We start from the raw sequence: 288,358 nt of genomic DNA on the forward strand, positions 1-288,358 counted from the left end.
GAACCTCCGGAAGTCCTGCAACTTGGAACGAGACAAAGCGTCAGCAGCATGGTTATCAACACCAGGTATATGCGCAGCCTTAAAAGTCAAATTCAATTTCAAGCATGCCAACACCAACAGCTTCAGCAACCTAAGCACATGCGGGCAAGTCGCACCTTGTCGGTTAATAACCTGAACCACCGCCATGTTATCCGGCCAAAAGGTCACTGCCCGGTCCCTGAAGCGCTCTGCCCAGACCGTAACTGCCACCCAAATTGGAAAAAGCTCTAGGAAAGCTAAATTCTTCGTCAATCCTGCTAAGTGCCTGTGAGAAAGATCTGGTCGGAACACCTGATAGGGTTGGACTACGGAGCCCAGACTTCCCTGCACGAACAAGGCGGCATCACGTCTCACCAGAACCGCGGACGAAGACCCATGTCTCTCCTCTCTTTCCACAGTGTGAGGCAACATCTAGAGGAGGTGCTACGGAGAATGGACGAATAAAAACGGACGCCACACAGGAAGCAGGGTGGCAGAACGTCGAGGAGGCGGGACCTGTGACGGAACACGCGGAGGACGCCGAATCTCGGAGCTGGGAGCCGCAGCTGCACACCGAGAGTCAAGACAGCGTTGCTGAGCGTGGAGAAGAGGCGGGGGAAACCGAAGACCGCTGGACGGAGGAGTGGTGGTGTCCCCCGGAGGAGGCTGGAGAGCGTGCCGTGACTCAGGAGAGTTACGGCGGGGCCGGTGAGTGACATTGTGACATTGATCCGAAGCTCATTGGGGAATTGTTTGATATTGTGGGTGGCGGGTGGAATGGACTAAGGGGAAAAGCCTATACGTTCATAAGGGACAAAGACAGTACTAGAAAGGAGCACTTGGTTGTTTATCTTGGGTCAGTTTTTGCTTGGTCTTCGACTATTCCTCCGCTATATTCTTATCCTCGCCTTGTACAATTCACCACCTACCCTTTATCCCTCACGACCATTAACTTTATGCACAACCCTTCACCGTTCCCTTTTTCGTTCACTACCTTCCGGTGTAGGAGCAAGGGTTTCAAACCAACAGTCCAACTGACGGCCCCTTTCTCTTTTTCCCCTCTCGGTACCTCCGGGAAAAACAACACCACGGAGTTTCCATCGTCCCAGGAATTACATCAACTGGAAGAAGAGGGAGGAACATAGAGTACCACGGCTAATCCTTTCCATCCTGGAGAACTTGGTGCTGCGGGAGGAAGCGCGGAACCCGTTGTGAAATCTAAATCCTTGTTTCCTGATAATAAAAGTGCTGTTCGCCAATATATTCAGCCTCCGCGTCTGTATATCCAACCTGCCCTCCCACAAGTGGTGTCAGAAGTGGGATCTGATGGAGACATGGAGGCGGCACTTACAAAAATGGCTGAACATCAAGAACATTTGGGCAAAGTAATAGAAAAGTTTCTACATGTTGTAGAAGAAGATCGGGAGAAAACCCAAAAGGTCCTTACAGGACAGAGTCCAACACATGGAGCTGCTATGGACAAATTAGCTGAAATATTAGGAAATCAAAAAGGACCTACTACACTCCCATCAATGGTCATGCAGAAATATGTTAGTGGAGACGATCCTGATCCTGATCTCTTTTTTACAAACTTTGAGCGTATAGCCACTGCTGCCGCATGGCCCGCCGATAAGTGGGGTCAGTATTTAGGTCCTCTTCTATCAGGGGATTTACAGGCAGCATACCAAGCAGCCACCGTACAAGGAACGGTGCAGTATGCAGATATTAAACGCTGTATAATGGAAAGGTTGGGAGTGGATGACGAGTCATACAGAATAAAATTACGCCAGATAAAAGAGGGTCCACAAGAAACACCCCGAGCTTTGTACTTAAGGGTGAAAGACATGACCGACCGTTGGTTGAAGCCTGCTACATCGGACAAGGACGGTATCATGTCGAAAATTTACTTAGAGCAGTACCTGGCCTCTCTTCACCCACCCATACAGAAGTGGGTTAGACAATAACCACATGTGACTCTAGAAACTGCGGTGGAGAACGCAAGTGCCTATAACAGGGCCCAGGAGCTCCAAAAGGGCAGAGAAGATACACAATGGATAACTCCCGGACCAGGACATCATAGGCCACCCCGCGTTTCTATCCCTAAAAAACCTGAACCCGTGGCTCTCTTACCAGGACCTATGATACCCACCCCAGTATTCAGACCGCCGAATCCTGGACCCCAGTGTTTCCATTGCGGAGGGCTGGGGCATATTGCTAAGTTTTGTCCACAAAAAGAGGAACCTATGGAGATAGGGATAGCCCGGAACTACTATTGTTCTACATCGAGAGAACCCTTACCCCCATATCACTGTGCCGTAAAGGTCAATGGACAGTCCACTTTGGCGTTGGCAGACTCGGGGTGTCGACAAAGTGTAGTTCGACCCCAAGATTTTCAACCAAGGATGGTACCGAGTGAAGAGATGGTGGCCATTAGGTGTGGGCGGAAAATCCGTTCCGCTCGCGGATTTTGCGGATTTTCGGGAAATTCGCAATCCGCGAGATTCGCGAATCTCCCGCAAAATCCGCGAGCAGCGGATTTTGCTCGCACTGTTCGCGTGAGTTCGCGTGAGTTCGCGCCCCGCGAATAAGTGCAAAATTGCAGAAATACGATTTTAGCAAAACTGAAAGTAACTACTTACCAGGTTCAAAAGTTCAGGCTCATCATTAGTAGCCATTTCCTGTAGTGCTTCCTGAGGGGCCCCTCCAGAGTTCAGTTGCCAGTTGAAACTATTATGTGACCCTGCTCTGAACCTCAGAATAGTTACACATATGCCACAAAGGTCCTGAATTACAGCTAAGGGAGACAAGCAGGAGCCAGGCTGGAAGTTAAAATCCATTAATCAGCCCCTAATTCATTATTGTCAGTTGGGGCAGGGCAGGTGTTGTAACTAATTTTGCAACAATGAAAGCACTTAGCAAGTGCAAAAGATCACTAATCAGGGCGCACTAAGGAAGCAGGTGCCAGCTAAAAAAATATTCTGTGACACATTAATCAGCCCCAAATTAATTCAGGTCACTTGAGGCAGGGAAGGTGTGCTTTGCTTTGCCGAAAATAATGTACACTGGACAACCAGAGGGTGTGGTGATGAAACAGAGGGTGGCATGGGTGGGCCAGAGGGTGGCATGAGTAGTCAGAGAGTGGCAGTGGTGACAGAGAGTGGCAGTGATGAAGAAGAGTGTCCTAAACAGGCTGGACACGTAGAAACAACAAGTTCGCAAAACTTGCGACCCGACAGGTAAGTTCGCAAATTGCGAAATTGTAAAAACCCTCGCCAACTGGCAGAAACACGGGCGAACACAAAAAAAAAAAATCCGCAAATTCGCGGGAATTAGCGGATTTTGCGGATTGCGAATCCGCAAATCCGCAAAATTCGCGAACGCGAGATCCGCAAAATTCGCCCATGCTTAGTGGCCATACGATGTGTGCACGGAGATGTTAAACAATACCCAACCTCGCAGGTTACAATTCAACATATCAACGATTCGGGGACCTCCCTAAAAGTAGGTCTTATACCCAATTTACCTGAGAAAGTCATCCTGGGAAATGATTATCCCCATCTGTCACAGATGTTAGCTTATGATAACCAAAAAGGAGAGGACTGGTGGGCCGAAGCTCCTTTTTCTAAAGCAGATGAACATGAGTGGCCCTTATCAAAACCACGGAAGAGTAGGAAACCGAGGAGAATAGAAAAAGGGAAGCCACCTACTGTATTGCCAGTTATACCTGAAGAGAATCCCTGGGAAACCGACAGAAGTTTTCGTGCTACACAGAGAGAGGATCCAGTTCTACTGGAGGCCTGGAAGAATGCTCTAGAACAGGAAGATCCCCTTCATGTAGGTCCCTATTTCTTTAAGAAAAATGGGTTGCTTTATAGGAAAGGAAGTCCTACTCAAACACCACAGCTGATAATACCTACACCCTTTCGTGAAAAGGTTATGTTCTTGGCCCATAGCCATCTGCTAGGAGGTCATTTTGGACCTGAGAAAACAGAAAAACAGATCTTAGAGAGGTTTTATTGGCCTGGCATTTACCAACAAGTTAAAAAGTATTGCAGGGAATGCCCCATCTGTCAGAGACATAGCAGGTACATACCCCCTCGTGCACCCTTACGTCCACTACCTGTGATAGAAGAACCCTTTAATAGGGTAGGAATGGACATTATAGGCCCCTTGTTGCCGTCGAGGAGTGGCTGTAGATATGTGCTTGTATTGGTGGATTACGCTACCCGTTTTCCGGAGGCTGTAGCCCTATGGCGGCCTGATGCCATCAATATCGCCAAAGCAATGATAACAGTGTTTTCCAGAGTAGGGTTTCCAAAAGAAATCCTGACTGATCAGGGAACCCCGTTTATATCCAAAGTCATGAAGCAAGTGTGTACCCAATTAGGCATTCATCAAATCAGAACGTCCGCTTACCACCCTCAGACAGACGGGTTGGTTGAAAGATACAATGCTACACTTAAGACCACCCTTAAAAAACTGTTGGAACTAGAGACAAGGAAATGGGAGGATATGTTACCGTTGGCACTGTTTGCCATAGGATGTAAAATACAAAAGAGCACTGGATATTCTCCTTTTGAGTTGTTATATGGCCATCAACCCCGTACATTTTTAGACATGGCTCAAGAAAAATGGGAAAACGAACCTGACAATACCAAACCTTTAGTTGATTATGTCTCCACTCTGAAAAAGCATCTTGGTCAGTATCCGGACTATTGTCCGTAATAATCTGGAAGAAGCACAGGCTGCTCAGAAAACGCAGTATGATAAGAAAGCAAAGGGAAGAAAGTTTGAGGTGGGAGACCACGTTCTATTGATGATGGCCTCCTCTGATCATAAATTGCTTGGCCAATGGCAAGGTCCTTATAAGGTCACTGAGAAAGTCACCCCTGTGACCTATCGAATAGAGTTAGATGCAACCAGGGGTACTTCACAAATCTATCATATCAATTTGTTAAAGAAATGGGAAGGACCTCTACCTATCCTAAGTGCACAAACAGAGACCGAGGCCCCTTTATTTACCCAGTGCATAGATGCCAGTCTTCCGAGCACTTTGAAAGAGAAGTTAACCCAAAACCTCGCTACCCTCGGAGGAGTGTTTTCATTAACCCCTGGGAGGACCACTTTGGTACAACATGCCATTAGGACACCTGTAGGGAAAAGGGTGCGACTTCGGCCGTATCGGATACCCGAGGCACGTCGTCAAACCATACGAGAGGAAGTCTAAAAGATGCAGGAAATGGACATTATTGAACCCTCTTCTAGCGAGTGGAACTCACCGATTGTCCTGGTTCCAAAACCGGATGGTTCGGTTAGATTTTGTATCAACTTCAGAGAAGTAAATAAATTATCCGAATTCGATACATATCCACTACCAAGAGTGGATGAAATGGTAGAGAAAATAGGGAGAGACAAATATATCAGTACGCTGGACCTGTGTAAAGGGTACTGGCAAATCCCTTTACGTCCACAAGACAAAGAGAAAACAGCTTTTTCTACCCCTGATGGGTTGTACCATTTTAAGGTTATGCCTTTTGGTTTACATGGGGCACCAGCCACCTTTCAGAGAGCAATGAATTGTATCTTACGTCCCCATGAGAGGTATGCCGGAGCATACATCGATGACATTGTCATCTTTAGTGATACATGGGACCAACACGTACATCACTTGAAACAAGTCGTTGAAACATTAGGAGGACATGGCTTAAAAATCAATCCCTCGAAAAGTCACTTAGCTGCTCAAACAGTAAAATATCTGGGATACCTATTAGGCGAGGGAATGATTAGACCGCAAGATTCCAAACTGACAGCCATATCTCAAATACCCCTTCCTAAGACAAAAAAAGATCTCCGGGCCTTTTTGGGCCTCTTGGGGTACTACAGGAGATTCATCCCCAATTTTTCACAAATAGCATCCCCTCTCACCAATCTACTGCCTAAAGCATCCAACACAGAAGAACGTTTAAAGAATCCCAGTCCCGACATTCTAAGAGCCTTTCATACCCTGAAGGGTTCGCTTACGTCCGAAACAGTGCTAGCCAGTCCTGACTATTCTTTACCATTTGTACTACAGACGGATGCATCGGATCAGGGGTTGGGGGCGGTGCTCTCTCAAGTATCCCGACAGGGACAAGAACAGCCAATCCTGTACATCAGTAGGAAATTATTTCCTAGAGAACAAAACTATGCAGTCATCGAAAAAGAGGCCTTGGCTGTGAAGTGGGCCATAGAAACACTGAGATATTATCTGGAAGGAATAGAATTTACCTTATTCACTGACCATGCCCCTTTGGAATGGTTGTCCCGAAACAAGGGAAACAACGATCGGGTGTTAAGGTGGTTCCTGGCATTACAACCCTATAGGTTTCGCACTCAACATCGGAACGGGTCAGAACAAGGGAATGTAGACTTCCTATCCCGATATCCACAGGACAGAAACCATAGTAACAGGACACCAAGGGAAAGGGGATGTGAGAAAGATCTGGTCGGAACACCTGATAGGGTTGGACTACGGAGCCCGGACTTCCCTGCACGAACAAGGCGGCATCACGTCTCACCAGAACCGCGGACGAAGACCCATGTCTCTCCTCTCTTTCCACAGCGTGAGGCAACATCTAGCGGAGGTGCTACGGAGAATGGACGAATAAAAACGGACGCCACAGAGGAAGCAGGGTGGCAGAACGTCGAGGAGGCGGGACCTGTGACGGAACACGCGGAGGATGCCGAATCTCGGAGCCGGGAGCCAGAGCTGCACGCCGAGAGTCAAGACAGCGTTGCTGAGTGTGGAGAAGAGGCGGGGGAAACCGAAGACCGCTGGACGGAGGAGTGGTGGTGTCCCCCGGAGGAGGTTGGAGAGCGTGCCGTGACTCAGGAGAGTTACGGTGGGGCCGGTGAGTGACATTGATCCGAAGCTCATTGGGGAATTGTTTGAAATTGTGGGTGGCGGGTGGTGGAGAGCAAACCTGTGGGTGGCGGGTGGAATGGACTAAGGGGAAAAGCCTATACGTTCATAAGGGACAAAGACAGTACTAGAAAGGAGCACTTGGTTGTTTATCTTGGGTCAGTTTTTGCTTGGTCTTCGACTATTCCTCCGCTATATTCTTATCCTCGCCTTGTACAATTCACCACCTACCCTTTATCCCTCACGACCATTAACTTTATGCACAACCCTTCACTGTTCCCTTTTTCGTGCACTACCTTCCGGTGTAGGAGCAAGGGTTTCAAACCAACAGTCCAACTGACGGCCCCTTTCTCTTTTTCCCTCTCGGTACCTCCGGGTAAAACAACACCACGGAGTTTCCATCGTCCCAGGAATTACATCAACTGGAAGAAGAGGGAGGAACATCGAGTACCACGGCTAATCCTTTCCATCCTGGAGAACTTGGTGCTGCGGGAGGAAGCGCGGAACCCGTTGTGAAATCTAAATCCTTGTTTCCTGATAATAAAAGTGCTGTTCGCCAATATATTCAGCCTCCGCGTCTGTATATCCGACCTGCCCTCCCCCAGTGCCACTCCGCTGGCCAGACCTACCCGCACCAGGAAGGGCCCAAGATCGCCCCAAAACCAACACTCCCGGCTGAGTCGGTGTATAGGCCTAGCTCAACACTGGACACCGGAGGAGCGGGCCAAACTAACCGCCCGTTGAAATCTGTCAGGAAGTCTCGCCATACCTTGAGGTCTTCCTTAACCCCTGCTTTTAATTGCACCCGATGATGCTTCTGGGGGAAACCCCCCATCGCTCTGGCTATAGACCTCGAGAAAGGGCGTCCCATGGGAATGATGCGTAAAGCAAAATTTAGCTGACCCACCAGAACTTGTAACTGATGCAACGTCACCTTTGGACACGCCAAGGCTACCTCAATGGCTAGGGAAAAGGCTCTTACTTTATCCATTGGCAATCTACATTCCCCCGCTACTGTGTCAATTTCGATGCCAAGGAAGGACATGCGCGTGTCCGGGCCCACTGTCTTGCTCGGTGCCAGCGGCACCCCAAATTCCTTCAACATGGCCACCAGCTGACTCAGGGCCAAAGCGCAGGCATCTGAGGACGCGGGGCCCATCACCATGAAGTCGTCTAAGTAATGCACCACATCTGTACATCCTGACTTTTGCGAAAACACCCATTGCAGCATGGAGCTAAAGGTCTCAAAGTACTTGCAAGAAACCGCACAACCCATAGGCATACATTTGTCGTATTAAAATTGCTGTTGGACCTGAAAGCCTAGCAAATGGTAATCCTCGGGATGCACCGGCAACAAGCGGAATGCTGACTCAATATCGGTTTTCGCTAGCAACGCCCCCCGGCCTAGCTCCTTCACTTTCTGAACCGCGGCATCAAAGGACGAGTACGTCACTGAGCACACTGCCGGGTCGATGGCATCATTTACCGATGCACCCTTTGTTGCGGATAGGTTGTGAATCATCCGGAATTGTCCCGGCTCCTTCTTGGGCACTACTCCCAGAGGGGAGCACACAAAGTTCTCCCATGGAGGGTCCGGGAACGGGCCTGCTACTCGGCCTAAGGCCTGCTCTTTTTCCACCTTTGTGGCCACTACTGAGGGATGGGTCCTAGCTGAAACTTGGTTCCTACATTGACTAATAGGGGGAACATGAGACGCTGGGATACGAAATCCCCTGGAAAAACCCTCAAACAACATCCTAGCAGCTGCCCTGTCTGGGTACCTGTTCAACCAAAAAATCATCCTTTCAATATTCACTGGAGTAGGCAGTTTAGGCTTGGGGGGGCTTGATATCCTTAGGGGCTGTACCCCGCCGCTCTTTGGATTTCTTGTTGCACTTTGGTTCGGGATGGGACGGATGACCGCAGTAGGCGCAGGCGTGTTTAAACTTGCACTGCCCGGGGGACCATGTGCAACCTTTGCCATTGAATGCCCAATGTGCCTTTCTTCCCGCCCGGCCCTCCCTGGGAAGTCTGAAAGGGCTGCCTAGCCGTGTGTTCCCTATTGCTTACGCTCTCTAGCCAAGCATTGACCTCAACCTGGTCCCAACAAATGGAGGGGTTTTCCTCCTTCGCCCAGCGAAACTCCCTATCGTATGTCAGCCAGGCTGAACCCCCATGAGTGGCGTGAGCCTTTACAATCTTATTAGTATAAAACACCAGCGTTTCCAACTCTGGCCTTTTTTCCAACAACACTGTAACATAGACGTGAAAGCCGAACAACCAATTGGTTATTGTCTCCTCTATCCTAGGTCTCCGATCTCGGAAGGAGTGTTCTTTCCCGTCCCAGTCCTTGTAATCCTCCTCTCGTCTCTTCGGCCTGATAAGGGAGAATATATCTAAGTAGGCACCTTTCCAAATCTTCTGTCGCATTTCCATACTCACACGCGTAGCTAACATCCCTGACTGAGAGAACACGTTCCCCTGACTAGTTCCCACCTCGCTGCTCCTCAGTGTAGCGTCACCAGGCTTACCTCCTGTAGGTGGCATCGCTGTCGCGGGTGGCTGAGCTCCAATCGCTACCCTGGGCAACGCTTTGCGCGGCTCGACTAAGAGCGCCAACTGCTTCTGAATATCCTGCAACGCGCCCTGTTCTGTGGCCTGCGGGGGCACCCACGGTGCCGCCGCTCCAGCGCTCACTCTCTCTAATACTTTTTCCGGGGCTGATAATTGGCCCACTAGTGTGGAAACGGATGCCAGCAAGCTATCCAACGGATCGCCAGCAGCTGCCACTAATGGTACCGCGCCTCCCGGGGCCAACGCCTTCAGCGCCTCCCTAATCTCAGACAAAACTGAACCCACTGGGTCTACTGGCGTGGACACATTCGGTATGGGATCAGAAGGGAAAACCCGCTCTGCATCTAACGGAGGTGTGGGGACGGGACCTACTGATCCCTCGTCCTGTTCCCCCCGGCAGGGCTAGGCCTACTCTTCGCCCCTTTTCTTTTAGGCTGCGCCTTGGCCTTCTTCTTTAATGGCGGACAAGCGGCCTTCGGTGGCACCCCCCTGCGCGGCCGCTCCACTACCTCGGGCTGCTCCCCCCCGGGAAGAATCGCTCTCATCCCCGCTATCGGGAGCCTCCTTGCTCAACTTCTTTAGCAGCAATTTCATAATCTGCGCTAATTCAGGTTCAGAATCCTTTCGCTTTTGTCCTCCCTTTTTTGGCGCCATGTGAACTATATCGCGCTTCGCACTACCTTGCTATAGCACCTAACGCGCCCGAGTTCCCTGTTCCCGCACTCCTAAGCACCGCTCACGCCGCCCGGCAGGAGCCCGCACCACAAGGATCCCCGCACACAGCCGTAAGCCCCGTAAGGCGGCGACACTCCAATACCTTCCCAGCACCCACCGTGACTCACGGCTGCCCACGAGGCCCCCCCGAGGCACTCGACCCCTTACCTGGCTACACGAACGATGCTCGATCCTTCTGCTTCGAGAGTTTCGGTAAGCCGGCCCGGATTACGAGAATGGCCAGGTGCCGGCGTTGGCAGTCAGGTATCCAGGAGTGATAGCGGGAACAGAGACCCCAGTCACAGGGAGTTGACCCTAAATAGGCCCAGAGTCTCCACCCCCTGACCCTCGGGTCACGCGATATCGCCGGAGCGGAAATGAGTCGGCCGGACGCCGATTGGGCCGTCCGCCCGACCAACCACCAGAGACCAGGAGCGGGCGGGGTCCGGAGAGGCCGGGTCCTAAGTGCGCGCGTCGTGATTCTCCGCGATTGTCATAATCTGCATATCTATATAAATACATATATAAATGCATACAAACATATACATATATGCATACATATGCTTGTTATTTACATGAAAGTTTTAAAAACACTAATAAAAGCAAAGCTAAAAACCCACCTCATTACAAACAGAATGGCTTTAACTTAAACGAGGGCGAGAGCTATTGCATTTTCAATGCTTGTTTACTTTGGTTCCATCAAGAAGGCATTCAGATGTCACACATTTGCCATAAATTCTGAATGTTAGCACTCTAGTTGCTCATTAGATCACTGTAGTAAAGCTACTGCTCACCAGGGAAGTCTGCTGCTGGTATTCAAAGTGCATGTTTCAGTCTGCATGTCAGAATTTTTTAATGAAATTGATGAGGATTTGAGAAGTCACTAATAATGTGCCCTAATTTTTCTTTCTGCAGCACTAATAATACTTTCAATGGCAAAATATACCCCCTCATTTTGTTCCTTTTTAAATTAAATGTTTTAAGAGTTACCACTTTATTCCAATCAAGATGGCTTCAGGTGTGCCATACCTTTGTAATAAGTAGGACTGTTAGCGCTCTAGTTGTTCTTTAGAACACTCTGGGACATTCTGTCATTGGGCTATACTTGGGCTACATCTGGGTGATATTTGGGCTACATTTGGGCTCTTTTGTCTCTGGTGGCCATCTTGGGAGCCTGCATGTCAGAATTAATTTTTAATGAAATAGAAGAGGATTTGAGAAGTCACTCAAAATGTGACCTAATTTTTCTTTCTGCAGCACTAATAATACTTTCTATGGCAAAATATACCCCCTCATTTTGTTCCTTTTTAAATTAAATGTTTTAAGAGTTACCACTTTATTCCAATCAAGATGGCTTCAGGTGTGCCATACCTTTGTAATAAGTAGGACTGTTAGCGCTCTAGTTGTTCTTTAGAACACTCTAGGAGGCTGCAGTAGAACACAAAGGAATCAACTGACAGTCTCTGTCCTTGTTGGATGTACATGTTTTACTGAGAATGTCAGACTTCATTCTCACATGACTGAGAAAGATAATGTGAATTTACAGAAAATATGCTTTCAGTTTTGCTTATAGATCCCCTTCCAAACCACTGTGGGAAAAGCATGAGATAATAGTTTTCTTTCAAACATGATTCATAATATCCCAGCAGAAGGCTTTTTCACATGGTAAAATCACCTTAGACCACACCACAATTCCTAAAATGAGTACGGTACCATCAACAAATGATTTATAATGTAACTAAAGTCCTAAAACCCTCTATTAACTACAATGCTTTTTAATGAGGTGCTATTATGTATATTGGTCCCAAGATGGCTGCCAACACTTCTTGGATGAAGTGCTGACAGCCAATCAGATCTCACGATGAGATGTGTGGTTAGGCTCCGCCCAGATATATGTTTCTTTGAAGTTAATTTTCATAAAAACCACTGGAGCAATTTTCACCAAACATAGCAAAGGCACATCTGCGTACCAGTCCCTACAATTTTGCCAAGGTTGGTGTAATTCCGTTCAGCCGTTCGGGCTAAAAGTGAGTCCAACCGCCCTAAGGAAATTAACATGGGGAAAACACGTTTTGGGACCCCCCTTTTATCTCGGTCCCCGCTTGACGAATCCCCCCCAAACGATCAGGGAAGGAGAGGAGCGCAGCGATGCAAATTTAAGGAAAATTACAGGCAGATTCCTCAACCGGCGCCAAAGTTATTCCCAATAGAATGTTGCGGATTTCCTATGGAAAACAATCCTAACTATATATACCTACTGGCTATGGCCAGTAGGTTGTGTATATATATATATATATATATATATATATATATATATATATATATATATATATTTTCACTTAAAAAAACATAGGTTTCAGGCCTTATATAGTTAGGAATTAGCATTTTAAAAACCTTGCAAATTCACTTAAAAAACCATAGGTTTCAGGCCTTATATAGTGAGGAATTAGCATTTAAAAAACCATTGAGATTGCTCCTATATAGTTAGTTATACTAACTATATTTCACGCACCCGCAATCCACTGCTGATGATGTCGCATATTACTTCATTCATGACATGGCCAGTGACATCACTGATGACATCACTGATGACATCTCATTTGACAATTTTTTTATTTATTTTTTAAATCCCGGGGTACGCGCACCGTGCGCGTACCCCGTGATTTTTTCGATTTTTTTATTTTTTATTTCATTTATTTATTTTTTTTTTTGCCCTTGGGGAGCCTTTTGGGACCCCCTGAGAAGGGCTAGAGGGTTGGGGGGTCTCTACCCTGCCCCCTTTTCATGTTTTCCACTCTTGTTTTGGGCTCTCTTGTGCCTCAGTTCTCCTGAAAAACAAGATGGTGGCCAACACTTCCTGGTTTGGACAGTTTGGAATGTTGACAGTCGACTGCCAGCCAATCAGAAACTCGCTCGCGCACGTAAGGGTACGCGCACGTACGCGTACCGTACGCATACGGTGCGCGCATATAGATATATAATTTGCTCAAATTCAATTTTCTCAACAACTACTCAACAACTACTGTAGGGATTTTCACCAAATATAGAAAAGGCACTACTGCATACCTGTGGGTTGCTTTATAGAACACTGGGAGCACTTTCCCTGCATTATCGGACGCCGTACCTGATTCAGCCCTGCAGCTGGGACATTCCTGCCTGTTTCTTTTTGCCGGTCTCCTCCCGCCGCTGCGTGCCTTCTGTCACCTGGCACTACAACCACCATCGGTCTCAGCGGCAGGAAGCCGCCCCCACCCATTGCGCGCCCGGAGGCGCTTTAAATTCGAAGGTGAACATCAGAGGAGCGGGTTGCTTTATAGAACACTGGGAGCACTTTCCCTGCATTATCGGACGCCGTACCTGATTCAGCCCTGCAGCTGGGACATTCCTGCCTGTTTCTTTTTGCCGGTCTCCTCCCGCCGCTGCGTGCCTTCTGTCACCTGGCACTACAACCACCATCAGTCTCAGCGGCAGGAAGCCGCCCCCACCCATTGCGCGCCCGGAGGCGCTTTAAAATCGAAGGTGAACTTCGCGTCGCGGGACGCGAGCGGGACGCCCGGGGCTAAGCCCGGGCAAAGGGCGGGCCCTCTGTGGCCCTCAGGGGACCTAAGGTGACGGGACGGGCCACCCCTCTTACGTGTTCCAAATAAAATTCATTATTCATTCCTGATATTACCGTCAGGATCCGTGTTTACTTGCTGCCCTCATCGCAGTCGGCTCTGATCCGGGACTGTTTGGGAATTCAAGCAGGAAGGTAACAAGACTTCTTTGGTAACCTTGATTGACTATATTGACTCTAGAGGGGTAAAGATTGTAAGCTATTACCACTAGCATCAAAATGTCGAAGGCAAAAAAACCTAACGTTCCGGGGAATACCATGGATAATTATTTAGTACAAGTGGTGGAAAAAATTAATCTTGAAAGGAGGGCTTTGTTGGGTCTGAGCTCCCCACTATCGTTGCCCCAAAATGAGATCTCTGATACGGATTTAATTGCTCTGGGCACCCCGATTATTTCATCCCCAGCCTCCCATGACCTGGACATGCGGCTACCACAAAATGTATCAGCCATAGAGCACTTAGCTACCACTATTGAAGCACCAGCTGGAGATTTTGAGCTAGACATAGAACCCCCCCTGCATGAACAAGATCTAGATTTGGAGATAGTAGATTCCCCCCCCCCCCCCCCCCCCACCGGATGTTCCTGTTCCGGCTCCAAGAGTAACAAAAGCTATTGCCAAGATCCTGACAAAAAGAGAAGGGCTAAGGTCTAGCAGGAGAAAGCCAGCTACTCCGCCTAACAGGAGAAATGTAGATGGGAATGCGAATAGAGGAGATATGAATCAAGGATGGGATGAAGAGGGTATATTTAAAAAACTCATGGGTATGCTGGATATTAAGTTAAACCAGCTAGTAAAACCCTTAATCTCAAAAATAGATCAGCTAACTGCTAAAATAAATAAATTGGAAGACCATGTAACAGCAACTAACAATAAAATGGGGGAATTGCCAACCATGTTGGTAGAAAAGCTGGCTGAAAAAACTCAATTAGAAGTTCTACCCCAAGGTGAAATAGAGCTACTTCAGAACAAGCAAGCTCGACCCGAGTGTGGCCCACAACAAGCTAACCTTGCTACCATTCCCTCAATCGAGCCTGAAGGCAATTGCTTACTGCAGGGCCCCTACATAGAAAACAGCCCTATGGAGCTAATTGTTGAAGCTTCACCCCTTATCCTGGTTCTTGCCAATGTTCCCCCTTAAATATAGGTCAACAAGAACATCCAGAATCTCTATTAAACAAGGCATACTTACTGGTTAAGTAATAACATGCATATGTGTCCCGGGGGCGACCATAAACTGGCAGAAGATTTATTAACCGCAAGACGGGTAAAATGGATAGGGAGTAGCACTAAGAAATTTTCTGGGGACTGTGTGATCCTGAGTCTTAAAGGCCCCGAAGTCTTACCTGAAATCTTGAATAACCTTTTTCCACCTCAACGCAGAACAGCGGAGTTAATCCCACTAACCCTGGACTTTTTTTATAATAGGAAAGGCCTAGCATCAAACCCGAGCATCCTGAGAACTAAATGGTCAACAGTGACCAGTAGATGTGCAAAGGGGGGCCTAGCCAATGTCTGGGGATTAAACTTAGATAACAGATATACAGCATTGTCTACTCTAAATGAGTGTGACTGACTCGTAATGGATAAAGGACTATTAGTGAAAAATGAGGTACGACATCCTACAAGCCAACTAGACAATCCTATGGTCCAAAATAATAAAAACATGGATCCCAGCCACATGGTCCCCAAAAGTCCAAATAGCAACATATTTATATTAGGGCCAGAGGATCTTATCAACACTAGTCCAGTAGCTGGGGTTAATACAGGACCTGAGCAGGGGGGCCCATCAAGAAGGGATGTCAGTATAAATACGGAGCTGGCATGTACACTAACTTTTATATCCTGGAACATAGCAGGTATAGCTAGCAAAATAGATAACCCTGATTGGCTTGATTATATAGACATGCATGACATAGTTATGTTACAAGAAACCTGGTCAGTCGACCCAGTTTTTCGAGTGGGGTATTTAAATTTTTTTAAACCTGCACTTAAAGGTGGAAAGGGACGTCCCTCTGGAGGATTGTCGATATGGGTTCGTCAAGCATTGTCCTGTACCATATCACAAAGGCAAATCACATCAAATGATATTCTAGCACTAAATATCAAATGGCCTAATGGACAAGAAACAGCCTTGTATAATATCTATGCCAGGGGGGTTAGTGCAGGTATTCCTTCTGATGTCTTTTCCACTCTAGAACAAGACATTGAAACCCTCTGTTCTAATCCACACATTCTAGTGGGTGGTGATTTTAACTCAACCTTTGAGCCCCTAGGTGAAGAGGATGGGAGCCTAACGGAGGAGGAGGATAGTAGATGGGGAATACCACAATTGGAGCTCCCTCCTATAAAAAGATGGAGTGCCACGGCCATTAGAATTAAGAGCCTCTGCCTTTCTAGAGGCTTGAGAGCTGTGAATGGGAGAACACAATCCGACCAAAAAGGGAACTCCACTTTTGACAATGGTCGTGCCACAAGTAGGATTGATTATCTCTTAATTGATGTAAGAGCATGGCCCCAACTACTAGACATGGAAGTCGTCCTACGATTAGAGAGTGATCACCACCCCCTCTATATGACATTCCATCCTTATCAAGAGTCTAGAGTACCCACTAATAAAAAGCTGATGGTAACACGAGATCTTGTCTGCTCAAATAATCAAAGACACCTGAAATGGGGAATGTTGTTAAGAGATGAAAGGATTTTAGAAAATATGAAAAGTCAGGTAAGAGAGGAAGTGAGTAACATCATAGTGCAATCTGGGACTCGTAATTTCCAGAAATACATGATGGAGGCCCATAAAAACCTATTCTATAAATTGCAAAGCTTTTTTATTAAAACAGTAGATCATACCCCAGCCAAAAAATCCATAGCCGTTAAAGGCTGGTACGATAAAAGCTGTAGAATGGCAAGGCAAAACTTAAGTCAAAAACTAAAAATAGGAAAACCAACAGCTGTTAAAAGGGCAAGGGATATCTATAGGCAGACACAAAAACAAGCAAAGAGGAGATGGGATGGAGCGAATTAAAACAGGCATGTACCAACAAAGATTCCAAGCGGTTTTGGGCCCTAATTAAATGGAATAGGGGTGGGACAGCAGATCAACCACAAAATCATGTGCCAATAGATGGCTGGAATGATTTTTTTAAACCTCAGTACGCAAGAGCCTCGACATATGCATCCATCTCTCCCCCCCAAGCTATATTTTTCAGCGATCATATATTCACTGAAAAGGATGTTAACTTGGCACTAGATTGTGTATCGGGTGGAAAGGCGCCAGGCATGGATGGCATCCCAGCTGACGTCTTTCTATCTGACCGTGCCTCTTGGTGCACATATTTCACAATGCTGTCAAATGCTATTGCTATGGGTGGAGAAGACCCAGCCTCATGGAAAGGGGCAGAAATCATCCCTATCTATAAAAAGGGGGACAAAACCCAGGCAAAAAATTATAGACCCATTATTCTGATTGATACAGCGCAGAAAATAATGGGTCGACTAGTCCAGAATAAACTGCAACAATGGATTGAAGACCAAAATATACTGTCACCTTATCAAGCGGGTTTTCGCCCCTTGACTAGTAGTGTTGACCAAGTCTTTTATTTTCTAGCCGTGTATTGGAGAAATGTCACGTTGCGAAAGGGAACATTGTATGCAGTTTTTGTGGACCTAAAAGCGGCGTTTGACCTGGTGCCGAGAGAGAAATTGTGGGAAACCCTGGATGAGGTGGGAATAAGTCCTGAGCTCCTCACTTTGCTGGTGCGCCTTCACGAAAATAATTATGCGAAAATAAGGTGGGGCAAACAGGGGGAAGTGACATCCCCCTTCCCAGTAGAACGAGGGGTGAGGCAAGGGTGCGTTCTGGCCCCAACGCTTTTTTCAATCTACATAAATGGAATTGTGGAGCATTTAAATAAATCTCCAACTGATGCTCCAACCATGGCAGGTGTACACGTCCCCGTACTTATGTTCGCGGACGATACGCTTTTATTATCACGTACGCCTAGTGGATTGCAGAAAGCGGTTGATGCCTTTGGGGTTTTTTGCGATAGTCGAGGCCTGGAATTAAATACCAGCAAAACTAAATTTATGTGCCTGAACTCCCAAACAGGTTTTAAGGGGACGATAAAATACAAGGGTGAACCACTGGAAAAAGTAGATGCCTTTGCTTATTTAGGAATCACCCTCCAAAATGACATGAAATGGAATTCACACATCAACATGGCATCTTTAAAATTTAGCCAGCTAGCAGGTGCAGTTACAGTCAAACATAATACTTCTTTGACAAGACCTATAAATTGTGCACTTGAAGTTTATAGTATGAAAGTAGTAAGTGCATGCCTGTATGGGTCTGAGCTCTGGGGTTTTTCAAATCTAGGTGACCTAGGGCGGGCGGAAAATAGATTCTTACGAGGGCTTGTTAGGGCCCCACAAAGTACACCTATTATCCCACTTAAGATGGATCTAGGTAGGAAAAATATTGAAGACATTGCCCGCCTACGTCCCTTGCTATACTGGAGGCGGTTAATGGTAACCCCAGAGTTAAGTCACTATGCATCTGCTTTTTTTGATGTTGTGAAGTTTGATTGCTTTCATTCCATTGTATGGCTAAATGAACTGCGGAGCACACTGGTGAAATTGGGTCTGGACCATTTGTGGGGTAATAAGGATGTTGCCCTATTTCCTTCAAAAAAACAACTCAAGGATATTTACTGGGAGTCAGTATATGCAACACTGTACTGGAAAGGTTTGCAATCTTCCCTGACCTTACGCTTTTTGGATACAAAACAAATTCCATCATACGAAAAATATTGGGATGTAGTTGAACGTCCATTGGATAGGAAACTATATTTCCAATTTCGGGTGGGAACTCTCCCAGTGAACGCTTTTACACAAAAATGGTCTCCACTAAAGGACGCTTATTGCAATCATTGTAAAAATGAAATAGAGGACATTGCACACTTGTTTTTCATCTGCCCCCTCTATGTGACCCCGCGCCAAAAGTGGTTAAAACCAACCTGTAGGAATTTGGGTACTCGTTGTTGCTTACAGGCCCTAAGAATTTTAATGTCTGACACCTCAATACCACTGGTAATAGGCGTATCAAAATTCCTTGCATGGGCGTGGGTAATAAGATCTCGTGCTTCACGGCCTATTGAATAATATGATTTATTAACTGCTGGTATAACCTTCCTTGTCCATTTTTAACATTTCTATATGGAATTTTATAAAACTGTATGTATACATTTTATAGTATTACTAGCTTTTCGATTTTTGCTGTTTAATATGTTTTTTAATGTAGTATTTTAAGTATTTATTGTATGATGTTTAGGAGGTTGCTTTTATGACTAAAAGTCGAATAAAGCTTTGAAACGAAACGCATACCTGTCTCTACCATTTTGCCAAGTTTGGTGTAATTCCGTTCAGCCGTTCGGGCTGTAGCCGTGTCTGAAGGTCCCATGGAAAATGCCATTTGAAAAATGTTTAATTCCATTTTCTCAAGAACTACATTAGGGATTTTCACCAAACGTAGCAAAGGCACATCTGCATACCAGGCCCTACTATTTTGCCAAGTTTGGTGTAATTCCATTCAGCCGTTCAGGCTGTAGCCGTGTCTAAAGGTCCCTATGGAAATTAACATGGGGAAAACACGTTTTGGGACCCCCCTTTCGGCCCCCGCTTGACGAATCCCCCTGAAACTTTCAGGGAAGGAGCGGAGTGGAGCTGGCCAAAATTCTGGAAAATTACACAGATTCCTCAATCGGGGCCAAAGTTATTCCCAATAGAATGTTGAGCGCATATAGATATATAATTTGCTCAAATTCAATTTCTCAACAACTACTGGAGGGATTTTCACCAAATATAGAAAAGGCACTACTGCATACCTGTCCCTACCATTTTGCCAAGTTTGGTGTAATTACGTTCAGCCGTTCGGGCTGAAGCCGTGCCTAAAGGTCCCATAGAAAATGCCATTTGAAAAATTTCAAATTCAATTTTCTCAAGAACTACTGGAGGGATTTTCACCAAACATACAAAAGGCACTGCTGCATACCAGTCCCTACCATTTTGCCAAATCTGGTGTAATTCCGTTCAGCCGTTCGAGCTGTAGCCTTGTCAGAATGTCCCTATGGAAATTAACATAGGGAAAACACGTTTTGGGACCCCCCTTTTTTCTCGGCACCCGCTTGGGGAATCCCCCCGAAACTTTCAGGGAAGGAACGGAGCGCAGCAAGGCAAATTTATGGAAAATTACAGGCAGATCCCTCAATCGGCGCCAAAGTTATTCTTAATAGAATGTTCGGAATTTCCTATGGTAACTAGGTCCTGACTATATATACCTACTGGCTATTGCCAGTAGGATGTATATATATATATATATATCCAAAATTTACCGTCTTTAGTCGTTCAATGACAGAGAGTCGAGACCCAGTTCAGCTTTGTTCAAGTGCTTTTATTCGGCAACAACAACACCCAACGCGTTTCGCAGCCTTCGCCGCTTTCTCACGAGTGATCGGTTGTGTTAATTCAATAAAGTTATATACAATAACAAAAAAACAGAAACTAAGTCATGTGACTCATTTAGTGAAACATTCGAAAGTGAAAACGTACTCTCTCATTTATAACTCTCTTTTTGGCGTTTTGTACTTGGTCACGAAATACCAATCTTTACTTAACATAATAGTAAAACATTTCCAGGTATTTAACTTACATTTTGGGAAAGGTCGTGTTCATTCCTGCACAACGAACTACTACTCCCATAATTCAGTGTCAGTATGGTCAAAATGCGTGTTCAGCGGTACATTCATATTCTGAATTGCCTCATTCAGTGTGTGTGTGGGATGGTACTAAGGAAGAGGCTGATAACTTTGTGAGAAACTTGAATGTTAATGAATTAAACTTATCATTCACACACCAGGTGCACCCAACCCAGATGGAATTTCTGGATGTGTTGTTAAAAGTACAAGATGGCAAAATTGAGACCACGTTACACCGCAAAGCTACGGCAGGCAACAGTATGTTGCATGCTTGGAGCTGTCACCCCAAAAGCCTCGTAGAAAGCATCCCTTATGGAGAGTTACTGCGTGCTAAACGCAACTGCAGTACGGAGGTGGGATATGAAAATGAATGCAAAATCATGACCAAAAGATTTAAAGAAAGAGGATACAGTGATCAGAATATATCCACAGCCTGCTCTAAAGTAAAACTAAGAACTAGAGACGACTTATTGACAGGCGAGTCAAAAGTAGAAAGTACACCCAGCAATGAGACGGTCAGATTTGTGACTACGTACAGTAACAAGGCCCATGAGGTTAGGAAATGTCTTGAGAAACATTGGAGCATTTTACAGACTGACCTTGATATTGGGAAGTCAGTAAATGATTCCCCGCAAATTACCTTCAGAAAAGGAAAATCAATCAGTGATCTGGTAAGCCCAGCAAACTTGCCAAAAGCAGTGCCCAAAAGAATAAACCCAGTACAAGGATTTTATATCTGTGGCAAATGTAAGGCCTGTAAGAATAGTAAAAACTGCAAAACGGTTAAGTTATCAACTAAGACCAAACCATTCAAAATACAGAAACACCTATCGTGCGAGACCGAATACGCAGTGTATGCCCTCAAATGCCCTTGTGATTTATTTTACATAGGGAGCACGGTACATAAAGCAAAAAAAAGAGTACTGGAACATCTGAGGGCCATAAACAACCATGACCAACAATACCCAATTGCCCGTCATTTTTTTAGTGAACACAACCAAAACACGAATTTATTATCATTTGTGGTGTTGGACAGTGTGCCTAAAAGAGAGAGAGGGGGAGACAGAGTCAAGGAATTACGTAGACTTGAATCTAGGATTATAATTGGATTCCAAACACTGTCTCCATCAGGGCACAATATTGATGAGGGACTGGCATCTCACCTTGGACAATAGAAACGTCTAGTTGAAACTGATGTGTAATCAAAACTTGGTGTCTTCTTAGAACTCTATGAAATATGATTGTTTTATCAAACTGATGAATGATAACAGAGGCGATGATTTTAATTGATATGCTCTCTCATTTTGCAGGTCACGGTTTTTCACTGCGGAATGCGTGAATTTAATGAAAGTCACAAGGAAAGCAAGACCGAGAGTGATATAAGCACAATATGAATCAAGCGGTATAGCTGGAATGCATTGGACTTAATTTACACGTTTAAGCCCACTGGGGCACTATGTGTGAGGAAACTTGTATGAGATACACCCGCATGAAGGGCATGCGAGAACATTACAACTGTGGTTGGAAATGAACTGATTACAGTAGCCCACTAAGGCGTAATGTCAATGAGGTACAAATGCCTGCAAGCGGTCTGGGTGCATACTACACTGAATGAATTAATTCAGTAAATGCGTGAATGACCGCGTTAAATGTAAATGTGAACTATTGAATAGGATAACATACTGAATGATGCAATTCAGAATATAAATGTACCGCGTCAAATGTCTATGCGAACAATTGACTAGGACAACACACTGAATGAGGCAATTCAGAATATGAATGTACCGCTGAACACGCATTTTGACCATACTGACACTGAATTATGGGAGTAGTAGTTCGTTGTGCAGGAATGAACACGACCTTTCCCAAAATTTAAGTTAAATACCTGGAAATGTTTTACTATTATGTTAAGTAAAGATTGGTATTTCGTGACCAAGTACAAAACGCCAAAAAGAGAGTTATAAATGAGAGAGTATGTTTTCACTTTCGAATGTTTCACAAAATGAGTCACATGACTTAGTTTCTGTTTTTTTGTTATTGTATATAACTTTATTGAATTAACACAACCGATCACTCGTGAGAAAGCGGCGAAGGCTGCGAAACGCGTTGGGTGTTGTTGTTGCCGAATAAAAGCACTTAAACAAAGCTGAACTGGGCCTCGACTCTCTGTCATTGAACAACTAAAGACGGTAAATTTTGGATTTAACGGGGCGAGGCGAAACCCCGTCGAGGCCCGCCATACTAAGAGGCGCAGGCACGAACTTCGCCAAGCTTTTGGAATATATATATATATATATATACAGGTCTTGCAGATATTTAGCATCAAAAGACGAGGCGAACCCGAAACTGGTGCGTTATACATTTATTGTGATCTACACCATACCACCATAACGCGTTTCAGCCTGAAGAGGACTTGATCACATGACAACGTTACAATACGGTAAATCAGATAGTCACAGGGTTGGGTGAATAATGTGATCGCGAACAGCAATTAGGAATAAATAATAAACATATAAATAAATGTTTAAAATATAAATATTCATAGACATTGCTGATAAAACCCATAGGCACACATTCATTGAGAAACACATGACTAAGAAAGACTGAGTAAAATCCTGTTAAAATGAATAAATTACAAGGATCTACAAAAATAATCTTTAACTGTGCATGTGAAATTTCATCTCCGGTCATATGTAACCCCCGTGTTCACTTAAATAAGTAAAGGAACACTATGTAGTGCAGCCCAAGTGGACATTGACTGGTCAACATATTTGAGTGCAAAAAATAGATGTGCAAATGTCGCAAATAAGTAATGGCATGAAAATTAGTGCAACCTGATAATCATATCAAAGAATATAAAGTGACAGGTGTAATACATCATAAAACTAAGTTAAAATTGACCCTAATGGACAAAATGATGAAGCAGCTAAGTAATATATGCAATGTGAAAGGCTCATTCATAGTTACCACTCATAGGTATGTAAAACAGTCCTCACTTGCGTTAAGACCGTTCGGAGTCTTGGTATCCAGGAGAATTATGTGCCTGGTCTCTAATTTGCGTAGTAAAGACTCTCGGTCCCCGCCCCTTCTCTGTAGTGGGACTGTGTCAATTACAAAGTACCTGAGCTCAGCAGGGTTCTTGTTATGGTTTTCCTCAAAGTGACGCGCGACGGGGTATGCAGTGTCCCCGATGGTTATGGCCCTGAGGTGTTGGAGTATTCGTTTGTACACCTGTGGTCTGGTACTACCCACGTAACGCAGACCACAGGGACATTCCAGCACATACACTGCACGTCAACTTATGTTTGATGCTGACAGGTCTGCTGCTGAAAGGAGTCATGTATTCTGTTCTACTGATTCCGTTCCTACAGGCCTTGCAAGCTGCACATTTGAGGAAGCCTTTGCTACTGTTTAACCACAAGCCCATGGTTCTGATTTCAGGACTGCTAGAGACCAGACAGTTCTTCATGGCCCTGGCTCTTTTATAAGCAATACTAGGAGTACTTGTGACCTGTTTGCCCAAAACTGGGTCACTGGTGATGAGTGCCCAATTGCGTTTCACAATGCTCTGGATTGTCTGATGCTGGCTATTATAGGTAAAAATGAGCCTGGTCTCACTATGTTCAACACTATCTGGATTCCTCTTATTTTGAGTACTATTGGCCAATAGCTGAAATCTGTCCTGTGAGTTAGCTCTGCTCATGGCTTTATCTCTAATTTCAGTTTTGTAGCCTCTTCTCAGGAACCTAGCCTTGCAAGCCATTTTTGCCTCTCTGCAATCTATGTCTGTGCTGCATATTCTCCTGATACAGAGCATTTCTCCATATGGGATGCTACATATAAGATGGGCAGGGTGATGACTGGCAGCATGCAATACAGTATTTCCAGCTGTTGGTTTGCGAAAAAGTTTAGTCTCTAGTTTACCATTACAAACAAATATTTCAACATCTAGAAAACAAATGGAGGTAGCACTAATATGACTGGTAAATGCAAGATTCAAGTTAACGTTTAAATTCTCAATAAACTGTTCATCAGACTCACATTGCAATCCATCCCAGATTATAAAAAGGTCATCAATGTATCTCATCCATTTTTGACTTTAGAACTCATAATGTTAGAGTAGTTGGGTATGAGGACCTGTTCCTCCCAGTATCCCAAATGCAAACAAGCCTAACTGGGAGAGAAACAGGCCCCCATAGCCACTCCCCTGACCTGCTGGAACAGCTGATTGGCAAACAGGAAATAATTGTTCTCGATACACAGATTAATAATTGATAAAATCATTTTGGTATGTTCATTCAAACAAGAGGGTCTCATGCTTAGGTAGTGCTGCACGGTTTTTAAACCATCCCTATGGTATATGCTCGTATATAGGGAGGTGACACCTAGAGAAATCAACAAATAACTAGGTTGCCATGTAAAATCTACCAATTTCCTTAGTAGATCCCCTGTGTCTAATACAAAGGAAGGTACATTTCTGACATAGTCTTGAAGGAAAAAGTCTACATATTTGCTGACATTCTCTAGGATGCTGTTGCAGGCAGAAATGATGGGGTGACCTGGAGGCTTGATACAGTTTTTATGTATCTTCGGAATGAAGTATATGACCGGCGTAACTGGATGTTCTTTTTTCATGTACTTAAATTTCTCCATGGTAATCAGGCCCATGCTTCTCCATGCCATTAATTTCGAATACATTTCATTTTTAGCCTGCTGTACTTCATTCAGATTAGTCCTCTTATAACAGTCCCGATCATTAATATGGCAAAGTGCTTCATCCATATACATTTTTCTCGGCCAAAGCACCACATATCCCCCTTTATCGGACTGACGAATGATGATCTTCTCATTGTTTTTCAGTTTCTTGATTAATCTATGGTACTCAAAATCACGATAGTGTTGTCTCTTTGAAATCTTTGTTTGTTTCAGGAATAGTGCCCTGAGTTCTACAGACAACTTGTCATGGAACATGTCTATATTGTCTTTAAGCTTGAGAGGGCAAAATTTGGACTTCGGTTTGAAAGTAGTAGGAACCATCATATTGTCTAAACCCTGGCCGGGGCTAGATGGTGTTGGATCACATTCGTTCTGCATATCAAGCAACTCCTGTAGCAAGTTAGTCAGGTACTGGCATTGGGGGAGACTTCGAGGCTGGCATATATATATTACCTACTGGCGATAGCCAGTAGGTACATATAGTTAGGACCTAGTTACCATAGGAAATTCCGAACATTCTATTGGGAATAACTTTGGTGCCGATTGAGGGATCTGCCTGTAATTTTCCTTACATTTGCCTCGCTGCACTCCGCTCCTTCCCTGAAAGTTTCGGGGGGATTCGTCAAGCGGGGGCCGAGAAAAAAGGGGGGTTCCAAAACATGTTTTCCCCATGTTAATTCCATAGGGACATTCTGACAAGGCTACAGCTCGAACAACTGAACGGAATTACACCAGATTTGGCAAAATGGTAGGGACTGGTATGCAGCAGTGCCTTTTGTATGTTTGGTGAAAATCCCTCCAGTAGTTCTTGAGAAAATTGAATTTGAGCAAATTATATATCTATATGCGCTCAACATTTTATTGGGAATAACTTTGGCGCCGATTGAGGAATCTGTGTGTAATTTTCCAGAATTTTGTCCAGCTTTACTCCGCTCCTTCCCTGAAAGTTTCGGGGGGATTCGTCAAGCGGGGGCAGAAAGGGGGGTCCCAAAACGTGTTTTCCCCATGTTAATTTCCATAGGGACCCTTAGACACGGCTACAGCCCGAACGGCTGATTGGAATTACACCAAACTTGGAAAAATGGTAGGGCCTGGTATGCAGATGTGCCTTTGCTACGTTTGGTGAAAATCCCTAATGAAGTTCTTGGAAAAATTGAATTTGAAATTTTTCAAATGGCATTTTCCATGGGACTTTCAGACACGGCTACAGCCCGAACGGCTGAACGGAATCACACCAAACTTGGCAAAATGGTAGGACAGGTATGCAGTAGTGCCTTTTCTATATTTGGTGAACATCCCTACAGTAGTTGTTGAGAAAATTGAATTTGAGCAAATTATATATCTATATGCTCTCACCGTACACGCACCGTACGGTACGCGTACCGTGCGCGTACCCTTACGTGCGCGAGCGAGTTTCTGATTGGCTGGCAGTCGACTGTCAACATTCCAAACTGTCCAAACCAGGAAGTGTTGGCAGTGTTGGTGTTATCCTCCTGGGACCACCTGAGCAGCCATCTTGTTTCTCAGGAGAACTGAGGCACAAGAGAGCCCAAAACAAGAGTGGAAAACACGAAAAGGGGGCAGGGTAGAGACCCCCCAACCCTCTAGCCCTTCTCAGGGGGTCCCAAAAGGACCCCCAAGGGCAAAAAAAAATTGCGGGGTACCTGCACCGTACGCGATTTAAAAAAAAAAAAACATTTTTTGCACTTGGTGGTCCTTCTGGGACCCCCTGAGAAGGGCTAGGGGGTCAGGGGGTCTCAACCCTGCCCCCTTTTCGCGTTTTTCACTCTTGTTTTGTGCTCTCTTGTGCCTCACTTCTCCTGAGAAACAAGATGGCTGCTCAGGTGGTCCCAGAAGGATAATAACATATATAAACGTTATCCGCTAATAGAATTAGCATTTATAAAAACTTTGACATTTATTGAAAAAATATAGGTTTCACGCCTGATATAGTTAGGAATTAGAATTTAAAAAACCTTGCAAATTCACTGAAAAAAACCATAGGTTTCAAGCCTTATATAGTTGGGAATTATCATTTAAAAAACCTTGCTAATTCACTTAAAAAACCATAGGTTTCAGGCCTTATATAGTTAGGAATTAGCATTTTAAAAACCTTGCAAATTCACTTAAAAAACCATAGGTTTCAGGCCTTATATAGTTAGGAATTAGCTATTAAAAAACAATTGAAATTGCTCCTATATAGTTAGTTGTACTAACTATATTTCGCGCACCCGCAATCCACTGCTGATGATGTCACATATTACATCATTCATGACATGGTCAGTGACATCACTGATGACATCTCAAATGACATCACTGATGACATCTCATTTGACATCACTGATCACATCACTGATGATATCATTCATGTGATAATACGATGCACCTCCTCACACTCTAATATAACCCTTGATACACCCACTGTTAAATACAGACTACCATTCTTGAAACCATTGACACACCAATACCAGTTACTACATACGCACTCACTGATTCCTAGGTCAACACACACATTCACTCATTCACCCATAGAATCACTCATACATACAGTCACTCATCAATACAACACTATCATATGCACTCATACACCTATACAGACACTCACACACTGCCACTCATCCATGGAGTTACTCACAGACCTAGTCAGTCATGCAAAGAATCAATCACACTTCCATTTCCTCAACTATACAGTTATACACCCAACACCTTACTTATTCAAACATATACTAACACATACTTACTCAATTATACAATCACTGATACAAGTACACAATGATCCATACAGCCACTCGCACATTCACTGGCTCTCATGTATAGTCATTTATATATGCCAACTCTCACATGCACTGTGTTTTACATATGTACTTACTCGGACATGTAGCACTGAGATATACATTCACTCACCAACACACCCATGCACAACACACCCATGCACACAGTCAACCGCCCATATAGCTGTTTCCACATGCACTCTTAAACTCGTACACCTAGTGAATCAACTGCTCACACATCTATGCACAGAGTCACACACCTCCCAGCCACCAACACACACACACACTCAGTCTCCCATTCAAATACTTGGTCAACCAATCAATAACCCATATAGCCATTCATATAGCTACTGATCAATACATGCAGCAGCTTACACAACAACAGACATACTGATGCACACATTCAGACAGTTTAGTCACTAACCCATGCATTTAGTAAGACACATTTAATCACTCGCTCATACAGTCAGTCACGCACCTACTAAATCCTTCATCCAGACACGTACGACATCCACTCATTCTTCAATATGTAAAACATATTTAAACTTTACAGAAACACAGTCACTGGATGATGTCATCAGTGATGTCAAATGAGATGTCATAAGTGATGTCATTTGAGATGTCATCAGTGATGTCACTGACCATGTCATGAATGATGTAATATGTGACATCATCAGCAGTGGATTGCGGGTGCGCGAAATATAGTTAGTACAACTAACTATATAGGAGCAATTTCAATGGTTTTTTAAATGCAAATTCCTAACTATATAATGCCTGAAACCTATGTTTTTTTAAGTGAATATATATATGAATATATATATATATATATACACAATCACTATTGGTTTACTTTATTTCGTTGAATTGGGTTGAAAATATGCAGCTGCCACTGCATTGCTGTGCATTTATCACAACTTGGCGATACAATGTTAACTGTGATTTTTACCATTACAATATGTCTGCCATTCTCGTGATTTCTGTGATTGTCCTATGTTGATGTTTGTACAACCCACCATGCTTTATTAGTTACCATTTCCTTTCTGTGCGCATTACACGTGATCAAGGCTTCGAATGAAGTTGAAACGCGTTGTGTAATAAACACTTTGGCGTAATTTTACTTGTGCGGAGTTTTGATTGTCCTGAGAGCACACAGATTTGCGTTTTGGAAGTGAGATACATATATATATATATATATATATATATATATATATATATATATATATATATATACGCTCAAATAAACAATCGATATACTCAGTAGATTTTGACTAACTAGTGAAATGAATACATCTTGGTTAGGTTAATATTGTATGCAAGACCATTGACGCAATAATGTATGGTTTTAGGCATTGCAAGATGGCGTTGTCTTTGGCCTGATGCGTTGGTCCCTTTTCGATGTTAATGCACATGTGGTACAGTTCAAAACAAAGTCGCTTCCGTTGTGGCAGTAACACTGAGGAAGGCAGACCGGCGAAACAAGTTTGTTGCTGGATAAATAAAACATTGTTCAATGTGCCCACAAGTGCAAATTTTCCTTTGATTGAAAGAAAAAAGAGCGGCAATAAATTGCACTGTTCACTGCCGCACGTCAGCACCTGCTCAAGAGTGCTTCACACAAGGGTGTAAAGTGAGCAAAAATATTACCCGACAGTCGAATATACCTAAAGCACATCTGCTAGACTCTCCCTACAGGAAAGATATCTTTAAAACTATATTTAATTATAAAATTAAGTGCCCAATTATGACGTTGGATTGTGATGTGTGGCGGTCGGAGCGAGAGGAGGGACTTGACCGATGCATCCGATGGGGTCAAGGAGCACATTGGATTGTCGGTCGGAACACAATACCCTACAATAGGGGCGCTGCATTGGTGTAAGGATTACAATGGCCCATTCCGACTGCCTTTTTTATGGCAGTCCGACCTCCATGAAAAGGCAGCGGGAATGGGACTTTAGGGGCCCCTAGCAGGGCCTCCGCTATGGGCCCAGGGGGAGCACCTCTGGTGTTCCCACAAACCTCCATGCCATGTGTGCCAAGCACCACATGGTGCCTGGTACTTGGGGCATGAAAATACCCTTTTCCATTGTGGAATATGCTGCCGCCCAAAATGGCCTTCACACAAGCCCCAATGGAAAAAGCTGCGATTCCAAAGGCATACACGGCGGTCGCATCATAGTTTGGTGGGTGGGACCTCCGACTACTTGTCGGTCTGTCCCAATTCTGCTGCGATGTTAGTCAGAAACTCCTCTGACCAGCATTGTAATGAGTCCCTAAATGTTCCTACAAGTCTGATGCAGCAGCACCCATCCATCCCTGACTGCGTGGCACCACCAACTAAATAAACAAATGTAAAAGCAAGTAATATTAGAAACAAACTGGAAACCACTGAAAATGTTTTTAATTTATTTGTAAATGTTTGTAATATATTTTTAATACATTGTTTGAGCAGTTATATTTATAAATGTGATTATTGTTTTTTAAATACTGCTAATTAGAACATTTTAGAAAGTCATTAACTTAATTTGTACTATTTGTAAAATAAATTAATAAAAAATACATTTTTAAATACTTGAATCTGTCTTTGTTTATAATTAAGGTTTCACTTTTTAAATGTATAAATGAATAGATAACTTTTAAGGTATGTGGGTATTGAGTGTGTATATATATATATACACATATGTCTCTGCGTGATGAGGTCGGAAGTAGGGGACCTAGAAATGATTATTCCCCAGTATCACCGTCAGATGCTCCTACTGCAGCTTGTGAAAATTCAGCAAAGTGCATGATGGGACCAGTGGTTTGTGGCACGGAACTACTGAGGCGTCAACACGGTAACAAGCTGCAGCTGGGCCCTTCGCTATTTTGGTGGGAGGAGCTCCTATAAACATTTCCAGGACTGCAACGGACTGAGGCATTTGATAAAGGCTGATTGCCGAAACTGGTCATGCCGATTATCTGAGAATAAATCATTCTGGAGAGCCCCGCTGTGTCCCTTTCTTCTTTTCGTAAAGAGAGAAGCTGCTTGTATATATATATATATATATATATATATATATATATATATATATGTGAACAAGGGCTGCAAAGCCCGAAACGCGTCATGTTTTGGTTGGAAATTGGGAAAAAGCTGGTGAAATAAAAACACTTACCCGAATGCTGTGGTCTGTCTCCTGCTTCGCTGGTCTTGCTGGACTGGAGGTGGTCGTTTGGAGTTACTGTCGATATATATATATATATATATATATATATAAAATCTCAAAAGTGAATTTCAAAATACCTTTAATGTTTTATAAATATAAAATAAAGTTAATATTTTTCAGTATTCATTAACAGTACTAATAATTGTGAAACATACAATAATTAAATAATTCATTTTAAAATACTTCAAATACAATGCCCCTATATCCTTAACATGCTAAAAATAAATACCATCGGATTAAGCAACACTTAAGGCAGAGTATTTATCAAAATAATAGTATCAGAATATTAATCCGATATGTTTTCTCTATTTAAAATTGTACTACATTTTGTATTACAAAATACTGAAGCTTTTTAGTAATAATCTAAAATATTATTATTTCTAAATGTTACAATTTTTAAACTATACACTTTAAAAAAAACTCGTTTAGGGCCCCCAACATCTCACTACTAACTATAACCTATATATCAGATTAAACAACATTAATATGTTTTATCTATTTTAAATATTAATGCATGTTTCTACTACACAACGCTCTAGCATTTTTAGTACTAATTCAAATTATTATTCTACAATATTACAAAGTTTTTTTTAATATACTCCCTATCTAGGTCCCCCCAAACCCATAACATCCTACTCCAAATAATGAATTTTATTAGATTTTTAAAAAGAATAGTATTCGAGTTTTTTAACTTTATATTTAGCATTTTTTAAAATACTCCCCCATGGCTTCAAAACCCTAACATTCCACTCCTATAAATAAATTACATCAGATTAACCACATTTAACTGATATTATTTTTTTCTATAAAAAAGTCAGAGTATTGATAGATATTTATTCTATTTGAAATATTAATAAATGTATATATTATACAATACTCGAGCATTTATTAGTATTAACTAAAAATATTTTTAATTGCTATAATCTTTATTAATATTTTTTAAATACACCCTATTTAGCGTTCCTTAACCTCTAACATCACACATCTAATAAATCTTGTTAGATTTAAAAATATAACTCCCTTTACCTTCATTTTTAAAGCTATTACCACAAAAATCCTATTTTATTTTACCTGCAGCAAACTCCTTACGTTATTTTTTATGTTACTACCTTAAAAACTCCTTACGTTATTTTTGATGTTAATACCTTAAAAATCCAAACCTTTTAATTAATGGGGTTAACCCCATCAATACTCTTACATTATTTTTTTTTACACAAATAACCTTTGCCCCTTTTCAATATCTAACAATAATATACTTACCTTACTTACTTTATTGTGTGTTGTAAAGTTTTGAGTGGTAAAGTACCATGTGTTGTAATTGCTGCATGGCAAATGTACCGCATAGTAAGTATGAGGGAAAGCTTGCCTGCTGATGCAGTAGGTAGCAGGTAATGTACTGCACAGGACCCTTAAGAGTCTAGCTGTTTTGAGAGACAGTCATGAGTGAATCTTTTCCACTTGCCTGCATAACAGGCATTAGTGGGCTTACCCATCTCTTACAAGATGAGTATGAATACCACAAGTTTGAATTTGCAGAAGTCTATGAACTCAGGTGCCAGATCGCCAGGTTTAGCGGTCTGGGTTTTAGGTTGCTGTGCTAGCAGTTATGCTGAGTGAGAAGGACCGGCCTGATTGGTAGCTTCTCAGGTGGAATGATTGACATCACTAGAAGCATGAGATAACAGCGCTGTCTTGCCCAGGTTGGTGACACAAGGGTGAGGGCCAAAGACACTTGTCCCATCTTCCTCACCAATGAAGGGATGAGGGGAAGAGACGGGAAAGTGTATGGAAACATCCCTGACTAGTTTATCTATAGTACTTTGTTCATGTAATGTCCGTGTCAATGCCTGAAGGTGAAGGTTTGGCATTTTGTGTATTTAGTAGTGGCACACAGGTCTATATGTGGGATTCCCCACTACTGGAAGTATGTGGGAAGGACTTGGGTGTGGTGTTCCCGCTCATGGATTTGATGATGCATTCAGCTGCACAGGACCGCACAGTTGTTCTAAAGTCCCAGAAAATTCTCGGCCACCATGAGAATGTTGCTGCGATTTCTCTGTGACAAATTTGTTAAGCCAGTGGAGAGATCTGGGGAAGTGGGTTCCACTTGCTTCTGGATGTAGTACATGGTTTTCTTCAGAAACAGGATCTCACCATGGGACTCCACCTAGTGGCCATCAAAACTAGGACCAACACCCACCAACCACACAAGAAATCTGGGGATCAACCTGGACGACAAACACACCATGACTGCACAAGTCAATGCAGTGAGCGCTGCCTGCTTCCACATTCTACGCATGCTAAGAAAGGTCTTCAAGTGGCTGCCACACAAACACCAGAAGGACCGTCAACCAGCGCTCATCACAACAGGCTCGTCTACGGCAATGAACTTTATGCCAGAATCTCTAAGAAACACCTACATAGACTCTAGACCATCCAGAACATCACCCCAAGACTCATACTGGACCCACCGCACCCGCATTACACCACACCTAAAGGTGCTACATTTGCTCCCCATCCACAAGCGCAGTCAATTCAAACTCCTCACCAACATATACAAAGCCCTACACAACTTTGGATTAGCATACCTGAACAGTCTCATCCACTTTCACCAGCCAAACGGGCACCTATGCTCTGCCTCCCTATCGCTCCCCATCCCCGTTCACAAAAACAGAGCTGTAGGTTGTTCGTTCCCCTATATCGCACCCAAAACTTGGATGAAACCCTCAGCAAATCTGGGCCCCCTCCTCACGTCTTGAGCTCTGCAAGAGGCTGAAGACTTGGCTCTTCGAATTAGTCGGCGGGGACCAAACATTCACTCACCTGCTGAAGTGGATACCCTCACAGGTGATTAGTGCACTCTACAAATTCACATAACATGTTCTGTCTTTAGTAGTACTATCTTCCCTGAATATGCTTGAGGAATGCTTTCAGAGCTAGTCTGATGGCTAAAAGCCCCAAGTAGTTTATGTGGCTCCCCTGGTGCTGAAATGTCGAGATGTCTTATCTCATGCAGGTGAACTCTCCAACCCACAAGGCCACCTGTGGAAGTGGTTCTAGAAAGGGCCTGCCAAGCAAGAGTCTGTTGCTGTTCCTCCAAAGTAGAGTGCTGAGTACTGGTTGTTACCAACACTAGACACACCCACTGCCTTAAGAGGCACTCTATTAGTGGGTGCATGTATGCACTTTGGCATGTAGTGCAATTGTGAATGCTATGACTATGGCGTAGCTTTACAAGGTGTGCTTTCCCACCCACAGCTGAACTTGGTTCAATGCACCAACGATGAATGTGTAGCGCCGCAGATCATTAATCAAGGTGCCATTGAAATCGGGTTATTGCTTTTGGATTACTAATACTTCCTCATAAAGGGATCAGGGGCACCATGGTCACAGTAATAGACCTATTTTAATGTTCATATTATCCCATACACACAGCAACAAGAAGAATGAACACCTAAGTAAAAGTATTTATTACTACAGGAACAATCTGTTTCTCAGTACATCATAAAAATCTACAGAGAATATTACAAAAACAGCAAGGAGGCATGTTATAAATAAAACAGAATAAAAGGAACATTTCTAGCATGTTTAAAATGTTGACTTAAAGCCTAGTGCCTACTTCTGTGCTGTACACTGAGGGCCAGATGGACGACCATTGCAAATTGCAACTCGCAATTTGCTCTCAATTGTTAGTCGCAAATTGCAAGTCGCAATTTGGAATGTACAACCGTGTCAGAGACACTGATTGCAATTCCAAATGGGGTAGCAAAATGCAAGACTCATGAATATTAATGAGCCACTCGCAATTTGCGACCCCTTTGGGAATGTCTGGCCCTCCCAGGGATGGTGGCCTGCTGGGCTCAGCAGACCTCCATGTCTGGGACTGCTCGTCAATAAAGCATTTTTTTTAATGCAGCCTGTTTTCTTTAGAGCCAGTCAAAAAGGGGAAGGGGTCCCCTTGGGACCTCTTCCCATTTGCGACTCCATTACCACCCTCTTGAAGAGGGCGGTAAATTGCGAGTGTTTTGCGACCCCAATTGCGGTTGCAAAACATTCATACATGGCTGGAGTTGCTATTAGGAAGGAAACGCCCCTTCCTAATAGCGAGTCACAAAAGACTATTTTGTGAGTGACAATTTTATGCGAGTCGCAAAATAGTGTTTGTACATGGCCATGTAGGTTTTTGCGTGCGCAAACGGGTCGCAAACCCGATTGCACACGCAAAAACTGGTCGTACATCTGGCCGTAAGAGAGAATGGAAAGCAGTGCAACTTGCAGTCTAGAGTTTCTTAGGGAGAAGAGACACACTGCATTCCTTGTCGACAGCAAAGGCTGAGGAGGTGCAAAGACAATAGGGCAGATTTACAGGGCACTGACACATCTGCATAGATGCGTCAGTTTCCTTGCGACAGTGCCAAATGTCCTTGCACCACCATGGAGGCTCTGTATTTACAATACAGTGTTCTATGGCGATTAACAGATGCGTCAGAAATACCGACACATCTGTTGGCACAAAAGTGACACATTGCTGGAGATGCTCATGAAAGTGACGCAACTCCAGCAATGTGCCACAAAAGATGGGTGGGTCCCATACAAAAAGCCCTGCATCATTCCTTACGCCTGGTCTGAGCAGGCGTAGGGATTTTGACGCAGAGAAGGTGTAGAGTGACGCAGTTAAATATTGTACATTTCAATGTGTCAGTTCTATATGGCTTTTTGCGTGGGAACGCCCACTTTGCATACATTTTACTTGACCCAGGTATAATGTGACGCAGGGCTTTACAAAGTGACGCATCTAGGGAGATGCGTCACATTGTAAATTGGCCGCATTGTTTGTGCCGCCCTTGCGTCAAACCAAGTGAAGCAATGGCGGTGCAAGGGGCTTGTAAATCTGCCCCAATGTTTTCGGCAAAGGGCAAACGCATGCAGCAGGCTTCCTCCAGGATTTGGCTTCATCAGCTTCAGGATAGATGTAGCGTCTGCGAAGTGTGCTGGTCGTAGGTGAGACCGTATCTGGCAGAATTTCAGGCAATAATCTGGATGGAGGACCTCTCTTGCCAAGTGGTCAAGTGGCAGTCCTTAACCTCATGCGCGCGGGCCGTTTTCCCGCTGTGCGCTGAGTTTAAAAAAAACCCACGTTACATGACGAGCTCAGCTCGTCATGAGCGTATGACAGGCGTAACTCATGACGAGCTGAGCTCGTCATGAGCATCGAAGGGGTTAAATACTAAATCTCATCAGAAATTGGAACTTCCAGCATACCTTTCTGAGTGTGTGTGTGATGTAGATTGTGAATCAAGCTGTGCTACTCAGACATTTCCTTATGAGGATATAAAGTAAAAGGACGTGGTCTCAGACTATACCATTTCAGCTAAATGTCTGTATGTGATCTTATTTAACCATGACCTTAATGAGAGTAGATATTTGACCCAGACAAATTTTGCATCAAGTGTTATATCTATGTCATTATTCAGTGTCTTGACGCTTTCACAGTTTTGAGAAAGATAAGGTCTGGTTACATCTGAGTCTAAGGGCCGATATGAGGGGGGGGGTGGTGACGCCACAGACAGTGAGGTGCAACTATAGGGTGGAAATGTATAGGCAAGCGGGTGGTGCTATATGAATACATTGGGTATGTTTTGTGCTTGGGTACAACTCTCTCCTCCCCTGCTGTGCTCTGCAACTGTAATTGCATTCATGATATGTACCAAGATTGTCTCTGATGTTATTGCAATGTAACCTTTGTCCAAGGCTCTGCTTTGTCGTATGTTTGCCAACAGGACTGGGCTGGCCGTAGTGGGGGCAGGCGTTTTCCCAGTGGGCCGGAAGGTTGGGGTGGATTGTTTTGGACCGGTGGGGGCTGGTTTTGTTACTTTTCAACCCCCTGCAATAAAAGCAGCAGCAGTATAGCAACAACCCCACCCCGACCCGGTCCGAGTTATTTGCTAGGGCTGGTTTGCATTCAAAGTCTGGCCATGGTTGTCAATCGGTTATAAAAACGACTAATAAAGGTTAAAAATAAAAATTAAGGAGACCCTCAGCCCGGTACCTAGAAGATCTACTATTGATACTATACAAACCCCAAAAGGCTTTCAGCCTATATGCAGAGGCACCATTAGACCTGGTATCATTGGCGTGAGTCCCCTTTCATTTTTTCTGATTGCCTCCTCTGTTTTTGATATGTTTTGCTGGTTAGATGCTTTGGGCAGTGTGCCACTGCTATTCAGTGCCACAGTGCAAGTGCTCCCTATGTTAAATTGATGTATTGATTAGTGACTCCATGATTGGGTTATTTGGTTTACTTGTCAGACCCTAGTACCGTGCACCATGTGTGCCCAGGGCTTGTAGATCAAATGCTGCTGGTGGGCTTGCAGCACTGGTTGTACCACCCACAGAAGCAGCTTGTAAAGTGTGTCTCAGGCCTGCCATCGCAGGGCCTGTGTGCAGTCTGTGACTGCCATATCGACTTGGCAAGTGCACCCACTCATATTAGACACCCCTAAGGTAGGCCCAAGGGCAGGGTGCATTGTAAGGATATGGTAGGACATGCCCTGATGTGTGTGGCATGTCCTAATAGTGAATTACAGCCATTTTCGTGTTTTACTATTGCAAGGCTACCTGTTCCCCATTGGGCAGAATGGGCAGTTTGATTATTACATCTTATAATCCTAACTGACTCAGGGGACATGGTAGAAATTCGAATTTAGTATGCCTGAACTCAGAATGATAAAATACATCTTTTAGTGAAGTTGGTTTTAACACTGTGTTTGAAAATACAACTTTTAGAAAGTAGGTATTTTCTTGTCTAACTATCCACGCCTGCCTCTGCTAGGTTGTGTATTCCTTGTCTGGAGTTTGAGTGACAGGTAGTGAAGTAGTGTGGCTCACTGGTTAGAGGCGGCAGACCCGAGAGCAGAGGACGGCCCGGGACCAGGGTTCGATTCCCGGCGCGGCAGGTTTCTGGACCAGGGTCAGCGGACTCGATAATTCTCTCGCCTCTGTGCCCACTCTGATCAGCGATCACACTCGGCAACTCTGGGCATTAGCTTGCCTCATCTTCACTAACGGCCCCACCAGACCGCCGGGGATGCCTGGTCTCACCCTGGAGATACCCATTAAGGGACCATCTCTCAGGGAAGCCAGGAAGGGTTTCGCAGCGGTCGAAGCGCCTTGGGACCCTACGGGTAAGTAGTGCGCCATATAAATGCCTATACATTTACATTTACATTCACAGGGGATGGGGGTTCCAGGAGACAGGGTGAGTCAGCACAAGGCTGAATATAGAGATCTGCATGCAGATGGGTGGGAGGAGTTGCACCTGGGACCTGAATAGGGCTGTGCCTTCCCTCCAAAATGCTGGCTCCACCTCCTGTGTTGTGTCTTATGTCCCTGGCCTACACTGTGAGAGGAAAGATGGAGTCTTGTCAGAAAAGTTCTCCAGGACTGACCAGAACTGGTTTGGACTAAGGAGAGGCTTCTCTGTCTTCAGAGAACAAAGAGAATGTGAGTATAAATATGGGGACCCAGACCCCAAGTTATTAGATCACTTCTGGGAACAAGACAAACTTTTTGCCAAGGAGAAGAACCAAGCAAGCTGCAGGAGTTTGGACTGCCCCTCTGCTAGTATGCTGTTTGCTGGGTTGGCCTGCAGTGGTCTCTTCATTGCCAAGGAAAGAAGTAACTTTTTAAGAACTTTCATCATCTTGCAGAATATTTCTCCAAGGGCTTGAACTTGTGCTTGCCTCTTGCTGATGTCTCAGGGCTACAAGACTTCACCACCAGTTTCCCCCGGAATTTCCTTGCTGGGAATTCTATCTGCAGAATCCTGCGTTTCGCTGGGAGCTAGAAGCGTGACTCAACGAGAAGAAGCGCGTCGCCACCGCAGCTGTTGTCGTCGCATCGCCGGAGAAGCGTGCTGCCGCTGCATCTCCTTAGAAGCGTGCCTTCGTCGCAACTGTTTGTCATCGCATCACCGGAGAAGCGTATCGCTCCCTAGGATGTGACATTTAACGCATTGAGATTCAACATCAACCTGACCCCGAAATGCTAATGTCAATTTTACCCACGAATCTGTCTCACCCGCATTTGGAGATTCACACCCATCAATCAACCCTTTTCACTTGCAATTATAATGGAATCTTGTTAAACTTCATGGTTGATGGGTAGGGGCAAACTGAGAGGGTTGGGGCTTGCTGTTAACCTATTTGGAACATGTGCAGTATAAAAATCAGGAAGTGACAAGTTAACTTTTTCACAGTGTACCTATTTAAGGCAAGTGCTAATGCACTCACTCAGCATTAGCGCATGGTACAGACTGAACTGCATCTGCTAAAAAAGAAAGTGGCTGCAGAAAGCTGGGCTTGAACGACCTTGATTACCAAGGCACTATCTATTCGAGACAACCTACCACCAGGCTTGCTGGAGCAATAGAATCAGGACGGTAAGCTGGGACAAGAGAGAGGGGGTTTTGAGTCGGAGACGAAGAGGGAAGGCATCCTTGGCCGCGCTCACTCTGTGAATGGAGGTGATGAGCTAAAGCGCCGAGGTGCAGGAAGGAGGGAAGAATGGCACTTAAAGAGAAAAAAAAATATGGAGAATGGGAGCTGAGATGAGTGGGGGAGGGGTGCTCAGAAGGAGGAAAAAGAAACTGGGTGAAAATGGGGAGTTTGTGTGCAGAGAAATAGGGGAGCCAAACCGAAGGAAGCTCAGAACGGAGACTGCTGACTTTTTTGGACAAAATACAGTTATTTTAGCTTCTTCCTGCTTTGAGCCTCCTCTCCCTCTTTGTTGTTCCAAAATTCTAGTCTGTGCGCTTCCCGCTGAGGATATTCTTGGTATTATGCAAATACCACCATCATTTTTGTCTTGAAAAGTTGGCAGCTGTGCAAGTGTGGGAGTTGCTCTCACAAAGATTGAGACTTGCCTACACAAAACAGACGCTAGGCGAGCATGCCAGAGTAGGGGTAATGTACTCGTTCATGTAGAATTGATGACCGAATGTGGTAACTTCATGTTTAAAATGTTTATTGTTATAAAAAATAAAATGGGACCTACACGGATCCGTACTTTGATCACGCACTAACTACACACATGAATGTGAAAGGCCGCCGCACCTCCGGTCTGGCGGCTGATGGGCTGTGTACTCAAGAACATACTACATACGTGAGATAAGGTGGCGGCCGACCCCAGAGGTTGTAGGCCAGAAGCTGTGTACGGTTTATTAATGATAAATAAAGGTCTTTAAAAAAAAAAAAAAGATTGAGACTTGAAGGTCTCAGGGCCCAGACCTGTCACATCACCTTAACTTGCTGTGTGCCAACCACTTTCCATCGATATTCACCTTTCTAAAAAGCAGCACACGTCCTATAGACTTAATTTTGCTTTCTTTGCAAAACAATATTACCCTCAATTTTTGTTGTTTGCCATTCACCGTAGAAGCTAGAAGGCCCCATTCAGGTACAAGACTCCTTATTGTTGAAGCCAAAAATAGCTTATTTAAGTGTCTCCCACCTAGAACTACCTATGTCTCAATATAAGCCTATGGGGAATTCACCTTCTAAAAACCAGCATGATCCTACGGGCTTAAGTTACCCCTCTTTGCAAGACGGCCTTAGCCTCAGTTCCTTATGTTAGCCATTCACTCTACATGCCAAATAAATTACTCTTTTCTGCATTCAACCTAATGTTCATGACAGGACTGTAGATTCCACTGGCCTTCAAGATTTGAGATCCATCCATCACTTTCCCTGCAGTTCTGCTGAGTGCCACGCATCTTGGGTGATAGTAACGCATTTCAGTACTTCGCAGCGCATCACCGGAAGCACCTAAGATGTTCATGCAATTAATCTGAATTGCAATGCCAGTCTCAGTGTGTGAAAGCCTCAGTCCTTTGTTTTCAAACTTTGTGCAAATACTAGTGAGACATGCCTGCTACTTGGGCTGTCAGGGTGTCAGAGAGTGGGAGAAGGGGTGTTAACTCAGTAGGTAGGATTTCAATCTATTTTCTGCTCAGTGGTATGGCCTACGATTCTGCGCACTCGCGATCACAGCGTAGTCGCTTCCAGATCCTGTGTGGCAGTGTCCTTTACCAAAGTGCTGCCTAGGCCATTGTTTGAGGCCGCAAAAAGTGGGGTCATTGTGGAGGAGACAGGTTTAATAGTGGCATGGATGAGGCACAGCAGTTTGTTTATACTCTCCATAAAGGAGCCCAGGAGTCTTTTCTGACTGGAACTGATTAACCACAAATCTGGATTGTGACAACATATCGCAGGCCCCCTCCATGTTGGACATCAGAGTACATTGGACTGGTTTTGGGAAATGGGGCAGGAGCAAAGACTCCTTACAAACAATAAGAACTCGTGACCAAATCACAACCAGAAAAATGCAACATTGTATACACTTTTTCTCGATCATAAAATATTATCCAGAAAGAAGTGTAAAAGTTGACGTTCCGGTCTCTAGGCTTTCGCCGACATAAATTGTGTTGGTCTTCTGGATTTCTTGAAGTACATTTCAGGGGTCAACTGTTTCATACACTATCCTGAAGATGGTCTCATCGACGAAAGCCTAGAGGCCAAAGCGTCGACTTTTACACTTCTTTCAGGATAACATTTTATAATAGAGAAAAAGTGTATACATTTGTGACCGTGAAGGATATAATAACTATCTTCTTCCTCTTGCTACATTGTGTGTTTAATTTTCGAGTACCCTAGATGAACTTTTAAAGATAAAATTCTTCTTCTTTATATGCACCCGTGTTTTGCATATTTCTGGTTGTGATTTGGTCATGGGTTCTTATTGTTTATAAGAAACTACAAACAATTTTTAGAAGTATGTTTATATCTCACAAATAGTTTTGAAAAGAAATCAATTGGCAAGTGAATGAAAAACTCTTGCATCCAATAGTAAACCAAAACAATATAACTGAGTATTGTAAACAAATCCCTTAAAGGCACCTTTACCCGTTCATTCCTCTGTCTGTTGGGACACGCCTGTGAGAAAGCTAAGGTAAGGTGCTGCACAGATGGTGTCCACAGGTGAAGAGAAAGGTTCTCCATGGGTTAGCATGGTGGGCCCTGATATGGAGAGAGGGATCCAAAAAGGTTTAAATTGGCGTAGTACTGGAATATACCCCTGCTGTTGCGGGCCAGGGTCCATATTCTATCGCCCAAAGCGGGTAATCCCATCAAGGTATTGATTTGTCTACCCTGCGTTTTGGCTGGAAGGGTGTTGTGTTGATCTTGGCCCTTTTTGCAGGGTCATCCCTGAACTTTTTGCCTTCCTCCTGTATTTTTTCTGACCTGTTGTAGGCTGTTTTATGACACTGGGCACTTCACCACTGCTGATTAGTGCTAAAGTGCATATGCTCTCCCTATTGTAAATTGATGTATCGATTACTGACTCCATGATTGGCTCATTTGGTTTACTTGTCAGACCCTAGTACAGTGCACTGCGTGTGCCGAGGGCTTGTAAATCAAATGCTACTGGTGGGTTTGCAGCACTGATTGTGCCACCCTCCGGAGCAGCTGTAAAGTGTATCTCAGGCCTGCCATTGCAGAGCCTGTGTGCAGTCTGGTCCTGCCACGTTGACTGGGCAAGAACACACACTTGCCAGTCCCTAAACCTTCCAGTTTCTGCATATTAGTCACCCCTATGGTAGGCCCAAGGGCAGGGTGCATTGTAGGCAAAAGGTAGGACCTGCCCTGATGTGGGTGGGATGTCCTGATAGTGAATTACAGCCATTTTTTCCCACTATTGCAAGGCTACCTGTTCCCCATAGGCCAGAATCAGCAGTTTGACTGTAACATCTCATAATCCTTACTGACTAAGGGAACTAGGTAGGAATTCGAGTTTAGTATGCCTGAATTCAGAATGATAAAACACATCTTTTAGTAAAGTTGGTTTTTACATTCTGTGTTTGAAAATACCACTTTTAGAAAGTTGGTCTTTTCTTGCTAACTATCCAAGCCTGCCTCTGCTAGGTTGTGTATTCCTTGTCTGGAGTTTGAGTGACAGGGGCTGGGGGATTCCCAGAGACAGGGTGAATCAGCACAGGGCTGAATAGAGCTATCTGCATGTATATGGGTAGGAGGAGTTGCACCTGAGACCTGAATAGTGCTGTGCCTGCCTTCCACCTCCTGTGGTGCATCTGATGTCCCTGGCCAACACTGTCAAAGGAAAGAAGGAGTCTTGTCAACAAAGTGCTCCAGGACTGTACAGAAATGGTTTGGACTGGGTACAGGACCCTCTGCCTTCTGAGGACAAAGGATTTGCTAGTATAAATATGGGAACACAGACCCCAGAACTTTAGATCACTTTGGGGAAACATGAAGAAGCTCTACTGAGCAGAGGAACCAGAGAAACTGAGGAGGAGACTATCCCTAAGCTGATTGCTGTTTGGGGGATTGGCCTGCAGTGGTTGCCTGACTGTCAAAGAAAGGAGAAAGGACTGTGTACTACTTTCAAATCAACTTGTAAAGGATCTCCAGGGGCTTGAGATAGAGCTTGCCTCCTGCTGAAGTCTCCGGGACAACAGACTTCACCAACTACCTCCCCTGCCTTCCCTTGCTCGGAATTGAAGTGCCTACTGTTAAGATGGGCCTTCTGAGAGACGGCGTGTCGCTGGGAGCGTAACTCAAGATGAAGAAGCATGCCACCGCCGTTGTTGTCGCATCACCGGAGGAGAGTGTCGCCATCGCATCACCCGAAGAGCCTCGCACCACTGGAGAAGAGTGTCGCCGTCGCAGTAGACGCCATCGCATCACCAGAGAAGAGTGTCGCAGGGCCTGTCGTGGCTCAGAAGAATGGTTGAGACGCTGCACGGCCCTCAGGTGTGCACACATCTTTGTCGCATCAAGAAGAAGATTCCATTTTGTTAATTGCACCGGATCTTCATTGCATCACGGCGTTGGTCGCATTGCCACGGAAGCGCATTAAGAAACCGACGCATGACCTCCCCACGCAGAGAAGAACCAATGCATCCCCTACGCAGCAGTAGGGACCCGACGCATCACCGTTCTTGCACGTAAGGAACCAACGCATCACCTTCCCTGCAAAACGTTCGTTGTATAGCGTTACGCATCCAAAGGTACATTGAACTTAAAGTGTTGCATTTTACATTTAAAGAGAACTAAGCTATTTCTACCATTTTTAAATTACAGTATTGTGGATTTTTGTAATTTGTGGTCTTGTGTTAAGTCTTTATAAAGATACTTATTTTTAATATACAACCTGTGTGATGTCCATCTGTAGTGTTGGCACTGGATTACTGTATGTGTTCACAAATGCTTTACACACTGCCTCCGAGATAAACCTGCCTTCTCGTGCCAAGCTAACAAGGGGGTGAGCAGGGGTTATTTTACGAATGTACCCCCTTACCCTGACTAGACGCCAGGGTCCCTATTTGGTCAAAGGTACCTACCAACTAGAGACCCCCAAATCTAACAAAAGGTAAGAGGAACAATTTAACAAACACTTTAATACCTCAATCTGCAGGTCAAACAAGCATAACCAATCCCTTAAAGAACCCTTCTGGCTCCTCCAAAGCACACCACTCTATAGATGCAATGTTCCTGGGATCTGGCTCCTGACCTAGCAGTGCTGAGTGACCTAATCATTAAAGCTACATGCCAGCATCTAATGTTCTGGACGCTTGACTCCAAATCAGTGATGACAGCTGGTGCAGCAGGCACTATTAGCAAAAGGGACAGTCCGGCCCCAAAGAGCCAGATTCGAGGCCTGCCTGATGTATGTCTAGCTATTAGTGACTGCTGTCTTTACCAAATAACTAGCCATATGAAACATTTTAAAGCCTCAGCAATATAGTAAGCAATTCTACATTCACTACAATGCAAAATGAGTTAGTGGCCTTCCAGTACAGTAAATTTAAAGCACTGTCTTGGTCTTTTGTAAGCCTTCTCACTGCTCAGAAGTGGATAGTTTCTGATATTTATCTCTTTGCATGGACCTTATTGCTCGGTTACATTTATGATAAACTGTTGCTCAAGGTGTTACACAATTTGAACAATAATGCCACTCATAAATGCAAACAATCCTTGGAAATGTCACATATGAACATTCTAAAAACTTGGCAGCTGGGTGTAATTTCTGATATTTATATGTTTCCCTCATCTTTAATGCTTGATTTTGCTTGCAAGAAAGTGTCACTGATAGTCGTTGAATGTCACTCATAATTACACTGCAATTACTATGTCAGCTAGGACCCTAGCGAGCACTAACTCTGGGCCCAGCTTGTCTGAAGGCCTGGACTTACGCAGAGAGCAATTTTTAGGTCTACTCTGGGCAGTGCATGCGTTGCTCTGCGAGGTATACTGTAAACAGGTATGGACTTGAAGGTCCGCCCACTCTCCGCCCATATTTTTCATTGACTTGTGTCATTATCCTTTGTAAATGTTGGCTTTTGCTTTATTGATAGGCTTAGTAGTTCCTCCTTAAAACCTACCTGTCTTCTGTTGTTTCCTCCCATTTGGACTGGCCCTTTTACATGCGTCTTAACTCGGGAGCTTATATTAGAAGTTTGGAGCACTATTTACTTAATTAATATAGAGAGGACTCGCTGATCAACAGCAATGGTGGCAGCTTATGGCTTGCTTTTACTGTGGCTGCATCCCCCCCGCCATCACGGAACGCCAGCAATGGTGGCTGTCTCGATGTATTAGCAAAATGAACAATTGATGGACAGAATGCTGAACAAATCAAACATTCACCCCAGTACAGAGATCTGGGCCTAAATCCATTGTTGTTTTGCTCACCATGCCATTCCTGTTTGGACCCAGCCATATGCAAATCAGTCTTGACCCTGTGCCCAATGGGAACAGTCCAGTCGAACTGCCAGGCCAGGTCCTCCCTGGACTGGAAACAAGCATCCTGGGACCGGTTTCGGGCTTTCAGCCCTCATCAGCCAGGATAGCTTGACTCCAGTGGCATGGAGAGCATGGTGCTCACGTCTGAGCATACCCTTCTCACAGTCCAGCCCGAACTGCCAGGCCAGTTCCTCCCTGGACTGGAATCAAGCATCCTAGGACAGGTTTCGGGCTTTCAGCTCTCATCAGCTAGGCTAGCTTGACTCCAGTGGCAGGGGGTGAGTGTCTCAAAAGTTTCAGCGCTCTGTCCATCATCTCCTTTTGTTTGCTTTGTTTGCCCTAAGTTGGCAGGGTATGCCCAGACGTGGGTCCCTTGTTCACTTTGCCACTTGATTCAAGCTAGCCTGGTTGATGATGGCTGTTAGCCAGAAACCGGTCCCAGGATGCTTGTTTCCGGACCAGTGAAGACATGGCTTGGCAGTTCGGGCTGGACTGTTCCCAGGAGGCACAGGGTCAAGACTGATTTGCATATGGCTGTGTCTGAACTGGGGTGGCAAAGTGAGCTAAAAAACGATGATGGATTCAACCCAGATCTGTGACTGGGGGTGAGTGTCTGAAAAGTTTCAGCGCTCCGTCCATCATCTCCCTGTGTTTTCTATGAGTTAGTAGTGCACCATGCATGCTTTAACTGTGGCTGCCCCCGACTCTCACAGCACTTGTGGGACACCAATGGCGGCCACTTCTATGTATTACCAATGCGCCAAATGTGCTTTAACTGTAAATGCCCTCCCACCCAGCACTCGCGGGACGCAAGCAATGGCGGCCGCTTAGATATAGTAGCAGTGCACTACATGATCGCTGTGCTGAGCCAGTGAAGTCTTTGATTTCAGCGCTTGGTTTCTTGAAGCATGCTCTTTAGTTAGGGTTGGCCTAATGTGTCCAGCTGCTTCGGACTGGTCAACTCGCTAACATCTCTGAAATATCAAAATTAACTGATTGACCCATTCATTGGTATTTTCCATCCATCAGAGTTTTACTAAGGCACTGAATCATCTTGCTAAAACAACACCTTTAGACTCAACTAATCGATTCAAAATTAATTTTAAAAAAAATAATCTCCACACGGCTTCAGTTGAACTTCTATTCTATTCACATCTTTGGCACTTGGGAGGTCTCTGGCCGAATTTTTATGGATTACTCCCTCATCTCTTGCATGATTTCTTTGGGAAGGTCTCTATTGTGCACTGCGGATTGATTCTTTCAGGTACCTGGGATATGTCGGACATAAATATAAATAAATTATACCAGCTGGCGCTGGTTACAACTGCCTAACAGAGGGCGCATTTGCGTAAAAACGATTTCTAGCCTCCAGGAAATGGCTTGTGTCCTAGTTACCATTATCAATATGTGCATTAACTAATGTAAAATTTATGGGGTGACACGGAGGGAATCCACATACGAGTTGGGTCAGTTTGAATGTTTGCACCACTGGCGGCAAAGGGGGGGGGTGTGCGCTTTCACTGTGGCAATTTAATAGGTCTCGCATTTGCCAGAGTTTGAGCTATTGGCATTGTAAATTAAATTGCCTTTTATTAATGTGTTGGTTTTTTAAACATTAATAAAAGGCATTGTCATGTGCACCGCCAGTTGTAGCTTAAACTCTCGCCAATGGGATACGTACCGCCTTGCAAATGCTTGTTCCCTGTGCAAGGGGGTCCGCCATCTTGCTTGCGCCCATCGGCCTTCTTGTCTGTCATCGAGGGAATGATTGAAGGCGCGTGCAAGCGTCGCGCGCCGTGCGTCCGCGGGGGGCGCGTGAGTCGCCGTTGACGCTGCTGGCAGACGCCTCCTCGCGCTTCTTTCGCAGATCCCGGTTGGGCAGCGGGGAGGACGGTCCTTCCGGGCTGTGACGGTTTTATGTTCTCTTTCTCATCAGTGCTCCATAACAAGTACAAAACACGGCATTGTTATTATTGCCTGTTGTAACTCGTTTTTTTCCCGTCTGGTGGGATGCAGGCTTCGCACAGTGCCTGAGGTGAGTGTTGGGCCTTTTTCCCTTTTGGAGGTGCGTTCACCGCACGTTTTCGTCTCTGACCTGTTGTATACTTTGGAGGCTGACGGCGTGGAAATGTTTCTTTTTTTAACAATACTTATTAGCAGAGTTTGGAATGGCTTGAGATAAGGGATGCTTCTTTCCCAGAGGAAAATGCAAGCCATTTGTTCAAGCTTCAAGTTTCTGCAAACGACAGGGCTAAGATACTTAAATATACATGTTTATTTTTATAAAAACCGTCTGTATTGATTTCTATTATGGCAGTGCTGTGGGAAACAACCACGTCTTTATCAAAAACTTTACCCAATGTCTTGATCATTCCAAATATGCCAATAGAACCGATTAAGACGAGACTTTAAAGTCAAAATTGGCTTGTTTTGGCCCTCTCCCGGCTGAAATGTACTTTCCTTCAATAGACGTCAGTGGGGGAAATACATTCTCCCGATTTTTTTTGTACATCTCCCACTTTCCTCTGTTAAAATGTTGGCGTGTATGTCATACATGCTGTTGTTTCGAAACCGTAAAGCAGTAGATAGTGAAAAAAGTGGTGGAATATATTATACCCCTTATTTGCATGTTGCTGGCTCTAAACTAAGGTGGCATGGTGTGCAAAATGGCATTGGTCTGGAATGCGGGCCATAGTAAGCACTACACTTTTTTTATACTTCAACACTGAAATGGAGCCAATTTCAATTGGGAGACACCGCAAATAAATGCTATTTTTGGCTTTAAAAATTTGGAGTCTCAACCCTAGATTGGGTCTGTTGGCATGTATACTTTACCACGCAGGTAAGTATTGTATCCTTATTTCTCAGTACACATGCAGATATTTTTTTTTAAACATACATTTTGTTATTAAAAAAAAGTGGTTTAAGTGCGGGTTAAGCTAAAGGGAAGTTAAGGTGATTTTAGGGTTTGGCGATATGTAGTTGACAAGGGATTTAAGGGTGATTTTTTAAGTAGAGGGGTGGCTAGCGGGTTTACAAACGGGTAGAGATAAAGGGAGGTAAGGGCAATTTTGAAGCACAGTGGTTGGAGAGGTAAAGGGAGTAAAGAGTAATTATAGGATTGGGCAGAGAGAAGGGAGGTAAGGGTTATTTTAGGCGTTGGGGATGGGTAGATGTAAAGGGAGAGCAGGGTGCACTTGGGGTTGGGTAGGTTTAAATGGGGGTAAAGTTGAATTTAGGATTCTGTGATGGTAGGTCATGGAGGGAGGTACGGGTGATTTTAGAGATGGGGTGGGTATAGGGAAGGGTGCTAAGGGTAATATTAGAATAATTTTAGGGTGGATAAAGAGGGCAAGGGTACTTTACGGTTTAGGGGTGGATATAGGTAAAGGGGGGTAAAAAGTAAAACAAAAAAAAAGGGGGGAGGGGATTTCAGAGATTCTCCCCAAAAATATATAGATTGTAACTGAAAGAAATGCAAGGAATGGATTGATTTACAAACAGAAAAACGTGTGTTGGAATGTAGATGAAAGGAAATCAAAAAATTTGATTGTTCCTGATTAGCATTTGTAATACTTTATCAAAAACATATTCATTTGCTTTTTGAAGTTCGTTATCAGTGGGTCCAGGCCTCAAAAAAACATACAAATGTTACTAGATCTGCAGGTCTGGTGATTTGAAAAATCTACTTGCCCATACTGGAATGCGCTTGACCCGTAAACTGGTCTCAAATTCTGGGATCTTAGGCAAATATTTTATTTTGCAGTCACCTTTGTCTTCATTATTACGTATGAGAGTACCTTCAAATATGTAAGTTCAGCATGTCTGCTGCACAAAAAACTCGTTTGATGTAGTAAATTAAACTTGTGCTTTTTTGTATAATAAAAATCCAGCCCACAGACAGGGTATACACGATCTCTTGCCTCTTTGTTCAGTATTAACATTGTCATCAGGGTTGGGGCAGTAATGTCTCAGTTCATGTTTAAAAAAACTCTCACTTTTAATAAATATATTACTAAAGTGTGACGTGGTAGTAGTCATTTGCAGGCAGCATATTTTCCATTGTAATGGCCACAGACCTTCCTACTCGCATGCAGTTTTACGGTTGAAACTAGTATACAAAGGATAATGTGTGGAAATCAGATGTCAGCACATGATTATCATTTTCGCATCTCCAATTAAAGTGCTGTAAATTTGTTTTGATCCTGTTAAAACCTTTATTTCCATCATACTTCAGAATTGCAAAAGTGCTTTTCTAATTACTGAAATATATTTTGAAATATTTTTACAGTTACACGCGATTCAAATGTGTTTTAGAAAAAAATCCAGACATTCTTCAGCCTTAAATTTTAGACTTCCTGTACGCTGGCATTGTTAGACTGTTCACTTCAAAAAATCCTCTAACTTTGCAGTCAGAAAGAAAGGTAAATTCCAATATCCAGAATAAAGAAGCAGCAATTTGAAAAGAATCCATAAGATGACATTTGACCTCTGGCTTTAATTGCACAGCAAATCTGACAAAATAAAACCAATATTTAAAGGCATATGTATTTCTGATTCACTCTCTGAATGGACAGAGCACCAATTCTGTGCCAGCTGTAGCTCTCTCACAAGACCGTACCATTATGCCCTAAAAATAGCTCGCCCTGATAAAATCTGATTTTTCATAGCAAGTGAGATTTCTCGAGGCCATTTGGGAACACAAAAGATGGTTAGAAAAACACAATAAGGGAATCTAATCTCCAGGCTTTGAAAAATCTATTCACCCATTTGCTATGGCGAGTCAGATTTCATCAGGTAGAGCAATTTATAGGATCAACGCGTCCATTCTGCCGAGTGAACTTAAGGATCATGTGAAATGTTAATTAAGAAAATGAATGCGCAATAAAGACGCCTTTTAAATCTTGCTTTTATCTTGACACAATTGCTTTCTGTTCAAGGACAGAGGTCAAATGTCAGTTTGTTTTTTTAGTAATTGCTGCTTATTTCATCCTAGAAAATGTGTGTATTTTCTTTCTTTTATTACAGTTAGATGTTTTTGCAAAATGATCTACCTGACAATCATTGTGAAACAAAAGGCTGTAAAATGTCAGTTTTATTCTCTAACATACAACATTTAAACAGCCTGTAAATGAATAGTAGATACATTTCAAAATATATCCGTGGTGGACCTGGCATTTTATCCCCAAATCTTTTACCTCCCTCCTATTTTTTCAGACCTGTTTTAGTTGGCTTTAGGACTCTGGGCACTTTACCACTGCTGATCAGTGATAAAGTGCATATGTCCTGTGTCTAAATTGTATTGGTGATTGGTTTATCCATGATTTGCATATTTAATTTGACTGTGCACTTTATAGTGCACTGTGTGGGCTCAGGGCCTGTAAAATCAAATGCTACCAAGGGGCCTGCAGCACTGTGCACCACCCACATCAGTATCTCTGCAACCATGTCTCAGATCTGCCACTGCAGTATTTGTGCAGTTTTAAACAGCTCTCTAACCTTCTCATTTGCTACATGTAAGGCACCCCTAAGGTAGGGCCAAGATAGCAGACCACATGGGCAGGGTACAGTGTATTTAAAAGGTAGTTCATGTACTGGTGTGTTTTACATGTCCTGATAGTGAAATAGTGCCAGTTTCGTTTTTCTCTATTGCAAGGACTATCTCTCCCATAGATTATCATTAGAGATGCCTTGTAACATCTTGCAGGTGTAACTATCATTTGAGAAGAGACATAGATTGGGAGTTCTGGGTTCCCTGAATCAAAAATTTAAGAACACATATTCTGTGAAGGTGGTTTTTAATTTGTGTTTGGAAATGCCACTTTTAGTAAGTAATTCATAAAAGGGGGGTGGTGATGGACAGAGCATCTGAATTAAGCAGAATACTCGTACCCAGTCAACAGATCAGGGCTTGATCCATCACCGTCAATGGCTCCCTGAACTGGTTCCAGCTAGAGTATACAAGGAGGGCACCAAATGTGCCCTTCAAAGCAGTCTAGTCGTGCTGGCAAGCGCCCCCACCTCAGCCCAATACTTGTAAGTCCTATCTATGAGGTGGTCACACCTTCCTGTGGCAGAAACCTATTGTCCTACCTTTGCCCTGCTTTAGCTTGGCTCAGCAGCAGGAGGGCAGAATCATGTCTGTGGTCGGCACCAATCCTAGCTTGCTGTCAGACTCTTGAAGACTGGTACTGGAAGCACAGGGGCTTCCTGGAGGAGCCCCACAGTGCATGGAATAATACCTCCAACACCGTTTACTGGAGAATGGACTCGGGGTTTGTACAGGTGCCCAGTTCATGCAGGATTCAGAAAAGGGGGGTGGTGATGGACAGAGCATCTGAATTAAGCAGAATACTCGTACCCAGTCAACAGATCAGGGCTTGATCCATCACCGTTTTTTAGCTCACTGCACCATCCCATCTCAGAACCTAGCTACATGCAAATTAGTCTGTCCCTGGCCCAGTGCATCATGGGAACAGGGCAGACCAAACTACCAAGCCAATTCTTTTACTGGAAAGGAAACCAGCTTCCGGGGACCGGTTTCTGGCATTACAGCCGTCTTTGGCCCGGCTTGCCTGAATCCTGATGGATCAAGCCCTGATCTGTTGACTGGGTATGAGTGTTCTGCTTAATTCAGATACTCTGTCCATCACCACCCCCTTTTCTGAATCGTTTTGTCCACCATAAGCGGTATGCTCAGACATGAGTCCCTTGCTCATTGCACCATCAGGATTCAAGCAAGCTGGGCTGAAGACTGAAAACTAGTTTGGGGGTAAAGAACATTATAATTAGGCCAAGTCAGTTATTTAAGTCACTGCACCTGCAGGTCTAGTAGCATTTTATGATGTTTTAGGCCTGATCTCCCTTTTAACTTGCATTGAACTGTAGAAAGCTTGAAGAAGTGGGACAAAGGCAAAATGTAGGCGTTTTTGGGGTTTGAAATTTTGAAACTTGTGCCTAAGACAGATGTTAGCCTGTATGCAGATAACACATTGAAAGCCAATTATTCATCATTGTCTTAATCAGTGCTATTCGTGTGATGAAAAATGGGAGTGGTCTCTAACGCAGGCATTGCCAAAGAAGGGTACTTTGAAATCCTTTCCCAGCGGTGTGACCTGAGTAATTAAAGGTGTGGCTCAGGGCATATAAACTAAACCGTGTGCATCATACAGCGTGGCACCTGACCAGTACTTGGGTGTCTCTCCGTGGGTTTGTCTGTTGCATTCAAACATGTCACAACAACAAACATAATTACCACAAGCCAAACCTGTTGGCTTTATTAGTGCTTTTTAGCTGTAGGGGTGGTTAGAAGTAAAGGGACATATGGGTTATTTTAGGATTCAGGGATGGGAAGGGTAATATTAAGGTGAAAACAATTATTTATGGAATATTTAGAATTTTAAAACGTTTATTTTCTGGTAATAGGAGACTGAATTCCAAGTCAGAACTGGAGGTGAGGATTATGCTTTACTTTTGTCCAATTTTATTGAACAGCAGCCATTTCAAGAGTTAATCAGAACAACAGTCTCTCTATCCCAGCTAATCAGGCGTTGGCAACCCAGGTCGTAGTCCATCACTAGCTATTCCTCCTCTTTCTTCGCTGCTCCCAGCCAGAGATAAGGGATGTCTTTCTCTCACGCCTGGTATTGCTAAATAGTTTTTTTCCTTATGTAAACTCGCTGTGCGGTATGCCAATATTTAATTGACTCTTGTTGTCCTGTCGGACAAATGTTGCCACCCGCGTTCACGCAGTATTGTTTAACTATGTTTTATAATTTTAGTGACAACCACTGCACAACTGTAATTTATTTTGGCTGCGGGAGCGTTTTTTGCCCCTTCGCGACCACTGATAACTGTTGCAGCTCCGCTGTGTGGTCCTCCCACCAATAGAGGGTTTCTGCTTGGTTTGTTACGCTTATATCTCAGGAAAGGGAGTCGCGCCACGGTTGGAGCCTTGTCCGTCTGGAGTGATGCCCGATCAGGGTCTGTACCGCCGTCTGTGTTAGATGCTCCCCTAGGATGGAGTCTGTATTGCTGAGCAGGCTCTAGCCTGCAGGGATCGTCCCCCAGGCTTTGTGACCCTGAATATTGTGCCCCAAGGGTGCGAGGTCCCCGGGCTCCTGCCCTATTGAGGTGAGGCTTGCCCCACTTTGAAGCAGGACTGACACCCAGCCCTTAATAACTAGCACTCTCTCTCTTCAGTGCCTTTTGCCCCAATATTTTCTAGCGCCTGTATACTTACAATGTAGGGTGCGGTGGCCATTCCCAAGAATGGACTCCTTCAATGACACCCAGGGGGAGGATGACCACCTGAGCGGACTCCCTTGGAATGAGTTTTATGATGCTGTTGATGCATCAATTTACAGGGCAGTTTCAGAGGCCATTGCCTTTCTCGCCAAATGGCGCAAGCCCGTAAAAAGATGATAGGAACCACTCTGGGCCCGCTACTACAAATCAGCCCCCTCAACCCCTAGACTCTAACCCGCTGCCAGCGAAGTGCCCCGCAAGGCGGGTGTAGAACTAAATGCATTCGCTAGGCTCAAGCAGGCGTTCTTGGCCAGTACTACTTCCCCAGTGGCCCTGCTGCCCTGGTTGACGACTGCCATAGTAACACTGATGACGACGCAGGACCCTCGCAACCCTGGCTTCCTTCCTTCCTTCCATGCCCCACACCCTCTGACACCCGCCACCATGCACCTATTGACCATGGGCTATGCTCTGACATGTTGGACCCAGATGAGATTCTCCACGAGGTCTTCCGAATTGGCCCAGTCAGAGTAGGTCACACAGTGTGGTGGGCTGCATTTGGAAGCCTCTGGAGAACAAATACAGAAAATGTCAGAGGGCGAAGTGTCCCCGCCCCTCCCTGGAAGGTAAGGTGGTGCTAACACCTACGAATGGCCACCTTACTGCAGAAGTTCATGAAGGACCCTAAATAGGGATAGACCGGTTCAGGTGGGCCTGCCAGGACAAGTTGCTGGACACTCTGGGACCACTAACGAAGATACTCAACATGGCAGAAGAGGCCAGGTCATTGGGCTCTCTCATTTCACCTGATACCCTTTTGGCCTGGGTTTAATGTGCCGTTGTCTTCTCAGCAATGCAAACTGCGGGTTGACAGAGAGGCGTTGGTCCCTGCTCATTAAGGTGGACCTCACTCCGAAGCAGGCCATTTTGCGCAGGAGGGCCTCTTTGGGGAACCTTTTATCAAGAATTGGGGAGGTTTGTGAATACCTCCACCTCACTGGACAAAGCACAGTCCTTTATTAAAGAAGTTTTCCTCTCGAGTTTTCCGCGGGGCCGGTTCAGGCATGGGCCGCTCGACCTAACGCCCCAATAACCAGTACAACTCCAGAGGACAAGGCTCCCACCAATGCCAATATCAAGACCAGGCCAGATTCGCAAACTTCTTCCCCACCAGAGGGAGGCGAGGCAGAGGATCCAGAAGCACTGGGTCCTCCAACAGTACCTGTGAGTGTTCCCCCATCTTCCCTTGTAAAGGTAGGGGGCTGACTGGCACATTTTTTCCAGGCCTGGACTTCCATCACGGGGGACGTCTGGGTACTCTGGACCATTCATGGTTTCCAGATAGAAATATTTATGGTACTCCAACCATAGCAGAACTTCCGCACCCCATCTGACCTATGGAGCTTTTTCCCCAGCGACTCTACTCCCTAGGGGGTTTATCAGCAATCTCTTCATTGTGGAGAAAGCGGACGGAGGTCAGCGTCCTGTCATCAGAGTTCATCGAATGGCTGGTCTATTGCCACTAATGGAAGGGATCCATTTGCTACGGGACATCCTCATCCCTTGAGCCTGGATGGTGCGTCTGGACCTCAAGGACGCCTACCTCTCGATCCCCATTCCCCCTCCCCCACAGGAGGTTTTCTGGGGAGTTCACCACCCTACCCTTTGGCCTCCCTTGGCACCCTGGTGCCTTACAAAGATTCTCAGACCGGTGGTGGAGCACCTGAGGTCGCAGGGAATGAGACTTATAGTCTATATTGATGATCTGATGATGGCCCCGTGCCTAAAAAAACTGGAGCTGTAACTCCGGACGGCGGTCAATCTCCAACATAGCTTGGGGTTCGTAATCAACGATTCCAAATCTCTCCTAGTCCCTTCTCCGAAGGTGATTTTTCTGGGTTTCTTTATCAACTCCGTAGAGGCTTCTCTCAGTCGCCCTTCTCGGAAGGTGGCAAAAATGTGCCAGTAAATGCGGCATGCATTCACAAAACACTGCATCTCCTTAAGACAGGCGGCGCAACTTGTAGGCCTCCTCTCCTCCATCCAGGTCACCATCACAGGGTCTCTTCATTACTGCACCTTCCAATGCTTATAGGCAGCCCATCTGCGCAAGGGGCTCTCATATGCACAACAGGTGACTCTCTCCTCAGAAGCCAGAGGGGAGCTCATCTGGTGGCTTACCAACACGGAGGCATGGAATGGGCGGGCAATATTTGTCTCTCTGCCAGATAGTTAGAAAAGGGTGCCAGATGAGGCGATTTCACCACAGCAGGGGTGTGGTCTCCGCTCGAACAGCGATTGTATATCAACTGTTTGGAGCTCCTGCCGGGTGCCTTTGCAGTCCGATGTTGGACCAAAGACAATCTTGTGTCCTCCTAAAGATGGACAATGTTTCGGCCGTCCGGTGCATCAACCACTTAGGGGGCACCTGGTCAAAGGCTCTCTCCAACCTCAAGGCCAACTTCTGGCAATATTGCTTGGACCGCCAGATCTCTGTGATGGCGGAATACCTTCCGGGTCAGGGCAATCAGGTAGTGGACTTTCAGTCCGGCCACTTCCGGGAAGCGAGCCTATGGAAACTTCATGCATGTGTAGTCTCGGACCTCCAGAAAAAATTGGGTCCTTTTTCAGTGGATCTCTTCGCCTCCCGCCTGGATCACTAATTACCCAGGTTCTTCATTTGGAGACCGGATCCCTTGGCGTTGGCCACGGATGCATTCCTCCATGACTGGACACGGGAGCAGGGATATGCCCACCCCCCCACCCCCCCATTTACAGCCCTGCTTCAGTCCGGCACAAAAGCACCACCGGCTCATCCTGCAAGGGTCACTAGACCTCATGGCGTGGCGGATTCAGGGGACGATGGTCAGTCCCAGGCCTTTACGGCATGGTTGAGAAGTTCATGTCCAAGGCCTTGGAGGACAGCACAGTCAAAGGCTATAGGTCTACCTGGAGAAGGTGGTCCTGTTGGTGTCTGCGACGGGACCTCGATCCCGTGGCAGCAGATGTGATTCTCATCCTGAATTTTGTGGCCTCGCTGACTGAGGAAGGTCTGGCCTGCATGTCTATTAATACCTTCACTCGGCTATATTTGCAGGACACTCAGTAGTGGATGGCTCCCCGGTAGGGGAATACCCATTTGTTTGTCGGCTCCTGAGGGGTAATCAGGCTGTCCCTTTCTCTGGAGCCCATATTTTAGGGCTCTGGGATATGAACCAGGTACTCCACCTCCTTTCTTTCCTTCTCTCTCTCTCTCTCTCTCTCTCTCCTTTCTCTCTTTCTCTCTTTCTCTTTCTTTCTTTCTCTTTTTCTCTTTCTCTTTCTTTCTTTCTTTCTCTCTTTTTCTTTCTCTCTTTCTCTCTTTTTTCTCTTTCTTTCTCTTTCTTTCTTTCTCTCTTTCTTTTTCTTTTTCTTTCTTTCTTTTTTTCTTTCCAGAAAGAGCTTTAGGTGAAACTAGCTATGCTTCTCTACATGATCTCCTTTAGACGGATGTCAGAGTCCTGGACATCACTGACCATATTTTTTTCTGCTTTATTGACTTTCACGATCCGTAAACTGACAAAATGTGGGACATATCCATTTCGTATCCGGCCTCACCCGGGCCACCGAAATCGTACGTAGTTTTTTGCCTTAAAGCCTATGAAGAAATATCAGAGGAATTTTGCCTTCGGGCGAGTGGTAACTCTTAATTGCCTTGCGTAAGCCTCACAGATCAGTGTCTTCCCCACAATAGCCCGGTGGGTTCGCTGGGTAATGCACAAAGCGGGTATCTACCTGAGGTTGTTTGCAGTCCACTCCACGCGTGGGGCGATGGCCTCGTAAGCCTTCTCATTAAGGGGCTCGATTGGAGGATATACTTAACACCTCAAATTGGTCTTCGGACTCAACATTTAAACGGTTTTACTTCAAACCCATACTACAGATGGCCCACTTGGTGGTAAGCAAGCTTTAAACTAGCATAATCCTCGGCTCCGGTCCTGACATAGAATAAAAAATTTCCTAGCTATTGTAGCAGAAAGTTTCAATTCTATTAAGAACTCAGAGGAGAGGATTATCCCAAAAGTAAGTAACTAAGTTTGAGTTTCTCGTGTTGAACTAATGTTGCATGAATAAATGTTTGATTCACCAGTGAACCTGTGACCTTTGGCTTATTCCCTTCCAGGTTTAAACATTAGCCATGAATGGGTTCTAAATATGTCTTTTTTTTGCAGGCATGGATGCAAATAAACAGGATTCGTGAGTTGACGGCAATTGCTGATCCTGCGCAATGAAAGAGGAATGGCCAGTGATAAACTATGACCTGGGTTGCCAACACCTGGTTGGGTAGGATTGAGAGACTGTTCTGACAAACTCTTTGTTTACATTCCCAAGGCCTCTTGGGAATTGTAGTTGTTGAATTTAAGTTTTGAAACGACTGCTGTGTATAATTGAAACTTTCTGTTGCGATGGCTAGGAAATTTTTCATTAAATATCACGAACATATGTGGGAGGGGTAGTTGCATTCAGAGTGTCTCAATCCTTCAAAACTCTTCTTTACACCACTTTCTTCTGTATCTCTTAATGTGTTAGACACACCCTTTTTCTTCCCCCATCTTTCTGAAATAATCTATATGAATATCTCACACTTTCCCACAGTTACAATTGCCACATTTGCAACAATCATTTGGTTAGATCTGTAGAGAGAACAGGGACCTAATGTTCATGTAGTCTATACACCGATCTGATCCACTCACAGGTACAGTGAGAAACTCTCACTGCCTTCTGCCTCAACTGCAGTGCTGTCAATCATGCCTCCTCACTATCAGTCATCCACAACCTGAACCCACCCAGAAACCTAGCGGCAAATCATTTCAGAGTATGCACTTATCAAGTCATGATACATGAAAACCAAGCATTTGCAATGCTGTCGGTCTCACCTTTGGGACCTTATATGCATTTAACTATGTACCACATTAGCCTGGGTGCTGAAACATTCACTATTCTTTAACATGGAGAGAAAATAAGCACCAAACTGTATGATACACCAGGTATGGGAACACAGAGAGAAATAGTGCCTTTTAGCGGGAAACGGTATAGTCCTAATGCTCTGTTTTTAATATAAAATCAGGGCCTTCATTGGTCATATCGCTGAAAATACAAGATTTGAAAAAAATATTGTCTACGGGTGCTCGTAGAAGACCATTTCTATGGACTGGAATCTAGAAAATGCTAAAGTGATTCTGGTATTTTACTGACCTCTGCTGGTCGTTTTCTATCAAGAAAGTTCAATAAAAGCAGTTGCCAGAAAAATAAAAAAGAAAGTCCATCCACAGAAAGTAATTCTGGTATTTTGCTGACCTCTACTGGTTGTTTACTATCAAGACAGTTAGAGGCATTTGAACAGAAAAAAAAGTCCCTAAGCGGAAGCAGACCTGTCCTAGGGTGGATCTCCAAAACCCACAAAGTACATACACATATAAGTATATACTAAAGTATATACAAGAGATCTCGAATGCTCGATCTAAAAAGTCCTTAGTACACCGGAGGTAAATGACCCCTATTGTTACAACTGATGAGCAATACCTCATGAATGCCTTGGCACTATGTTTATTCAAGCCTCGTACTGTAACATACTTTCAACACATATCCATCGCAAATGCTTCAACACCCAGTCAGGGCTAGTAACACACAATATAAGTACCATTTACAATTGCTAATATTGTGCACCAGAAAAAAAAGACTCTGCCTGGCCGCTTAATGGTAAAACGAAGCACTGAGTCAATTGGCAGCTGATTTCATTGTCGTTTGTACCAAACCTGTTAAAAATGACTCAATATTTTAAATAACCCCTGTTGTTTTTAGCTTATGTTTTAAAAAAGAATTACGTTTTTTAAAACACATTACCTGACTGTGCATTGAACTCACTGCTAGCTGAGCCTGATAGCACTTGTGCTGACTCTCCCGAGCCCCGTTCCGTCGCGGCTTCTGCCGTTTGTTGCGGAGGGCTAGAGGGAGGAAAGTCGCACTTCCGCCGGCTTCACCACCACTTCCGGGAGGGTAGCGCTCTAGTCCTGGAGCACACCACACTACAAAAGTGGCAAGCCAAGCGCACGCGCAACGGACGCGCCGAAGGCAAGCCCGTCTGCGCCCGTCCGCGCCCTGCAGCGACCAGGGGCGAGCCTCCTTGCCCCAAGCCCGACGAAACCCGCAATTCAATTAAGGTATGACGCCGAGGCCCTTAGGAAGCTAGAGCCCAAAATCGAGTTATTGTGCCGCAATTCCATGTGCCCAATCAACCCCATAAGGAAATGCCTACACTGTGGTTTCAATCCCAGACCCCCGCTCAAACTAATGGAGAACCCTAACCCCCCCACCCAAAATGTTTCTCCTAAACTGTCGGTCCTTGACAAAACACTCCTTGGAAATGTCACTCCTCCTCGATAGTCTCGATCCAGATGCCATATTCCTTACGGAAACCTGGCTAAAAGACGAGATTGACCCAGACATCAGCTCCATATTACAACGTGGCTACGGATTACAGAGAGTCGACAGGAAGGAGGGAAGAGGAGGAGGACTAGGGATATTATTTAAAAACTGCTACCAATGTAGAGCCTGCCCAGTCGACATCCCGGACTGTGAAAGCATGAGCTTTGCCTTAGATCTATCTGCCACTTCAACATTCTCGGGACTACTTCTCTACCGCCCTCCGGGACAAATAGGAGATTTTATAGAATCCCTTCCCTCCCATGTTGCCGAGCTAGCTATCTCCTCTCCTCACTTCACAGTGCTGGGAGATGTAAATATACACCTGGATGACCTTTCAAACCCCCTAGCTAAGTCCTTTTTACATAATCTTGCAGCCCTTCAATTCACCCAAAAGGGATTCGAACCCACACATAACAAAGGCCACTTGCTGGATGCAGTTCTAAGCAACGATCACAGGCTTGGGGCAGGGACCCCGGTCCCTCTTCCTTGGTCCGACCACTTCTTGGTGCCATTAACTTGGGAAATTCCAAATTCCCCTTCAGTTCTCCCTCGTGCCACACTAAAGGGTAGGAACTGGGCAAAGATATCAACTGACCAATGGACTAACTCCCTCTCTAACATTCAACCTCAAACAGGAGACAACCCAGAGATACTTTACAAACATTACATTGACTGGGTACAGTCCTCACTAGACGAGATCGCTCCCCTGAAATCCCTCAAGGAAAAAACCAAATGCAAAGAGTCACCTTGGTTTAACCCTAAACTAAAAGAGATAAAACAGAACTGCAGGAGACTAGAGAGGACATGGAGACGCACACTCGGAGAACAGGACAAGACCAGGCATCGGGAAGCCATCAAGGGATACAAAGCCGAAATTAACTCGGCTCAGGCAGCTTTTTATGACAAACAAATTAGGTCAGCATTCAACAGCCCGAGGGAATTTCCGGATCGCCAAATCCCTGATTAGTACCCCTCCTATTATGCACGACCCCAGCGAAGCCCAGATCCGCTGTGAAAGTCAGGCAGAGTACTTTTATCAAAAGATCTACACCATCTTCCTATCCTTTAATTCTACCGAACTGTATTTCTCTCAACCAGATACCACCGTTACTACCCCTGTCTGCCAGCTAGCAGAATTCCCACTGCTTGAGGAAGACTCACTTAAAGCACTAATGCAAAAAGTAATATCCGGATCCCCCACCGATCCTGCCCCTCCACGTCACTTGCTGAAGGTTGCAGACACCATCAGACCAACCATCTTAAACATCATAAATAGGTCTATAACTACAGGGAACGTACCAAAAGCCTGGAAATGTGCACAAGTTAGAGCCCTCCTGAAAAAGCCTAATCTCGATCCTGGAAAAATGGCAAACTATCGTCCGATCTCGCTCCTCCCTTGGATAAGCAAGATGCTTGAGAAGCACATCAATTCTACCTTGATGCAATACTTGGAGATTAACCACCTACTCCATGATTCTCAAGCTGGATTCCGCCCAAAACTGGGAACAGAGGCAGCCCTACTAACAGTAACAGAACTAGCCCGGAAGCACATGGATCAAGGCGGCACAACAGAAATTATGTTGCTGGACCTGAGTGCCACCTTTGATACCGTGAACATCAACATCCTAATCTCCCGCTTAACTAATGTGGGAGTGACAGGAAATGCTATCACGTGGCTAAAATCCTTTCTGAAAGACCGCACATTTCAAGTAGTGGAGGGGGCTACTCACTCTAAAATCTGGCCCCTCAATCAGGGAGTGCCCCAGGGCTCCTCCCTGAGTCCCACATTATTTAATGTGTGCATGGAACCCCTGGCAGGAATTGTACACCCATTTGGGTTTGAAATCATAACCTACGCCGACAACACACAACTAGTAGTGTCCCTGAATCACCCAGACAGCACTCCCCACAACCTGAGTGGCTGCCTAGAAGCCATAACAAAATGGATGGCCTTGTCCCACCTGAAGTTAAACAGGGATAAAACAGAGATAATGTTTCTGGGGAACACAACAGCACCAAAACCTATCATCGACTGGCCGATCTGTATGGGCACCCCACCAGAACCAAAGGACCGGATTAAAAGCCTAGGCGTATGGTTAGATGACACCCTAAGCTTCAATCAACAGGCCACAATATTGTCTGCCACATGCTTTGGCCTACTGAGGATGCTGAGGAAAGTCTTACCCCTACTCCCTTTTCAGGCTCGGAGAATAATGGTACAGGCCATTATCCTGTCCCGTCTTGACTATGGGAACGCTCTCTACTTGGGCACACCCTCCAGTACAATAAAAAGACTCCAAGTAACCCAGAATGCAGCAGCCCGCCTTCTTCTTGGTCTTCCCCGAAGACACTCGGGAGCCACCGCACTGAGGAAACTACACTGGCTGCCCATCCAAGCCAGAGTAAAATTTAAGGCAATGTGCATAATGCACAAGGCTATGTGGAAGAAAGCCCCAGCTATGATTTGTTCCCTGGTCCCCCCCTACCACCCACCAAGAGCACTTCGTTCAAGCACAGCCTTTCTGGCCTCAACCAAGAAAACCAAACGGGCCAGATGGGGTGGACGCTCCTTCTCACAGAATGCGGCCTCAGTCTGGAACTCCCTGCCTCCCACACTGCGCAGCGAGCCCGACTTACAAAAATTTAGGAAAAGCTTGAAAACATTTCTTTTCCATTAAAGCCAGATAGCAATCTCCAAAAAAACCTACTGTCCCACAGCACGAGGCCTCCGGGTAGTAACGCGCTTTATAAAACCCAATTTAATTTCATTTCAGTATCGCATGCGATCTCAAAGGCAAAACGTGTGCTCTATCTCAGTCGAATATTTTAATGCAATGCGTAAAAAACTATCCAAGGTGGTAATTAGTCAGGATTTGTGAATGGGTGAAACAGTCATACCTCCCTATGTTGTGAACATATCTAATACTTCTAAGTGAAGTGCTGTTAAGTCCATGGTGTTTAAGGAACGCGTAGTGCCTGTTAGCTGCTCAAGTGTGCGATCGAAAAACGTAAATACACTCACGCGGTGATACAGAGTTCCGGAAGAACCTGTGAAACAAACATAAGCATACGGAAATGTTAATCCAGGCACCTGTCCTCACTGCGAGCACCTGTCAGGAAGAACTCTCAAAGACAGGGAGAGAATTTGCATCTATGGCCTGGCTCATAGGTCATCCAGAGGAAGGTCTCCGGGGAAGAAGGGTTCCAAGAAGACTAAAACATCTTCAAAAGACAGGTCTTCCATCACTTCAGCGTCAGGCTTGGCGCTGAGGAAACAACCACCAGTGGATCGTTTGGCTTCAAAAATACCGTCGACGGCGGGCTCGCCGTCGAAAAGAAGAACAGGTACGTCGACGACGTCTAAGAATCCAATTCCGTCGTCGAGATCCCCTCCGCCGTCGTCAACCGGACGACAATCGGCGTCGAGAGATGTGACTCCGCTGCCGTCAACCGGGCGACGGTCGGCGTCGAGGGAGGTCACTCCTCCGCCGTCGTCATCCAGGCGACAACTGGCGTCGAAGTGTGACCCGCCGTCATCTAAGAAACCACGTTCGGCGTCGAGGACCAAGACCCCTCAGCCGTCGACAGAAACACGTCGATCGGCGTCGAGGACGCAGTCTCCGTCAGTGTCTGGTCGACGCTCGGTGTTGAGGGTGTCCAATACCCCTCCGCCGTCATCGCACAGGCACTCGACGTCGAGGCAGAAGGCTCCGTCGACGGCTGGTCATCGCCGTTCGACGTCGAGACAGAGATCTCCGTCGACGGCTGGACATCGCCGTTCGACGTTGAGACAGAGCGCTCTGTCGACGGCTGGTCATCGCCGTTCGGCGTCGAGAGAGAAGACTCCGTCGACGGCTGGTCATCGCCGCTCGACATCGAGAGACCATAGATCCTCACATCGATCGCCGTCGAGGCATTCGAAGTCGAGATTGTTGGACCCGCCGACCCCCCCCAAAGGCGTTCGGCGGAGAGAGAAGAACGTTTGACGTCGAGACATTCAGAAAGAGCTTGATCATTGTCTAGAAACTCTATGATCATGATAACGGAGTCAGCTTCTCGTCATTCCACTTCAGTTGTCTGGCTCCTCAACTACATCTTCAAGGTCCAGAAGTCCTGTGCGCAGATCTCCTGTGCGTCAGCCAGATCCTTCGGCTGCGCAAGTCAAACTGTCACCTAGATGGTACAAGTCTTTGGACCATTGGCGAGATTCGGGGGCTGCCAAACGTATGCAAGAATCTGTCAGCCCACAACACAGGTCTCCTCTTCAGAGTCTGGTAGAGGAGATGGACAAGCGTAGTGCTCCCAGGCGCAAATCACCTGTGAGAACACCAACCAGATCACCCAGAAGGAAACTTGCGGTTAGATCCCGATCTCCCAGAAGAGAAAGTCCGGCCAGGCCTCGTTCAGAAGATCGGGTCAGAACTCGCTCTCCTAGGAGGGATGAGCATTCAAAAAGATCGCGTGAGAGGAGTCACAGTGCTCACCGTAGGCGTCGACGAACTCAGTCTACTTCATCTACCTCTTATACCAGGTCTTCCAAGAGGGATTACTCCCCTACGTTGACGGACAGTCCTAAGTCTAGATCCTCCCCAGTGGATAACATTGGCACTTATCTGGATGTCCTGCAAAGAGGAGCTCAGAAGCTGAACATTGAAATGTCTGTCCCTCAGGTTACTACGACAGTAGTTTTTGAGACTTCGCACAAAAAGCTATCTCTCGTCCACTGCTGCCTTTAGTCCCGGGGATTATGGATCCTGTCAGAGGTTATCCTAACTCCAGCGGCTATCAGAGCGGTGCAAGCCCGCATTCCGAAGAAATACAAACCGGCCTCTTCTGACCCGGTCTTTGTAAAATCTGACCCTCCAGCAGACTCTGTGATTGTGGCAGCGGCGAGGAAGACTCATGCAGTTGCTGCTTCCTCCTCAGTCCCACCAGACAAGGACAGCAAATCTCAGGACTCCTGGGATCGCAAAGTTTGCAATTCAGCTGCCTCCACTCTGAAGGTTTCCAGTGAGGCTGCACTTCTGGGTCAATACGACAGAGCCTTATGGGACTCTATGGAAAGGTTCAAATCCAAACTGCCAAAGGAAGACCAGAGGGATTTTGAAGAGACTGTGACAGAAGGATGTCTGGTGGTGAGCCAGTTGATGAGCACAGCTGCGGATGGGGCAGTGCTTGCGGCGCATTCCTACTCACATGGGGTTTGTGCCAGGAGGTCGGCATGGTTGCGCCTTACAGATCTGAAGCCGGATGCTCAGCATCGCATCCTTAATCTTCCCTTTTCGGGTTCCTCTCTCTTCGGGGAACATGCTGACGAAGAGATGGCCCGTATGAAGACGGAACTAGATACAGTGAAAGCGGTGGGTTTGGAAAAGAAAAAAGAAATCACACGCCGCTTTAAGACCAACAGGGGGAGAGGGGCTCAACAGAGTGTTCAAACCCCTCAGTGGTCCCAAAGTAAGAACCAGGGTAAATCCCAGTTTCGAGGCAAAGCCAACCGAGGTAGAGGAGGTCACCAACAGTCCTCTAACACCACAAGAGGAGGAAAGGCCTGAGCAGTGGCTTCCTCTGGCGCCGTTGCCCACTCCAGTGGGAGGAAGTGCTTCACAACACCTGGCAGAGTGGGTCAACATCACAAAGGATCAGTAGGTGCTGAATATACAGCGCAATGGATACAGGCTACGTTTCCGTGCGCTTCCGAAGAGCATTCCCCCAAAGAACTCTTGCCCTCACCAGCTAAGCTTGCTCCGAAGAGAGGTGAAAGTTCTGCTACAAAAAAGAGCTATAGAGGAAGTTCCTCCCTCTCAAAGAGGAAAGGGAGTCTACTCCAGATACTTTCTTGTCCCCAAAAAAGATCAGGAGGACAAGTTCAGACCAATACTCGATCTGCGTCTATTGAACAAAGTCATTGTCAAAGAAAAGTTCTGCATGTTAGCGCTTCACCAAATATGCCCACATCTTCAAGCCGGAGATTGGATGTGTTCGGTGGATCTGCAAGATGCGTACTTTCACATTCCAATTGCTCTACAACATCGCAAATACTTGAGGTTTGTCGTAGGGAGCAAACACTACCAGTACAAGGTGTTACCCTTCGGTCTCAAGTCCGCACCACAAGTCTTCACCAAATGCATGGCAGTGGTGGCGGCTTTTCTTCACAAAAAGGGACTCTTCATCTACCCATACCTGGAAGACTGGCTCCTAAAGGGCCCATCTCTGGTACAGGTAATGCACGATCTGCAACTTTGCCTGCACCAGTTACACAGACTTGGTCTCCATGTGAACCTGAAGAAGTCAGTCCAGCGGCCTACACAGTCCATCCACTACCTAGGCTCCGTTCTGGACACAAAATTGGGAAAAGCGTTTCCTTCGGAGGAGAGACTTTTTTCCATGATTTAGAAATGTGGGGTTCTGTTAGTCCTGGTTTGCCCGACAAGTAGCATCCCTGCTGGGTTCCATGGCGTCCTGCATTTTTCTCATCCCAAACGCCAGGCTGAGAATGCGTCCTCTGCAGCAGGCTCTAGAGGACCAGTGGGACCAAGTGACAGGGCGTTGGGAAGATCGTATCACTCTTTCCCAAGCGACGAAGGATGCCATCACATGGTGGACTCGGAGGAGGAATGTGCTGGTGGGAGTACCGTTTCACCAACCTCTTCCATCCCAGTCTATAGTGACGGATGCCTCTCTGCAAGGCTGGGGAGCGCACATGGGTCCGCTTCAAATTCAAGGCCAGTGGTCTGCGCAGGAGCAGACATACCACATCAACATGCTGGAACTCAGAGCGGTATTCCTGGCTCTCAAAGCTTTCTTTCCAGCGATCGAGTCCAACTTAGTCCTAGTTCAGACGGACAATACGACCACCATGTTCTATCTGAACAAACAAGGAGGCACACGATCGCGCCCACTCTCTCTCGAGAGGCTCAGACAATCTGGCATTGGCTTCTCTCTCTCGAGGCCTCACAGTAGTGGCGGTGCACCTTCCAGGCGAGTTGAACGAAAAAAAAAAAGACGCACTCAGCAGGCACTTCGAAGATCAGCCAGACTGGGTGGTAAACGACGAAGTGGTAGAAGAGCTTTTTCGTTGCTGGGGTCGTCCAACCATAGACTTGTTTGCAGACGACAAACGCCAAATGCCACCCTTCGCGTCCAGGTTCCACCGGCCAGGAACGCAGGGGAATGCTCTCCTGATGGATTGGTCGGGAACATTCGCTTACGCGTTTCCTCCCCTGGCTCGGATTCCGAAGGTAGTGTCCAAGCTCCTCAGGTCGAACATGGAAATGATCCTGATAGCTCCGGATTGGCCACGGCAGATCGCGTCAAATCACCGTCGGGTTTCAAGGCGCTTCTGACAGATACAGCAACAAGAAAGGTAAGTAAACAGGGATACAGATTATCGGCCTAGCTCACAGAGATCCAAAGGCATCTCTGAATAAAAGTGTCTTCAAAGATTTCCTAAAAAGGAGGTTTGTTTCTTTACGAAGGGCCTCAGGTAGCTTATTCTACATTTGAGGGGCTTGGATTGAAAAGGATCTCCCGCTTTTGGTTGCCATTTTAAAGCGCGGACATGACAGCAATTGGGGGTTGGAAGATCTTAAAGCTCGCTTGGGATTATAAACTTCAAGCCTCTCTTTTATATAGGCAGGTGCCTGCCCATAAATTGCGTTATGGGCAATGCACAGGCTTTTAAATTCCACCCTTTGCTTTATGGGGAGCCAATGTAGCCTGTGCAATAATGGGGAAGCATGGGTCTGTCTGGATGATCTGAAGATTAAACGTGCTGCATCATTCAAGGTGACCTGCAGGCGGTTGACTAGATTTTTTGGCAGACCTAGATTAATGCATTCCCGTAGTCGATCCTGGAGACTTGTTGCCGAAACAATGGTTCGGAGCATATTTATAGAAAGTAAGGGGACTAACTAATCAAGTTAGTGCAAGTTCCAACGACGGCGGATACTTGGCTGGTCATTGAGAGCTCCTGGTCGATCTTAATACCAAGGCTCTTTACGCTGGGGCATGGCTTTGGGGTCGGTCCAAGTTCCTGGGGCCAGAACAAATCATTCCAAGGTGAGGTGGCAGTTGAAACTACCAGGACCTCCGTTTTATCTGGATTAATTTTTAGCAGATTCATCGTCATCCAGCTCACCGTGAACCGTAGTATATTCTGGGCCATGGACTGAGCCGATGTTGTATTGTTGATACTCCGCAACAGCTGAGTATCATCGGTGTAGTTAAAGACTTTACAGCCCATGTTCACCAGGGAGTCTATCAGTGGCTGCAGATAAAGATTGAACAAGAGTGGCGAGAGTGCTGACCCTTGCGGGACTCCACACTCCAGAACACCCACCTCAGAGACACGATCTGCTAGTTGGATCCTCTGAGTCCTCCCTAGCAAGAAAGATTTTAACCATTGGAGGGCCTGATCTTTTATCCCAGACACAGCCAGTCTGTCCAGAAGCAAGGCATGGCTTACAGTATCAAACGCCGCTGAAAGATCTAAAAGTATCAGGGCGCTTGGTTTTTTACTGTCAGCCATGCATCTAAGCTCATCCAGCACCGAGAGCATTACTAACTCGGTGCTATGATGGGCAGGAAACCCCGCTTGCCGCTCCTGGAGTAGATGATATTACTCCAGGAAGGGTGACAGTGATTTTAATACATGCTGTTCTGAAATCTTGGACAGGAAAGGCAGCTGGGATATTGGCCTGTAGTTTTTCAAGCAGGTCGGATCAGCCCCTGGTTTTTTTTATCAAGGGTTTGACACGTGCCTCTTTAAAACTAGCTGGTAATAGGCCTGTGTCTAGTGAGTTGTTTAAAAGGCCTAGGATCTGGTCCTCCAAAACGGGGAGCGCCAACCGAAAGATTCCAGGGGGGCAAGGGTCTGCGGGGGAGCCTGATTTGGTTGAAATGGCAAGCTGTCTAAGAGTTGTAGAATCTATACTAGGGAATCTAGAGATAGTAGAGGTCGGGGGAATTTGGGGGGCCAGTGAAATAGTAGGCATATTAGGGATATCCTTCTTAATATCCAACAGAATGGTTGCCACTTTCTCAAGGAAGTAGCCTTGGAAGGTGTTACAAACAAGGAGCATGGCTCCTGAGGTCCTGCAATATTGACATTTGAACTTGCCTCCCGAATGCATGAACATTTTAAAGGAGGCAAAGATGCCTTCCACGAGAGCGTCCTATGCGTTCAAGTGGAAAAGGTTCTACATATGGTGTAGGGATCATCACTTAGATCCGACTAAAGGGCAGGAGGAGGTAATCCTGCCATACCTCCTTTCCCTGGCAACTTCTGGTTTGAAATATACTTCCATTAGGGTGCATTTGTCAGCCATAGTAGCATACAGAAAATCACCTGATCAGATTTCTTTCTTTCAGGTTCCATTGGTTAAGGACTTCCTCCAGAGGTTGAAAAAAGTGTATCCCCCCTGTGCGAAATCCTTCTCCTCCATGGGAATTGAACCTGGTTCTATCCAGGTTAATGTCACCTCCTTTCGAGCCCATCCACAAGGCCTCCTTGCAACATCTCTCTTGGAAGGCGGCCTTTTTGGTAGCGATTACCTCTGCGCGCAGAGTAAGCGAGATACAAGCGCTCTGTGCGAAGGAACCATATACTGTTTTGCACCACAATAGAGTAGTCCTAAGGGCTCATCAATCTTTCTTGCCTAAAGTCATTTCTGATTTTCATATAAATCAGTCCATTTCCCTCCCTTCGTTTTTTCCAAATCCTACGACCCCAGCCGAACGGTCACTTCACTCCTTAGATCTTAAGAGAGTGCTCAAGTTCTATTTGGAAAGGACTAAAGGGATTAGGAAAACGAATCAACTGTTTGTGAACCATGGTTCAATGAGGACAGGTTTCCATCGGCCAAGAGTTCCATTTTCAGATGGATTGTCTCTTGCATTAAAGTGTCACCCAAAGCGCATTCCACTAAAGGGAAAGCCGCTACAGTAGCTTTCTTGCACGACATTCCAATGTCAGAAATATGCAAGGCTGCAACCTGGAAATCGGTTCATACCTTTACGAGGCATTACTGTCTCGAATCTGATTCCAGGGCCGATACTCAAGTAGGGCAAGCCTCCTTGAGGAATCTGTTTGGGTAGCCTTTAGCCTACTCAGACTTATTGATGAGATTACTATCTTATCATTCCTTTGCCCGCAGGGAAGAGGAGAGGCTCGCTATTCTATTCTAATGCTTATGACTATTGATGAGGATCCCCTGGACGAGAAGGATTAGTTATTTACCTGTAATCCTAGTTCTCTTCCAGGGGTATCCTCATCAAAGTCATAAGCAACCCTCCCGCCTTGCCGGGCAAAGGATACTCTTTAATAAGGAGATATTGTTAACCTATTTTGTTACTGGGTTTGTTTTCAGTCTCCGAAAAGAACAACTGACCTAACTGTCACCCCTGAGGCATGATGGGATACCGGGGGTCATGGGTGCCGTAAAGGCACGGTGTCAGTTTTTTTTGTATACAGCTACAGGTTAGCTTTTCAGTCTTTTTAGACTGTGTGTTTGCAATGCAGCCTGGGAGCTTTCTATGCTTTCAGTGAGTTATAAGAATTTCTACTGCTTCCTAAGCATTAAAACAGTTTCTAAACAATCTTTCGTGTTGTTTCTCATGTTTCTAATGCATATTATTCATGTATGGTGGAAATTCTTCACAGCATATTTCAGCTCTGATGTGATTTGGCTGCTATTGCATGTTTGTGTATATATATATATATATATATGTGTGTGTATTTATATATATAGATATATATATATATATATATATATATATATATATATATATATATATATATAAAATATGAGTATATATATATATATGTGGGGCACATATAATATAGTGTTTCCGGGGTCCCGCGCATGGGCGGGAATATTCTAATGCTTATGACTTTGATGAGGATACCCCTGGAAGAGAACTAGGATTACAGGTAAGTAACTAATCCTTACCGCTCTCTGGTCCGTGCATGCTAGAAGGAAATGATATGTGTTTTGTTTGATGTAAGGACCCAGCGTCAGTCAGCATTCTAGTGTTTTGAATGCAATTACACTTAACACCCACCCACCACTGATGTCACCAGGTAGGTGACACAGTTATAATAAAAGTGGCCGAGAGCACGTGCTCTGGGCCAGTTGCACCCAGTATCCAGTGTGTCCTGTGTCTCAGCTATTTCCAGCATGAGGGCCTAAGGCCCAACCCTACAATGGCGACTAGGACGGCGCTGTGCCCAGCGTGCCACAGCACAAAGAAAACTTGATGTGAAAGGAGAAGAGAGCTGCCTACAGCGAAGGCACACCCCCGAGGAAAAGCCAGCCGCTGGGAGGCCCGCGGGGTGTGTGTCGAGCCCCGGGCCTGGAAAAGAATGAGAAGGTGACCGGGAGCCCACCCCGCACCTCTCAGGCCTCCTGTGACCCGCACTGTCGTGGCAGTGCCCCGAGGAAGATAAGCGGACCGACCGGAGCCCACCCGCGTCGGCCGCCACTGACCCAGTCACGAAGAGACCAACGAGGAGCCCACCTGTGTGGTTGAATAGGCCAGTCGGCCGAAGGTGAGCCCGTGACCGGCAACGAAAGCGGAACCCACCCGCAACGGTCAGAACAGTATAATGGTGGCCGCCAGCTAGCGCCGCCGAGACTTAGTGCAAAGCGGAGCCCACCCGCTATAAACTAGATACGTTGCCCCAACACTGCGAGCGCGCCAGAGGTTGTCCCCTTAATGAAGCAGGACCAGCGGAGCCCACCCGCGGCCTGCCTGTAGCGACCCCTGCCCCCGGTGCGCAGCGTGTGACCAAAGCTGCTGCGGCGGTGGAGTGAATGAGCCCGCAGCGTGAGGAGAGTTGCCGGGCTCTGAAAAATTAAGCGGAGCCAACCCGCAAAACAAGTGAATAGTGTCCTGTAGCTACGTCGCACAGTGCCCTGCGACACCTACTGCACACCCTCACCCCGCGCAGCAGTGAACTGAAAGAATTTGCTGCAGTGGGGGTCAGAGCAGAAAGTCAAAGCATGCCGCCCGCGGCTGACGGGAGCGGCGCCAGCACCTCTGCGTGTGCCGTGGAGGAAAATGCCTGCTGAAGGGGGTGAGCAGTACTACTGGCAGGCCGTTCCCAGAGTATGGGTGAAAGAAATCCGTGCCCCAAGAGGTGTATGCCAGCAAGGTACGTTCCCAACCCAAGCGGAAACGAAGACCACAGAAAAGTAGCGAGATCTGGGAGTTTCCGAAAAGCAACTCCTGCCCCTTCTCCCCACGCAGCGTGGGTAACGAGCGATACAGCGACTGGGCGAGGAGGGAGACAGACGATGGGCCGGTATAGCAGCACGAGTGGCACAGGGAGACGAAACAACGCCTGCCATTCCTGACGCCGCAGTGGAAGTCCTCCAGGCAGCAGCCCGATCATCCGCACAGCTCGATGTTTAAGTGGGTCTATAGCGAGGGGCGAACACAGCCAATACCCATATGCAGCCAGTGCCGCCAAGTAGCACACAGCAGAAAACTCCTTCCCCAACGGCACCCAAACACTAAATCAGCTTCTACACTGCAAGTGCTACATTAGTGAGGCAAACACTTACCCTGGTGGAGAGGAGGACTCTCGGGGCAGTGATGTGACCAAGGGAGCCAGAACAGAGTAAATCCAAGCCATGCCATCATGAACACAAAGACCGATGCATGCAGAAAGCTGCTGGTGCGCTGAAACAGAAATGCAGCATCACTGCCATCTAGTGGGCTTTTCCCTATACTTCAGGGAAGGGAAGAAACAAGCCTACGACAAACAAAACAAAACAAACACACAGCCCAGCCAAGAGTGTATAGCCCCCACAAGTGATGCCCAGGGACTGATACAGAACCACCTGCTGGCCGGTGGTTACTCCCAAGGTGAAGGGAACAAAAGAAAGGCAGCACTACCACAGCATGTGACTGAAGGACCCCTACCACCAGGAGAAGAGAAAGAAATAAAACTGTGAGCGCGTGAAGAGTGCCAAGAACACGGCCACACCGGAACGCCACCAAGCCATCACACAGCCTGAGAAGATAAAAGGCGACGGCGCAGGAGCGTGCCAGAAGCGCAAGAACGGGACAGAACCCCAGGAACGCGACAGAGGCCCCAGAAGCGCGTTAGGAGTGCAGCAACTCCACACAGGACATTCTAGAGGATACGCAGCAAACGCACAGAAGAAGTAAGACCAGAAGAAGTTCAACAGAGTGGTGACGCAACCCTCCAAAAGCAACACTCCCGAAGCACCTACGCCACGCCGGAAGAGAGTACAGCGATGCCTGGTGTCCACAGGTCATCAATGCAGGAGAGTGGCGAAGACAGGAGTACCACCACACGAACCGACGATGGTTCTGAAACCCAGCACTAGGAAGTGCGAAGCCGCATGACACAAATGCGCAGCAGTGCAGACGGCACTAGCACAAAGCAGAAAGTCGCAGAAACACCCGAAGAGCGCACCCAGATGCGCACCAAAGCAGTCGAACGGTGACGAAAGGAGAATGGTTGCGCAGACAACCCGCAGCATTGAAGTCTCAACACACGAGCAACCTGACCACTCAGCTTGGTCACAAGGCACGAAGCCGACCAGTCAGATGGTCGCACCAAGAAGTCGACCAGCCAGATGGTCGCACCACGAAGCCTACCTGCCGGACATCGGCAGAAGGGACCAGCACGAGGTCCAAGAAGCTTAGCACCATGAAGCCTACCTGCTGGACCTCAGCAGAAGGTACCAGCACGAGGTCCAAGAAGCTCAGCACCACGAAGCCTACCTGCCGGACATTGACAGAAGGGACCAGCACGAGGTCCAAGAAGTTCAGCCAAGGCGTGGTCCGCGGACATGGACCAATGAACTTCAACCTCACAATTAATGGAAGCGACTAAAAGAGGAAGTGAAGGTTGCGACGCTAACCCTAGGAGTTGAGTGACTAGAAGACAGTGTCCTAGGACTAGGACAAGAGCAGGAAGACGCATGCAGAGTGCGCGCGCTGCATGGGGAAGCCTGGCCAGAGAAGACGAAGAAGAATGGGCCAGGGTACGTCGCGAGAAGAAGGAAGGAGAAATCAGAGTGGCACACTGCCATCTCAAGAAGAAGGAAGAAAGAGCAGAGTGGCCACCGCCACTGAGAAAGAAGGAAGGAGAAAGCAGAGTGGCAAACCGTCACTGCAAGAAGAAGCCGCCCCTGTGGAAAAAAGGAAGGTGACAGGCACTGAAACACCTGAGTTCATTGGAGGACAAGACCTGGCAAGAGCACCGGCAGCGCAGACCAAAGACCACTACCGACGAGCCATCCAGCCAAATGGCGATCGCAGAAGAAAGCAACTAGACTGTTGGCGACATCTACCTCTGGGGTGAGCGGAAGATTGGATGGCGAGACTGCTCAGGCCTCCGGAAGCTGAGGAACTGACCACCTCACACCAGCCCGTGGCAACCCAGAAAGCAGAGGCCTCAAGGGACTCTGGTGGCAGCAAGTCCCGCACGGGAGACAGGTCTACAGATGCGCGTCTGCAGGACCAATAGGGGGTGAAAGCCTCGCAAGCAAGGAAAAGAGTCGACAACTCAACCTTCAGTTGGAACTCGGACACAATGGTGAGGCTCGTGAAGCACCCTGCTCACGGCCCGAAGGCTATGGTGGAGCAACACGACCGAAAACATCAGTCCAGTGGAAACCTGGCAAAGAGGTCCTCCTGGACGTCTTGTGAGAGAAGAACACCGGCGAGAGGGGCATCCTAGTGAGAGGGATGTTTGCACCTACTCTCTTCACCTGTCAAGAGACACACTGAAGCCTACCCGGAAACAGCACGGAACCAGCATGGAAAAAAGAAGCCAGAAGACAAACAACACCCATGTCATCCATCTATCTCTTTAACTATTCATCGTCACAAAGAGAGCAAAGCAAAAGGCAGGGCTGAGAACAACATCCAGACGGCACAGACAAAGAATGAACCCACCGAACAACTGCGAGCTGTGCCACAGAACTGGTGGTCCTAGATACAGGAACTACACTGCCTGCGGCCTGCTAGCAGTCACAGAGACTCGTTGATAATCAGAAGTCCAAATGCTATTTTAGTATCTTTTCCTTCCACACAGGGTTTTTGGACTTTTCCCGTTTGGTTTGATTTTCACCAATTGTGGGAGTGATGTAAGGACCCAGCGTCAGTCAGCATTCTAGTGTTTTGAATGCAATTACACTTAACACCCACCCACCACTGATGTCACCGGTCAGGTGACAAAGCTGTAATAAAAGTGACCGAGCGCACGTGCTCTGGGCCAGTTGCACCCAGTATCCAGTGTGTCCTGTGTTTCAGTTATTTCCAGCATGAGGGCCTAAGGCCCGACCCTACATTTATCTCCCGGTATTCGGGATATTTTAAATCAGCCGCTTGCGTCTGATGTGAAGCCTCGGGTCCCTGAGCTGATGATTAATTCTGCTTTGGAGCTGCAGATCTCAATGCAGATATAAAAGTGGTGAGGCTTGTCGGTGAATCTGTGTCGTGAATCAGTGACTGCTCTCGAGGCGGAAGTGGGGCTGGCCCTAGAAAAGCGCCTGCTGCTCTTCCTTCAGACCTCGGCAGTGGGTGTACACGGCTGGCAGCCTGACTGCCTCGCCTCACGCTCGGAAAGTGGTGTGGGGGGCGCGCTCTGAAGAAGTGTTTGAAAATGACCAACTCCCTCACCGGAGCAGAGCCAGTGTGAGTGCATTTCTGCAGGCGGCGGTGTGCACCTGCCCCGGTCACAAGCCAGACTCCCTGGTAAGAGGGAAGAATGAGTGTGTGTGAGTCTATGCGTGTGCATGTCTGGTGCGAGTTGAATCACTGGTGTCGGTGACTGTCTCTGCAGCAAAGCATGCCAGATGCTAAAAAAAATGCTTAGGTATAGAAAACAAGCAATAAAACAACAAGCATCTAGATTGTCCCTGCAGCTTTCAAAGTGAAAGTGAGCAATGCTTGCTGAATATACACAAAGCACGTTGTCCTGCCTGAAGTTGGACAAACTCAATCAAGAAAATAGCACGTACAACTCTAAAAATAACACGTACTGTGTAAGGACCAAATTAAAGTGGCCCGTAGCCATGGGAAGTTACAAATGACGACATGGCGGTACTAAGGAGGGACTAATAAGCTTTGTAATTAATCAGAAGACCTCATTTACATAGGACAAACGCACACGTCAATGAAAAATAATGGGGGGAGAATAGGCGAAGTTTCTCTCCGTACTGTACTACCACAACTCTTCGTAAGTATAATATGAAATGTAAACAGGAATTGCATTTCTAACATAGAAATACTTTAAGGGTTTATCCAGCCTTAGTTGAAAAATGTAAGTGTTTTTACTGGTAAAGTTAAGCATGTGAATATAGACCCCTCCACTAGAGACCTGTTTCCAAGTCAGTTTATACATACTGCATCTGTTGCCCGGCCGAACTTACCTCACTTAAAGCCACGGTGATATATGATGTCTCCAAAAAACCGGGAGAGGCACCCTCAACCGCAAAAAGGGACAAGGTAGATATATATCTAAAAAGAAGATTCCCTTTTGTGCAACTATCTTGAGTGAGATATAAGTTTACTCGTTAAGAGGAAAAAGACCATGGACACTAAATTGTTGAAAAAAAGAAATATCAATTGCATATATTAAAAACACATTTCACACATTTTCCCCATTGTTAATACATCTTTTTGGATCCTAAGATTCACATACAGAAATTATTTTTCACATATATCTCCGAATAGTTCACATCCAAGTTATCATACAATTTAAAAACCGTATATAAAAACAATTTTTAAGAGAAAATTGATTGAGAAAAATACTGTTGACGCAGTGTTTTGCTGGTACTTGAAATGGTTCATCCCACCTTATTCTTGGCACAGCATTACAAACTGGCACAATTTATAGGAGTCAAAAAAAGCATATTCAGTTTCCTATTCTCTGACCAAATAATAAACATGTTTACCAGTAAGGCTTGGCTATGTTTTAGTGCATATCATTTCCCTTAAAAGCAACTACCTGCACAATACTCTATACTTGTGACTTAGGATATATAACTGGAGAAGTGATGCCTCCCATTGTGTTGCTGTACCTTAAATCTAGCATAATAGCAGCAGGGGTCATTCCAAAATTGATGCTGCACCAGCACTGTCTTCTACCATGCTGTGGTAGCTAAATCAGTCCCATGGTTCAAATTTCTAGGGAATTTTGATCATTGTAGGGTGATAGAATATTAGAACACAAACTCCTGGATCATTTTATTAGTGGAGCTTGAAATTCATTTCCTCAAGATTACTGGTAAAGCCCCAATAATAGATACTCCACCCAAGACAAGCCGTTCTGGCAGCAACTCAGAAATGCTGGTAAGTGGGACACATAAGATGCATCAGAGTTCAAAAAGGTTGCTATTTGGTAGTGAAACAATCATACGCCAAATTTGGATATTTTTGTTTTTCTGATTGATGTAATACATGCTTTGGTGAAGCCAGTCAGACTCCGCTTTAAATAGCCATGCTATTGGATGGATTTGCCAATGCTTGTTAAACTCGCGTGTGGCAAGATACATCCACACTCATACCAAGCTGTATTGGAAAGGGTTTCTTAATAAAGGGTACCCATTCAAAGGTAACCACTATGCATCATGACGCAGCTCCAGATTCTCCCAAAGGAAGCAAGTGTTGGCAAAGCCAATGAGTCTGGCGCTGGCCACCTGCCTTTTAGCTTTGACAATTCTTATTTTCTTCTCTTGTGGCGTTTGCAAAACTTTGTTGAGAAAATTGCTGCGCCCTCACTTATCTAAAAAAAACAATTGGCTGAAGACAAATATATTTATTTTGTCTAAAAAAAAAGCACACTTTGCCATAGTAGTTTGTCCCTGGCACTGAAAAGAGCTACTTTGTACCTGGATGTACTTCTTATGAAACCGCAGCATGTCATAACTCACAGTAAAGTCATACAGTGTCTGAAATGGGCTGGCCCATTGCTGCATGAGTGAGTGAATGGAAGAAAGATATAGATTGCATGAATACAGACTAATGCATAACATCTGACTGAAAACGTAAGCACTAACTCTTATAGACATTTTTTTAGTAAAGCTAAAGGTCTTGGCTAAGAAGTCTGGAGTTGGCTGCCAGGTTCTTGCCTTTGCTAATGCTTTGACCCTGTGCTCAATACAAGTCAATGGGGAAGTCACAGTTGCAGTTTTCAAGAAGGACCCTGAAGAAACTCAGTGGAAAGTTGTAGAGTCACCCAATCTGTGGAAACCCCGGGAACCAGGATACCTACACCAGGGAACCAGGATACCTACACCGGGTGCATAGATGTGAATTGACGTTGGGAACTGCCATAGACTACAATGGATGACTTCAGTGAAGATGCTGCTGGCGACAAAGATGAAAATGTCGGGTGGAATCCAAGGGTGGATTCACAAAGAGGTACCTGCAAGCAGAGGGGACAGTCTATGCCACTCAGGAGTGACCAGGAGGCACAGAATACGAATGGCCACTGATGTTGTAAGATGCAGGAGTGTTGACTGTGACCTTGGCGGCGTAGCTGAGTGGACCAGGCGACACTGTGGAAGACAAGGACGTAGCAGAAGAAAAAGGTGCAGTGTCGAACCAGCAAGGTCCAAGGGAATCACCATGAGCATATACGTCTGAGTAGGCCCAGAGAAAGAAAGGGGAACCCATGGAAGACCAAGAACACCCTCAAGATGACTCACAGCCACGAAGGCAAAGGAGCTGCAAGTGGACCTCGATCAGCTCACCGATGATGCAGGCTGTTGGTGCAGAGGATGCGGTGAGGATAAGATCTTGGTAGCAAAAGATGCTGGAGCTTCTCGGAGCCCGATCTCGGGTGAAGTTAACAAACTTTGGCAACAACAAGTTGACGCGGTGCACAGGGATGCTGTTCCAGCAGTTCCGACGGGGGATACTGGCATTAAACTCGGTGAGAAGACAGTGCAGGCCTCGGGAGTTTCGGAACTACCACCTGTGTTGCTGAACCTTTTTGATTCTGTGGGACGTCAGGAGCAGCAGACCAGCCAGCTTAGTCATGGTGCCTGCAAATGCAGGAGAGTGACTCCTTCGCTCCAAGGGAGATTCTTTAGGGTGTCTTTGATTCCTACAGGCCTGGAGAAGAACCTGGATGGAGCACAGGCACAGTTGACTCAGAAGACTGGCAGGACAACGAGACCAAGAGCAGCAGGGGTTTTCCCAGATGCAGTCTTTCTTTACTTTTTTTTATAAATCTTTATTATGTAAACAAAAGCAGCATAGATAAAGAATAATAAACCCAGATGCAGTCTTGGTTCTCAAAGTTTAGTCCAAAGGGCCCAGGCGGTTGAAGATGAAGTGGTTTCGGATCTGAATCTTGTCCCACAACGAATTTGAAGAGCCACCCAAAGGTAAACCCTTGAGTATCCTAATGAAAGGGTTGGGACGATTTGGGGGTCCCTTCCAGAGGAGGGGCTGGACAGTGGGAGGATACTCTCATAACCTTCGTCCAGTTTCGCGTCAGAGTGGGAGTCAATGGCTCCCTGAACTGGTTCCAGCTAGAGTATACAAGGAGGGCACCAAATGTGCCCTTCAAAGCAGTCTAGTGGTGCTGGCAAGCGCCCCCACCTCAGCCCAATACTTGTAAGTCCTATCTATGAGGTGGTCACACCTTCCTGTGACAGAAACCTATTGTCCTACCTTTGCCCTGCTTTAGCTTGGCTCAGCAGCAGGGGGGCAGAATCATGTCTGTGGTCGGCACCAATCCAGCTTGCTGTCAGACTCTTGAAGACTGGTACTGGAAGCACAGGGGCTTTCCGGAGGAGCCCCACAGTGCATGGAATAATACCTCCAACACCGTTTACTGGAGAATGGACTCGGGGTTTGTACAGGTGCCCAGTTCATGCAGGATTCAGAAAAGGGGGGTGGTGATGGACAGAGCATCTGAATTAAGCAGAATACTCGTACCCAGTCAACAGATCAGGGTTTGATCCATCACCGTTTTTTAGCTCACTGCACCATCCCAGCTCAGAACCTGGCTATGTGCAAATTAGTCTGTCCCTGGCCCAGTGCATCATGGGAACAGGGCAGACCAAACTACCAAGCCAATTCTTTTACTGGAAAGGAAACAAGCTTCCGGGGACCGGTTTCTGGCATTACAGCCGTCTTCGGCCCGGCTTGCCTGAATCCTGATGGATCAAGCCCTGATCTGTTGACTGGGTACGAGTGTTCTGTTTAATTCAAATACTCTGTCCATCACCACCCCCTTTTCTGAATCGTTTTGTCCACCATAAGCGTGGAAGGGTATGCTCAGACATGAGTCCCTTGCTCATTGCACCATCAGGATTCAAGCATGCCGGGCCGAAGACGGCTGTAATGCCAGAAACCGGTCCCCGGAATCTTGTTTCCTTCCCAATAAAAGAATTGGCTTGGTAGTTTGGTCTGCCCTGTTCCCATGATGCACTGGGCCAGGGACAGACTAATTTGCATGTAGCCAGGTTCTGAGCTGGGATGGTGCAGTGAGCTAAAAAACGGTGATGGATCAAGCCCTGATCTGTTGACTGGGTACGAGTGTTCTGCTTAATTCAGATACTCTGTCCATCACCACCCCCTTTTCTGAATCCGTTCATGCAGGAGCACCCTCACGCTTATAACCAAGCACCCTGCCTTCAGGATTGAAAGGCCTGCCTTAGGGATGACGTTTTAAGTGTAGTGACCTCAGATATAAGAAAACGTATATCTGTTGTAAGTGGTGCTTGCACCAGCTCACACAGGCTGCAATGGAAGGCCTGTAGTCACAATTTGGGTGGTCTCCCATGTGTGGTATAATGCATTTCTTCAGTCCATGGGGGACCCTTGGCGCACCTATGCCCTGGGTACCTTACTACCATATACTAGGAACTTACAAAGGCACACCAGTAGCCAATCTGGGGGGGTGGGGGTACCCAAGTACTCACCTTGGTTCAATATAGGGAGGAAGCACAGAGATTGGGGTCTTAATTTGCAGGATCCCAGTCAGACTAGTCAGAAAACAGAATGACACCATCAAATGTGAATTAAAACCTGGCGCTTGAGCACTTAACCCAATTTCTCATTGTTATATGTATGCAATCAACAGTAAAATGAGCTGGTAGAAAGCGTCCTGCTATCACATCAGTTTCTAAATACTAACGCAACACTAAAGTAATGAACAAAAACACTGGCACGGAATCAAATTATCTTGTGCAGACGTGGTCCTTGTGACACCTCAAAATGCAGACACTCACAGTGAAGCTGGCCAGTGACTGAAGTAGACTGACCCATTGTCCCATGCTTTATGCTGTAGAGAGCGGGAGCAAAATGTGAATGGCAGAAGCACAAACCAATTTTTTGAAGAGAGCTGGCTGAAAGCCCCTTTAAGTATATGCATATAATTGTAGGAAAATCAAAATGTCTTGGATAACGCCATACCTAAAAATAGGCAGTGGTACAGGAACAACATTAATGCTGTTAGAGGTTGCAGATGATTTGACGCCACCTTGTAGAGAGAGCAGGGAGGAGGTCTAATTAAAAAAAGTCACAGGGCCAATAGGTCTCTCCTTTAATGAATAGGTATTGACTGATTGACTTTGCCAATGCTTTTCATTTTACTCTTAAAAAAATTAATTACCGCCATGGTGGAATGGAAAATAAATACAAATGGTGACCTTGTGTCAAGCTACCTGCATGGTGATGCATGCAAGCCCTTTAGGGCAGGAAAAGCACCCCATTTTAGGATGTTGGAATGTTTCCTATAATGCAGGCAGTTGTATGAAAAGCATGTATGGATAGTGTTTTTGAATATCACCTGTAGTACAAAGAGACCGGAAAGGAACCCAGGGTTAAGCCCTGAAAATGTGATAGTACATGCTAAGGTAGGAAAAGCATACAAGGATTGGAGCAGAATAAAAATGTCTGCACATGGCAGCAGGAAAAGCCCCCATCAATGGGGCAGAATGAAAACGTCAGTGCAACCACTCAGTGATGCTAACAGTATGAAGCTTTTTTTTGTAGTTTATTACATTTTAGAACATTGCACGACATACATCGATTATACCATCGTAGCTCATTGGAATTATAGCAAGTGCATGTTAACAAGTCAAACAAAATCCCCTGTCCTACCACCCCTCCCCCCAACAAGGCGAGACATCCCCTTATCATTGCTGAGGTAGTTATGGCAAGTTGCATCATTAAAGACCATGAAATAAGTGCTCAATTGTACATGGATGCACAGTCCCACACATAATATAGGAAAAGTCTGGCATAAGCAAAATGTACAGCAGTCCCCCTACGACAGATATTGCAGTGGCCTTAACAACAGTTACAGCAACAAGAAACTGTTCCCCTCAAGCGGCAATCTGCTCATCTCCCTCCTCCGGCTTGCCCAATTACTTCCCAACTAATTATTGCTGATATAGGCCCCAAAAGCCTTTAGGGTGACCCTGCGGTGAAGAAGTTTGTTATATGCATCATAGTGTGTATTGCAGTATAGCATGTCTGAGTTCCAATCATGGATAAGGGGTATGGGACTCATGGCCCACCGCAATGCAACTCTGCACTTGGCCAATGGCAATCCCATAGCAACCAGTTAAATCGGCCGGGATATCCCGGTCTTATCCCAGTAGTGCGACTAGAGTGCTGGGCGTTGGGTATTATCCTACGATCTCGCTCAGCACCGAGAATTTCTTCTCCCAAAAGACCAAGATCTCAGGGCAGGCCCACATCACATGAAGGAATCCAGCGTCTGGCTCTGCATCTGTCACATTTAGCATTCTCCCTCAGCTCATATCGCTCTAGCCTGTGAGGACTGGAATACACTTTAAAGATATTTCCAATGGATCAGTCTGTGCCTACCATTCAGGCACATCTGCTTTGTAGCCTCGCAACGGTACATCCAGCACTTGTTGTAAGTAACTGTGTCCAGGTCACCTTGACATTGCATCCTGGCTCTGTCGGGTTGTAGTTTCTGAGACTCCTGGGCTAGGGAGTATAGAACAGTGATAAGTTTTGCTGGTGTATTAGCATTTTTAAAGTAAGTGAGAGCTGGGAACTCCACCGGTTCCTGCATATCTTCGCCCAGCTGCTGTTGTCATGCATGTTGAACTCTAAAATATTGGAGTCCTTGCAAGCCTAAAGGGCAGTTCTCCCAGCCGCGTAATGTTCTATACTGGTAAAAATCTCCCAACGTGCGAACGCCTTTGTGTGCTATTGCTGTGAGGACAGCCCACTCCCTGCACGTCGGGAGCCAACAGCACCGATCCAAAGACATGAGCTGGGAGTACATGAGCGCTCCAGACTATAAGTCTAGTAGTCTACTCAATGCGTGTGTTGTGGAATTTAGGGAGTCCATAACCACGTGTCTACAGACAGGAGGGGTAAAGAGGAACTGTGGAAGAGTCAGAGGGCCTGCTCTTTCTGCTCCAGAAACAAATGTGGCAGATCGTAAGGGCTGTGCAGCAAGCTGTACGCATGTGAAGTCTGTGCGACCCTATAGTAAAATTCTAAGTCCGGTGCCCCATCAGCATATGGAAGTGTCAATGTATCCCATTTGACTCTTGGCTGATTCCCGGCCCAGGCCAGTCTAATCAATAATTTGCAAAGGTACCCAAAGAGCGAGCACAGGAGTATTATCGGAATATTAAGGAATAGGAAGAGGAATCTAGGCAGGATAACCATCTTCATTAAGGAAATGCGGCCTATTGGAGAGAGAGTTAATTTGATCCGCCTGTTGATGTCATCCTCTTGTTTAGAAATGGCCTTCCTGTAGCTCTCAGCTATGACAACTGCTGGATCAGCATGTATCTTAACCCCCAGGTAACGGATTGTGTCTGTAGTCCATTGCATGGGGAAGTCTAATGTGGCTGGGGTAGTCTCTGAGGTTAGAGGAAACACCAGCGATTTGGACCAATTAATGCAAAGTCCTGACATACTCCCAAGTTGAGCCACATCCACCAGGACTAGGTTGAGGTTGTTCCCTGGGTCACAAACCTACAGCATGGTATCGTCTGCATAAGCAGAAATTATTAACTGATCTCCTGGGAATCCCAGTCCTCTGTGTGAATGATATTCTCGCAGCGCACAGGCAAGGATCACAGCAACCTGGGCGTAAAGGAGAGGGAACAATGGGTAACCCTGCCTAGTCCCTCTAGTTATGTGTAAAGGGGCTGTAACTTCCCTGCCTAGCTGGATCCGAGCAGTGGGTTGTGTAGGAAGGTGGCTACCTGACTATGGTTACCCCAGATTTTTTGCCTTGTGTTTAGCTGGTTTTCGACTTAGCCTGGGGCCCTGATTTGCAGGGAACCAGGCCAACTATCTGCTCTCTCTGTAAAATGGATTCCATGTACCCTAGGTGCATAACTAGATTGGCTTGGGTCACCTTATCAGCCCCTGTACAGAGCACTATAGGTGCCCAGGGCATAGGTGCATCCAAGGCCTACCAGGGGCTGCAGCATATCTTTTGCCACCCCTGGCTGGCTATCTAAAATTGACACAACTGGCTGATCACTCAGCTGGGGCAAGGTGGTGTAATCACCCCTTGCTTAGATATAGTATGCCTATATCTAAACCTATCTGGACACATATAAACCTGTGAGCCACTCCTATGGCAGGCCTTAACAATCCTGAAGGCAGAGTGTGTGGTTTAATGTGAGATGGTGCTCTAGCATGAGCTGAGCCTGTCTGCAGCTGTCGGGACCAATTCCCTTAGCTGTTCCGGGATAATGCCAAACCATATACTATTAAGTGCATTATAATCCTCGCGGTTATATGTCAACTTTGGTTTGGCTTTATCAAAACATGTCGTGTAAGGTGTCATACGAATTGGAATACTACCCCCTCGCCAGTCCTGGCGACGGGGGTAGCATTCCACCCCTCTAGAGGGGACGACATGTTACTTTTGCTAAAACGCGGTTGGTTTTTAAAAGAGCCTCAGATCCACAAAATGGATGCTTCTACCACAGACACATGTCTGACCTCCTGCTGCTGACCGAAACTCAGCAGAGGAGGCCTGGACAAAGGATTTCCTGTCACAGGGAGGTGTCACACCACCCCAGACAGGAGATAGTGGATTGTAGCAGGGAGGTTTGAAAGAAACCAGACAGTGCCTGGGGAGCACAAGGCTTCCCCTTGCATAATCCGGTCAAAACGGTTCTGGGGCAGCCCAGCCCCAGCCCCAGCTCCAGTGAGACCTGGACAAAGGAAAGGGGGTGTAACCACCCCCCTTCCTGGTCCCACCCATAGGGGAGGGACCTAGCAGGAGATCCACCCCTCAGATTGGAATAAGAGTGGGAGCAGTGCCAATGCAACTCAGATCATCCTGAAATCAACTTTAAACTAAGAAGACGACTGGACTTCGACATTCTGATGAACAGAAGACTGAAGAGCATCTCCCTTGTGGCCTAGGAGGGGCCACCCTGTGAACACAGGCATCACTCAGCACCTTGACGTCTGCTTTGCCGCCGCCTCCCGCCGGAGCCCAAGTGCAGAGCCTGACAAGACCCAGCTTCCCAGACTTCTCCCAGCCCGATCCACAGTCCCTGCAAAGAAGGGACCCGTGGAGGCACCGAGAGACGTGGGAGCGGACATCTTGAAAGACCCCCGAGACGCTTACTGCACAGCACCCGAGGCACCCTCGACTCTGTGCTTTGGGGTTTAAGAAGCCCTACAACCGAGCAGCATTTGCACCAAAGATCAGCCCTCCAGCATCTCCACGATCTGCGTGGGGCCCTTTTGTTTTGTGCCACTCGACTCGCCATCCCGGCCGCTTGCCACGTGGTCAGCGGCCATCTTGGCGACGAAACCTACAATTTACACTGTGGGTCTGGTTGCTCCAGACCTGCCGTCGCTCCTGTAGAAAGGAGTACCCGCTCTGACCTTGCTGGTCCGAGTAATAAGCCTTTTTCACTTTCCCCGTGGCTTGCATTAGCCAAGGCTTGTTTGCTTCAATCGAGTTGTCGACACCGCCATCAGCTAGAGCCTTCGAGGGACAGCTCATGATCGACTCCTGGACATCCTTGACCTCTTCGTGTCCTGGTGGCTGCAGAGAGAAGCAACACCTCATCACCTGTTTGCACCCGACTTTGCCTGGTTCCAATCTGGTTCCACGGTGGTCACTGGTCAGTGACTTTGAACATTGTCCCCTCTGCTTTCAGGTCTTCACCACTTCAGATCCACCCTTGGATCCACCGGACACTTCTGCTTCCCATCGCCTGCAGCATCTTCAGCTCCAATCTCCAAGAACCTGCGTGTCAAAACCCGACGCCACTTCGACCCTGTGCACCCACTTCCTGTGGGTGAGGTAACATTGCAACGCCGGTGTTCCTACACTGGTCCACACCTCTAGGGTCTGTGTCTTAAGTTTTGTTCCGCTAGGTTCAGCGGAAGTATCTTTAAATTCACTTTGTGTAACTTTTACGCACCATTGACATTGCATTGGTGCAAGCCGCACTTTCCGTGCTGCACCCGAATTCCGTGGGCTACTCCCGACTTCAGCATTGCTAGTCCTGACTGCTCCCAGCGATTCTCTAGGCCCTAGGCCTAACCACTGTTCGATTGGTATCTCTTATACCATTTTTTTAGTATATGGTTTGAGTGGCCACCGGCCCTCATCCAGAATTGTGCAACTTTGTATGTTATACTGTGCTTTTGATTTAACGCTTGTGCCCCTTTCCTCATAAAGAGTACTGGGGATTAATTTAGAAATAAACACATATATTTTTATAATATATACTTGTATGGTGTCCTTTCATTTGATTACAGGATTGTATGTGGTAAAACAGCTCGCTTAACACGACCTCTTAAGTTAAGCCTTTAAGGCTGCTTAGTCCATGCTACCACTAGGATAGCTTGTCTAACAAGGTTGACTTACAACCAGACATCTTTGGGGTTTGTTTGGACTGATACCAAGTGGTTCCAGAATTGGAAACACTACATATCAGGCCAACTTCTCACAGGTTGTGCATACATTCATTATTAATTGAAGGAAAATATCTCCCTCCCCAATAATTTGTAAAACTCCCTTCATGAAAGCTCACTCTACAGAGCTGAAAGCCTTCTCAGCATCTAAAAATACTGCGGCTGCTTTGAACCCCCATTAGCTCAAAATGTGTTGTATATCTTGGTGTCCAAATGTATTAGGGACAATGGTCTGTACGAGAAGCAGGCATCTGATGGCATCCCCAATTCCAGGAGCATGATGATTAGTGCTTATCTCATGAAGGGAAGATAATACTGGCTTGGGCCATTTGTTCATACAAGGTCATAAGGTGTGTGACCAACAAATCTTGGAAAGTCTTATAGAAGGAATCAGTAAGCCGATCTATACCAGGGGCCCTGCCTATTATTCGCATGGAATTGATGGCTATCTTGACCTCCCCTGGGGAAAGTTGGGACATGAGCTACTCTATGTGTGTTTGATAACCAGGTCATCTGAATGTGTTCCAGATAATCACGTATACCATCAACACCAGGGGGTGCCTGGGAGGTGTACAATTGCGTGTAGTATCTTTGAAATCGATTTGCTATGTCTTGACTGCTGCGCAATGGCTGACCACACTCCTCAAGTATTTCGGAGATAGTGTCCACTTCACGCTTGGGGAGCATCAGTGCTGCTAACATGGTCCCTGGGCAATCTCCCTCTCTGTAAACCCTGGCCGTGGCATACTTGTCCAGGTGTTTAACCTCCCGGTTTGCTGTGTCCTGGTACTCCTCTAGAGCGGGCTTAAGGTCGCCCAATATATTGATGTCCCGTGAAACTTTTGTTCTAATGTTGAAATGTCCTGCTCCAGTTTGGTCAGCCGGTTCCTTGGTGATCTGAGCACTCCAGAATATTTAGCCATAACCATACCCCGGATATACACTTCAAAAGCCTCCCAGATGGTGGCAAAGCTATCAATACTGGATCATGAAGAGAGTAAGGTGGAAACCTCCAAAGGAAAGCCGGTGCCTGCCTAGCTGGTCAATGCAAATCTAGTTGTAGGGAGAATGGTCAGAGAGAGTGTGTGGGTGGAGTGACCATTTTGTGATATGGCCAAGAAGGCCCTTGGGCGGAAGCCAGTAGTCTCTTCTCGTGTGGGTGTCATGCAGTGCAGAGTAGTAAGTGAAACCAGCGATGTCTGGGAAGAGGAGCCTCCAAATGCCTTTCAGTTCTAAGCTCTCCATGAGGTCTTTGGATCGCACCGGCTGCCACCGAACGGCGACGTGGTGGACCCTTTGAGCTGTCCTTTTGGGGAGCCAATATATAATTGAAGTCCCCACGTATTACTATTGAGGAGTCCCTGTAGCGGAGCAGGCTGCTACCCAGGCTATTGTGGTTGTCAAATTTAGGCTCATATATGTTTACAGGTCAAGTCAATAGTTGCTTTATTCGACAATACATGTCATAAAAGCCTTGCAAATAAATAAAAATTTCAAAAACAGTATACAGATAAAACATGAACAAAAATATTTTTGTACAAAGGTAGACAGCTGTCTTCAGATAACTAAATACAGTCAGACATTTAGTTCATTATTAAAAATACATAAAACAGTATATACAGAAGGGTCCTGGGCTATCACATTTGCTGCACAATTAGGCATGTTGGAACCCACAATTCACAGTTGGCCTAATCTGCGTACAAGGTTATAGATATGTACCAATTATCAATTTTCAAATGCCGTTTGCTGCGCACTGATTAGCCACATCCACTTTAAGAACTTTGCTACCGGATGGTATACCTGAGTGATGGATCTGTGCAAAGAATACAAAGGGCTATGCTACACGATCTTGTGCCCATGTTCCTACAGGTTTGCACTAGCCATGTTTTGCCTGGGGCTGCGTATGCAGGAGACACAAAAAATACATGTGATGAAGTTTCTACCTGATCTCTACATGTATCACATTTATTGTTCTTTGATATGGACCATTTGGATGTGAAAAACTTTAAAGGAAGGGACCCCAGTCTAAATTGAGAGTAGAGTTTCCGATCCAGTTGCTTTGTAATAGTGTCCCAGAACGGCTCAAGATTTAGGCGAGATTTAATCTGTAAAAAGAATCCTGTGAGCGAAGTGGAGTCGTGGCACCTACTCTCTTCAGATGCAACCATCTCCCAGTATATTTCTTTGAGCTTGTCTTTCTTTGGAAACAAAGTCATTTTTGGTACTATCCCACAGATGTGCAAGGCCCATTCCATAAAACAGACCCTTGAGATTTCTCAGCCAGCTGATCTTATGGAATTGATCTTTCTATAACGTCCCTTAAACCTTCAGCATATACTTTCATTTCCGGTGTACTTCACAGCCTAGGCCAGTACAAAATTGGCCGGAGTCTAGCGAGGTCTGCTATAGCATTTCTACCTAAATCACTCCGTAAAGCAACAATTGGTGTACTTTACGGTAGACTACTTATCGCTCAGAAGAATGTGTTTTCTGCAACAGTCAGCTGCGGAAGGTTTCCTGATTCCCACAGCTCGGCACCATGTAGTGCCTCGCTCACCACCTTGATGTTATAGATTTAGAGTACTGGCCTGAGCGGTTTTGTCAGGGAATTTCTAAATTCCTTTCTTAAAACACCCGCTAGCTGTCTGTTTTAGTGCCATAGCATCTACATGCGACTTCCAACTCATGTCCTTGTGTAATCTAATGCCCAAGTAGGTGAATGAGTCATCCTGCTCAAGTGGGAACCCTTCCATAAATATACTGCCCTTAAAAGAACGATGCTGGTTAAAAGCCATGAACTTTGTCTTATCTGCATTGATTTTTAGGCCACGTAAGTGACAAAATTTCTCATATATTCGCAGAGCAAGTTGTAGGCCACTTGGTGTTTTGGAAATAATCAAAGTATCACCGGCAAACATTAAAATCTGAATCTTTCTACCGGCTACAGTTGGAGCATCAGTATTAGTGGCAGCCAGAAAATTTGCCACACCATTAATAAAAAGAGACAAGAGTGGGGGCTAGCACACAACCCTGTCGGACGCCCTTACACACAGGGAACGTATCGGTCTTGTCACCCCTGGACACCCCAACGTATCTGTGCAAAGTTGCCCTCTTGAAGACGGATTATAAGGGAGAGTAGGTCCTGAGGTATCCCCATTACTTTCAGAACCTCCCATAGTTTGAGCCCTGGGACCAGGTCAAAAGCTTTTTTCAAATCGACAAATGCAGCATACATGCTGCCTTTGCCGAGAACTACTGTTCGCCAATGAAGAGTGACAAAGCGAAAGACTTTATCAGTTGTGCTTATGTGGGCCCGAAAACCTTCCTGAAGGTGGCGGATGATGGAATTGTCTTCCAGCCATACATGGATCTTGTCCAGCACCAGCCGAGCTACCACCTTATGTATGGAATCTATGATCCTATGGGCCTGTAGTGATCAGGCATTGACTTGTCACCTTCTTTGTAGATTGGGATTATTTCTGCCCCACCAAGTATCCGGGATGGGAGCACCGTGGGTAATAGCATTCGATAATAAAAATATATATTGAGACCATTTAGGCCTGTCCTGGAGAAAGACATCAACAGGAACACAGTCTAAGCCTGGGGTTCGACCACCTGTTAGTCAATTTAAGGCAGCATCTTCATTTGCCTCATCAAATACGTTATAATTAGCACAAAAATGTCAGATCAGGGCTGCAGGCCTCTGTCTGATCTCTTGCGTATTGGCCGGAAAAATAACTAATCCACACTTTCGGGCCGACGTGATTTTCTGGGGGTGGGGCCACTCCCCCATTTGACCCAAGTGCCACAACTGTTGTGAGTTTTTAGTCCCGCAGGCACTTTTTAATTCCACCCACCTATCCTCATCCCAGGCTTTTTTGGCAGAGAGAGTGACCTTCCTATACATAGCCCTAGCAGCTCTCACTCTGGCCGCATCTCCTGTCTTGATAGCCTTGCTGAGGATCCCATGGGCATATCTACATTCGGTTTTATACTAGCGATCTTTTGCTTTAGTTACCCTTGTCCTCGTTTGGATTGTCTTTGAAAGTGCAACCAAATTTTTGCAAATAAGGTAATATGCAGTTGAATAAAATCATTTGATAGATGATTAAAACTAGTTGACACCATCGCATTTACTGTTTTTCCCAACTCATTAGCAATGGAGGATAGAATTTCAGGGCGCTCTTGGGGATCCAAGATACGATTGAATTCCCCGCGTATTACTATTGAGGAGTCCCTGTAGCAGAGCAGGCTGCTACCCAGGCTATTATAGAACTGTGGGTCGTCAAAATTAGGCTCATATATGTTTACAACTGTGACGTCAAGACCCTCTTTCTGGCATCTCATAATACACATCTAGTGTTCGAAAAATTCACTCGACCGCTTGCATTTGCGAGTCAGATTAATTCAGGACCAGCTATTTTAAGTCTTACTTGCCCTTTCTGGCGAGTAGGAATAGAAACTGACACTTGACCTCTGCCTCTGAAAGCAGAGAAAATGTGACAAGATAGCAAGATTTAAAGGCATCTTTATTGTTCACAAATTAAATGAGCAATAAAAATGCTTTTAAATCTTAAGTTGTCACATTTGCTCCGCTTTCAGAGTTGGAGGTCAAGTGCATTTCAGTTAGGTCGAGGAGATTTTTGTAGGTTACTAGACTTGCAGGTCTAGTGAATTTTTAATGATTTTTCAAGCCCTGCACATACCTGCCGTTGGGGTTCAATTTCAAGTGCCTGCACCATAAACCCCGACGCCAGGTTCACCCAAGTCAGGACTCCCTTAGCATGTGACATCTAACCCGCCGCAGAAACCCTTCCCTGGAGCATCTTGTGCTTAACATGCTGCTATATGGGGACAAGTGAGACTCCTGTAGCAGTGTAACATCTATGTGATGCCCCTTCATGTATACAACAATCTTTCTCCAGTATTAGGGTGCCTTTCATAGATTCACATGCTTGAATATTCCCAGTCGTCGAAGTGGGAGTCCCACGGTACATAAAATAGCATTAACATACCAATAACATAAGTATGTAAATACATAACACATGAAATAATACTAGAAAATACATAATAAATACTCAAAAACAATTCCTACATAGGAATACATGGTAGAGAGAGAAAACACTTGTAACATATTCCTGTCATTATGTTAGTCCAAACTACAGCCAATCAAGTGCCAGCACCCTTCCAGAACCTTCTCCTCAGAGCTCAGACCCTCAGATTTTCTCAACTTCTTCAAGTTTTCCAGTCTTCTCAGCATGTCTTCAAGTAAGAAGTCTTTATTTAGACCTTGCTCTTCTTGTGGGAAATTGCGCCTTTACTCGGAGGACCCCCACAAGAAGTTCATTTATTGTCTTTATCCCGACCATGAGGTTGGTAAATGCAAGTTCTGCAGGACTTTCTCTACAAAATCTCTTAAGGACAGAGAAGGCTGTCTCCTCATTTGGCTTCAGCGACTTAAGGCTAAGGATTCCGCACTGTCAGATGCAGAAAGTTTGTAATCTGGACCTTCAAAGGCAGCCTCCAAACGTAGTAGTGTGCAGGATATGCCTTCACCTTTTCTAAAGAGGAAGAAACTTTCCCTGTCTGTGGCTCCTGCAGTGTCTTCACCACCTCCTGCTAACTCTAGGCCCACGAGACCTGGCTCTCAGGCGTCTTCTGCTGCCTCCCATCATGTTTCTGCTCCGAAACATGTTTCATCGTCGATGGGAGCGTCGACGATCGTCCCGACGACGAGATCTGCCGACTCCGGATCGTCAACGGCGTCAGTGACGACTACGTCAGCCTCCGGATCGTCGTCAACGTCTACTTCTTCCATGTCGACTAAGGTATCGTTTAGCTTAAGGACTGTCTCGTCGACGATACCTATTGCCTCGTCGTCGATGAAGAAATCTGCTTTGTCGTCCGCAAAATCATCGTCGACGAAAGCTCACAGGAAATCTTCCACCATTCCCACCAACGCCTTCTCCACAGGTTCAGACGTCAGTGAAGATACACACTACGGTGTACCCGGCTGATGATGATGGTCATTCCAGAACGGGAAGTTGGTGAAGTCCACGATGATGATGATGACAACGCCACCCACATGGCTGCGTGGGACGACTACCAAATCCAGACACCTTCCCCTCCTCGGGTAGAGCCCGGGGATTCTCCTCCGGTGGACATTGCAAGTTTCCATCAGCTGATGGATAGAGCGGCCCAGCGCTTCAAGCTGCCCAGAGTCCAGAGGGAGGAACACTGTTTCCTCTATAGTTTTAAAAATCAACCATTCAAGCAAGTCCACACTATACCCATCATAGACTTTATATGGACTGGAGGGGTGAAACTCATGCAAACTCAAAATTTGCTGCCAGCACAACTGCCTCGCCTTGAGAAAAAATACAAGGCCCCCATAGGTTCTCCAGCGTGCCTTGTCGCTCATCCAAAGCCTGACTCAGTGGTCACTCAAGCTGCACAACGCCGTCCCCGTAATCCGGCATCTCCAATTACGGCTCCTCCGGATCAGGAGGGTCGTCGCCTGGACGCTATTTAACGCAAGTTCTCCACTATGGCATCCACGACAGTGAGGGCGGCTAATTCTTTAGCCATCTTAGGCCACTACGACCACCAGATGTGGTCGGACAGGTCTGCCCTGGTGAACCTCATCCATGACGCTTCCAAGGCGGAAGCTTTAAAGATTCTACAGGACCTTCAAGGCGAAATGGTCTCTGCTTCAACGTTCCTGGCACATCAACAGGCTGGAATTGATGGCAATTTTTCTGGATCTCAAGTTGTTCCTTCCTGTGATTCAAGGGGAATCGGTGCTCATCCAGACGGACAATGCCACCAGTATGCACTATGTCAACAAGCAGGGCGGAACCAGGTCTCCACTCTTGTCTCGGCTGGCTCAGTCGATCTGGGATTGGGCAATCCTTCATCAAGTTACCCTGGCGGCGGTGCATCTGCCGGGCGTCTCCAACATCCTAGCGGATTCCCTCAGCAGGTCCAGTCATCGACCCACGAGTGGGAGTTGCATCAACCAACTCTCAACCTAGTTTTTCAGCGATGGGGTCGTCTGTCTCTGGATCTCTTTGCAACCCTGGAGAACCGGAAACGCCCAGATTACGCAAGTTGGCATCCCCACCAAGGGTCGTGCGGGAATGCCCTTTTGATGAATTGGTGCAATCTATTCGCCTACGCTTTTCCTCCGATTCCGTTGGTGCCTCCTGTGCTGTGGAAGATGCGGAGGCAGCCCTGCCACATTCTCCTGATCGCCCCCAGATGGCCCCGACAGGCGTGGTTCTCGGAGTTGCTCCTTCTGTCCCAGTGCGAGCCCATCCTCCTCCATCCTCGACCGTACCTCATCACGATGGACAAGGGTCAGATTTGCCATCCAAACTCCTCCTCTCTACAATTGTCGTCCTGGAACCTGACACCTTGAATTTGCGCATTTAAATATCTCGCTGGAATGCAGAGTCATTCTCGCTCAGGCCAGAGCTCCGTCTACCATTAAGACTTACAAGCTCAAATGGAAGAGGTTCTGCCATCGGTGCGTAACTACTAATATCAATCCTATCCATTCCACTCCGGAGCAGCTACTTCCGTTCTTTTTGCACCTGGCTCAATCAGGGCTTTCCCATGCTACTTTGAGAGTTTTCTTGGCAGCAATCTCTCGTTTCCGGCAGGATGGCTCCTCCTCTCTCTGCTCTTCCAGAATTATTTGTCAGTTTATCTAAGGACTGTTCCGGAAGTTCCCACCTCTTCGGCATCCTCCTCCCACTTGGCATCTCAATGTCGTCTTAGCCCAACTAATGAAGGCGCCATTCAAGCCTATCCATAGGGTGGACCTAAAGTATCTGACCTGGAAGGTAGCCCTTCCCCTTGCTCTGACATCTCGTCTTGTGAGTGATCTTCACACTTTCACGGTTAAACCCCCTTTTCTCCAATTCAAACCTGACTCTGGGGTGCTTCGGACCAACCCAACTTTCCTGCCGAAGGTGCCTACGGATTTCCATCTAAATGAACCTGTTTTCTTAAAGACTTTTTTTTGCTGATCCTCAATCTCCGGCAGAGCGGCGATTGCACTCGTTGGACATCAAACAATGCCTTAAATTTTACATCAGCAGGACAGCCCCTTTTCGCAGGTCCGATCAACTGTTCATTGCCTATGGACGCATGCGTAAAGGGCACCCTGTTACCAAGCCAACTATTGCACGTTGGATTTCTTCAGCCATTGTCTTCTGCCTTCAGCAAGTCAGCAAGCCTCTACAATCTTCAGTGAGGGTTCATTCCACCAGGGCGATGTCATCCTCTACCGCCCTGCTTGCTGGTGTGCCGCTTCATCAGATCTACCGAGCAGCCACGTGGTCCAACAGGCTCACGTTCACGAAACACTACTGCCTGGATGCCATCAACGAGGTGGATACAGCAGTGGGACAGGCAGTACTTCGTCATCTTTTTAACTAAGGTTAGCCTCTGTTTTCCCTCCTCCACTATGGTTTTATATGATTGCTATCAGTACTTACATGACTGTATTATTATTGTCTCATTGGTTTCTCCATACTGTTACATAGCAATCGGACCTCTTCGGCTGTTACTGCTCTCTATTCTATTCAAGCATGTGAATCTATGAAAGACACCCTAATACTGGAGAAGAACAATTGTTACTTACCTGTAAACAGGTGGTTTTCCTGTATTGGTGTCTTTCATAGATTCACATGCGACCCACCCACTTCCCCTCAGAGGCTCGCTTCTCCTCATCAACTCTTTTGTCACTCTTGTGCTGCGAAAATCTGAGGGTCTGAGCTCTGAGGAAAAGGTTCTGGAAGGGTGCTGGCGCCTGATTGGCTGTAGTTTGGACTAACATAATGACAGGAATATGTTACAAGTGGTTTCTCTCTTTACCATGTATTCCTATGTAGGAATTGTTTTTGAGTATTTATTATGTATTTTCTAGTATTATTTCATGTGTTATGTATTTACATACTTATGTTATTGGTATGTTATTGCTATTTTATTTACTGTGTGGACTCCCACTTCGACGACGGGGAATATTCATGCATGTGAATCTATGAAAGACACCAATACTGGAGAACTACCTGTTTACAGGTAAGTAACAATTGTTCTTCTTATCTTCCTATGGTCGTTGAGAGCATTTATATTTCATGTTAGGAGGTGAACTTTGCTAACCATGATCGGCGGAAGTGGAAGCGTTGCTGTGTGTCATAGCTTTTCCTGCAATGCATTCAACATTATTAGCCGCATCATGCTCATATGCGCCTTGTAGTCCTCTGCAGTTCCAGTGTACGTCTCGCGACCCTATGCGGACCCCAACAGTGCATAAACGAAACCCCCTCCCGGGACCCCCAACTAAATCTGTTGAACCAATTAAAACCCAGACAAATTAAAACCTTGGGGCATATTACCAAGCAATAGCGATAATTATCGCTATTGCTTGGTTAGCGGGAAAAATTTACCGCTGAGCTGCGGCGATTTTTACCGCAAATAAACCTTGCTATTACCAAGGTTTAACGCAAATGCGATAAAAATCGCCGCAAAGCATGAATATCGCTGAAAAGTCAGCGATATTCATGCATTACCGAGCTAATGCTCTTAGCCATGTTATCCACCTCCCATTGGATAACATGGCTAAGAACTGCTCAGGGCAGGTGTTAGCTTTTGGAGATATTCGCGCTTAGCGCGAATATCTCCAAAAGTTGGTAATAGGAGATAGCGATGTTAGCAACTGTTTTCAGTCGCTGACATCTTGGCACGCCCACTTTGCATCTCATTAGTGATAAATATCACTGACATGCAAAGCGGGGCCCAAGATGGTCGCTATCTCCTACTAGCTGTCGCTAACTGGTGTTAGCGACAGCTAGGTAATAGGGAGATAATTTTATCTCCGCTTTCTTGGCTTTTAAAGCCAAAAAAGCGGAGATAAACCCCCTTGATAATATGCCCCCAAATTAGTCTAAAGTAAACACTCCCCTCTGTGGGTCACACAGCGGGGCAGATGTCGCCCAGCTCCAAATCAAAAAGTGTGCCAACCGGCAATGTTCAAAAATTCTTATCATTCAATCTTTGTTGTGTGTCCTCATCAATAAAGTCCAGCAGTTCGCACAAACCCAGCCCGTGCACAGTCGAATCTTTAGGACAGAAGGAGAGAGTAGAGCCCCCCCCCCCCCCCCCCCCCCCCCCCACCCACCACCAGATGGGAAACAAAGGTATGCAGTTTGTCCCTCCAGAAATCAGTAACCCTGGGCACCTCCGTCTCACTGTGTGGATTTTCCACTGGGCTAGTGCCAGTGTCTGTGCTGGTAGAATGTCCACTTACAGTTCCTGGGTTGAAATTGTGGATCTGTTGCTTATGTATCCACCCCTTGCAGGATCCGCTCTCGACCAGAGCAAACACTCCTCCGGCATTTCGGACCCACCAGTAGGAGCTCTGCAACTAAAGAGTCTCCTCTTCACTGCCTGGCCGGGCAACATTTTGGGAACAGGCTGTATTCCTGCATTTGAAGAACTGCAGCACTTGGGAGGGGTCCGTGAAACTGTGTTTTGCCATCTGCCGTAACACCGTAGCTTAGAAGGCGCAAACAATCTGCGCATTTCCTGGACCTGAGGTGTAAAATCTGGGTATAGGGATACCGCCGTCCCCTCATATCGCAACTCTTGCAGTTCTGTGGATTTCCGGAGGGCACTGTCCCGATCTCTATAGTTAAGGAGTCTCTCTATAATGGGGTGTGGCGGCGCCCCCGGGACCAGTCTGGTTACCAGCGACCGGTGCTCTCTTTCCACCACGAACATTGCAGAAAAGCAATCTGCACCCAACAGCGTGGTGAGTAGGTGCTCTACGAATAGCTCCATATTAGGGATGTTCGTGGACTCCGCAATCCCAAGCCCTCCGCCCGGGTCTGACCCACCGTGAGTTGCTTTTCCACTGCTGCCTGAGATCTAGAAGCATTGTTTATAAAAAAAAATCCGCTTCAGATAGCCGCTTGCTTGTCTAATCTTTCTGACATCCTGTTAATTCTGAATGATAGGGCATCGGTCTTACCGTCTATCTTGTTTAGACTGTGTTGCATAGTGGCAAAAGAGTTGCTTAATATATGGGTCGGAGGCAGCGTCGCCGGCTTCAAAGCACGGTTCTAAAGGGTTCTTATCTTGTTCGTGTCACTTTTGAGATTTCCTGGGCTCGAATAGTAGCTTCAATTGGGATTTGTCGGACTTCCCCATTTGATGAGATCGCTGCTGGCGCCTTTAGCCACTGGACGTGGCTCCCAAGCGTATGGCTGGCTCGATGTGGCTGTAACACTAGTAAGATGTAAGGAACTCCCAATATCATCAGATTCAACACAGACGCTCCGTGGCTGTCAGACCGCCGGGTAAGGGCGCCGGTGCTCCGCAACTCAGCAAGCAGGTGAGGTGCGGAGTGTCACCCTTCCAGCTCAGCAAATGTCTTTGTCGCGACAGATGTGGAATACTCACCTGCTACAGTTATGGGGCCTATTGTATATTGGCACACTGCGGTTGCCACTGACCGTCCAGGATCACGATGTCGCTCAGCCTTTCCGCTCCAGCGCACCTCCAGGTGCTGTATCCGGTGCCAGATTGTGGTGTGCAAGGGGGGAGCCGAGGTGGCAGGCGCACCCACCTTAATCAGCGTAGTCGCCTTCAGTGGGGGGGGGGGGGCGATGTCACTGTAGTGTTTGCCGGAACCTCCTTTGCACCTTGTTCGATACCCAGGGTGCATACAAGTAGAGTCTCATGGCTGTGGAAGTGCTGCCCGGGCCTCCCTAGCCGCAAGCTATGAAGCGCTATGGGGTAGCTTGAGCCGCTGCATCAGAGATTTCAGCGCAGCAGTGCGGCAGCCGAAATAGTCCACCCGTCCGGGACCGTAATACGAGCCCAGGCCGCAGCACCCCCACCGGACCGACCACGATGCCCCAGGTGTGCGCCGAATACGCTTGTAGTGCCAGGAGGAGCCAGTCACGCCCCAGGGGCTGCAGCACCGATTTGGGCAGTGCGGCAGCCGCCTCAACACCAGCGCAGCATCTGGCGGCCACACAGAGCCTCTACGCTAGCCCAGGCGGCTCATTCTGTGCTAGGTCCACCGCGCACCAGGAAGGCGGCGAGCAGGAAGGTCCACAGAGTCCCCCTACGGCGACCTGGGGCATGCAGGTTCCTGACACTGCCCCGTGCTTCAGATCTCCAATGAGGAGGTAGGCTTGCCAGGCTGCGCCCAGGCCCCGACACAACCCTGGAGCAGAAGTCAACGCTCCAGGGCATCAGCAAACCGGCTGCTGCTTCAGTCAAATCCGCTTCGATTCCACAGCTGGGGATTACAATTTCTTTTTTTTTTTTATAAATCTTTTTATTAAACCTACTCAACATAGAGGTACAGGTCCACTTGAATCAATAACAGGGAGCACAGCAAAATCAAGATATATACAGATACAGTAGGATAATGTTCGGAGCTCACAGGAGGGGGGGGGGATCATCACAATAGGGGTTACAGGGAGGAGTAAATCTATTTCCACTGTATTTATTTTCGGGGACAGCCCTTAGCTGCGTATACTGTCTTTTCCCTCATCATACACCAATCGAGATTGTTCTGCCAATCCGCGACCGTAGGAGCATGTGGCGCCCCCAGATTTGTGCGATATGTCTCTTGGGGATCATGCAGTCTAGTGTGACACATTGTGTGGCATGTGAGTTAAGGTTTGTGGGTTCCCAGATGTTGAGGAGGCACCTAGGGGCGTCTGGTTTATTCTCGAATTCCAGTGTCTCACTCATAATGTGATTTTTGCGCCAATATTCCTGGATTGGGTCGCAGTGCCATATTATGTGTATGAATGTGCCCATTTGGGTGGACCCCCCCGCCTGCAAGACCCTTCCGCTAAACCACCAATGTGTATCAGTTGGGGGCCGTGATGTATATTCTATGCAGTATTTTTAGTTGCAACACAGAAAGTCAGACCCTATTATGTTGTAATCTCAACCTGCTGATATTGATGGAGATAGCTGGCAAGATAAAATTATCATTCATTGTTTCACAAAATATGGAATATCAGTCATTAATAGTGTCACAAATTACTAATACTAAAGGATCGAATTTCATTAAAAAAAAAGCTTTTTATTCAATTCCTCCCATTGGGTTACAATCTAATACACATCATGAATTAAAAATACGTCATATCAATGACATAAAGTACACTAAAATATAAGTAAAAACAGTTGACGCTGCGTTTCGGTGTTTGTCAGTTTTTCACCTTCATCAGGACAAATGTATAATTAAGATCTACAAATAAAAACAGTATTTTTAGATACTTACGTAAATGTGACACATACTATGCAATTTTTCTTTTTAAAAGACTATATGGTGTGACTTATCTATTGCTTACTGCTCTCCTCAAGAAACAAACAGCATCCCTAATTTGTTCACTTTATCACTTTATCTTAGCATTCTAAGTACATCTGGTATGATGACACAAGTCTTAATCTTTTAACTTCTAATGTCAGAGTATTTAGACAAATCTAGTTGCCATTCATAATCTGGTTCTGTAGATTTACTTTAACTAGATTTGACCGTATTCAATAAGTACTTTATGCAATAGGTACCTTGTTTAAAATCTTATAGAAATTTGCTTCATCAATTGCAATATTCCAACTTTTGATTTTAATTTCCGCGGCCTTATGTGTGTTGGCCTATAAAAACCAAGTAAAAAAATACGAGTTAGAGTTTGTGTTAAATAAAGGAATAAAGGCTACACTCGTATACTCATCTGTACCTTTGGGAATGATTTGCACTTTAAGACCCGCACGTTGGAACCACCGTCTTTTGGTGCAGTACGAGTTATTGATGATATGGGGTATTCTATATCCGAAGGAGTATCTGGTAAAACATGATGAAATATGTTCCTTTTGGTTATGGGATTTACTAATCATTCCTGTCTTTAAGGCAGTGTTCATTTCTTAAACCTGTGTTACTCACCCACGTTGAATTTCACTTGCGGATAGTTTAACTGTAGGGCGAAAGGAGCCAAGGCTTTGATTGCGTTTTCTGCAACAAATTGGTATACAACTTTACTTTTTGTATTTCTTACATATTTTGTTTCTCTTACTAATTTCTACTAATTAGGGGCGTATCGACCTTCTAATTACGTATATACGCTATACGTTGTCGCCTCATTTGTTAAGACTTTATGTATCAATCTAAATTAATCTAACTGTTGGCTTATTGCCCGGTTCAAATTCATATGTCATTTGGCATTATAATACATATTCGCAGTTTTCATCGAATTTAAAAATACCCTCATTGTGTATTTTTAGTTGCACTAGGCGGTGACGTGCTGGGATAGCAACAGTTTTGGGGGAGGAGACTGCAACCTGCCAGTTTTCGTAATCTAATTAGATCCCAATCTTCAACCCATTTCTCTCGTAGGGACAGCAGGGGATCGTCCATGTTAAGTTTTCGGTAAGTCAGGGAGATAGCTTTCTCAGGTAGAAGGCCATCTAATAGTCTGTCCTCTAATGGTGAATAGTCAGGTGGGGAGGAGTCACGGGGCAATGCTGTTTGCAGTGTGTGTTGAATTTGTAGGTACCAATAATGCTCCGACTCTTCCATAGTGTATTGACGTTGTAGGGAGTCAAAGGACTTCACGCCATTTGTGTCCCAAAGGTCTCTTATGTGGGAGATGCCAATTAGATCCCACTTATCAAAGCCCTTGGAGTTGCCCAAGTCTCCTGGCCTCTGGGAGTCCCACAGAGGTGTGGCCACAGTCAAACTATTGCTCCAGCTTAGTGATGCATTCGCCGAGTGCCAGATCTTGACTGTGTGTTTGGTAGGACCGGTAAGCGGGTACCTGTTCGGCTTGGAGTATAGAGTTCGGGTATAGGATCTATTTGAGAGGAGACATCTGTCCATGCTGAACCCCGGGTCGTCGGCCCGGCCATAGGTGCTATGATTTATTGCTGTAAGATGTGCTGCCCCATTGGTATTTCTTAATGTCCCAACTGAGCGTCAGTTTTTGAAGAGCAATAATTGGGCTCCCATCCCAGAGAAGGTCCCGCTGAAGCCCTTCTATTTGTTTGAAATACGAATTTGGTACAGGGTCAGCCAATTTTTGAAGGACATAGAGGAATCGGGACAGGGACATCATTTTAAAAAGGGCCGCCTTGCCCAGCAAAGAGAGCGGAAGTGATTTCCAGTTTGTAATATCATGTTTGAGCCTTTGTAGTGGGGGAACAAGGTTACGGGCAAATCGGAGGGAGCTATCCAGAGAAATGAAGATACCCATGTATTTGAAGCCCTCTGAAACTTAGTATGGGGCAGTTTAGGGGTATCGGAGGGGGGTTTCCACACAGGACATATAGGAGCGATTTCTGCCAGTTAATACGGAACCCGGAGTATCTGCCAAAAATGGCCAAGATGTTAAATACAGCGATGATGGATATTTTTAGGGGATGAAAGATATAGTAGGATATCGTCAGCATAAAAGGATATACGATCCTCCCAGTCAGCCGACCATCTTAGACCAAGGATCATTACGTCTTTTTGAATCCAGGCCGCCAGGGGCTTGAGGGCCAAAGCGAATAGTAAGGGAGAGAGGGGGCATCCCTGACGGGTCCCTCGACTAAGTAGAAAGGTATCTGATTTTCTGTTGTTCATGACTACCTGAAGCCAACAAGAAGCTGTATAGTAAGCGCACCCACTGGCTGAAACCTGGTCCAAATCCCAACTTTGTGAATACAGCGAAGAGATAAGGCCACTCGATTGTATCGAAAGCCATAGTGGCATCAAGAGAGACTATGTCAGCATCTTCGCGGATGACGGCGCCCTGCCCAAAACCCGTGGACTCTGCACAGATTCAAAGCAGTGTTTCTCCTGTGCATGAACCTCGATTGATCCGGGTGTACCAGATCGCTTATTACCTTAATTAGTCTATTGGTGAGCACTTTGGCTAGGATTTTGGGTTCCGCATTCAGCAAAGAAATGGGACGGTAGGAGGAACAGTCAGTCTTGAGTTTCCCTTCCTTGTGAATTGTGACAATGGTTGCAATTTGATCCAGGGGCAACGACCCCTGTTCCAGACTGTTCTCGAACATAGATTTCAAGTATGGGGCTAGTTTATCCGGACGGAGCTTGTAAAGCTCTATCGGGATGTCCGATAGCACCGGGAGGGAGATATCACGTAGGAGTTCAAAAGAGTCCGCCTCAGTGTATGGCGCAACAGAGCTGAAGACTGTGTGGAAGTGTGCTGCAAAGTGGTCGACTATGTCTTGGGGATCTGTTATGGGGGATCCTTCAGTGCTTCTAAGTTCAGGAACTAGTCTATTGGCATGTTCCTTTATGTCCAACCAGGCGATTAATTTCCCCGCCTTGTCCCCCCCGCCTTGTCCCCCAGTCATAAAGTCAGCCTAGTCTGTCCTGTCCCAGTAGTTTGGCACGGTCGGTGACCAGGGCCCGATATTCCTCGTGGTGGAGTAGCAGGCCTTGAAGAGCATCAGGTGAGGGATCAGAATTAACGTTGCGCTCAAGGCAATAAATCTCTTGCTCTACATTGGAGATATCTTTGAGTTTTGTCTTTTTGGATCCCGCTATTAAGTAGAGATCCTCACCCCAGACCACTGTTTTAAAGGCTTCCCACAATGTTTGCGGCGAGTCGACAGTGTGGTCGTTCTCCAGAAAATAGTTACCAATTAATTTGACCCGGTCTTTTCGGGCTTTTTAGATACCAGGGATTGATTGGGGCAACACGTCCAACCTGGGAATGGTCAAGAACAATATGAACCCAAGGGGGGGGGGGGGGGGAGTGGTCGGAGATGCCCCTAGCTAAATGCTGTATCTCGTGGATGTCTGCTACTTGTGGGGCAGGGACAACTATATAGTCCAGACGAGAGAGACTATTGTGGAACCCTGAGTGGAAAGTGTGTTGGGTCTTGTCAGGGTGGTGCGTTCTCCACACGTCCACTAACCCCAACCCCTCCAAGAAACTAGAGAAGGAGTGTGCAGTGTGAGGGACCGTGCAAGGGGGATATCTGTCCAGCGTGCCAGATATAATAGAGTTGAAGTCCTGCCGAGCACAAGGTGCCCTTCCGGCAGTGCTAGCAGCACTGTGCTGAGGTCAGAAAATGTTGTCGCCTGTAACCCTGGAGGTGCATGTATTGACATAATGGTAATGGTTCGTCCCTCCCAGGTGCCCGTAATACCAACATACCTGCCACGGTTATCCACATAGGTGGACGTAGGTGACGGTGGGAATGACTTCTTTTGCATGATACCCACCCCTCTGGAGATAGTCGCAAAACCTGTGTACGCAATCAGAGTAACCCCATCTACGCATAGCTTTACAAGTTTTACCAATGAGGTGAGTTTCCTGAAGTAATACGATGTCCGGTGACAACCTCTTGACATTTTGCAATACTATACTCTGCTTGATTTTGTCCCCCAACCCGTTAACATTCCAACTTAAAATTCTAACTTCCTTGTTACGCTGTACACCCATTGACTTGTATGTGGAATGCAGCAGCGGTCTCTGCAATAGGCTGGGACCGCCCCATTGAAATAATGTCGAGGATAAGAAACAAAAAAACATAAACCAGTTAAACAAAAGACCCCAACCCAACAGCCCCCCCACCCCGCTGCCCTGCCCTCTGGGCTCAAAACTGCCCATCAAAAAACTTGCAGAGTGACTGTCGCCCTAGAAAATTTCAAAGGAAGAAAACCAGAGGGGGAAAGCAGTGGGGCCCGTGTCCTTGCCCTATGCTACATCACTGTCACACCCATATTAAACATTTAACATATGGCCCAAGATAAGTCAGTAGATCCCTTTAGGTAGGATTCCTTTGGCCCCCCTCCCTAGCCCACCCGCATCAGTTGCACCCCGATTCTCAAACAAAAAAAAACCTGCCTATGTCCAAGACTCCATCTTAGGCCGGTCCATTGTCCGCGTGACCCCCGGCTCCCCTCTCTGCTGTTTTTTTAGTCCCTTGATACTTAATCCAGTCCGCAACATCTTCAGGTTGATCAAAAAAACATGTTCTTCCCTCCGCCTCAACCCGGAGGCGGGCCGGGAACAGCATCGAGTATTTCAAGCCCCTCTCTCTCAGGTCTCGTTTAACAATCTGAAAGAAACAGGTTAGTATTAGATTCCTTACCTTAGAATATCCCCAGGCGTCAGACTAGATCCGGAAATGTTTGCGTAGCAGTACCCTTGCGCGTCGGTAGGCGTCGTCTGCGGCTCTGCGTCCGTCGTCGGCTTCGTGGGCGCCGTGATGACGTCGTCGGACTACTTAGACGTCGCCTCCGCGTGCTGATGTCAGTTCTTCTTTTTTCCGCGCCGGCAGCGCAGATCCGGGAAAAAGTGGTACCTTAGTCACTTTTTGACTAAACTTTTTTTAGATCTTTTTGATCAGTCTTCGACTCCGATCGGTGCTGGTAGGGATGCCAGGTTTTAAACCTTGTGGGGACTGCGACCGGCTGATGTCGGTCACCGACCCTCACCGACGGTGCCTCCACTGTCTCTGCATCTATCATGACAACAAGCCCTGCTCCAACTGTCGGGCCTTAACCTCGAAAGCTAGGCGGGAGCGGTTCCGCAAAGGACTCCGGATTGAAGTAGTCAGGTGTGCACAAGAAGTCAAAGAGACGTCATCGCTCTTCCGACCCCCCCCCCCCCCCGACGCTCGCGCGATGCGGTCGGGGGTTCGGGTGACACCGCCCACGCGGCTCCGTCGGAGTCGCGGGCGTGGCGACCTGCCCCATACCCTCCGGTCCCTGGGCAGCAAGCGACGCCGGAGGAGATCGAGCGCTTCCTCGCGGCCATGAGGTCCCTCTCTCCTCCAGAGGGCTCCGCTGCGCCTTCGGGCCCAGCGGACCCGTCTGGGGGCCCTAGCGGGTCGGGTGCTTCGGCCCCTACGCCACCGGCGCCTTCAGGCCCGGCGCCCCAGGGCCCCACTGGATCCGCTTCTGGATCCGGATCGTCGTCGGTCGACCTGACGACCTCACCGGCGCCGGTCCCACAGGTGTCACCTCCGGCGCCGTCCCCAATACCTCCCTCGACCCGGTTCCGGCATCAGAACGGCACCGCTTTCGACGCTGCTTGGGAGTTTTATTTCAATGAACCGGCCCCGTCATTTGACAACCCTGATTATCAGGAGATGGGTGATGAGTATTGGGAGGGGTCTGAGGACCCTCTGACACATGAGTGTCAGTCCCAGGAGTACTGGACAGGTGGACTTGTGGATGCCAGTGGTCTGGACACTTGGCCAGACACTGGTTTTGTCTCACCTCCTACCGTGGCTTCGGAGGAGGGGGCAACCTACAGTGTGGTGTTGACGCGGGCAGCCAAGGCCTTGGGCCTTGAGCTCCCCGTCGCGGCCGTGAGGACTAACCTCCTCACTGAGGTCCTTAAACCGTAGTCCAGCTCGGCTGAGCCTCTGCTGCCGTTTAATGAGGCCTTGATTGAAGTTCTTTTGGGCACTTGGTCCAGGCCAGCCTGTAGATAGGAACGTGGCCAGACGCCACCGCCCGGCCCCGGGCGCCCTTGTTTCCTGTCCACCCACCCCACCCCCGAGAGCCTGGTTGTCCAGGCCTCTAACTCCCAGACCGCATTCCCGCCGGCTCCGCCTGATCGCGAATCCAAGAGGTATCAAATTATGGAAAGAAGATATTCTCCTCCCTTAGTTTGGGACTGCGGTCTTCCAACACCGCATGCCTCTTGGGCCGCTACACACACTCCCTGTGGGACACGGTCGCGGATGTGCTGCCACAGTGCCCGGTGGAGGTCAAGGCTAAACTCGCCCAAGCCCTTGCGGAGGGTCGAGATGCGGCAAGTTTTTTCATCCGGTGTGGGCTGGATGCCTCTGACTCACTGGGCAGAGCGATGGCAACGACGGTGGCGATTCGTCGCCGGGCCTGGTTGAGGTCCGCCAACTTTTCAGCGGATGTCCAGAATACCCTCATGGACATGCCGTTTGATGGCCGTCGCCTCTTTGGCGACAAGGCAGACCATGCGCTTGAGCGCTTTAAGGCCTCCAGGGCTACGGCCAAGTCCTTGGGCCTCTCGGCCCAGCGCCAGCAAATGGGTGCCTTTCGCTTCTTTCGTGACCAAGGAAGGGGCGCCCCCACACGTGCTGCCAGCCACTAAGATCCAATGCGGTGGCGGCCGTGGAAACCGCCGTGGAGGCGGTTGGGGACAACGGCGAGGCCAGTCCACACCTTCCCCCGCAGCATCCGCCTCAAAACATTCCTAGTCCGTGCTTTCGTGCCCATGTGACGCCAGTGAGGGGCAGGGTTCGCCATCACCACTCCCACTGGCACACTGTCACGTCGGACAGGTGGGTGCTGCAAATCGTCCGAAGGGGCTACTCCCTCCCCTTCGAGACAACCCCTCCAGCCATGCCACCGCAATACCACAGCGTATCGGGGGATAATTTGCGGCTTCTGCAGTAGGAAGTTACGGCCCTCTTGGCCAAGTGGGCCATCGAGCGCGTTCCTGGGCCAGAAGTAGGGTGTGGTTGCTACTCCCACTACTTTCTGGTACCCAAGAAGGGCAAAGGGGACCAAGGCCCTATCTTGGATCTACGGAACGTCAACGTATTCCTCCGGAAGGAGAATTACAAAATGCTGACACTGGCTCAGGTCTTAGCTGACCTGGACCCAGGAGACTGGATGGTAGTGTTGGACTTGCAGGACGCTTATTTCCACATCCTGTCCTACCGGCCCACCAGCGCTACCTGCGGTTCACGGTAAGCCACGAGCACATTGCTTACCGTGCTCCCCTTTGGCCTTACCAGCGCCCCATGGGTGTTCACGAAAGTGATGGCGGTGGTCGCAGCTCATCTGCGCAGGTTAGGGGTTTCAGTCTTCCCCTACCTCGACAACTGGTTGTTGAAGGCGGGCTCGCCCCAGACAGTCGTCAGCCACCTCCAGACAACGGCGGATCTCCTGCACCTTCTGGGGTTCTCCATCAACGTGCCAAAGTCACACCTGTGTTCCTCTCACCTGTGTCCAGTCTCCACCTCCATGCCTAGAGATTGAGCGGTGACAGTTGAGGCCATTTGACTTGCCTCCTGAAGTCTGTAATATCATTCTGGCAGCCAGGCTTCCCTCCACAAAGTCGGTATACGCCTGCAGGTGGAACAGATTTGTGGCATGGTGCACAGCAAAGGCTGTGGATCCTCTCTCTTGAGGTTCTTCGGTTTCCTACTTCGTCCCGTATTTGGCCGCCATTTTGTGTCCCGTCGCCTTTTTGTGTTGCCCTCACTGAGGCATCACGGCGAACGGAGTGTTTTTGCCTTTTCCAGCTGCTACGTGTCTCTTCTGTTAAAAAGTAACCCCCTGCCTTTGTTTACGAAACCGATGTCAGGGTCTGGTCGAGTTTACTAATCCATGTCTTGGTTGATTGATCTCTGTCTCGACTGACTATTTTGTTTCCCCTATTCTTTCCTTACTTTATCTTATCCGACTGGCCTTCGCTACTCTCCTTGTATTCTCTTGTTACACAACTATCCTTTGAGGCACACAAATACGTCCTGCCACCTGCAAATTGGATTGTAGGCACTAGCACTGATTAATTTGTGGGGAGGGTTGACACACAGGGTCTGAGAGGGGAGTATTTGGGACACCTGATAGTTTGTTTTCCAACTCTTCCTATTGGCTAGCTTTGTATGTATTGGGAGTATACATTGTAAATATGTGTGCTATAAAAGATTGTGCGCCACGGAATAAAGTGGCAGTCTCCTGAGAACATACACTGTACTTCTGGGACAACTGTGATTAGCTGCAGCTAATAAACCTGATTTTCTACTCCCAACAGAGTGCCTTGTGTCTCTCTCCGACAAGGCAGGTGAACTCAAGGATTTAAGGCGTACCCTGCGCCACCAGGCCCATAAGGCCCGGTTCTCCACTCTGCCCCTCTTTCTGAGGTTCTTCTCTTCCTTCTTTCTCTTGCCCAGCAGGGCTCTGCTCTGGGCACTATCAAGGGCTACCTTTCTGCCCTTTCAGCCTTTCTAAGGCTGCCTGATCAGCCATCTTTGTTCAAGTCCCCTATTGTAACTCGTTTTCTGAAAGGCATCACGCACACGTTTCCACCTGTTCCCTTCGTGATGCCTCAGTGGGACTTGAACCTGGTTCTTACTTGCCTGATGTGCGCTCCCGTTGAGCCACTTCACAACTGTCCTATCCGCCTTCTTACTCTGAAGACTGCTTTCCTGGTTGCCATCACCTCTGCCAGGAGAGTGAGTGAGCAACAGGCTCTTTCCTCTAAACCTCCTTTCCTTTCTGTCCATCAGGACAAGGTTGTGTTGCGGACTAGGCCCTCTTTCCTGCCTAAGGTTGTCACGGCCTTCCACATCGGGCAGTCCATCACCTTGCCCACCTTCTTTCCGCCTCCGCATCCCTCAAAAGAGGAAGAGCGGCTCCACCGTCTGGACCCAAAACGTGCGCTCTCGTTTTATCTCGATCGCACTCGCCAGTTCCGGGTGGATGACCAACTCTTTGTTGGTTACGTGGGCGCTAAGAAGGGACGGGCGGTACACAAGCGAACCATCTCTCGGTGGGTCGTGTTGTGTATCAAGGCATGCTACTCCTTGGCTAAAAAGGAACCTCCTGTTGGGCTGAGGGCCCATTCCACTCGGGCCACGGCGGCTACTACTGCCCTGGGTCGCGGAGTCCCCTTGCAGGACATTTGTCAGGCAGCTTCTTGGGCCTCGCTGCACACGTTCTCAAGACACTACTGCCTGGACAGTTAAGTCCGGAGGGATGGATTCTTTGGTCGTTCCGTTCTCCAGGACTTTCAGGTGTGATTATTGGTTCGCAGACCCACCACCGGGGTTGGTATTGCTGGGGTATCTATTCTAAGGTAAGGAATCTAATACAAACCTGTTTCTTTCAGATGAACAAGTTACTTACCTTCGGTAACGATATATCTGTAAGAAACAGTAGTTAGTATTAGATTCCTTACCGCCCCACCCATCCTCCCAGTTCTGCGAACTGATATCTAGGGTTAAGGTCATCCCCTTTAAGGGCCCTAGTTTCAATGGCACCAGTGTTGGTTTTTGACATGGCTCTGCGTTTTTGGTGCGGAAAAGCTGTGTCTAAGAACTGACGTCAGCACGCGGAGGCAGCGTCTAAGTACTCCGATATCATCATGACGCCGACGACGGACGCAGAGCCGCAGACGACGCCTACCGACGCGCAAGGGTACTGCTACACAAAAATTTCCGGATCCAGTCTGACGCCTGGGTATATTCTAAGGTAAAGAATCTAATACTAACTACTGTTTCTTTCAGATATATCATTACCAAAGGTAAGTAACTTGTTCGACAGGAATGATCTCCTTTGTTTCTGCACCCTTTGCGTGAAGTCTGGGAAGAAGGAGATATCTGCTTTTTTGTAGCAGAGAGGGGTACCGGCCCTGGAATTTTAGATGATTAAATCTCTGTCCCGATAGTTCAGGACTCAAGACTGCATGGGCCGCGAGGGTGCGCCCGGTTTAGGTCGGCCGCCTGGAACCCTGTGGGCCCGCTCTATCACAAAATATTTACTGAGGCCTTTGGGTTCCAGGTGCTTGAGAATAAGGTCTTCAACGAACAGGTCTGGAGTGTTCCCCTCTGATTTCTCCGGGACGCCTATGATGCGGAGATTGTTGCTGCGAAGTTGGCCTTCGTAGTCATCCAGCTTGAGGTCAGTTAGATTACCGGTGTCTCTTAGTTCCTGGACCTCCTTTTGCAACTGTGCGACGTCTCCCACTAGGCTGGTAGTCTTAATCTATACCTGTTTCACCTTTTCATTAAGTTTTCTCTTGTCGGCCCTGATAAGATTGATGTCGATGGCAACTGAGTTCAAGGAGGTCTTGACACCTGTTCTGGCCTCCATGACAGGGAAAGCTCCTGCTCCTCATCATCCTCCTCCCCAGGGCCGCCTCGTGCGGTTTCCTCAGACGGACAGCCCCGCTGCAGATCTTTGGATACCGTGTATCGGTCCGGCTTGTTAGTTTGGACTGGCTTCGGTCCCGGAGGCCACAATCGTCACCTGTAGTGTTGCTCCCGGCTGCCCCCTCCCCTTTCAGGCCCCCTGTTGTGCGTGGAGCGCAGCAGCGTCGTACAAGTTCGGCGCCACCGCCGTGAATTTGTAGAATGTCTGGGGCTCCCTTCCGGGATATCTGGTGCTGTGTATCCCAGCATCAGGCCTCCTCGCGGGCCACGATATACTTATGGCGAGGGGATTCAGTGCTGCAAAGCAGGCAGAGGGAGGGCGTCATCAGGGGTGCACCGCCTCTACCAGCTGCTCTGCGGCCGGCGCGCCCTGTTTCACAGCCACTGTGCCCCCAAACCGCACCAGCACAATTATCATGGAGCTGGGAACCCCTCTATTGCTTTTTGCAGAAAGGGCTCCTTTGGGAACCACCGTTGAGACAGGATCGCGGCGGCTCTCCTGATTGCGGTGTCACCGCAGGGTGAAAGATAGTCCAGCTGCCGTGTACCTCAGAGTCGGGGCCCCCCATGGGCTGCCGTTAAATGAAAGCGATCGAGGCCGGTTGTGGTGGAGTCGGCAGAGCAAGAGGCTTCACTGTTAGAGCTGCGCTGCCGCCATTAGATGACTTCTTACCTCTTTTAGCGCGGTCAAAATTAACAAACAGGCTGTTGGATTTCCTGAATTCAGCTGTCCTTTTTAAGGTAAATCCTCACGTCTCTCACAACACCCAAAGTTTAATGAAAGGATGTAAACCTGAAGAAGAGCTTGAATCTTAAGAAGTAAGAACTCTTTCTTATATCTGATGAAATAGGCTGTTTACCATGGGCACAACATTTGGCTTCCAATGAAAGCACAATATCATCCTCAAAAGTTTCAGATGGGATGGCGACACACCAGAGCACCCAACTCAGGCTTCTTGCTGTAGGTATAGCCACCATAGAAAAGACTTTCAGGTTAAAAAAAATTCAGAGACTCTAAAGGAGATTTTAGTAAAAAGGCTAAAACCAACAGTAAATCCCAAGGAGTGAAAAAGGATTTATCCTCTGGTCTTAACAGTTCCAACCACTTAAAAAGCTTAAAAACAGAGGTTTAGTGGAGGAAAGGTAATTCCGAGGAAATATAAATGCCTTAATGGTAGATCGTTGAAGTTTAAATGTAGACTATGAAAGATTGCAGAATGTCTTCTGGAGAACTCCGAACTAGAAAGAGCTCTTCACATCTATACCAATTGTCAAAAGAAGCCCAATGTTGACAGTAAGATTTGTTGGTAGAGGTTCTACTCAAGGCCTAAGTGAGATTGGAACAGAATTGGAAAGACCGCTATTTGAGAAACACTCATCCTTAACCTCCAGAACGATCTACTTAACCTATTGAGGGAGGACAGGAATGGGGCAAAGAAATGATCCATTTCTGATCTGCCACTAGACACTGAAGAAGAGGGAACCAAGGCCCGCTCGTCCAAAAAAGCCAATATTATGACTATGTGCTTGTTCCTTCTGAAGTCTTGCCAAACCCCTTCTAATTAAGGGGATGGTAAAAAAGGCATAAATGAGGCCTTTCAACCATGGACTGGTCAATGCATCTTCCCACACTGCCGCTTGATTCTGCTGCCATAAGAACTATGGAAACCTGGGAATTCTGATCTCGCTAATAGGTCTACTTGAGGAACGTTCCATTTTTGTCGGTCTGAAAAGTCCAATGATTCAGAGAGGACTCCTGGGAACAACGGAAAACCGAACTTAGCTGATCTGTCTCCAGAATTTGAAACTGCTCTTAAGAGAAAGGAGATTCTACTCACCTGAAACGCATATTTGATACGTCAAGTGGTTGAAGAACAGATAATCTTTTCCAAATAGCAGATTTATGTTTTTATTGGCTATCGTGTGGTCTTGTCGAATCAACTGAACTTTCCCTGATAGAATGGTTGAAAAGGACTAAATTCCTTTCCAGCTTGCTTTCCACTCTTTCCATTTGAAAGATTTGCTCTTCTCCGTCTCGTTCCAAATCCTGTGAGCTGTTTGTTACTCTAAAATTGCTCCTAATCCTGTATTACCAGCAACTGGAATTAATATTACTGGATCTAGATACGAAAACATTGTCCCTTAGTTTAAAGCTGAAGGCATCATCCACCTCAGCAAGTGTCCCTGCATTGTTCATGAGACTGGAGTCAGAGCCTTGTAGTTCTGCTGAGCTGGAACTCAGTGGCTCAAAACATGTAGCACCATCTGCCCCAAATGATGGTGAGCCCAAGGAATGATGTATAGGGTTGCAGCCTAAAAAAAAGATAAGGCATGCTAAGACAACTGATCCTTTACAAACTGGAAGAACACAACAACAGAGAAAACAGGAGAACATTATTAGTTTCCTTCTGTGCTCAAAGCCATTTCTTCACTGTGGCTTCTGTTTGCATCAGTAGTGCTTCTTGAGGACCTTTGTTCTTCAATTATTTGGTCTGAGGAAGAAATACCCTTGCTGAACATGTTGATCAAAGCCCTAATGTACTCCAGTCTCAGAAATGGGGACAGATGAGACCTTGTCCAATTGATTAGAAAACAAAATCTCTGAAGGGTTTCAGTGGCCACACTGGTCTCATTCTTTGTCTGCTTCTCTGTGGGTGAGTGAATAAAAAGATTGTCTAGGTCAGGGTAGAATATACCAACCTAACTGTGAAGACTCACTGTTAGAGCTAATACGTTTGTAAAGATTCTGGGCGTGGTCATCAGCCCAAAGGGCAGAACTTCGAACTGCCAATGTTGATTACTGATTGCAATCTGGTGTATCTTGTGAAGTTAAGTGAAGTCCTCAAGTGGATTAACACGTGTGATGAAAATCTAAAATTCACCCACTGTTCTGACAGTAAAAATCTGATCTTCCTTGATTTTGTCATAACAAAAGAAAATGGAGGTCTACAGACTAGGACCCACCACAAGCCCACAGCCAAGAATAACGCACTGAGATATGAAAGCTTCCACCCGCGGGCACTAAAAGAAAACCTTCCATACAGCCAATATCTTCGCTTAAGAAGAAATTGCAGTAAACTAGAAGACTATCAGAGCCAGGCTAAAGAGCTCAGTGAAAAACTGCTGGACAGAGGCTATCCTAACCATATTCTGAAAAAAGGCCAGAAAAGAGCAAGGAACCAGCCGAGGGACTCTCTCCTCGAAGAGAAAGTAAAGGAGAACAGACAGCCACCTCTCGCATGTGTTACCACATACAACACATTATCTAACAAAATATTAAATAAAATTGGAAAATACTAAACACTGGGAATCTTCATTGGGAGAAACCTTTGTTCTCATTCAAACGAGCAAGGAGTATAAAAGACACACTTGTGCATACCCGCCCCAAAACAGGGAGGTGAGTTGAGGAAATTACAGTACTCACTGCCTGGGGCCTACCTAAAGTCACTGGGCACCACCCATGTGGCAATTGCAGTGTGTGTCACCTGACCACCACCACAAAAACCTTACAACTAGAAACAGGTCAAATCTGGACACAGCGAACCCACACCAACTGCAATAGTCAAAATGTGGTCTACCTAATCACTTGCCCATGTGGTTTACGATACGTGGGCATGACGGGGAGAAAAGTGAAACAGCGCATTTGTGAGCATAGGAGCACTATCAGGTGCAAGAAGGCGACTACAAAACTTACAGAACATTTCATGGCAATGAACCACACCACGAACGACATGAGGTGGACAATAATCGAACTTGTCGAACCTGGCAGGAATATGACACAGCATCTGTTCGAAAAGGAGAAAAGATGGATCAATAGATTTTCTACAAACCTATCTGGTTTAAATGAGAATATACCTTGGAATAAGGTCAGACAGAGATGATCTATCCTACACAATTTTGGGACTAGTATAATGTGTGGTCACTAGCAACACACGCGTCCGAAAAACAACCCTACAGTGAGATTAACCGTGTTTTGAATATCCGTAATAATATCCTTTGGGACTGTCACTGGATATACACACAAGATCCCTATGTATATATGCAACACTCATAAAGGCTATCGTACAAGAACAAGACTGTGTCACCAAAAGAAAGATCAATAAAGTTTAACACGTGTCACACAGACTTTTTCCATTCACTCCCTTACCTAAAAACAAAATCAGTTCATTGTGACCGGTCCCTTTAGAAACGCTACAATCGCGCATTCCTGATCGCGGTCACCTGACTAGAAACAACGTGCCCTGATAGGTCAACGCTAAATAAATCACACGACTCCCTTTAAAATACACAGAAGTGCGAGTCGCACTATCCCCGGGATGTCGTACGGTTTGGATAGGTATCCTCCGGGCCACTGCCTACTGACAAGTAAGTGCTGCGGGGGGACATAAAAAACTGGGTTGATACCTCGTTACTCCGAGACTTCCCTTTGCCGCTGCCTTTTACCAAAAAACAATGCTCGAGCATATTTGTGAAACGCTTGATAATTTGCCTTTTTGTTTACAGAACGCTCTTAGGCGGCCCCCGACTGACATCCATGGGGCACATTCTCTATTAAAAACTAGTAAGTCCGTTGTTGAGTGTGCTCAATCATACCTACAATCACATTAGTGAATGAGACCTTGGCCACCTCGCCCTATTTTTGCATGAATATGTGCACATATGTCTGTCGATGTTATGCGCACATTGACTGAATATAGTCAAGTAGCGTCAGTATAATTCACCACGTGGTATGCTAGACACCCACCAATTAAATGTGATCACATAGTGGGGCATTTACAAGAATTTTCTCCGAACAAAAACCCAGCTGGGTCACACGTGTCACATGAAATGGTGTGACACATCATGCATTTTGAATGTATTCTTGCATGAAAAATTGATAAATCACAGAGACATGAAGCACATAGCATGGAGTAGAATATTGCACCACAACAAAAAAACTTGAGCACTATCATTATGCTTTGTTTTATTGTTTCAGATTACGCTTACAAGTAAGTTCGTAAAAAAGCTAAACCGTAAGTACACTGTATAGCACACTGGTGAGTCAGGGACGGATGCACCTTAGCGCATGTAGACCCCCGGCTCATTTCACTTGGTCCTGACGAAAACCGACAATTCAAACACGGTTGAAACATGTTGACCATTTTTTCACTCAGAATTTGATACTCCTTGGTCGAATTACACCATTAGTAGTATCCCACTTGTTTTTATTAGTGATATACTGACTCCACAATAAAGTTTGTAGAGAGGACACGTATAACACTTTTTAATCTTCACCACTTCACACTTTTCACACAAGAAACTAGCTCCTCTGCAGTTGCAGACGTCGTAGCACACCTGAGTGGCAGTTGGTCACTCAGGTGGACCCCGATGATGAAGCATGTCACCGACCAGGTCGGTGAGTGAGGGGTTTATTAAAAAGAAAAAACGTCTTTTTTTCGCTATCCCTGCTCTTCGTGATAGGACGTCCTGTCCTGGTATCACTCCTTTTGTTTGTTATTATTGAATTGACCTGGGGAATAACGAGTGGTAACCCCAAAAAAAACTCACTCTCTCTTTGTTTTTTTACGTATCTTGTGAAGAAGCAAAATCTCTGATTAGAGGAATTACAAGTTGCAGTGATTTTGATTTGAAATAAACTGTAGGAATGAGTAAATGGAGGAGCTTTAACTATCATCCTGAAGTCCCAATGAGATTTGTTCACCAAAAAGCACTATAAAGTGACAATCTGTCCCTTTTTCCTGAAAAAAAGATAGGAATAAAAGCCTCCAACTTTACCTTCGTGGCTTCTTCCATAAAAGTTATTTTGGCCAGGGAGTTTGGATGAAGTGCGGCTCCTGGAAAAGAGAAAGGTTGGTACAAACATTCATCTTTCTAATAGTAATCATATAAGAGCAAGACCCCTACTAGATCTTGCATATGTCTAATTGAATTTCAAGATGGCCGACAAATATCAAAATGTCATTTTAAATCTTCCAATTTGCTTCAAATTTGGCACAAAAGTTAATGTGGACACTTCAGTGCATGTCTTCTGCATACCACATTGGATCTAGACTGTGGCGTCGTAAATATAAAACCAAAATGGTACAAACATTTATCTTTGTAATAGTAATCATATAAGAGCCAGACACCAACAAGACCACCCTCAGAGGCACCCTCAACTACAGACCCCTGGGATCACGCACACAATTCAGCGAAGCCATCGCCGACTTCATCAGCCTTCACCTCCCCAGACTACATCCTCCTAGAAGACCTCAATTATCACCTAGAAAACAACAATGACAACAGCACCACCACCCTGCTGGACAACCTCACCAACCTCGGACTCAAGCAACTGGTGAACACCCCCACCCACTACGCCGGCTACACACTCGACCCACTCTTCTCCTCCAGCAACCACATCTCCTTCAGCCACTCCACCGGACTACACTGGACAGATCACAGCTGCGTCCACTTCAACTTCAGGAAAACGACGGCCCACCACCACCCGGAACAGGCCCCCCGAAGATGTTGGAACAAGATCACCACTGACCAGCTCACCGACTCACTGAGCCAGAACCCTCCCACCAACACTACAGACTCCAACGAATCAGCCCGCAACCTCACACAGTGGCTCACCAACTGCGCCAATGCCCTTGCAACACTGAAAAATCCTCCCAGCAGACCAGGCAACAAGAAAGCCTCATGGTTCACCATCGACCTCAAAATCTCCAAGCAATCCTGCCGTACCCTCGAGAAAGCCTGGCGCAACGACCAATCGGCAGAAAACATGACAACCCTCAAGAACGCCATCCGCAAACACCACCAACTGATCCGCACCACCAAAAGGACTGCATTCAGAGAACGACAGGACAACGCCCACAACAGCAAGGATCTCTTCAGCATCGTCAAAGAGCTCTCCAACCCCAGCGCCAACAACGACTTCACGGCCTCGCAAGACCTCTGCGACTCACTCACCTCATTCTTCCACCGCAAGATCGTCGACATACACAACAGCTTCGGCGCCCAGACCGCGCACCCAACCACCGAACAAACCCCCCCCACCACCACCCTCCGCACCTGGACCCCCGTCAGCACCGAAGACACCACCCGCGTGATGAACACCATCCACTCAGGCTCCCCGGACGACCCCTGTCACACCACATCTTTAACAAAGCCGACTCCATCATCGCACCCCATCTCTGGAACGCCATCAACAACTCCTTCGCATCGGCCTCCTTTCCGGAGAGCTGGAAACATGCGGAGCTCAGCGCCCTCCTCAAGAAACCCACCGCTGACCCCACGGACCTCAAGAACTTCCGCCCTATCTCGCTCCTCCCTTTCCCTGCCAAAGTCATCGAGAAGACCGTCAACAAACAGCTAACCACCTTCCTCCAGACTAACGGTTCCCTTGACCCATCGCAGTCCGGCTTCTGAGCAAACCACAGCACTGAGACCGCCCTCATCGCTGCTACCGACGACATCAGGACCCTGCTTGACAATGGGGAAACTGCTGCCCTTATCCTCCGCGACCTCTCAGCCGCATTCGACACAGTCTGCCACCGCACCCTAACAACTCGCCTCCACCACGCCGGGATCCAAGGAAAAGCTCTGGAATGGATCACCTCCTTCCTCTCCGACAGAACTCAGAGAGTCCGCCTCCCCCCTTTCCGCTCAGCGGCCACCAAGATCATCTGCGGCGTTCCTCAAGGCTCCTCACTCAGCCCCTCCCTCTTCAACGTCTACATGAGCCCCCTCGCATCCATCGCACGCCAACACAACCTGAACATCATCTCCTATGCTGACGACACCCAGCTGATCCTCTCCCTCACCAACGAACCCGCCACCGCCAGAGCCAGCCTCCATGAAGGAATGAAAGATGTTGCAGATTGGATGAAGCTCAGCCATCTGACACTGAACTTAGACAAGACTGAAGTCCTCATCCTCGGATCATCGCCCTCCGCCTGGGACGACTCCTGGTGACCCCCCGCACTCGGCAACACCCCCAAGCCCACGAACCACGCTCGCAACCTGGGCTTCATCCTGGACTCCTCCCTCACGATGACCAAGCAAGTCAACGCCGTCTCATCATCCTGTTTCAACACCCTGCGCATGCTCCGAAAGATCTTCCGGTGGATCCCCACTGAAACCAGAAAGACGGTCACCCAGGCCCTCGTCACCAGCCGACTGGACTGCGGGAACGCCCGCTAAGCTGGAACCACAGCCAAAATACAGAAAAGATTGCAGCGCATACAGAACGCCTCTGCACGACACATCCTGACATCTCCCGTCACGGTCACACCTCTGCCCACCTGAGAGACCTGCACTGGCTCCCCATCACGGAGAGGATCACGTTCAGGCTCCTTACCCATGCACAAAAGGCTCTCCACGACATGGGCCCCAAATACCTCAACAGCCGCCTCACGTTCTACACACCCACCCGCCAGCTCAGATCCGCCACCCTCGCCACCGTCCCTCGGATTCGCAGAACCACCACCGGAGGAAGATCCTTCTCCTACCTGGCGGCCAAGACATGGAACACCCTCCCCTCCCACCTGCGGCTGACCCGGGACCACCTCTCCTTCAGGAAGCAACTCAAGACCTGGCTCTTCGAGCAGTAGCAGCACTGACCCCCCCCCCCTCCCAGCGCCTTGAGACCCTAGCGGGTGAGTAGCGCGCTTTATAAATGCAATGATTGATTGATTGATTAGATCTTGCCTATGATGCCATATAGTCTAATTGAATTTCAGGATGGCTGACAAATATCAATGTTATTTTAAATCTTCCAATTTGCTTCCAATTTGGCACAAAAGTTAATTTGTACACGTCAGTGCATGTCATGTGCATGTCACATTGGATGAAGACTGGCCTCATAAATATAAAACCAAAATGGACGCCAAAAGCTTTAACATTCAAATCTTGTTATAAATTAGATGTAAATATTCATACTTTTTGATAAGTGACGTCTGAAGACTTGCGTTATTTCCCACCTAGCCTTGACCTGACTAAAGACTTTCATTACCATACATAGACAAGTGGTTAATATTGGTCACTATCGGTCAACCAAAAAACCACTGAAATATGGCGTTTTGCAAGAATACGCCCGCAGCCCGGTTCTGTTCAATGTGTAAATGGCCCCACTTATAGAATTGATATCCCACTTCAACATTGAGACCACTTCATATGCTGATGATACTCAGTTGATCCTAGTGCTAGACCGGAATTCCACCAATGCAGAAGAGCAATTATGTCTTACCGAAGTCATCCACTGGATGCAATGTAATCATCTTAAATGTAAAACTGAAAACAACTGAGATCATGCTACTAGGAAATGCCAATCATTTTATCCCCAGCTTATGGTGGCCAAAAGATATTCCCTCTCCGCTTACACAGTTGAGGTGGTAAACCATCTAGGAGTAATATTTGATACATCACTTTCCTTTCGCCCGTAAGCACTAGCGGTGGCTGGTAAGTGTTTCTAGTGGATTAAAACATTTAAAAACTTCTTTAACTTGATACTGAACACAGCAAGAAAAACAGAGATTGGACTATTGTAATAGCCTGTATGCAGGGACCAATAAGACAATAAAAAAAAATAACTGCAGACAGTACAACATGCTGCAGCACGTCTTGAGCTAAAGCTACCTCGCCGATCTTCTGCATCAGTAGCCCTCAAGGTACTACATTGGCTGTCAATTCATAAGAGTAATATGTAAGATCTTGCTAATCACCTTCAGAGCGACCATAGCATCGGGTCCCAAAGACGTAGCGGCCATGTTCACTCCATGCGTCACTTCCGGTCTGCTCAGATCTTCATCAGCAAACCTAACGCCGCCTCCTTTTAGGTGTACAACTAAAGGTGGAAGATCTGTAGCTGTCCTTGGGCCAACAGCCTGGAACTTCCTTCCTGACCATCTCAGATTCACACATTCAGAATCCACCTTTAGGAAAGTGCTGAAAACTTGGATCTTTGCAACCCGTACTCCCTGTGCCTCTTGCTTATATGATCCCCGCATTTGGTCTGTAGCAGTCTTGAGTTCTTTTCCTCCCCTCCGCACAGCTACTGGGTGCTCCTTTGGTGCTCTTTATAAATATTATATGCATGCATACACACATACACAAGACTCTTTGAGCATAGAAACACCCATATTCTATAAGTGGCATTTCTAAGCGAGTTATGCCAAAACCACCTTTACCACTGAAAGGGGTTTGCCATGGTGAACCATTGATGGGAAACATCGTGAGGCGGCTCCATGGCAATCCACTATTGCAGCCCAAAGAAATGTCAACCACTTCCCCATGTTAACTGGTGGGAAGTGGAAGCCTCATAGGTAGAGAAAATACACATGTATTCCTCACTACTTGGTGCACACATGCGCTTGTACGCACACGGACCTGCAGTCGCAGGTTGGACACACAGTCCCCAACACTAGGAGTGCAAGTGCTCCCGTCCAAGTCTGCAGCAGCAGGTAGGACACCGGTATCACTAATACAGTTTCAGTGCACATGCACAGGCCTGCAATGAGGCTCCACATTCAATCACGAGCACCATAGGTGCGCATACTCAGCGGCCTGCAATGGCAGGCGGCTGCTCATGGCTTTAATCATTATAGATGCCAGTGAGCACACAACGGTCTACGATGGCCCTTTCAGAACATCCAGTCAGTGCCACTTCCCAAATGTATAGCAGGGACACGTGCATCTTTCACACTACATTATGACAGTGGGAATGCGCCTAGAGCCCGGAGGCCATACAAGAGAATCAGCAAAACCCAGGTGGAAAAAGCAAACATTTTAGGGAAACGCTACCTGATGAGTATTGTGTCAAACTGCAAGTATCAACATTTATTAATATGTATTATATATTAATATGTACCTTTCTTTTTTTTAGATTCAACACAACTTCTGTAATGCCTAAAAATGATTAGCATACCTTATTGCAACACACACAACCAGTGCTGAAGCTTTCCAGCTCGATGTTGCAACAAATTGGTCTACTTTGTCAGGAGAGCCCTTCAGAAAGACTTACTAGCCCTGCAAATGCTACACACAAACATTATGGGCTGGGTTTAGTGTTTAAGACTAGACCCTGCAGAAATTTAAAGAACTGAAATGCATATCTATAAATATCTAACTAGACCGCTTAATGGTGGTTCTGGTATTGAGCAGACATTAAGGACTAAAACTGCAGTGTGGCATAAATTGTGCTTTAGCAAGTGCTACAGTGTAAAGCTGCAACAGGCTCGGACAAGAAAACAGTGTGCAGATCCATATGATCGCCCAGTTAAAACATGTTTGGCAATTGCAGTTCCGAATAAAATTCCTGGAAGAAAAGCCTGTTTCTTTTGCATTGAATCCGATACATCTGTAATGCATTAAGTGAAAACAGATGTGGATGCTTATGTTTGTCAGTGTGCCGATCTAGTTCAACATACAGCATTTATGCAAAATTGGCTATGGGTGATCTGCAAGTACAGAATGCCGAATTAGTTGGACTCTATAAGGAGCATGCAGTGTACGAAAGAATAAAAACTAATCACCTACTGAGACCTCCGTAAAAGTAAAAGGAATTGTTCTAGCCGAACTTGTATCATATCTTAAAAATGCACAAGTGAGAGATGCTAAAACAAATTTCAAACTCTGTGACTTAGTAAACCTTTACACAAGCTCAGAGTAAAGTAGCTCGATTCCACTGCAGGTAAAGCTACTTCAACAAGACTACAAAGGGAGAATTCTCAGAAACCCAACAGGTTTGAAGGCATACAATGAAGGTAGAGATTTTTTGTTAGCTTTAGAAGATATGGGCTCTGCATTAATATTTGCTTTGACAAGACAGATTCCGAAGCTGTAAATATTGGTAATGCAGCAATTGTTGTTAGAAAGGACAGGATTCAAAAATCTGAAAACTTCAATGGAACGTTTGGGGATGATTGCAGAAACGATCAGTTCGGGAATCACTTCTTGCCCATGTTAAAGTATTGCTTGATGGATCTGACATAATATGTCAGTATTCCTGTGAAACAGCCACTACCACTATAGTGTTGTCTAATCCTGAATTACTGATGTTTAACATTGTAAAGAATTCAAGAACAGACTATTTTTCAGTTCCTAGACATAGTGGCAACAAAGAAACTTCTCTGCCCAGATACACTGCTCTATCTATCCAGAGTCAAACGATAAATCGGGGAACTTATAGACAAGTTCCAAATTCTAGGTATTTGTATTACTTATGATAGGGTTTTGCAAATATCTGCTGACTTAGGAAATAACATTTAGCAAGAAATAGCATGTAAAAACTGTACGAGAGCAAACTAGTTCTGTGTTCACCAAAACTGAAGTTGCAAGTACTCACCAGTAGAAATATTGATAACATAGATCACAACCCAAGTTCCATGACCGCTAATGACTTCTTCCATGGAACAGCAATAACTTTGACACAACACCTAGAACAAGAACTAGAAGGAATTTATTGTGGCGATTAATCTCTATATGGCAAAGTCAAAACAGATTTCAAATCTTCCAGTACTGTATACAAATATCGAACCAGCTTCAATGAACAATACAGATTATCACGTTCCATTACTCTCTGTAGTAGTTGATCTCTAAAGTTATCTAATTGATGCTGCTAACAACTTTAAATATAAATGGGTTGAAAAAGAGATGTGCTTTGTTGGGAGTGGAAATATTTCTTCTCATGAAAGTATATCTACGGCAGAATATCAGCCATCATTGCTACCACCTATCAATAGTACACTGTCAACTACTGCAGTGTTGCCTCTGTTCACAGAAAGTGCTCATTCTAAATCTATGGTCTTGCATTGTATAAAAGTTGTTAAAGAGCTTGTTCATTATCTCAGTCAAAGACAAACACCTATTATTTCAATGGATCAACCTCTCTTCGCCCTAGCAAAACAAATTCAATGGGATGTACCACATCTATATGGCGAAGATAAATATATTGTGATGATGGGGGGCCAGGGGGAAGGAGGAGCCTCGTATCAAAATGACTTTATTTAAAGTTCTTGGAGACTGGCTTTTGAACAGTAGATGGACTGGTATGTTTTTGCGAGCTGACATCACTACCATAGGGAAAGCTGATGCTATATTGATGGTTTCCCACTTAAGCCATACACGTCATGCTCATCAAATTACTGTTGCTGCGCTGTACATATTACAGAAGAAGGCTTATCAAGTTATCTTAAATCTAGATAGTCCTGTGAAGAAATAAGGGAGTTTTGTAACTGGATTAATTGGAAATCAAACTAGCACCCACATTTCCAATTTGAGCAATTGTTATGGATCTTCAGATACATGCACTTGAATTTGTTTGTTCAATTAGAGAGGGTAACTTTGATTTGTATGTACAAGTACTTAATCAGATGGTTCCATGGATGTTTGCTACAAATCATAGTCCTTATTCTCAATGGCTGTCTGTCCATGTTCGTGACATAGCGACACTAGCATAGCACATTTACTCAGAGTTTGTTGTCAATTAAAGCAACCATGCATTCTCATCAATTGCTGTAGATCAAATCATGAGCAGGAAAATGCTATAATCAAGGGAGATGGATGTGCAGTGCGTCTTACGGAAAAACCAGGAGCGCTGAGAAGGTGGATAATATTTGGGCCAAAGATTTATAGAGTTGTAAATGAATTTGAACAAATGTTTGTGAATGGCAAAAATTTAAAAACCTTTGCTGCTGTGAACACATACCTAGTGTACAAACATCATGTCAAATTCCTGATGTTCACAATTGAGGAAATTGGTAATCCGTTTATGGAGGAGAGCGATGATCTCTTCAATCAGGACAGCAACAAAATTATGCCTGCTACAGTTATCATGTCTGTGAAAACAATACATGAAAAAGGTTGATCGCAATATAACTCCTATTTTCATGAAGTGTTGCAAACGTGTTTGTGGCCCATAACTGATACAATACCAAGGAACAAACATCAATTACTCTGCACCAGCCTGCATAAAATATCAAAATACAAAGAGAAACAGTGGGAAGTTGCCTGGCTTATGCTGTCCACTATTCTAGTGGGCACCTTGCACCAGTCCAAACGACCCTTATTGATCTTAGGTTAAAGACAACCTTTATTGAAAGCTATCCTAGTGGTAGCTGTGGAGAGCATCCTTCAGGCTAAGTCTTGAAGGAATTTAAGGCAACTTGTCTATGATCTCGTGAATGACTAAATGAAAGGTGAACAACACCAGGTATATATATATATATATATATATATATATATATATATATTGCGCTCGTACAACCTTGTATTCCCAAGGAAGAAATGACAGCACTCGGGGGGGTACCTTCACTCACACAGTAGTTTATTAACTACAAGCGCGCCACAGACGCGTTTCGGCTCTTGGCCTTCGTCAGTGTGTGATTTACACATGAACAACCGGTACATGATATAGAATGCAAAGTAAACAGGTTACACCTCTCAGTCGACATCGACAGAGGACCAAAAACTCTCCCAGCCATCACGGGCGCCATCTTGTAACTGCAAAATATACATACATTTATATTCACCATGAATGTACTGCACGTCATCATACCTACAGATAGGTGAGTATGCGTAGATGGGAGATGTTATTCATAATACTAGTGGATTGTTATGCACTGTGTAATATATATATATAAATATAATATGTATTAATTCACATCACACTAGTCTCTTTATGAAGCTAGAGGCAAAAGTACATACATTAAACTCAATTGCACACAATAAATTAGCACAACATATGTTGAGCCCTAGGGACGTACCAAACCATATATCAATAAAGTGGTATAATAACCACAACTTGCATAGAGACCAGGCCTAGTGCCTGTAGAACCGCGAAGGTCACCAGGAACCACCCAAGGTAGTGACATGAGACCCACGGGGGACGTGTGCAGTGTCTAAACACAGCCGCAAATAACCATTAACTTCTATGGGGAAAGGTGCGGTTGAAAATTTAAAGATAAAGGACACTTGGAGCAAACCCCTTTAGACTTAAGGGGTTCTAGAGCCAACACCCACGGGAGCACCGAAGTACTCTAGTTACCTCACCCACGGAAGCCGGGTGCATAGATGTCTTTTGGTGTTGGGTTTCGTCATCATTTTCAATGGCGATCTGCTGCAAAGTGCTGCTGCCGTCCAAGAGGAAAGTGTCCGGAGGGATCCTAGCCTGGATCGGCAATGTGAAGAACCTGAAAGCAGAGGGGACAGAGTCTGGGTCACTTGCCAGTGACCAGGAGCATGGTAGGCGGATGCCCACCGATGTCTGGTGATAATAGGTGAAGAAGGTGAAGCTTGACTTTTCAGCCACGAGGTCCCGGAGACGTTGACGACGACCAGGAGCTGGATTCACAGCTGTCCCACGAAGGATGTCGAGTGCTGCAGTGTCGGTGCCCAGATTGGACCCAACATGCCTTGGCAACAGCAACCCACACAAAAAGGAGAGGTAGACTTTGGTGCAGACCAGCACGGTCTAAGAGACTCACCACTCGGTAGGGAGTCAGGGCACGTCTGGAGCAACCAGGGAAGCCCAAGGAAAATCAGAATGGCCTTTGAGGGGACCCACAAGTCAATGGACCAGGGATCGTGAAGGAGCCTTGAGCGGATATGCAACAAGCGGGCCCACGGAACACTACTAGAGTGTAGGCCCACAATCTTCAGTGCAGATGATGCTCATGGCTTGGGCTACAAGTAACCCAAAGCATAACTTCAGGAAAGCTCGGAAGTCAATGCACTAGCAAATGTGCACAGTGGCCAGCAGTTCAGGTTCTACGTCACACGTGAGGCCTGCGGGTCTCAGCTTTGCTGGGGACTCGTGTCCACCTTCGAGAAGTCTGGAAATCCTCTTCCTGGGCTCCAAATACTTCGGATCGGGCGGGAGCTTCGGAGACGCAGACCGGCAATTGCTTTATAGGTGCCTGTTTGAAGAGGGGAGTCACTCCTTGACCCCCAAGGGAGATTCTTCTGTCCTCTAATCGTTAGTAGAACGTCGAAGTTCCCGGATTCATTTTCAGAGTTTCGTCCAGGTGTAATCTAAAGTCCTGTTGCCAGGTATCCCATACTTCTACTAAGAAAAGGGGTCGGACATTCTCTGGGGACCCACCTATGGGAGGGTCTGGAAAGAGGGGTGGCTATACCCATGTCCTTTGTCCAGTTTCGCGCCAAGCAGGGGCTGGGTGCTCTTGCAATCGGTTTGAACTGGACTATGCACAGGGACACCAAATGTGCCCCCAGTGCAGACATTACACCTCTGTGTGACAGGAAACCTACTGTCCAGGCCTAACCTGCCGGAGTTTTGGTCTGCAGCAGTAGGTCAGACTCGTGTCTGTGGCAGCAGCATCCATTTTGTGCTGTTAGGGCTCGTTTAAACTATTACCGGGCAGACCAGTGTGTACATGTCTCTACCTCTAGAACGATGGAATTCTACCCCCTCCGTCAGGACTGGCGGGGGTGGAGGGTGGGATTCCAAAGTGTTTGACACCAAACACGACATGTTTCCATGCAGCCATTCCAAAGTTAGCATTTACCGCGAGGATATAATGCACTTACAAGTATATGGTCTGGTTGCATCACAGAACAGCCTCAGAGAATAGATTCTGAAAGCTGCTGAGGGGTCCTCCTCCTGCATGAGCACCCTCTCGCACACAAGCACTTTGCCTTCAGGATTGTTTAGGCCTGCCATAGGAGTGACTGATAGGTTTATATGTGTCAGTGATTTAAAGGTAGATATAGGTAACCTATATCTTAGTAAGGGGTGCATGTACCACCTTACCCAGGCTGCAGTAGCAGTCATGTGGTGTCATTTTGGAAGGCTTCCCAGGGGTGGCATAATACATTCTGCAGCCCCTGGTAGGCCTCTGGGGTACCTATGCCAGGGACTCAAAAGGGTACCCCAGTAGCCAAACTGGAGTGTATCTAAAGTACATGCAATCAATTTAGAGAGGAAAGCAGAAAGGCTGGGACCCTGGATAGCAGGATCCCAGCCAAACTAAGTCAAAAACCATCAAAACACCAGGAAAAAAGTGGGGGCAACCATGTCGTCAGATTCCACCTTCCTACAGAAACTATCCTCAATAAAATGTAATTGCAGTCTGTTTGCTAGATTATATATTGTGTGTCAGGCAAGAAATGGTAATTTGGAAGAATTTTTCAAGCACAAAAGTAAGTTATTTTGCCCATCTCTATCTGTGTATGGAAAACTCAAACAAGGACAGAAGTCGCAGCTATTGGACGGCGTAACCGGAAGTACCACCGTACACATCACTGCTCCAGAGGTGGATGTAAATGTATTAGATGGTGCAGCTATAGTAAATATGCTACCTCACAAGTCTTGTAAAACACTGGAGGGTACGGTTTTGCAGTTTTTTATACCCTACATAGAAACTCAAGCAAGGAACATGAAACACTTTGATCTTGTATGGGATATGTGTATTGCTGGAAGCATCAAGCAGTGTTCGAGAAAAAAATGGTGAGGGACTTCGCAAGTGAGCTGAATCTAACACTCCTGGACCCAGTGATTGGCATAGTCCCCCTACACAATACGAAAACAAGATCGTTGTTTGTTTTACTGAGTAATTGTCAGCTGTCAGGATAATGTTACAGGTTCCACACCAGTTATGAATTTTGGAATGTTATCGCCTTGCAATCATAAGGAAGTGGACACACGAGTTATGCTTCATTCTTTCCATGCAGCAACTGCAGATCATGCCAAAATAATGATTTGTACAGTAGGTAGTAGGTCCATGTTTGGGGTCCAACTTTAGCACCTGTTCAAGAATTGTCAAATTTAAAAGATTGGGACTGGAAGCAGATTGATGGAGTAATGGTACCACATTGGACAACCATTCCGGAGGCATATAAGGCATGCAAATAACTTATTTGTTGTGGTTGCAAAAATTCTTGCCGAAATAAATGCAAATTCTCAAATGTAAGCCTCCCGTGCTCAGACCTTTGCTTTTGCAGTGGAAACTGTTATCAAGATTAAGACTGTATACAAACTCGAATCATCATTGTTTCATATGATAGAAATGTAACACAGGTTTAACCCCTTCGCTGCTAGGCCTTTACTCCCTGTGCTAAGCCTTTTTTTTGCCTATTTGAGATAGTTCGCGCTTAGGCCCCTATAACCTTTTGACCACATATTGTATCCACACCAAATTTGCGTCCTTTTCTTCCAACAAGATTGGGGATTCTAAAGGTACCCAGGGTTTGTGGATTTCCCTGGAGGGGGCTCAGAAATTAGCCAAAATAAACCTACATTTGGGTTTTTGGGCAAAAAATGGGGAAAAGTGCTGCAAATGAAAGCGTCTGTTTTTTCCCCTGCAAATGGTATCAGAGAAAGGGTTTGTGGGGCTAACATCACAATTTACCCAGCTTTTAAGGACTGACAGACATTTGTCAGAAAAACAAAAGTTTTTACACAGTTGTGCCATTTTACTGGGATATAGCCTATTTTTCTATTTTTTGTGCTTTCAACCTTCATCCAGTTAATGGTAGAAATTAGTATGAAAGCAATAATGGATCCTGGAAATCTATACATTTTAGAAAAGTAGACACCATTGTGAATTCAGCAAGCGGTCATTTGTGTAGATCCTTCAGGGTTACTATAGAAACTAACATTTAAATATAGGATAAATTGCAAATTAGTTGAAAAAAAGAGCCATGTATGCCAACGTTTTCACCTGTAACTTCTTCTAATTGTGACAACTTTTTGAAAGCAATATATCGTTATATCCCTGGACCTTTCTAGTTGTGGATATATAGGTCTTGTAGGGTGACCAAGAACCCAACATACCCAGAGCCAATAACTGAGCAGCGTCTTGCAATCGTTTTTGATTACGTACCAGGTATATATGTACATGGAAAAATCAGTATGAAAGACACCTATGTATTTCTGAAATTGGACCAAAATATAGAGTTTAGAAACCGATATTTACACATTTCCGAAATTATGAGTACCCATACCAGCATGAGAATTATAGGTCAATTTTCAAAATGACATTTTTTTCACATTCTTTCATTTGGAAGGCAGAAATGCATCGAAAGTCAATAAGTAATAACAGTTGCCCTACAATTCTGTGTTACTCTAAGTATCTTGATAAAAATGGTACCTCACTTGGGTGGGTAGGCCTAGTGCCCACGACAGGAAACGGCTCAAAACACAACGTGGACAAACCACATTTTCACAGTAAAAACTGACCCTTTTTTTGCAAAGTACCTAGCTGTAGATTTTGAAACCTAGCTCTACCGGCACCTAGGGAAACCTAGCAAACCTATACATTTTTGAAAATTAGACACCCAGGGAAAACCAAGATGGGGTGACTTGACTGGCTCTCACCAGGTTGTGGTCCCCTGAATCCCTTGCAAACCTAAGCATTTGTCCAAAAAAACACATTTTCCTCACATTTCTGTGGTGGAAAGTTCTAGAATCTGCGCCGACCCACAAAATTCAACCCACCCCGCATTCCCCAAAGTCTTCAGAGAAAAATGGTACCTCACTTGTGTGGGTAGGCCTAGTGCCCGCGCTAAGAAACGACCCAAAACGCAACGTGGACACACCAAATTTTCACAGTAAAAACTGTCCCTTTTTTTGCAAAGTGCCTAGCTGTAGATTTTGAACCCTAGATCTGCTGGCACCTTGGGAAATCTACCAAACCTATACATTTCTGAAGACTAGACACCCTGGAAAATCCAGGATGGGGTGACTTGACTGGCTCTCACCAGGTTTGGGTACCCTGAATCCCTTCCAAACCTAAAATGTAAAAAAAAGCAAATTTTCCTCACATTTCTGTCGTGGAAAGTTCTGGAATTTGTGTGGATCCGCAAATTTCCTCTCACCCAGCGTTCCCTCGGGCGGACCGACAAAATGGTACCTCACTCGTGTTGGTGGGTCAAGTACTCGCGACAGGCAAGGGCCCAAAACTCATTGAGGCGACATCAAAATCACCTAGCGCAAAACAACCTGGTTTTTCAAGGGGGGGTCCATTGAGTTTTCGGCCCCGGGCTCGGCGGCCATCCAGGTTCACCTACCAAACCCACACATTTCTGAAAACTAGACACCCGGGGTAGTCCAGTGAGGTATGGCTTGCGTGGGTCTGCCAGCATTTTCCTACCCAGAATCCCTTGCAAACTTCAAATTTAGCTGAAAATAATCACTTTTTTCTCCAATTTCTGTGTGGTAAAGTTCTAGAATCTTCATGGATCCACAAATTATCTCAAACCCAGCGTTCCCCCAGGTCTCCCGATCAAAATGGTACTTCACTAGCGTGGGTGGGTCAAGTACCCGCGACGGGCAAGGGCAAAAAACCTATTGAGGCGACATCAAAATTACCTATTGCAAAACAACCTGGTTTTGCAAGGGTGGTTACTTGAGTTTTTGGCCCCAGGTTCGGCAGCCATCTAGGGAAACCTACCAAACCCACACATGTCTGAAAACTAGACACCTGGGGGAGTCCAGCGAGGTATGGCTTGCGATGGTCCGTCACACACCTTTCATACGTGACACGCAAGACCATTCACACCTCCATTAGTGGGCCCAGCATATTGCAACATTCACATGAACAGACCGCACCATTCAAGGGCCCATCACTTTCATACGCCCACATGACTGACACAGCAATCAACAGCGGCTGGTGGTTGACATAGTGTCTGCAGTGGTGTTTGACTAGAAGAGTGTGTTATGACCAGCAACAAGTCAGTACTCACACACCGCCAGCCAAATGCCAGCCCACGAACACCGCCAGCCAAGCACCATCCCACCCACACTGCCAGCCAAGCACCATCCCACCCACACTGCCAGCCAGGCGTCAGCTTACGCACATTGCCAGTCAAGCGCGAGGCAACGCACACCGCCAGCCAGGCGCCAGCCCACGCACACTGCCAACCAGGTGCCAGTCCATGCACACCGCCAGCCAGGCGCCAGTCCAGGCACACCGCCAGCCAAGCGCCAGTCCACGCACACCGCCAGCCAAGCGCCAGTCCACGCACAACGCCAGCCAAGCGCCAGTCCACGCACACCGCCAACCAGGCGCCAGTCCTTGCACACCGCCTGCCAAGCGCCAGTCGACGCACACCGCCAGCCAGGCGCCAGTCCAGGCACACCGCCAGCCAAGCGCCAGTCCAGGCACACCGCCAGCCAAGCGCCAGTCCACGCACACCGCCAGCCAAGCGCCAGTCCACGCACACTGCCAGCCAAGCACCAGCCCACTCACACGTCTTTAATTTTAACAAGAAAGAAAACACAAACCAATTGCAACTAGATACAAAAGTATAACTACAAAAACAGCAGTAACTAAAGATATCATTCTATTGCCAACCATGAAACTGAACAACTGTAGAAAACCATACAGACCAGGCAGTACACTATTATACCCACGGTTGCTCCGAAAAACTTTTCTGAGTGTGATAAAATCTGAAACGTGTGGGTACACACAGCCCAAGATTAGAAGGACAATCGGCACAGTGCATACGACTCTCCTTCTGCATACCTCTTCTCAAGCAGACTCTACATCTCTTACAGGGATTGTTTTTTTTGGGGGCGTGGGAGAAATTAAATCAGGAAAGTGGCTATCCAATCTAGCCACATCCTCCTCCACTCCAACAGTAGGAATACTTGCCGGTTCCACAACAACAAGGCTGCCTATCACAGACTCATGTAACTGAACAAGATTCATCTTTCACGCAGGAGAACACCCCTTGAACACAACAAAAGCATTAAAAGTTGCTAAATTGAAAAGATGGATGGCTAACTTTTTATACCAAATGGAAGCCTTACGAGCAGCAGTGTAAGGTTCCAACCTCTGATCTACTCTATCAACACCACCCATGTGCTTATTGTAGTCTACAATGCACACAGGTGTGCACACTTCAATATTATAGACATATCCTGTCGTACTCTCAGACAACATATACATCTTAATTCCATATTGTGTGTTCTTGCTATGAATGTACTGCCTAAAAGCAAACCGCCCTTGAACAGGATCAAAGACTCAACAGCTGTTTCTTTCCCTGGAGTATAGATCTCAGAAAATCGATCCCCAAAGTGATCAAGAACAGGGCGAATCTTAAAAAGACTCATAGTCAGGGTGATCTCGTGGCAACGCCAAAGCATTATCAACAAAATGCAGCATCCGAAGCAAAGTAAATACTGATCATGACTCATAATTGCAGGAAATATGGCTGTGACCATCAAGGGACTAGTAGACCAATATGAAGCCATGGCCGGCTTCCTTATCAAGCCCATCAAAAAAGTAAAACCCAAAAACGTCTTCATCTGATCCAGATATGTGGGAGTCCACTGGGTAGCACTATTGTCCCGCAAAAACTGTTCAGCATACAAATTAGTCTGCTCAACAATCTCAGCCAAAAATACATCATCCATGAACAAGTGAAAAAACTGTATAGGCAAAATATTTTCACAATCCACTCTACAACCTTCATCACAACTAAAGGCAGACAACACCAGCTGCACCATGTTTGGATCAGCCCAGAGTCCAGCACTTCCAATGGGAAGCTTTAAAGCCCCAGACTGCAACCCAGATGCCTCTTGCACCATCTGCATATCAGTGTCCTCCTCTAAAACAGGCACTTCATCAGCCCAGAGAGTAGCTTCATCCACACTGAGTAGCTTCATCATCAGATGATTCCATGTGGTGAGAAAACTCTCTGCCTGAATCTTCCCCTCCCTCCTCGCCCTCAGACGCACTGTCAGTCTCATAATCCTGCTCGGTAGAAGATTTAAAAAGCACATCAACCACCAGCTAAAATGTTTACTAAGAAAGGTAACTAGTCTATAACAACACACCCTTTGTAAAAAGAGAAATAAACAAAATGTAGCTTCATCACAAAGACCTTTATACTTCAACACCATACCACTCAGTTTCCAGAAGGAGCTAGACTTGCCACCACCTACTCTCCACAGACACAGTAAGGACCAACAGTATCCCACTAAAAAAAAAAAAAAGAAATGTGCGCATAAGATACAAAACACTAATTAAATATGCAGCTATTATTTTTTTTTTAAACAAACTTTATTAGGTTTATAAAGTTTATATTGGCAATTTACAAATCTTAAATCTAGTCTCCCCTCCTCTGGCAGGCGCTACAATCATTTAAATACAGGATCTTCAACGTATACCCATGATACTTTCAATTATAATATCACAGAATAATTGACTGCATAATCAATCAAAGCCTTCCTTGTGGCTGAGAAAAAATACCCTTGGGTCAAGGGGAATAACCTGTAGCACTTAGTAGTACCCTCATGTCACTTCCAATGTTACGCTGTGCTATCAATAAGCATTAGCAGTACTTAGTTGGTGGTCTCCAATAATCAACCAATGCAGGCTTGTACAGATTGCCATTTCAGGCTCACTTATCATATGTGTCTAATGTGGTCTTATCCTACTCTGTTTCCGGCGCTACCGGATCAGTGTCGTCCTTACTATCAGCATCTGAGTCTCTCAATAATCTCACCAAGTGCTCCCACACCCTAGCTGCCTCCAGCGCCCTCTCACTCCCCGTTCTCTTTGCTATCTGTAATTGAACTATAACATCACATTCTGCCCATTTGATGAACTCTCTCTTCCATCTAGCTACGTCTGGGGCCCTACTTGCTTTCCAGTGCATCGTAATTTCCCTCTTGGCCAACAACAGCACCATATCTACAAACTTGCTGGTGATCTTAGTTTTAGCTGTGTGGTGGAACCAATGCAGTATACAAGTCCCTAGTGCCAAATCCAGCTCTCTTTCCGTCACAGCCTTCAACAGTGCAATTATCTCATTCCAATAACTAGCTAGTAGCGGGCATCCCCAAATCATTTGAGGAAAGTCCCACGCCTCTCCCCTGCACGTTGGGCATTCATCTGTGTTGAAGTATGTTTTGATTTTCGCCGGCATGAGGTATGCACAATGTAAGATATAAAGATGAACCAATTGAAGTGGGCATTCCTGGTACTTTTCCACGCTCGCTCCACTACCTCAGCCCAGGCCCTATCCGGTATCTCGCCTCCCACATCTACCTCCCACTTTTGCTGAAGTACGTCCAAAGGAGGCAGCTTCTCTTGGGTCATGCGCTTGTACAGGCATGTGACCGCCTTATACTTCCCCGCTGCAGTTACTATATATTGACATCCTAAAGAAGTCCTAGATTCCGCTTGGCCCTCTTTCCAGTGCGCACAGATAGCCGCAGTAAGCGCTGCATGGAACAAGAAGCCCTCTGTCGCAAATCAAATCGCCCCTGCAGAGCACAAAAGAGCAGCATGATCCCGTCTTCATATAAATCCGCAATAGTAGGCAGCCCCCTCTCACTCCAGTCACTCTGCTCCCACCAGGATCCCCTGTGAGGGAGTGCCTCGCACAAGTGAGCAGTATATCCGTGGCATACAGCACTTTCAGACCTGCCCTATAGAGACTCTGCCTCCAACATTGTCTTGCTGTCTTAAGGTCCTCGGGGAGAGCACCCGTCCAAATAGGGAGGTCCAATACTTTTTGAGAGAGCAGCTGAAGCTCCAGGACTCCCCCTTTTTCCTCTCCGGGCCACAAAGCCTCATTGCCACTCTTTGACCCTTGACCCTGTAACCAGGTAGGTCGCCCCCTCAGCCACCACACGGTCCTCCTGTGTGGCTACCCCCGCTGCTGTGCCCCGCTGTCCTCCGGTTCGTACCGGGTATCCCCCGCATTTTTCAGCATTGTTGCTCATTTATGCTCTTTTGTCTCTAATTTCTGTGCCCTTTGTATTGCCTGTATTTGCCTGCTTTTTGCTCGTTTTGCTCTTTTGTCTGTAATTTCTGTGCCCACTGTATTGCCTGTTTTTGCCCTTCCTTGTGTGCCCCGTTGCCCTCTCCCGTCGCTGTGTCCCCTGCGGCCCGCCCCCCTGGTTCCCCATTCGCCGCCCGCTCCCGCCTCCCAGCTGCTCCTCTCTCCCTCTGACCCTCATAAGGAGGCCGCGCAGTGGGCACGCCAAAGGCAAGCCTGTCTGCGCCTGGACCTCTCCCAGGGCCAGTACTCCTGGACCCCACGCCCCCCTCCACGCTAGACTGCACTACGACTCCAGCACCCTCCACGCACTCAACACCGGGCGAGACCACCCCTGCTGCCGGGCCACCCCGAAGCGCACTTCCCCTGCCGGAACTGCAGATTTACCAGCATCGAGCCCACCAAACCACCAACCAGAGAACCCAACCACCTCTGCTGCATCCTCCTCAACACTCGCTCTGCTCGCAAACACGCCATCGAACTCTGGGACCTGCTAGACTCTACCGCCCGACGTCGCCTTCCTGACGGAGACCTGGCTGAACGCCACCTCAGCACCAGATATCGCCATAGCCATCCCACAAGGCTATAAGATCACCAGCAGAGACCGCACCAACGGAGTGGGAGGGGGAATCGCCAGCATCCACAAGGACACCCTCAGAGTCTCGACTAACACCGACGACACCCTCACCACCGCCGAGCACATGCACTTCCAGATCCACACCGACCCCAACACCACCCTCAGAGGAACACTCGTCTACAGACCACCCGGACCACGACCACAGTTCAGCGACACCATCGCCGACCTCGTCAGCACCAACGCCCTCGCCTCCACGCACTACATCCTCCTCGGGTACTTGAACTTCCACCTTGAGAACAACAACAACGCTAACTCCACCGCCCTGATCGATAACCTCGCCAACCTCCGACTCAAACCGCTTGTGATGACACCCACCCATGCCGCTGGACCCCATGTTCTCCACAAGCCCCCACGTCTCCTTCAACCATACCACTGAACCCCACTGGACCGACCACAGATGCGTCCACTTCACCTTCAGGAATCCCACCGCACTCAACAGCTGCCACGCCGCTGCTGGGTCAAGGTCACCAAGGACCAACTGACTACCACCCTCGCCCTGAAACCACCCACCGACCCAGACACCACTGCGACCAACCTCAAACAGTGGATCAACAACTGCGCCAACACCCTCGTTCTCTCAAGACCTCCACAACCAACCACACCAACAAGAAAGCCGCCTGGTTCACCGAAGATTTCCGGATCTCCAAGCGCACCTGCCGGAAGCTGGAGAAGAAATGGCTCCATGACCGAACACCAGACCGCCACACAGCCCACAAGAACGCCACCCGCAGACACCACCAACTCATCAGGACCGCCTTCAAGGACTGCCTTCAAGGACCGCTTAGACAACAACGCACACAACACCAGCTCTTCAGAATCGTGAAAGAACTCTCCAACCCCAGCTCCAACACCAACGACATCCCACCATCTCAAGACCTGTGCGACTCCCTGGCCACCTTCTTTCACCGCAAGATCACCGACATCCACGACAGCTTCAACTCCGACACCCCCGCATCCACCACCGAGTCCACCACCCCTGTGACCATCACCCGCACCAGTCGCCTGACCGCCTGGTCCAACGTCAGCGACTAAGACACCATCAAAACCATGAACTCCATCCACTCCGGATCCCGATCTGACCCCTGCCCTCACCACTTCTTTAACAAAGCCAGCACAACCATCGCGCCCCACCTCCGGAAAACAATCAACAGTTCCTTCAAGACCGCAACCTTCCCGGAAAGCTGGAAGCACGCCAAGATCAATGGCCTTCTGAAGAAGCCCAAGGCAGACCCCAAGGACCTCAAGAACTTCCAGCCCATCTTCCTGCTCCCGTTCCCGGCAAAAGTGACAGAGAAGATTGTCAACAAACAGCTAACCCGCTACCTCGAAGACAACAACATCCTGGACCCCTCCCAATCCGGCTTCCACAGCAGCCACAGCACCGAGACCGCCCTCATCGCCGCCACTGACGACATCAGGATCCTGATGGACAAAGGAGAAATAGCCGCCCTCATCCTCCTGGACCTATCAGCAGCCTTTGACACAGTCTGCCACCGCACCCTATCAGCTTGCCTCCATGACGCCGGAATCCAAGAGAAGGCCCTGGCCTGGACCTCTTCCTTCCTCTCCGGCAGAACCCAGAGCGTCCGCCTCCCTCCCTTTCGCTCGAAAACCACTGAGATCATCTGCGGCGTCCCGCAGGGATCCTCCCTCAGCCCGACGCTGTTCAATATCCACATGGCACCGCTCACCCACGTCGCACGACAACATAACCTCAACATCATCTCCTACGCCGACGACACCCAGCTGATCATATCCCTCACCGAAGACCCCCACACTGCCAAAGCCAACCTCCACAGAGGAATGAAGGCCGTAGCCGACTGGATGAAAGACAGCAGACTGAAGCTGAATTCAGACAAGACGGAGGTCCTCCTTCTCGGACCCACCCCATCAGCCTGGGACGACTCTTGGTGGCCCACATCGCTAGGCACAGCCCCGGAACCCACAGACTACGCACGCAACCTGTGGGTCATCCTCGACTCCACCCTCTCCATGACCAGGCAAGTCAACGCCATCTCCGCGTCCTGCTTCAACACCCTCCGAATGCTTCGCAGGATCTTCAAATGGATCCTTCCCGACACAAGAAAAACCGTCACCCAGGCCCTCATTACCAGCAGACTGGACTACGGGAACGCCCTCTACTCAGGAACAACAACCAAGCTCCTGAGACTACAACAAATCCAGAACGCTTCGGCACGACTGATCCTCGACATCCCCCGACGCAGCCACATTACACCCCACCTGAGAGGCCTGCACTGGCTCCACGTCAACAAGAGGATCACCTTCAAGCTCTTCATCCACGCACACAAAGCACTACACAACACTGGACCTACATACCTCAACAACTGTCTCAGCTTCCACACACCCCACCTGAAGCCTCTGCTCAGCCAACCTCGCCCTCACCACGGTTCCTCGTATCCGGAAAACCACCGCCGGCGGAGATCCTTCTCCTACCTCGCCGCCAAGACCTGGAACGCTCTCCCTACCAGCCTACGACACTCAGGACCTGCTGGCCTTCAGAAGACTTCTCAAGACCTTGGTCTTCGATCAGTAGCGCCCCCCTCCCCAGCGCCTTGAGACCCTCACAGGTATGTAGCGCGCATTAGAAAGGCAGTGATTGATTGATTGATTGCGTCAACCAATGCAACTGTGCAGCCAAGTAATAGGTTTCAAAATCAGGTACCGGCCACCCACCCTCTGATCGTGGACGCATCAGTACTTTCAGTTCAACCCGCTGTCTCTCAGTGCACCATAAGAACCTCGTGATCATGGACGCAAGTTGTTTAAAAATCTGCGCTGGTATCCAAATCTGCAAGGTTCCAAAATAGTACAGCAGCCAGAGTATGGCCACCATTTTAAGTAAAACACACAAGATGATGGATGGAATGTTGCACAATGGCAAAACATTCACCCCCCAGTCACAGATCTGGGTTTAATCCATCGTTATTTTGCTCACCAAGCCACCCCAGTTCAGACATGGCCATATGCAAATCAGTCTTGACCCTGTGCCTTATGGGAACAGGCCAGACCGAACTGCCAAGCCATGTCTTCCCTTGACCGGAATCAAGCATCCTAGGACCGGTTCCTGGCTATCAGTCGTCTTCAGCCAGGATAGCTTGACTCCAGTGGCGTAGTGAGCACGGGACCCACGTCTGGGCATACCCTTCCCACATAGGGTGAACAGCAAAACACACAAGATGTTGGACGGAATGTTGCACAATGACAAAACATTCACCCCCAGTCACAGATCTTGGTTTAATCCATCATTATTTTGCTCGCCAAGCCACCCCAGTTCAGACATGGCCATATGCAAAGCAGTCTTGACCCTGTGCCTTATGGGAACAGGCCAGACCGAACTGCCAAGCCATGTCTTCCCTTGACCGGAATCAAGCATCCTAGTAACCGGTTTCTGGCTATCAGCCGTCTTCAACCAGGATAGCTTGACTCCAGTGGCGTTTTTTTTTGTTGAAAACCTTTATTGAATTATCAAAGCATTACAAGCGCAGGCCTACAACCACAAGGGCCGGCCGCAAACTCAGGATATAGATTCAGGTGGCATGCAAATGTATACGACCGCGTAATATCAACGTGACAAGCATAGCTTATGATTGCAAGTGCCATTAAGCTAAGGATATCAAAGGTTTCATTTTTTTGGTTATGAAGAAGCAGTAGTGGCTGCACTATCGATGGCGTCACACCATAGAATAGAATTAAGAAGTGATGGGGGGGGGGACGCACCCCGCAATGTAATCAGAACCAGGTGATGAACATTACAGCCTTAAATATACTACGCCTGCTAAGGCAAACAAAGAGCAAAAATCAGTATAACAGCGAGCGATTCAGCTAGAGCATCATCCCGAAAAACCCACCCGCCAGAGAAGTAAGTCATAGGCAAGTATAGACGCCAGATAGAGAAAGAAGTGAGATAGAGAGAGACAGCCAACCTACTGAAGAGGAAGGAAAGCCCCACCTGGGAGAAAGAGAAAGGAAAGAGAAAGAGACCATAGAACAAAACAAACTAAAATAATAAACCCCCCCCCCCAACATCCACCACCCTGCACCCCTGTAATGGCTACGGCCAGCCCCACTAACAGCGTGCCTGTCGCCCCAGAACTGCCCTAAAGAAAGGAAAGAAAGCGGAGGAGGAGAGCAATAGACACACTCCCGGTCCCCATTACACCCCACCAGCAGCAGCCTCCCCAAATTCCATGTCGACTATTAAAGCAAGTACGGAACACGTACATGGGGAGAACTCCAATAAAAACCTCCCGTCTCCCAGTAGCATACACGGTGCATATCCGGCATAAAACAGATAGAAAAGCCATCCCCGAATGTCAAAGTCCACCCTGACCAGTTTGGTTCTTCACGAAAGCCCATGTCGTCCAAGCCACAGCAATCACGAAGAAGGCAAAGCGTCCAAGACAGTTCAAAACAATGGCGACGGATCGAGGAGAGGAGACAAAATGGCGGCATCCGAAAAGTCGACAATTGAGGATGAAGAAGGAAGACAAACCTCTCCGATAGTCACTGAGGAACTGTCCTTGGCGGTAAAAACCTTTAGCAACAGTGTTCTGTCGAACAGGAATGTAGCAGGGACAGCAAACAACGATCACAGGTGCTCCCTCCATAAGGCCAGAGTCAAAATAGGTTAAAACAGGCTTCCGTCCGGGGGTCTCTAAATGGTGCGGAGAATAATCCACGGGGTCCAAGGCAAGCTGACAGCTTGTCGGATTATCCGCTTCTGGTTCCAAGTGCGCATTATCCAGCTTTACAGACATCCGTTGGCACAGGACGGCAAAGTGAGAGCGGAGCGCCCCAATGGCGGGCATTACGGACCTCAGTGTTGGTGTACCGTCAGTATCTCCCATCTCCTCCGGCATGAGACGGGGCAGGATTCGGATCCCTGAAACACCGTCCAGGAACCAGGCACACACGGGGCTTATGACAACAACGAGCGCCCACACAACAGGCAGGGTCGGTATTTCGCCTCACGCGGGGGCCAGTCCGACAACCCGGGCTCCCCAAGGGGTTACCGGACATAGGACTCCCGACCGTGGTCACCGATATCACATGCGTCACTGTGCCTTGTCCTTGAATGAAGCCGATTACTCAGTTGCCAACTGGAATTAGAAGGATTGGACCGAGGTCGGAAGACCAGAAGCAACCCTGGTCCCACAGCCGATGTTGATCACTTCCAACCCGGATGGGTCAGAAATCGAGGTCCCGGCGGAAGCTCTGGAATAGGCCGAGAAGTAAATTCGACGTAACTTTGTCACCCGGTAAGTTGGAGGGTCCGGGTTTGCACCGCCGGAGTCAGGAGCACTTCATACGTGTGGGAGTCCGGCGTGCCTGAAGGATAAAGAGCAGGATATACGAGCTGCCGGCGGAGGTCGGCGGAGCCGGGAGCTTATGCGGTCATCTTGGATCGTAGCATAGCTCCTCCCCCCTCCAGTGGCGTTTTAACGCAGATCTGTGTCCGGCTCCTCTCCAGGGGTCTAGCAAACGCCCGCAAACATGTGGGGCTCTCGCCGCTGCTCAGGGCGCAGCACGCTTGCCGTCGTCAGCAGTCCGCTCGACGGCCTCCTCAGGTAGCAGGAAGGCCTCCGCACCTCGTCAAAGGGGATGAGCCGAGACGCGGCCGCCCGCTGCACTCCGATAGCCCCACCCACTGCCAGATCATCAGTCGCCACACAGTTTCTGTATCGCGGCCTCAATAACAGCCACGGGGCCTCCCATATCCTGAAACCGGAGTTCAGATCTCCATGGTCGTTGCTGCGTTCGGCGCCTTAGCCCCAGCTTCCATTTTGTGAGCCCCCAAAGTCTCGGGCGATCCCTCGGTCTCCGCTAGGTGCTTTTGCCGGTCTTCCCGATCCTCACCGCAAGCGTGCAATCCCCTCCGAGGGCTCCGGTAGCGCGATATTCAGCCCCATACGTCCTTTGGATCAGGATAAACGCGAGGCTGATGCGGAGCTCCCTGCTCACGTGTCCGCCATCACTGTTGGCCAAGCCAGGCTCCCAATATGCTGCTATTATGACACCACTTGCAAAAAAATCATTCATGCATGACATTAATACTCATTTGTAGTAAACACTACAAAAATGTTTTACTTACCAAAGAAATGCAACCACGCAAAACTGCAGATCAACCACTGCCGAAACAGCAAACAAGAATCAAAAACTTTGCACTAGATTAAAAAGGAGAAATATAGCATTAGAATCACATATGCTAATAATTCCCTAGTCCACACACTATCCACCAGCCAAGCAAAGGTGGTAGGTGGGCCTAAAAGCATAAGGCCGATCTGCCCCCACAGGGAGCAGAAACAGCAAAACAATTCACACTCATAAAGGGGGAGCAATCCTTGCCCAAGTGGTCATTCCCCAACACCAACATTTAAAAAGCCCTGGTGTCTAGTGGCTTCTGCCCCCCTAGGGGACAGATGGGCCTGAAAACATATGATGGATCTGCCCCAAATGGGGCAGAACCGACGACAATAAATGCCTCATAAAGGGGGGCGACCCTTGCCCAAGAGGCCGCTCCCCAACAACATATTTAAAAAAATAATAATCCCTAGTGGGCTCACAGCAACTTATTTATAAATAAGAATAAATTCACGGGGGCAGTCCACTACAAAAAAATGTATTCACTAAGGGGAGCGACCCTTGCCCAAGGGGCTGCTTCCAGACACAAAGGCACTTTTAAAAAGAAAAGAAAATCCCTAGTGGCCTGGTAGTCACATAATGCCTTATTATTCATCTTTTTTTTATAGACACTTTCCTTTCCTCCGATGCCTTTTTAAACACTCCCGACGTTTAACTCACCACTGCTCTCCGGATGCACTGGAAGCAAATGGCTTCTAGCATCATGTAATGTCAGCGTGCGAGGCGTGGTGATGTCATTATATGATGTTTGGGTGGGGGGAAGCGTGTTGGCTTACCCTTTGATTGGGGTAGAGGGCAGCTTTAGGGGCGGCCCACGGGGGGGCCAGCTTACCCCCGTGGGTGGGTGCTAGGACGGCCGGGAGCCGTCCGACGCACGCACACGCCCACCGTGACGTCGGACGGCCTGGAGCCGTCCGCATGGAAAAGGTTAAAAAAATATTTTTTTATCTTGTCAAGTTTGCGATGCGTTCAAAGATGGAGGAAAATGTCAGGCTATATCATCTGACAAATTTGGCTAATTCTTTCAGAATGGACATTGGCGTTTCTTTTTTTTCTGACTGCAAATTGAGAGCGTTTTGTAAAGTGAATTGTGTGAAAATCTTGCATTTGCATTTTTTCACGTGTGCGATACTCTGAATGTTTTTTTAATATAGCACAATGTATTTTTTAAATAAAGCACAATATATTTAAATATTTGGTTCATATTGAGTTATGTTTTAAATATGATTTTTGAATTAATTTAGTACCATTGTTTCATAACTTAGCAACCTTGATGTTTTTCTGTTTTTCTCCTTGATTTTATATTTAAGAACACTTTCTTGTGTAGTTTTGTACACATCATATCACAAAAGTCTTCCATTGTGTTTGCTGTGTTATTGTATGCACTAGTGTTGTTTCTTTATCCATGAAAAGGGATTTTTTAGTTTTTTACATATCCGTTCCTTTTCTGAGCATTAGGGTAACTCCCTTACGTTTTTGCAATGTAGTGGCACTAGGCCATGACTTTAATATCCTACCTTTGTCCATTTAAAAAAGGACCAAACTTGACCTATAAACAATCAGGCGGCTGCAGCCTCTAGAACACTCCCCACAGAGGTCAGTTCCCTCAGATTTTCTACTGCAAGTCATGTGAAGGGAGTCTCTCAGAAGTTTAGTTTATTCTTCAAACCAACTGATTTCAGGAAACGTCTTCTCAGATAAGGCAATTATTTCTTTCTAATATTACCCTTGGACATTCTGGCAATGTCAGAACATTCTAAAAAGGGATTAGTCAGGCCATGTAACACTTGTGGCAAAAAGAGACTATAAATTGATGACCTGCCTAAAAAGTGCATTTATTGTCTCTGTCCTGATCAAATAGTCAAAGACTGTAAAATATGTCCCACTTTCTCCCAGAAGACCCTCAAAGACAGGGAGGGAAGACTTCTGTTGTGGCTACAGAGATTTAAAACTAAGGACAACCCAGTCTATGCAGGAGACATTGATTCTTTGAAATCTGGCAAATCTCACAAATGGATAGATCCTCTGACAAGGAGTCTTCTGAACAACCTAATTTATTTATTTATTTTTTATTTATTTATTTGATTTGTAAAGCGCTACAGCTACCCAAAAAGGGTTTCCCGGCGCTGGTAGAAAGATTGAGTGCGGGAGAGGAAGGGAGGGAGATGATAGCCAGGTCGGGTCTACTGGTTGAACAGCCAGGTTTTCAGGGATCTACGGAAAGTGACGAGATTGGTTTCAGTGCGCATTTTTAGGGGGAGGGAATTCCATAACTTCGGACCTCGGTAGGAAAAAGACCTGCCTCCCATTCTGGAAAGCCGGACTTTTGGCACACTAAAAAGGCCCTGGGAAAAGGATCTGAGATGCCGAGTGGGAAGATAGACATGAACCAGGGATTTTAGGTATCTTGGGGCAGAACCAAATTTGATCTTATGCATAAAGCAGAGAGTCTTAAATTTTACTCTGCTCTCAATTTTAAGCCAATGCAAAATTTTAGGTGTTCCGACATGTGTTCTCTTCTGTGGCACTTGCGCAACAGACTGGCCGCAGCATATTGTACACGCTGCAGTCGTTTCATTACAGCTTGGGTTGCCCCTAGGTAAAGGACATTCCCGTAGTCAAGCCTTGAGGTGATTAGGGCATTGACTACAGATTTCTTGGTGTCTTCCGGGAGCATCCATATTATCTTACGGAGCCATCGCAGGATTATAAAACACATGGCAGTGAGTTTCCCGACTTGAGGCTGCATCGTAAGTCCTTTGTCGATAGTTATACCTAGGTTACGGACTTGGTCACATAGGATGGGAAGAGGGCCCATGATGGATGGCCAGTGGGAGGCATTCCATAGATCAGGGCTGGGACCAAAGATTAGAACCTCTGTTCTTTCTCCGTTAAGTTTCAACAGATTGGTCCGCATCCAGGTTGCGATTTTGGCAAGGCCAAATTTCAGGGGCGAAGGTGAGTCCTTGTCTGTACTAGACAGTGAAAAGATTATTTGAGAATCGTCAGCGTAACTAAACATGGTTAGGCCTTCATTTTCCGCGATACGGGCAAGAGGGGCCACGTATAAGTTAAAAAGCAGGGGGCTGAGCACCGAGCCCTGGGGGACACCATAAGGGGACTGATAGACACCGGAGGGGCCTGTGTTGGAATTAATTTGGAAAGAGCGCTGATCTAAGAAAGAGGTTAGCCAGTCAAGAGCAGTTCCCCTTATGCCTACATCAGAAAGGGAGTCGAGCAGGATACTGTGAGAGATGGTATCGAATGCTGCACTGAGATCAAGTAATATCAGTGCAGCAGAAAGTCCCTTGTCAACTAGGCTCCGCAGATGTTCTATGACCCCCAGAAGGGTAGTCTCGGTTGAGTAACCGGGTCGGAAGCCAGACTGAGAGGAGTAGAAGATGTCATTTACCTCGAAGTAGTGAGCCAGATGGTTATGAACGTGTTTTTCCAAAAGTTTGGAAAATGCGGGTAACGGGGAGATCGGGCGAAAGTTACCCAGAACTTTGGGGTCAGCCGTAGGTTTCTTTAACAATGAAATGAAATGAAATGAAATGAAATGAAAAAGAAACTTAATAAAGCGCTCTGTGGCCAAGCGGCTTTCTGGCGCTGGGGAAACACATCAGTATCTACAGAGGGACCCAAGAGGTTTAGCCAGGGAATGCCTGAAGAAAAAGAAAGGTTTTAAGAGCTTTGCGAAAGTGAGAAAAAATAGGAATAGAGCGGATGGAGAGAGGGAGGCTGTTCCAGAACTGGGGGGCCAGCACAGAGAATCGGGTACCCCCGGTACGTGATTTGCGGAAGCGAGGGACATGAAGGAGAGAAAGTGATGAGGTGCGGCTTGGGGCGTGAGAGGTGATAAGAGAGTTGATGAAGTGCGGGGCAGAACGAGCGTGCGCCCGAAAGGCCAAGCAGGCTAGTTTAAAGTAAGATCTAAGGTGGACCGGAAGCCAGTGGAGGGACTTGAGGGCAGGAGTGATGTTAGAGGATTTGGGAAGGCGAAGGATAAGGCGGGCCACCTGGTTTTGGATAGCCTGGAGGCGGCGAGTTTCGTAGGCAGGAATGCCTACGTACAAGCCATTTCCGTAATCCAAGCGGGAGGTAATGAGGGCCGTAATGATGGTCTTGAGAGCGTCAACAGTAAAGAACCGGGAAATCTTACGGATTAAACGAAGGGAGGAAAAACAAGAAGACACAACAGAACTGATTTGGGCATGCATGGTCAGATCGTTGCTGATCTTGATGCCCAGAGTCCGAACAGAAGAAACTGGGGAGGGGGGGGGGACCGAAAGAAAGGGGCCAGTGAACTGGGGACCACGGGTTAGAAGAGCCTCCAGTAAGGACAAGCTCTGTCTTGTCCGGATTGAGCTTCAAATGATTGAAGCTCATCCACTGGGAAATGAAAACAAGGGTGGAACAAAACTTGGGGAGAGAGTCAGCTGGGGATGAAAGATCAAAGACGAGCTGGAGGTCATCTGCGTAGTTGTACACAGAGACCCCCAGCTCGAGAAGAGATAAGGGGGCGGATATAAAGATTAAAGAGAAGTGGGGAAAGGGAAGAGCCTTGAGGGACCCCACAGGTAACAGGGCGAGGGGGAGCAGAAAAACCAGAGAGGTGAACTGCCTGCGATCTGCCTTGCAGGAAGGACGCGATCCAGGAAAAGGCAGTGCCTTGGATGCCCGCTGCGCTGACACGGTCGAGAAGGATGGCATGATCAACCGTGTCAAACGCAGCGGACAGATCCAAAAGGACCAAGGCTTGGGGGAGGTTGCTGTCGGCTTTCCCCTTAAGTTCATCCAGGACCGCGAGGACCACTCCCTCAGTGGAGTGGCCGGGACGAAAGCCCGCCTGGTGGGAGGCCAAGATATGATTCTCCTCAATGTAGGTGGAGAGGCAGGATGTTACGTGGCTTTCGAGAATCTTCCCTAAATAGGGGAGAAGGGAGATCGGCCTGAAATTAGATGGGAGAGAGGGGTCAAGGCCAGCTTTTTTCAAAATAGGGAAAACTATAGCAGATTTAAAAAGGGAAGGAACACAACCCAAAGCCAGAGAAGTGTTGAGGAAAGTGAGGGGGGGGGACAGGGCAGCTAGTGTAGAGAGTTCTGAGAATCCGTGCGGGAGCACAGTCCGCAGGAGAGCCCGACTTGACCTAAACAACCAGGTGGAGGAAGAGCTCAGATGAAATGGGTTGAAAATGATCCAAAACGGAAGGGAACAGAGGAGGATAGCTAGAAAGTTCAGGTTGAGACACGATGGGGATGTGACCTTAGCATGTTTCCATGGTATAGGGGCAGTGGCAGAGACGAGGGACTGGTTTAAGATTTTACAGATCAAAGACAAATGCCTGGTGTCAAGTTTTTTGAGTATTGACACAGGGAGAGGATCTACCGGGGAGCCCAATTTTAATTTTCTAACAATTTCTTGTAGATTTTGGATAGTAATCTCAGGCCAGCAAATTAGAGGGTGATATGTTGGTGCAGATTGTGTTTGCTGATTATTATTGGCAGTATTGTTATTTGTTTCTTTCGGTTGCTGCTTAGAAATATCATCATAGATTCTTTCAATTTTGTTTGTAAAAAACTGAGCCATTTCGTCACATTGAGCATTATTCAAAGAGGGGGGATCAGCAGTAGACTTTGATCCTGCCAATTCTTTAACTAAGTTAAATAATGTCCTCGATTTGTTAGATGCAGCTGAGATAGTCTGGGTGACATAGGCTGCACGAGCTGCAGCACACTCCCTATGGTATTGCTTGAGTTCCTTTTTGTAGGTTTCCCCAGAAATATGAGAATAGTCTTTCCTCCGGAGACGCTCATAGCGTTTACATTTGGATTTAGCTGCCTTGAGTGCGTCGTTAAACCATGGCGCTGGAGTGTTGTGAGGTTTAATTCTCTTATTAGTAAGCGGCAGGCAGATGTCAATGGCTCCCAGGAGCCACCTGTCCGTTGAAGCAGCTATGGCCTCCATGTTAATTTCGTCACTCAGAAGATCCTCAGGGACAGAGTCTAACGCTGAATTCAGTTGGGCCAGATCAAGTTTATTCCAGTTTCTGTGACCATAGAGGGATGATATGTAGGGAGGGGACGAGGCTCCCCCGCCAGGGATAGTAAAGTATGTAAGAAAGTGATCTGACCCTTGAAGGGGCAAGGCAGGAAAGCATTGGATCTGAGGGAGGTTGCCAGATATAGGGTCGAGTAAGTGGCCATCTCTATGAGTGGCCCCCTGATTATGAAGCATAATGTGCATGGCCGCCAAGTCATTGATCAGATTATTGGCAGCCGTATTTTGAGGGTCGTTTAAGTGAATATTTAGGTCCCCTACAATCAAGAAAGTGCTTGTGTCAATCAGAAGAGAGCCTACTAAATCAGAGAACTGAGATGTCCAGGTTGTTGCTGAGCCGGGTGGCCGGTATACCAGTAGGCCGGTTAGTGTAAAGGTAGGAAGCAATGACAGTTTAAAACAAGCTATCTCACAGGAGTTCAAGGATAGGGGTTCAAGATAGCATTTATAAGATTTTTTATAAATGATAGCTATTCCTCTCCTAAGAAGGCTGTTAAGAAATTCCACCATGATGCAGCAGGTCATTTTAAAATGTCTCAGGAGAAATTACAGCACAGACCTTCTTCTAAAGTTCCTTTAGAACCTACTACATCATTTGAAAAATAAGTGTCCAGTAAATCCCTTCCGTTGACGACGGGAGCACTTGCTGTGTAAAAAAATCGAAATTCCTCCAGTTTCCATATTGTCGATGATGCTCTCATCAACCTTGATGTCTACCTTCTTTACAGTGGCGGCGCCATTGATAATGTCGTCTCCGGCAGCGTTAACTATCATAGTAGCTTGCAGGTTGTTATTGACAACGACATTGAAATCGACTCCACTGTCTCCAGTCCTGTTGACGAAGCATTCATCTAAGTGTTCGTTGACAACGAAGTGGCCTATTCATTGACGCAGACATCCATATCAGCGGATCTCTTAAAGAAAACACTGTTGACGGAACTCTCGGCGACAACACCGTTGATTCAGATACCGTCTCTCGATATGTCAACGTAGCAGGGCCAAGTCCTTTTAGCCATGACGGGGGCTCTTTCCCCTTTCAGCCTGGAGAGAGATTTTTAAAGGTTGGCTAGCGCATTCAGCCTACCGAGCGTTTTTGGCCTGCTGGTTTAAGTGAAGTGATCGCTGTTGTTTTCTCTAAATTAACTTGACAAATGGCACAACCAGATAGTTATCTTGTAGACTTTACTTATTATGTTCTACGTCGAGGTCCTGTGGGCAGGCACATGACCATGACGATTGAATAAATACCGCTGCCCACGTAAGGATGGTCCCATTTGGATGCACGGACTAGTATCTGCATGCCTGTTAATTTTGCCCAACCTGACCTCGACCACGGAAGTCCTAGGGTCTTTGATGTATACATGTCTAGTTGACACAATTTTAAACTTATGCTGAATAACCATTGATATTTTCTCTTACCCGGTTCTCCTATTTTGTAGCAAGTCAGATTTGATCCAATTAACTGCGAGTGCTTGACTAACCCACTGCAGAAACTTTCTCTCCTTTCCTTGTTGAATTAGAAGGTAATGGGGATTGATGCACTTACCAGTAAGTTTACAGACTAATGACATTCGGTATTAGATATCTGATTTTTGTTTCCCTCTGACTCTAGGAGCCGTAGGAGCCCACGTCTTTTGACTGTACAGCTTAGTATTCCTGCTGTTCCCCCGAGTAGGTATCAGTTTACCGGTTTCATCTGTAGCATTCACAAGAATTCTTTCACACTATGTCCCTTTTTCACACACTGTTCAAATTGTTCACAGGTGCTCTTCTCTGCTTTTGTCCTGATGAAGACCCCCATCGGAGGACTGAATTTACCCTCCTTCATAGGGGTGGAAACGTTGACAACATACACCTGCATCACAAGCTCTGATGACTGACTTCCAAGTAGTTGATGTCTATTAGAGTTACGTGTATATCCGGGAACAATTGACCTGTTTCGGGCTGGAAAAGTTATATTATGTATAACTGATGTATATATGTCACAACACCTTTTCCATGTCCTTCACCCACACGTTTTCACTTATTTCCCTTCCTATACTTAGAGCACTGTAAATACGTATTGCGCTGTTATATGCTCGAGCAACTGTGTTGCCAATAATAACCAATGCTTTGAATTAAAATATCATTATATGCCAATGATTCAGAAAATAAACTGGATTTATGCATTGCATGAAAAGAGAGCCTGGTGCATGCCATATTATTTATTGTTCATTACAAGTGTTGCTACCGCGACCACTTACTTATTGAACTGTACTCCTCGACTGCATCCAACAACCCTGTCTACACAACAAACACCACCTCCTCAACCGCCAACATTGCAAATCTCAGTTACTCCTCTATCATCTCTACCATTGGCAGATCCACCTGTTCGTGACCCTGGCACTTCGGATGGTGATCAGGAAGAAGAGGGAGAGATCAGAGATCACTTATCCACTATTAATGAGTGGGATGATCATTTGATAACTGCACCACCTCCTCCGGTACCACCTCCAGTGGATTAACCGCCGAAAGATATAGGTGGTTTCTATAAAATGGAGAGGGCAGCGAAGCGTTTTCAGTTGCCTTTCACTACCAAGCAGACAGACTGATTTCTTTATGACTTTAGAACCAACAAAAAAAATCAGTAAGAGGGATCGTCTTTATAGATTCTATATTGCAAGAGGAATACGTATCATGAAAAGCCAGCTACAGTGGTGGCGGTTATTCCCAGATTGGATAAGAAGGCACTGTATGATGCTCCAGCATGCTATATTAGACAACTAAGACCGGATTCGGTCATCAGTCAAGCAGCCCAGAGACACTCCAGGAATTATTCCACCCCTATCACAACACTATCAGATAGGGATGGATGTCCCCTTGACATTATTCGTAAACGTTTTTCCAGCATGGTGCAATAACAGTAAGAGCAGCAAATTCTCTAGCAATACTAGGTAGATTTGACAGACAAATGTGGTCGGATACGGCACAATATCTGGATCAACTTCCAGAGGATGAGGGGCGCTAGGTGGGGCTCGACCGAGATAGCCGCACACCAGTAAGGCTCTGGCCGAGTCTGGCGGACAAATATACATAATCCCTATCCTTTGATGCAGAAAGAGCTATAACGAAGAATATCCAGGCACTGGAATTTTGGCTGACATGCGGTGAGGTTGCATTGGCGCTGGAGCAAAAAACTGAGTGGCAGCGACCAGAGAGAGCTCTATGCTGGGAGCTGGGAGACAGCGGCGGGAAATAGGCAAGGCCGTGGTCGTGTAGGAGAGCGCAGGCCTGCCCCTCATTTTTTTTTTTTTGAAGACGTTTATTATTGTGAAAAAAAAGTGCAGTACATATAGCAAAGCCTACAACCCTGCGGGCCGGCTGCGAGAAGTCCGTGTATTGTTGGGACATAGGGTTACAGGGGAAGACATTATGCATCGTCTCGTTTGTTGTCTGGCGTGCCTTGTCACTAGTAGATTATGCATACTCTTCGCATTTCGCACACGATCATTTCTATAATTGACGTCTCATTTTACATTTTTCTATAATTCAACCATTAACTCTTCAACATAAAACAGGGCTGTTCACATCGGTATGTCCCAGTGTGTCTGTGATGCCAGTGCTGCACCACGTACCATCAGTGCGCACGGCACCAATGTCCCATCAACTTGTTAGGCATGCGCTGGTGGCGCATCAGTGAAATGTGGGATCTATGGTTCACTTGTATGGTTAGCTGTAAAGCTGGTGGGGAACAGGTTCGGTGAGCGGTGGTGTCCCCCCATCTGTCGGTTCAGTGTACGGCGTGTGTGGCAGACATATGTGTCGCCCCTGTTGCACTTTCGGTGGGTGTCACCCGCTCCCGTGTTCCCTGCCGAGTGTCCAGTCAGCGGCACCTGTCCGCCGCTGTGTGATGGTGGGTATTCACGCAGCTAGTAAGAACAGGAGTGCGAAACCTTTAACATGGGATTGCGTAGGGGTCGGAAATGGGGGGGGGGGAGTGTACTCGTGGGGGTTGTGTCAAGGCAATGGTGCTAAGAGCAGTGGTCGGGCCATTGTGTGGTGGAGGGCTCTCGTGTGTGTGGCTGATTGTGGTCGTGGCTTGTGTGTCGGGGGGTCGGTGTTGCTCTCATGGAGGGGGGGGGGTGAGCGCGGCGTGCAGCCCTGTCTATGGTGTCGCCGCTCGCGGGGCGCCTACCCTTCTCAGCTGTCTCTGCGTGAGCCCCCTGGCCTCGCCCTCCCCCCGCAGGGACCCCAGGATGTCATCCCAGACGTGTGCGATCGGGAACTGCCTCAAACCCGCTATCTCCTCTCCTCGCAGTGCCGTGCCCTCTGCTCTGGCCCAGTTGATAAAGGATGTGTACCAGTGTGCGGGGGTTGGCGGTTCTCTTCTTTTCCAGTGCCTGGTGAGCAGGCGCTTGGCCGTGATAAGGCCTAGGTCCCAGAACCGGGCCTGTGTTTTATTTTGCTTAGTCCTCTTGTATAGCCCAAGAACGCATGCCTCCCACGTGTTAGGTAGCCCCGGGCCTGTGCTGTGTGTCAGGAGCGATGTCACCTCCCCCCAGTATGTGGACAGAGTCGGGCAGCTCCAAAGCATGTGCAGGATGTCGGCATCCCGCAGGTCGCATCTGGGACAGGCTGCGGTGTCTGTCGCGAAGTATTTATTTATTCTGTCTGGCGACAGATATGCCTGGTGCAGTATGTACAGCTGAATAGTGCGGAAGCGGGAGTTACGTGGGACGTTCACAGGGCTGGCTAGGACCAGTTTCCATTCTTTGTCTGTCCATTCCCTCCCTCGGTGGGTCGCCCATTTGTCCCTAATCGGTTGTGTGGGCCTCTGGGTGTGTATGAGGAGCGCCTGTGCCAGCCAGTGTGTAATGTGTGAGCCTCTGCCCATAACATGTAGGTATTGGATCAAGTGATGGAGTGGTGGCTCCTCCTGGATATCCCCCCAGGACTCCGTGTACGCCCTCACCACTGACGCGTGGAGCAGGAATTGCCCCGCCGGCAGGCCAGTGCTCTCCGATAGTTCCGCGAAAGGAAGCAGGCCCCCGTCCGTGTAGAGGTCTCCCATTGTCTCCACTCCGGCGGCAACCCAGGGTTCCATGTTGCGTAGCGACACCATCCCATTCCTCCGGGGGGTGCCCAGCAGGGGAAGGGCGGGGGCATACGGCTTGACATTCTTTGTCAGCTTCAAGCAGCGAAGGAAACATTTGCGGGCTACGGCCATGTGCAGGGGCAGAGGGCGAGGTTCCTTGGTCAGTGGGTGAAACAGGGCACACACCTGCGGGTGCGTCCATTGGTAGTCCGCGTTGGCGGTGTCGTCGAGGTGTGAGTCGCTAAGCCAGTACGTGACCCATTGCAGCTGTGCTGCCAGGTAGTACAACTCCATATTGGGGACCGCCAGCCCTCCCTCCGCCGTCGGGGAGTACAACTTCGCCAGGGCTACTCGTGGGCGCCCCGCGTTCCAGATTAAGCCGCGGAGCATCGACTTCAGTTCGCGGAAGATCCTTGTGGGGACATACAGTGGGACATTTGCAAAGTGGTAGAGTAGTCTCGATAGCGCAATCATTTTAGACAGAGCGATCCGGCTAGGCACATTCAATGGCAAGGTCTTCCAGAAGTTCATCTGGGCCCTCAGCGAGGACACGGCGCGCGCCAGGTTGCCCTCCAGTATATTCTGCGGGTCTGTAAATGTGCAGCCCGAGGTACTTGAACGTAGTCGGGTACCAGGTAAGCCGGGCGCCACCAAGGTGTACCTCGCATTCCTCCAGGTCCGGGCTGAAGGCGTATACTCCGGACTTGGTCCAATTGACCCTGAGGACCGACACCCCTTCAAAGGTCCGGAATATGTCCGACAGTGTTGCAGGCACCGCAGTGAGGTCTCGCACATAGAGTAATAGGTCGTCCGCGTATAGCGAGACCGTGTGCACCCCGGCAGCCAGCGGGATCCCCCATTCCACTCCCTTGTCCCGCAGTAGAGCTGCCAGGGGTTCGATGGCCAGGGAGAAGAGAAGGGGCGACAGGGGGCAGCCTTGTCTGGTACCCCTGCGTACCCGCACCGTCTCCGACAGCAGCTTGCCCGTCCGTACGCGGACGCTAGGTCTCTGGTATAGCAGCCCGACCATGTCCATGAAGGCATCCCCGACACCGAGTTTGTCCAGCACCGCTCCTAAGTACGGCCACTCCACCGAGTCGAAGGCCTTCTCCAGGTCTAAGACGAGGCACCCCGACCTCGGCCAGTGTATTGTGGCCGCTTCCTGGACTCGGAAGAGACGTCGCAAGTTGCGGGAAGTGCTCCTCGCCGGCATGAACCCGTTTTGGTCTGTATGTACCAGTGCCGGGACCTCCAGGGTCAGGCGGCGGGCCAGCAGGGAGGTGAATACTTTGTAGTCCGTGTTCAACATGGCTAAAGGCCTGTAGGACCCCATGCACGTGCCATCCCTTCCTGGCTTCAACAGCGAAACCAGGTTCGCCTCGTTTAGTGAGTTTGGGAGCGCCGAGTCCTCGATCGCATGTGCATATAGCTTGAGCATCTCCGGGACCAGTACGTCTGAGCAGGCCTTGAAGAACTCGGCAGGCAGGCCATCGGGGCCGGGAGACTTGCCGTTGGACAATGCGAAGATGGCCTATCGCATTTCCTCTTGGGTGAATGGGCCCCCTAAGTCTTCCTGTTGCGAGTTCGTCAGGGAAGGCAGTTGGATGTCAGCAAGGAAATCCGCAATGGTGGCCGCTGAGACCCTTAGCTGTGACTTGTATAGGGCCTGGTAGTGCCCCACAAATGCCTGGTGTATCTTGCTTTGTGTGTACGCGATCTCCCCTCCAGCTGTCCGAATAGCGGATACTGGTTCCGTGCGGGATTCCTGTTTGACCAGCCAAGCCAGCAATCTCCCCGGCTTGTCGCCGTGTTGGTGCACCCGCGCTGAGTGGGCCGCGAAGTTGACGTGCCTCAGTCTTTCTAGTAGCGCCACATGTTCCTCACGGGCCTCCCTTAGCCGGTCACCCGCGCCGATCACCGCCTCCCGCTCCCAACGGAGCAAGTCCGCCTCCACCCTGCATAGGTCCGCCTCTAACTTCTTCTGTATGCTCCCTTGTGTGCCCAAGCAGTGACCCCGTATCACCACTTTGAAGGCGTCCCATTCCACACTCGGGGAGGACGCCGTGCCCGAGTTGTCGGTGAAGTACTGTGCTACTCGGGCCTCGAGGGCGTCTCTGAAGGCGGCGTCGAGCAGCAGAGCGGGTTGTAGCCGCCACGTGGGTATGGGTGGGTGTGGGCGTTCCCATGCTATTGCCAGCGTGTGTGGGTTGTGGTCTGAATGTGTCCGGCCGAGGTATTGCGACTCAGTAATGTGCGGCAGCATTTCCGTTGTCACCATGAATCTGTCCAGGCGGACATGTAGCGTGTGTGCCCCCGAGTAATATGAATATACCCTGGAGTCTGGGTTGTGCGCGCGCCATGCATCCCTGAGGTCCCACTGTGTCGCCCATCTTGTGAACGCCTTCGCAGCCCCTAAAGATGTAGCATCTGGCCTGGGCGGGGTCGAGCGGTCCAGTACAGGGTCTAGCACTGTGTTGTAGTCACCTCCCAGTACCCAGGGGACTCCGTGCCAGGGCGCCAATTTTTCCGATAAGTGTGTCAGGAAGCTTCCCTGGTCTGTGTTCGGAGAGTAAACGGACGCCAGGACTACTGGCTGCCCGTCCATCCGACCCTTCACTAGTACATACCTCCCCCCCTGGTCCGTGAGCACTTCCGACATTGTGAAGGGGGTGCCCGGCCTAACCCACAGTAGTGTCCCACGGGCAAACGAGGAGTATTCTGTGGCGAACAATTGACCCCTCCACCTGCGCCGTAGTGCAGCCACTTCCGCCCCGCATAGGTGTGTCTCCTGCAGGAGTGCGATCTGTACTTGCTGCCTTTTCAGGTAGGAATATATCTGGTATCTGCGCGCGGGTGTGTGCATTCCCCTGATATTCCAGGTGCATATCTTAATCGAAGTCATATTAGCGGTGCGTACTCCTCCCCATCCCTCGTACAAACAGCAGCTCCACCAGGGGCCCTCCCATCGCCATCCTCAGCATGCCCATCTCCACCCCCCGTAGTACACTTAGCATTGTTCAGGTAGACATTAGGTAGGGAAAAAACAATAATCAACATTAACCAACTGTGGGCGAGACCCACTGAAATACCAAAGGGGCAGTGGCGAAACGAGCCACCGTCCATAATCTCAATTGAGAGGGACAACAGTTCCAGTCTAAGGGGCAGTGCGCATAAGCACGGTTGAGGCTAAGAGGAAGTTAAGTCAGTTAAAGGGATTCCAGTTCCATCCCCGAGCCTCAAATTGCAGGCCGTTTGCTGGCCACCGGCTGTGGACTGGCACACGACGTCGCTCTGGTCCCATGGGACCCCGTTTGTGTGGACCCCGGCCATTGGGGGGAAGGGTCGCGGTTCTGTGCGGGCTCTCGGCCCCAGTCAGGGAGGGCACCCCTCCCCTTCCAGGCCGCATCTGCAGACGGCCAAGGATGAGCACGGGTCAAGGGGCAACCCCACCATCACCAACCCCGTCAACCACCAACGCCACTTAGGCAGTACTCACTGTTTCTGTGGTCCGCTGTCCATTCGGCAGGCAGGGGGGGAGAGGAGCGCACCCCCGGTTGCACCTGGCGCTGGCTACGCCTCAGCGTCCCGTCGACCATTGCCGCATCCCCCCCGCCTGGACGGTCATTTTCCAGACTTCTCCTGTGGGGCTAGTGGATCAGGTCTGAGGTTTGCGGCGTGACCACCGGCAATTCCACAGAGATCTGTGAGTTCGGGATCCCGTAGATGGCTTTGTCGTCGTCGCTGGGGGCTGTCTGCTGTCCGTCCTCGAGGTGTGATTCCTGGGAGGGTGGGTTGCTGAGCTGGGAAACTTTCCGCATCGCATTGCGTTGTTCCTGGAGCATCTGATCCAACGGTGGAGAGTGTCACGACCCTTCCTCTGCCCGCTGGGACTGTTGAGTTCCGTGTCTCCGGCGGTGCCGTGGGCCGCGCCGCCTGGGCCTTGCCTCGCCCCCACGATGGTGCTTGGGTGCCGCGTCTGTGCCTCCGTCCAGCCACTCGCTGACCTCCCCGGGGGTCCCGAAGAAGTACGTGTTGTCCCCCGCCACCACTCTCAGCTTTGCGGGGAAGAGCAGGGATTATTTGAGGCCTGCAGTGTGTAACCTCCTCTTAACTTCCAGGAAGTTTTGTCTCTGGCGTTGCACCTGGATGGTGTAGTCGGGGAAAAACATGATCGTCGCATTGTCTATGCGGATTTCACCCATCCGCCTCGTTTCCCGCAGCACTGTGTCACGGTCCCTGTAGTTCAGTATCCTGAAGAGTAGTGGTCTTGGGTTGGCGCCGGTCGCGTAGGGCCTGGTCGGTACTCGATGCGCGCGTTCCACGACAAAGTGGGGCGAGAGCGTGCCTTCAGGCAACAGGGTCCGTAGCCAGTCTTCCACATGTTGTGCGGGGTGGTTCCCTTCCCATTTTTTCGGGACACCTACGAGCCTGATGTTGTTGCGTCTCGCCCTCCCTTCCGCATCTTCGGCCCTGTCTTCCAGGAACTCTACTCTGTTCAGGAGGTCCTGCACGTGCCTGTCCGTTTGGGTGACTTTGGGCTCGATCTCCTTCATCGCGCCCTCCAGGACCTTGGTTCGGTCGGACAACTTCTTGTGGTCGTCCCGCAGGAGGGTCAGGTCCACAGCCACGCCGTCTATCTTGGACTCTAGGGAGGTCCTGGTCTGCTGGAGCGATTGTTCCATTCGCTCGACGGCCGCCAGCACGCTGTTTAGTCTCCTGGCCAATTGTTCAGCAGCCATTTTGTCGAGCTGCTTGTTTTTTTTCCCTTTCTGCGGGGCCCCACCAGTCCCGGTGCGGGTCCGCACCCCTCCTGACATGTGCGGGGGTGCACGTCCAGCAGAGTCGTTGTCTCCGCCACTCTGGTGGCACCTCTGGGATCACCCCCCCGCCTGGGTTGGGGGTCCGTTGATCCGAGGTTCCCCTCTCGACCGTGGCCGGCGTCTTCGCAGGGGGGGGGTGGGGGGTCTGGTGGGTCTCCTCCCCTCCGTGGCCCAGCTCCGCCACGCAGCCCCTAGTGCAGCGGGTGTCCCAAGGGTCCGGGTGTCTCGTGTGTGGTCGGTCACCCCTTCCTGGCCTTTTTTTCCCCCCTGCACGTGTGCCTGTGCGGAGGGGGGGGGGGGGAGTCCGCAAATGTCTCTCCAGGTGTCCTCACTGCGGGGGGGGGGGGGTGTCCGCTGTGCCACCAGCCGTTGATCGCAGGCCTGACCAGGGGCACTGGCCCGTGGTGGCGAGTTGTAGGTGGCCTCTCCGCCCCAGTCCCTCCGTATCTGCGCTCGTGTCCGTGACTCCCCGGGTGGCGCCCGGTGTTGTGCGGCGCCCCAGGGGCCGCCCGGCTCTCCCCCTCCTCACCGGATCAGTTCACGCTCCTCGGTCGCCTCAGGCGCGCCGGTGGCAGTTTTACTGGATTTGCGGCGTGGGTGCTGGGCCCTCGTCGTCCTCTGGTCAGGGCAGTAGCGACAGGGCTGTGCCCCCGCCGAGCCCTTGGCGGTCGCCCTCTGAGCGGTAGCAGGCTGCTGGCGGCCCTCGGGGAGTGTGGGCCGGGCGCGGTGGCGAGTAGTGGGCGGCCTCTCCGCCCCGGTCCCTCCGTGCCTGCCTGTGTGTCCGTGACTCCCCGGGTAGCGCCTGGTGTTGTGCGGCGCCCCAGGGGCCGCCCGACTCTCCCCCTCCTCACCGGGTCAGGTCGCGCTCCTAGGTTGCTTCAGGCTCTCCGGTAGCAGTCTTACAGGGGCTGCAGCGTGGATGCTGGGCCGTAGTGGTCCGCTGGTCGGGGTAGTAGTGGCGAGGCTGGCCTCCGCCGAACCCCCGGCGGTCGTTCCTAGTGTGGCAGCAGTTCGCTGGCGGCCCCCAAGGAGTGTGGGCCGGGGCCTTTACGCTGGGCCCAAGCCCCGGTCTCTCGTAATTTCACTGCCGGCCGGGAGGCCTCCGGGTCCGCAGGAGGGTGGTAGGACAGGCCGGGGTCCGGCCCGACGGAGCCTCGGGTCAAAAGTCGGCCAGGCTGTCGAGACGACCTCCGCGGGTGTCCGCCTGCAATTTCCGGCGGCCTCGATGTATTTTGGCGGATAATTGGCTAGGGGAAGGGGAGCTTTTCACGGAGCTCTACCCGAGCACGTCCTCCACCATTGCGTGCTTAGCCACGCCCCCATCAGGCCTGCCCCTCATGTGGGTGGTGGTACGGAGTGCACATTTTCCGGAGTAGCAGAGATCAGCGAGAGTGCACATCGTCTTATCCCCTGAGGTGAGCAACTACGGAGACTGGGAGCGGCGTATGAAATATACCGCAACTGGGGCCGGAGAAAGATTGACTGGCTGCTGGTTCGGTTAGAATCTAGCGGCTGTGTAGCGGTGCGACGTGGGGCCCGGCTTCCTGAAGGCGCAAGCGTGCGCACTTAAGGAGAGCTTGCTGTTTTAAACACTGGGGGCTACCAGCAGAATGGTGTAACGGGACCACATAATGCACGGAGGCCCACCATTGATCAAAAGCTGCGCAACGCGGCACCCCGCAGTGGGTGAGAGGGACGACCGCCATTTTAGAAGCCTAGTACGGTCTGAGAGACACACGGGACCTGTTGTTGACATAGAAGGCTGGCATTTGAGCAACATCCTCGGCACTTCGGGTCTGGCGCCTCATACAAGGAGATACAGCTGCTGCAATCGGTGTGGCATCTGGTGCTAACTGCATAGGAAATATTGAATGTTTTGGAGGGATTGGGAGGCTAAAGCTAGTGGCGGCCATTTTATAATGCAGAATGGAGAACAGAAAGAGGACATAAGTCTTGCTTGGAGGATTCTGGCACGCAGTGGATTGACAATATGGGACGCACCGATGCAAACAAACAAAGATACCGTTTGAAACGCGCAAGGCGCCCAAAACAGGCATAGCGGAGCAAGTGGACTCTGATACCGCGGAAAACCAGGAGGAGGATTGGAAGTCATTGCTGCTTAGCATGAAACATAGCTTGACGTCCATTGATGCGAAAATGGATACTATGAATGCGAGAATGTACTCTGTTGTGCATAAGTTAGATTAACTTGAGGAGTCTGAAACCAGAATATCTGAGTTAGAGGATAGGGCCACAGCAAATTAAGAATGTGTCTCACAAATGGATAGATTCCTTAAGATAATAGCGGATAAAAACGAGGACTTGGAAGCCCGCTCAAGACCGAACAATGTCTGAATTCTTGGCCTGGCTGAAACGACCAACACAGGCCGCATGGAAGATTTAATTGAAAAGCTTATAGTTGATCTGTTTGGCAGAGATTCTTTTTCTACACACCTGACAGTGGATAGAGCACACAGATCCCTAACTGCGCGCCAGCCCCCGGGAGCACCGCCTCGCCCGGTGATAGTTCGCTTTCTCAATTACAGATATCGGGATACTGTTCTACGCCTTGCTCGGGAGAAGAACAAAGTCCCCTATGATAACACTACGTTGGCTTCTTTCCGGACTTTACAAAAAACGTGCAGGAGACACGGCGAAAGTTTGCAGCAGTGAACAAAAAACTACAGGCTCAAGATACATCGAGGGAAACCGCGCCTCTTCCAGAATACGCAGCAGGCAGAAGATTATCTTAAGCGCTGCCGCCGGGCATCCTCAAAGGAGACTGGAGATCGCCAACGTTCCAGAGCTCAGTCGCCGATGTTGAATCCTTACTGAAGATAAAGGCTCCAACTAGAATGAATGTGACTGTCTTTTACAAGCTACCCACTACAAATTTGTATATACTGATAAAGTATTAAATTAGGCATCAACCTGCTAACTGTTCTGCCCGGACACTCACCTCCTTACCAAAATAACTGCTCTCCTGCTGAGGGTCAGGTGGCAAGTGAGTGTGATAGTGGAGGGGAGTGTGCAAGGCGTGCGCCCCTAGTGACTTTCCCGAGGGTGATCTCCCTTTTTTCTTTGTACAGAGGTTTTGTAATTGTTAGATTTAAGGTTCTAAAGGTAGGGGAGGGTACAAATGCCCGACGAGTTGGGGATGTCAGAGTGGGTGGGGGGGGGTTGTCCTAGCCCGGCAAAGGTATATGTTGTTCAGCTAACACAGGGTAGTGACCTATGCTTTAACATTATATTCATAGTGTGGGGGGAATGGCAGACAATGTTCATATTAACAGCAAACTACACATTATCACGGAATGTCCGTGGCCTGAATAACACGAGGAAGAAAAGGCAGGTAATAGGGTACTTTGAAGGGCACCACATAAACATACCCCTACTGCAGGAAACACACCTGAACCCAGAGACCAAACCCCAGTTTGCCATAAGATGGGCATTGCATCGATGTTTCTCTTCATATTCTGCATACTCTAGGGGAGTAGCCATTTTCATCAAACGTGAAGTCCGATTCGTGCTGGGAGGGTCGGAGACTGACTCAAATGGGAGATATTGCCTCAATACAGGCATAATATATATTGATGATGTATTTTTTTGTGATTTTGGGTGTGTTTGTTTGTCCCACACCACTTTTCCATCTTCGCCCGGATGAAGGTGTTGCCCTGGCGGGGGCTATACATCGAAACGCGTGTTTGGCGTTTAAGCTATCTCGTGTTTGTGGATTGTAACTCCTCTCACCACCAGGATGATACACGAGAATTTGTCATCTGAACATGTGGCAGTTTCACCATCATGATGTATTTGTGATGTTATGAATTTGTTTGCCGTGCAGTATGAATGTATGTGCTAATCTGAATGCATGTTAGTATGATTGATCTTTCTGGTTGAGCTGTGTGGGAAACTGTGTATATGTATATTTATTTTCTAGTACCATATTTCTTATGTATTTATCCTGAAAAAGTTTGATAATCTTGTTTTGTTAATATGAAAATAAAAATGAAAAATTATTTTGATAAAATCATCTGATGGTTGGACTATTGAATATTTGCAATTGTCAGTGCTGGTTACCTGTGGGCAATACTTGGGACCCTCTTCTTAGGGCCTTTTTTGAAATATTCATATATAGGCAGGTAAACTTTTTGTATATTGGTTCTCCTTATTTCCCCTGCTCTACCTGCCTATTATCAGTTGTCAGGGGTCCCCATGCACCTGCATGACGCAGTTAATAGAACTGAGATCGAACAGGAAGTCCAGGATTTCTTTGAGCGCAATGTGGCATCGGTATCCAGCCTCACAACTGTTTGGGAGGCATTTAAAGTCCAGGCTAGGGGATGGTGCATCTCTAAGGGCAGGTAATACTTAGAGACATAAGAAGAGACCTACGTAGCCTAGAAGGGGGCATCAAGGCTCTTGAGAGGGAGCTTACCACTGGCATAAATGAGAGTAGCTAGGGCCAAATTGCGGGATAAACTGACAGAATATGGAGACACTGCAGATAGAGAGTGCAAATTTCAAGGGAAATATCATATGGCGAGAGTATTTGGGGAAGGGGGCCACCCGGGGAAGGTTTTAGCGAATACTGTGCGCCCGCCCCCAAGTTTTACAATTATGTAGCAGAGGTCCAGGACTCGCATGGCACGATCCATAGAAACCTCCCGGGACAGTTGCAAACATTTGTAGAATACTATAGTTCATTATATAAATCCCAAAGAGGGCCCCCGCTGGAACTTCCTCAGTACTTTAAGGAGGCAGCTTTAGCCTGGCTCGGAGATACGCAGCGTACAATTCTAAGTTTGGAGTTAGAAATATATGAAATTACAAAAGCAATCATGCAAATGAAGGCTGGGCGTGCGTCAGGGTCGGATGGCCTACCCATATAATTTTATAAGACTTATGTGAAGCAATTGGCACCTATTCTGAAAGGGGTATTCTATGAAGTGGGGGAGGAGGGCTGCTTACCGCGAGCGAGGTGAGAGGTCCAGATAGTTTTCCTATTAAAACCTGATAAGTCCCTGTTGCACTGTAAGTCCCACCACTCTCTTTTACTACTGAACTGTGACACTAAGATACTTACTAAGGTCCTGTCCAACCGTCTTAGCCTCCTGATGGAACGATGGTCCTACCGGATCAGGCAGGGTTCATCCCAAACTGAGCCACGTCCCACAATCTTAGAACTCTTAGCAGTCATAGATCCTAATAGCTCAGCGGTGGCAGTATTTCTCGATGCCACTAAGGCATTTGATTCGGTAGAGTTGGACTATTTAATAGGCACCTTGGGATACATGGAGATACTTCCCGTATTTCTGAACTGGGTACAGCTGCTGTTCACCCAACCAAGAACAACAGTATTGCTGAATGGAGCCAGATCCAACAGTTTTGCAGTATCTAGGGGCACAAGGCTAGGTTGCTCCCTGTCTCCAATCCTATTTGCCCTGGCAATTGAGCCCCTAGCCGCGAAGATAAGCAGCACCATAAAGAAAGGGCATTAGTATACCCGTCTCTCCAGTTGCTTATCTCTCTTTACGCGGACGACATGACTTTATATATAAAAAAAACCACGAAAATCTAAATCCAGTCCTGCGGGAAAAACTAAATTTGGGCCCATCTCTGGGATACAAATAATGGGACTAAATCTGCAATCTTTCCATTAACGGACAAGACTATCCCACATCCACTAGACTATCCCCTAGTATGGAAGAATGATGAAATTAAATATTTAGGCATATACATAACTCGGGATAGGGACATACTCATGCGTGCTAATTATGGGACTGTTATAGATCGGATAACGGATAGCATCACTAGGTGGGTGCAATTGCCGCTTTCGATAGCAGGGAGAATATCTCTTATTAAGATGGCCCTCTTACCAAAACTCCTCTACCTATTCACAAATATACCTTATTATCCCGGGAGGTTTTTCTTTAAAACGCTCAAAATGCAACTAGCGCGACTCATATGGGGTGTGAAACATGCATGACTAAACCTTGCCACACTGATGCTACTGTATCATCAGGGCGGTTTTGAAGTCCCTAATTTCGAATATTACTACTATTGCGCCCAGGCACACTTTGCAGCTTATTGGTTTACCAGCCCCCGTTCATGCCACATCTGGCTGTTGAGGATGGGTACATGGCCCGACACCACCCTCTGGCTACTTGTTCACGGCAGTAAGAAATCAGGAAAGGGATCCTTCAATGGTGGACTGTACCATTGCCGCTTGGCGGCGAATAGCTCGCAGATTGGAGGCCCCAATAATGTACTCCCGCAGCCTGCCCTTGCTGCGCCACCCCTTACTGCAGGTCACATGCGAAGGGATATGTCGGAGACTGCTAGAAGGTCTCCAATACACCACTTGGGGAGATCTTTATGTTGGGGGGCAGTTGCGCACCAAGGAGCAATTCTTTGGAGCACACACTCCCACTACTATGGACCTTTTCATGTATATACGACTCCGGCAAAGCGTTAAAGCTGCCACGCCTACATTTCCCACAGAGTGAGTACACTGCCACTGCTGCATGCGATAGTGCAGCCCGAATTCCCCAAACATGTCACGTCCTTATTGTACAGACACACACAGACTGCACCACCTTCCCGGTGTCCGCTCTCTCGGACGTAATGGGACAAAGATATGGTGGTTCCCCTGATGGCTGAACAATGGGAATTTAGTTGTATTGAGGAAATATACATTTTTGGTCAAGTTATGTTCCCTATCGTGTACCCCACCGTCTCCATGTACGAGCTTAAAGTGCATGTAACTTCCCTCCTGTGCCAGCTATGAAGACGCAAATACATTTGCGTCCAACGTTAACATGTCCTCTTTCAGACCCACCCAGAATGGGCTGAATAGTCCGTTCCTAAGTATGCCATGCCAACGTCTTTTTGTGGTGTACTTTACACGTTTTTCAGCTCTGGCGAAGCAGGCCCTGAAATCTGCCATCGAGCTTTTTTCTGCTTTCTGACTCTGAGAGCCTCAGCCCAGGCTGTCTCTGTACCCGTGACCTCTGCCTTACTCACTGCGCGGCTCACCGCGTTTAGCTCAGCCTGCTGCCTGCCAAGACTGAATTCAACCTTCGAGTTATCTGTTCCCTTCTTCGAAAATGCATTCCTGCCTACTAGCTTAAGTAAACATTCCCCCAGCTGCAGAGCGAAGGGCCTGGCCTTACTGTCTCCGTGCAAGTAATTCATAGCCTCTGTTACCATGGCAGGCCCATGCCCCCACGCTCCTCATGCAGACACTTAGACGCTTATACACGCACTCACAGTCAGTATAGAATAGCTTCTGCCCCAGAGACCTTTCCGCCCAGATAGTATGGTTCCCAAACATCAGATATGATAGAGGTACGAGTTGATCTGACATGCCAGACTTCTGTCTCTTTCCGCCATTGTAAATGTCAAGTCCCCTGCACCCTCCAGTTTCACGTCAATCACACGTCATGCAGCTGCGCGCGCATCCAGGCCTCAGATTTCTGCTGACATTGCAAGATTCTGCTTTTTGTTGCCACCCACTTATGACACCTACTTATGACGTTTCTAGCACACACCTCTATGTTCACGCCTTCTAATTACGTATTATTACCACGTGTGTGTTTTATCTTGTTTCTCTCAGCTGTTACGCCTTCTGTATTGGTTTCTATAATGTAACTCAAGTATATAAGCTATGTATTTTCAATAAAATATTGCTCTATCCCTTCCTGCACCCCAGTGGTGGCAGGAACAAGATATCCGGTCATGACCATTCCTTTTTAAGGAATAAAACCCCTAAGAACTCTAACAACACGGACTCTGCCTTTTTCTTTCCGATTGAGTTATTTTTAATTAAGTACTTACCTGCATAGAAATTAGGACGGTAAATCAAATATTTACCACATTATTTTGGCGCCCGAATAGGGACCCCTCCCCCACCTCACGCGCCGGTTGGTGCGTTGCAAGCTCTGTCCCCTGCCATCAGTTAGACGGAAACTACGCGTACTGGCAGGATTTCCTGTATCTCCCTCTGGCCCACGGAGGCGACGAACACTGCAATCAGCACCCAGACGAGGGGGTGAGGAGCGTGGAGGATCCCGACCAGAGCCTAGTCGAAAGAAGCAAGGTCCGAGGTGTCAAGAGGCCCACCAGTTTTCCGAAGTATCAACGTGTCGAGTCGAGTCCGGTCCAGTCCAGTCGAGGTTTCCGAGGCCTTCTGTTTTCCGTGCTTCCCGGTGAGTACCATTGCTGGGACGTATCTAGACGGGTTTGGGTACACAAATTCGGTCTGCACTGTTTTAGACAGTGTATCTGTACTGTTTAGCAGTATATCAGTTATCCTAGTTCTTGCACTGTTCTCAGCAGTGTATCTGTGCTGTTTAGCAGTACATCCAGTATAGGGGGTAGTCATATATGTTTCAAATGTCTTTTTGATGTGTTTAATGTCGTGGTATGAGTGACTGTTTCTAATGTGCATTATTGTGTTCTTGTGTAACTAGTTGTGTCTAGAATTAAGTAGCAGGGATTGAGCATTCAGTACTAAGTAAACAAGATGCCGTTTTTCAATAAGTTAAAACAGATAGGAACTAGAAAAGGGATACTAGAGGAAGAAATTCCTATCCCCCCTAGGGACACTCCTGGAAACTTCATGTATCAGAAACATGGCATAGACGCCATATTGTATCTAGATTTATGGGCCGATTATACTAAGCATCTAGACGAAAGACACAGATGGCCTGTTACCGGAACATGGGATGCCGAGTGCATCATGAAGGTAGAAGAAGCATTATGGAAAAAGAAAGCCAGACAATCTCAGAAAGATGCCATAGAATTTTGGCGTAAAGAATCACATAAACGTGCTGAAAAAGCACTCCGTAGAGAAGACAGGCATAGAGAAGAATCAGATAAAGCCCGAGAAGTAGCAGGGATTGAGCATTCAGTACTAAGTAAACAAGATGCCGTTTTTCAATAAGTTAAAACAGATAGGAACTAGAAAAGGGATACTAGAGGAAGAAATTCCTATCCCCCCTAGGGACACTCCTGGAAACTTCATGTATCAGAAACATGGCATAGACGCCATATTGTATCTAGATTTATGGGCCGATTATACTAAGCATCTAGACGAAAGACACAGATGGCCTGTTACCGGAACATGGGATGCCGAGTGCATCATGAAGGTAGAAGAAGCATTATGGAAAAAGAAAGCCAGACAATCTCAGAAAGATGCCATAGAATTTTGGCGTAAAGAATCACATAAACGTGCTGAAAAAGCACTCCGTAGAGAAGACAGGCATAGAGAAGAATCAGATAAAGCCCGAGAAAACGAATTAGTTACTGAAGGGATTCGAGTAAAATCAGAACAAGTAGACCGCGCACGAAACAATCTTGTAAATGGTATGTACTTAGTAGCCGAAGGTACGCCTGAGGCCACTTCAGAAATGCCGAAAAATCTGCCACCACCATTGGTTCCAATTAAAGTAAAACACAGGACTACTAAAGACGTCTTTCTGAATTCCTATCTAAATGATGTAGCACCCGCTTACACCAATACACGTGCCCTCGTCCCGCCTACTGACGGTGACGGAGATGGCAACACGCCTCCAGACCGCACCCCGCCATTACCGCAACAAGTTCCCCCTGACCGACAGCCAGTCGTTCCTCCACCTCCACCACTTCCCTCACCTAAGGTTAAGATACCAAATCCGCTTGCGCAAGATCATCCTAAAAGACAAATTCAAGTACAGATACAGACTCCACAGAGAGATAATGCTCAAGCCTCCGCCTCAGGAGGTGCGACCAGGGGTTGCCAGACCCCGCCAGCAACACACAGATTAAACCTTAGGGACATGCAGAAGCCTTTTACATTTCAATCACCCCGTCTCGACATACTCAAAGAACCGCTTCAAGTTTGCAGATACGATCCAGTACCCGGTAAAGACGATAGGATGTTGATGGCATCGCTACGTTTACGACAAGCTACAGATTACCTAGTGTTATTCTCAGGAATGAAACAGCACCTAGATAGGATATATCATTTTGTCCGAACTGGGGAAAATCCTGAAAGTATTAAGGAAGCCATGGCACATCAGAAAGTCGACACTCAAGCATATATACTACGTTTTTTCATAAATTGCTTAATAAGAGAACGAGACAGGCCTGAGACAGAACAGGATGAAATGGATGCCCTAACAAAGTGGGGTCAAAATATAGCCGAAGGAAAGCATGATAAACAGAATTGCATAGCCAGTATGTACAGGAAAATAAGAAGTGCAGTAATAAAAGTACACGAGAATGAGAAAGAAGAAGCTTCCTCTGAAGAGGAGGAAGGATCTGAAGAACCAGAAAAGACTACAGACACAATAGCGTATGTAGGTAAAAGAACTTATCTTAGGAAAGGTATTCGTCCAGAAAGCAAGAGAGTCTTCCTCTCTGGCATAACAAAACCGAATTCTCCTGAACATCAGTTTCAAGAGACTGATAAAATGCTTCGAGAACGAATGGGGTACCATGTACTAAATTCTATGGATGAACAAGAACTAGCCCGGTCAGCCGTATTATGGGCTGACAATCCGAACATATACAATGATGACACAGTAGCGCAGACATTCCTGAACCTTTCCCCAGACGAGCAGAAATTAGCAGGTGTATACATGATTCAGCACCTTCTCACGTTATTCAGACATCAACATTCTGACCCAGGTCCCTTACACGATACATTAGAAGCACTACTCATGGATAGATGGAGAGGCCTAAGTACCAAGTTAATTCAAATAATTCTAGAACAACGGCACAGATATAACACATTCTTAAGCTCCGAATACGTTCCCGCTCCGCCCCCAGAAAGAAAAATGTATCATATGGAGCGTCTGCATGGCATTGAAAGTCAGAACCCCTTACGAGAAGTACACCCAGTCATGGGTACTGATAACGCCCTGAAACGTGTGTATGTACACACACCTCTGACCAAGTTAGAACTATTGGAAATGAAGAAACTAGTACCGTGTCACGATAAGGACCCTGCAGGTTTTCACAGAGAACTTAAAGACATGTTACTGATGGGAGATTACACATATGAAGACATTATGAAAATGTTAAAGGTACTGCTGCCCACGGGCATCTACGAGAAACTGAAGGAAAAAGAATGGGAGGTGGGAGATAAAAAGATTGTGTGGACAGAAATAGAGGACGAGGAGAAACTTCGTACCCCTGGGCTAGGCCTTGGGGAGAAAACTAAAGCATTACCAGGTTTAATAGTACAGGTTCTGCCCAGATTACTGACAACTAGAAAGGAAGACTGGGACGCAATTTCGGCCTGTAAACAGAAACACGATGAAGATACTAGTGACTTCTATTCAAGATTCGAGAAATGTTTTATTATCAATAGTGGCCTTAAGCCGAGTAGCGAGTCGTACCCGCATCTTTTTGTATCAAAATTAGTCGAGAATTCCCTGCCATTAGTCAAAAACCGCGTGTACAAGGTCGAAAGTACTTGGCAAGCAAATACGCCATCCCAGATGTTACAGATGTTACAATACCATCAGAACAGAATTAGAGAAGAACAGGATCAGGAACAGAAACGCATGAAAGACACGAAAATGAAAATGTTAGTGGCCCAGTCGGTTCCAGCCGACGGTCAGAGAAGGGGTACGACCCAGACAGGTCACGCCACAGCTCCCGTTAAAGGGACATGCAATTATTGCAAGCAGCCAGGTCACTACGTACATGAATGCCCAGTTCTGAAACATAATATATCCACAGGTAAAACTAAAGAAAGACCGCATCCACCTAGACAAAATCAGACTCAGCAACAGACTTCACAGAATATACAGCCCATGCAGAATACACAGCCTACGCATGTTTCACCACATGCAGCACAGACAGTAGCGGTACCACAGAGACAGTCACAGTCACAGCCCATTGCCGCGACTCAGCAAGTCTCGCAGCAGATGTACCAGTATGCCCAATCTGATTACCCCGATTATCCACGTTACACATGAAACAGCCTAGAGAGGGAGGGTGGCTTGCCTCTTATTGAAATTCCTGTAGATCAAGAGGGTCCTTATGTACACAGTCAAGTATTGGGAAAAGACAGAAAGTTTTTAATTGACACAGGGGCAAGTCGCACCACAATCAGCCATGATGAAGTCCCAGGGGCACCCCTCTCAGGCTCACAGAATGTTTCCCTTGGTTTTTCAGGACAGCCTATTGTAAATGAGGTATCGAAACCAGTCCCCCTGGCTGTGGGTCCATTATCACGTGTTACAGACTTGTTACTTACGAAATCTTGTCCAGAAAATCTGTTAGGAATAAAAACATTGAAGGCTCTAGGAGCTGTGATCTGTTGTTCTCCGGAAGGAGTTAGACTTTTCTTGAGAGACTTTAAGGGTCATTATGTATTACGAGAGTTTGATATCAGATTAAGAAATGTACCGGATCACTTATGGGCAAAAGGCCCAACTGACGTAGGTTGTATGCACATTACACCATACCGTGTTACACTCAAACCAGGTGTTGTTCTACCCAGAATCAGACAATACAAGTTACCACACGATGCTGTAGTGGCTTTACTGGAAATCATTGAAGAGCTCATTGCCCAAGGAGTGGTCGTAGAGACCGACTCCAATATCTGTAATTCCCCTATCATTCCGATTCTTAAACGTACTGATCCCAATGCACCGCCAGTATATCGGCTGGTGATTGATTTAAGAGAACTGAATAAATGTATTGTTCCACAGTACCCTGTGGTTCCCGACATCTCTTCCCTATTGACTGCTATTGATTCAGAAGCAACGTTCTTTACTGTAATTGACCTCAAGAACGCCTTCTTCAGTGTACCTATTGACCCGGAGAGCCAATATCTCTTCGGATTCAGTTTAAATGGACGAAGTTTCAAATTTTCGCGCGCACCTCAAGGATTCACAGAAAGCCCCAGCATCTATAGCCAAGCACTGAAAAGACAACTTGATTGTATCATAATGCCAGTTAACACTGCCTTACTGCAATACGTCGATGATCTGCTGATCACCGCACGAAGTGAGCCCGAATGTGAACAAGCATCACTGACAGTTTTACATTTTCTGGCCGACAAGGGACACAAGGTGTCTCCTTCGAAGCTACAATTCTGTGTTCAGCAAGTTGTGTACTTGGGTCACTTGCTGTCCAAAGTGGGGAGACAGCTCACTCCCGATCGCATTCAGTTAATTGTAAATATGCCACAACCCCAGACACAAAAGGAAGTGGCCTTTATAGGCCTCACCTCGTACTGCAGACAATGGATTCCCCAGTATGCATTTCTAGCTAAACCACTGATTCAGTTAACAACACAGGAGGCAGTGACTTCGACTGCCCTCCCTTGGACTCAGGAACATACACAGGCTTTTGAGGAATTAAAGAAAGCTTTATGTCAAGCACCAGTCCTAGCGACACCATGTTACAGCAAACCGTTCACACTTTTTGTTACAGAACGTGATGGTACAGCATTATCTGTCCTCACTCAAGACCAAGCAGGTTCACATAAGCCTTGCGCTTATTTTTCAAGTACATTGGATTCAGTAGCCCAGGCACTCCCTGCGTGCTTGAAGTCAGTAGCAGCAACAGCACTAGCAATCAGACAGAGCGACTCAATTGTTTTAGGACATCAATTAACAGTACAAGTTCCACATTCTGTAGAGGTTCTTTTAAACAGAACTCAGACTCAGCACTTGACTATAGCACGACTGACAGGTTATGAATTGACACTATTCCAGCCACACATAGAAATCAGACGCTGCAGCATTCTGAATCCCGCAACATTGTTACCTAAAATTATGACAGATCCAGCCCCGCATGATTGTATAGAGATCATTAATGCAGTAACAAAGCCCCGACGAGACTTAACAGATGTCCCACCGACAAATCCAGACCTGACACTTTACGTGGACGGTTCATGCATGAGAACAAGTACAGGAGAATTAGTGGCCGCGTATGCAGTGACCACTGAAACTGAAGTTAAAGAAACACATCGTATTGACACACTGTCTGCTCAAGCGGCGGAGCTCATCGCTCTGACCCGAGCTTGTATACTAGCCAAGAACAGAAATGTTAACATATACACTGATTCCCGTTATGCGTTCGGAGTCGTACACGACTTCGGAATGTTATGGCAAGAACGAGGTTTTTTGACCTCTCATGGTGCCAAGATACAACACGGTCCCCTCATTCAAGCACTGTTAAAAGCAATACATCTGCCCTCAGGCATATCCGTCATGAAATGTAAAGCACATACTAAAGTTACGGATTCTGTTTCCCAGGGTAATGACCTGGCAGACCAGACAGCAAAACATACAGCATTGACTCACACCCAGACTACCGATGTGACAAAGACAATAGTACCAACACAGTGTATGTCAGTCAGGGATCCCACCCTAGATGTAATCGATATCCAGACACATGCTACTTCAGATGAAATAAAGAAATGGACTGAACTAGGAGGGATCCAGACAGATCAAGGATGGGTCACGAAGGGAAAATCTACATGGTTTCTCCCTGACTCAATGGTTCAAATCATGATAAATACAGCACATAGTCCGGCACATCTAGGAGAGAAAGCTATGTTAGACAGTTTACAGAATCTCTGGTACAACAAACACTTACGAGCAGCAGCAAAACAGAAAGTGCGTACTTGCATGATCTGTTGTCAGTTCAACCCCGGTAAAAGCGTTCCTGTAGAGCAAGGTGGATTCCATCCTCCCGATCACCCTTTTGAAGTCCTCCAGATGGATTATATCCAGATGGACCGTTGTCGAGGATTCAAATATGTCCTCGTAGTTGTTTGTGCACTTTCCCGTTGGACCGAAGCATATCCAGTCCCAGATTACACTGCCCCGACCACTGCCAAGCAGCTGGTTCGAGACCGCCCGGACTCGCTCCTGACCGGTTGCTCCCTTGCTCCTCTCCCAGCACTGCTGCTGTCTTACTGGGGATCTTCACACCGCTAATTTTGTCACGGTATCGCCTGCATTGTGTTATTCATTGGGATCGACTGCATGTAACTAATTTGCGCTGTGTTTTAAACATTATCATTGCTCAGAGCGCATGTGATTATAGCGCCGCCCGCCCTGCATTGCTTGTGTTTGTAGCGCCGCCCGCCTGCACTGCATTTAGCTATATTTGGCCACCTGGCAGCATCGTATATTTTAATATTAATTTTAGCTGTCCCAGGCGACCTACTGCCCCTGCCTCGCCTCCCCTCACCTCCATCTTGTTTGCTGTTGTTGTTTTCCCTGCCCCTCCTCCCCGCTACCGCCTCCCAGCTGCTGACCCTCCCACCCACGTTCACAGAGCCTACCTCGTCCTCCCAGCCCCTGTGACCGCCCGGACTCGCTCCTGACCGGTTGCTCCCTTGCTCCTCTCCCAGCACTGCTGCTGTCTTACTGGGGATCTTCACACCGCTAATTTTGTCACGGTATCGCCTGCATTGTGTTATTCATTGGGATCGACTGCATGTAACTAATTTGCGCTGTGTTTTAAACATTATCATTGCTCAGAGCGCATGTGATTATAGCGCCGCCCGCCTGCATTGCTTGTGTTTGTAGCGCCGCCCGCCTGCACTGCATTTAGCTATATTTGGCCACCTGGCAGCATCGTATATTTTAATATTAATTTTAGCTGTCCCAGGCGACCTACTGCCCCTGCCTCGCCTCCCCTCACCTCCATCTTGTTTGCTGTTGTTGTTTTCCCTGCCCCTCCTCCCCGCTACCGCCTCCCAGCTGCTGACCCTCCCACCCACGTTCACAGAGCCTACCTCGTCCTCCCAGCCCCTGTGACCGCCCGGACTCGCTCCTGACCGGTTGCTCCCTTGCTCCTCTCCCAGCACTGCTGCTGTCTTACTGGGGATCTTCACACCGCTAATTTTGTCACGGTATCGCCTGCATTGTGTTATTCATTGGGATCGACTGCATGTAACTAATTTGCGCTGTGTTTTAAACATTATCATTGCTCAGAGCGCATGTGATTATAGCGCCGCCCGCCCTGCATTGCTTGTGTTTGTAGCGCCGCCCGCCTGCACTGCATTTAGCTATATTTGGCCACCTGGCAGCATCGTATATTTTAATATTAATTTTAGCTGTCCCAGGCGACCTACTGCCCCTGCCTCGCCTCCCCTCACCTCCATCTTGTTTGCTGTTGTTGTTTTCCCTGCCCCTCCTCCCCGCTACCGCCTCCCAGCTGCTGATCCTCCCACGCTCCGCCCCCTCCACCATCCATTTATGGCCAATGCCCCCACGCGCAGCGTCCACGCGCTACGGCCACGCCGAAGGTGCGCCAAAGGTAAGCCCGTCTACGCCCGTCCGCGCCTGGACGGCGCCCAGCGCCAGACCCCCTGTCCCTCGTCCCTCCCAGCCCCCCCGCATTTCCTACGATGCCGCCACCCTCCTAGCCCTTAACCCTGGTCGCGCCCCCAACTGCGTCCAAGCCGCTCCCGGACGCACCCATGGCCCGTTCTCCTGCTTCTCCTGCAAATTCTGCGGCACAGACAACATCTCTGCTACGACCACAACACAGATTCCCGACCCCAACCACCTAGAATGCATCCTTCTCAACACCCGCTCGGTCCACAGGCACGCCATTGACCTTTGGAACCTACTAGACACCATCTCTCCTGACGTCGCCTTCCTAACGGAAACATGGATGAACGCTTCCTCCGCCCCTGACATCGCCATCGCTATCCCTGATGACTATAAGATCACACGCAAGGACCGCACCGACCATACAGGAGGTGGAATAGCTATCGTCCATAAGAAATCCATCCGCATCTCAACCAGCTCTGACGTCAACCTCGCCAACTCCGAACACCTTCACTTCCAGATCCACATCGACCCCAAGACAACTCTTAGAGGCACCCTCCTCTACAGACCACCAGGACCCCGCCAAAATTCAGTGAAGACATCACGGACTTCATCACCCCACACGCGCTCCCCTCCAAAGACTACATCCTCCTGGGAGACCTCAACTTCCACCTCGAAAAGATCAACGACCGCAACACCGCCACCCTCTTAGACAACCTCGCCAACCTCGGACTTAAACAACTGGTCACCTCCCCCACCCACATCGCAGGTCACACACTCGACCCTATCTTCAACTCCAGCAACCATGTCTCCTTCAGCCACACTACGGATCTCCTCTGGACTGACCACAGCTGCGTTCACTTCACCTACAATAAGCCGAAACCCATCAACCACCCCCAACCAACTCTGCAAAGAAACTGGAACAAAATCACCTTCGACCAGATCTCCTCATCGCTTCTTCTAAACCCCCCAGCCCTCTCTTCTAACGCCAACGAAGCCGCCTCCAACCTCACCCTTTGGTTATCCAACACCGCCGACACCTTAGCAACACTGAAAAAACGTCATCACAAACTTGGCAACAAGAAGGCCTCATAGTTCAACGATGACCTCAAGAAATCCAAGAAACTGTGCCGCTCCCTTGAAAAGGCCTGGAAAAAAGACCCATCCACCAGCAACAAGGACGCCTTCAAAAGCGCCATTCGTACTCACCACCAACTGATCCGAAAAGCCAAGAAAACAGCATTCAAGGACCGACTTGACAACAACGCCCACAACAGCAAGGAACTTTTCAACATCGTCAAGGAATTTTCCAACCCCTCGGCCAACTCCAACGACATCACCCCCTCTCAAACCCTCTGCGACTCCCTAGCCTCTTTCTTCCACAACAAGATTGCTGACATCCACAACAGCTTCGACAACCAACCCGGAAGCCAACCCACCCTACCATCTGCTGACCATCTTCCCCCCGTTAACACCCTTAACGCCTGGAACCCAATCTCCACTGAGGACTCCATCCGCCTGATGAACTCCATCCACTCTGGATCCCCCACAGACCCATGCCCTCACCACATCTTCAACAAAGCAGACTCCGTCATAGCTCCGCACCTCCGAGACGTCATCAACTGCTCCTTCAACTCCGCCACCTTCCCGGAAGACTGGAAACACGCTGAACTCACCGCCCTTCTGAAAAAACCAACAGCAGACCCCACCGAACTCAAAAACTACCGCCCCATCTCGCTTCTTCCATTCCCGGCCAAAGTCATCGAGAAAGCTGTCAACAACCAGCTCGCCGCCTTCCTCGAAGCCAACAAATCACTCGACCCCTCACAATCTGGCTTCCGAGCCAAACACAGCACAGAGACCGCCCTCATCGCAGCAACAGACGACATTCGAACTCTACTGGACAACGGAGACACAGTCGCCCTCATCCTCCTCGACCTCTCTGCAGCCTTCGACACAGTCTGCCACAACACCCTTTTACAACGCCTCAGAAACATCGGAATCCAAGGAAAAGCACTAGAATGGATCACCTCGTTCCTCACCGGAAGAACCCAGAGAGTCCGCCTCCCACCATTCAAGTCCGAGGCCTCTGAAATCATCTGCGGCGTACCACAAGGATCCTCACTCAGCCCCACCCCTTCAACGTATACATTAGCCCCCTTGCGGCCATCGCTCGCCAACACAATCTCAACATCATCTCCTACGCGGATGACACTCAACTGATCCTTTCTCTCACCAGGGACCCCAGCACCGCCAAAACTAACCTACACGAAGGAATGAAAGAAGTCGCAGAATGGATGAAACAAAGCCGTCTGAAACTGAACTCAGACAAAACAGAAGTCCTCATCTTAGGTACATCCCCCTCTGCTTGGGACGACTCCTGGTGGCCGGAAGCCCTCGGAAAAGCACCCATCCCGACAGACCACGCACGGAACCTAGGCGTCATCCTGGATTCTTCACTCTCAATGAACAGACAAGTCAGCGCCGTATCCTCTTCCTGCTTTAACATCCTTCGCATGCTCAGAAAAACATTCCGCTGGATCCCCTCCGAAACAAGGAAAACAGTCACCCATGCTCTGGTCACGAGCCGACTAGACTACGGAAACACCCTCTACGCAGGCACCACCGCTAAACTCCAGAAGAAACTCCAACGAATCCAAAACGCCTCAGCCAGGCTCATATTAGACATCCCACGCAACGAACACATCTCTGGTCACCTTAGAGACCTCCACTGGCTACCCGTCAATAAGAGGATCACTTTCCGACTGCTTACCCACGCACACAAATCACTCTACGACATCGGACCAGATTGCCTCAACTCTCGACTGTCCTTCTACACCCCCTCCCGCCAACTTCGCTCTTCCAGCCAAGCCTTCGCCACTGTACCTCGCATCAACAAGACCACCATGGGAGGCAGATCCTTTTCATACCTGGCTGCCAAAACATGGAACTCACTCCCCGCTTACCTTCGCCTCACCCAGAATCACCTAGCGTTCAGAAAGCAGCTTAAAACGTGGATATTTGACAAATAATCCTCCTCCCCTTTCCTTAGCGCCTTGAAACCCTCTGGGTATGTAGCGCGCTATACAAATTTTATGACTTGACTTGACTTGACTTCTTCCCACGATACGGCTTGCCTCGTGTCGTGTACTCAGATAACGGACAGCCGTTCTCATCCGAACTTATGAGGCATGTTTCCCTTCTGTTAGGATATCAGTGGAGATTCCATTGTGTCCGACATCCCGAAGCCGCAGGCCTTGTAGAAAGGCATAATCAGACACTAAAGACCTGCCTTGCCAAAGTTTGTAAAGAGAAAGGGGTCGACTGGATAGTCGCCCTGCCAGTTGCATTATTCTACATGAGAATGGTTGCCCATTCGAGATCAGGACTATCCCCGTACGAAGTGGTCTTTGGCAGACCACCGAATATGTGGGGGACGCCCATGCCTAAGAAAATTACTGATGTCGATTGTAATATGCTGACAGATTACCTTGCCTCCTTGATGTCTGCACTCCAATCATGTCGTTCACAGGTTGCTGCAGCCTTCCCTGACAACACTGATGTAAAGCCACACGATGTCCGACCAGGAGACATTGTCCTGATTAGGAACTTCGACAGGAAAAATCCGCTGGAGCCCCGCTGGAAAGAGCCGAAGACCGTCCTTCTTACTACGAAGACCGCGATCAAGGTGGAAGGCAGAAAGGGGTGGATCCATACGAGTCATATTAAAAAGTGCAACGAACTGAAACCAGACCCAGACTCGTCCACCCCCTCCAAAGACTGTATCGAACCTAGTGACTTTAAGGTTCCCGAACGAGAGAAAACTCCCCAAGAGGAGTACAGACTGAAACTTCGATCTAGCAAGTCAGACAGTTTAATTGTTTAAGTCCTCCCCTAGGTGAATCGGTTAAATAGTTTCTGACATGTATCCCCTAGATCGAGATAGAGAGAGAGAGAGACAATTCAAGAAACGTGCATATTGTAAATCACTCCGTAGTCACTGTATAGTGACTTTTTTGATTATGTTCTTTTTAAGTCTCCTGATTATTGTTGCTAGCATATTGCTTCCCATATACTACCCTATCTTCAAACATGAACAATCTGCTTTCAATGTTTCTGCTGAACATTCTTTTAGCGAATTACCTCCCCACGAACTTTCTTACAGACTCGCGCTGCGCAACAACACATTCATTAGTATGTTACACTAACAGTGCTACAAACTGTTGGATATGTGGCCGACTCCCTCCCTACCAGAAATACAAGGGAGTTCTGCCCCTCTTTCCGTACCCGTTCACTCATCATGGTTCCTGTGGTGCATGGTTTAGAATAATCAATTCCTTAGATCCTGATGTTGCTGTTTTTATAGGGAACTGGGTTTGGGGAAACTTGAACTTAGTTCTGCTTAATGCCTGTTACCCTGACAAGAAGGGACTCCCCACTAGAGTAGGAACTGATCTAGAAAATGAAGTATATGGATTAGGTAATGATACAATTAACCTTATGATTCTCACTGTTGAATCCGAAGCCGCACCAGTTCTCCCTGCTATGTCAGTACTACCAGTCACAGGTGACTTATGTGTCAGAAAGAAGGGTTCAGTACACTTAGGTCATAGTGAATGTACTACCGTGGTCGAATTCAGTGATCATGGCAAGTCCTCCTTTAAAGCTACTCGTCATTCCTACTTTGTTTGTGGCCATACCGCATACATACGCTTACCTCCAGATTGGGATGGTACCTGTTACATTGCCTTCCTTCTGCCACCTGTTTTCCTAGCCCCTCCTGATTATCACAGAAATACAAATCTAGTAAAGAGTAGACTCAGAAGAGATCTCCCGATTGTCGACTATACCGAAACGGCATGGGAGCAATACACAGATTTCAATAAGGGATTCTTTTTTTTCACAGGCCCCGTCCAAAACAGTAAATTAATACGTAGATTAACCAAAACACTCGAAGCAGTAGTAAATGAAACTGCCTCCGCTCTAGGTAACTTAACAGAGGAACAGTCTGCTATGCGGATTGTTGTTCTTCAGAATCGTCTTGTTATTGACGTCATCTTGGCAGATAGAGGTGGAGCCTGTAAGGTCATCGGGTCAAGTTGCTGTGTTTTCATTCCAGAAAACGCGCCAACTGTCTACAAAGCTATTACACGTCTTCATAAGATTGCAAGTTCGATACATCAGAATCCAGGCACCTGGACTTGGTCCTGTTGGTTCTGGACAACGTTAACCGCTTGGGGATGGAAGATCCTATCCTTCCTAGGCATTGCCCTTGTCATAGTATTCAGTTGTTGCCTGTGCCTACAGTGTGGGCCAGCGATTTGTGGACTGTGCGCCACATCGTGCATTGAACATTCCAGTTTTCTCTCAAACCGACAAAGGAAGAAAGACGAGCAAATGATGTTACAAGAACAGACTGATCGATTCATGAGGATCGAGATATCATGAAGGGTCCGTAGGGAACAAGGAGGGAATGAGGAAATATACATTTTTGGTCAAGTTATGTTCCCTATCGTGTACCCCACCGTCTCCATGTACGAGCTTAAAGTGCATGTAACTTCCCTCCTGTGCCAGCTATGAAGACGCAAATACATTTGCGTCCAACGTTAACATGTCCTCTTTCAGACCCACCCAGAATGGGCTGAATAGTCCGTTCCTAAGTATGCCATGCCAACGTCTTTTTGTGGTGTACTTTACACGTTTTTCAGCTCTGGCGAAGCAGGCCCTGAAATCTGCCATCGAGCTTTTTTCTGCTTTCTGACTCTGAGAGCCTCAGCCCAGGCTGTCTCTGTACCCGTGACCTCTGCCTTACTCACTGCGCGGCTCACCGCGTTTAGCTCAGCCTGCTGCCTGCCAAGACTGAATTCAACCTTCGAGTTATCTGTTCCCTTCTTCGAAAATGCATTCCTGCCTACTAGCTTAAGTAAACATTCCCCCAGCTGCAGAGCGAAGGGCCTGGCCTTACTGTCTCCGTGCAAGTAATTCATAGCCTCTGTTACCATGGCAGGCCCATGCCCCCACGCTCCTCATGCAGACACTTAGACGCTTATACACGCACTCACAGTCAGTATAGAATAGCTTCTGCCCCAGAGACCTTTCCGCCCAGATAGTATGGTTCCCAAACATCAGATATCAGATATGATAGAGGTACGAGTTGATCTGACATGCCAGACTTCTGTCTCTTTCCGCCATTGTAAATGTCAAGTCCCCTGCACCCTCCAGTTTCACGTCAATCACACGTCATGCAGCTGCGCGCGCATCCAGGCCTCAGATTTCTGCTTACATTGCAAGATTCTGCTTTTTGTTGCCACCCACTTATGACACCTACTTATGACGTTTCTAGCACACACCTCTATGTTCACGCCTTCTAATTACGTATTATTACCACGTGTGTGTTTTATCTTGTTTCTCTCAGCTGTTACGCCTTCTGTATTGGTTTCTATAATGTAACTCAAGTATATAAGCTATGTATTTTCAATAAAATATTGCTCTATCCCTTCCTGCACCCCAGTGGTGGTAGGAACAAGATATCCGGTCATGACCATTCCTTTTTAAGGAATAAAACCCCTAAGAACTCTAACACCATGGACTCCGCCTTTTTCTTTCCGATTGAGTTATTTTTAATTAAGTACTTACCTGCATAGAAATTAGGACGGTAAATCAAATATTTACCACAGTATGCAGACGGAGACAGCTACTGCCAATAGTCGACTGAAACTCGTTCACTATAAATTTTTACACCAACTGTATCATACTCCAGTTAAACTACATAAGTTTTGCCTGCGGGAAGATGACAAATGTGCTAGGTGTGGAGGGGAGGGGCGGATTTTTTCCATTTGGCATGGCAGTGTCCACAAGTGCTGGAATACTATATACTGGTGTTCGAGGGTATGTCACAAATGATAGGGGTGCAAGTACAACTGTCCCGCCTGATAGCTCTCCTGGGCTATATTCGAGAGGTTGTTACAGTTCATAAAAAATATCTTGCGCTAGGCCTTCTCCTTGCGAAAGGCCGTTTTGCCTGTAGGTAGGGCAGAGGCTGTGCTCCCAAGTTCAAAGACTGGATACAAGATTTAACCACTTGGCAAGAACATTTGAACAGTTATGCTGAATTTTTACCCCTAAAATCGAGACCAAAAGAAATTTGGGGACCTTTAACTGCATATCTCTTAGCACAGGAATTGGATGTGGACTAAGAGGGGGAGGTGGGAGGACAAAGAGATACGGACGGAGGGAGTGATTGCTGAACGTTCTTTGTTCCCTCTAGATGTGACTAATCTCTGGAGCTCTGAAGGCGGACAGTACTGAAAGGGTGAAGGAAGCAGAGGGGATGGGTAAAGGTCTGGGCTCTCTATAACTTGTGATTGGGGTGGTGCCCTAATTACTCATGAACTGAGTATACGGACTGGCCAACGGATGGTCTCACGAACCTGATCCACCCAATTTGGGTGATGCCAAAACCTACACTACGGGGTATACCTGATGGTCTCAATTGTTAAATTGTGTCTGCTTGAAGGGCTGGGAGGTGGGATGGAATTTAGTTTACATTCCACAGAAACCGTATATTAAGATGTTGAAAAATATGTAATCAAGATTTTGTACTTGATATTAATTGATTACTGAATGACTTTAATGCTGTAACATTCTTGCAAATAAAGTTTTTTTGAAACTTCAAAAAAAAAACCTAACGGCAAAAAGATTCTCGTGGTAGACAAACAAGCTTATTTGGAGATCATTTACTGTGCCGTTGAGATCTCATCAACTGGTTTCGGCCATTTAGCTGGGGTGGCAGCTCTTCTCAGACAGGGCTGGTTCCTGGCAATAACATTCAGGACAGAATTTCAGACATAAATTTTAGATAAACTCTGACAGAGAAGGATTATTCTGAAAACACATTGACGAAGCTCTGCAAACTATTAAAGCGTATACTGACACCGCCAAGTTCCTAGGAACAATTTTGCAAACAACCTTTTCAAGGGGCTGGAGGAAAAGGTTCCTACTCTTACTAAGGAGGATACCTAAATAAATTATAGACAACAATACCAGTCTTTTCAAGGACAATACAGGACACAATACGCACAACAGCACAGACAACCACCTTCAACGGCTTACAAACAGCCAGCAAGAGAAAAACATCCCACGAGATGTCACTAGGAAGCAATGATCTTTCTCTTGTGCTGGTTACTTACCACAATCCCAGGGAGCAACTAGGGGGTTGTCTTTCTCATTATATACCCCAATGGTCCATGATAACATTGGACTTGTGGGTACTGGATATCATAGCTCTGGGGCATACCCTGGAATTCATCAACAAGCCACCAAATGTACCACCAAAAAGGATCCTTTCCCCCATCTAAAATACCTGCTGAAGGAGGTTGCTATCATGTTACAAAAAGATGCGATAGAGAAGGTCCCGAAGTCTCAGAGGCCTATTGTTTTTTTTTTCTCGTTTCTTCCTTGTTGGGAAAAAGTCAGAAGACTGGCGCACTTCCTGAGATCTTTGACAGATATACAAATACCTGAAAAAACAGTCATTTCGAATGGTCACCCTACAAGACATATTACACCTTCACCACCAGGGGGACCACATTACAGCTCTCGACCTTCTAGACACATACCTTTACGTCCGAATTAATCACAAACATGGAAGATACCTATGTTTCCAGGTAGCCGGCACATACTATGAGTTCAAAGGGCTCTCTCTTGGCCTACGATCTGCCCCACGAATATTCACCAAGTTTATGGACCCGGTGGCAGCCCCTCTAGACTAAACTGAATTCAACTTTTCCCGTATTTAGACGATGGGCTTATAAAAGCTCCAACGTACCAACCAGCCACAGCAGACACAGCACTATGCCTTTCATTATTCAAGAAATTAGGTCTCACACTAGATCTGCAAAAATAGTCTCTCAACCCAACAACAACGTTAACGTTTCTAGGAGCAGTCTGTCACAAAGTTGGACAAAGCTTTCGTCTCCCCAAACTGAGGAAATAATCTCCAGCTATTAACACAAAGACTTTGTGAAAGAGACATTTTTTTTGTCCGACTGTACAAGTAATTTCTTGGAATGTGTTTGTCCTGCATTCCCCTAATTCCCAATTGCAGACTATATATGCGTTCTCTACAGGAACAGCTCGACCAGCATGGGATGCAAATTCAGGGGTTATTCGACAATGTAATCCTCATAAGCCCGGCAATGGTCATGGCCATGCACTGGTGGACAGTGACACACAATATCTCACAAGGGATGACTTTTCTCTCTGACAACAGATTTCGTCTTCAACACATATGCATCCCTGGTGGGAAGTGGCGCCCATCTTCAGGACCTCTCAGTCAGTTGCAAATGGACAACCTCCAAAAAAGAATGCATTTTAATCTACTACAGCTGAAAGCCGTCCCCATGGCTCTGTTGTATTCCTCCCCAGAATTGCAGATCTTACACAGTGTAAGATAGGAATCTCGAACCCTCTAGACGCGTGGACATGCGTTGTTGAAGTTAAGATCAAAGTCAATAATCACCAGTATTCCACTTTAAGAAGGTTTATTTTGAACCAATCTTCAGAATATTACTTCATATGCTGAATGGTTTGCAAAAAAAATGTATATTCCATGAAAATGGTGTCAGAAGTAAATTTCCAACAAGGTAAATGTAGGTATATTATAGACGAACTGAGCTGACAGTCTCGTTAAGATTCACTGCACTTTGGTTCATGTTCACTACCGCCGATACCATTTTGAATGTGTATTTTAGATTTCCATTGCTCCTGCCTCGCGTTATATCTTCTGTTTCTTTTGATTTCCTTCTAGACATTCCCCCTGATGAAGAGCATCGCTCGAAATGCATAGGGGATGCATATATGACTGATTTGTACGAATATACCTTGTTGGAAATTTACTTCTGACACCATTTTCATGGAATATACATATTTTTTTGCAAACCATTCCGCATATGAAGTACTATTCTGAAGATTGGTTCAAAATAAACCTTCTTAAAGTGGAATACTGGTGATTATTGACTTTGATCTTAACTTCAACATGCGTGTCCACGCGTCTGGAGGGTTCGATATTCCTATCTTACACTGTGTAAGATCTTTCGTAATGATTTGAGTTCCAGGGCCTCATGGTCAGGAGGTGAACATCTCGACACCCCCTACCCTGATCACCTGCATCTACTGATCGATTTCTTTTAATTAATCCGGAGTGCTGTGGTCTTTTTTGCCTTTTCACTCTTGCAACATTGCCACATCTACTCGGTGACGATCAAGGTAAGCGAATACTTGCCGTATTTTTTTAAGGTTATTTAAGCCCCTAACGTTCCTGGTTAAGAATCGAATCTGTGATGTATGATGTGATATTACAATTATATCAAACCCTGTAAGCATTGTAATAGCCATTGCTGTGTACTTCAATAGTATAAGCCCGTATAAAAACAATAACTGCCCTGAAAACCCCCAACTCACTCTGGCATCCCAATCATGCCAAAGCCATCCCATGTAACCAACGGTGCCATTGCACTAACCATTACGGGGAGCACCCTTGGGGGGAGGGGCGCTGAGTGCTCGTCTCAACATCTGTAAGAAAACGGATGTGGTCAAGGTATACTCATTTCGTTTGGTGTACTATCTAGCTACATCAACATCATAATAGACTATGGGGTGAGTTTTAGTGTCATGTCCCATATATTAAAACAATGTTATGGGTGGACTTACTGTTTAGTATATACATCTTTGTATTGCATAAAAGAAAACAGAGCACACAAAACTCTTAGCATAGACTGCATTATAATCAGTTATCCACTTCAGAGCAGTCCTGGTTAAGTGTGCAATAGTGGGATGCTATATGTCAATTAGCCTTTCCATACATTTGGTAGGTTGTTTTAACTTAACAAGGCGTGTAACATAGCCACCCTATGCGGTAAACATCCTGAACCGAGGAGAAGGTCAGGATATAGAAGTAATCTATCCTGTGAAAAATCTCACTTACACGCCCAGCGTGCAGGGGCCACTATATAGCGCAGTGAGTGGGAACCACAGCCATGTAGACTCTGGTCATGAAATACCTTAGTGAGAATAATTCAGTGTATAACTAGGGGACCATCCCAGTTATTGAACATAAGTCAGATGAGGATATGTACCTACATTGTGCGAAATACCAATTGCAGAGCACATAAAATACATTACCACCCAATACAGGGAAATCAGTCTGAGTCCGGATTGGACGTGACTGTACGATGGGTTTTGCGATTAGAGAGAGTCTTTTTGATAAAGTCTTCTGCTGCTTTGGTAGTTGTGAGAATCTTCGAGCGTCCATCTTGTGTGAGGCGTAGTCTCGCTGGGTACAGAACCGCTTATTCAATTCCCAGTTCTCTCAGTTTCTTTTTGATTGAAGTAAAATCTTTGCGGGCCGTCTGCACAGCCATCGTGAAGTCTGGGTGGAAGGAAATGTTATTGCCCTTGTAGTTTATCTGTTGTTTCTCTCTCGCCATGCGTAAGATCTTGTCTTCGTCTCTATAGTTTAGTACACATGCAATGATGGGTCTTGGTGGGTTCCCTGGTAGAGGAGGAGGTGCAAGAGATCTGTGAGGCACATTCAATAATGAGTAGATTAGAGAAGTTTTCAGTTCCAAAGATGTCACTCAACATTTCCTCTACATATCTTTCCAGCCTACCCGTGTTGGTACTCTCCGGTATCCCAATTATGCGCACATTATTTCGGCGGGACCGAGCTTTAAAATCTTCATTTTTCTGTTATATGACTGCCAGTATTTTGTACATCTCCGCGCATTTGCGCGTCGTCGCGCTGGATTCATCCTGGACCGCAGATATGCTTACCTCTGCCAGTCTCTCGCCTTGCTTATCGAGTTTAGACGCCATGTTATCCACTCGCTGTGTGAGGGAGTCGAGTTTGCCATTGATAGCTTAGAGGCTATTTTGAATGGCCTGTAGGGCAGCGTCCATCTTGGATGACTGTGTATGGTCCATATATAGTTCGGTGTCCGAGTGTGCCATCGTCTGCTTGTTGGAGCATTTTTCGGCTGTTGTCTGTCTGGTTTTCCTATTATAACTGTGTCTGTTTGTTTTTTTTGTGCTTGTTTTTGATTTTTGTACACCGCAGATTGAGTGGGTGTCGCAGCAGAGTGCGTACGGTTGAAGAATGGGTAGCCGCTTGTCTGGATCGTAGAGGCCATAGTGAGGCTGGGAAGCAGAGGGGCGAGATGCAGCCCTGTCGAATCCAGACACGTCCACGAGATGCGGGGTCTCTGTGCCAGTTCACATTTAGCCGCACTTGTTCGTGAGGTTGGCCCTAGTGTAGTGGCTATGTGGGATATCATATCAGGGCATTCCTGGCATTCCAGATAGCAGGATATTAGCTGAGCAGCCCAGCTACCACATGTAGCCGTCCACGAAGCTTCTTATCGTTAAGGCCTGGCAGTGTGATAAGCCATAACCTAGCCACTGGGATATTCCAGAGTACACCACACGTTATGGATCCTGCACACAGACTGGTTAGGCTATGGTGATATACGAGCACCAAGTATAGATTGCTTTTCCAGGTCTCGCGACCGCCGGTGTGTTTCTTTGGGCCGATGTAGGGGTCGCGCACAGCGCGCAGTTGAGTGTGCAGGTCGTAGTCTTTGACGCCGGATGGCGACCCCATGTGGCAGATAGCAGCTACGATCTTCACAATTTGGCCAGTGTTGTCCTATGCCAAAGGCATGGGCGTTATGTAGGTGTTGGTTTACCAGCACGTCACCCTGGAATGCCTCCCTTCGTCCTTGTCGTCGGCAGTGTAGTGCTTCTTGTAGGATCAAGTAATCTGTTGGAAGAAAACCCCGCCGTGCAGGTCTCGATGGCGTTGTTCTCTATCTCAGACCCACGCCGCCATTTCATACTATGTACGCCACCGCTGTCGCCGCCATGTTCTGGACGTGTTCGCAACCGGGGGGTCTTGACTTTTAAGTCGAAATTCTTCCCAGTGACATTGTCCCCCGCACATCAGAGGGCATTATTATGGAGCCAAAAGTTTCCGATGTGTCCTCCAATGATTCCTTTCCGGCGAAGTACACCAATAATAGCAGTTTTCTGCAGGATTGTGTCCCCGACCGGCGGACCGCACTAACGTGCAGCCATTCCGTAGCGAGCCCTCTAGCCCCCCAACAAGCTTTGGCTCGTCCGTACTTATTTGTACGGACAATACTACAAGCATGCACTACCTAAACTAACAGGGAGAGACAAGATCAGTTGCTCTATCACGTCATGCGCAAACAATTTGGAATTGGGCCTTGCAGAACAATGCAACACTGAGAACAGAACAAGTTCGAGGAGTATTCAGTCTGCTGGCGGACACTTTGAACAGACTAACAACCTGTTTTCACGAGTGGGAACTCTATCTTCAAGCTCTGCAGGACATCTTCCTTCACTGGGGAACACTGCATCTTGATCTATTTGCAACCAAGACAAACATGTAATGCCAATCCTATGCAAGCTGGCATCCCCAGAAAGGATTGTTTGGAAATGCCTTTTTGATCAGTTGGTAGAAAATATTTGCTTACACTTTTCCCCCAATTCCTTTGATACCATGAGTAATCAGAAAAATGAAGAGAGAACCATGCAGAATAATCCTCATGGCTCCAAAATAGCCATGGCAAATCTGATAAACAAAGCTTCTGCTTCTCTTGGAGAAACCTCACATTTCTCTGACATCCACTTCAATGTTACGCTCCATGAACAGGGGCCAGGTACTACATCCCAATCCAACTTCTCTTCATTTGTCTGCCTGGGTCCTGACTACCATGACCTCAAAAGCATAGATATCCTCGGAGATAGCAGAGCAATCTTCACTAAAGCTCAAACAGATTCCACTAACAAATCATATCAGCTAAAGTGGGAACATTTCTGTGTATGGTGTCAAGGAAAAGAATTACATCCATTCCTCTCTAGACCAGTAAAGATCTTACCATATCTTCTTCAATTAGCTAAGTCTGGTCTTGCACATTCATTAATAAAAGTACATTTAAGCAGCGATATCTCTTGCTTTAGGAGACCGGGAAACTCATCCTTGTTCTGGTCCGCAAGAATCATTAAGCAGCTCCTCAAGGGACTTTTTAGAACTTTTCCACCTGTTAAGGAACCTCCTCCTTCTTGGCATCAAAATGTGGTTTTAAGTCAGTTAATGATAGCCTTTTTGAGCCAATCCCCAAGACAGATTTGATATATCTTTCTTGGAATACTGCATTACTATTAGCATTAACATCAGCTAGAAGAGTTAGTGAATTCCAAGCATTCACTATAAGAGAACTATTCATGCAGTTCAAAAAAGGCAAAGTGATGTCAAGGACTAATCCTAAATTCATTCCAAAAATGCCTTCGGATTTCCCCCTTAACTAACCTATTGTTTTGAAGAAATGTTTTCCAAATCCTCAGACTGTTGCTGAAAGGTCTCTACACACCTCAGATGTTAGAAGGTGTATTAAGGTTTATTTGCGCAGAACAAGGCAGTTCTGTAAATCTGATCAGTTATTTATCACCTATGGCAATTTGCTTAAAGAACGACCAGTCTCTAATTCTTCCATTGCAAGATGGATTGCATCACCCATTCATTTCTGCCATAATTCTATAGGACGAGCCTTAACCACTCGAGTTAAGGCGCGTTCAACAAGAGCTGTTTCTACATCCACGGCTCTATTTGCTGGTGTACAGATTCAGCAAATCTGCAGAGCTGCGACATGGTCAACCAGGCATTCCTTTACCCAGATTACTGTCTGGATGCTTCAAGGATGATGCAGCAGTGGGACAAGCTGTATCGCGTCATCTATTTCAGTAAGGTGAGCCTTTTATCAGTTTATTTTCCATCTATCCGCTGCTATTATGTTATTATTATTATTATTATTACTATTCTTATTATGACTATTGATAATATTTGCATTGGTATTGTATGCTAATATTTGATCATGTTTACTGCTATCGATTCTGAGTATTCCGATTCAAACATGTGAATCTATGAAAGATCCAATACTGGAGAAGAAAATGAGTTATTGTAACAGTAGTTCTCCTGTATTGGTATCTTTCACAGATTCACATGCGATCACCCCTCCTCCCCTAGAGGTTCCCCTTACACTTTGAGAATATATTTATTCCTACATGTGCTTGAAAATCTGAGGGATCTGGCCTCTGTGGGGAGTGCTAGAAGTTCCTGTCACCGGATTGGTTATATGCCAAGTTTAAAAAAAGGACATAGATAGGTATTGGCCAAGTGCCATTATAGCCTATGTTTACTAACTTATTGCTTTATTATTGTACCATGAGACTCACACTTCGATGGCGGTGAATGATTCAAGAATGTGACTCTATGAAAGATACCAATACTGAAGAACTACAGATACAGGTAAGTAACTTATTTTCTTCTCTTCTAGGTGAATACTCAAAGTCAAAAGCAACCCTCCCTCCTCCCCAGGCAAATATTTGCCACAGCAGCTGTGATATGGTTCATCCTCTCAATGTTCTTGTCACCGTAAAAAAAAGACCTGACCTGACTGTCACCTCTGGGGCATGGTGGGATTTAGGAGGTCTTGGAGTTCTTAATGGCACGGTGCCATTTTTCTCTGTTATGCTTTTCAATCCAGTCTATTGGCTAACAATGCCTTCCCTTCCTTTTTCCTTTTAAGGTCTCGCCTAGCAGCGCACATGTGCTGCATAGGCAAAAAGACATTTAGCTATCGCTTTGGCTTTTCAGCCAAAAACGTGCATGCGTTCCATTGCCTTCAATGGCAACGCGTGAACGTCTGGCGATTCACTTGTGGGAGCGAGCGATGCCATATGGTAGCAATTATCGCTCTCGAAAGGGAATCGCGCAGGCCCGCTCCCCCCCCCCCCCCCCCCCCCCCCCCCCCCCCCCCTGCTGCCGCACGCCTCCCTCTGCTGCCGGCAGCCTGAAGCGCTTGTTTAGGATTCCTTTGTCACTAAAAACGGAAAACTGGACATGTAATGTGCGGCACTATCCAACAGAGGGCAGCAGAGCCTAAAAGAGAACGTCGGTAAGCTCCGTCTAACCGGTGAAGCTTTTCTGTGGATTCATAGAGACAAAACTGCTTCCCGCTACACAGGTGCTAGTCTACAGTGCACGCAGCTAGAAACGTGTTGCTGTTTTACAACTGATAATATGTTTGTTTCTAGCTGTACTCACTGTTAATTGTAACCGCTAGGCTCGATATATTTTGCCTGGAACCTCTTCACACTTTGCATGATCACTTTCCGTTGTGAATGAAGAGAGTGCATGTTGAATGTTACCACACAAATCAGACGCGAACCAAACCACAAAGAAAGACCGAGAACAAAACAGGTAATGACCAGGCAACAGTGAAATCGTTTCACTGCCACGAGACATATTATAATTGAAACGCTATATTACCTACCAGAAGACCAGAGGTTTACAAGGACACAACACTTGCAGTAAAACCTATCAACACGAGTCATCTGCACTCGTATTTTGGGAGCTGCACGTTCTTTTATATGACATACACACTGGTGTCGAGCGGTTCGATGACAGCAGGGGTAACACTGTCATCGCTTCATGGAAGCATTTGAGCAAGTCACAAGAGTTACGTTAGACGCATCTCGGTACTGCTAGCAGGGATATACTCCCTCTCGAAAGGTGTATAAAATGGAATCGATATATATTTCCCTCACACCTATTTTTTTAAGATGCCGTGCAGAGCTGACACTGTGACTATTTTGCGTGCATTGGATAGTGGCTTTTGGAAGCTGTATATTTGTAAGCGTGAGCTTACTTCCACTTAAAAGAAACGCCAAGTATACGAAAGGTAAATATGTCAAGATACACTTTGAGGTGTCGTCAAACACACCCTTGGCGTCACAGGCAGGCGGCAAAAGGTCAGACAGACTGTGACATGCAGGCAGAGCTAGCAGGATCAGTAAATTATGAGAGCTGCGGTGATAATTCCTGTTGATCTATTATTATTACTTTTACTACTAATAATGATAATAATACAAATAATAATAATGTAAGCACTGATAGAAATGTGTCTTCTCTACAGCGCAGGATTTCATCGGGTCATAACTCTGCAATGAATGAGCACACAAGGCGGAGGAAACAGGCTTTGAGACCACCATGCATTCCCAGCTCAACAGCCCTCAAGAAAGGCATTACAACCAGCAAGAGAGACTGAGAGAGGTCGTTGGAATGAGCTTTTATATCTCTGAATTGTTAGAGAGAAAAGTATTGTGAGGTAGTGCCCCCAAACAAGCATTTGACCCAAGCCAAGATGGCGATCTTGAGAACAAATTCTGATTGAGTGTTATGGAGTATTCAGTCAGTAACGATCAGGAGATTGTTGAAGGGGGTGGTGCGTGACCTGCAGTGGGAGGGAGTGGAGCGTGCACGGCGCGTGCCTCCCCTACGCCCTTGGCAGGGGCTCTCTGGCATGCCTGCTATAGTGACTGGTAGTGCCCGCAATCACTGCATCCTCACCTCAAGCCTCTGCTCGTGGGATCTCTGCGGCCTGCTGAGCACACGAACAGAGAAGCGAGACACAGCAGAGAGCTCAGGACTCAACCCAATCTTTTCCGCTCGACGGAAGTGTGTCAGGCAGACAAGATGGCTCAGGGAGTTTACCGCTCGCCACTAACATCCGTCGAGTTGGGTTCCGCTGGACCAGGTCAGCCTTCCACCCCTAAGAGGTTGTGACGCACACCTCCATTGAACTGGATGGCGAAAGCAACATTCATTGGTTACAGCATTACATAAAATGATTGCAATTGCATTTACAGTTTAATCACTTTGTTCACATTCCGTGCCATGCACAGAACACGGAAGCTAAGCACACCTTCCCTAACACTGTGCAGCACTGACCTGTGAGAGGTGGCTGTACATCGGGAGCACAAATATTGGGGTTCTACGCCAAGAAACAGAGGCATCTCAAATGGTCCTGGCAACAGATGAGTATTCTACACAACATTCAGGGCCTCCGACATGGGCGAGCTGGGTCCAGGCTCAGGGCGCCAATTTTCCAAGGGGGTGCAGCAGGGAGCATCCTGACTTACTGTCATGCAAACAGGTAGCTCGTCCATCCTACTCGGTCTCAATTAGGTCCCTCCTGTTAAAGACTGTGTAATCAGCCCTTAATGTACGTCACCGTAATTGTTCTCACTCCATCACCCCCCTGCCCACCACCCATCTTTCTCACACGTCCTAGCGTCACACTGCAACGACCCTCACCCCCACAACAAGTACCACATTTTCTTTCCTTCCAGTGCACTGTTCTGGTCACTCCGGTTTAGGCCCAGCCCTAACAACATTCACGGTGGTGGATAGGTCTGCTGGCAGTGAGGACTCACAAGATCCCTGCGTGGGCACTGCCCTGCACTCAGTCCTCAGATTTGAGACTCGAGATTTGTGGATGTGTGCCCTAGGAGCTTATTTGCACTCCACCCCTATTGCCATGATGTAGCGAGGTCCAATATGAGAGCCTCCCCTCTGCAGACCACGAGAATAAGCAGTATGACACTTTACTTACAGAGACAACATTCATTGACATAGCCAATAGGTCTCGTCTTTGAGACCTTATAAGTGTTTAGCCATGCAACACTTGATGTTGTTGCACCAAGGATATTGTGCTGGATAACTAACCACTTATAAGGTCCCAAAGGTGAGACCTATTGGCTATGCCAATGCTCGTTAAATAAGGCTATGTTTTAGACTTAAAGTTTTGTGTAATTTAGGCATTTGTTAGCATTGATTTCTTGAGGCTGTGTGTGTGTGTGTGTGTGTGTGTGTGTGTATAAATATATATGTATCAGCTGGTCTGTGTGCTCTTAAAATCCTTAGATGCTTTCGTTCCTCCCTTTGAGAAAGGCAAGGTGGCCGAAATGCATCAGGAATGAAAAAAAAAAATATATATATATATATTCCAGCTCAAGTTTGCACCGACAGCGACGGGGCACTAGGGGTGGGTGCCGCTAACACGGTGGTGCACCGTGTATAAATGCCGCTCCAGGTCTCCTCCCCAGCCGGGAAAGAAAAAGCAGCACTCGCTGGGTGTTTTGTCAGTTCTTCCAAATTTATTCAAGCGCTTCTCACAGCGCTTGAATAAATTTGGAAGAAGTGACAAAACACCCCGCGAGTGCTGCTTTTTCTTTCCCGGCTGGGGAGGAGACCTGGAGCGGCATATATATAATATATTTTTAGTACCACGTAGATTATTGAGGTTTAAACACGTATATATATTCTATTTACATGTGCTCCGGGGTCCCCATGCATGGGCAAGACTATTCAATGCTTATGACTTTAATGAGTGTTCCCCTGGAAGAGAACTAGCATTGCAGGTAAGCAATATATCCTTCTCCTTCATGAGTGCTCTCTCTGCTTTCTAAAAAATATCCCAACTAGCTCCTTGTGGACCTTGTGTCAGACCATTCTGTTTTCTCTTCAAACCTGAACTGTCTGACTGACTATGTAAGGCCTGATAAGACGGTGCAGCTTCAGTAATTCATAAATATGTTGAGTCATTTGGACACGGACCTATGTTAAAGGTTCCATTTTTCTTTTTTTTCTTTCTGTTTACAAAGTGATATTTTGACTCAAATGTACTTTAACTATTTGGTCTTTTTGAGAGGTATGTCTAGCTGCAGATTCCACAACTTGTGAGTATTCCCCAGGCTCCAGACTGCATCTGAAAACTTTATAGCAGTACTCCTGCATGGTGTTAAGTAGCGTCCCACTGGCTCGTGCTGAATGTGTTCTGCTCCGTAAGTGAATAGCGTAGACGCATACAAGCACCACCCATGCGTGCTCTCTTTCAGGACTTTCAGATGCGCATCCAGCGCTACTCCTTGGTCTTTTATAGACTCTCTTCGCTAAACCTTTCCAGTGTGCAAGGGAACATTTCACCCCTAAGACAACAGGCTTCAAGCCATGTAGAGACTGTCACAAAAAGTCGTTTTTGACAGACCCTCATATAGCAGGCCTTTGGCACCTGGGATCGGAGTATGATTCCAGGGCCGATTGTGATGACTACGTTCAGATTTTTTATTTATTTATTTATTTTTAGAGTTTTCTATAGCGCGAACTTGAACCGATTAGGTTATCAGAGCGCTTTACATAGCACCAGTTCCGTTACATGTTATCACAGCACTTTACATAGAATCAGTTACGTTACACATTTCAGGAACTTGAACCGATTAGGTTATCAAAGCGCTTTACATAGCACCAGTTCCGTTACATGTTATCAAGGCACTTTTCATAGAATCAGTTACGTTACACATTTCAGGAACACATTTCTTTTTGTTCTAGTGAATAGGGTTATCTCTTCACTCGGGGGAAGGGATACACCTGGCTATATTCCAACAGTCACACAGGCGATTAGTCGTTAAAGCTATAATTCTAAACACAGGGAGGGGATACACATGGATACAATCTAAAAATCACATAGGATACTAGTCGTTAGAGTTATTATCTTCTATCTACACATGAGGGATGTGACTGAAAACACTCTAAGGGTCACATATGGGTGGTAGAGAGTACAAAGGTCCACTGCACACACTAGTGATAAGAGTCCACTACATACACATAGGAAGGGATATGACTGGTTAAACTCTAAGAGACGCATAGGGGTGGTATAGGGGTGCGTTCGTGTCCCTGGAGCCTGTGTCCGCCGGTCATAGGAAGCGTGTCCCCAAGGGCGCCATCTTGGATTCAGGCACCGTTGGCGCGAAACAGCGTGGTCAGCAAGGGGGGGGGGGGCACATCTCTGCCCTCGGGCCAGGCCCGTCTGTGGCGGAGAAAGGATGTATGGCCCCCGGAGCAGGTAAGTGGGATGGTTTCAAGGCGGCGCCGTCGTCAGCAGGGGGCGCCGCCGTCAATCACCGGCCCTTTACTGGTGTGCCCCTGGAATGACCGCAGAGTCTCGGCGGGTGGCAGTATAAATTCACTTTTATTCACATTTGTTTTTCTGACAAGCATGACAGCAGCAAGTATGGCACAACCACCACCTTTCATAAATGATAGAAGATTACATTATTTGAATTGTAATTTGTTGCAATTGGTGAGTAATACTTTTGTGATTTTAGAAAACAACACTTTTTACTACATAACTTGGGGATACATGGCAGAAGAATCTATGAAACATTGCCTAAACCTACATTCTTTCCAGAATGGACCGATGAAAATGACGTAGAGGTTTATGAAATGACATTTATAAAAATGGAAGCAAATTTTTGATAAAGTAAATATTCAGGTTTTTGAAGAGTACAAGTGAAAAAAAAGCTGTCACACATTATATTGCTGCTCTTCAAGGTTTAAGCAAAGTGTGTCAATTTGGTAGTGTTTTAACCTATTACCAAATAATGTAGGAAAGTGAAGTATTATGTGGGGCTGCTGGTTAGGCTTCACCATGCAATTCAGTTACAGACCCCAAAGTTGGTATTCAGACTCACACTCATAAATCCTTAACTCAGTCCTGGTAGTGTGGCAAAGAGTAGTCAGACTTTACTAAAGGAACGTGTTAAGCATTTCAGAGTACTAACATGGATGATAAGTAATTGGCATGACGCAAGAGAAATCTGATACAAATTTATAAAAATAGAAAGTATTTTTATCTTAATTTAGCAACCAAAGCTAATGGAATAGTATGAATTTAACCAGAGTTATTGATTTTGGAAATTTAAAACCAGTGTAAAATAATACAGTGAATCCGAAGTCCATTCTAGACTGCGAGGGGAAGCTGTAGGTCATCAACCATTGGAAGACTCTACACTGTGACTGATTGAAGTCAAAAGGAAGGTCCTGTTTCCAGTCCTGCAGCAGATGATCGTCTCTGTTGAAGTCTTTGGTTAAGCGTAAGAGTCCAAAGAGGGCATGAGTATGTGAACGTGCCACCCATTGGAGCCTATCCCAAGTCTAGTTGCAATCCACCTTGAATTTTCAAGTCCATCAGTGATGTTGCAGCAAGTGGAGGCTTTCAAGGAGGCCATGCTGCTTCTTTATGTTGTTTTGCTAGTTCCATCAGTGTGCCTTGGGCCATAAGGATCCACAGGGGCCTCCAGATGGACTTCCATTGCCCTTGTCGCCATCTGTGCCCATGGTACCCAGCTCTGGTGCTGACTTCGGTTCCTGCTGTGCCGGTTCTCTTTGCATCAATGCCGGTGCTGATGTTGCTGATACCAGAGGAGGATTCACAACCTATTGTGCTGTCAAAGCAGAATCCACTAGACCTCAAATGAGGGGCACTGTGATCCCACCAGAACACTGTTAGCTGGCAACCCTACTGATTCTGATGCTTTGCCCTAACCGTGTTATAAGGCCAATCTTTTCAATGCTGACTCGGACAATGACAATTGTGATAAAAGAAATGACATTGTCCCTCAATATGATGAGGCAAATTGGTATGAACTACTACAAGATATCAGTGGCCTGAATATTTCTTGAGACACTGGTCTTGTTTCTCCTTCTGAAGAAAGTGCCTCCTTTGCTGTCATTATGAGGAGGACTTGACCTACAACTTCATACTAGGGAGGTGAAGACTAATGTTCTGACAGAGATCCTCCAGCCTGGTCAATAATCTGTATCGCCATTTTACGAGGCTTTTACGGATACTCTCTTGGGTACTTGAATAAAACCATTTTCTGGATCATCAGTCAACAGGCAATAGTGCAAAAACAGACCATCTCCTGATGGATTGTTCTCTGCATTAACCCCTTCCATGCGGCCGCGATTCTGCGCCTGTGCGGCAGAATCGCGAGTGGGCGGGTTTATGACGACCCCCAGCCGTCATCAGCACACGAGCACCGTAGTGCATGACGGCTGGGGGCCGTCATCAGCATGGAAGGGGTTAAGGTCTGCCATGCACTGACTAAGAAGAACACTCCAGAATGCTTAAGGACTCATTCCCCCAGAACCAACAGTGCTACTTCTGAGCGGGCATGTGTGGTGTCTGTCCTGGATATTTGTCAGATGGCTACATGGGCATCTCTACATATCTTCTCGAAGCACTACTTCCTCAAGATTGAGGTCTGTCTAATTGAGTATTTTGCCCGCTTGTTCCTGCAGGACGTTTTGGTGTGAGCTAGTATACAGACCCACCACATGAGGAGGTAGTATTATGGTATCTATTCGCAAAGAGAAGAATGTGCGGTTAGAAGTCTCTATAAAAGGAACGAGTTACTTATCTCTGCTAATTACTTTTTGGGTAGATAATCTATATAAGTGCAGATTCCTCACTGACCCTATCCCCTCTGCGTTCTGTGAAGTGGGCTCTTGTTCCATGTAAAAACGTTGCAATTTAGAGATCTGCACACTGGTCTTGTCAACCTGGCGATAGGCTCTGCATCTGCGTACATCTTAAGAAAGCAACTGACATCAGCACATGTGTGGGCTTTTTTTTATCTCTGCTTGTCACTTCCAGAGTGGAACAACGTCCGCACGAAGCTGCCCCCTATCGGCTCGCAGGAGTACTGCTTTTTTAAGTTTTCAGGATCCAGTCTGACACCTGCAGAATATTTACAAGGGAAGGAATCTGCTGTTAGATAGAATATTCACCATAAAGATTGTTAGCAAAGGTAAGTAATATGCTCATTAGTTGCATGTTTTAAAACCAAACCAAAAGAAATGGTGCATCTTATGCCTGTATTTTCTTTAATACATCTTTAAGATAAAAATAACATTTTAAGTCAATTGCTTTGTTTCAGAAAGAGATGGCATATTTGATGCCATAGTATTTATGGTGGCTCTCCTTTCTGTTCCATCAGGTAAGCAGAATTCAGCATGAGATTGAGAAAAAAGCGTGTACTGCTTGGTTTCTTCTTCGTCCTTGGACTCGTCTTCCTGTTTCTGGCCATGGCTTTTATTTTCCTGAAGCCCCAGTTTCGCACTGCCATTTTCTCAAGAAACTCCATTCACTCTTTCTACAAATCAGAAAACCTTCGTCGTACCTACCGGCTCTCTACCACGCTCAGGGATCACAGATTCACCTACCAACTCAACATCTCTGACTACGAGCGAGAATTTCCCTGCCTGCAGAGTTACATCTGTACCATTTTGGAAGAGGAGGCGAGGTTCTGCCACTGTCCTGAATGCAAACCCCTGCTTATACTGGCCATAAAGAGCCATCCATTGTCTGCTTACCGGCGAATGGTTGCTCGCCAGACATGGGCTGCTGAGAGGCAGGTCTCGGACTATCATGTTAAGACCTTGTTTCTGATGGCCAAGACGGAGAACACATCACACATGCAGCTTGTGGCCAGAGAGGTCAAGGAGTATCATGACATTCTTCAGTGGGACTTTGTGGAAAACCACCATAACCTGTCGCTGAAGGAGCGCTGCTTCCTGGAATGGGTCCACTATAACTGCAAGGAGGTGGAGTTCATCTTTAAAGGTATAGCATGTTATTTCCTTGTTGTTCAATGATGTGATTGTAAAAAAGTTAGCATATCACAATCAGAAGTGTTCAACATGGTAACACACTGATAACATTATCATAAGACATAAGTTAATCGTGACTGAGCGGGTTCTCTTCCAGTGAATCCTCATAAAAAGTCATAAACATTGAATTGTCCTGCCTATGTGTAGGATCCTGAGCACTTCAAACAAGTAAATATGTATACATTATCCTTTTAAGCAAAAAGCTGCATTTGTAAAGAAAGCGTGTTTTTTGCCGATTTTAGGAAGCTAAATTGGCTGAATTTCAATTAATCTCTAAAATCCCTAAAGCAGGATCCTAGTTATTTTTGGTTAATAAGCAGTATAATGGGAAACTGTTCAGGGGATCAGCAGCGGCTTGTGCAGGTAAGAACGGTGAGGCAGTGTGGCCGGGTAGGAGGGGTTTCGATAGACTGTGACAACGCAAAATGTATAAAATATTTATTTCTCTCTCGTGGTTTTCTGTTGATTTCCACCCCAACCCTGACCCACCGCTCTTATGTGCATGTGCTGCTGCTGCAGGGAATGGTCATTATACCATGAAAAAACAGAGGACTGAGAGAAATTCCGGTCCACTATACACACTCCCATTGTGATATAAGTTATCAATAAAGTGTACTTTTCTGATGTCGAGCACAAGCCCTCATCCACCACCAGGTAGCATGCTTCACCATAGGGCTGTGCTCCTCATTTTGACTGCGCTGCTATGCCCAACACCCCCCTTCAGGGAGCTCTTTGCTGGAAATCTTTATGTAGATGATGGCTTTAAGTGTTGCAAGTGTGCCACCCTATTGCCTCCGGAACAAAAAACGGACGAGAGTGTTGCAGTGAACATGTGTCAAGAAAGATTGGTGAGGATGTGTGATATATAACATTAACTATATTACCCCTATTTACTCATGTTTAATATTGGGGCCTATGTGAAGGTTTAAAAACGGATAAGAGAATGTGCAGGATAATAATGTTGCCAAAATTCTTACTAAATGGTCATTGGTCAACATGTTTTTTCCTCCTGTGCCTACGTATCAATGGCTATTCATTGGGCCCTTGAAAACTGCCTAATCGAATTTTATGCAAATATTCTATTCCATTTAGAAATAATGTGAACCCACATACATGTGAAAGTCACTCAGTGCCAGAAAAACAACACGAATGTTGTTCTGAGGACTTACATACATAATTTAGGAATATAGGGCCAGATGTATCAAGGCTTTTGCGACTCGCAAAGGCCGAAATTCGCAGAATTTCTGCCTTTGCGACTCGCAAACGGCCTTTTTGCATTTTTTCATATGTATGAAAAAATCGCAATTTAAGGAATCTCAATAATTTGCGATTCCTTATTTTGCCATAGCATTTAAGGAATCGCAAATTTTGCCATTCCTTAAATGATATGTAAGAAACATTTTGAAATTGCGATTTTGTGTTAAGAAATCGCAAATTACCACCAACTTGTAGTTGGTGATAATTTGCGATTTCTTTTAAAAATGCCGTATTTGGCATTTGTGAGGGTGGCATGTGACACATACATGTCCAGAGGGCATGTATGTGTGCCACATGCACACACATGTAAATTTCAGGGGTGCAGCAGGGTGTCTTTGAGACACCCCTGCACCCTTGAAATAATTCTTAAATTGCGATTAGCAAATTGCGAATTCGCAATTTGAGAATTATTGCACTATCATTCCTACGGGCCTCCTGGCCCATAGGAATGCATTGGAAATTATTCTTTATTTGCGAATTCGCAAAATGCGAATTCACAAATAAAGAATAATAAGGAATCGCTAAAAAATAGTGATTTTGTACATACATTCCATTTTGCGAATTCTAAATAGCGATTCGCAAAAACTCGCTATTTAGGATTCGCAAAGCTGAATCTTGATACATCTGCCCCATAGTCATTAGTAAACGTTTATGGCCTGAATCCTTTGATAAAAGAAGCTCCTCTGGATTTGTGGAGGCCACACTATTCAGAGGTCATTGCCCTGTAGTGTAGTACTTACCACAACACCTACCCGTCTTCCATGTTCCTATTCCGATTAGCTAACGCTAGCATTAACCTATTTAGGTTTGGATTCTGAATATAGTAACCAATAAACAACTTTGAAACAGTATACTTTATTGATTACTGATGCTCCTTATAAGTCATAGTACGAAAATTTTTCTGCCACACAGTGAATGCCAGAGTGTATGAAACTGGTTGAGCGGGTGGGTAAAACTCTACTTAAGCCTTGTCAGGGTGAAGTCACAAGCAATCCCTAAATTAACCTGTTCTCCACCTCCTAGTAGCTTGGCACAGAGCAGTCAGGCTTAACTTAGAGGCAATGTGTAAAGTATTTGTGCAGCACTTTAAAGAGTCACACAGTGAAAATACACCACAAAAGGATTCTAAATCAGTTTAGAAACGAAGAGAATAAAAAAAAAATAGAAGACATACCAATAAAAATCCAAACAGTAGTACTGCAGATATAGTTTTAAAGATTTCAGTGAATATAGCCCCAAAAAGCACAAAGCGCCAACAGTGGCTATCTGGTTGCGCTCAACTAGGACAAAGTCAAAAGTTCAGGCTGTGGAGTGCCGACCAACTTCAGGGACCAGGTTAGTCCCGCTTAATAGAGTATCTTAGGTCCTGGTTGCAGAGTAATCCGAGGTCCTGTGCCAAGGATGTGTTGCACAGCCGAGGCAATGCTTCACTTCCGAGGTGCTGCAGAGCTGCGATGCGAGGTCATGAATCACTATTTAGGATCCAGTCGATGGGGGCTTACAATGCGAAGTTTGGAGTTTATGGTGCGTCACGCAGTCGAGGCGATGCGTCGCTTCTGAGGAGCTGTGGGACTATGATGCGATTACCTGCATCATCGTCGAGGCTACCATGGACAAGGGATTTGCAATGCATTTGGAAAGCTTCGCACAGGCAGTGGTTTTCATGCGGTCTATGAGGTAGATGTAGAGTCCTTGTTTTGCAAGAACCTTTGTAGCAGAGGTGCTGTCGGTTCTGCTCAACAGAACAGAGGAGATGCGTGAATACTGCTGGATTGACAGATGGGCTGGCAGATCACCTTCAGCCCACTTTCAAGGGTCCAGGACTGGGGTGGCATCACTTGGCAGAGTAGGACTCAGATGGCAGAGCTCCGGTGCTGGGTTTAAGGTTCTTGGAGGCTTCTGTCCATCATGCTCTCGTCAGGAGGCCAGTCTACTAGCCTTTGGAGTCACTTTGGGGTACTGGGTTCAGCTGATGCAGGTCCAGTCCTTCTCACCCAGGCAAGAAGTTAGCTGATCAGCACAGCAGCAGTCAGGCAAAGGGGCAGTCCTTTCAATAACACAGCAGTCCTTCTTCCTGGCAGAGTGTCCACAGGTCCAGAGGTGTGCTGAAAAGGTGGTGTCTGAGGTCCAGTATTTATACCTGGTGCTCTTGCTCCCTAAGGCGGGAGAAGTTTCTAGAAATTCTCTTTGAAGAGCACAGGCTTCCTACCTCCTCTCTCTTTGTTCCCGACTCTAGCTATAGGGAGGTATGCAGCCCTTTGTGTGGCGACAAGACTCAGCCTATTCAAGTTTGAGTAGGGTTGTGCCCAGCTGCACCCTCCTATCTTGTCAGTGATGGCTCATCCAAGCACACCTAAGCTTTCTATCTTGTGTGGCTGTCTAGGAGGAATATACAAAGTCCAACTGTCAACCAAACCCAGTCTTGTGACCTAGAGACCAGCTTGAGACACCAAATGGCTAAGGCAGGAAAATGCCAACTTTCTAAAAATATCCTTTGCAAAATTGTAATGTTAAATCAAACTTTACCATGACACATGATTTTTCAGTAAAATTCCAAAGATCCCAAACATGAACTTGTAAACTGCTTCCATGTGGAAATTATTACGTATTACATGTAATAAGGTAACTCCAATGTTATCCAAGGGGAGAGTTAGGCATTGCAGTAGTGAAAAACAGAGGTTAGTGTTTTTTTACTAGAAGGTATTCTGTGAGCCAGGGTATATCAGGCATTCACAGTATTTGTTAAAATACCCCTCACACACCAAAAGGGCCCTTGGTGCCATGCTTCATCATCGGGGTCTTCCCGCCCCGCTGCGGGACGGGGCGTGCTAAGACTAGCAACTACGCTGGAGCACTTAGATAATGTAAGAGTATTGAGTTAGTGTGAGTAGGGTCAGGAGTGATATGGAAAAGTGAGATTTAAAAGAATACCTGGCCTTATGAAAGCAAAAAATTATTTATAAGTCATAGGCTGGTACTGTTAAAAATAGTGTGGCGGAGACAATCTAGCTTAACAATGGGCTAGTTCTCCTGGTGTTGTCAACATGTTTCGAGGCTGACTGCCTCTTCGTCAGGACGGGGTCAGATCCCTCTGTCACTCACAAAGGTTGGCAACAATGTGTGCTATGTGTATATAGAAGTGAATAGAAAATAGATTATAATACAACTGCAAAATGGCATTCAATATTGAACAGTTATAGCCCTGTCAATATTTCGGAGTTGTGGGCCTGCAAAGATAAAGATAGAGCACGTAAGTATTTACTACGCGTCCCAATGCGCGTTCATATATCACCTGAGGAAGGAAAGTTGGTGACATATAAGGTGACGTTGCGATTTGCCGGTAAGATACACTTAGGTGCTGTGACCTGTAGGAAAAAGGAAAAAACACTACAAGACAAAACCAACACTTAACATGAAACACACTCTCAATATCGTGAAGTTCTGTACAAGTCCATGGTGAGCTGTAAAAATAAAAGACTGAGGACTAAATACATACTGGAATAAATAGGAGTCTGTTCTGAGGCTCTCTGAGAGTGTTTAGATTTTGTCCTCCTCTCAGGAGAAGAGCTCTTTCTGGATCTGGCTCTCTTGCTGGAGGTAGAGGCTTTGTCCTCATCATCTGTGGAAGATGATTTTAACCATAAAAGAACCCTTGCCTCTCTATCCCTGATAGTTTTAGTAGGGAAGGTACAGCAAATTCTACAATCCTTCACTACATGTGAGGGGTGTAGACAATAGATGCAGTCGGAGTGCTGGTCGTCCACATGGACCCTCTTCCTATTACAGGTTCCACAAGCCTTGAAAAGAGCCTTCTTTTCAGACATTTTGAAGAAAAAGAGACAAAAACTGAGTAGGCACTCAGGGAGACTCCCTTACACACGAAGTGCGGTGAAAATCTGAGGAGAACTGCCTGGGCTGTGAAGGTTCTAGAGCGTGAGGACAGCTGATTGGCTGAGGCTACTATTTCAGGTCTTTTTACATAATGAGGTAGATAGGCTGCTAAGTTTTGGGCCTAGTTAGGCCTTTTAGTCTTTTCCAGCCTCCTACAAGAAATTTTTAGGCACTGCTATTGTATATATTTTTACCGTGAGACTCCCGCCTCGACGACAGGGAATGATTCAGGCATGTGAATCTATGAAAGATACCCCAATACTGGATAAACTGGACTGTTAACCTTGCACAATTTCAGTGCTATGAACTGATGTTTTTCTTTCACTTTTGAGGGAGGAGAGAGGGGATTTAGGAGGTGGTAGGCAGCTAACAGCAAAGGACACACTCTCCCTGTTTGGGATTAACTCCTTTGGGCCCTGCCTCTTGAGTAAAATGTTCAGAGCTTGTAAACCCTTAGGCAGACATGAGAAGCATCTACCACCATTCCAGCAAGCGATGCTGGGTAAATTCCTTGCCTAATCTCTGCCTTCAACCACCACAGAGAGCCTGATTAATTTACAACTATCGCCTTTTCCTCGGATCACCTACTCACTCCTCCAAGAAACTGTGAGGTCTTGTACTGATTAACTGTAATTATAAGCCATACGCACGTGTCCCTCTATCCCCTATGTGCCCAGCACCCCTGCCCCTCTTCATTCAATCGTTTGTATACTTCTGTATTTCTAAGCCTTTTTTGTTCACTTCTGTAAAGCTCTATAAAAGACTAAAATAAAAAGTAAATAGATGCGTGTTTCTTTTTAATTCTGAAAGGGACACAGACTTCATGTTGAATGATCTGTCTCAGGATATTTAACATGAAAAGTGGAAAATGATTACAAATGTAAGCTGTTTAAATGTATGCCTATGAAAAAATTGAACTATAAATGTTGAATTTTATTTTAACACTAGAGCATTATTGTTACCTGCTCTTCACCTCCTCACTCTCCTTCCTTGTACTTCATGGCGCTCCACAACTAACAATTCCAATCCACCCAACATAATTCCACTATACACCACATACATAAACTCCATAACACAGTGGTAAAAAAACATTACCATTTACTATGCCAAAAGCTTGAAATCAAACAAATGCGAGACCTAGTGCATTTCCAATGCTTATATGTAAGTCACCACTACGATAGGCTCTGGAGAGCCCTGAGGACAGGGTGCAGTGTATTTAAAAAGTTTGGCATGTACTTTTTGGTTTTACATGTCCTGGTAGTAAAAAAAACACTAAACAAAGAATCAAAAGGGGGAGTGAAGAGGTAGTGATAGAAAGCACTTCGGTGGGCGCACCCTCATTTAATGGTGCAAATAAACAACAAGGTCCACCTCTAGAAGGTATTCTGTGAGCCAGGGTATATAATGCATACACAGTATTTGTTAAAATACCCCTCACACACCAAAAGGGCCCTTGGTGTCATGCTTCATCATCAGGGTCTTCCCGCCCGCTGCGGGACGGGCGTGCTACGACTAGCGACTACGCTGGAGCACTTAGATATTGCAAGTGCTATGTGAAGTGTATTGAGTGAGTGTGTAGGGTCAGGAGAGATATGGAAAAGTGAGATTTAAAAAAATACCTGGCCTTATGAAAGCAAAAAATTATTTATTAGTTATAGGCTGGTACCGTTAAAAATAGTGTGGCGGAGACAATCTAGCTTAACAATGGGCTAGTTCTCCTGGTGTTGTCAACATGTTTCGAGGCTGACTGCCTCTTCGTCAGGACGGGGTCAGATCCCTCTGTTACTCAGTAAGGTTGGCAACAATGTGTGCTATGTATATATACAAGTGAATAGAAAATAGATAATAATACAACTGCAAAATGGCATTCAATATTGAACAGTTATAGCCCTGTCAGTATTTCTGAGTTGTGGGCCTGCAAAGATAAAGATAGAGCGCGTAGGTATTTACTGCGCGTCCCAATGCGCGTTCATATATCACCTGAGGAAGGAAAGTTGGTGACATATAAGGTGACGTTGCGATTTGCCGGTAAGATACACTTAGGTGCTGTGACCTGTAGGTGAAAGGAAAAAACACTACAAGACAAAACCAACACTTAACATAAAATACACTCTCTATATCGTGAAGTTCTGTACAAGTCCATGGTGAGCTGTAAAAATAAAACACTGAGGACTAAATACATACTGGAATAAATAGGAGTCAGTACCCCATGAGCCGGTCTGGAAGAGGGGTACATGGAACTTCCATCTGTTGGTAAAGTAAAATAAAAGTGGGGCATGCCATGGTTTAGAGTAAGGTCATGGTAGCAGGTGTTGAAAGTCTAGACATAAGGCTCCCTAAAGCGGCTATGCTGTACTTACTAGTTCACGAGCAGTCCTCGCATCCTCCCTCATCCGCGGCTTCCGTGGTGTGAGAGGAAGGAGAGGAACATGCGGTTATATACTAGTCAATTGGATAATTACTAGCACTTGTATGACCTTACTCTAAACCATGGCATGCCCCACTTTTATTTTACTTTACCAACAGATGGAAGTTCCATGTACCCCTCTTCCAGACCGGCTCATGGGGTACTGACTCCTATTTATTCCAGTATGTATTTAGTCCTCAGTCTTTTATTTTTACAGCTCACCATGGACTTGTACAGAACTTCACGATATAGAGAGTGTATTTTATGTTAAGTGTTGGTTTTGTCTTGTAGTGTTTTTTCCTTTCACCTACAGGTCACAGCACCTAAGTGTATCCTACCGGCAAATCGCAACGTCACCTTATATGTCACCAACTTTCCTTCCTTAGGTGATATATGAACGCGCATTGGGACGCGCAGTAAATACCTACGTGCTCTATCTTTATCTTTGCAGGCCCACAACTCAGAAATACTGACAGGGCTATAACTGTTCAATATTGAATGCCATTTTGCAGTTGTATTATCTATTTTCTATTCACTTGTATATATACATAGCACACATTGTTGCCAACCTTAGTGAGTGACAGAGTGATCTGACCCCGTCCTGACGAAGAGGCAGTCAGCCTCGAAACATGTTGACAACACCAGGAGAACTAGCCCATTGTTAAGCTAGATTGTCTCTGCCACACTATTTTTAACGGTACCAGCCTATGACTAATAAATATTTTTTTGCTTTCATAAGGCCAGGTATTTTTTTAATTCTCACTTTTCCATATCTCTCCTGACCCTACACACTCACTCAATACACTTCACATAGCACTTGCAATATCTAAGTGCTCCAGCGTAGTCGCTAGTCGTAGCACGCCAATCCCGCAGCGGGGCGGGAAGACCCTGATGATGAAGCTTGACACCAAGGGCCCTTTTGGTGTGTGAGGGGTATTTTAACAAATACTGTGTATGCATTATATACCCTATCTCACAGAATACCTTCTAGAGGTGGACCTTGTTGTTTATTTGTACCATTAACTGAGGGTGCGCCCACCGAAGTGCTTTCTAGCACTACCTCTTCACTACCCCTTTTGATTCTTTGTTTAGTTTTTTTTTACTACCAGGACATGTAAAACCAAAAAGTACATGTCAAACTTTTTAAATACACTGCACCCTGCCCTCTGGGCACTCCAGGGCCTATCGTAGTGGTGACTTACATATAAGCATTGGAAATGCACTAGGTCTCACATTTGTTTGATTTCAAGCTTTTGGCATAGTAAATGGCAATGTTTTTTACCACTGTGTTATGGAGTTTATGTATGTGGTGTATAGTGGAATTATGTTGGGTGGATTGGAATTGTTATTTGTGGAGCACCATGAAGTACAAGGAAGGAGAGTGAGGAGGTGAAGAGCAGGTAACAATAATGCTCTAGTGTTAAAATAAAATTCAACATTTATAGTTAAATTTTTTCATAGACATACATTTAAACAGCTTACATTTGTAATCATTTTCCACTTTTCATGTTAAATATCCTGAGACAGATCATTCAACATGAAGTCTGTGTCCCTTTCAGAATTAAAAAGAAACACGCATCTATTTACTTATTTATTTTAGTCTTTTATAGAGCTTTACAGAAGTGAACAAAAACGGCTTAGAAATACAGAAGTATACAAACGATTGAATGAAGAGGGGCAGGGGTGCTGGGCACATAGGGGATAGAGGGACACAGGCGTATGGCTTACAATTACAGTTAATCAGTACAAGACCCCACAGTTTCTTGGAGGAGTGAGTAGGTGATCCGAGGAAAAGGCGATAGTTGTAAATTAATCAGGCTCTCTGTGGTGGTTGAAGGCAGAGATTAGGGAAGGAATTTACCCAGCATCGCTTGCTGGAATGGTGGTAGATGCTTCTCATGTCTGCCTAAGGGTTTACAAGCTCTGAACTTTTCACTCAAGAAGCAGGGCCCAAAGGAGTTAATCCCAAACAGGGAGAGTGTGTCCTTTGCTGTTAGCTGCCTACCACCTCCTAAATCCCCTCTCTCCTCCCTCAAAAGTGAAAGAAAAACATCAGTTCATAGTACTGAAATTGCGCAAGGTTAACAGTCCAGTTTATCCAGTATTGGGGTATCTTTCATAGATTCACATGCCTGAATCATTCCCTGTCGTCGAGGCGGGAGTCCCACGGTAAAAATATATACAATAGCAGTGCCTATTGGGTGTCTCCAGTAGACGATTTAAGCACATTTAATGATGTGTTATGTCGTGGAGCGAGTAAATTCAGCATCAAAATGGCAGTTCCCCAGGTAGCAACCTCAGTCATCTTCGAAACCTTACATCACAAGACGACTGGCAGGCCTCTCCTACCGTTAGTGCCCGGATTGATTGAACCAGCAATGAGGACATTCCTAACTCCGGCCACGGTGGGTTCAGGTCCTTCGAGGATTGCGAAAAAATACAAGGCTCCAGATGAAGACCCAATGTTTTTGCGGTCTGACCCACCATCAGACTCCCTGATTGTAGCAGCAGTCAGAAAGGCGCATTCGGCAGCATCTACCTCTTCTGCTCCACCTGAAAAGGACAGTAAGAGTATGGATTCCTCGGGGCGAAGGATGTGCAATACCTCAGGATCGGTCATGCGAGTGGCCAGTGCGTCTGCTCTATTGGACCGCTATGACCGTCTGCTCTGGGACTCAGTGGCTCGTTTTGCAGATAAACTCCCTAAAGAGGATCAGAAAGACTTCCTGGAAATAGTGGAGGAAGGAGGTTTGGTGGCTAACCAGAGCATTAGCGCGGCGGCTGATGCTGCAGACTTGTCGGCTCATGGCTATGCACACGGTGTTTGCGCAAGACGTACAGCCTGGCTTCGCCTTACGGGGCTAAAGCCGGAGGCACAGAGGAAAATGGTCAATTTACCTTTTAATGGATCAACTCTGTTTGGATCTCATGCAGACGACGAGATGTCTAAGATGAAGGTGGAGTTGGACACTCTTAAGGCCGTAGGCCTTGAGAAGAAAAAAGAATTTAAACGTCGGGTACTTTTCGTCCCTATGACAAGAGATCTTTTCAACAAAGGAGTCAACAAACGAATTGGTCTTCGCAAAATCAAGGCCAGAATCAACAAAGATCGCAATTCCAGCAGAGGCGGCCTGGACGGGGCAGAGGCAATGGAAATAGGCAGCAGTCATCAGCTGCCAAGCAGCCTCAGAAACAATGAATGGATGCTTCCTCTACAACCGTGTCTCACTCCGGTTGGAGGAAGTATTGTGCGTTATCTGGACGAGTGGAAACAGATCACGAAGGACAGATGGGTGCTGGATGTCATTCAGAACGGGTACCTTTTGAGGTTCAAGAAGGCACCCCCTGTCATGCGCCCTCTAAAGATGGTACAGTGGAATATAAAGCGCTTGCAACAGGAAGCGAACGTCCTCCTGAAGAAGGCCATAGAACCAGTCCCTTTCCAGCAGAGAGGTCAAGGCCTGTACTCTCGATTCTTTCTTGTGCAGAAAAAAGGTCCAGTCACAGAGTTCAGACCCATTCTGGATTTGAGGCGACTGAACAAATTCATTCGGAAGGAGAGATTCCGAATGCTGGCTCTTCACCAGATCTTCCCTCAATTACACCAAGGGGATTGGATGTGCTCCATCGATCTAAAGGACGCTTATTTTCATATTCCGGTATCCAGAAAACATCGCAAATTTCTCAGGTTTCAAGTGGCGGCTCGTCATTATCAGTACGCAGTGCTTCCTTTTGGCCTGAGATCAGCTCCCAGGACATTTTCAAAATGTATGGCTGTAGTGGCGGCTTGTCTTCGAAAGAGTCGGATTTTCATATATCCGTACTTAGACGACTGGCTTCTGAAGAGTTCATCCCCATCGCTTCTAGAGGAACATCTGTTGATTTGTCTTCAGCTCATGTACAAGTTGGGTCTGCAAGTCAACTACAAGAAGTCGATAATGAATCCCACCCAGAAGATCCACTACCTGGGTGCTCAGCTGGAGACAGAAGTAGAAAACGTGTGTCCTTCGGAGGAGAGGTGGTCATCCATCAGAGCGAAGTGTCTGCTTCTCCTTCACACTGCACGTCCGACAGTTCGGCAAGTGTCCTCTCTCCTGGGCTCAATGGCGTCGTGCATTTTCATCGTGCCAAACGCACGTTTGCAGATGCGTCCTCTACAACAGTGTCTGGAAGATCAATGGCAACAGAGGACGGGATGCTGGGAGGACCGGATTTATCTCCAACAGTCTGCAAAAGATTCCATCCGGTGGTGGATGAAGAAGGTGCACGTGATGAAGGGAGTCCCTTTTCATCAGGACCCACCAACGCAGACTCTGATAACAGATGCCTCTCTTCAAGGCTGGGGGGCGCATATGGGCCCTCTGCAGGTACAAGGGCAATGGTCAGACTTCGAGAAAGGAGATCACATCAATCTTCTCGAGCTCAGAGCGGTCCATCTTGCTCTCAAGTCCCTGGCGCCATCGCTACAGACTCGGTCCCTCCTGGTACAAACAGACAATACAACTACAATGTATTACTTAAACAAGCAGGGGGGTACCAGATCCAGGACTCTTTCCATAGAAGCCCAGACCATCTGGCATTGGTTACTGGCGCGAGACCTGTCCATAACAGCAATTCACCTGCCGGGGAGTCTCAACACACAGGCGGACGACCTCAGCAGAGACTTCGTCGAAGCGCACGACTGGGTTCTCAACGAAGACGTCGCGCACAGCATTTTCCAGGATTGGGGAACACCAGACATAGATCTGTTCGCAGACGCGGCAAACGCAAAATGCCCCGTCTTCGCGTCCAGGTTCTACCAGAAAGGGTCTCAAGGGAATGCCCTTTTGATAGATTGGTGTCAAAATTTGCTGTACGCCTTCCCACCGACACCGTTGATACCAGCAGTGATCAATCGGCTGTACAAGACTCACTCCAGAATGATACTGATTTGCCCAGAGTGGCCACGCCAGTGGTGGTTCCCAGATCTCCTCCAGTTGTCAATAACACCGCACAGGAGATTGCCGTGTCGCCCGGATCTTCTGTCCAAGCAGAAGGGGCAAGTGTTTCATCCCAATCTGCCCTCCCTGCGCTTGGCAGCATGGCTCCTGAAGTCATCCAGTACGGGCACTTACAGCTGAATCCGGAGTGTATGAACATCCTTAAGGAAGCAAAGCGGCCTTCTACGAGACAATCCTACGGATTTAAGTGGAAACGCTTTTACCTTTGGTGTCAGAGTAAGGGTCTGGACCCTATTCAGGGTCAAGAAAAGGTGGTCTTGCCTTATCTTCTTTACCTTGCTGAATCTGGCTTGCAGTTCAATTCCATCAAAGTCCATCTTGCTGCAATAACTGCTTATAGAAAATCGCCAACACAGATATCTTTCTTTCGAATGCCTGTGGTGAAGGATTTTCTGGAGGGGTTAAGAAAGGTTTATCCTCCAATCAGGTCTCCGTCTCCACCTTGGGAGCTTAATGTGGTATTGACTAAATTTATGGGTCCCCCATTTGAGCCGATACATAGAGCGTCTTTGCAACACCTGACGTGGAAAGTAGCGTTCCTGGTGGCCATCACTTCTGCTCGTAGGGTGAGCGAAATCCAGGCTTTGTGTTGCAATGAACCATACACAGTTTTTCATGGAAACAGAGTGGTGCTCAGGACTCATCCTGCTTTCCTACCTAAGGTGGTGTCGGATTTTCATATTAACCAATCCATAACATTGCCTACTTTCTTTCCGAACCCTTCAAGTCCGGCAGAACGGACTTTACATTCATTAGATCTAAAAAGGGTTTTGAAATTTTACTTAGATAAAACTAAGTCTTTGAGACAGACGGACCGTCTGTTTGTGAACTATGGTCCTACAAATACTGGTTTGGCAGCATCCAAGAGATCCATTTCTAGGTGGATAGTGTCATGTATCTTACTGGCTTATCAGCTAGCCCACAAGTCTTTACCAGGTAGACCTAGGGCTCATTCTACGAGGGGAAAAGCTTCTACCACAGCTCTCCTTAGGAATGTGGCTATGTCAGAGATATGTAAAGCAGCTACTTGGCGTTCAGTTCGTACGTTTACACGCCATTACTGTTTGGATTCTGATGCTCAGACTGATGCACAAGTGGGACAAGCATCACTCAGAAATTTGTTTGCTAATACTAGTTAAACACTGTGATTTTAAAGTATGACTATGCTTTAATCTGTTCGCCCGCTTCTGTGGGTATGAGCTTGCTACTCTATTCAGTGCTTATGACTATTAATGAGTATCCCCTGGAAGAGAAGGATTAGTTACTTACCTGTAATCCTAGTTCTCTTCCAGGGCTATACTCATTAAAGTCATAAGCACCCTCCCGCGAGCAGTAGCATTAAGGTTTAAAATTTTCAATATGTTTAAGTGCAGATTCCTGCTAAAGTTTACTGTACCGTACAAAAGAACTGACCTAACTGTCACCTGTGGGGCATGATGGGAACAGAGTTCTCCTGGAGGCCTTAAAGGCAAAGTGTGCAGATTCTCTGGGGCCTTAAAGGCAGGGTGCCAGTCTGATTTTCTGTACACTGACATTTTTTCATATGCAGCCCTTTTAGGCTAATAACTGTTTACTACAGGTTCTTTGATGAAAATAAAAGGTTTTTCATGGCTATGAAATGCATTTTAGGCTCATGCCTGTTTATTGCATTTATATACAGCATATTTTCATGCTTCAGAACGTGTAAGGTTTTGGTTTGATTAGCCTATGTGTTAAGGTTAGGCTGCATATTATGTTATTATACATGTATATGTGTATAATTACTTAGTACTTTGTACTTTTGGTTATATTTACACATATATATGTATATTGTTTATGTGTTCCGGGTCCCCGCTCATGGGCGGAGATAATTCAGTGCTTATGACTTTAATGAGTATACCCCTGGAAGAGAACTAGGATTACAGGTAAGTAACTAATCCTTCTCTGGTGTCTCCTCATACTACTACTTTGACTTCTACCTCTTCAACTTCTTCTGCAAAGGTCACCACTTCAGCTATTACTTCTCCTTTGGTGTCTGCTAAAATTTCGTCGTCTATAAGGTCTTCATCGACGAAAAGCCAAATGCCGTTGAATTCATCGTCGACTATCCCGTCGACGACGATCCCATCACCATGTCCAAGAAGACCCCTTTGACGAACCCAACAGGCCCGTCTAATCCTGTTCCGTCGACGAAGACACCATCGATGGACTCGTCGGCGACTGTTCCGTTGACGAAGGATTCGTCGACGAAGACACCATCGACGGCCTCGTCGACGAAGGATTCATCGACGAAGACACCATTGACGGCCTCGTCGATGAATCCCTCGACGACGAGGCCGTCAATGGTGTCTTCGTCGACAACATCATTGTCGACAGTACCGTCGACGACAGCTCCGTCGACGGTTAAGCCATCAGCTAAACTGTTGCTCAACACACCTCCAACGAGAGTGCAGTATACCCGGTTTCAAATGAAAACTTATCGAATACAGGACTACTCACATTTCTCCACTTTTACCATCTCACATTTTGGAGACCTAAGTGGAGGATGATGAAGAGGATGAAGGCCCTTTTGGGGTTGCCTGTCACCCTTCACAATTGAATATTAAGTATCAACAGGAGGAGGAGGACGGTGAGCAAGAGCATTACGACAATGAGGACTTCTCAACGCCATATCATTCGCACCATACAAGACCTCCACGTTCAGAGGACTCAAGTAATCTGCCACCTACTTTAATATAAGACTTACAAGCCATGTTGGCAGATTAATGCCAGAGATTTCCTCCAACTCAAGTTGCACCAATTGTGCCGCCTGTGCCAGTTGAGATGCCAAGGCCTCCTTCGCCGCAAGCTCCTTTGTCGCCAAGGCAGGATGCAAACCCTACAGCCCAAGGAGACGCGGATGCCTCTTCTTCTGAAGAGGGTGATGACAGGGAAGAGGGCGAGTTGCCAGATGTTACGCCTACGGATCCGTGGAATGATTGTCATTCGCATGCCTACACCGCGCCCGTCAGATTCTTCGCCTGAGGATATTGGCTGATTTCATAACATTATGCAACGTTTGAATTGCCTATTACAGTGGAGCAGTCTGACTGCTTTTTACATGACTTTAAGGAGGGATATCGAAAGATTACCAGGGCTATCCCAATTATTGACTACATATGGAAGGAGGGCCTCAACATCATGAAAACACCTGTTTCCATTCCGGCAGTTCCTCCAAGAATTGAGAATAAGTATCGCGCTCCAGCTGATACTCCAGCTTGTTTAACAGGACACCCTCGGCCAGACTCGTTCATATCTCAAGCGGCGCAACAGAGGTCTAAGAACCCTTCAGCTCCGATTTCAACGCCACCTGACAAGGCAGGAGACTGGATGCAATAGGGAAAAGGTTTTCTGCAAACGCAGCAGCCTCCATTAAGGCAGCTAATTCGTTAGCAATTATGGCCCGTTATAACAGACAAATGTGGTCAGATCTGTCAGAATTCCTCGATCTCATCCCGGAGGATCACCAACAGGAGGTGCGCAAAGTCGTACTTGAGGGAGAAAGGGCGGCATCGGAGATCATTGATTGCACCCTTGGTATATCTAACACCAATTTTAGGCAATTGGCGGGAGCAGCAGTCCTCAGGCGTCAGGGTTGGCTCAAAGCTACCTCCTTCAGACCTGAGGTCCAAACAAAGATTTTGGACATGGCGTACGATGGGGATTCGCTCTTTGGCAAACACATCAATGATGCTTTGCTGGCTATCAAAACAGGTACGGACACTGCCAAATCACTAGGCTCCCTACAATACAGGTGAGAATCCTTTAGAGGAGCAAGGGGCCGTGGTTACTCCTCCAGGGGAAACTATTCCAAAAGCAAAATCGACAGTACCAGTAGCAGTACAAGCAACTGTACTATCAATCATCCTACAGACAGCCTCCTGCCTCTGGTAGTTTCTCTCGTCAGGGAGGGAAACGGCGCTCAAACAATCAAGGGCGTGATTCCAACAAGCGCCAATGAGCTTTGCCGGACGTCAATCATTCATCCTCCCCTGCCCGTGGGCGTCAAGATTGCCGCCTTTTACCAACAGTGGCGGAGCATAACTTCGGATCAGTGGGTCCTGGATCTTGTCAGGAATGGACACACTCTGAAGTTTTTGCAGAAACTACCAACAGTGCCGCCCAGGGGTCCCCCTCCCCCTCGTCTTCACTTGCTGTTCAAAAAGGCCTTAAAGATGCTACACAAGAATGCGATAGAACGAGTTCCCTCCACTCAGAAAGGGAAAGGATTTTATTCTCGCTTCTTCCTCGTAGAGAAAAATTCACGAGAGTGGCGGACGATTTTGGATCTGCGCAAGCTCAACAAATATCTGAAAAAACAGAGTTTTCGCATGGTAAGACTAACAGATATTCTGAATTGTCTCAACAAAGGGGACTTTATGGCTTCTCTGGACCTGGAAGACGCCTACTTTCACATCCCTATCCATCCAAAACACCGCAAATACCTGAGGTTTGCAGTGGCTGGCGTCCACTTTTAATTCAAAGTGCTCCCATTCGGCCTGAAATCAGCACCGAGGATATTTACCAAGTGCTTAGCCCCGGTAGCGGCCATGCTGAGGTCACAGGGAATACAAGTTTTCCCGTACCTCGACGACTGGCTCCTAAAAGGACCCTCGAAAATCTCCACAAAGGAAGCGGTCAAGGGTTCCCTCTCTCTGTTCTCCAATCTGGGACTGACCCTCAATGCAAACAAATCTCAGCTCCAACCCGGGCAGGAATTAACCTTTCTGGGAGCGGTTTTGGACACATGCCAGTGCAAGGCGTTCTTGACTCAAGAGCGGCAAACCAAACTGTTAAACCTAGCAAAATAAATATTTGCAAGAGGTCTCTTTCGGTCCGAACATTTGCTTCCCTGCTAGGGATGTGCTCATCTGCAATCAGTCTCATCCCCATGGCGAGACTCAGAATGAGGCCACTGCAGGAAGAATTACATCGGCAGTGGAAGCAAGCGGACGGGTCGTTCGACGACCGCATAAAAGTAACTTCCAAGATGAAGCAAGCCATTCTTTGGTGGTCGAAGACACACAATTTGTCACCAGGCCTCACATTTCTCCACGACATACCAGAGTTCACCCTGACAACAGATGCTTCCATGGAAGGTTGGGGAGGTCACCTCCAGGACCTTCAGATTCAAGGGCGGTGGTCTCATCAGTATCAACAGAAACATATCAACAGCCAGGAGCTGAGAGCCATCTTTCTGTCCCTGCAAGCCTTCCTTCCACAGATTGCGAATTCATCAGTCCTGGTGTGCACGGACAATACCACCAGCATGTATTATATAAAGAAACAAGGGGGAACAAAATCTCTCTCCCTCTCGCTGGAAGCTCAAGAAATGTGGGAGTGGGTCATACACCACGGCATATCCCTCAGAGCAGAACATGTGCAAGGTGTCCAGAACTCTCTAGCCGACAACCTCAGCAGGACTTTCACAGGCTGTCACGAATGGGAACTCGAGCAACATCAAGTGGAGAGGATCTTTCAAGCATGGGGAACACCAACACTGGATCTGTTTGCCACGCAGCAGAACAGCAAATGCCTGTTTTACGCCAGCAGGTTTCCTCAACAGGGATCGAGGGGAAATGCCCTTTTGATGAGATGGTCCGGAATATTTGCATACGATTATCCTCCGATCCCGCTCATTCAGAGGATACTGCAAAAGATGAAGAGGGAACATTGCACTCTCATCCTCATTGCTCCCCGTTGGCCAAGACAGTATTGGTTTCAAGAACTCCTTCAGCTCTCTCAGCAGCCTCCACTTCGTCTCATTTTCAAGAAAAAACTGGGGTTAACCCTGTGCCCCTCAGAACCTGGGTAAATTATGATTAAAAGGAAAATTAGTTCTGTCGGGTAGTGAAACAACTAATTTGTAAATTCTATCTGCATGTAATATTACCTCCTCCCTCTGACAGGAATTCACAACAGGTTCTTACAATAAATGAAAAGAAAAGCCTGTATAGAACTATTTATATCTTTATATTTTTCAAGATGCGTTCCAAGTGATTCATAAATGACTGTCAATATCATAGTAAAAAAGTGCAACATGTGACAATAGTGAATAGTGCTCATGTGACACATACAATATGTACAATAATGATTTCCAATATAGACAATTTATACACATATATACAAATTTGACTTGCAAAAGAGAAATTGACTATTTCCTTCACGTCTTCGGATTTAAGGACTTCGTTTCAATCCAGTCCAGGTGACTCATCTGCACTTGAACTCCAGGACTGTCGTGCTTGGTACATCTGTCTTGAGAAAGACCCGCTGCGACCTCATTCACCTTGGCACGCAAAGGGTCGAAACGTCGACATTTTTTCAATTGGCCCCAATACTTCAGAAACCCAATAGAATTGACAAGCAACACATGGGATTCTGTAAATCTGTATTAATGGACGGCCTCTTTTGAAAGTCAAATTTGTATATATGTGTATATATTGAAAATCATTGTACATATTGTATGTGTCACAATAGCAACAATGTCACAAATCCAAAGAAACATAAAGGAAATCTCCCAATCCAATGCACATGTTTATTTATTTATTTATTTTTGACACTTGTACAGCGCTCTGTTACCCGTAGGTGTCCTGGCGCTATTGTGACTGTTGAATTCACAGTGCAACAATTGTAGTCAAATCACAGTAAATGCAACACTGTTGCTGACCCTATTTCTCTCCTGTGTGCAATAGTCTTTTTGCAGCAGTTCCTATTGGTGTGTGGCAGGCCTGTTGCTCTTGCCACTACGGCGCCTCTCAACAGTGGGAGGTGGGGTGCTGGAGCTCCGCACTGACTGTGAGGACTCCTCACTGGGGGTCAGCACCCCTGGACCAGCAGTACGCAGTGCGCACAGTTCATCCAGGGTAGCAGTTGACTGCACTACCACAGTGGCAATATCATGGATTCCGTGAGAGAACTCACGCTGGGTCTCTATGGCACGCCTTGCCAGCATATTGGTGGAGGAGGCCAGCCAGTTAATAGCGCAAGTGTAGTGGTCCATGCGGGCCATTTCTTTGCGCCTGGCTGCTCGTTCTGCTCTCAACTCGGCAGTCAGCTCCTGCACAGCCCCCCTGATTTCTTGGCGAATTCCCCTGTTCCCTGCCCCAATCTCTCGCTGAATTGCCTTCATATGTTTTGCTTGCAGGCGGTGTACCTGGAGCATGTGCATTTCGAGGCCAGCAAACACAGAATCATCCTGATGCTCACTGGAGCTGATGCCCCTGCGGGGTCTACGCCTGCCTCTGGTCTGTGGTCTTGACTCATGCTGCTGGGTAACTGGTGCTTCAGACTGCACTATCACATTGTCCTCATCCTCATCTTCCATGATCCTCAATGGCCTGACGATCCTCCTTCTGTGTCCCTGTGGTTGGCTGAAAGGACTAACCTCCCCATCTGTATCCTGGCTCTGGCTAGCTTCTCCAGAGGCTTGGGGTCCTGTGTCACTTGCACTGGCTGTTGCCTTTCCACTTGCAGGTGCTGTGGATAGAACAGCACACATTCATATATTGTTCCTGTCATGTGATGTTCAAATAAATTCTTTCACAGTGTTCCCTGACTTTACTTGTGTCATTCACCTTTCCTGACCTGCACATGTAAAATGTGCTAAACTTGGATGCTACATCATACATTACTGACTATTGTGACTACATCTCCCATAATGCATTGCTGTGAGTGCCTGTGTACTTGCTCTGGGCTGACATGTGGTTCCCCTTATCCCTAGGTCGCTGCAGGGGGTTGCTGGGGGTGGTTTAGGGTGGGAAGGCATGCTCCTTACCTGGTCTTGCAGCTGGTTGGGCTGAGCTGTCTAGCAGGGACACGCCCGCAACACTCTGTGGAGGCAGTGTTCCCTCTACCAGTTCCTCCAGTGGCGTAGAGTCTGTGACATTGGAGGTTCCCCCACCGGTGAGCTGGCACTGCTCCAGCCTGGCAGCCAACTTCTCCTTGGAGCGCTGGCGCAGGTCTTACCAGCGCTTGCGCAACACTTCTATTGTCCTGTGTGTTACTCCAAGGGCATTTACTTTGGCTTGGATGCCTTCCCAAATCCTTCTCTTCCTGGCTTCAGGCACCTTGTGTGAACTCCTCCCAAATAATGCCTCATGGTTTGGCACTATTTCTGTGATGAGGGTTTCTAGTTCTGCCTCAGAGAACTTGAGCTTTCTCTTCCTGGCGGCTTCCCCCTCTTGCTGCTCCTGCTGGGTTGCTGGAAAATCCTTATTTCCACCTTCTGCCATGGCTCCTGAGTAGCAAACACTCACACACTCTCTCAGCATCAATCCTGAAGCACCATGGGAAATCACTCACTTCCTGGATGGTGATGTCATCATAAAGCATCAGGATTGCGATTGGATGTTTCCAGAAAATCGCAAAGTAGCGATTTTTCCCGTTGGAGCATCGCTATTTTACGATTTTCGGGCTGCGATCTCGCAATTTAGCGATTTTCTGACTGTGATCTCGCAAATTAGCGATTTTTTAAGATTAAGGAATCGCTATTGGCCATCGCGCAATTATTTAGCGATTATGGCCGAATCGCTAAATATTTGCGATTGTGTTGATACATGCCGATTTGCGATTCTGAATTTGCGATTCGGTAAAATTCGCAATTTCAGAATCGCAAATCGTTTTCTTGATACATATGGCCCTAAATCTCTTCTGACGATGTCCCAGGGACAAGTGCTACATCAATATCCCAAATGGCTTCGATTAGCGTCTGAACACCTTGAGTATGACCATCTGAACCTCCCAGCTAAATGCAAAGAGATTCTTTCCAATCCCCAGGCACGGAGCACTAACAAAACATATAGAATTAAGTGTAAGCGATTTTGCCTTTGGTGTCAAGAATCGAAAGTACATCCTTTCTCTTCCTCACCTCATGAAATCCTTCCTTACATCCTTCTTTTGGAAAAATCTAGATTGGCCTACGCCTCCATTAAGGTCTGTCTAGCTGCAATATCTCTTTTTAGAAGGACCTCTTCAGGGTCCTCTTTATGGTCAGCCAGGATCATTAAGCAATTCATGAAAGGACTGTTTAGAGTCTTTCCACCAGTCAGACCTCCTCCACCACTCAGGCATCTTAACATAGTCCTTTTTCAACTCATGAGGCATCATTTTGAGCCAACCCATAAAGCTGATCTCAAGTTCGTTTAATGGTAGGTTGCCCTTCTTCTAGCATTGACATCTGCTGGAAGAGTCAGTGAAATTCGGGCTCATTCTATTCATAACAATTTTTTCAAATTAGGGATGACAGAGTAGTCATGTGTACCAACCATTAGATTCATTCCTAAAGTTTCTTTGGACTTTCACTTGAATGAGCCTCTTATACTCAGAAGATTCTTTCTACAACCTACGATGCCAGCAGAAAGAGTTCATTAGCTGGATATACAACCCTGTCTAAAATTCTGTCTTCAAAGAACTAAAGCCTTACAGAAATAACCTCGGGTCTTTGTGACCTACAGTGTCCCTCGGAAAGGCTAGCCCCTATCCAAACAGAGTATTGTACATTGGATATAAAGTGCTATTCAGTACTGCCATCAATCTGCAGGAAAACCTCCCAGGGTGCCAGTGTCGGCCCATTCTGCGAGAGTGGTCTCAGCCTCAACTGCTCTATTTGCTGTAGTACCTTCTAAGGACATCTGCTGAGCTTTTACCTGGAAGATTACCCGCACCTTTACCAAGCACTACAGCTTGGACTCCACGGTTTCCAGCGAGACAGCAGTAGGCGAGGCGGTGCTGGGAAACCTTTTTCATTGACGATGAGCTATCTCCTTCACCCCTCCTTCCTTTCTTCTATGAAACGACGCACATTTTTTCCTCACTAATGTACTTTTTTCCTCCTGTTCCTTCTTATTTGCTATACTTTTGAATTATAACTTATATCTCTTCCTTTTATTGCCAATTTTAAAGATCATATTTTAAAGCATGCCTTGTTTTAATATTTGGAAAATTGATTCTTTCAGCTAGTCTATTGACCAAAAAAGTGCCAGTAACTGCTGGCTCGTGGATTTAAGCATGTGACTCTATGAACGTTCCAATACTTGTGTAAGAAAATAAGTTATCTGTGACTGAAGTTCTCCATTATTGGAATCTTTCATAGATTCCCATAGATTCCCATGCCACCCACTGTCCTCACCCTAGTGGCTCACATTTTGGACTTTGCAGGTGTAGGTCTTGCACTAGTGCTATGAACATCTGAAGGTCTGAGGTTTCTCTCAGGAGTCTTCTGGACGGCAGTTCTGATTGGCTGAAAACTAAGGTCTCTTTTTTTCAAAGCAACTCAAATATGTTGCAAAATTGAAATGGGTCTAGCTAGGCCTTTTTTCTAGTTTATGTCAACTTTGCAGTGCTATTTTGATATACCGAGGATTCCATCTCGATGACTGGGAATGATTTAAGCATGTGAATGTATGAAAGATTCCAGTACTGGAGAAATACAGTTACAGGTAAGTAACTTATTTTCTTACCTCGAGGCATTAAAGTTGCCTTTGGACTATCCTTTTTGCATTAAGAATGTAAAGGTTCAATTGACTCTGTGTAAAACGAGAAAAAAATCAAATATAATTTGTCAAATCAGTCTTTAGATAGGCTGCAACTTTATCCTTGTTTAAAAATACTTAATTTATCAATAAGACTTGTAATGCAAAATCTCACATGCAAGTGGAAATTTGTCTTCAACGAAGATTCCCACGTGGAAAATTAGTGTTCCTTTTTCTCATGTTGTGTCGAAGTATCTCACGGTAGCAGTGTTTTTGGCTATCACTTAATTGAGTTTTGTAAAAAACAAAGGAAAGTAAGTGTAGATACTATTTGAATGCTTTTGTGTTAAAATTATCTTCAAAGGTGAAAATATGTATATTTAAGTGTGTCCAGGAATCGTGCATGTGCATGGAAACATCCTACCCTTAATGAAATCAGAAATTATATCCATAATTCAGAACTCGAATTACAATTTCCCTTTCAGTGCTGTGCCAACTACTAGTCCGAGGACGTTTTTTTTAAATAACTGACTTAACAGTACATGGGATTTTTAGCTAATGTAGGTAAACACTTGTTGCTATCTAGTAGACGTGAAGCTCCTTCTGATTGACCTACAGCTTCTGATTATCATTCATTTTACTTTTGCAGGCGATGATGACGAGTTTGTGAACCCTGATGCAGTTGTGAACTATGTAAAGGAGACTCCTGAGGCCGCCCATACCATTCACGGCAGCATGCAGACTGAGTCAGTGGTGATGCATACCGGAAAGTATGGAGTCAGCGAGTCCCTCTTCCCTTACTGCTTATACCCAATCTTCCCCTCGGGAGGTGGGTTCATCTTTCCAGGCGCTTTCATCCCTACCCTTTACCAGGTGTCTACATGGCTCCCCGTTTTTCCATTGGATGACGTGTACTTTGGCTTTTTGTCCTTGGCTGCAAACCTATCCCTTCGCCATGATGAACGTTTCTACACAGTAGGAACAGAGGATAACCTATGCAGTTACAAATGGGCACTGGTCATCCATGGTGTGCCTCTAGATAAAGTAGCGCAGATCTGGCAGAGTGTGCAGCACAATTGGTGGTGCCACAGAGAAAGCTTCTTCCTGACTGTTGTCGTCCTGGCGCTTATGGTGGCGACTGCGTCCTTACTTCTAATAAGTGCATTCTTAGCTATAATGTGCATCTATGTATTCCCATCCCTCTACTTTCAGAAGATGACTTCTAATTCAACAGAACTGCCACCTGAATCTGAGGCTGCAGAGAATATTCAAACAGATTTCATAGATTAAATCAATGTGAGCTTGTTTCTTTTAGGTTTCTGTGGGCAGATAATGTAATTTGGCGTTTTTCTTTACCTGGTGAGGCGGACCTTTTACCATCTACCTGCAGAATACCAACTAACCTGTATGGAAACCTTTTTTTAATGCTGGAATCACAAAGCTGCAATACCACTGCACTCCCTTCAAGCAGTTTGTTCTCTCGTGGATGCATGGAAAGGTAACCACGGCATTTTTTTAGGAGGAGGAGAGGGGTTAGAACCACAGACTTAGCCTTCTTGGGCCAAGTTTTGAACCAAACTTTTAATAGCTTCCATGTACTGGGTACTGGGCGCTTGCGTGTTTGTAACTGTGCTTTATGATCAGTATTATTTACCGAGGGTGGGGGTGAGTTGGTTCAGGTTGAGTTTTATTAGAACTTTGGAAGCGTTCAGGTCTCTAGCTGTAAAAGAGCTGAATGATGGGATACAGCTAGGGAAACTGTAATGTGTGCTGTATTTTGACTTGGAGATATGTTATCTAGAGGATGTTCAAATAAAACAAATTATGGTCAGACTTCAATGTGCTGATGCTTTTTCTGCAAGCTTGGAAATAAACAATACAGGGCACTGCGAGAGGAAGAGAGGATTGCTGAGCGACATTGTACATATAGTCTGCATGTGTTCATCCCTGTTTGTACATGCAGTATCATATTAGTATAAGACTTATGGGCTTTGCTGGTACAAGGCAATTCATTAGGTAACTAGCTCTATGAATAGCTGTGTTTTTCATGACAATACAAGGCCTTCAAGACTATCTGTATAATCCACAGGACCACATTTGGCAAGGGTCCAATGTCCATTTAGGTAATACTGCAAACAACAATTGCAGAAGAGAATTCTCCTTTCTGTAGTAGGGGATCTCTGTGTATAGTCATAATCTAGTGAATAGTCCCGCCCATGTGAGTGGACCCCGGAGCAATCAAAAATAATCTCTTAAAGTGTCGAAAAAATGCAGAACTGCACAGACACTTGAGAGAATTTAAAGACATATAATGCAGCTTATAACAGGCTACACTGTTCAGTACTTCAGCTAGAAATTCCACCAAAAATCCACAAAACAGCAAAGCCTGTCTAGATTTCCCTTGCCTTCAGCAAAACCCCCTCTGGATGATAGAGAGGAAGACATGGACAGGCAAGCCCCATAGGCTGCCATTATGTGGCTCAGAATAGGATACTGTGCCTTTAAGAGAACTTTCCAGAACTTCACAGTATCCCAAATGCCCTGCAGGTCCCTCTTACTTTCAGTTCTTTTTTCCGGCTCCTGCTAGCAGGACCCTGGAGCATTGAGCTCTCCCTTTTTGGGACTTATTTGGTGTTTTTTCACTGATTTTCGAAGTTAAAGTACTTTATTGTGCTGTGGGGCCTTTCTTCTTGGTTTTCTCACTCTGTTTTTGTTGAAGATGCCTGCCTTATTCGACAAATGCCCGGAGTGCTCCAGGAAAAAGGCCAGGTCGGACCACCATGAGGTGTGTATCCTCTGCCTTCCAGCTTCTCATGTTCCAGAGGAGTGTGCTATCTGCCAAGGCTTCTCTGGAAGGACCCTGAGGGAAAGGAAGAAGATCAGACTTCAGGGTCTCGAGGAAAGAAGACTGAAGGCTCAAGGTGGGTATGGAGGGGCTTCTTCTGCCCATGCTGAGGCCCCTGGGGGGCTCCCCAGGGGCAGGAAGCCCAGCAAACGTCACCATTCTCCGCCGGGGTCCATTGCGCCCACTACGGCGTCGAGAGGAATGACTGCGGTCTGTTCCCCATCGTTGGAGAAGAAACGACGTCGAGGCTCGGTGTCGAGGGATGTTACCAGACCTTCGAAGTCTCCGGTGTCTGTGTCATCGTCGTCCTCGTCGGCGTCGACGAGCCCGGCGTCGGCGCTCGCCGTCGAGGCGATACCTCAGTTTGCCGTCGGCCAAGAGGAGGCGGGCGTCGTCGGTGAGTTCCTCGCCGTCAAGGTCGCCGTCGAAGCCCAGGTCGCCGTCGAGGCACAGGAGGTCGCCGTCGAGGCGCATGAGGTCGCCGTCAAGACGCCTGAGGTCGCCTTCGAGGCACCGAGGTTCGACGTCGAGGAACCGAGGTTCGACGTCGAGGCACCGAGGTTCGACGTCGAGGCGCAAAAGGTCTCCGTCGAGGCACGGGAGGTCGCCGTCAAGGCGCCGAAGGCGTTCGACGCCGAGGAAGAGACGCTCGACGTCCAGGGGCCGACGCTCGCCGTATGGTCGCCGTTCTTCGATGCCGAAAAGAGGTGGAGGTAGACCTGACGCCGTGGGAGGCTCGCCTACGTCCCAGGCTGGAAAAGAAGGGGGTTCGCCGCGCTCGGTGAATTCCGAGGTGTATACCCCGTCGGGGAAGATGACTCCCCCTCCTCCGTTACCGAGGGGTCCCCCTCCGAGGACACCTACGCCGCCTCCGTTGCCTCCACCGCAACCTGAATATGGGTTGCCTGAGGTGCCACCTCCGGTTCCTCCGAGGTCGACCTCGTTGCCTAAGCTTCCGACGCCTCCGAAGGGTACGCCTAGACCAAAGGCTCCGTCTAAACCCAAATCACCCGTTCCGGTGGACCCGGTTGATCGTCCTTGGCTGGGGAGGTCCCGTTCACACTCCGGAAGGAGAGGAAGATCAAGGAGTCGCCATAGATCCTCCACCAGATCAAGGCGTTGCCATAGGAGGAGGGGGTCCAGGTCACGCACGGACTCTTACAGGGCCCATACTTCCTACTCGCCGACCTTATCGGACTCTCCAGGGACCAGGATCTCTCCAGTGGACGACATTGCCACATTCCAGGAGGTTCTCCTGAGGGGGGCTGCGAAGTTAGGTATCACGGTGACGGCTCCAACACCTACGACGTCCGTGATATTCGAGACGTTTCACAAGAAGCACTTGTCTCGCCCTCTTCTGCCTCTGGTGCCTGGATTGAAGGAACCTGAGGAGGAGCTGTTCCTCACGCCAGCGGTGGTGAAGGCCCCTCCGTCCCGGCTTCTGAAGAAGTACAGGGCCCTGGATTCGGACCCTGCATTCCTGAGAATGGATCCGGTACCGGATTCGGTGATTGTGACGGCGGCCAGGAAATTACATTCTACCTACCCGTCATCCACTGTGCCGCCAGATAAGGAGAGTCGGTGGATCGACTCAGCAGGAAGGAAAGCGTGTGGGACCGCTTCCGCAGCCATGAAAGCTGCCAGCGATACAGCTCTGCTAGGCCGTTACGACCGGGCGCTGTGGGACTCCCTTCAACAGTTCGTGGAACTGCTACCGAGAGACAAGAGGGAGGACTTCCAGGAGATCCTCAAGGAAGGGATGCTGGTTTCAAACCAGGTGATCAGTGCAGCGGTGGACACCTCCCTGTTGGCCGCACATGGTTACTGCCATGGAATCAACCAGCGGCGGCATGCCTGGCTACGGCTCACGTCACTCAAGCCGGAGGCCCAGCAGCGGGTGGCCAATCTGCCCTTTTCCGGAGAGACCCTTTTCGGTAAACACGCAGATGATGAGATGGCCCGCATGAAGGCAGAGGCAGAGACCCTGACGGCTGTGGGCTTGGAGAAGCCCAAAGAGAAGAAATCCTTCAGGCCTTTCCAGAGGCGCTATGGCGCAAAGGGAAGAGGACGGGGGCAGTCTTCGGGACAGCAGCAGCAACAACAGCAGCAGTTCCGGAGACCCTTCCAGAAACGTCAGAAGGGTAGAGGGGGACAACAGTCCTCTACCGCGAACAAGGGCCCGGCCGGGTCTCGACCCTGAGCGGTTACTTCCCCGTCATCCGTTACCCGCTCCGGTGGGGGGAAGAGTTCTATTTTTTCTGGCAGAGTGGAGAAAAATTACTCAGGACAAGTGGGTGCTGAATATTGTTTGCAATGGATACAGTCTTCGGTTCATCAGCCCTCCTCCAGCGATCCCTCCGGTCAGCTCGTAGTATCAACTGCGCGAGCTCCAGGCGGAGGCCGATATCCTGTTAAGGAAAAGGGCAATAGAAGACGTACCTCTGTCTCAAAGAGGACGAGGTCTGTACTCCCGGTTCTTTCTGGTTCGCAAGAAGGACAAGAACGAGTTCAGGCCCATTCTGGACTTGCGGCAGGCAAACAAGTGGATTCGCAGAGAAAAGTTTCGCATGCTGTCGTTGCATCAGATTTATCCTCAGTTGCAACAGGGGGACTGGCTTTGTGCCATAGACCTACAGGATGCGTACTTCCACATGCCCATCGCGTACAATCACAGGAAGTTTCTGCGATTTCAAGTCGGCACCAACCATTACCAATACACAGTGCTACCTTTCGGGCTGAAATCTGCGCCCAGTACATTCTCGAAGTGCATGGCAGTGGTAGCGGCACACCTCAGGAAGAACAAGGTGTTTGTCTACCCGTACCTGGACGATTGGTTGATTAAGGCCTCCTCCTTCTCGGAAGCTCAAGCAGACTTCCAGAAGACGTGCGTTCTCTTGGACAAGTTGGGGTTGCACATCAACATGTCCAAGTCTGTCCCGATCCCGGTCCAGTGCATTCAATACTTGGGAGCCACCATCAATACGCTGTCAGCAAGCGTGTCTCCTTCGGAGGAGCGACGGCGATCGATCCTTTGAAAGGCTCAGGCTCTTATGACCGCTCCATCTACAACAGTGAGGACGGTGTCTTCTCTACTGGGGTCGATGGCCTCTTGTATCTTCCACTCAGAATGGTAGTGGTCCCTAAAGTGATGGGGAATGCACAGTGTTGTTTAAATGCCCCTCACACACCAACAGGCCCCTTGGTGTCATGCTTCATCATCGGGGCCTTCGCACCCCTCTACAGGATACGGCGTGCTACGACTCACGACTACGCAGGAGCACTAAGTAGTGAACTATGTGAGGGGGTGTGTTGCTAAAGAAGAAGTGAGTGAGGTGAGGTGAAAGTGAGTAATTAAAAAATACCTGGCACGTAGGTGAAAATTTTTTTTATTAAATCCTCGGCTGGTATTATTAAAAAGAGTGCAGAGTGGGGTTGTAAATATACGTGTTAGGGTATTACAACCACCTCAAAGTGTCAACATGTTTCGGAGCGCGAGGGCTCCTTCTTCAGGACAAGGATAAGCACATATCCTCACCTTACTCACATGTAGATGTAAAAGTGTTTAAAAAGAATTACAACAATGTGTAATGTACCTAACAATGTTTATATATAGGTGGGTTCAGTTGCGCCCAATTGGCGTTTGATGAAAACCTGTAAAAAGAAAGCACAATAAACACAATGGTCTATAGTTCACAAACTAAGGGAAAAGAACTGATTCTCTTAGTGCAAAGGGGTGAACCCAAATTAAGGGTCAAAGAACCCTGTAAAAATAAAAATAAAAATAAAATGGACAAACACAGCAACATAAAGACATACAATCACAGTGTGGAAATTCTCTCTACTCAGGTGGAAAGAGAGGGAAACAGGTTGAAAGGCCTACTTATAGTTCTCAAACTCATAACCTCATGAGCCTATGCGTGTTATTGGGGGATCCTTCCATACTGCTCAGTAAAGCAACTTAAAAAATATTAATTTGTGGGATTTAGTTTGTTGTAGGCACAAACTATCTAAAGCACCAAAGTTGTACTTGTTGTCATGACCCAACTCACGGTTACTGCAAAAGCTAGTCGCCTGCCTTCCCCTCAACGCTGCTCCGATGAAGTGCGCGTTGGTTGCGCCGGTATCCTTTTTATACTCTCCTAATTGGTAATTAGTCGGGGGAAATTGAATAATAAGACTCGGAAAATGCCCAAATACGGAGTCTTTTAGCATAGAGATCCGGAATTGCGCGCCCGGCTTGAGTCAAGAGTCAGTCGAGCCGCGCATGCGTGCATCGAACTGTGCCACTGTTATAAATGCGCATGCGCGAAGGCGAGTGAAGGCGCGCTTGCGCGAAACACTAGCACTGATGGGAAGCGCGATGTAAACGCGCATGTGCACAGCTAAAGCACTGATCGGAAGCGCTGTTTAAGAATCATTCCCAAGTTGGTGTCTATGATAGACGGGCAGTGTAACATGCTGGGAATGCATGTTGGTTTAAATTAATGTCAGGCGTATCTGGACCCTAGAGGTTAGAAATTGAACAGTAAGCCTATTAATAGTGTGATCATTTTTGACAAAAATGCGATGTTAATAGAGACAAATCATAGAGGTTAACTCGACCTTCAAGGAACATCAGTGATTGTTATGACGGCCCAATTGGCTAGGACCATCCAGTACCATGCAGTTGCCACACGGATGGTGCCGTGTGGCAACTGCAATAATTGCCACCTCACCAAAAAAAGCCAAACTCTTACTTTTTCCAATGGAACTAACTGGGAACAACGTACATTTACCAACTGCAACAGCAAGAATGTTGTATATTTGATCACATGTCCATGCGGAAAAGAATATGTGGGTATGACAACAAGACCAGTGAAAGTAAGACTTAATGAGCACAAAAGCAACATTAGGTGCAAGAAACTAACAACAAAAATGTCTGCCCACTTTATTGAACATCAACACTGCGTCAATGAGTTACAGTGGACAGTGATCGAACAGTTGCCTTCTGAGGCAGGTCTTCTGGAAAAAGAACAACGGTGGGTGTTGCGTTTAGGGACCGATACTGCCGGCCTCAATGACTCCATTCCTTGGAATCTGCTAAGATGAATTGCATCAGGCCACCTCTTATGAACACTGTACCTCTGCTATATATGGGATGGTCCTAGCCAATTGGGCCGTCATAACAATCACTGATGTTCCTTGAAGGTCGAGTTAACCTCTATGATGTGTCTCTATTAACATCGCATTTTTGCCAAAAATGATCACACTATTAATAGGCTTACTGTTCAATTTCTAACCTCTAGGGTCCAGATACGCCTGACATTAATTTAAACCAACATGCATTTCCAGCATGTTACACTGTCCGTCTATCATAGACACCAACTTGGGAATGATTCTTAAACAGCGCTTCCGATCAGTGCTTTAGCTGTGCACATGCGCGTTTACATCGCGCTTCCCATCAGTGCTAGTGTTTCGCGTAAGCGCGCCTTCACTCGCATGCGCATTTATAACAGTGGCACAGTTCGATGCACGCATGTGCGGCTCGTACTGACTCTTGACTCAAGCCGGGCGCGCAATTCCGGATCTCTATGCTAAAAGACTCCGTATTTGGGCATTTTCCGAGTCTTAATATTCAATTTCCCCCGACTAATTACCAATTAGGAGAGTATAAAAAGGATACCGGCGCAACCAACGCTCACTTCATCGGAGCAGCGTTGAGGGGAAGGCAGGCGACTAGCTTTCGCAGTAACCGTGAGTTGGATGATGACAACAAGTACAACTTTGGTGCTTTAGATAGTTTGTGCCTACAACAAACTAAATCCCACAAATTAATATTTTTTAGGAGCAGTATGGAATGATCCCCCAATAACACGCATAGGCTCATGAGGTTATGAGTTTGAGAACTATAAGTAAGCCTTTCAACCTGTTTCCCTCTCTTTCCACCTGAGTAGAGAGAATTTCCACACTGTGATTGTATGTCTTTATGTTGCTGTGTTTGTCCGTTTTATTTTTATTTTTATTTTTACAGGGTTCTTTGACCCTTAATTTGGGTTCACCCCTTTGCACTAAGAGAATCAGTTCTTTTCCCTTAGTTTGTGAACTATAGACCATTGTGTTTATTGTGCTTTCTTTTTACAGGTTTTCATCAAACGCCAATTGGGCGCAACTGAACCCACCTATATATAAACATTGTTAGGTACATTACACATTGTTGTAATTCTTTTTAAACACTTTTACATCTACATGTGAATAAGGTGAGGATATGTGCTTATCCTTGTCCTGAAGAAGGAGCCCTCGCGCTCCGAAACATGTTGACACTTTGAGGTGGTTGTAATACCCTAACACGTATATTTACAACCCCACTCTGCACTCTTTTTAATAATACCAGCCGAGGATTTAATAAAATTATTTTTCACCTACGTGCCAGGTATTTTTTAATTACTCACTTTCACCTCTCCTCACTCACTTCTTCTTTAGCAACACACCCCCTCACATAGTTCACTACTTAGTGCTCCTGCGTAGTCGTGAGTCGTAGCACGCCGCATCCCGTAGAGGGGTGCAAAGGCCCCGATGATGAAGCATGACACCAAGGGGCCTGTTGGTGTGTGAGGGGCATTTAAACAACACTGTGTGTTCCCCATCACTTTTGGGACCACTACCACTCTGAGTGGATTCTACTTTGTTTATTCGCATTACCAGGGAGACTGAATCCACTGACTCTCTCTCTCCCCCCTTTTGTTTGCATCTCTTGTATCTTCCTCACTCCTCATGCACGACTACACATGAGACCTCTGCAGGAGTGCTTGGAGGACCAATGGGACCAGAGGAGAGGATCTTGGGACGACAGGATATGGCTGTCTCTGCATGCTCTTCAGTCTCTGAGGTGGTGGTGTTCAGCGGAGAATCTCCTCAGAGGGGTTCCCTTCCACAAGGACATTCCTACTCAGACTATCGTGACGGAGGCTTCTCTCCAAGGCTGGGGAGCGCATTCGGGAGACTTACAGATTCAAGGAACGTGGTCTCAGACGGAGTCCACGTATCACATCAATTTCCTGGAACTCAGAGCTGTTCACTTGGCACTGAACGCCTTTCATCCGTCCTTCCGGACCAACTCTCTGCTTGTACAGACGGACAATACGACCACGATGTATTACCTCAACAAGCAGGGGGGGTCGAGATCGCGCACCCTGTCTCGGGAGGCGCTGACGATCTGGCGCTGGCTTCTGGCCAGAGGATTGACGATAACGGCTACCCATCTGCCAGGTGTGCAGAATGTTCAGGCGGACGCACTGAGCAGACTGATTCAGGAAAACCACGAATGGGTCATAAACTACGACATACTAGGAGAAGTCTTCGAAAGGTGGGGGACTCCAGACGTAGATCTGTTGGCCACCGCCGAAAACAGCAAACGCAGAGACTTCGCCTCCAGGTACTACCAGCAAGGGACGATGGGGAATGCACTCTGGATCAACTGGTCGAACAGCTTTGTTTACGCTTTTCCGCCCATTCCCCTGATTCCAGCGGTGCTCCTCAAGCTGTCCCGGTCCAGGGCACGGATGATCCTGATCGCCCCGGAATGGCCCAGACAGTGGTGGTTCACGGACCTTCTACACCGGTCCCTCCTTCCACTTATACGGTTGCCGTGCAGGCCGGACCTTCTCACGAAGTTCGGGGGGCAGATGTTGCACCCCAACCTCTCGTCCTTGAGTTTGGCGGCATGGCTTCTGAGATAGTGCAATATGGCCATTTAAATCTGCCCGAAGATTGCACGGACATACTGAAGGAGTCTAAGAGACCTTCCACTCGGACGTCCTACGCTTACAAGTGGAAGAGGTTTTGTGTCTGGTGTGTGTCCAGGAACTTTGACCCTACGACGTGCAAGGAAGATGTCATCCTTCCTTACCTTCTGCATTTGGCGCGGTCTGGCCTTAATGTTCATTCCATTAAGGTCCATCTCGCTGCATTGACTGCCTACAGGAAAAGCCCTTCACAGACTTCCTTCTTCCAGATCCCTGTGATCAAAGACTTTTTGGAAGGCTTGAAGAAAGTGTTCCCTCCTGTCAGGCTTCCTTCGCCTTCATGGGAATTGAATGTGGTGCTGTCCAGTTTGATGAAGGAGCCTTTTGAACCCATTCATAAGTCTTCGTTGCAGCACCTGTCCTGGAAGGCGGCGTTCCTCGTGGCCATTACATCGGCCCGCAGGGTGAGTGAAATTCAGGCGTTGTGTTGTAATGAACCTTATACTGTATTTCATGCTGCTTAGGTTGTTATGCGTACTAACCCTACATTTCTTCCCAAGGTTATTTCTGACTTTCATGTCAACCAAACTATAACTTTGCCTACGTTTTTTCAGAATCCTTCATCGCCAGCGGAAAGGTCTTTACATTCCCTGGATGTTAGGAGGGTGTTGAAATTTTATCTGGATAAGACCAAAGATGTTCGTAGGTCAGACCAATTGTTATGCATCGGTCAGGACGGGTCTTGCGACCTCTAAGCAATCCATCTCTAGGTGGATTGTGTCCTGCATACAACTATGTTACCAGAAAGCTAATAAGACCTTAGGAGGTAAGCCTAAGGCTCATTCCACCAGGGGCAAAGCTGCCACGACAGCCTTGCTCCGTAATGTGCCGATTGCAGAAATTTGCAATGCCGCCACTTGGAAGTCGGTTCATACCTTTGCTAAGCATTACTGTCTGGACACTGATGCCAGGGCGGATGCTCAGGTTGGACAGGCTTCGCTGCGGAATTTGTTCGCACAATAGTGGTGTTGGTTTCTTTTCTCCACCGCCGCTTTGGTGTGGGGATGGGCTTGCCATTCTATTCACTAGATTATGACTATACACAGAGATCCCCTACTACAGAAGGAGTAGTTTCTTTTCTGTAACTCCAGTTCTGTAGTAGGGGTATCTCTGTTATAGTCATAAGCGCCCGCCCTCCTCCCCGGTGGAGACAGATATTTATGTAAGGAATGCTGCAGGTCTGGCGTGTTACGCCTTCAAAAAGAACTGAAAGTAAGAGGGACCTGCAGGGCATTCTGGGATACTGTGAAGTTCTGGAAAGTTCTCTTAAAGGCACAGTATCCTATTCTGAGCCACATAATGGCAGCCTATGGGGCTTGTCTGTCCATGACTTCCTCTCTATCATCCAGAGGGGTTTTTGCTGAAGGCAAGGGAAATCTGGACAGGCTTTGCTGTTTTGTGGATTTTTGGTGGAATTTCTAGCAGAAGTACTGAACAGTGTAGCCTGTTATAGGTTGCATTATATGTCTTTAAATTCTCTCTTAAGTGTCTGTGCAGTTCTGCATTTTTTCGACACTTTAAGAGATTATTTTTGATTGCTCCGGGGTCCACGCACATGGGCGGGACTATTCACTAGATTATGACTATGACAGAGATACCCCTACTACAGAACTGGAGTTACAGAAAAGAAACTACGCCTTATAGATTGTGACTGTAGGACCTGCTTTCATGATTACCCCCACTTGTTGCTGGTGTTATGCTGTTTTCTGACTAGGCTGACTAAGGTCCTGCTAATCAGGACCCCAGTCATTGTGCTCTTTCCATAAATGTGACTATGGTACCTTCCCAATTGGCTACTGGCCTACTAAGTCCCTAGTATATGGTACTAAGGTACCCCGGACATAGGTACACCATCAGACTCCCATGGGCTGCAGCATGTATTATGCCACCCATAAGAGACCAATAGAACTGAGACTTCAGCCTGCCTTTGCAGCCAGTGTGAGCTGGTGCAAGCACCACTCACCACAGATATGAGTTTCATTATATCTGAAGTCACAGCACTTAAAACCTACAAGTCACCCCTAAGGCAGGCCTTTCAATCCTGAAGGCAGGATGCTAGGTTTTAGTGTGAGGGTGCCCTGTATGAGCAGTCACACCCTTATAAACCTGGAGTCAATACTCCAGGCTTCGTAAGTGTTGTCAGCCATTTAATACATATAGTGGATATCAAATCAATTATGAGATGTCTAACTATATAGTGGCTGATCCGCAACAGGTCATATTTGGTATCAAACATGTTGGAATTATACCCCAACACCGATTCCAGTGTTGGATGTAGAATCCCATGTACTGGGGGGCTCCCCTAGGGACCCTCCTGTATTCTCGGTACCGGAATTTCAGGGTCTAACTGCAAGCTAGTGCTGCTGCTGACCACAGACCCAATTCTGCCTTCTTGCTGCTGAGCAAGGCTCGAGCAGGGGGAGGAAGGACAATAGGTTTCCCGTCACAGAGAGGTGTGACCACCTCCCAGACAGGACTTAGTGTATTAGGGGTGGGGGGTGCTTGCCAGCACCACCAGACTGCTTTGAAGGAAGGGCACATTTGGTGCCCATCTTGCATTCTCCAGTTGAAACCAGTTCAGGGAGCCTTTAACTCCCCCGTCGGTTCAACTGGACAAAGGACATGGGAGTATCCTCTCCTCCGTCCAACCCCTCTGGGAGGGATCCCTGATTTGTCCCAACCCTTTCACTAGGCTACTTAAGGCTTACCTGTGAGTGGCTCTTCAGATTCGTTGTGGGACAAGATTCAGATCCGAAACAACTTCAGCTTCAACTGTCTGGGCACCTTGGACTTCGCCTGGAACCGAGATTGCATCAAGAAGGACTTCTGCTGCTCCTGGTCTCACTTTCCTGCCATTCTTCTGCGTTGTCTGTGCCTATGCTTCATCCAGATTCTACTCCAGGACTGTGGACATCAAAGATACCCAAAGTATCTCCCTTGGAATGAAGGAGCCACCCCCTGTATCTTCAGGCACTGCAACCAAGCTGACTGATCTGCTGCTCAAGGCTCAGCACAGGTGGTGGGTCTGCAACTGCGTCGAGGCCTGTTTGAGTCCAGTATGCCTCGTCGGAACCGCTGGAACAGAACCCCGGTGCACCACGTCAACTTGCTGTTGCCAAGGCTTGTTGACTCTACCCTCCAGAGATCTCTGGGCTAAAAGAAGCTCCAGCCTCCAGCATCTCTTCAAGATCTTTGTCCTAATCGCTTCCTCTGCACTGTGGGCCTGCAAATTTGGAGAGCTGCTTGAGGTCCTCTTGCAGCTCCAGTGCCTTCGGCCTGTGGGTCCTCTTGAGGGTCTTCTTTGGCTTCAGTAGGCTCCCCTCCTTGCTCGTGCCTGCTCTGACACCCCTGAACTTGGTGAGACCCTTGGTCCCTTGTGGCCCGGCACTGCACTTTCTTTGTTTAGTCCATTTGTTGCTGCAGCCAAGGCTTGAGGGTGCTCCTGCTGGACACCGACCCCTTGGTTCTCGCATTCCGACATGGGACAGCTCGTGAGCGACTCCTGGTCTTCCCCAGAGTCGCCTGGTCCTCAAAGCTGCAGCAACAAGGTCACGTCAACTCTCCTGCATCTTCCGTCATCGGTGGTCATTTATCTTTCATGCCCCCTGGTCACTCCCTGGTGGCACAGACTCAGTCTCCCCTGCTTGTAGGTAGTCCTCTTCAAGAATCCATTCACAGGACTCTTTCACTTTCTGTGTCAGTAGCATCTTTACTGAAGTCCTCTATTGTGATCTATGGCAGTTCCCTGGTGTATGTATCCTGGTTCCTTGGGTATCCACGGGTGGGGTGATAATCCAACCATCCATCTTCCATGGGGTTTCTTCAGGGTCCACTAGGAAGAATCCTTTTGGAAATCTGCAACCGCACCTTTCCAATTGACTTTCATTGGGTATGTGGCTGTGTTTCCACTCTGCACACAGACTCCGTGGGGTTCCTGGGTACTTACCTCGGGTGGTACCCTTGGGTCCCCAGCTCTTCTGAATCTTCTGGACCACGTCTCGACTTTGGTCGCAGTTCGTATTACACACACATAATATATAGTTTGGTCTCCTCCTGGAGACCACTGTATTTGTGCTACGTACCTGTTCTGATTTTGAAATCTTGGGTGTATTGTGTTGAAATCTCTGGGTAGGCGATATACTAATGTGTTAGTGAGTGTGTATAATAAATATAAAAACAAATTCTCTCGCAGGGGATTTCCATATATAGTCGTAAGCTCTGAATAGTTATGCTCATTTGCGGGGACCCTGGAGCAGTTGTTAGATATATATAGATATATATCTTAAGTGTTGATTTTCGCCTTTCCTCAGGAAGGCCAGCAAAGACACTTGAGAAAAGGAGACAGTTTATGCAGCCTATTTACCTAGGCTACACTGGCCAGGTTCTTCATCTTGAAGAGAAAAAAGGGGTCAGAATAAGCACATTTCAGATACTTTTAGTGTCAATCAGTAGAAATATCTCTCACAAACCCTTTTTTATGGTGGAGATGAAAAGAGCAGGGCAGAGTTATTATAGGTCTAAAAAAGAACACTGTACCTTTGAGTAACCAGGCACCACCAGTATCCCATCATGCAAAGCAGGTGGCAGTTACTTCAGTTCTTTTTTTCGGCTCCTGCTGACCGGATCCTGGAGCATTGAGGTCAACCAAAAGTGTTCATTTCTTCAAAATTCTTTACTGAATTTGAATAATTACTGTTTCATTTGGCGTCTTTTGTGTTTCCCTGTCTTTGTCCGTATTTTTCTGACAGAAATTAAAAGCATTTTTTCAATCAATTTCTTTTTGACAAGTGCCCAACTTGTGGTAGAACGAAGGCAATACAGACCCACATGAGGTCTGTATAATCAAGTGAAGTCAAGTCAAAAAGGCTTTATTTCGATAAAAGAATTATCATAAAAGCAATGCATAAGTCACAGTACCGATTCAGAAAAGGGGGTGGTGATGAACAGAGTGTCTGAATTGAGCAGACCACTCTTACCCAGTCCAAAGATCAGGGCTTGATCCATCACCGTTATTGATCTCACTGCCCCATCCCAGCTCAGAACCTGGCTATATGCAAATCAGTCTGTCCCTGGCCCAGTGCATCATGGGAACAGGGCAGACTAAACTACCAAGCCAATTCTTCACCAGAAAGGAAACAAGCTACCGGGGACCGGTTTCTGGCATTTCAGCCGTCTTCGGCCCGGCTTGCTTGAATCCTGATGGAGCAGTGAGAAAGGGACTCATGTCTGAGTATACCCTGCCACACCTATAGTGGCCAAAATCGATTCAGAAAAGGGGGCCGAAGACGGCTGTAATGCCAGAAACCGGTCCCCGGGAGCTTGTTTCCTTCCCAGTGTAAGAATTGGCTTTTGTAGTTTGGTTTGCCCTGTTCCCATCATGCACTGGGACAGGAACAGACTAATTTGCATACAGCCAGGTTCTGAAACTGGGATGGTGCAGTGAGCTAAAAAACGGTGTTGGATCTAGCCCTGATCTCTTGACTGGGTGAGAGTTTTCTGCTTAATTCAGAGACTCTGTCCCTCACCACCCCTTGTTGTAAATATTTTTGTCCACCCTAAGCGTGGAAGGGTATACTCAGATGTGAGTCCCTTGCTCATTGCACCATCAGGATTCAAGCAAACCGGGCCGAAGACGGCTGTAATGCCAGAAACCGGTCCCCGGGAGCTTGTTTCCTTCCCAGTGTAAGAATTGGCTTTTGTAGTTTGGTTTGCCCTGTTCCCATCATGCACTGGGACAGGAACAGACTAATTTGCATACAGCCAGGTTCTGAAACTGGGATGGTGCAGTGAGCTAAAAAACGGTGTTGGATCTAGCCCTGATCTCTTGACTGGGTGAGAGTTTTCTGCTTAATTCAGAGACTCTGTCCCTCACCACCCCTTGTTGTAAATAAGTCACAGTACAACAATTAAAAATTCACACAAGCAAGTAAAAACCGTACTCGTTGATTTAAACAGCAATTGATTGAGAAGCAATTATTTTAAAAAAAGAATTAAACAGTCAATTTAAGCCTTTTGGTACGAATGGACCAATCCCATGATAAAAATTTGGCTAAAACACAGGCAAAGGTGGCACGGCTGTCAGACATTAATATCCTGATTGCAGTCACGTGACTCCTAGTACCTAGCTGCCGACATACATTTTTGAGCCAAACCCTTCTTGGGTTTGCATAGTCACTGCACTCGAACAAAAAATGTGCCAATGTCTCTAATTTTGTTAGGCACGCTGGGCAAAGCTCTGTGGTTTGTTTACATGATTTCCAACTTGATGTAAAAGACTGAAGGGGAAGGGTTCCTGATCTGAATTTAAAATATAAGGCCCTATCAAAGGGTTTTTCAATAATGTCAAGATACACTTCCCGCTTGGGTTTGTCTTTAAACTTCAAGAAGTCCTTTGTGAGTCTACCCAGAGAAGTCAAGAAGTCCTCTGTGAGTCTACCCAGAGAAAGTCTGTATAATCTGCCTTACAGAAGATCATGTTCCAGAGTCTTGTCAACACTGCAGGAACTTTACCAGACGTACCTTGAGAGACCGGACAAGAATCACCTTCATTGCAGAGAGAAGTGAAGAAGGCTGCAGTCTCAATCTGAAGGTGGTACCTCAGGTCATGGAGAGGGTACAACCTCTACCAGGTCTCCGTTAACAGCCTCTGGGGAGCGTACCAAGAAGAAAGGGGCTCAAAAACAAAATGTATCCAGGTCGACGTCGAGAAGAGGTACGGCGCAGACTTGTTCTCCGGCGATTCCAGGTACGACATCAAGCAAGCGCCAAAGAACGATGGCGAAGACTCCATCCAGGTCGCCGTGGAAGATCGACGTCGAGGCATAGTTCTCAGAGATCGACGTTGAGGCGAACTCAGATCGATTTCGATGCATACAAGATCGCCGTCGAGGCATGCTCGAAGATAGACGTCGAAGCGCTACATCACGACGATGTCGAGATTCAGCGTCGACAAGCAGGGTGACGTCAAGAAATTCATCCACATCGAGAACTCTAGCGACGTCACCCAGGATTGAGGAGACCAGGAAGAAGAGGAGGCGCATTTACTCCTCACCGGACTGAGTATTCCAGAACATACTCCCATCATCGAAGAATCAACAAGTCGCCGCCTTCATCTCCTTCGCCTCCTCCTCCAGAACTTAAGTCTCCTCCACCACCAGCTCCAGTCACACCACAGAGGTCAAGGTCAAGATCGTGCAATGAATCTAAGCCCCATCGTCATAGCTCTTGTCGTACTTCCACTTCTCAAAGATTTCATCACCGTCGCTATCATCATTCATGATCAAGATCTTCTACATCTACTGATCGTTACTCTCCCAGACTCACTGACTCACCGCCTACACAAATTTCTCCGGTGGACGATGTCTCCACTTTTCAAGACGTTCTAGTGAGGGGAGCTTCGAAACAAAGTATTCCTTTATCGGTTTCAACTCCGACACCATCTGTCATTTTTGAGACCCTACACCAGAGATCTATAGCTAGATCCTTGTTACCGTTGGTGCCAGGTCTCGTTGAACCGACCATGGAGCTTTTTCTTAGTCCAGCTTCCGTCAAGACAGCGCATTCTAGACTTCACAAGAAGTATCGTCCTCCAGAGCAGGATCCAGCTTTCCTCCACACTGACCTGGCACCTGATTCCGTACTTGTGATAGCGGCAAGAAAACACCATACCGCTAGTCATTAATCTATGATTCCTCCGGATAAAGAGAGTCGTAAGTTAGACTTTGTTGATCTGAAGATATGTGGAACGGCAGCAACGTCCATGAAGGCAGCTAGCTTCACTGCCTTACTAGACAGATATGACAGAGCTCTTTGTGAGTCCTTGAATCAGTTTCTTGACCAGCTGCCCAGAGAAAAAAGAGACGACTTAATGGAGATCCTTAATGAAGGTCTAATGGTTTCAAACGAGGTAATTAGTGCGGCAGCAGACTCTTCATTATTGGCCACTCACTAATACTGCCATGGGATAGCCCTTAGGCGACAATCTTGGCTGTGTCTAACCTCTCTCAAACTAGAGGTGCAGCAGAGGATTCTAAATCTGCCTTTTTCTGGTACTACTCTTTTCGGAGCCCACACCGATGAGGAAATGTCAAGAATGAAATCAGAGATGGAAACTCTTAAGGCAGTCGGCCGAGAAAGACCTAGGGATCAAAGAAAATATTTTCGGCCTTATCAACGCTGTTTTTCGTCTCATAGAGGCCAATCTTCCTCATGGTAACAAAGCCGTCAACAGAGAGGTGCACAACAACAACAAAAGGCCTTAACAGTCATATCAACTACGACTGCCTAGAGGGAGATCTTCTCAACAACCGCTTTAAGGGGGAAAACAGCCTCTGTGCTGAAGCCTTGAATCATTACTTTCCCCTGGTCTATTCCCCACACCAGTGGATGGAAGAGTAAGTCACTACCTGGTAGAGTTGCAAAACGTAACAAATAGACTCCTGGTTGCTGAATATTGTTTGTAATGGATATTGCCTGCGGTTCATCAGTCCTCCACCTTCTATTCATCCGAAGCCAACCAATTACCATCTTCCTCTGTTACGAGCGGAGGTTATGTTATGTTATGTTATTTGGATTTTTAACGCGCACGGCTACACGAGTGTCCCGGTGCTCAACATCCTTTTACAGAAGTTGGCAGTGGAGATAACCTCAACATCAAGGAACAGGCATGTACTCCAGATACTTTCTTGTCAAGAAGAAAGACAGAAACAAATTCAGACACATTCTAGACCTCCAGACAGCCAAGAAGTGGATTTGGCAAGAAAAGTTCATAATGCTGGCACTACACCAAATGTATCTTCAACTACGTCAATGGGATTGACTCTGCTCAATCAACCTACAAGATGCGTACTTTCACATTCCAGTTGCAAGAAAGCATTACAAATTCTTGAGGTTTGTGGTGGGACAGGACCATTACCAGTATTGTGTCCTCCCATTTGGTCTGACATCAGCACCCAGAACATTCTCCAAATGTATGGCACTTGTCACTGCCCATCTCCAGAGACACAGAGTATTCATCTATCCTTATCTAGACAATTGGCTCATCAATGTATCCTCGGCCCAAGAAGCATAGCTTTATTACAACTGGTATCTTTTACAGAGACTGGGACTTAAAATTAATCACGACAAGTCCATCTCCACCCCAGTACATACCTTACACTATCTAGGAGCCTCCATCGACACGTCAAAGGCAAAAGTGTTTACTTCGGAGGAGAGACGCTTATCGGAAATGTCAGGGTCTCATGAAAGCTTCCCGTCCAACATTGAATCTCTTCTCGGCTCGATGGCTTCTTGCATTTTTCTCATACCGAAGGCCCGTCTACTCATGAGGCCTCTACAGGAATGTCTCGAAGACCAGTGGGACAAACTGACAGGGAACTGGGAGAACAGGATTCAACTTTGCCTCCATGGGAAGTTGTCCTTCAAAATGCTCAGGCTGACTCGCTCAGCAGACTCCTGCAAGAAAACCACAAGGGGGTCTTGTACAAGACATATTTCAGGGATAGGGTACTCCCTGCGTAGATTTGTTGGCCACAGCAGAAAACAGCCAAAGATAAAGATTTGCATTGCGGTTCTACCAGACAGGGACTCTGGGGAATGCCCTATGGATCGATTGGTCCTGCAGATATCTCTACGCTTTTCCACTGACCCCCCCCCCCCCCCGAGGTTCGTGGTAGGACAGGACCATTACCAGTATTGTGTCCTCCTATTTGGTCTGAAATCAGCACCCAGAACATTCTCCAAATGTATGGCAGTGGTTCTCTTCTAGTTGACTCAGTCCTCAGCAAAGATGAACCTTATAGCTCCGAGTAGTCACCGCAATGGTGGTTCACGGACCCCCTTCAGTGGTCTATCTGTCCACATCTGAGGCTGCCATGCATACCACATCTGCTGACGAAATTCGGAGGCCAGATGGTGCATCACGATCTCTTATCTTTGAATTTGACAGCATGGCTCCTGAGCTAATTCATTGTGGACACCTGAATTTACCTCAGGGGGCTGCAAGGAATTTCTCAAAGAAGCTAAGCGGCCTTTAAAACATTCCGCATATGCTTTCAAGTGGAAGAGATTCTGCATATGGTGCTCATCCAAGAGCACAGACCCTACCACTTGAACAGGAAGATGTTATTCTTCCATACTTAATACATTTAGAAAAATCAGGTTTTAAAAATATCCTCAATAAACGATCACCTGGCAGCTTTGACTGCCTATAGAAAATGTCCCACACAAACCTCTTATTTTAGAATCCCGTAATTAAGGATTTCATAGAGGGCTTAATAAAGGTGTTTCCTCCCATCAGACACCCTTCTCCTCCATGGGAGCTTAATATAGTTCTTTCACGCCTTATGCAGGAACCGTTCGATCCCATACACAAAGCATCTTTAACATTTGTCTTGGAAAACCACTTTTCTTGTGGCGATCACTTCAGCCCACAGGGTTAGTGAAATCCAAGCTCTTTGTTCTCATGAACCTTACACTGTCTTCCATTCGAGCAAAGTGGTTATGAGAACTCACCCTAAGTTCCTCCCCAAAGTTGTATCAGACTTTCAAGTCAATCAAATAATATCTCTTCCAACATTCTTACAGAATCTCTACTCCAGCAAAAGAACCCTTCATTCCCTGGATGTAAAGAGGGTCCTTAAGATTTATCTAGATAAAACTAAGAACATTTGCCAGTCACCACAATTATTTGTCAACTATGGTCCAGTCCGAATAGGGCTAGCTACTTCTAAAAAATCCATTTCGAGATGGATAGTGTCTTGTATTTTATTATGCTATCAAAAAGCTAACAAGAGTCTCAGCAGAACCTAAGGCTCATTCCACTAAAGGGAAAGCAGACACTTCAGCTTTATTGCGTAATATTCCAATTCCAGAGATCGGTAAAGCAGCTTCCTCAAAATCAGTACATACATTTACCAAGCATTACTGCCCAGATTTTGATGGAAGAGCAGATACTCAAGTAGGGCAGGCTTCACTCAGAAATCTCTCTACATTATCCTCTGTCTAGTCCGCCACATAATTTGGGGATGGGCTTGCTATTCTATGCTTATGACTATACATGGAAAGCTCCTGCAAGAGAAGAAATGGTTTCTTACCTGTAACTTTTCTCTCGCAGGGGTATTTCCATGATAGTCATAAGCGACCCTTCCTCTTCCCCCGTCGGATTGGACAGAGGAAATACTTTATTATATCTCTATTAAGAACTTAAGTAACAGCCACCTGCTATGCATGATGGGATACTGGTCGTGCCTGGTTCCTTAAAGGCACAGTGTTCTTTTTTAGACATATAATGACAGCCTATGAGGCTACTCTGTCCTGCTCTTTTCATCTCTATCATAAAAAAGGGTTTGTTAGAGATATTTATACTGATTGACACTAAAATTACCTGAAACTTGCTTATTCTAGCCCCTTTTTTCTCTTCAAGGTGAAGAACCTGGCCAGTGTAGCCTAAGTAAATAGGCAGCATAATATGTCTCCTTTTCTTAAGTGTCTTTGCTGGGTGTTAAATCGAGGTTTCTTCAATGAAGAGGAAGAAAGTCTTGTAAATTTCAACGCTGTAATTTATTGAAAGCTGTATTGATAAAAACAGCTCAGCCACCCAACCGTCTCAGGCATTAGCTCACCTGGAATGCCCCTCAACATTCTACAACCCAGCAAGAGCATCTTAACAGTTCTGGAATTTATACATGTAAACTACAACGAGGTTAAAGTGAAAGCGCATTACAACACATCTCCCTTTGTAATACATACAATGTGAACAAAGATGAATGCAACTAAGAAGCAAGTGAACTAGTAAAAAAAAACCAATGAATGAGTAAAAGGAAAAGAAGTTATAAATGTGATTTACACAACATAACCATCCAGATATACTGGAGCACGGGTTTCCCTTTTAGATTTCCTTGGAAAAGTAAAGTTACACTTGTTACCATCATTACTCAGATGACCAAATCTCCTCCCCTTACATACAGCAATTCTGCTGAGATTCATACCCTATGATCAGATGTTCTACCAGCATTCTGAAATACTTTAAGAACCTTCAACGGTTTTGAGAATTTAAAACCAGAAACTCAGACTCCAGGTTTCCTAATCAACACAAGATCTCCAATTACAACCTTGGTGGTCTTGATAACATGTCTCAAATCTTATTTTTTGTAACTTTTTATGCACTTCTCATCCTCCTTCTCTTTCCAAGCATGTAAATCGGGAATCACACGTTTATCAGAAAGAAACGTATTAACCCACGGGGTTCCAGAAAAGTATCAGGATGTCTACTACGAAACAAAAATAAAAATAGGTTTTTAACTGTTGTTGAGTGAGGCGCAAATCTATAGACCCTAAACCTCTTAGATACCTCCTCCTTCCAATCAAGACAGTTTTGTTTTGCCAACGAAAAATTTCCTTTTATAATTCTTATTAAAGCTTTCTACTGTCCCATTGGATTCTGGAAGATAAAGGGCACATTTTTTATGATGAATTCCACAGTTGAGGAGAAATTCTTCCATTTCTCTCAGAACATGCTGTATACCATTGTCCGTTAAAAAAAGTTTCAAGTATTCCCTCTCTTGTGATTACACTTTGAGAAAATCAATAGCAGTTTTTGTATCCACACTTTTAACAAACGTTATTTCAGGCCACCTCGAGAAAAGATCCATCACAACTATAACATAGGTGTACCATGTACAGGCCCTAAAATGTCTAAAGCAATGTCTTTTCAAGAGCCACTGGGAGAAGACGTGGTTTCCATAGGTTAAGTTCTAGTTTTCATACTTTTTTCACTCAGTGAGCATTGAAAACATTCTCTCACCAAACGCTCAACTTGAAGATCCATACCAGGCCACCAGTAAGTAGATCCTACTCTCTCTTTAGTCTTGGAAATCCCCAAAAGTGCATTATGTACTATACTTAGTCATTCTTTCCACAGTACAGTTGGAGGGACTTACCTATGGCCTCTCCATAACATGCCCTCACCAAAGGACAGCTGATCTTTCACACACCAATCTTCCTTAAAACATGAACCTCCTTGCTCTTTGTAGTGCCAGCCATCACAGATGAGTCTCATCAAACCTTGAATAACCTCATCCGCATGACAAGCCTCACTCCAATGTTCTTGTGAAATAATTTTATAATCAATTTCACAGACGAAATCATGAGATTGATTGAAAGCTGAATCATCAATTTGATTCAGTAACAGGGACCAATCTAGAACGTGCATCAGATACAATATATTCTGACCCAGGAATATATTTGACACAAAATTATATCCTTGTAAATCAACAACCCATTTAGAAATTCTTGGTGAAATTAAGTCAGTGCCCTTGTTAGAAAATACTTCACATAGTGGTTTGTGATCAGTGTTGACCATGAATGAAGTATGCCACACAAATTTCTTAATGGCCCAATAAACCGCAAGCACCTCCCTTTCAATGACCAAGTACCTAGACTCCGCTCCTTTGAGGCTCCTTGAAACAAACATGATGGTATTATCTGGACCAGTAACACCCTGATACAAGTCAGCACCAAGACCCTTAAGGCTTGCATCTGTGGAAATGACAGAGGGCTTGGCTTGCTGGGATCAAAATTGCACAGTTTAGGAGTATGAGGTAATGTAAACTTAATCTCACCAAACTCCTTTTCACAAGCTTCATTCCACTCAAATTGTTCTCCCTTTTTCAACAAGTTTCTAATGTTAAATGTGACCTCAGCAAAATTCTGTACAAATTTGTTGTAATACTCAGCCATCCCAAGAAAATGAATGAGTTCCTCCTTAGAGGAGCTAGCTATTAAGTCTTTAATAGTATCAACTAAAGCATTTTTGGGAATTACACCATGAGATGTCATTGAATGACCTAAATAGTCAATTTTGTTCAGGCCAAATTTGCACTTTTCAAATTTAATAGTAAGATTGTGTGCGCTAAGTCTAACGAGAACTTGTCTGACCCTACTACCATGTTCAGACTCATCACAACCATAAACTAAAATATCATCCTGGTGTACACACACTCCTGGCACATTCAGCAAGACTCTCTCCATGTCGCTGAAAGACAGAAGCAGCGCATACCAGGCCAAAAGGTAGTCTGATGTATCTAAAAGTGCCAAAAGGTGTAACAATAGCAGTCAGATCTTTAGAGGACTGATCTAATAATAAAATCTGATGGTAGGCAGAAGTTAAATCAATGGTACTGAAACATTTTGTACCGCCCACCATAGTCAAAGGTTAGAAATGTTGGGGAGGGGATATTTACTAACTAGAACATATTTATTGAGCTGTCTGAGATCAACACATAATCTCAAAGAGCCATCAGCCTTCCTGGCGACTACTACTTGAGAAAACCAGGGAGTAATGCCTTGCAATTTCAATTTCTCTAATTCACACCGCATCTCTTCTCTTACTATAAAAGGAACATTTCGTACTATACTAGAAACACGAATTGACCCCGGAACTAACTTCATTTTGTGACAGTATCCCTTCAGACAGTCTAGTGTGTCACCCAAAACATGGAGGTACTCTTTCATTAAATTTGTTTGCAAAAGTGAAACATGGCCAACAAGTTTGACAGGTTGTCTGTTTTTTAAAATAATGGGAGGAACACTGTTGGGGGTCAAACATGATACCAAGATCTTTCTGATGCTACCAACTTATAATACTGTCTTCTTTTGTAGAAACATAGATCTTACCTGAGGTGAAACGATCTTCATATTCTTTCAAGCCAATAAAATATCCACGCAGCTCAATAGGATCACCACCATAGGCAAACGGGCAAATATCAGTTTTAAGTAAGGTAACTTTTGCTAGTAATTTGTCTTCAAAGAATTTACCAACAACAATAGTAATGTTGGCACCAGAATCAAATAAGACCTTAGTCTTTTCACCTTCAACATTAGTATATTCTAAAAGGCCATCACCTCCTACCTGTAGAATAATTTGTCCACACTCAAAGTCATGAGAATCTGTCGACAAGTTACAGTCAACCTCATTGACCTTCTGTTTAGGACCCTTAGTTCTACATGCAACAGCAAAAGGTCCCCTTTTCTTTAAACAAAAAGTACTGACAGCATTAAGAGTAGGGCATGACTTGTCATTTCCCCAGTGCCCAGTCTTATTGCACCTATAACATTTTCTTTCCCTATCGCCTTGAAATGTGTTCATTTTTTTAGCACTATCTTGAGCTCTAGTTTGAGAATTCTTGGACAAGGAATTTAATTTTGAAGATGAATTACTACCTGAGCTAACAACTGGCGAGGAAGATTTGTTAACTCCTCTGCTGTGGGGTAATTCTCCCTCGGTGCAGGGAGGAGAGGGGGGGCAGCGCCGTGGTGCTCGTGACGAGACCAGCTTGTCATGAGACCAGCTCGTCATGCGCTGTGCTCCACCGTGACTCATGATGAACTAGTCTTGTCATGAGCACCGAAGGGGTTATTACCTGAGCTAACGACAGATACATATTTATTGAGATCTTTCTTGATCTTATTCACACACTCAAGAGAATGTTCAATTTGTTTAGCCACCAATAAAACTTCATCAAGAGAAGGTTCATCTTTAAGCCACAATTCATCACAGACTTTTTCAGTCCTGCATCCTAACGTAAACTGATCTCGAATTCTTTTGTCTATTAATACTCCAAACTTGCAGGAAGAAATTAAACGTCTAAGGTCTGTTGCGTAGTTTTCAACTGTTTTTAACCTTTTTGTAGTCTCCTTCCAAAATGATAGCGCTCTAAAATTGTACTTAATATAGGTAAGTAATGAACATCAATCTTGTAAATGCACATCTCTTATTCATATAAAGAAAAATGAGCCAATACAAGCAAACACAAAAATTCATGCTGTGCGTGTCAGCGCAGATAAAACTGGTTGAGTATCTGTGCGCATCAGCACGTAATGGTAAACACCAGGTAAACGCTTTTGAAGTGAGGTGTGATTCGCTGTGCACATAGGTGAGAACAGAAAAGCAAATCTTGAATTTGCATAGAGCGTTGTCAAGGGTACACGTGTTGCCAAGGATACAGAGTAAGCTGCGCAGAAGTAAAGTATTTGCATGTAGACTCTGCGTCTCACCAACGAACTCTAGGAGAACGCTGCATGTCACTGACGTAAAACACACGTCGCAAATCTTGAAGTCAGGAATAGGCCAACGCGGCATCTTACTGACATAAAGACAAAGAAGTCAAGAACCGGCCATGGACGTGTGGGAAATTTGAATTCTGTGAGAATGACACAAGAGATTGCACAAGGTGAGCACAAGGCCGTGTTTGAATATAAACTTAACGCACTGCCTTGGTTACTAGTGTGTCTTAAACAAAATGAGAAAACTTGGAGAAAAAAAATTGTTAGCCACTGTCAAAGTATGTTTAAGATGAATACAGACAGCGGTCAATGTAGACAAAAATCACAGATAACAGTCGAAGTCAGATTGAAAATAAAGTCTTACTTTAGTACGAAGTGAAGATCTAAGCCAAATCGCCTTGAATTTCTTTGAAGATTAGAACAGATTTCTCATATGCGTCACAAAGTGTGGAAGCCAGGCTTTAAGTTGCTAGTAGTGATTCTAATCTCAACGTTTTGATGAAAGTGTTGAAGTGATATAAATCTTGGAGTTGCGCTGTTCATGTCTTTCTCCTCTTCTCTTTTCCCATCCTAGTCACAAGTGTTAAATCGAGTTTTCTTTAATGAAGAGGAAGTAAATCTTGTAAATTTCAACGTTGTAATTTATTGAAAGTTGTTTGGATAAAAATAGCTCAGCCACCCAACCGTCTCGGGCATGAGCTCATCTGGAATGCCCCTGCAGCATTCTACAACCCAGCAAGAGCATCTTAACAGTTCTAGAATTCATACTTGTAAAATACAACAAGGTTAAAGGGTAAGCACATTAAAACAATGGCCTAGGATATGATCGGGGGTACCGCGCAGAAAACTGGAGCAGGCGTTCTAGGTGAGAAGACGGGGGAGACCCCCGGGAAAGTTAAACAGACTATCTCTGCTCTATTCACAGCTGTGGAGGAAAAACGAAAGGGGAAGGCGCCGCATGTGTAAACTGCATCTCACGTCTATAGTTCCCTGACCGAATCTTCCATGCCGGTAACCGAGATATATACGCCCATGGAGGATGCTAGAGTCTTGCCGGGGGTTGAAGAGGTAACGCTGCCCGAGATTACAGTAGAGGTAGAACCTATGGGCGTGCTACAAAATAACACTAGCCTATCTGGATTAAATGGAGGGACAGGTATGGGCATTATAGAGGCAGCGACTGAGCGGAATTCTGGATTATTGGAATGTAATACTGTAGACCACCCTGATGACTCAATCATGTTGGAAAAGTTTTTGGTGGTGCAGCCGGTTATAGCGAATGAAGCAGAATCAGGTGATTTTTATTCGGTTTCAGAAAATTCAGCTTCGTCGTGCGAAGATTTGGCTACACAGTATTCTAAGCAATTGCGCATGGACGAGGCTGACAGTGATGTTGACGACGAAGAGCTTGGGGAATGTTTAGAAGACAGCCCGATCACAGTGAGAAGGGGCTGTCGGAGGGCATCAAGAAGCTGGGGTGGGGCATATCACTCTAGCTACGATCTATCAAACAGTTCTGAGCCATATGGATAAAACCGAGCAAGAAAGTCATAAAATTCAGAACTCTTGACGAAAGCTACAAAGTTCCATACGGAGATTAGCAAAGTCGCAGTCTGACTTTGGAGAAAGGTTCACCGAGGTGGAAACTAGGGTGTCCAATATTGAGGATGAATTGGTAAAACAGAAAGCGGCCACAGAAACTTTAAGTGCTAATAAGGAAGACTTGCTATGGAAAATGACTGACTTTGAAAACCGCGCTCGGCGTAACAATTTAAGACTCATGCAAATCCCCAAAGGTAAAGAAGGGCAAGATCCACGTAAATTTATATTGGAGTTATTCCAGAAGGCATTCCTGGATCTGAATAAATGGGATTGGGAGAGAGAGATCGAGCGAGCCCATAGATATCCCTTCAATATCTGTCAGACAAAGTCTTCCTCGGAATCTGATGCGATGATATAAGGGCCCACCTCTCGATACCTCCAATTCTGATTGTAATTATTACACAGAATATTGAAGTGATCAAGCGGGGGGGAAAGGGGAGTTGGGAAGGGAACAGCTGGGAGGGAGATCTGAAAAGGAAAAAGTTAGACACACACTAATACCTATTTACTTATATTTCAGTAAATTTTCCTTAATGCAAGCAGCAATCTAAGCATGGAGTTTTCATGTAAAACTAGATTCACTTCACAAAATTCTGTGGAATAATATCGCAATTAAACCTCTTGCAATTTGACCTTTTATACTAATTATTCTCCAAATGCTTGATATTTCTTTGCACATAAAACATCTGTACTTTTCTGATAAAACTCTCTCAGAAAAAATAGCACGATTTACATTATCTTCTGTAAATTGTTCACTGTTAGATAGTATCAAAACCTTTAAACTTGTTCACATAGCACGAAACTGTATTGCAAAACACTCTAATTTTGTCTTGTTATAGCTTCATAATCACGTTACATGTAGAAAACATAAGCAAGAGATTTATCTTGTTTCTGTGCTAAAACAATAACTTTCTATTCGAAATATTATGTTGGGTTTACTTCATACCAAAAACATTGAAGATTTCTAATTCCTTAAATAACATGATATAAAAAACTGAAACAGCGTTTAAATCTTTCTTGCTCTTTAGATTCTGTAAATACAAAAAATAAAAACCTTTTTGTGCATTGAATCACCTTCATACCTAAAGAGTACGACCTACTCTTAATTATAGGTTCATCTGAAAACTCTGGACCCCAAAGGAAGAAATTCCTCGAAGAAATCCGGTCCAAAACCACCTTCTCAAAGACTGCCGGAGAAGTTACCAACTCAAGAAGCTCCTCCGGAAAGGTCTGCTCCAGCGCGGTACACACGAATCTGCATCAAAGGGTTAAACAGCATACCAAAACACAGAGCCTGCCTGGAATCAACCTCCTTCTCAGAAATCTCCAGAATAGTGAGCACAGATCCTTGGGTGTGGTCACGTACATCAACGTAACCACACCCGCGTAATTTCCCCTGCTTGCGGCGTTGAAATGCGACAGCATGCCAAATTGCACGCATCTCGCGGTACGCGGTTGCCAAAGTGCACGCATCTCGCGTGCCCTGCCAAACCTCACTCATCTCGCGGACCATAGGGAATCAATGGAATTTTTTGGGCAAAAATACATTTCCAAAGTTTAGCCTTTCCTAGCCCTAAAACAAAGCAACCACCAATGTCCAGCAGGGGAAGACCCATGAGTCTTTCCACAGAAACGTTTGGGACATGGCCGAAGGCCAAATGGGGCGGGCCCTAGACCGCAAGCGCCCCTGGGCCTGCCAGTATTCCCCCCCCCCTGGAGCGGTCTAGGGCCTGGCTTCGAGGGATGAAGGAGGTGGAAACGTCGCACCAAGCGAGAGGCATGAATGTTCTCTGCCGGTTCCCAAGAATCGTTCTCAGCTCCGTAACCTTTCCAGGAGACAAGATACCACAATCTGCTGCTCCTTAGTTTAGAATCCAGTATGTCCTTTACCTCGTATTCCCAGTTACCCTGAACCAAAACTGGCGCTGGCCTAGTTGCAACATTTTGTCTAGCTGGTTTCAAAAGGGATGTATGGAACACTGGATGGATTCTCAAAGGTTTTGGAAGTAACAATTTGTACGTTACTGGATTGACTTAACGAAGAACTGAATATGGTCCAATAAACTTAGGATGAAACATACTTTTTCTTTTGAAGGTTAAGTTCTTGGTAGACAACCAAACTTTATCCCCAGCAACATATCTTGGACCAGGTCTATGATGTTTATCATACTGCTGTTTGTACTTTTCCTTACTTTGTAGTAAACGTTGGTGAGTTTGTTGGTGAACAGTTTGCATATGTTGTATAGCATCCTGCACTGCAGGTGTATCACTTACATGTTTGGGCAATACTAAAGGAATTGTGTTTGGTAAATAGCCATAGAGAGCCTCAAATGGAGATGACCCAGTTGAAGAATGCGGTGATGTGTTATAAGCCATTTCTGCAATCCAAAGCAAATCATACCAAGATCTCTTGGAGTCTTCTACGTAACATCTTAAGTATTGCTTTAATGCCTGATTTAATCGTTCAGTTTGACCATCAGTTTGGGGATGGTAACTAGTAGACATATTAGATGTGATTTGTAGACTTTGACACCATTGCTGCCAGAATTTAGATGAAAACTGAGACCCTCGATCAGACAGTAACACTGAAGGCAAACCATGTAATCGCACAATGTTTGTTAGTAGTATTTGCGCTAATTGTCCTGCTGTTGGCAATTTTTTACAAGCAATAAAATGGGCATATTTTGTTAAACTGTCCACTACTACCAAAATTACTGAATGAAGATTCACTAGTGGTAAATTCGTGATGAAATCTAAAGAAACATGTTCCCATGGTTTGATTGGTGTTGGTAAGACTTGTAACAAACCTTTTGGTTTGCTATGATCAGTTTTAAATCTAGCGCATGTTTCACAGTTTTGAGCCATCAAAGAAACATCCTTTTTGAGAGTTGGCCACCAAAACAAGTTTTGAATCTTTTCTACAGTCTTTTTTGGACCTGGATGTCCTGCCATAGGATGGGAATGTAGCCAATTAAAGACCGTCTCATGTAATTCCTTGGTTGGAAGGTAGACTTGTTTTCCATGAAATGGTATTCCTTCTTTGATTGTTTGGTTTTTCTTCTTGTTATTCCATTTCTCCCATTGTGATGGAGGAAAATTCTCATGTATACTGTCTAAGAACTGATCAGCATTCAACAAACAGATCACTTTGTCAGGTTCTATTATTGCTTGTGGAGTTCCTTCACACTTATGTAATGTTGAGTCTTTCCTGGATAAAGCATCCGCCTTTTTGTTGTCTTGTCCGGGTCGATAGGTTACTATGAAATCATATTCTGCAAAGAACATCATCCATCTCATTTGTCGTGGAGTTAACATTCTGGCTGAACTCATGAATTGTAAGTTTCTGTGATCTGTATACACTGTTACTGTGAATTTTGCTCCCATAATATAATGTCTCCATTCCTTGAATGCTTCAAGTATTGCAAGCAACTCTTTCTCTGCAATTATGTAATTCTGTTCAGCTGCATTCAATTTACGAGACATATAAGCGACAGGATGCATTTGACCAGTTTTGTGATGTCTCGAGATAAAATGGCTGCAATTGCAACATCTGAGGCATCCGCTTCGATTATAAAAGGTTCATTCACATCAGGATGCATCAAAATTGGGGCTTCAGTAAAAGCTTTTTTCAAACTTTGGAATGCTTCATTTGCTTCTGAAGTCCATTCAAACTTCACCTTTTTTCGTAACAGACGAGTTATGGGAGCTACGACTGCTGAAAAGTGATCGATAAATCGTCGATAGAAGTTTGCGAAGCCCAAAAAACATTGCACATCTCGAACAGATTTTGGGATTGGCCATTCTGCTACTGCCTTTATTTTTCTATCGGTCATTTTCATGCCCGTTGGTGTGAGCAGTACTCCAAGAAATTCGACCTCAAAGACATGAAAATCGCATTTGGATAACTTGCAATACAGATTGTGTGATTGTAATGCCTTTAAAACTTGTTTGACATGACCTTCGTGCTTTTCTTCTGATTCGGAATAAATTAAGATATCATCTATATAGACAATAACAAATAAATCTAGAAATTCCCGTAGAACATCATTGAGGAAAAACTGGAAGGCTGCTGGCGCATTACAAAGACCAAACGGCATTACCAAATATTCGAACAGTCCATATCTAGTTTTAAATGCAGTTTTCCATTCTTCTCCTTGTCTGATTCTCACCAGATGGTATGCTCCTCTTAGATCAAGCTTGGTGTAAATTACTGCTGTTTTTACTTGATCTAAAAGGACTGGGATTAATGGTAAGGGATATTTGTTTTTGATGGTGATTTTGTTCAAAGCCCTATAGTCAATGCACGTTCTTAATTCACCATTTGCTTTTGGAATAAAAAACAAAGGGGAGGCGGCTGGTGACTTTGAAGGACGAATGAACCCATTTTCAAGATATTGATCCAAGTATTCTCTCAAGTGTTGATTTTCTGTTTCAGAGAGTGCATAAATCCTACAGTTCGGTACACATGAACCCGGCATGAGATCGATTTGGCAATCATAGCTGCGATGAGGAGGAAGGACTGCTGCTTTCTCTTCACTGAATACCTCCTGAAACATTTTGTAACATTTGGGTAGAATTGTCTCTTTTTCTTCTGCAGTAGCAATTTGACTGATTGTTTTTGTGAGAGTTCCCATACAAGATGATTGACAAAAATCAGATTGGAATACAAGTTCTCTCTTTTGCCAGTCAATAATTGGATTATGTAGACAGAGCCATAGCATTCCTAAAATAAAGCCGTATTGAAGTGCTTGGATTACATCGAATTGAACCTCCTCTCTATGATATCTCTGTTTGAGTCTTCACAACACATTATTACCTTTGAGGTTTGCATGGTGACTGGACCTCCGGACAAAACTTTTCCATCTACGGCTTGGACTATTTCAGGAGTGTCTTTTTTCTCACAGATGATACTCAATCGCTGGGCGGTTTTTAAATCGACTAAGTTTCCTGTGGCCCCAGAGTCTATTAAAACTTCCATTTGCCAGATTTTGTGAATCAGTTGTATTTGAACTGCTAATCGAAAATGTGCTTTGTAATTACTTACACAAGAGTTTATTGAAGGGTAAGCAATGGTTCCCAAGATATCCCCTTCTACCAATCCTGGGCATGTTAGTTTCCCAACTCAAAGTCTTTTGTTTCCAAAACTGACACTTTACCTGTGGTTGGAGTTTTATTCTTAGGTTTCAACATACAATCTTTCACAAAGTGTCCTTTGCGTCCACAATAGAGACACTGTCCATTTTTGCGTCTATTCTCTTTCTCGTCCTTTGACAATGGTTGTCTAAGGGTTCCAATTTCCATTGGTTCAGAGCTAGATTCAGAATGTGTGAACTGAGTTCTGGGTTTAGTTTCACTTTTCCAATTAGGTTTCTCTCCTCTTTTTTTATCACCCCTTCGTTCTGATAGTCTGTGATCCAATCTCAAAGTTAGATTAATTAAATCTGAACAAGTTGTTGGTTGTGGGTCAATTTGAGCTAACACATCTTTCAGATCGTCCTTCAACCCTTGATAGAAAAGTGCTGCTCTTTTTTCTTCAGGCCAAGAGGTTTCTGCGACCAATCTATTAAAATGTGACAAGTAGGCAATGAGATCTCGATTTCCTTGTCTTAATTGTAATAGTTCTCGATCTGCAGACAAAGTTACTGTTCGTCTGTCGAATACTTTCTCAAATTCTTCTACAAAGCGCCGCCAGTTATACAATAGAGCGCTATCTTGACGTACTAGCGGAACTGCCCAATTGTCAGCATCTCCAGACAGATAAGAAATTAGAAAAGCTATTCTGGATTGAGGGGTGGGAAATGCTGCAGGTCTACAAGAGAAATGCAATTCTATTTGTGTTAAAAATATTTGAACCTTAGAAGGGTCTCCTGAAAAACGTTCTGGCGCAGCCAGAGGAATTTGTGGTGGAACAGTTACTGATATATTTGTGGAAGCTCTAGTGTCTTGCGCCTCCTCAGGAAGGGGAGTGTTAAAAATCTGAATATTATCTACTTTTATCAGACAACAATGCTGTAGCAGCCATAGTTTCATTTAAATCTGCCTGCATTTTAACTATTGCCGCAAGTAAATCATCCATGGTGGCCATTATGTCAGCACAGTCAGATCGGAGGAAAATAATTCGTGGGCTCACTATTCTATCAGACGAAGTCTTCCTCGGAATCTGATGCGATGATATAAGGGCCCACCTCTCGATACCTCCAATTCTGATTGTAATTATTACACAGAATATTGAAGTGATCAAGCGGGGGGGAAAGGGGAGTTGGGAAGGGAACAGCTGGGATGGAGATCTGAAAAGGAAAAAGTTAGACACACACTAATACCTATTTACTTATATTTCAGTAAATTTTCCTTAATGCAAGCAGCAATCTAAGCATGGAGTTTTCATGTAAAACTAGATTCACTTCACAAAATTCTGTGGAATAATATCGCAATTAAACCTCTTGCAATTTGACCTTTTATACTAATTATTCTCCAAATGCTTGATATTTCTTTGCACATAAAACATCTGTACTTTTCTGATAAAACTCTCTCAGAAAAAATAGCACGATTTACATTATCTTCTGTAAATTGTTCACTGTTAGATAGTATCAAAACTTGTTCACATAGCACGAAACTGTGTATTGCAAAACACTCTAATTTTGTCTTGTTATAGCTTCATAATCAAGTTACATGTAGAAACATAAGCAAGAGATTTATCTTGTTTCTGTGCTAAAACAATAACTTTCTATTCAAACTATGTTGGGTTTACTTCATACCAAAAACATTGAAGATTTCTAATTCCTTAAATAACATGATATAAAAAACTGAAACAGCGTTTAAATTAGGGGTGGGCGGCCAGCTACGCTCCGTGCACGGAGTGTGCGTAGTGCCGCCTAAATATTTATTTAAATATTTAAATTATTTCATTCCTTTATTTGAAAGTATTTAGGGAGGGCGGGAGGGAGGCGGGTGGCGGGGCTGGCGGCCAGTGGTGTTTGCGGAGTGGGGCTACGCGGAGTGCGGAGGTGGGTGTAGTTGCTCGCCCACTTCGCGTAGCTCCGCGAAGCCCCACTCCGCCAACTCCGCCCAGGACTAGTTTAAATCTTTCTTGCTCTTTAGATTCTGTAAATACAAAAAATAAAAACCTTTTTGTGCATTGAATCACCTTCATACCTAAAGAGTACGACCTACTCTTAATTATAGGTTCATCTGCAAACTCTGGACCCCAAAGGAAGAAATTCCTCGAAGAAATCCGGTCCAAAACCACCTTCTCAAAGACTGCCGGAGAAGTTACCAACTCAAGAAGCTCCTCCGGAAAGGTCTGCTCCAACGCGGCACACACGAATCTGCATCAAAGGGTTAAACAGCATACCAAAACACAGAGCCTGCCTGGAATCAACCTCCTTCTCAGAAATCTCCAGAATAGTGAGCACAGATCCTTGGGTGTGGTTACGTACATCAATGTAACCACACCCGCGTAATTTCCCCTGCTTGCGGCGTTGAAATGCGACAGCATGCCAAATTGCACGCATCTCGCGGTACGCGGTTGCCAAAGTGCACGCATCTCGCGTACCCTGCCAAACCTCACTCATCTCGCGTACCCTGCCAAACCTCACTCATCTCGCGAACCATAGGGAATCAATGGAATTTTTTGGGCAAAAATACATTTCCAAAGTTTAGCCTGCCCAAGCCCTATAACAAAGCAACCACCAATGTCCAGCAGGGGAAGACCCATGAGTCTTTCCACATAAACGTTTGGGACATGGCCGAAGGCCAAATGGGGCGGGCCCTAGACCGCAAGCGCCCCTGGGCCTGACATATCCGTCTTCAACCTGGGCAAAACGTGACTAAACCAAGACATTTTCTTGTTGCCTTCAACAACTTTCGTGCCAGGGAAGATATATATATGCACACCCGACCAAATAATAAAAGTATGGGTGAAGGGTTCACTTTTTTTGCGACACCAGACTATAGTAAATATACAATGGATAATCGCTGGCAGTTGCGACAGCTAGTAAGTCAATTTCAACTAAAAGGCACACAAGCGTACATCATGAACCCAGCGAAACCTTAAAGTCAACTATAAGGAGAATGCCCGTTTTTTTACTAATGTCGCAGCAGCGAAGGAATATTTGCAGACAGTAAATGATTCCTAGTTTTTTTTTCCGCTTACTGAAGGGAAGTGAAGCATAATTTAGTATAATCTAGTATGAAAGTCTGTTATGTAAAGGACATTTTTGCTTCTTTTGCGTATTAATAACTTTCTCGCTGTGTCTCATGCATAGAGATTTGTAATGGGATTTTGTGCTGTTGCAGTATCGAGTGCTGAAAAGTTGTTTTCAAGATGAACTTGGGAAATGATACTTTATTTAGTCCTGTGGGGAAATGACAGAGGGGGCAGGAAGCCGGCCCACCATCAATAGGACCACGAGTCCGAAAGCCTCGGAAAAGGGGAGGGGGTATTTGGAGGGGGGGAGGGGGGCAGGAGGATAAGGGGGTTAAGGGAGAAAAGACCACAGTGATTAATGGTGACAATATAGAAAAGAAAATATATTACTGGCACAGGAATATCAAGTTAAGCAGCCTAATTAAATCAAAATACATTTGTTCAGCTAGAATCAAATTTGATCGGAGGACCAGGAAATTAATATTTCATGCCCCGTATTATTAAAATTTGTTCTTTCAATGTATCCGGCCTTAACAATGCCAATAAAAGAAAGAGAATAGCATCTGAAATTCGTTTTATTCAACCAGATATTCTCTTTCTGCAAGAAACGCATCTGGCATGGGATAAACGGAAGCTTATAGCAGATTTAGGATACACTTTAATCGCTGCCTCCCAACAAACAAATATGACTAGAGGGGTAATGATTCTCTCCAGACCGAGTTGGTGCACCTCAGCTCGTAACTTGACGGATAAGTGGGGCAGATGGGTAATATCGGAATTAAAGGTGGGGGGTGACCAATTTACAATTTTCTCAATTTATGGGTCTAATATGGACGAGGGGGAGGTTTTGGGATGGTTAAATATGGAACTTGCGAATTGGAGATCCCCTTTAATTGTATGTGGGGATTTGAATATCAACTTAAATACTAGGGAGTTAGCTGCTGGTCCGGAGAACTATAAGGGTGGAAAACCACGAGTTTTTAAAGCTCTATACAACTTGGTTAGTGATCATGGTTTGATAGATATTTGGAGCAAAAATCATCCGACACTTCCAGGGTACACTTATTATTCCTCTCCGCACAAGAAATGTGTCAGTTTGGACTATTTTCTGATCTCCACATCTATGCATCATGGGACAAAGATGCAAATATTCCCTAGGGTATCATCGGACCACTCCCCAATTTTAATCGAATGCCCCATAGTAAAATAAACAAATCAGTCTAGGAGTTTTACGTACGATAGAAAGCTTTGCCTTGATGATCAGTACAGAGCATATATGAAAAAATCGATATCAGAATTTATGAACACCAATTTAGGCTCGGCTAACATTGAGACGATATGGGACACATTCAAGGCTTGTTTTAGAGGGGAGGCGGTGAGTTATGGGCTGTATCATCAAAATAAACTACGCTCTCAAATGCGAGATCTTTATAATTGCTTAAGGATAGTGGAATAAGAATTGATCAAGGAAATTGGGAAGAAGGATAATTCACTGAATATATCCGAGACCGAGGGAAGAGTAGCAAAATGTCGGGCTGGTATAACTGGGGAATGGAGTGAAGAGATAGCGCGGAAATATCTATTAAATAGACGACACACTCATGAATACGGGGAGGCAATTGGTCGATCGCTGGCTTTAAGATTAAAAATGAAGGCGACTTCTCGTATGATCCCCAAGCTACAGGATCAGTTGGGGGTGGTTCATGAGGAGCCAGGGGAAATATTGGATATATTTCAGCAGTTTTACACGGAATTATACACTCACCAGTCAAATTTAGCAGTGGGCCCGGTGCCGGAAGAGGGCATGATCAATAAATTACCTGATAGCGAGATAGAATTCTTAGATAGTCCCTTCTCTATGGAGGAATTTGAGGCGGCAGTTAAAAGTATATCGAATGGAAAGGTGGCAGGCCCGGATTTTATTCCCGGAGAAGTATACAAGTGCTTTTTTGAACCATTGAAAAAGGTCATGTTGGAGACTTTTAGAATGGCACAAATTGGGAAGGCTTCACATACTTGGAACGAAGCTTCAATTGTATTTATTAAAAAGGCGAAGCCTCCTGAATTACCTGGATCCTACCGCCCAATATCTTTGCTTAATTGCGATAGCAAGATATATTCAAAAATGATAGCGAATCGCTTATCCAAGGTCATCACACCTCTTGTCTCAATAAACCAACATGGGTTTATCCCAAAAAGAGGCACTGTTACACATAATAATAAGGTTATTACTTTATTTGATATTGCAGAGGTGGAAAAAAGAGATCTAGCGCTGATATTACTTGACGCTGAGAAAGCGTTTGATCGTGTGGAGTGGTTATATTTATGGGAAGTGATGAAAAGAATGGGATTTGGAAAGGCTTTCTTAACAACAATACAGGTTCTATATAAGTCACCTAATGCAAGAATAGCTGCTATGGGCCTGAAATCTGAAAAGATTATTATAACTAGAGGGACACGACAAGGTTGTCCGTGTTCCCCACTGCTTTTTGCTTTATTTATAAACCCTTTTATTACTAATCTCTTAAACTCACCTCACACTAAACCATTTATTGTTAAAGAAATTACATATTCAGTATTCGCATATGCCGATGACATTGCGATAACCACAGTTGACCCTGGGGAGGCAATAGAGGAGATTGAACAATTAGCTAGAGAGTTTGGTGCCATTTCTGGCTATAAATTAAACTCAGCAAAAACTCAAGTTCTGTTTACAAAGAACATACAATTCAACGATCCAAGGGCAACAGATGAGGTAACATATTTTGGTATAAAAATTAAAACCCAAATGCAAGAGATAGTCGACAACAATTGGGAAGAGACAACACAACAAGTAAAGCAATCATTAGAGAGGTGGGGGTGGCTGCAATTATCTATAATTGGTAGAGGGAACATTGTCAAAATGAATGTTCTTGCTAAGATATTGTATTTATTTCGCATTATTCCCTTGGAATTTCCATTGAAGTATATTCAACAACTTCAGTCCATGTGCTTGAAATTTATTTGGGCTCCGGGGAAAACCTGGCATGGTAAGGAAATGGCAGACGCTACCTTAAGGAAAGGGGAGGGCGAGGGTTACCGGATTTTCTATTTTATTATTATATCTGTTCTTTGCAAAGAATGAGACTCATGCTGACAGGGGAGCCAACTGAGGAAGAAGCGGAAGCTCCTTCGAAATGTTTCTTGTTATTAGGAGAACATGCAAAGGGGTGTTTATTAAAGGAGTTGGAGGGGAACTATTACAAACGCACACGCTTTAAGGTATTGGAATCGGCCTTTAAGGTATGGAGAAGCGTACGGAGACTTATGAACTTTGGTAGAGTTACACATTACACCCCCTTTAGTGCTGATAAATAACTCCCTTCCGTGTTTTGGGACAGAGTGGCAAAGGACTGGTCAAAAAATGGGATATGTAAAATTGGTGATCTATATGATACTAACGCAATATTTGTTACATATGGAAATCTAGTTGAAAAATATAAGTTGTCCCAATCCTCTTTTTTTAAATATCTCCAAATTCGGAATTTTTGTTTAAAAAAAGCAAATTAAACCTTCTACCAATAAACTAGTCAAGGGAATTCGTCTCAAGAAAAGGATAGGCTCACTATATTTAATCTTGATGGAGTTTAGAACTGATGACATGCAAAAATACAATACGTACTGGCAGAATCAGCTAGGAGAATTAGAATTGGACATTGAAGATACCATATGTATGGCTAAGGAAGTATGTCTGGCTGCTAACTTAAAGGCTCAAATATACAAGACGGTGTTCAGGCTATACTACACTCCTAAGCGGATGGCTACCTGGGGTAACAAATATGATGGTAAATGTTTCCGCTGTGGCGGGGCGGATGCGGATATGCTGCACATTTTCTTTCATTGTCCTAAGCTATCGCATTTCCTGACCAGTATGGAAACATTTATAGCTAAGGTTTTGCATAATCCGCTTAAGATTTCTCTGGCGCTTATGTTACTGGGAATAGGACAAAATGTTCGTAATGATAATGTATTAAGTAAGCATAAATATTTTTTATTCATTGCCATGACCGTAGCGCCCTTGTGTATTGCAACTGAATGGCTTCAGCCTGAGGCCCCTGCGTTTGAATTTTGGAGAGCCAAGTTTTATAATATTTTTGAATTGGAATGGAGTTTATATGCTTTGAAGGGGGTAAGGAAGAAACGCACTGGTATGTTAATCTGGGGTGCTCTCAAAGAATATTTGGAGCAATGCTGAATTTATCAGTTTCTAACTTCAATGTTTTGATATTGTTGATGTGTGTCATTTTACTTTACACATGTTGGGTTTTTTCCCCCCCTTTTTCTTCTTTTGTACTTCTTCCTTCTCTTTTTTTTTGCTGGCAATTGTATTAACCGTATGAATTCAATCTGTATTGTTACCAGTATGACTGTGGAAATAAATTTAAAAAAAACAAAAAACAAACAATGGCCTTCCTGAAAAAAAGGTGAAAATCTACACTTAAGAAGATATATATATTTAAAACAACAGCTCCGGGGTCACCGCACATCAGAAGGACTATTATACTTGTGGGACACCCCCGCGCCGCACGGCCACCAGCTGCTGCGTGCCCCTGTGCCTGCTTTCTGACTGAGCGCCGGCCTCGCTGCCGCCTGAGCGCTCCCCCTGGTTTTGCCGGTTTTCTGACAGACATTTGTGCTTGTTTGCTGTGTGATCGCTGTTATTGTTTTTTCCCCTTTTTTTACCTGCATTTGTGCCTGTGTATTTTTGTGCCGCTGCCCTTGTGTTTACCCTCCTTCTGGGTACTGGTGCTTGCCTCCTTCCTGAGTGCCCGCCTACCTCGCCGCCCTCCGCTCTCCCTCCCCGCTCCCGCTTCCCGCCAACGCCGTTAGCCCCGCCCCTTTTCTCTTCTGTGCCCTCCCCGCTCCCGCCTCCCAGCTGCTCCGCCCACCCGCGCACTTGGCCTTAAATGGCGACCGTGCGACGCAGGTGAGTGTGACCCACTTGTGGGACACCCCCGCGCCGCACGGCCACCAGCTGCTGCGTGCCCCTGTGCCTGCTTTCTGACTGAGCGCCGGCCTCGCTGCCGCCTGAGCGCTCCCCCTGGTTTTGCCAGTTTTCTGACAGACATTTGTGCTTGTTTGCTGTGTGATCGCTGTTATTGTTTTTTTCCCCGTTTTTTACCTGCATTTGTGCCTGTGTATTTTTGTGCCGCTGCCCTTGTGTTTACCCTCCTTCTGGGTACTGGTGCTTGCCTCCTTCCTGAGTGCCCGCCTACCTCGCCGCCCTCCGCTCTCCCTCCCCGCTCCCGCTTCCCGCCAACGCCGTTAGCCCCGCCCCTTTTCTCTTCTGTGCCCTCCCCGCTCCCGCCTCCTAGCTGCTCCGCCCACCCGCGCACTTGGCCTTAAATGGCGACCGTGCGACGCAGGTGAGTGTGACCCACTTGTGGGACACCCCCGCGCCGCACGGCCACCAGCTGCTGCGTGCCCCTGTGCCTGCTTTCTGACTGAGCGCCGGCCTCGCTGCCGCCTGAGCGCTCCCCCTGGTTTTGCCGGTTTTCTGACAGACATTTGTGCTTGTTTGCTGTGTGATCGCTGTTATTGTTTTTTTCCCCGTTTTTTACCTGCATTTGTGCCTGTGTATTTTTGTGCCGCTGCCCTTGTGTTTACCCTCCTTCTGGGTACTGGTGCTTGCCTCCTTCCTGAGTGCCCGCCTACCTCGCCGCCCTCCGCTCTCCCTCCCCGCTCCCGCTTCCCGCCAACGCCGTTAGCCCCGCCCCTTTTCTCTTCTGTGCCCTCCCCGCTCCCGCCTCCCAGCTGCTCCGCCCACCCGCGCACTTGGCCTTAAATGGCGACCGTGCGACGCAGGTGAGTGTGACCCACTTGTGGGACACCCCCGCGCCGCACGGCCACCAGCTGCTGCGTGCCCCTGTGCCTGCTTTCTGACTGAGCGCCGGCCTCGCTGCCGCCTGAGCGCTCCCCCTGGTTTTGCCGGTTTTCTGACAGACATTTGTGCTTGTTTGCTGTGTGATCGCTGTTATTGTTTTTTTCCCCGTTTTTTACCTGCATTTGTGCCTGTGTATTTTTGTGCCGCTGCCCTTGTGTTTACCCTCCTTCTGGGTACTGGTGCTTGCCTCCTTCCTGAGTGCCCGCCTACCTCGCCGCCCTCCGCTCTCCCTCCCCGCTCTCGCTTCCCGCCAACGCCGTTAGCCCCGCCCCTTTTCTCTTCTGTGCCCTCCCCGCTCCCGCCTCCCAGCTGCTCCGCCCACCCGCGCACTTCGCCTTAAATGGCGACCGTGCGAACGCGCAGCGGTCACGCGCAGCGGGCGCGCCGATTGTGCGCCGAAGGCGCGCCAAAGGTAAGCCCGTCTACGCCCGTCCGCGCCTGGACCGCGCCCAGTGCCAGGACCCCTGGCCCACGAAGACCCCGACCGACCCGCCTGACGTACTCAGCCGCCACCCTCAGCGCTCTCAACACCGGCCGACACCCAGAATGCCATCAAGCCACTCCTAGACGTACCAACGGACCTTTCAGCTGCCACGCCTGCAAGTTCTCATGCATCCGGTCCTGCCCCGCACCCACCAAGCCGAACACCAGCAGCACCCACCTCAAGTGCATCCTGCTCAACACCCGCTCCGTCCACAGACACGCCATCGAACTCTGGAACCTCCTAGACGCCACAGCCCCTGACGTTGCCTTCCTCACGGAGACCTGGATGAACGCCTCTTCAGCTCCCGACATCGCCATCGCTATCCCAGAGGGCTACAAGATCGTCCGGAGGGACCGCAACGCCAACCAGATGGGAGGAGGCATCGCCATCATCCACAAGAACACCATCCGTCTCACGACCAGCACCGACAACACCCTGACCAGCGCCGAACACCTGCATTTCCAGATCCACACCAACCCAAACACCACCCTCAGAGGCACCCTGATCTACCGACCCCCGGGACCACGCACACAATTCAGCGAGGACATCGCCGACTTCGTCAGCCCGCTTGCCCTCCCCTCCGCTGACTACATCCTCCTGGGAGACCTCAACTTCCACCTGGAGAACAACAACGACCACAACACCAGCACCCTGCTCGCCAACCTCGCCAACCTGGGACTCAAGCAACTGGTGTCCACCCCCACCCACCTTGCCGGACACACACTCGACGCCGTCTTCTCATCCAGCACAGACATCGACTTCAGCCACGCCACAGAGCTTCAATGGACGGACCACAGCTGCGTCCACTTCACCTTCAAGAGAACGACGACCCACCATCACCAGCAACAGGCCGCCCGCAGAGGCTGGAACAAGATCACAGCAGACCAGCTCGCCACCTCCCTGAGCCAGCACCCTCCTGCCAGCTCAGCGAACCCCAGCCAGGCCGCCGACAACCTCACGAAGTGGATCAGCAACTGCGCGGACGAACTCGCCCCACTGAGGACCCCGCCCAGCAGACCCGGCAGCAAGAAGGCCCCATGGTTCAAGGACGAACTCAAGAGCTCCAAGAAGAACTGCCGAGCCCTCGAGAAAGTCTGGAAAAGGGAACCGACACCGGACAACAGGACCTCCCTCAAGCTTGCCACCCGGAAGCACCACCAGCTGATCCGCGCCGCCAAGAAAACAGCATTCAAGGACCGGTTGGACAACAACGCACACAACTGCAAGGAACTCTTCAACATCGTGAAAGAGCTTTCCAACCCCAGCGCAGGAAACAACGACATCACCCCATCGCAAGACCTCTGCAACTCCCTCGCTTCATACTTCCACAACAAGATCACAGACATACACAGCAGCTTCGACAACCAACCAACGCACTCCATGACCGAACAACCACCCCTCACCACCACCCTCCACGCCTGGACCCCGATCAGCACCGAAGACACCATCCGCACGATGAACTCCATCCACTCCGGATCACCGACCGACCCCTGCCCTCACCACGTCTTCAACAAGGCCGACGCTGTCATCGCACCCCACCTGCGAGACATCATCAACACATCCTTCAACACCGCCACCTTCCCGAAGAGCTGGAAGCACGCCGAACTCAGCGCTCTACTCAAGAAACCAACAGCGGACCCCACAGACCTCAAGAATTACCGCCCCATCTCGCTTCTCCCGTTTCCAGCCAAAGTCATCGAGAAGACCGTCAACAAGCAGATGGCCGCCTTCCTCGAGACGAACGGATCCCTCGACCCCTCACAGTCCGGCTTCCGAGCCAATCACAGCACCGAGACCGCCCTCATCGCCGCCACCGATGACATCCGGGCCCTGATGGACAATGGAGAAACAGCGGCCCTCATCCTCCTAGACCTCTCCGCGGCATTCGACACGGTCTGCCACCGCACCCTAGTACGGCGCCTCAGCAACGTCGGAATCCAGGACAAGGCGCTGGAATGGATCATCTCCTTCCTCGACGGAAGAACACAGAGAGTCCGCCTACCACCATACAAGTCAGAGGCCTCCGAAGTCATCTGCGGCGTCCCCCAAGGATCTTCTCTGAGCCCCACCCTCTTCAACGTCTACATGAGCCCCCTCGCGGCCATCGTACGCAAACACAACCTCAGCATAATCTCCTACGCCGACGACACCCAGCTGATCCTCTCCCTGACCAACGACCCCGCCGCCGCCAGAGCCAACCTACACGAAGGGATGAAAGAGGTAGCCGAGTGGATGACGACCAGCCACCTGAAGCTGAACTCGGACAAGACGGAGGTCCTCATCCTGGGCTCCTCACCCTCCGCCTGGGACGACTCCTGGTGGCCTCCCGCCCTGGGCACCGCACCCAAACCGACAGACCATGCACGCAACCTGGGCTTCATCCTGGACTCCTCCCTCTCCATGTCCAGGCAAGTCAACGCCGTCTCCTCGTCGTGCTTCAACATCCTACGCATGCTACGGAAGATCTTCTGGTGGATCCCCACAGAGACCAGGAAGACCGTCACCCAGGCCCTCATCACCAGCCGACTGGACTACGGCAATGCCCTCTACGCCGGCACCACCGCCAAGCTCCAGAAGAGACTCCAGCGGATCCAAAACGCCTCAGCCAGACTCATCCTCGACATCCCACGAACCAGCTACATCTCCGGACATCTGAGAGACCTCCACTGGCTCCCCGTCAGCAAGAGAGTCACCTTCCGCCTCCTCACCCACGCACACAAAGCCCTACACGACCAAGGCCCGAGCTACCTCAACAGCCGAGTCAACTTCTACGCTCCCAAACGCCACCTCCGATCAGCCAACCACGCCCTCGCCGCCGTCCCCCGCATCCGAAGAGCGACTACAGGAGGAAGGTCCTTCTCCTACCTGGCCGCCAAGACCTGGAACTCCCTCCCGACCGACCTGCGCCTGACCCAAGACCACCTCTCCTTCAGGAAGAAGCTGAAGACCTGGCTGTTCGAGCAGTAGCGGCACCCCCCCCCCCCCCCCCCCCCCCCCAGCGCCTTGAGACCCTACGGGTATGTAGCGCGCTCTATAAATGTCACTGATTGATTGATTGATTCAGCGCTTATGACTCATGGAAATACCCCTGTGAGTGAAAAGAAGTTACAGGTAAGAAATCATTCCTTATAACTAAACTGTGTGGTTTTTTTCATTTAACCTTCACTATATGATTAGTTCTGGTAAAACAAGCTGCTTAACACTCCTCTGGACTAGGCCTGAAGGCGGTTTTCCACATCTACCACTTAAAGAGCTTTCTATGTTTGCCTAAGACCCCTAAAACCACCATAAGGTTTGTCTGGATTAGTGCAAGGTGCTTTACTATATAGACAGCACAACTTTGCTGTTCTCTCTCAGGGGAACTCCATTGATAATCATAAGCATTAAATAGTCCGACCCATGTGTAGGGACCCTGGAGCAGTTTTTTCAAAGTCACATCTTCTTCGCCTACTTCGGAAAAACCAGTAAACATATGTTACAGGCATTCAATTTTACAGCCTTAAAAAGTCTTGCCCATCTTTCTTGATTTACTTTTAAATTAATAAGGCAAAAGGGTCATACCCTTAAAAATCACTTAAGCAAAATGAAAAGTGACTTTTTGAAAACATTTTTCACAAACGCTTTTTGCTTCTTTTTAAAGTAAGATAAGGAGTAATACGTTGCAATATAACAGGTATAGGCTGCAGCATTGAAACAATGTAAATAGGACACTGCACCTTTAGGAGCATTCTGACCTGTAATGTTCCATCATGCTCTTTTAGATGGCAGTTTACTTAGTTATATTTTCCAGCTTTTGCTGACCGGCTTCTACAGCAGAGCTCTTCTTTCTTTAAGGCGTTTACCTCACAATTTTCATTTATAGTTTCTTTAAAGGTGGTTCCCTCCACATCCTTCTGGGCATACAGTATTTTTAGTTCATTTTCTGAGAGGAAATGCATCAAACTTTTCACAAAATGCCATCTCTTTTTGCAAACTGTCCAGTGTTTGGCAGGAAAATTGCTAAAACACCCATACAGTCTCTGAAATTTTTTTGCCTACTCCCATGCCCCCAAGATGTGTCACCACTGCAAAACCCTCTACAAGCACAGCTTAAGGAAGAGAGATAAAATTTGCCTCCATGGCCAAGTGGAGTACCACAGATGGTAAGATTCCCTGACTGGTGAGACATCCAAATGGTAAGAAAAGACTGTAAACTCTACCAGTGCCCCTAAGTCACACTCTGCGGAGTCCTGCAAAGGGAGATCCAAAAAGGGTACATCTTTCGGAAGACATCACTTCCACTCGATGCCGAGGATATCAATGTCGCAAAAAAAGGCCTGCACCAACTTGCTCGTCGTCAAGGGCTGGGCTGATGTTAAGAACACTTACGTCGATGAGTGGAGCACCGTCCACTCCAAGAGGAACTACAACGTCAAGACACCATACAGCTATGAGGACTTCAGCGTCGAGACATGGTTCAACATCGAGACATCATTCATCTTCCTTAAGACAGCTCATAAGCTTCCATCAGAGTTTCCATTGGCGTATTCCAGAGCATGTTTACCAGGAAGACCAACATCTCCAGTCACCATACCGAATTAGCCAACACCTCCTCAGGCTTCGGCAGGGTCATATCTTCTCTTCCAGGGGATCCTCATCAATAGTCATAAGCATTGCATATTCTCGCCCATGTGGAATCCCCTGAACGGGAGTCTGCGCTAAAAGCAGATTGAATCTGTAGCATCAGAAGCGAGAAGCGGCGTCCCACATCCGGGGGCAAGCCGATCGAAGTTAATCAATATTAATTATCCAAGGCAACAGCTTTCCACACTGTAGAAAGACCAGTATACCTGGCTCTTCAGTGACCCCATCAAGATTAACCTTATTCTCAATTACAAATAATAATTGGTTTTGCAAAAGCACCTCAAACTCATTCCCACGAAAACGCACGTCCTCCATGAAGGCGGATTACGTTATGTAAAGTAATTCTGATCTGTGTTCACTATGAAGTGCACAGCTCACTCTTTTTCCCCAGGTCAAATCGTCCTGATGAGACTGTGGTAAATATATGATTTACCGTCTTAATTTCTATGCAGGTAAGTATTTAATCAATAATAACTCAATCGGAAAGAAAGACGCAGAGTCCGTGGTGTTAGAGTTCTTAGGGGTTTTATTCCTTAAAAAGGAATGGTCATGACCGGATATCTGGATCCTGCCACCACTGAGGGTGCAGGAAGGGATAGAGCAATATTTTATTGACAATACATAGCTTATATACTTGAGTTACATTATAGAAACCAATATGGTAGGCGTAACAGCTGAGAGAAACAAGATAAAACACACACGTGGTCGTGATACGTAATTAGAAGGCGTGAACTAGGCGTGAACATAAAGGTGTGTGCTAGAAACGTCACAGGTAGGTGTCATAAGTGGGTGGCAACAAAAAGCAGAATCTTGCAATGTCAGCAGAAATCTGAGGCCTGGATGCGCGCGCAGCTGCATGACGTGTGATTGACGTGAAACTGGAGGGTGCAGGGGACTTGACATTTTAACTAGCGGAAACTACAAGTAGGGTCGCAACGTTGTCAACCGCATCAAAGGATAGTCTAAACAGTGGAGGCACCAGGGAACAATCTGATTGGTCTTTTTTTGCATTGAGAAGGGAACATTCAAACATCTTTGTTTATACCAAAAACCCGGTTTTAACTGCAAGTCACTTCATTGTCACTCATGTCTAGAAGTTTGATTATGGTTACTTCACTTAGGGTTTCTTTATCACTATCCTTTCTTTTTTACTAGAAGATCACTCACAAAATCAATGCGTCATAAATAAAATATATGTTTAGAGTTAAAAGATAATCTTTTTGTACAGGTTTTTGTGCATCATAATTGAATAAAAAGCTTAGATCGGCTAAATTGAGTTGAACGAAAGGTTTTGTTTGGGCTACTTAATTCAGGTATGAATTAATTCTTGGCAGATGTGTTCTGTCTCATCATTCTCACCTGTGGTTATATGAAACTGTTTTTGAAATGAGTTCCATGGACATATGAGTTGCTCTTGTTTTTTTAAAAAGTAAAAAAAAAAGGCTAGGCAATGCTGCCATAAACTGCAATTGTATCAATAAACACATCTGTTTTTAATTCTCTTAATTTCACTTGTAGGAAGTAAGAACAGGGAAGCAAAGAAACACTCATACTCTCTATATTGACTTGCACAAACTGCAATGTAATAGGATAGGCATTGTTATCCCATAGGCTGCATTGGAAACGCAGAACAAAATAGAAAATGAAAGAACCAGCCTCAGGTGGTACAGGTCAGTTTTTCATTCCCGCTCCTTCAGTCAGGACCCTGGAGTTTGAGCTCCTATGTTTTTTGCTTTTGTGTCAAAACTTTTTCTCTGATTCTTGATTGTTCCTTTTTCACTCGACGTTTTACACCTGTTAGAGTGAGGAGCTATCATTTTCTGACAGAAGTATGCTTTTTTCTGTTAAAAGATGCCTTCCTTGTTTGCTCCTTGCCCTTCCTGTGCATAAAGAAGGCTAAAACAGACACCCATGCTGTTTGTACTCTTTGTGTCCCTGAGACCTGTCAACACTATAAAACCATATCCGGGCGCACTCTCAAGGATAGAGAGAGGATCCGCCTGTATGGTCTCTTGGAGAGAGAAAAGTCGGCCGCTGCTTCCAGAGGAAGATCACCCGCGAGGCATAAGAAAGGGAGAACGAGGTCTACCTCTAGAAGTAAGAGCCCCATATGTTCTCCTTTGGCGTCGGGCTCGGAGTCAAATGCCTCTAGCGTCAAACAAAAGCAGACTGACATTGCATGTATCTCCATCGGCGTTACCACCGCCGTAGACGGAGTTGAAAGCAGCAACAGAACACTGCTCCTCGATGAAACCCTCATCGTCGAGAACAGCACAAAGATCAACGCCATCCCATTGTTGGGTTTGCCGGCAGAACAAGACTGTCAATCCACGTCGAACCAGCACCCTCCGTTCACGTCAACCCGGTGACGGTTAACGTGGAGTCATTCAACGTTGGCGTCAACATGGCGATTGTCAACGTCGAGGCATCGAGTCCTTGGTGACGTCAACTCGACGATGATCAACTTCGAGACAACGATCTCCATTGACATTGTCTGGGCTACGTAGGATGTCGAGGCACGCGTCTCCGGCGACATCAGTTCCATGCCTGAAGTCGAGAAGCCGGGTCCCATCAACGTCTTCCCAGCAACGCTCGACCTCGACACACAGTGTGCCTCAGGTTTTGGCTCAACGTCACTCGACGTCGAGGCACACACCCAGGGCACTGTTCTCGACCGGCGCCGATAGCTCAAAGCACCTCGACGTCCGAATGTTCACATTCAATGTCAAGGAGAGGCTCAGAGTCTAGAGAGCAGTCCAGGAGCTCAACGCTGACTCCTTCGCCGCAGCATTCACCGTCAAGTAGAGTATCCCCATCAAGATCATCAGCCCAGGTGCCACAACTTAGTTTTTGAGCGGCTCCTTTTCTCCTTCTCCTGACAGGAGGACACAAAAGACAATGCCACAGGACATCCAGACAACGGCGCCTAGCAATCATCAAGAGCAAAAGTACCAGAGATCTCCCCCCTCTGAAGCATTGGTGCATCTGCCTCCTACATTGTTATTACCAGTACAACACTGGCAGAACTCTTGGACTGCTCAAGTAGATAGCCTCAGGACTACTCCAGTCCTCTCCACCTTTCACCTCTAGTTCGGCTGGCACAGGCTGTAGATCTTTCTTCTACAACTACTCTGTAATTTCCGAGACTCCACATGAAAGACCATTGATTCCTTTGGTGCCTCGGCTCATTCAGCTGGTGATGGACCCCTTCCTCACGCTGGCATCCCTCAAGTCGGCTCCGGCGAGTATTTTGGAATGGTACAAACCACCAGAGCAAGATCCACTATTCTTGAGGTTGGATCCTCCACCAGATTCAGTGATCATTTCGGCAGCAAAATAATTTGAGCCCGAACTAACCTTTAGGACGCATGCCCAGAAAGTCGCGGGCGTGTGCTTCGGCCTGCTTCGGGCAGTACAGAAAGTTCTCCCTCTCCTGCCTTTTCAGTCTAGGAAACTACTAATCCAGGGATTAATTTTATCCAGACGGGATTATAGCAACGCCCTACTCCTGGCAGCGCCGGAAACAACCATTAATATCTTGCAGCAGGTACAGAACGCTGCAGCCAGGATGCTCGTGGGGGCTCCAAGAAGAGCGTCTGCCAAACCGTTGCTGAGAGCTCTCCACTGGCTTCCAGTTCGTGAGCGAATCGCCTTCAAATCATCTTGCATTGCCCATAAGACACTTCAAGGCAAAGGTCCTCCGGCCCGGAGGAGCCTGATTCGTCCCTACAGACCCTCTCGGGCACTCTGATCGGACTTGGAAAATCTTGCCATAGTTTCTAGAGTGAGGAAGGTCCGTACAGGAGGCCGCCGCTTTTCTGTAAATGCGGCAAAAAACTGGAACGCTCTCCCTAGGCATATTCGGACTGAACCATGCTATCTTAAGTTCCGAAAGTCGCTTAAAACTTTTCTTTTCCCTAAAACCCCTTAAGTTCTGGTCCCTTTTGAGTTTTCTGTTATCAGTTAGGTAGCGCTGGGACGCTCTAGGGCAGGCATGTGCTTTATAAATCACATTTCATTTCATTAAAACGGTGAAACGAACTGAACATATTTTTTAACGAAAAGTAAAATATTTTAACTAAATAAATACTTGAGTATTACAAGTAATACTCTAGTATTTAAATTAATACTCTGGTATAAAAATTTATAATAATTTTATTTAACGTTAAAAAAAAAATAGGTAATCCACAGAGAATTTTTTTCCCAAAAATTAGGTTTTGAAAAGAAAAGCAAGTGAAAATCCTTCATTCAGAGTAAACAAACGTAAATAAACGAAGCCACCTTTTTAGAAGCTCGTAAATACCGTAGTCCTTCAGCAGTTTCAATGACACTAAATGGAACGCACAGCAAACAAAATGGAGGAGAAATGTCGAACCAAAACAGAATAAACACACTTTTTAAAACAATAAATTAAAATATACATCCTCACATCAAATGAAACATTAAAAAATTACAAAATCAGTGATTATTTTTAGAGAAATATTGATGACACACAATTAAAACTATAAATACAGGTGAACCACCATTTTTAACTCAGTGGTCGGATGACTACGAGCGAGAGCAGATGCAATTTACGCCACTGCTAACGTGACTTGCACAGAGCTTCTCTCATTAAAATTTCATTCAAAATAAAAGTAAGTAACCTATTATATATTTAAAGTAATACTTTATGAAATCTACCTAACTTAAAAATTAATATACAGATATTATTTTTACAGTTTCTAATTCACTTCGATAAGAATTATTTTGAACAAAAACGATTAAACAACTATCCATTTAAACAAGTAAGCAGAATATATTTTTTAATCTTTTAAAATGTAATAAACCGCTAATATGCAGAAATAGAAACAGATAAAAATGCACTTTTATCGTAATGTAATAATTTTAAAACTTGCAAGCAAACATTCTTAAGGAAAAATATTGTGATTTAAAAAAATGTCAAACAGTAATTTCCTTTAAAATAGTGTGTAGAAATTTTAATTAAATATATTTAAAAAATATATCTTTTCTTAATTACAGATAAAAACCTAAAGCTGCGAAGAAACACCAAACGAACAGCTTCCATAAAAAAGACAAACTACTGAAACACATCGTAAAACCTTACTTTTTCGGTAAGTATATTTTAAAATAATTTACAATTTAAAATGAACTGATTTCACCAGATAGAATATGTACTATCATTGTTTTTAAAAATGCATTTTTCAATAATATGAAAGTATTTGTGGTGTAGTGTAGTGAAAAAACTGTTTTTTTGAAAATCAGTCAAGCAAACTAACAATTTTAACAAGTTTCTTTACATTCAAAATACATAGGATATCTATAATGTAGAAATAAACATCCGTTAAATTTTTTTGAATTTAAAACATAAATCATCTTTATTCTTCAAGAACAAGAGCTAAGGAAGAACATCTCATTTTCGTCAAAACTGAAAGAGATATTATTACCACAGAAAAGGTAAGTGATCACATAGAATCAACTATTTTAAAAATTTGCGAATGAAATCTTTGAATTTATTTCTAACAATGTTTCGCTGTGCTCCCAAAAAGTTTTTTTTTTTAAAAAAGGTCATGGATATTAACAATTTCAAAAATGACATTTCTATCCCAAAAAAATAGGGTATTTTAAACCAATAATTAAACAAGCTATATATTTTTTTTAAATCTACAAAAAACTAGAAAACAATAACAAGGCAAACCAACACAAGAACAGGACCTACAGACCGATCAGACCAAAATCAATCCAGAATCAACAACAATCTAAAAGTAAACTCAAAGAACAGCAGCAAGGTAAATTTCTTCAAAAAAAGTTAACTAACCTAAATCTACACCAGAAAGGGCAACAAAAGTGAAATGAAACCACATAAAAGAATGTAAATGCAATATAATGTATAAAAACATTTTTCCATAATTTACAAAAATTAATTCTTGTCTTTTTATTGTTTCAGAACATGTCTCAAGATAAAGAAGCCAAAGACATTGAAAGCAGGAAAGGAAACAGTCTGCTACAGTATGCAGGTTATATGTATTGCAAGGAAAGAATAACTGAACCAAGGAGACATTGGAGGTGCGTGCAATATTACTCATCCCATTGCAAAAACAGAGCGGTAACTCTTGGTGACACCGTTGAAAAAACAACTGAGCATAACCACTCTGCCTCTACAATGGAGATTGAAGTAAGGGAAACCATTACCGAAATGAAAAATATTGCAAGCACCTCCAATGACTCCTCTGGTTCGATTTTAAGGGAGGTAGCTCAACATGTTCCTGACCACATTGCTAGTAGTATGCCTATAATACCTAATTTGAGACAAATTATTCAACGTAAAAAACAGGCAATTAACCCTCAAAGAGTTACACCCCAGACATTCAGTGACCTTGTAATTCCACCTGAACTCTCTCTTTCTATTTCTAATGAAACCTTTATCCTGAATGATAACTAAAACCCTCAAAAACGAATAATTATTTTTAGCACACCCCGTAACCTTGCTAAGTTAGAAAATAGTGATATTTGGATGATGGATGGGACGTTTAAAAGTACGCCCCATCCTTTCACCCAAATATACACTATACATGCAAAGATTAACCATACAGTAGTACCCCTAGTGTACAGTTTGCTGCCAGATAAACAATCCACAACGTACACTGAACTTTTAACAGTGGTTAAATCTAAAACATCCAATAAAAGTCCTCGGAAAATAATTATTGATTTTGAATTTGCGATGATAAATGTTATTTCCAAAACGTACACAGATACCCAAATTCAGGGACGTTTTTTCCATTTTTCCCAGGCATTTTGGCATAAAATACAAAAATCATCCCTAGTTGTGGATTACATATCAGACAGCAAACTACAATTCGAACTTAAAAAACTAACTGCACTTTGTTTTGTCTCTCCTACAAGTGTAGACGAGTACTACACTGCAATTACCAAATCAAAGTTTTCTACTACAAACGAAGAAAAATTGGCACCCCTGCTAAATTATTTCGAAGACACATGGATTGGTCATCTAAGCAGGTCGGGTCGCAGGAGGAAGCCACGTTTCCATGTGGAGTGGTGGAACTGCTACACGTCCTGCTTAGAAGGAGAGGCAAAAACAAACAATGCCATAGAGGGATGGCACAACACCTTCAACCACACAATTGGCAAACCTCATCCGAATTTCTATCATTTCTTGGAAACTTTGAGGAAGGAGCAACGTTTTCAATAAATGAGAATGTCACAATCATTAACAGGTAGTCTGAAACCACGCATCTCTAAAAGATCAAGAGAAATGTCAGAACGACTATTAGCAGCTTTACAACAGTTTTCGTTGTGTGTGGCTTCAGACTACCTAGATAATGTTGCTCACATACTCCACTACTAATACTCACTTCACTTTTACTTTCCTGTTTTACCCTAAATTACAATACAACATATTTATTTTGGCATTTTAATTGGCTTTTTTCTAAAATAATTTTTGCAAAATTAAAAGTCGGGTCACCTTACCTTAGATGCCTTCTTTTTTCTTTTTTTCTTTTCTTTAATGCAATCCAATGTAATCCAAATCCATGCTTGTTTTTTATTCCATTTTTTCAAAACCATTCCCAAAAAACAAGTAAATAAATTTTCTTGTTGCTTTTCTTTTTTTTAAACAAAATGCATTTCCAAAATAAGAAATTCCTTTTTTGAAGATCGGTTTACAACAAACATTTCCAGCCAAAATCATTTTCTTCTCCTTTTCGAATGAAAAGGGGGGCCCTTGGCCCCCCCGCCCGCATGGCAGCGCGGCAATCCCCTCTTTCCATGCCTGCCGGAGGTGTGGGGGCGTGATCTCCCGGCGCCTAATGGTACGTGGGAGGTGTGCGCCACACCACCGGTCGGCCGACGCCCAATCCCTGATCCGGAGGCGTGGTGCAGTCTTCCGGGTCAGAGGGGCGGGCGTCGAGGGGTGAGGGGAGGGGGCGGCCCGCCCTCTCCCCGCGTCCCTGGGAATAAAGGAGGGGGTAGCGCTCAGTTGGCCCTTCTTGTTGCCTGACGCTCCCCCACACTGGTCGTGCCCCGCGCTGGGGGCCTCCTAATTTTCTGTTTTCTTTTGCAGATCAAGGATTGCTGATTGGAGTGTGTGGTAGCGCGACATTGGAAGCAGACAAACAGAGAGTGAACGCAAGATCGAGGACTGTGGATCTGTAGAGTGCAGAACACGCAAGTCAACGACAGTCAGAGGAAGCGGGGGGCTTGCATTTCATCGCTTCGTGTGGCCGCCGGGTGGTTCTACGTTGGAGTCTGGTCACCTATTACATTTGGAATAGCCAGTGTTGCGGTTGCTGTCGCGTGGTTCTCATAGCTCTCTGCACATCCTCCGTCTCGTGAGGGTATAGGGCGCATTTGTTGCAAATCTGAGCTGTGAGTGAATTGATCTTTAGTAAAGATGCCAGGAGCTAAGGCTAAGGGGTCAAAGATGGAGTTGATGTTGCAGGCCATGATGCGTAAGATGAATGCCATGGATAAAAGATTGAGTTTGGTTGATGGCCTTGAGGCTCGTATGATGAAAAGAATGGATGATTTCGAAGGCCCGCGCGGTAGGCCCAAGCGACAGATTGACGCGCCGTTACTTGAGGGGTTTCCGATTCCTCACCGAAGAACGGCATGGCTAAACGCCCAAGGCTGGCCAAGGATGGGAGTGGGCCAGCAGATGGCCCACTCCCATCGGTTCCAGTACCGGCACCCTTGCCACCGTCTGCTTTGGTGGTACCAGCAGCAATGCCGGATTGTGACACTCAGATCCCTCCTGAGTTAACGGCACAAACAGCGGTGATACTTCCTTGGCTACAGAAAGGGGGTATGATGCCCTCAACGTTAGATCATGCCGCGGAGGCGGCAAAAATGGTGGAAAAGATTAGGGCGGGAACAGTTACAAGTGCTGTTCCGGCCTCTGTTTCTCCTCCCTCTGCAGGTTTGGATGCCGCTCAACCGAACGGAAGCGAGGCAGGGCCAGCCACGGCGCCAGGTAACGGTAAGGAGGTAGCCCTGCCTCTCTTAGGAGACGGGACGATTCCGTCTCGGAGCGAGGATTTAGGGCAACATGTATCTCGAGCTGTGAAAGAGATGATTTGGGCGGGAAAGTACATATATATTTTCTCTTTGTTGTTAGACAATAGGGAAATGGAAAATGCCAAAATGCTAAAAGAGTGGATGCACACTAGCGAATGGAGAGTACAGTGTGCGAAGTTTAGGGTGGAGGAAACACTGAGCAATTGGATCAGGGCCTTCTCCATCCTTACAGCTATCACTGTTGAACGCCCTCCAAACGTGCATGCGGCAATGGCGTGCTATCAGAGCAGGATTGTGGGTTGGAGCGAGCAATATGCCGGGGATGCTTGGAAAGAATATGACATGAATTTCAGAAAGTCGAAGGAATTTAATTTGTCGCTATCATGGGACAAGGTGGACTCACTGTCGTGGCATAGGCAGTTCGGAGGGGGGACGGCCCCCACCCAGCCCGGGGCGATAGCCAACGCGTTCCCCGCAAAGACCCAGCAGCCCTTTCGTGCGGCACCAGGGAAGGAGTTCCCAGCGAAAGGTAGGGGGGGCGGCGGGGAAAGAAAAGGTGTGTGTTGGGACTTTACCAAGCGTTCCTGTACTAGACCGGCCGGCACTTATAGATTCAGACATGCATGTGCAATCTGTGGTCAGACCTCCCATCCCGAGACGAATTGCAGGAAAAATGGTAACCAGAATCAGAGAGGGGGAAAGAAACCCGAATAGTGCTGGTAGTCCGGTTAGCCCATCCCCGGTTAATGTCCTGGCTATGATTCCATGGTTGAACAGATACCCAGACCACGGCGCATCTGCGTTATTGCAAGAAGGTTTCTCCCAAGGTTTTCGGATCCCGGCCTGAGGATACATCGGCAGTGCGCACTGTAGGAACCAGTCATCTGTACAACAGAATCCTGCGGTAGTTGTGGCAAAGATTCGGAAAGAACTGTCCCTGGGCAGGATAGCGGGCCATTTCAGGAAGTCCCAGTGCCGAATTTTGTGTGTTCACCATTAGGCGTAGTTCCCAAGAAAGAGAAGGGCGAGTTTAGATTGATCCACAACTTGTCGGCACTAAGGGGGGTGTCCGTGAATGATGCGATAGATGAAGCAATTTGCAGTGTGAAATATGCCTCCTTTGACCAAGCGGTTGAGTTATTGCGGGGTATGGGGCGGGGCACTTTCATAACCAAATCTGATATTGAATCCGCCTTTCGTCTTTTGCCGGTGCATCCTTTGGACCACCACCTACTTGGCTTCGCTTTTGAAGGAAAGTTCTATATGGATAAATGTATGTCGATGGGTTGCTCGATTTCTTGTGCGTACTTTGAGACTTTCATTTCTTTTCTGGAGTGGGTCATGAGACAGGCCATGGGCCACAAGCAGGTTATGCATTATCTGGACGACTTTCTGTTCTTGGGAGCGGCGGGACTTCGGAGTGTGTCTGGGCATTGTAGGAATTTTGCGTGCTCATGCGGGCTTTCGGGGTTCCGCTAGCTCCCGGGAAGACGGTTGGCCCGACCACTTGTTTGGAGTTCTTGGGTATCGAGATTGATTCGCTGGAGGGGTGCTTTAGATTACCCGCAGGCAAAGTATCGAAATTTAGGGCGGCATCTGCAGGAGACGGTGGGCCAATTGAACTTTGCATTGCGAGTTATCCCGATGGCACGCCCCTTCTCTCGGTCGATTGCCCAGGCTATGAAAGGTTTGAGAGAGAAACATCACCGCACTAGACTGTCAGCAGAGGTTCGCCAGGATATGCGGATATGGGTAGCATTCCTGGAGGATTTCAATGGCAGAGTAGTGTGGCCCCCCCCGCGTCATCGGCAGAGTTGGGTTTATGGACCGCCGCTGCTGGTAGTGTGGGCTTTGGCGCCATCCTGGGCACAAAGTGAGTTGCCCAAAAGTGGCCTGAGGTATGGGGATCGTGGGGATTAACCACCAACATCAGATTCCTGGAATTGTTCCCGATATGGGTGGCATTGATGGTCTGGCCGGCCCACCTTAGCAATCGCTCAGTGGTGTTCTGGTCGAACAACATGAGCGTGGTAGAGTGCATTAACCAGCAGGCGGTGCGGTGTCCATTCATACTGCGCTTGGTAAAGGAAATCGTGCTACAATGTTTGAAATGGAACGTGATCTTCAGGGCCAAACATGTGCCAGGTGTTCTCAATAATGCAGCTGATGCCCTTTCTCGCTTCAAAATGCAGGTGTTCAGGGAACAGCTCCCAACAGCGGACCCATCGCCAGCACCTTTCCCGGTTGCTCTCTGGCGGATTGGTGCCCCAGACTACCGTACCTCATGGCATCTAGCCTAGCCCCATGGACCAGAACAGCATACGAAGGGGCGTTCTTGTCTTACTGTACTTTCCTTGGGCAGGGTTGGGAGAATAACTGGGCACATGAGGACAGTTTTGTTGCATACCTAGAGCTGATGCACAGGGAAGAGCGCTCGGTGGCAGCCGCAAACAGACACAGGGCTGCAGTCTCATTCTTTGCACAGGCCAGGGGTGTGAGGGCCCCTACAAACATGTTTGTAGTGCGCAAGGCATTGAGGGGCTGGCGTCGCATTCAGGGACACTCAACGGATTCGAGAAAGCCCATTGGACTGGTAAGACTTACAGCCCTGTTGTTAGTTCTTCCTGATGTATGTAGTTCCCCTCGGGAGGTGCTGCTTTTTAAGGTGGCGTTCACGCTAGCGTTTTATGAGGCCCTGCGATTAGGCGAGCTAGTAGCCGCGTCCAAAGTGGACAAAGAGGGTGGCCTACAAGTGGCCTGTGTGGGGATCCATGCCGATACCATGTGTGTAACGATTCAAAGATCGAAGACCGACCAGGAGGGAAAGGGGGAAACAATAGTGCTTCACCGTGCTCGGACCAACCCTTGTTGCCCAGTCTCGCATGTGGAGGCTTTTAGGAGGCAGCGGGACGGGGCGCCCGGAGGGACACTATTGTGTCACATGGATGGTACTCCTTTAACCAGGTACCAGTTTAGGAAGGTCCTGGAACTAACAGTTGCGAAGGCAGGCTTGGATCCCGCGGAATTCGGCTCCCATTCTTTTAGAATCGGGGCAGCAACTGAAGCAGTGGTAAGGGGACTCCCAGCCGAGAAGGCTAAAAGGATTGGGAGGTGGTCCTCTGAGTGTTACAAACGCTACGTACGTGTTGACATGTTGTGACATGGCCGGATGACTCACGCTTGTATCTCTTGGTTTTGCAATTTCTCGAACCTGTCACGCAAAAGAGGACCTTGCCGAATGTCGGCAGAAGACAGCATCATCGCAACAAAAGCAACAGGAAGACCGTCGGACGTTGGTGACTTGGGTTGTGGGCCACTCTTATGTTAGGCATGCAAAAAATGTATTTCTTACAGGTGACAGGATTAGAAGGGCAAAAGAGGGGGGGGGTTTCCATCTCATTCTTCGGGAGGGGAGGCATGGGTATTCGCCAGTTCAGAGATTACTTTCTGGAATTATTGTCGCAGCAACCCGCCCCCCATCAATGGTGATACTTCACCTGGGGAAGAACGACTTGACCAAACTCGGGAGACGCATCCTGATAGATGAGATCATATCCGCTGCGGGGTGGGTTTCTAGGACTTGTGTGGGTTGCACGGTAGTCTGGTCCCAACTTATTCCTCGTTGGCAGTGGCGAGGGGGGGACTCGGTCAAGGCGTTGAATCACTCGGTAAAGAGGATCAACACACAGTTGGACAAATTGTTTCCTCATGGGTGTATTTGGGGGGAGCATTTCTACCTGCGGGACGGGGTACAACTGACTGAGGCTGGGAACGTCCTGTGGTCAAATAACATTTTAGCATGGCTAGAGGGATATGCGAAGGGGACATGACCTTTCTGAGGAGTAGTTCAAGTTCAAGTTCGGCATTTATATAGCGCACTACTTACCCATAGGGTCTCAAGGCGCTTGAGGAGGGTGGGGGATTACTTATCAAATATCCAGGTTTTGAGTTGTTTTCTGAAGGAGAGGTGGTTTTGAGTAAGGCGGAGATGGGTGGGGAGGGAGTTCCAGGTTTTGGCCGCAAGGTAGGAGAAGGATCTTCCCCCCATGGTGGATCTGCGGATGCGTGGTATTGCGGCGAGGGCTTGGTTGGACGATCAGAGTTTGCGGGAGGGGGTGTAGAAGGAGAGGCGTGTGTTGAGGCATTCGGGTCCAAGGTCGTATAGTGCTTTGTGCTCGTGGGTGAGGAGACAAAACGTTATTCTTTTGCTGACGGGGAGCCAGTGGAGGTCTTACAGGTGACTGGAGATGTGAGCTCTGCGGGGGACGTCTAGAATGAGTCTGGCTGAGGCATTTTGGATACGTTGGAGCTTTTTCTGTAATTTGATTGTGGTTCCGGCATAGAGGGTGTTTCCGTAATCAAGTCTGCTAGTGACCAGTGCGTGGGTGACTGTCTTTCTTGTTTCGGTGGGGATCCATCGGAAGGTTTTTCTGAGCATACGTAGAATGTTGAAGCACGAGGAAGAGACGGCGTTGACTTGTCTGGTCATCGATAGGGAGGAGTCTAGGATGAAGCCCAGATTACGTGCGTGGTCAGTAGGTTTGGGGGCGTTTCCCAGAGCCGGTGGCCACCATTAGTCATCCCAGGCAGAGGGGGATGATCCTAATATGAGGACTTCTGTTTTGTCCGAGTTCAGTTTAAGGCGACTTTTCCTCATCCATTCGGCCACTTCTTTCATTCCTTCGTGTAGATTCGTTTTGGCGGTGTTTGGGTCTTTGGTAAGGGAAAGGATCAGTTGGGTGTCGTCTGCGTAGGAGATGATGTTGAGGTTGTGTTTGCGAACGATGGATGCGAGGGGGCTCATATATACGTTGAAGAGTGTGGGGCTGAGTGATGATCCTTGTGGTACGCCGCAGATGACTTCGATGGCCTCTGATTTAAAAGGGGGGAGTCGGACTCTTTGCGTTCTTCCGGCGAGGAATGAGATGATCCAGTCCAGTGCTTTTCCTTGAATTCCGATGTTGCTGAGGCGGTGAATAAGGGTGCTGTGACAGACTGTGTCGAAAGCTGCAGAGAGGTCGAGAAGGATGAGGGCAACTGTTTCTCCGTTGTCCAGTAGTTTTCGGATGTCGTCTGTTGCTGCGATGAGGGCGGTCTCGGTGCTGTGTTTGGCACGGAACCCAGATTGTGATATGTCGAGGGATTTGTTGGATTCGAGGAAGGCGGCGAGTTGACTGTTGACAGCTTTCTCGATGACTTTTGGCAGGGAATGGGAGGAGCGAGATTGGTCGGTAGTTTTTAAGTTCAGTGGGGTCTGCTGTGGGTTTCTTCAGGAGGGCGCTGAGATCGGCGTGTTTCCAGCTTTCTGGGAAGGTAGCGGAGTTGAAGGAACTATTGATGATGTCGCAAAGGTGGGGAGCGATGATGGAGTCTGCTTTGTTGAAGATATGGTGGAGGCATGGGTTGGTAGGTGATCCTGAGTGGATGGAGTTCATCAGGCGGATGGTGTCTTCAGTGGTGACTGGTTTCCAGGTGCAGAGGTTGTTAGGAGGGGGATTAGGTTCTCAGGTGGGTGGGGTGGTCTGGTCACCCGACTGGTTTTCAAAGCTGTTGTGTATGTCGGCGATTTTGTTGTGGAAGAATGAGGCTAGGGAGTCGCAGAGGTACTGGGAATGAGTGATGTCATTGGTGCCGGCTGAGGGGTTGGTGAATTCTTTTACTATGTTGAACAGTTCCTTACTGCTGTGGGCGTTTTTGTCGAGTCGATCTTTGAATGCTGTTTTCTTAGTGGAACGTATTAGTTGATGGTGTTTACGGGTGGCGTTCTTGAAAGTGGCTAGGTTTTCGGTGGATGGGTTTCTTTTCCAAGCTTTCTCGAGGGTGTGGCATATCTTCTTGGATTTTTTAAGTTCATTGTTGAACCAGGGAGCTTTCTTGAGGGGGGAAGGGGGGAGGCTAGATCGGGGGGTAACAATGCTGGCCCGTGGCGGTAAGGTCATGACCGGTGAGCAGCTATTTGTAAGGTCTTAGGGGGCGGCATCATCCTTTGGAGGTGTCCGCCCAGGGGGAGGAGGGGTCACTGGCCCCTCCTAGAACTTCAGGGGCAGCTGGTAACGCAAGTTAGGGCCCTCCTTCACTGGTAGTAATTAACGGGCTCGGCTGCATGGGTGGACCGAGTAACGGGCTCGGCTGCATGGGTGGACCGAGTAATTAACAGGCTCGGCTGCAAGGGTGGACTGAGTAATTAACGGGCTCGGCTGCAGGGGTGGACCGGGTAATTAACGGGCCCGGCTGCGCATGTGCACCTGCGTAAGGGCGCAGCTTGTAAGACCTGACACCGGTTAGCGACCTTGCCATATCGCCATCAATGTTAGTATGCAAAATTTTCAGATGAGGATGTTAGATTCGGTTAGGAAACAAGCTGTATTAGAATCTTGTTAAGGCTAGCCGATCACAATTGTCGATATAAATGTATCTAAATGTTTCTGAATAATTTTGCATAAAAGTGTATATTTTGTTTAACAATTTTTTATTTTGTATCTTAATAAATACGGCCGGGGGGTTTTACGACCCTCCCCTTCCAAAGACAAATCATGTTCCGTTTCGTTGTGTTCTGGGTTGTTGTGGGCATACAGGGAGGGGGGGGCGGTAGCCGTCGCTGACCATGTGAAAAGGAGGGGCCCTTGGCCCCCCTGCCCGCATGGCAGCACGGCGATCGCCTCTTCCCATGTCTGCCGGTGGTGTGGGGGCGTGATCTCCCAGCGCCCAATGGTACGCAGGAGGTGTGCGCCACACCACCGGTCGGCCGACGCCCAATCCCTGATCCGGAGGCGTGGTGCAGACTTCTGGGTCAGAGGGGCGGGCGTCGAGTGGTGAGGGGAGAGGGCGGCCCGCTCTCTCCCCGCGTCCCTGGGTATAAAGGAGGGGGCAGCGCTCAGTTGGCCCTTCTTGTCGCCTGACGCTTCCCCAAACTGGTCGTGCCCCGTGCTCGGGCCTCCTAATTTTCCCCACCCACCATCCCTGGAACAAGGATGTGTGGTGCATTATGCATACCTGTTTTGTTATTAATTAATTATTTTTTTCCCTTAGGAGGTTGAATTGAGGCAGAAATGTCAGTAGACTGTTTGTGTAGACGGGAGTTGTGTATACATGTTATGTATTGAGCATTTGCTTCTCGTTTCAGGGAGAAATATAACATGTATTGGTTAAATGTTTTCTGTTGTTAGGCCCTTTTTTCCCATAGTAGCTTGATGATTGTATGTCATACATGTGTTGCAGATAATGTAGCTGTCCTTTAGTCCTTTTTTCCACAGGTCTTCGTATTTATTAGGGTATTGGTCATGCAGTAAGGTCATGACCGGTGAACAGCTATTTTTAAGGTCTTAGGGGGCGGCATCATCCTTTGGAGGTGTCCGCCCAGGGGGAGGAGGGGTCACTGGCCCCTCCTAGAACTTCAGGGGCAGCTGGTAACGCGTTAGGGCCCTCCTTCACTGGTTAAATGGAGTTCACGGGTGGCTCAAGTAATTAACGGGCTCGGCTGCATGGGTGGACCGAGTAAGTAACAGACTCGGCTGCATGGGTGGACCGAGTAATTAACGGGCTCGGCTGCAAGGGTGGACCGAGTAATTAACGGGCTCGGCTGCAAGGGTGGACCGGGTAATTAACGGGCCCGGCTGCGCATGCGCACCTACGTAAGGGCGCAGCTTGTAAGACCTGACACCGGTTAGCGACCTTGTCATATCGCCATCAATGTTAGTATGCAAAATTTTCAGATGAGGATGTTAGATTCGGTTAGGAAACAAGCTGTGTTAGAATCTTGTTAAGGCTAGCCAATCACAATTGTCGATATAAATGTATCTAAATGTTTCTGAATAATTTTGCATTAAAGTGTATATTTTGTTTATCAATTTTTTATTTTGTATCTTAATAAATACGGCCGGGGGGTTTTACGACCCCCCGCCTTCCAAAGACAAATCATGTTCCGTTTCATTGTGTTCTGCGTTTTTGTTGGCATACAGGGAGGGGGGCGGTAGCTGTCGCTGACCATGACAATCTCCAACTCCAAAGAAATCGAAAATATATCCATCATCTTGCTGTTCATGAAATCCAGAGTCCAAAAAAACCAAGTAAAGATCCTTCCTCTTGCTTTACTCCAAAATCAACACTCCTTCGAAATCCATTTCCAAAATTGTAAATCCATCGAAATTCAAATCCCAAAAAGAAACCAAATATGTTTTCCACGTTTCCTTAAATCCTCTACGATTAACGATCCATTTTGTCCAGTGGAAATCCAATGTTCGTAAATCGATCTTCTTCTGTGTCCAACGGAATCCCGAACAAACAATTTCACAAAAATACATTTCCAAATCATTGTTTAACTACTTTTTAAAATTATTTAAGCATACATTGCAAAAAAAAAGTTAAACAAACACGTGACCCGACATAGGCATACTCTAACAATGTGTTCTTGAACATGCGGAATGTAACCTAAACATTTTATTTACATATTCTACACCTCCCTATTCTTTCCTTGCAATAAATATATACCTATACTTTTTTTTAATGTAAATATAAACTTTATAAAATGTCCTACCTGAGCGCAGATCTCCATGCTTCTGCTCTGTCTAGCAACGCTCCTCAATACGGCTGCCTACGCGTTTTACGTTCACGCGTATACGTCATCACAAGCTGCAAAAAAAGAAAAAGGACTATTTTTTGGTTAAACTTTATATATTAATAAACAATACTAAAATTTTATTTTTATAAATGTCATTAATTTTTTTTAAATATTAAAAAATGTGCAAACATTTATTTAAATATACTCTGTCACGAAATAAATTTAATTACATATTTACTTCAATAAACTGTGTCGTAATAAATTATTTTACATATCTTTTATATTTAAACATGTTTATTTTTATATCTTTAAAATGATGACATAAATGTTATATTATTCTTACCTTATACATACTCTCTTTTCAATGTTATACGAACCCAGTTAGTCTAGAGCCAGCTTCTTATTTCATGTACGCGATATT

At 46.5% G+C, this 288,358-nt stretch overlaps 1 protein-coding gene across 3 annotated transcripts; it reads left to right on the plus strand.

The window, feature by feature from the left end:
• The first annotated feature begins 47,944 nt into the window (after positions 1 to 47,944).
• Positions 47,945 to 224,717, plus strand: LOC147678668 (beta-1,3-galactosyltransferase 5-like). 3 transcript variants are annotated; one of them, XM_086946122.1, is made up of 5 exons: positions 47,945 to 48,122; positions 58,546 to 58,657; positions 150,830 to 150,888; positions 199,170 to 199,795; positions 223,534 to 224,717. In XM_086946122.1, exons 4-5 carry the CDS (start codon positions 199,186 to 199,188, stop codon positions 224,172 to 224,174), a joined length of 1,251 nt encoding a protein of 416 aa, XP_086802248.1. In that variant the 5' UTR covers positions 47,945 to 48,122; positions 58,546 to 58,657; positions 150,830 to 150,888; positions 199,170 to 199,185; the 3' UTR covers positions 224,175 to 224,717. The 3 variants fall into 3 exon arrangements, with proteins under 3 accessions (XP_086802248.1, XP_086802247.1, XP_086802249.1); XM_086946121.1 differs by lacking the exon at positions 150,830 to 150,888; XM_086946123.1 differs by lacking the exons at positions 58,546 to 58,657; positions 150,830 to 150,888.
• Positions 224,718 to 288,358: the final 63,641 nt, after the last annotated feature.

The sequence above is a fragment of the Lissotriton vulgaris genome, chromosome 12 (genome assembly GCF_964263255.1).
Source record: "Lissotriton vulgaris chromosome 12, aLisVul1.2, whole genome shotgun sequence".
Taxonomy (NCBI): domain Eukaryota; kingdom Metazoa; phylum Chordata; class Amphibia; order Caudata; family Salamandridae; genus Lissotriton; species Lissotriton vulgaris.

Excerpts from the sequence above, each read along its gene's own strand:
- LOC147678668 (XM_086946122.1), top strand. The coding sequence starts at position 199,186 with ATGAGATTGAGAAAAAAGCGTGTACTGCTTGGTTTCTTCTTCGTCCTT. Across the intron at positions 199,796-223,533 it reads GGTGGAGTTCATCTTTAAAG|GCGATGATGACGAGTTTGTG; the intron begins GTATAGCATGTT and ends TTACTTTTGCAG.